At 45.5% G+C, this 288,358-nt stretch overlaps 1 protein-coding gene across 1 annotated transcript; it reads right to left on the bottom strand.

Moving 5' to 3' along the window:
* Positions 1–155,883: 155,883 nt before the first annotated feature.
* On the bottom strand, positions 155,884–287,510 carry LOC143775775 (arylsulfatase A-like). Its single transcript, XM_077264309.1, has 8 exons — positions 287,061–287,510; positions 201,736–201,976; positions 200,665–200,883; positions 196,349–196,518; positions 182,356–182,480; positions 181,151–181,278; positions 165,009–165,111; positions 155,884–158,937 (listed from the first exon to the last, which is right to left on the bottom strand). Exons 1-8 carry the CDS (start codon positions 287,123–287,125, stop codon positions 158,639–158,641), a joined length of 1,350 nt encoding a protein of 449 aa, XP_077120424.1. The 5' UTR covers positions 287,126–287,510; the 3' UTR covers positions 155,884–158,638.
* Between the last annotated feature and the right edge of the window lie 848 nt (positions 287,511–288,358).

Here is a 288,358-nt window from a genome sequence, read left to right as displayed (position 1 = left end):
CATGGTAAAATAGCTGCTAGGAAACCACTGCTAAGGACAGGCAACAAGCAGAAGAGACTTGTTTGGGCTAAAGAACGCAAGGAATGGACATTAGACCAGTGGAAATCTATGCTTTGGTCTGATGAGTCCAAATTTGAGATCTTTGGTTCCAACCACCGTGTATTTGTGTGACGCAGAAAAGGTGAACGGATGGACTCTACATGTCTGGTTCCCACCGTGAAGCATGGAGGAGATGGTGTGGGGGTGCTTTGCTGGTGACACTGTTGGGGATTTATTCAAAATTGAAGGCATACTGAACCAGCATGGCTACCACAGCATCTTGCAGTGGCATGCCTGGTTCCCACCGTGAGGCATGGAGGAGGAGGTGTGATGGTGTGGGGGAGCTTTTCTGGTGACACTGTTGGGGATTTATTCAAAATTGAAGGCATACTGAACCAGCATGGCTACCACAGCATCTTGCAGCAGCATGCTATTCCATCCGGTTTGCCTTTAGTTGGACCATCATTTATTTTTCAACAGGACAATGACCCTAAACACACCTCCAGGCTGTGTAAGGGCTATTTGATCAAGAAGGAGAGTGATGGGGTGCTACGCCAGATGGCCTGGCCTCCACAGTCACCAGACCTGAACCCAATGGAGATGGTTTGGGGTGAGCTGGACTGCAGAGTGAAGGCAAAAGGGCCAACATGTGCTATCTCTGGGAACTCCTTCAAGATTGTTGGAAGACCATCCCCGGTGACCGCCTCTTGAAGCTCATCAATAGAATGCCAATAGTGTGCAAAGCAATCATTAAAGCAAAATGTGGCTACTTTGAATAATCTAGAATATAAGACATATTTTCAGTTGTTTCACACTTTTTTGTTAAGTATATAATTCCACATGTGATAATTCATAGTTTTGATGCCTTCAATGTGAATGTACAATTTTCATAGTCATGAAAATACAGAAAAATCTTTAAATGAGAAGGTGTGTCCAAACTTTTGGTCTGTACTGTACATACAGACATACATACAGACATACAACATACATACAACATACATACAGACATACAACATACATACAGACATACAACATACAGACAGACATACATACAGACATACTACATACAGACATACAACATACATACAGACATACAACATACATACAGACATACATACAGCATACATACAGACATACAACATACATACAGACATACAACATACATACAGTTATACAACATACAGACATACATGCAACATACATACAGAAATACATACAGACATACAACATACATGTAGAAATACATACAGACATACATACAGAAATACATACATACATGCAGACATACAACATACATACAGACATACAACATACATACAGAAATACATACAGACAACATACAGACATACATACATACATACAGACATACATGCAGAAATATATACAGACATACATACAACATACATACAGACATACAACATACATACAGACATCCAACATACACCATGCAACATACGACGTGCGACATTCAACATGGGACATGCAACATGCAACATACGACATGCCATGTGCAACATGTGACATGCGACATGCAATGTGCAACATGCGACATGCAACATACGACATGCAACATACACTATGAAACATGTGACGTGCGACATGCAACATATGACATGCAATGTGAGACATGCGACATGCAACATACACCATGAAACATGTGACGTGCGACATGCAACATATGACATGCAATGTGCGACATGCAACATGCGACATGCAACATATGACATGCAACGTGCAACATGTGACATGCAACATACACCATGCAACATACAACACATACATACAGTACATACAACATAGAGTACATACTCACCATCACCTTGTCACCTTGATCCCTGAAGCCAGTGTCACTTGTAAAAAATATTAAAATAATAATCAATATACTGTTGTGAATTCTGTTGTGGGTTCTGCTCTTGGGTTCCCTCCGGTGGTTATAAGTGGTAGTGCTGCTGTTTGTCCTTCACAGCAGTCATCAGCTGCTTCCACTTTGGACAAGGCTATTTAGTCTGGCTTCACCCTTTACTGAGTGCCAGTTGTCCATTGTTTTCTGGGGATTCTCATCTCTGCTTGGTTTCTCCTGCTGGATTGTCCAAATCATCAAAGATAAGTCCTGGCTCTGTTTTTGCAGTCCACATGCTGTGGACTTTATAGTTCTGTGAATTGCTATGTTTTTTCTTGTCCAGCTTTGTCTGTGTAAGGATTTATTCAGCCAAGCTGGAAGCTCTGGAGTCACAGAGTTACCCTCCATGCCTTTAGTTAGGTGTGGAGATTTTTGTATCCTCTGTGGTGGATTTTTTGTAGTATTTTTAATACTGACCGCACAGTATTCTGTCCTGTCTTTTCTTTCTAGGTAGCATGGCCTCCTTTGCTAAATTCTGTTTTTCAGTCTGCGTTTGTAATTTCCCTCTCCTCTCACAGTCAATATTTGTGGGGGGCTGTCTTTCCTTTGGGAATTTTCTCTGAGGCAAGATAGTATTCCTGTTTCTTTCTTTAGAGGTAATTAGTCCTCCGGCCGTGACGAGGTGTCTAGGGAGTTACAGGAACATCCCACGGCTACTTCTAGTTGCGGTGTTAAGTTCAGGATCTGCAGTCAGTATAGAGGCCACCTACTCCAGAGCTCGTCCATGTTGCTCCTAGGCCACCAGTTCATAACAATATACTCCCTGATACGCAGATATCCAATTAAAACAAGTGTCCTACGACGATCTCCCGTGGAGAGCAGCAGCATCAGCTGATGTGACCGCTCTCCAGGGGCTCCAGGAATACAGTGATGGAAGGTAGCCTTCCGCACTGTATTCCCCACAATGTATTCCTACGCCCCTGTGAGAAAATAGTCTCTAGTCTCACTTCTGGCACTGCTGTGTGGGAAAATTCCCACACAGCTTTGCCATAAAGTGAGACCCTGAATTGAGGTAACCTCTTCAGTGATGCACTGCAGGAGCCATTGTCTCCTGTCAGTGTGTCACTGAAGGTCTATAGAGCAGTGACATCATCCGATTTCACTGTTCTATAGGGGAGATCATCGTGGGACAATCTTTATTAATTGGATTGCGTCAGACAGGTAGTATACGGTTTATTATTTTTAATTTTTTGCAGGCGATTGAGTATGGTAAGTATGGTGAAATTAAGAATATTAAAATACTTTTTTCTGGCTGTGTCTTTATTTTATTTTTTTAACTCTTTCACTACTATTGGATTAATAATGGATAGGCGTCTTATTGACGCCTCTCCATTATTAACCCGGCTTAATGTCACCTTACAATAGCAAGGTGACATTAACCCCTTACTCGAAATGACCTGGAGAATCATAATGACAGGTCAGTTTTAGGCTTTTGCACATGTTGCAGATTTGGGTGCAAAATTTTCTGCACAAAATCTGCATCTCCTGGCAGAAAACGCAGCTGCGTTTTTGATGCGTTTTTGCACGGTTTTTATTCAGTTTTTGATGCGTTTTTTATGCAGTTTTTGGTGCAGTTTTGATGCGTTTTTGATACAGCTTTGATGCAGTTTTTGGTGCGGTTTGTGGTTTTGATGCATTTTTGTGCATTTTTTAGGCAGTTTTTGGTGCAGTTTTGATGCATTTTTGATGCAGTTTTGATGCGTTTTTGATGCAGTTTATTGGTGCGGTTTTTGATGCAGTTTTGATGCGTTTTTGATGCAGTTTATTGGTGTGGTTTTGATGCAGTTTTTGGTGTGGTTTTTGCACGGTTTCGATGCATTTTTTATTCATTTTTGGTGCAGTTTTTGCGCGGTTTTTGTGCAGTTTTTGGTGTGGTTTTTGCGCGGTTTCGACGCATTTTTTTATTCGTTTTGGTGAGTTTTTTGTGTGTTTTTGTATGCGTTTTTGAAAGCTAAATAAAGATGTATTATTGAACAATAAAAAAAAGATTTGAGATGTCATTATTGTCCAACCTCCTCTTTTACATTTGTCCAACCCACACTCCATTACACACACAGATAGACAGATAGATGATAGATGAGATGGATAGACAGATCTACATATAAATAGATCTATAGATGCATACATTTATCTATTCATATATCTATCTATTGATAGATGTATGTATAGCGTAGGGTGCTTGCCCACTGTCCAGATTACATCCGGATTAGCTGCAGATTGGATGCTACGTACTTGTAGTCCCATCGGATGATGCCTGCACACACACCCCCAAAGACCCCCCGCACACACCCTGACAGCCCCGCACACACCCGTTCAGTCCCTCACACACCCGCACACATCCGAACAGCCCGCAGACCCCACTCGCACACACATACACGCACACAGTCACCGCCCACACACTTCCCTCCTCCCGAACTGCAGCATTTCTCAGACCCACATCCGCAGCAAAACTGCAGATCTTTTTTACATCTGCGGTTTTGCTGTGGATGTGCCCAACTCAATGCAAGTCTATGGGTGCAGAAACGCTGCAGTTCCGCACAAAAGAAGTGACATGCTGCGGAAAAAAAAAGCTGTGTTTCAGTACGGCTTTTTCCGCAGTATGTGCACAACAAGTCTGCGGCTCCCATAGACTTACATTGGTTGTGCACTACACTGTGGATTTGATGCAATTCCATGCTGCAAAAAACGCTGTGGATCTGCAATCAAATCCGCAACGTGTGCACACAGCCTTAGCATTTAGTGAACCTAGCAAAAAAGCCAAGCAAAAAACAAGTGTGGGATTGCACTTTTTTTGCAATTTCATCGCACTTTGCCTTTTTTTCACATTTTCTGTTACACGACATGGTAAAACCAATGATGTCATTCAAAAGTAGAACTTGTCCTGCAAAAGATAAGCCCCCACATGGCCATATTGACAGAAAAATTATGGCTCTGGAAAGAAGGGGAGCGATAAACGAAAAAAGCTCCAGGGGTGAAGGGGATTAGAAACATGGATATGGACATATCTATGGAAATAGATATAGATATATAGATATATCTGTATGTATTTATCTATCTATTACACTGGTCAACAGCATTTTTGGTGCCAAAGATATTTCATCGAATTTAGGGTATTTTTGGGGTGCTGATTCTGAATATGTCATCAGTTTTGCCAGATTGGCTCAAGTTTTTGAGATTTTTGGTATCTTATTTATAGCACTTGTTGGTAAATGCGACGCATCATCTCATTAATTTCTTTGGATTAGTACTTGAACTGAGCAGTTCTCAATATAGTTTTGTGTTAATTAGTGTTCTAAAAGTTTGTTCATAGCTTGATTTTTGCACTAACTTTATGTTGTTGTCTGTTTTCCAGTGAAAAGCATGAACTCATCAAGAAGAAGTTGTCTTAACGATCCAGACTCATTCTGTTACATTTGTGGTGAATACACACTGCCAAAACATAGAAGAAACATAACAGACTTCGTAAAAAAAGTGTATTTTGCCTATTTTGGGGTTATGCTTGGGGACCAAGACAAGTTTTGGGCACCACACATAGTGTGCAAAGCATGTATCGAATTATTACGAAAATGGAGCAAAGGACAAAGAAAAAGCTTCAAATTTGGTGTTCCAATGGTGTGGAGAGAGCCAAAAAATCATCATGATGACTGTTATTTATGGTAAACACAGGTACAGGCACATCTTCACAATGAGGGACAGGCCTTCTTGCAGATTCCATGTTACTCCCATTTTCGTTTCTTATGCTTATTGAATCCTTGCACTTGCACTGCACAGAAATAACAGTCATCATGATGATTTTTTGGCTCTCTCCACACCATTGGAACACCAAATTTGAAGCTTTTTCTTTGTCCTTTGCTCCATTTTCGTAATAATTCGATACATGCTTTGCACACTATGTGTGGTGCCCAAAACTTGTCTTGGTCCCCAAGCATAACCCCAAAATAGGCAAAATACACTTTTTTTACGAAGTCTGTTATGTTTCTTCTATGTTTTGGCAGTGTGTATTCACCACAAATGTAACAGAATGAGTCTGGATCGTTAAGACAACTTCTTCTTGATGAGTTCATGCTTTTCACTGGAAAACAGACAACAACATAAAGTTAGTGCAAAAATCAAGCTATGAACAAACTTTTAGAACACTAATTAACACAAAACTATATTGAGAACTGCTCAGTTCAAGTACTAATCCAAAGAAATTAATGAGATGATGCGTCGCATTTACCAACAAGTGCTATAAATAAGATACCAAAAATGTCAAAAACTTGAGCCAATCTGGCAAAACTGATAGCATATTCAGAATCAGCACCCCAAAAATACCCCAAATTCATTAAAATATTTTGGACACCAGAAAAAAAATTTTTTTTTGTTGACCTGTGTTATCTATCTATCTATCTATCTATCTATCTATCTATCTATCTATCTATCTATCTATCTATCTATCTATCTATCTATCTATCTGTGTGTAATGGAGTGTGGGTTGGACAAATGTAAAAGAGGAGGTTGGACAGAAAAGACATCACAAATCTTTTTGATGAGAGAGGAGGGAGAGGAGGGAGGAGTTGGGGTGTGTTTTGGAGTGGGTGTGCCAGGTTCGGGCTTACAGGTCAGTGCAATGCATCATGGAACTTGTAGTATTAGAGCACAATAAGTCAGGAGAAAGGAAGTTGTTGATTAACCCCATGAGAGCTGGATCCAGCACTGAAGATGTGCTGCTACAGCATGATAAAAGGTAATATTGCTAAAATAAAGACAGTGGATGTTCTCATTGGCACATAGTAGCAAGATTTATGAAAAAAAAAAAAAAGTTATAGTAGTGGACAACTTCTTTAATCGAGGCAGTAGGAGGATTGTAAGGGAAGAAGCATGTGCACACCTATTACAAGAATGAAAAATGTTATTGAGGATGAATGGCAAAAAACATCAACACAGACAGAAAAACATTAAGGCTATGTGCACACTTGCGGATTGGGGTGCAGAATTTTCAGCACAAAATCTGCATCTCCTGGCAGAAATCGCAGGTACGAATTTGCCACGGATTTTGTGCGGTTTTGATGCAGAATTGATGCGGATTTTGTGCGGACTTTCTGCGGTTTTTACCCCTGCGGATTTCTATTATGGAAGGGGTCAGAAACGCTGCAGTTCCGCACAAAAGAAGTAGCATGCTACTTCTTTTGTTCCGCAGCGGTTTTCATGCGGAATTTTCCGCACCATTAGCACAGCTTTTTTTTTCCAATAGATTTACATTGTACTGTAAATCACTGTGCGGAACTGCAGCGTTTCTGCGCAGAAAAATCCGCTGCTGATCCGCAACAATTCCGCATTGTGTGCACACAGCATAAAAACAATTACAAATACGAGGGCTTGGATATAATAAGCCTGACGAGACAGCCTGAGGGCAGAGAGGAGCAAAGGGGAAACAACCTGAGAGCCGACAGCAGAGAAGAGCGCTGAGCAGAGGGCCTGAGAATAGAGATGAGCGCTGAGCAGAGGGCCTGAGAATAGAGAGGAGCGCTGAGCAGAGGGCCTGAAAATAGAGAGGAGCGCTGAGCAGACGGCTCTTCAGGGGGGGTTGTTGATCATTTTCTAAACTTTTATTAAGGTTGCCAGGTGATAATAATATGGCAAATGGCAGTGACTGTGGGTGGGTTAAGGGCGTTGCCTAAAATTTTGCTGTGAAGGGCTCCTTTCCACTTGCGAGATAAACGTCTGTGTCTCGCATGTGAAAACCAAGCTGTGGCGCCGGCTCTCCAGAGCGGAGCATGCGGCTGCATAGCAACACATGGAGCCGCACGCTCCGCTCCCAAGTGCCGGCGCCAGAGCTTGGTTTTCACATGCGAGACATGGACGTTTATCTCGCAATTGGAAAGAAGCCCTTATACACATGCCGCTTATACTGCCCCTATTTTTCTTCTTCAAAGTTGGAAGGTATGTTGAAGATATTTGAAAGCTGCTCATTGATTGTAAAGTTATATACGTGAGCTAAGAATTCTGTATATGAGATATGTGCTTCTTATTCCAGGCATGGGCTCTCGTTTGCTTTGCTGCTGAAAAGAGAAAGGTGTGAGTCCAAGTAAGCGTGGATGATTTGTGATGAAGTAAAAATTCTCAAGGATGTCTAGTCAGATAAGAATGAAGTGTTGTGGGGCTAAATTGTATACAGGAGACAAGACCACAGGCAGGTCAACCACACATGCTGCATGACATATTTGGAGTTGTAGCGCCCCCACTGCCGCAGGGCCGAGGGGTACCCGGTACCGGGCCTCTGAGTCTCTGCTCTGGGGATGTCACGGTGGCTAGACCCGGTCCGTGACCCTGCTGAGGGGCGTACAGTAATAGATGTGGATGGTGGTGGTGGTGCGGTGCAGTAAATAACGAGGACACCAGGTTGCAGTCTCTTTACCTCTTTACTGAAGGCTTCTGGGTCCTCAGTCCGGAGTACGGTTAACCAGGCTGCGCAAGTCCGGCCGGTCCGATGGCACCTCCAGAGTTCCCTTTGCAGGTGGAAATCTGTGCCTTCCTTCTAGCGCTTATGTGTTGTGGTCCTACCCTGCTATGCTTACGGGATAGTCCCCACAACTGTTGTGTCTGTTTCTCGTGTTCCCTCACAACAACTCGATTCTGATGTTCTTCTTAATCTCGTCCCCAAGATCTTATGGTAGGACGCACCCGTATGACGGGAAGGCTCGGAGCTCTTCCGGGACCCTAGAGTCGCCCCTCTCCACAAGTTGCCCCCTATGTCTGCGTAGGTGATGTAGGTGAGACAGCCAGCCTATAGCTCTCTGTCCTGCTGTTGGTTTGAAGTAATGCTTAGAGCTCTGTACTTCCTCGGCGTTCCGGCCATCGGTTAGTTACGCCTCAGTAGGATGTTGCCTCGGTCTAACAGCACGACTCCTACTGGTATTTCTCCCTGTTGCGTTGATCTCGTTTCTCACTCAGCACAATAAATCTCGCTTCTTGTCCTTTCTTAGGGCACCGCCGCTATGAAGTGCAGGCGCGGTCCCGTAGCTTCCTCTCTGTTTGCCAGGCCTCTGTCAGGATCCCACCCCTGACAGGGACCCTACCAAATCTTCCCCTACAACACCCTCTGCCACAAGGTGTTGTCTGGTTCCAACCCAGTCAGCGTTCTCCCTAACTTCCTGCCTAACCCCCAGTTTTTACCAGACTGTGAGGAGTGGCCTAATGAATAGTACCCTTAGCTCCCCCTGGAGGCCAGACTGTGAAATGTATTGGTGTCTGTGATACCTGGTCAGATGAACTCCTTCAGTGCCATCAGACGTACCATAGCCCCCCTTAGCGGCGGAGCCACAGTACTGCAACAACCAGGACTCTGGGGCGCTGCACTCCCCCCCCCCCCCGGTTAAATCCAGTACTCCTGGACTGGGAAGAAAACAACAATACATGTCAGCAAAAAGACATACAATTTTGAAAATGCAAGTACAAGTCAACTTTTTAACAGAGCTTCCCAATATGGGAGGTGAGGACACTTGAACGTTACAAACATGGTTAAATACTTTTAAATAACTTGACTATAAATAACTTTTCTTACCCAACCGGGTATTCTACTAAGTGCAAAATTTTTAAACAATAATCCAACTTTGCCTTTAAGGACGTACTCGCTAAATCCACTAAAGACCTTCTTATATCACATATAAGGCTAATTAACTTTTATGCATTCTCCTTCTTTAAATCTGCAGGACCGCCTGTCGTAACTGCTCCAGACCTACTGCCTCTCCTGTTGTGAGTTTGGTTTTTGGGCTCCCCCGGTGGTCACTGGTGGTACTGGACTTGTGTGCTTCACTTTCTCTGTTCACCTGTTTCCATCAGGATATGGGTGTATCCTATTTAGCCTTGCTGCTCAGTTATTCTAGTGCCGGCCATCAATGTAACCAGAGCCTTTCTGTTGCATGTTCCTGCTTCTAGACTACTATCAGCTAAGTTGGACTCTTAGTCCTAAGTTTGTTTTGCATTTTTGTTCCAGTTCACAGTTATGTTATTTTTCTGTATCTGGAAGCTCTTGTGGGCCGAAATTGCCACTCCGGTGTCATGAGTTGACACATGAGTCTTAAAGTAATTTCGGGATGGTACTTTAATAGGGTTTTCAGCTGACCGTGAAGTTCCCTATTGTATCTTCTTGCTATCTAGTAAGCGGACCTCGCTTTGCTGAACCTACCTTCATACTGCGTATGTCTTTTCCTCTGAACTCACCGTCAATATATGTGGGGGGCTTCTGTCTCCTTTTTGGGGGAATTTCCCTAGAGGTAAGCCAGGTCTGTCTTTTCCTCTATTAGGGTTATTTAGTCCTCCGGCTGGCGCTAGGCGTCTAGGGATAAAACGTAGGTACGCCACCCGGCCACTGTTAGTTGTGTGGTAGGTTTAGCTCACGGTCAGCTCGAGATTCCATCACCCAAGAGCTGTTCTGTTATTTATGTTCTCTGACGTTCCCTTGCCATTGGGAACCATGACAGTATGGCCGGCCCAGTGTTAAAACCATTGGCAGAAGAAAGGAGAGAAAAAGAAGTCTGCAGATTTTTTTTTTTTTTTCCCTCTGAGCTTGCTCTATAGTTGACTTAGTTGCATTTCTGCTCTAATTGCAGCCTTTGTCTCTCTCTCTCCTTCTAATCCTTGAATGGCTCTGATCTCACTTGATTAAAATGGATCCTCAGAGTTTGGCTACAGGTTTGAATAAACTTGCTACGAAGGTTCAAAATTTACAGGATTTTGTTATTCATGCTCCTATATCTGAACCTAGAATTCCTATACCAGAATTTTTCTCCGGGGATAGATCTCGTTTCCTGAATTTCAGAAATAATTGTAAATTGTTTCTTTCCCTGAGATCTCGCTCCGCTGGAGATCCCGCACAGCAGGTTAGGATAGTAATTTCCTTGCTGCGGGGTGACCCTCAAGACTGGGCATTTGCATTGGCACCTGGGGATCCTGCGTTGCTCAATGTGGATGCGTTTTTTCTGGCTTTGGGGTTGCTTTATGAGGAACCTAACGTAGAGATTCAGGCTGAAAAAGCCTTGATGGCCCTATCTCAAGGGCAAGATGAAGCTGAAATATACTGCCAAAAATTTCGTAAATGGTCTGTGCTTACTCAGTGGAATGAGTGCGCCCTGGCGGCGAATTTCAGAGAGGGTCTCTCTGATGCCATTAAAGATGTTATGGTGGGGTTCCCTGCACCTACAGGTCTGAATGAGTCCATGACAATGGCTATTCAGATTGATCGGCGTTTGCGGGAGCGCAAACCTGTGCACCATTTGGCGGTGTCTTCTGAGAAGGCTCCAGAAAATATGCAATGTGATAGAATTCTGTCCAGAAGCGAACGGCAGAATTTTAGGCGAAAAAATGGGTTGTGCTTCTATTGTGGTGATTCAACTCATGTTATATCAGCATGCTCTAAACGTACAAAAAAGGTTGATAAGTCTATTTCAATTGGCACTTTACAGTCTAAGTTTATTCTGTCTGTGACCTTGATTTGTTCATTATCGTCAATTACCGCGGATGCCTATGTCGACTCTGGCGCCGCTTTGAGTCTAATGGATTGGTCCTTTGCCAGGCGCTGTGGGTTTGATCTAGAGCCTCTGGAAGTTCCTATACCTCTGAAGGGTATTGACTCTACACCATTGGCTAGTAATAAACCACAATACTGGACACAAGTGACTATGCGTATGAATCCAGACCATCAGGAGATGATTCGCTTCCTTGTGTTGTACAATCTACATGACGTTTTGGTGCTCGGATTACCATGGTTACAATCTCATAACCCAGTCCTTGACTGGAAAGCAATGTCTGTGTTAAGCTGGGGATGTCAGGGGGCTCATGGGGACGTACCTTTGGTTTCCATTTCGTCATCTATTCCCTCTGAGATTCCAGAATTTTTATCTGATTATCGTGATGTTTTTGAGGAGCCTAAGCTTGGTTCACTACCTCCTCACAGAGATTGCGATTGTACCATAGATCTGATTCCGGGCAGTAAATTTCCAAAGGGTCGTTTATTTAATCTATCTGTACCTGAACATGCTGCTATGCGAGAATATATTAAGGAGTCCCTGGAAAAGGGACATATTCGTCCTTCTTCATCTCCCTTAGGAGCCGGTTTTTTCTTTGTATCTAAAAAAGATGGCTCTTTGAGGCCGTGTATTGATTATCGACTCTTGAATAAAATTACAGTCAAATATCAGTATCCTCTGCCACTGCTGACTGATTTGTTTGCTCGAATAAAAGGGGCTAAGTGGTTCTCTAAGATTGATCTCCGTGGGGCGTATAATTTGGTGCGAATTAAGCAGGGGGATGAGTGGAAAACCGCATTTAATACGCCCGAGGGCCATTTTGAGTATTTAGTAATGCCTTTTGGTCTTTCAAATGCCCCTTCAGTCTTTCAGTCCCTTATGCATGACATTTTCCGTGAATATTTGGATAAATTTATGATCGTGTATCTGGATGATATTTTGATTTTTTCGGATGACTGGGATTCTCATGTCCAACAGGTCAGGAGGGTTTTTCAGGTTTTGCGGGCTAATTTCTTGTGTGTGAAGGGTTCTAAGTGTATTTTTGGGGTTCAAAAGATTTCTTTTTTGGGGTACATTTTTTCCCCCTCTTCCATTGAGATGGATCCTGTCAAGGTTCGGGCTATTTGTGATTGGACGCAACCTTCTTCTCTTAAGAGCCTTCAGAAATTTTTGGGCTTTGCTAATTTTTATCGTCGATTTATAACTGGTTTTTCTGATGTTGCTAAACCTTTGACTGATTTGACCAAAAAGGGTGCTGATGTTGCTGATTGGTCCCCTGCTGCTGTGGAGGCCTTTCGGGAGCTTAAGCGCCGCTTTTCTTCCGCCCCTGTGTTGCGTCAGCCTGATGTTACTCTTCCTTTTCAGGTTGAGGTCGATGCTTCCGAGATCGGAGCTGGGGCGGTCTTGTCGCAGAAAAGTTCCGACTGCTCCGTGATGAGACCTTGTGCGTTCTTTTCTCGAAAATTTTCGCCCGCCGAGCGAAATTATGATATTGGTAATCGGGAGCTTTTGGCTATGAAGTGGGCTTTTGAGGAGTGGCGTCATTGGCTTGAGGGGGCTAGACATCAGGTGGTGGTATTGACCGACCACAAGAATTTGATTTATCTTGAGTCTGCCAGGCGCCTGAATCCTAGACAGGCGCGCTGGTCGTTGTTTTTCTCTCGGTTTAATTTTGTGGTCTCATACTTACCAGGTTCTAAAAATGTGAAGGCGGATGCCCTTTCTAGGAGTTTTGAGCCTGATTCCCCTGGTGATTCTGAACCTACAGGTATCCTTAAGGATGGGGTGATATTATCTGCTGTTTCCCCAGACCTGCGACGGGCTTTGCAGGAGTTTCAGGCGGATAGACCTGATCGTTGCCCGCCTGGTAGACTGTTAGTTCCTGATGATTGGACCAGTAGAGTCATCTCGGAGGTTCATTCTTCTGTGTTGGCAGGTCATCCCGGGATCTTTGGTACCAGGGATTTGGTGGCTAGGTCCTTCTGGTGGCCTTCCCTGTCTCGAGATGTACGAGTTTTTGTGCAGTCTTGTGATGTTTGTGCTCGGGCCAAACCTTGTTGTTCTCGGGCTAGCGGATTGTTGTTATCTTTGCCTATTCCGAAGAGGCCTTGGACTCACATCTCTATGGATTTTATTTCTGATCTCCCTGTTTCTCAGAAAATGTCTGTCATCTGGGTGGTGTGTGACCGTTTTTCAAAGATGGTTCATTTGGTGCCCTTGCCTAAGTTGCCTTCCTCATCCGAGTTGGTTCCTCTGTTTTTTCAAAATGTGGTTCGTTTGCATGGTATTCCGGAGAATATCGTTTCTGACAGGGGGACCCAGTTCGTGTCTAGATTTTGGCGGGCGTTCTGTGCTAGGATGGGCATTGATTTGTCTTTTTCGTCTGCGTTCCATCCTCAGACTAATGGCCAGACTGAGCGAACTAATCAGACCTTGGAGACTTATTTGAGGTGTTTTGTGTCTGCGGATCAGGATGACTGGGTTGCCTTTTTGCCGTTGGCGGAGTTTGCCCTCAATAATCGGGCTAGTTCTGCCACTTTGGTTTCTCCTTTCTTTTGCAATTCGGGGTTTCATCCTCGTTTTTCTTCCGGTCAGGTGGAGTCTTCGGATTGTCCTGGAGTGGATACTGTGGTGGATAGGTTGCATCGGATTTGGGGACAGGTGGTGGACAATTTGGAGTTGTCCCAGGAGAAGACTCGGCATTTTGCTAACCGCCGTCGTCGTGTTGGTCCTCGTCTTCGTGTTGGGGACTTGGTGTGGTTGTCTTCTCGTTTTGTCCCTATGAGGGTTTCTTCTCCTAAGTTTAAGCCTCGGTTCATCGGCCCGTATAAGATTTTGGAGATTCTTAACCCCGTGTCCTTTCGATTGGACCTCCCAGCATCTTTTTCTATCCATAATGTCTTCCATCGGTCATTATTGCGCAGGTATGAGGTTCCGGTTGTGCCTTCCGTTGAGCCTCCCACTCCGGTGTTGGTTGAGGGTGAATTGGAGTACGTTGTGGAGAAGATCTTGGACTCCCGTGTGTCCAGACGGAAACTTCAGTATCTGGTCAAGTGGAAGGGCTACGGTCAAGAGGATAATTCTTGGGTGACAGCCTCTGATGTTCATGCCTCTGATTTGGTCCGTGCCTTTCATAGGGCTCGTCCTGATCGCCCTGGTGGTTCTTGTGAGGGTTCGGTGCCCCCTCCTTGAGGGGGGGGTACTGTTGTGAGTTTGGTTTTTGGGCTCCCCCGGTGGTCACTGGTGGTACTGGACTTGTGTGCTTCACTTTCTCTGTTCACCTGTTTCCATCAGGATGTGGGTGTATCCTATTTAGCCTTGCTGCTCAGTTATTCTAGTGCCGGCCATCAATGTAACCAGAGCCTTTCTGTTGCATGTTCCTGCTTCTAGACTAATATCAGCTAAGTTGGACTCTTAGTCCTAAGTTTGTTTTGCATTTTTGTTCCAGTTCACAGTTATGTTATTTTTCTGTAGCTGGAAGCTCTTGTGGGCCGAAATTGCCACTCCGGTGTCATGAGTTGACACATGAGTCTTAAAGTAATTTCGGGATGGTACTTTAATAGGGTTTTCAGCTGACCGTGAAGTTCCCTATTGTATCTTCTTGCTATCTAGTAAGCGGACCTCGCTTTGCTGAACCTACCTTCATACTGCGTATGTCTTTTCCTCTGAACTCACCGTCAATATATGTGGGGGGCTTCTGTCTCCTTTTTGGGGGAATTTCCCTAGAGGTAAGCCAGGTCTGTCTTTTCCTCTATTAGGGTTATTTAGTCCTCCGGCTGGCGCTAGGCATCTAGGGATAAAACGTAGGTACGCCACCCGGCCACTGTTAGTTGTGTGGTAGGTTTAGCTCACGGTCAGCTCGAGATTCCATCACCCAAGAGCTGTTCTGTTATTTATGTTCTCTGACGTTCCCTTGCCATTGGGAACCATGACACTCTCCTTTCTGTTACTGTCATTTCCGCCCGAGCCTACTGTCCTTCCACTACTATACACAGTATAGAACATATCACTTTTCTTTCAGTTTAGGATCACTGAGCCATCTCTACATGGCTCCTAGGAGGACTCACTACTAACCCCTACGGGTTCACTTCCTGTCCTCATTCTTCTATTAACATTATTGAACATTTCTTACAATCAACTAGTTGGTTACATTTAACTTTCACATATCAACATCATCAATACTTTCTTTTCAGGACATTATTGCCATTCAACCATCTTAAGGCAACACTGTTCATAAGTGCAGGATGCGAACATCCCCTTTAAGAGGGGACCAAGTCTCTATGAGGTAGTGCAACTTTTCAAGCTGCAAGTCCGTATGCAGCAAGGACTCCAGTGCAGGTTCCAAGAACCGTATCTTCGCAAAGAGTCCGTCTTTTATGTAAAACCAGTAGAGAGCACCTTTAAGAAGGTGCAAACTATATACAAGGAGTTTGTATCATGCATTGTTCATGATTCAGCAGTTCTGGATAACTTGTGCAAAAAAAAAAAAGTAGAAAACAAACAAAAACAATAGGGATCCCGGGTCAACAAAGGGATCCCTTTAAGAGTAACCCTAAACGGGTTTTAGCAGCAAAACGGTGAAAACAATTAACTTATTTACAGTTGCAGAGTATCTGTACAGTTACTTGAACCACTCAGGAGGCAGCATCGGCGGAGGCAGCCCCCTAGGGTATTGCGCACCGCCTGGTACTACATAAGGAGACGTGTTGTCCCATCTGGGGGTCTGCGTACCCACTGTCTTCAGTTCTGGAGCAGCACGGGCACCACCCACCGGAAGAGGTGCCTCCTTGGCCACGAGGGTGGTGGAGTTGACAATGCTGCATGTCGTGGTCTTGACCATAGTGCACGTGGGGGTGACCTCGGTGGTCCTGGTAATGACCATGGGCTGACCACAAGGGGGCACCTTTGCTACAGGGGTTAGCTTCACTGGCACCTTAACCGGGGGCATCTCAGGGCCCTGCCTCTTGCGGACATTCAGGGCAAACCACCCCTTTTCCCCAAAGTGCCTGGTGTACGAGACTTCATCCCCCGGGTAGAGATCCCGGTCTGGGTGGCCCTCTCTGAGATGCGACTCAACATCCCTTCGGTTTACAAACACCTCCGCATACAGGCCCGGCTCTTTAATGAAGTCCCAGCCTCCGCGGAGCTTGAAGGTGGTGATGATGCCCTGCCTGCGCGGGGCCTGGTGAGCGGTGGGGTCCTTGCGGGCCCGGTCCTTGACCGCCAGGTCTTCTGATGGTAGGCCTCCAGCCCGGCCTGGTACGCCTTTTCCTTCTCCTTCCACTGCTGTTCCAGCTGGGCCTGGTATTCCTCCCAGCTCAGGGCCTGCACCATCTCCCCTTCCTGTGTCTTCACCCCGGGGAACCCCATGAGGTCGGATCCTGGGTTCACCAAGCGGCACACCGTGCGCTCCGCACGGGTCTCACACCACAGGGTGGTTGGCGCGATCGGGGCCTTCAGGCGGTGTTCCATGCCCGTTGCCTCCTCCTATGGTAACAGGCGTTGGAGTCTATGGGTCCCAGGGAGAGGGGGTGCCGCAACGGGGCCTATTAACAAGTACTCCGCCGGCGGGACAGGGTCGACGGACTCACCAGCCGATGCAGGTTCCTCCTCCGCGGCGGGTTCCGCTAACGGTGTCGGCGAGGGCCTCAGCAACAACCCCGGTAGTGGTACAGGATCCGATGTCAGAGAACTTCCTTCCGGCGCTTCCTGGTGCGGAGCCTGGGCCCCCGCGTTCAGCTGAAGGAGCTGGTGAATCAGGTCTCCCATCTCAGCCTGCAAAAGATCAGCGCTGTCCGTGGAGAAGTGGCTGCGGTACTCGTCCGGGTAGTTGGGGGAGACTTCTGCTTCCACCCCACATTCGGGTTCCGAGCTGCTGGCCATGGCGTCCTCCACGTGGGTCGCTTCCTGATCCTTTTCCCGCTCTCTCCTTCGTGGGCGGTTTCACTTTCTCTGTTTCCGCCCACCATTGAGAATCAGGAGGCGGATCTCTGCTGCTGACGGACACGTCCTCACGGTGCAGAAATATTTAGACTGGGCGGCCATTGTCCTTCGCGCTCTCCAGCTTGTCTACGCCCACTCCACGCCCCTCTTCTCCTGCGCTCTCCTCAGCGCTGTAATGGCAGCGGATTTCGGCGGCAAGTGGCACAGCACAGTCTTTGCATAAATCACAGTCCAAGTATAATAAATCACAGTTCCAAGGCACACATGACCCGATTCCTCAGGCTTAAGTAGATCCTGTTCGTGACGCCAAGTTGTAGCTCCCCCACTGCCGCAGGGCCGAGGGGTACCCGGTACCGGGCCTCTGAGTCTCTGCTCTGGGGTTGTCACGGTGTCTAGACCCGGTCCGTGACCCTGCTGAGGGGCGTACAGTAATAGATGTGGATGGTGGTGGTGGTGCGGTGCAGTAAATAATGAGGACACCAGGTTGCAGTCTCTTTACCTCTTTACTGAAGGCTTCTGGGTCCTCAGTCCGGAGTATGGTTAACCAGGCTGTGCAAGTCCGGCCGGTCCGATGGCACCTCCAGAGTTCCCTTTGCAGGTGGAAATCTGTGCCTTCCTTCTAGCGCTTATGTGTTGTGGTCCTACCCTGCTATGCTTACGGGATAGTCCCCACAACTGTTGTGTCTGTTTCTCGTGTTCCCTCACAACAACTCGATTCTTCTTAATCTCGTCCCCCAGATCTTATGGTAGGACGCACCCGTATGACGGGAAGGCTCGGAGCTCTTCCGGGACCCTAGAGTCGCCCCTCTCCACAAGTTGCCCCCTATGTCTGCGTAGGTGATGTAGGTGAGACAGCCAGCCTATAGCTCTCTGTCCTGCTGTTGGTTTGAAGTAATGCTTAGAGCTCTGTACTTCCTCGGCGTTCCGGCCATCGGTTAGTTACGCCTCAGTAGGATGTTGCCTCGGTCTAACAGCACGACTCCTACTGGTATTTCTCCCTGTTGCGTTGATCTCGTTTCTCACTCAGCACAATAAATCTCGCTTCTTGTCCTTTCTTAGGGCACCGCCGCTATGAAGTGCAGGCGCGGTCCCGTAGCTTCCTCTCTGTTTGCCAGGCCTCTGTCAGGATCCCACCCCTGACAGGGACCCTACCGAATCTTCCCCTACAACACCCTCTGCCACAAGGTGTTGTCTGGTTCCAACCCAGTCAGCGTTCTCCCTAACTTCCTGCCTAACCCCCAGTTTTTACCAGACTGTGAAGAGTGGCCTAATGAATAGTACCCTTAGCTCCCCCTGGAGGCCAGACTGTGAAATGTATTGGTGTCTGTGATACCTGGTCAGATGAACTCCTTCAGTGCCATCAGACGTACCATAGCCCCCCTTAGCGGCGGAGCCACAGTACTGCAACGACCAGGACTCTGGGGCGCTGCAGAGGCACACGCCCTAAAACAATTGGCTGGATAACCAGGGACCATAAGCGCATGCAGGGAGCATGCACTAGCACATGAAAACATTATATGCAGATTCCGTTGCATTAGAGTATAGGAGACAGCAAGAACAAGTGGTCAATGCATCATTCAAAGATGCTCTAGCTCTGGGGTCCCCAAACACCAGTCCGCAAACCAGGAACCTGGTTGATGAGCGAATATGTTAGCTCCCTCCTTATTCAGCAAGCTATAGCACTTACCAATATAAGCTGTAGAGGGAACCCAGATACCTGGATCACTCCTGCTGATCAGCTGTCCGGCACCGCAGTTGCATGGGTTGCGGCTGTTTCACAGTCGCAACACATGCATGGAGATCCCAACAAACTGGCTCTCCATGCATGTGTCGTGTCTGTGAATCAGCCACGACACAAGCAGCTGCGGCACCAGGCAGCTGAGCTGCAGGAGCAATTCAGGTATCCGGGTTCCCTCTGCAGCTTATTCGGTAAGCGCTATAGCTTACTGAATAAGGAGGGAGCTGAACATATTCGCTCATCTATACTCATGAACAATGGACAATGCCAGAAGCGTCTTACCTGGGCCAAGGAGAAAAAGAACTGGACTGTTGCTCAGTGGTCCAAGGTGTTGTTTTCGGACAATTTGGAAATCAAGATCCCAGAGTCTGGAGGAAGAGTGGAGAGGCCACAATCCAAGCTGCTTGAGGTCTAATGTGAAGTTTCCACAATCAGTAATGGTTTGGGGAGCCATGTTATTTGCTGGTGTAGGTCCACTGTGTTTTATCAAGAACAAAGTCAGCGCTGCCATGTACCCAGAAATTTTCGAGCACTTCATGTTTCCTTCTGCCGACAACCTTTTTGGAGATGGAAATTTCATTCTCCAACAGGACTTGGCACCTGTCCACGCTGCCAAAAGTACCAATACCTGGTTTAAAAACAACAGTATCACTGTGGTTGATTGGCCAGCAAACTCGCATGGCCTTAACGCCATAGAGAATCTATGGGGTATTGTCAAGAGGAAGGTGGGAGACACCAGACCCAAAAATGCAGACGAGCTGAAGACTGCTATCAAAGCAACCTGGGCTTCCATAACACCATAGCAGTGCCACAGGGTGATCGCCTCCATGCCACGCTGCAATTATGTAGTAATTGATGCAACAGGAGCCCCGACCAAGTACTTAGTGCATTTACTGAAAATACATTTCAGTACGCCAACGTTTCAGATTTTAAAATCATTTTTCAAGCTGGTGCTATAAAGTATTCTAATTTACTGAGATAATGACTTTTGGGTTTTCATTGGCTATAAGCCGTAATCATCAACATTAACAGAAATAAACACTTGAAATGGATCACTCTGTTTGTAATGACTCTATATAATATGAGTTTCACTTTTTGTATTGAAGAACTGGAATAAAAGTTTTTGATGATATTCTAATTTTGTGAGAAGCACCTGTACATATGGCGCAATTCATGAAAGTGATTAACCAGAATGCCGTTGTAGAACATCTTGAAATGTTGCAACATTTATGTGCATCACATCAATGTGAATACTTTTCTGACAAATGATGACAAAAGTATTCTAGGAGTGATAATATGTTTGCAAGCTTTCAGAGCAGAAAGGCTCCTTCTTCAGGCAGATTACAAAAAGTTACTCAAAAAATGTGAGTCTTTTGGTCAGGTCCACCAAACAGAACGGAACTGGGGCGGGATAGGCCGTGATGAAGCCCGCGCTGTAAATTTATCAGAATTTGTGGCAGAACTTGCGCTAGAAATGTTATTCCAATCCCTACCTGGAGAAACATTTCTGGTGAGATGCAATGAGGCGAACACTAGGGATAAGATGCACCTAATTCATTAATTGATGTACGCCTCTTAATAAAGTAGGCACATGAATAAATTCAAACATCAGACAAAAACCTCATTATTGGCAAAGAGTGTTATCTCTGGTGGGGTCCTGTGTACTCAGACCGTGAAACGCGGATGTGTGAAATCAGCCTAATTTAATTTCTTAGAAATAATTTTAAAACTTCTCTTAATCATATGACCAGATGGAGTACATAAAAAAGCAGTGTCTTACTGTTTGTAGTCTGACAATAAGTTACATTGTTTCCATGCATTTTTTTAGAACTGCATATAAAACTTTTCTGTATCTAAAGTATGTCACATTTATGAAATACAATTTGTAAATAAAAAAAATATATACAGTATATTAAAATATTCAACTTCTTTAGTTGTGAATCATGAATGCAGGAAAATCATACCAGTTGGTGAACCTCTCCATAAATATGTCAATGAAGAATAACTCCTTTCCTGAATAGCTACCATTGGAGCTGACTCAGAATACAAATGCAATTTTTAGCAAATTGGTCCAAATTTGGAGTGCATTAGTATTATTTTTATTCTCAGTCTTTTAACATTACCGATATGAAGCAAGGCTTGGCAATATGAACATATTTCTGACAGTTATTGGAATTTCATCAAAATGTCTAAACTTTATCCAGCATTTCTTTCTGAAATTGTGCTAAACCTGAAGGTTCTGTCACATCGAGATCACAGATGGGATGACTGGAACAGATGGGACCAAACAGATTTGGCAACACATATTAACTCCAGTAATATATCATTAGTCATTTCTAAAACACTGAAACAACATATATTTTTTTAATTTAAGGAAAATTGCTTCAAGGTAGAAACAGGGTGAAGACAGAAAGTAGTCCAATGCAAGAAAATCTGTGAACTACAAAAAATGGTCTACCGTAGTTCCATTCCTATAACCTGCAATTAGCTTTATGGAGCTATGTGTTGTGATTTAAATGAAACAGACCATTAATGTTAAATGGCCCCCGAAATACTAATTCTGAGGGATTTTTTCACATGATATAGAGAAGGCTGCTAAATTTTGAACACTGACCGGAATAGAAGCTTACGATAAATTAATTTTCATGCTTTGGCTAGATCTTTTTCTTGCATTATACAGCGATAAATTCAAAGATTTTGCAAATCAGAGTCTGATTTTTTAAAAGAGAACCGATCACGTGAAAAAAGCGATTAACCTGCAGCTATAGAGTTAATTTGCAGGTTAATAGCGTTCTGAACCTGACTGGTGCCGGCACTTAGAGCCTGGGTGCCAGGAGGAAATTACGGTAACTTCATTCTTTCTGGCAGCGTTCAGTTTCAAGTCACAGGGGCGTCGTCGGCTCGGCTTTAGTCACCGCTCTGCGTATAGAGAGCGATGGTTGTAACCACGCCCCCTGGACTAACCGCCAGCTCGCTCATCATCAGGGCCTGCTGTCAATCATTGCCAGGGGAGGGCTTACAACTGCCGCTCACTATACATAGAGGAGTGACACTTCCGGGCAGGTTCAGGATGCTATTAACCTGCAGATTAACCTCATCTGGAGGTTAATATGATTTTTTCACATGACAGCTTCCCTTTAAACAGTTGTCAAAGGATTGTTGTAATGTTCCCTTTTCAGAAGTGCAGTGCTCCTTTGTCTACCATTTTTCTGTTTACCGTAGACAGTATGCACCTGAAGGTTGGATCATGCCCCTGGTCCAAACTCAACACTCTCCCATGGGAGAAGTGTAAAGTGGCACGGGGCGGTAGCCGTGGGTGAGATACTCGTTTCTTACGCCCCGCCAAAATACATGAAGGTGGGGGTCCCTGGGTGTGTAAACTTTGTTTACAACAGCAGTATATCCTTGCAGGGCGCATGATGACTTCAACTGTCCAGGATCAGTTGTTGTAGAGTTCAATGAGGGAGACCACCAGTCCAAAATAAATAGTCTTTCGCTAAACAGCCACTTGGTGGGAACTATGTACAATAGATAGCAAGTGTCTACGGTCAGAGTGGATTCAGGTGCCACAGGTGGATTGCTCACTTCCCTGGCCCATTGGACCCCTTCTCTCTGGAGCACCTCTCAGACACCTCCATCCTCCTCTCACAGACTACTCACTCCACCTCCTCCCGTTTCCATGACAACCCTTCACTTCCAACTGTCACTGTATCTCATCTACCCACACCCTCTACCTAGTTCCCCTTCCAGCCTTAGATGGGGTGCTCCCTAAATAGGGTCTGCCCAGATCCCCTGGCCTGGAGTGGTGTGGTGTTGGATGCTAGTGAGCGGGTACCAGGTAGTGCCTCCTCCTTACCCGAAAGTGGGGTACCACACCTCTGGCTGAGGTGCAGTACCTCTGTGGCGACTGGACCCTCAGGGGCACCACACTTAGCTTCTCTGCTTCTGACACCTGAGGCACTCACTTTGTCTCACATTCCCTGCTCTGTTCTGGCCCTTTAGCTCTCCACGTTATTTACTTGGTGCCGTACTGATAGATGTTCTGTCCCAGGATCCACCTCTGGTTGGTCACCCTGTGTTTGTCAGTTTTACTGAGGGGATACAACCCTCTCTCAACTTTAACATCTCTCAATCTAGCAAGGGAATTACAACAAAACTTGGGGGGGGACACACTTAGGCCATCCGTGGCCATTACTGAAAGGAGTCCCGGACACATGGGTCATAGACCCACAGGACCTTTAGCTCTCTGGAACTTCAGAACTGTTCTGAACATTAGGGTGTAATGTGTAATGTGCCACACTGACACTGTCTGAGCATCACTTTGCTCTGTCAGTGTGCCACGGATTGAGTTCAGGAAGCGCTCTCTATGTTCAAATGAGCACTTTCAATTATGATCAGGGATAATGCTTATAATTCAAATATGGGGCATAATAGTGTATGGAGCTTTTGGCCACGTCAAGGGTGCACTGAAGCTCCCTTATTTGTATTAGAAATAAAAGTCGTTTTCTCAGTCACTAAAATACTAAAATGTATACTTCTAGTATGACTTTTAGAGGAAAGTCCCCTATACGGTCAGACAGAAAGTGTTGGCACCCTTCAAATTGTTCCAGAAAATAAAGTATTTCTTCCAGAAAATGTGTTGCAAGATTTAGATGGACTAATGGTGCCAATGAACTGGAAGAATATTCCATGTCAGAAACCTCCACAAACTGCCTTAACGGGCAAAGCATAATAAATACCAGGATGGGGCCGAGGATAAGAGACATATATACCAGTATATGGGATATATATACAAGGATGGGGGATATCTATATACCAGGATGGGGACCAGTATAAGGGACATATATACCAGTATAGGGGATATCTATATACCAGCATGGGGCCCAGGATAAGGGACAAATATACCAGGATTGGGGATATATATACCAGGATGGGGCCCAGGATAAGTGAGATATATTCCAGGATGGTGAACATACATCCCAGGAAGGGGGATATATATATTCCAGGATGGGGCACAGGATAAGGGACATATAGACCGGGATAGGGGATATATACACTAGGATGGGGCCAGGATGAGGGACATATATACCAGGATGGAGGACTTATATATGTATACATATACAGCTCTGGCAAAAATTTAGAGCCCACTGCAAAATGTTCAGTTTGTCTGATTTTTCTCTTTATAGGTATATTTTTGAGTAAAATGTAAATTGTTCTTTTAGTCTATAAACTTCTGACAACATGTCTCCGAATTTCCAAGCAATACATTTTGTATTTTTTTCTGAAAAGGAGAAATTGTCAAAATTTTTTAAAAAATAATCATAATCATTTAGAAGCAACAATACTAACGTTTTAACTCAGGAAGAGTTCAGAAATCAATATTTTGTGGAATATCCATGATTTTTAATCACAGCTTTCATGCGTCTTGGCATGCTTTCCACCAGTCTTTCACACTGTTTCTGGCGCAAAAATTTAAGCAGTTCTTCTTTGTTTGATGGGTTGTGACTATCCATCATCCTCTTGATTACATTCCAGAGGTTTTCAATGGGGTTCAGGTCTGGAGATTGGGCTGCCCATGACAGGGTTTGATGTGGTGGTCTCTTAATTTTTGCCAGAGCTGTATATTTATATACTAGATGTTTCCAGCCAGCTAACGCTCGGCACGATCATTGCTATCTAATTAACGCTGCTGGTGATTAAACTAAAGTAAATAATGACAACATTCAATAGCGCTTACGCAGGTGGTAATTTAACTTAAAATGAAGTTAATAACAATAATAATCATTAAAAATCTGAATAATACTAAAAATACATTTTATTCACAGTGTAAAATCAAAAACAAACTGGATTCAGTAAGATGTGCGTTTTTTATTCATTCCATCATCTAAACAAATTTCATAACGAAACATAAATTAAGTAAAAATTTCTCTGTAAACACAATTAAATATATAGTCATTTTCGTCATTTTCAAAGATCTTTCCTTGACTTCTACCAGATACAATTTAATGTGTGGGGATGGGATTGTGTGTCATAATGTGGTGGGGGGCGGGATTATGTGTGATAATGTGGTGGGAGGGCGGGATTATGTGTGGTGATAATGTGGTGGGGGGCGGGATTATGTGTGGTAATGTGGTGGGGGGACGGGATTATGGGTGGTAATGTGGTGGGGGGGCGGGATTATGGGTGGTAATGTGGTGGGGGGGCGGGATTATGTGTGGTAATGTGGTGGGGGGGCAGGATTATGTGTGGTAATGTGGTGGGGCGGGATTATGTGTGGTAATGTGGTGGGAGGCGGGATTATGTGTGGTAATGTGGATGGAGGCGGGATTATGTGTGGTAATGTGGTGGGGGGGCGGGATTATGTGTGGTAATGTGGTGTGGGGACGGGATTGTGTGTGGTAATATGGTGGGGCGGGATTATGTGTGGTAATGTGGTGGGGGGGCGGGATTATGTGTGGTAATGTGGTGGGGCGGGATTATGTGTGGTAATGTGGTGGGGGGGCAGGATTATGTGTGGTAATGTGGTGGGGGGGCGGGATTATGTGTGGTAATGTGGTGGGGGGGCAGGATTATGTGTGGTAATGTGGTGGGGGCGGGATTATGTGTGGTAATGTGGATGAAGGTGGGATTATGTGTGGTAATGTGTGGGGACGGGATTGTGTGTGGTAATATGGTGGGGCGGGATTATGTGTGGTAATGTGGTGGGGCGGGATTATGTGTGGTAATGTGGTGGGGGGGCGGGATTATGTGTGGTAATGTGGTGGGGGGGCGGGATTATGTGTGGTAATGTGGTGTGGGGACGGGATTGTGTGTGGTAATATGGTGGGGCGGGATTATGTGTGGTAATGTGGTGGGGGGGCGGGATTATGTGTGGTAATGTGGTGGGGGGGCGGGATTATGTGTGGTAATGTGGTGGGGCGGGATTATGTGTGGTAATGTGGTGGGGGGGCAGGATTATGTGTGGTAATGTGGTGGGGGGGCGGGATTATGTGTGGTAATGTGGTGGGGGGGCAGGATTATGTGTGGTAATGTGGTGGGGGCGGGATTATGTGTGGTAATGTGGATGAAGGTGGGATTATGTGTGGTAATGTGTGGGGACGGGATTGTGTGTGGTAATATGGTGGGGCGGGATTATGTGTGGTAATGTGGTGGGGCGGGATTATGTGTGGTAATGTGGTGGGAGGCAGGATTATGTGTGGTAATGTGGTGAGGGGTGAGATTATGTGTGGTGATGTGGTGGGGGGCGGGATTATGTGTGGTGATGTGGTGGGGGGCGGGATTATGTGTGGTGATGTGGGGGGCGGGATTGTGTGTGGTGAGGTGTTAGGGTCGGAATTATGTGTGGTAATATGGTGGGGGGCAGGATTGTGTGGTAATGTTGTGGGGGGCGAGATTATCTGTGGTGATGTGGGGGGCAGGATTATGCGTGGTGATGTGGTGGGGGGCGGGATTATGTGTGGTAATGTGGTGGGGGGCGAAATTGTGTGGTAATGTGGTGGGGGGTGGGATTATGCGTGGTGATGGGTGGGGGCGGGATTACGTGTGGTGATGGGGTGGGGGCGGGATTGTGTGTGGTGATGGGGTGGGGGGCGAAATTATGTGTGGTGATGTGTTTGGGGGCGGGATTATGTGGTGGGGGTGGGATTATGTGTGGTGGTGGGGCGGAGCTACGGTGCAGGGGGCGGGATTAGTGAGTGTGATGTGGGAGGTGGGATTGTGTGGTAATGTGGTGGGGGCGGGATTATGTGTGGTAATGTGATGGGGGGCGGGATTACATGTGGTAATGGGGTGGGGGGCAGGATTACGGGTGGTAATGGGGTGGGAGGGCGGAATTACGGGTGGTGATGGGGTGGGAGGGTGGGATTGTGTGCGGTGATGGGGTGGGAGGGCGGGATTGTGTGAGGTGATGGAGTGGGAGGGAGGGATTGTGTGCAGTGATTTTTGTGTGCGGTGATGGATTGGGGGGCGGGATTGTGTGCGGTGATGGGTTGGGGGGCGGGATTGTGTGCGGTGATGGGTTGGGGGCGGGATTGTGTGCGGTGATGGGTTGGGGGGCGTGATTGTGTGCGGTGATGGGTTGGGGGGTGGGATTGTGTGCGGTGATGTGGTGGGGGAAGGGATTGTGTGCGGTAATGAGGTGAGGGCGGGATTGTGTGTGGTGATGTGGTGGGAGGCGGAGCTACTGTGCAGGGGGCGGGATTAGCGAGTAATCACGATGTCTCTAATATATATAGATGTACAATTAAACAACAGAATATAAGTCCAAGTAAATCAAACTTCTGTGAAATCAAACTATCCACTTAGGAAGCAACACTGTTTGACGATCAATTTCACATGCTGTTGCACAAATGGAATAGACAACAGATGGAAATTATTGGCAATTATCAAGACACCCTCAATAAAGGAGTGGTTCTGCAGGTGGGGACCACAGATCACATCTCAGTACCAATGCTTTCTGGCTGATGTTTTGGTCACTTTTGAATGTTGGTTGTGCTTTCAAACTCGTGGTGGCATGAGACTCTACAACCCACACAAGTGGCTCAGGCAGTGCAGCCCATCCAGGATGGCATATCAATGTGAGCTGTGGCAAGAAGGTTTGTGTAACAACCCTGCTGGCATCACTGCATGGCCTCTAATCCCCCACCTGCATTACACTCAACTCACTCACTTCTATGCGCCATCTTGTGACTTCTCTCTGCTGCCAGCTCCATGCTGTGTGCCTCATGTCATGTCTGAACAGGTTCTTACCTGTTTTACATACCTGCCTGCAGACCGGTCCCTACCGGTTCTTCCAGTGTACCAGCCTTGTCCTCCTGTCCTGAAGATCTTAACAGGTCATTTACATATTAAGAGAAGCTTGGATTTCTCTGGAATAAAACATCGGATCGCATATATCAAGGTATCACTTTATTCAACTCTCTATGACCTACATGCCAATTTAGACAATTTAGGATATATCCTACTGACAGATTGTGGTGTGACTGTTTTTAGAGAATAAAAAAATAAAAAATTAAAATTTTACAAAATGTTATGATATCTTCATAAATAAATGCCAATTATACCTACCTAAATTTATTATGAACATAAAGTATAATGTGTCATGAAAAAACAAACAATCTCCGAATCACTTGTATAAATCTAGAAGCATTCCACTACACAAAGTGACATGGCAGATTTAAACATTTTTGTCTTGGTCTGGAAAGAGAAAACAGGCTTTCTAATTAAAGGGTTAAAGGGATTGTCCTCCCATTATCATAGACCAGAGCATGCTCTAAAAATTATAATAAGCGCATATTCACTTACCAATCCCCTGGCACTTCTCTGTACCCACTAATTTGGGAATTTGGGAAAATCCAAAAAAAATGGTGTATAACATAATTAGGGTCAAGCATTAACCCCTTTCTGCCATTGGACGTACTATTCCGTCCATGTGGGGTGGGCCCTAATTCCCAAGGATGGAATAGTACGTCCAGCGCGATCGGCCGTGCTCACCGGGGGAGCGCGGCCGATAGCGGGCGGGTGTCAGCTGCCTATCGCCCCCGGCACATTAACCTCTGGCACACCGCGATCAAACATGATCGCGGTGTGCCGGCGGTACAGGGAAGCATCGCGCAGGGAGGGGGCTCCCTGCGTGCTTCCCTGAGACCCCCGGAGCAACGCGATGTGATCGCGTTGCTGCGAGGGTCTCTTACCTCCTATCCCTGCAGGCCCCGGATCCAAAATGGCCGCAGGGCTGCATCCGGGTCCTGCAGTGATTACTTCCGGGTGCAGACAAGGCTCTGGTAAGCCTGCAGCACTGGAACTCAGATCGGTGATCTGACAGCGATCTGTGATGTCCCCCCCTGGGACAAAGTAAAAAAGTAAAAAAAAAAATTCCCACATGTGTAAAAAAAAAAAAAGAAAAAAAAAATTACTAAATAAAGATTATTTTTTATTCCCATAAATACATTTCTATATCTAAATAAAAAAATAATCAAACAATAAAAGTACACATATTTAGTATCGCCGCGTCCGTAACGACCCCACCTATAAAACTATATCACTAGTTAACCCCTTCAGTGAACACCGTAAAAAAAAAAAAAAAAAAAAAAGAGGCAAAAAACAACGCTTTATTCTCATACTGCCAAACAAAAAGTGGAATAACACGCGATCAAAAAGACGGATATAAAAAACCGTGGTACCGCTGCAAATGTCATCTTGTCCCGCAAAAAACGAGCCGCCATACAGCATCATCAGCAAAAAAATAAAAAGCTATAGTCCTCAGAATAAAGCGATGCCAAAATAATTATTTTTTCTATAAAATAGTTTTTATCGTATAAAAGCGCCAAAACATAAAAAAATGATATAAATGAGGTATCGCTGTAATCGTACTGACCCGAAGAATAAAACGGCTTTACCAATTTTATCAAACGCGGAACGGTATAAACGCCTCCCCCAAAAGAAATTCATGAATGGCTGGTTTTTGGTCATTCTGCCTCACAAAAATCGGAATAAAAAGCGATCAAAAAAATCTCCCGTGCCCGAACATGTTATCAATAAAAATGTCAACTCGTCCCGCAAAAAACAAGACCTCACATGACTCTGTGGACTCAAATATGGAAAAAATTATAGCTCTCAAAATGTGGTAACGCAAAAAATATTTTTTGCAATAAAAAGCGTCTTTCAGTGTGTGACGGCTGCCAATCATAAAAATCCGCTTAAAAACCCGCTATAAAAGTAAATCAAACCCCCCTTCATCACCCGCTTAATTAGGGAAAAATTTAAAAATTTAAAAAATGTATTTATTTCCATTTTCCCACTAGGGTTAGGGCTAGGGTTAGGGCTAGGGTTAGGGCTAGGGTTAGGGCTAGGGCTAGGGTTAGGGCTAGGGTTAGGGCTAGGGTTAGGGTTGGGGCTAGGGTTGGGGCTAAAGTTAGGGTTAGGGATGGGGCTAAAGTTAGGGTTAGGGTTTGGATTACATTTACGGTTGGGAATAGGGTTGGGATTAGGGTTAGGGGTGTGTCTGGGTTAGAGGTGTGGTTAGGGTTACCATTGGGATTAGGGTTAGGGGTGTGTTTGGATTAGGGTTTCAGTTATAATTGGGGGGTTTCCACTGTTTAGGCACATCAGGGGCTCTCCAAACGCGACATGGCGTCCGATCTCAATTTCAGCCAATTCTGCGTTGAAAAAGTAAAACAGTGCTCCTTCCCTTCCGAGCGCTCCCATGTGCCCAAACAGGGTTTACCCCAACATATTGGGTATTAGCGTACTCGGAACACATTGGAGAACAACTTTTGGGGTCGAATTTTTCCTGTTACCCTTGGGAAAGTACAAAACTGGGGGCTAAAAAATAATTTTTGTGGAAAATAAAACATTTTTTATTTGCACGGCTCTGCGTTATAAACTGTAGTGAAACACTTGGGGGTTCAAAGCTCTCACAACACATCTAGATGAGTTCCTTAGGGGGGTCTACTTTCCCAAATGGTGTCACTTGTGGGGTTTTTTTACTGTTTAGGTACATTAGGGGCTCTGCAAATGCAATGTGACGCCTGCAGACCATTCCATCTAAGTCTGCATTCCAAATGGCGCTCCATCCCTTCCGAGCCCTCCCATGCGCCCAAACAGTGGTTCCCCCCCACATATGGGGTATAAGCGTACTCAGGACAAATTGGACAACAACTTTTGGGGTCCAATTTCTCCTGTTACCCTCGGGAAAATACAAAACTGGGGGCTAAAAAATAATTTTTGTGGGAAAAAATTTTTGTTTTATTCTTACGGCTCTGCATTATAAACTTCTGTGAAGCACTTGGTGGGTCAAAGTGCTCACCACACCTCTAGATAAGTTCCTTAGGGGGTCTACTTTCCAAAATGGTGTCACTTGTGGGGGGTTTCACTGTTTAGGCACATTAGTGGCTCTCCAAACGCAACATGGCGTCCCATCTCAATTCCTGTCAATTTTGCATTGAAAAGTCAAACGGCGCTCCTTCCCTTCCGAGCTCTCCCATGCGCCCAAACAGTGGTTTACCCCCACATATGGGGTATCAGCATACTCAGGACAAATTGTAAAACAACTTTTGCGGTCCAATTTCTTTTCTTACCCTTGGGAAAATAAAACAAATTGGAGCTGAAGTAAATTTTGTGTGAAAAAAAGTTAAATGTTCATTTTTATTTAAACATTCCAAAAATTCCTGTGAAACACCTGAAGGGTTAATAAACTTCTTGAATGTGGTTTTGAGTACCTTGAGGGGTGCAGTTTTTAGAATGGTGTCACACTTGGGTATTTTCTATCATATAGACCCCTCAAAATGACTTCAAATGAGATGTGGTCCCTAAAAAAAAATGGTGTTGTAAAAATGAGAAATTGCTGGTCAACTTTTAACCCTTATAACTCCCTAACAAAAAAAAATTTTGTTCCAAAATTGTGCTGATGTAAAGTAGACATGTGGGAAATGTTACTTATTAAGTATTTTGTGTGACATATCACTGTGATTTAATTGCATAAAAATTAAACGTTGGAAAATTGCGAAATTTTCAAAATTTTCACCAAATTTCCATTTTTTCACAAATAAACACAGGTAATATCAAAGAAATTTTACCACTATCATGAAGTACAATATGTCACGAGAAAACAATGTCAGAATCATCGGGATCCGTTGAAGCGTTCCAGAGTTATGACCTCATAAAGGGACAGTGGTCAGAATTGTAAAAATTGGCCTGGTCATTAACGTGCAAACCACCCTTGGGGGTAAAGGGGTTAAGAATGTATGCAGTAATCCAAATGTTCAGTTTGAGTATACTTACATTTCACTTAAAGCAATGGTCAAAAATAAAAGATGCTATGGACGTGCTATTTTGCATTCTTTCTTGCAGCTGATGCCTCCCTAAAGGCAAAAGCTGCTAACAATCTATTGAAGAGTCAAAAAAGCAGCTGTGTATGAGCTCAATAAAGGGTCATTTAAGGCGCTTTTGTTATTGCACAAGAATTTACACATTCTGTCATTGGATCCATTTAGAATAACATATTTAACACAAATAAAACCATACACATTTGTATATCCAATAGCTAGAATTATCACATTTTTCATATGCAGAAAAAGTATCTGTCCTTGAACATTTTGAGTTTGTCTATGCTCGCTGTTTTACTCATGACTCTTTTGCTGTTCAGAAATATTAGGATATGTGTCCATGGTCAGGATGGCCGGCGGTATCGCCGCAGCGGCGAAGCCGCTCGGCGCTAAGCCCCGCCCCCTTTCTGGGACGCGATGGTGCCGGATGTGTACAGTACACATCCGGGATCATCGCACCCCTCGCCATAGGGCCCTGTGATATGCCTTGCGGGGACGCTGCGTCCCCGCAAGGTGTACGGACATGCTGCGATCTGAAAAGACGCGCAGCATGTCCAGAGTCGCAGGGCCGCCGCGTGCGGGTTTCCACGCATAGTGGACATGGGATTTCAACAAATCCCCTCCACTATGCTGGAACATCTGGACGCTGCGTGTTTGACGCTGCAGCGTCAATCACGCAGCGTTTACTTACCGTGGACACTCACCCTTATAAGGTCTCGCTCACACTGGCGCATAACATGGCCCAGTGCAATGCAACTTTTTATTGTTATACCATGGGGCAGTGCAGATCAGCGATTGTTTCCTCAAGCCGATTTGGGAGTGAGACTCGGCTCACACACACCCATATAAGTCTATGGGTGTGTGTAAAACATCGTTCTGCACTCAGATGTCATCTGAGTGCAGTGCGATTGCCACGGACGCTGTTGACAATTGCAGCAGAGCAGGAGCAGAGTGTAAGTAGCATATAACATACAATGCTCTCACATCGGATGTTGTACGCTACTGTGCTTCCATCCTAAGTTCACACAACTATACATTCAGTTCAAGTGCAATCTGTGGAAAATACTAACAGCACTGGGACAAATGTTATTCAATTGGGCTTTTCAGATTACTTTGAATTTTACTATTACATTATTAACACAGAAAACTGAATTTGAAGTTGTAAATTTTATTACCTGCTGTTGTATAAAAATGGATTGCACATGGATGACTATACAGATGAAAATTCATCCATTTTTTTCTAAGGCAATGTTCACATGACATATTTTTAGTCTGAGTACTGTCCGTGAAAAAACTGACACGGGCGCTGTTTTTCAGACAACACCACGTGATTACGAAAATACAGTCATTTGTAACGTAGCTGAACATTGATGAGTCTCGAAAAATTTAAATCATTATTCACTTTCCCCTCACTAGTCAACTCTCAGCAGTGTCAGAGATTTTTATTTTTATATCTTCTGTCTGATCTACCAATTGCTTCTGAGGGCATTCTAAGTTTTACAATGCATTTTTCTGCAATGTTGAATATCAGGCAATAATGAGATTGCAAAACTTTTTACCTCCAGTCACTGGCGTTGGCTGAAGGGACTACTGCTCCCATCAGCCTGCAGCCTCTAATAACTGCGAGAGCAGGTGGCGGCTGATGCCGGCGCCTGCGCTCTAAATAAATAGTTTAAAAAACAATTGACGTGGATTCCCCTGTATTTTTGATAACCAGCCAGGAAACACTGACAGTTGCGGTTGTTATGGAAATATTAGGGTTGGATAAATATATCCCTGTGTGTGCTGCGGCCGCTCCCAATTAGACTGAGTATTTTGAGCGCTCATCAAGAATGGACTGTACACAACTGTGACAGAACAACATTCCATCAATACTGAAACTTTATTGTACATACATAGTTTTATATTTTCACATAGAAAGGAGTGGTTAGGGGTTGTCAGGGGTGGTTAGTTAATTACCATATTGTCTAGCTCCTCTGTCATTGGTTATCTAAACATATATGGAATATTGTGATTAATGCTCATATGACTGCTGATTAAGCAAGTAAACTTGAGTTCTGTGTCTAGGACAAAGTGGAGACACTTGATCAGCAGTCACCAAACATCTGACTCTGTTCTGCTTTTAGGGATGGAAAACCCCATATGATCTGTCTGGGTTATATTAGTTCGTGTCAACCATTTTAAACCATTTATTATAATGTATATACTAGATGTGAGCATATAAGTATATATTTGATTATAGAGGAGTATACATGCAAGTGAGATCTACATGATATATATATTTCTATCACAAGCCCCCCTTAGATATCACTTGCCCTAATCCTAGCCTCCTGTCCCAAAGCGCTGCAACTCTTTTGTGCTGTCGGCGAACTGACACAAGCCTAACGCCTGTGCCCCACTCCATACAGACTTTTCGCAAATGGGCGGTCAGGAGATCTGTCCCTAATGGGGGTTCGTTGCAATCAGTCTCTTAGTCAATAGCATGTGTAGTGAGCGATGTGTAGTCTTTATCAGGGAGGTCATCTGTTCGGTCAGGCAGGGCATCCACGACATCATTCTGGCTTGGGTGTCATCTTCTGGTAGGGGAGCTTTCTTGCAATGCGATGAGTGGATCCAAGCGAGTCTTCCCTCCAGTTTCACAGAGTTTGGTGTCATCAGCAGCACTTGAGCAGGATCATCAAATCTGGGATTGAGTGGTGTTCTCCTTACAAACTTTTTCACCAACACCCAGTCTCCTGGCTTCTAGGAGTGCATACCGGACACTGAATCTGGATCTGGCAATGAAGAAAAAACTCGAGAATGGATGTTAGCAAGTTTCTTGGTGATTTCAATTACATAAGCAGACAAAGTATCATATTACATAGTCAGCTGCTGAGGGAAAGGATACCCCTAACCTGGGACTAGACACAAACAAAATTTCATATAATGACAGCTTTTCTGGGCCTCTGGAAGTATGCCTAACACTGAGTAGTGTGATTGGGAGTGTGTAGGCCTAAGTCTGACCCTACTGCTGACTAGATCTCTCATGTGAGATTTGCTGTGAATGCAGGTCCCTGGTCACTCTCTATCACTTCTGGGACCCCATAGCTGCATATCTCGTCTCTGAGAGTAGCTTCTTTGCAGTAGTCTTTGCTGACTGGTTCTTCACTGGGAAAGCTTCTGGCTGTCATCCTGAGAACATGTCCACGGCCACAAGGGCATATTCGAATCCTCCACTTGGCGGCATCTTGATGTGGTCTATCTGGATCCTCTGGAAGGGGGTACAGTGGTCTGGCAAGTTGATGTGTGGGAACTTTCTTCATTCTTCCAGGGTTGCATTTGCCACAGGTCAGACAGCTGTTTATGAACTTGGCTGTTAGGGTGGAGATTTCTGGAGCGAACCAGTAAGCACCAATCGGATCATTCATCTGTGTCTTTAATCTGTGTGTGGGCCCATGTGCCAACTGGACCACCATAGGGTACATGCTTTGGTGTAAACAGGGTTTGTAGTCCATTGAGTATACCCTTCCTTCTTCATGTGTTGCTCACTTTTGCATCCAGCATTCCTTCTTGTCCTTTGGGGCTTGCTCTTGCAGCTTTTTTTTTTTTGAGCAGATCCCAGGATGTCATCTTGTCAGGTTTCCTGTCTTCAGCCGTCCTGTAGTAGCCGTCCGGCTCTACGACCTCTTCCACTTGTCCATATTGTCTTCCCTTGACTGTTTCTTTGGCTGCCATATCCGCCATGTTGTTGCCTCGTGCCCCTACTGTGTTCAGTTTTCCATGCGCTTTGACTTTTAGCATTGTCACCACTTTTGGAAGTTGAAGTGTGTTCAGCAGGTCCTTAATGGCTCCATTGATGCTTCACGGTTGTTCCGCTGGCTGTTATGAAGTCCCTTGCAGCCCAGATGGGTCCGAAGTCGTGTGCTATGCCATGCAAGTACCTTGAATCGGTATACATTTTCTCAGTCTTGTCTTCTGCCATCTGGTAGGCCTTCATCAGCGCTATCAGTTCTGCTTCCTGGGCTGACAGACTGGGCGGCAGACTTCTGGACCACAGGATCTCTTGATTGCTGGTCACTGCACATCCCGTGTGAAATATTCCTTCATCATCTGCGAATCTGGAGCCATCCACATAGAGGATCAACTCTGGGTTGGTCAGTGGCTCTTCTGCCACCTTGGGTAGTCCTGCTGTTTCCTGTTGCATGATGCTGAAGCAATCATGGTCATCCGTCCGGAGCAAATTCAGATCCCTGCAGAAGGTATCATGCAGATGTTGATCAGACTTTTTATCTGAGGATCCGTATCTGTATCCCCCCTTGGGAGTGGGAGTAGAGTGGGCGGATTGAGGACTGTGCATCTGGAGATGGTGACATTGTCGGGCAGGAGTAGAGAGCACTGGAGGCGAAGATGCCTGGCGGTGGAGGGATGTTTTGGCTGGGTTTGGTTGAGGATTGCTGAGATGTCATGCAGAGCCAGGATTTCCAATGGTTTTTCCACTGATGTCAGTAGTCCTGTCCAGGAGGGCGTGTGCTGCAACTGCTGCTCTCATGCGGGAGGAAGAGGCTCCCCTTGCAACTGGATCCAGGCAAGCTGAAAAGTAGTCCGAAAGTCTCTGCTTTCCCCCCTGAAGCTGTGTCAGGACTCCAGTAGCAAAGCCTTCTCTTCTCATCAAGTAGAGACGGAATGGCTTCTTGTAGTCAGATAGGCCTAGTGCTGGCGCTGAGACTACAGAGCCTTTTAACTTCTTGAACGAACTGAAGGCCACATCTGTCTGGAGGAACGGGGTCACACTGACGTATTCACACAGAGGCTGCATTAGGACGGAAGCATCAGGGATCCAGGCTCTGCAATATGAAACTAGACCAAGGAAGGCCTGTAGCACCTTTGGAGTTGTCGGAGGGACCATCTTCTCCACTGTGGTCTTCCGGTCATCTGTCAGGTGTTTCGCCTGGTGCGCAATACAGTGTCTCTGGAACGTAACTTGCTTCAGACACCACTGGACTTTGTTCTTTGAGATCTTGCAGTGCTGCTCCGCCAGGTAGAGTAGGAGATACAAGGAATGGGCTTTACACGTGTCAAAGTCAACTGCACAAAGGAGTAGATTGTCCATGTATTGTAGCAGGGTTACTTCTGCTTGTTCTGTGACTCAGTTGGTGAGAACTGTGGACATTGCTTTGGTGAACTGTGAAGGGCTGTTCTGGGCCCACTGTGGCATCACTGTCCATGTGTGGTGTCCCCCCTGGTGCATTAAAGCAAACAGGAACTGGTCATCCGGGTGAAGGGGGAACACTGGAGAAAACCTTAGCCAGGTCGGTCACTGTGAACACTTTTGCTGTGGCAGGCACATTTGAGAGCAGAGTGTGCGGATTCGGCATAATTGCAGTTTCAAACACTGTGGCGTCATTCACAGCTCTCAGGTTATATACCATTCTGAACTTGGCTGGCTCTCCTTTTACAGTCTTTTTCTTGACTGGGAAAAGCGGGGTATTGCAAGGCGATGTGCGAGGAACAATGATTCCTATTTCCAGGTAGACCTTCAGTTGGTCAGAGGCAGCTTGACTTTAGGCCTGGCCTGGGCCTTACGAGGGTACGGGGTACATGGCTTGAGTGACACCCGTACTGGGGCAACTTGAGGTTTTCTCACGTGCTGGGGTCCCTTAGACCATAGACTTTCTGGTACTACATCCAGTACCTCCTTGGGTAGGCCTCATTGATTGTTTAATGTTCTTGTAGGGCCGCCAGCATGACTCTTCTCGGGTCAGGGATGAAGAAAATGTCACTGTCCCATCTTCCTGGAACACTGTGGTTGCCTTCAGTTTCTGCAGTAGGTTCGCTCCCAGCAGGTTGAGTGGCAGGTCCTTTACACCACAAACTGGGACAGGATAGAGTGTCCTGGCTGAGTGCACACGCTCAGTGGCTTTGTAAGCTGAGAATGTCTGACTTGACCATCAATGCCCATGCGGGACACAGAGGATTCTGATAGGCAGGTGGGATCAGCGAGTTCCACAGGTGTCATCACACTTCTGGCTGCACCACTTTGGATCTGACAACGCCATCCACTTTAAAGGTAATTTGAGGTATTGGTCCTGCAGATGAAGTTTTACATGTCAGGAGCGTAGTGTCTTGCGAACCTGGCTTGCTTGCCCCTGTCCTTTGGATGGGGTACTTCACTGCTTTCTGCACTTCTTCCTTGACCTGTTTCTCTGGACCAACTCTTGGGTTGCATGGGTCCAGTCTCTTCGGGGGCGTGGGTGCTTTTGCACTGGTTCTGGTAATGGCCAAACTTGCCACAGATGTAACCCTTGACACTTCTTCTGTCTTTGTAGGGTGGTTGCTCTTCCAGGTCAGTGGTCACCATGAGAGGGGCTGTCTTCTGCACCCCTGGTTGGGACTCAATCCCTTTGGCTACTGTGGACAACGGCATGATGGGTACTGTAGCGGCAGCGGGGTCCGGCCTGCTGATTGAAGCTGCGGTGGTAAGATGGGGCCTGCAGGTGCATTCGTGGCGAGGCCCGGGGGTGCCATTAGACCGGCGGCTGCATCCAACCCAAGGTCCTGGGGCATTACAGGGGCTGCGGCTGCATCAGCAATCACTTCTTACCCCTGCTCCGACATAGCTTCTCCCCTTTGCTAACCTTATTGAGGTCGGTGTCTCCTCTCTGGAGTCTGCAGCGGTTCTTCTGGTGTGTTGGTCGGCACTTTGCAGCGTCTTCACCTCTGGCTCCCCTTCTGGTGTTCTCAGCAGCACGGCACCCTTTTCCTTCTTCGCGCTCTTTGTGGTGCTATAATGGCGGCAGTTTTGGTGACAATCGGCAATAAACAGTCTCCTAGGCGCACATAAAACATTTTTTCTGGGTCAGTCCACTGCTATTGACCTGTTCCTAGGCCTAGCCACTATCAGTGGTTTCCTGATTGGCTGTCTCAGTCCATGCCCAAAGGCCTGTGTATCTGGTCATGAATGGTGAAGCCCAAGTCTTGGAATACTTGCATTACTCTGCAATGAAACTTCTTTACAGACTCTGTCTTATCTTGGCTCATGTCATGGCTAGTGTTGAGCGATACTTTCCGATATCGGAAAGTATCGGTATCGGAAAGTATCGGCCGATACCGTCACAGTATCGGAATCCAATCCGATACCGATACCCGATCCCAATGCAAGTCAATGGGACGAAAATATCGGAATTAAAATAAACCCTTTCTTTCCTTGTAGGTTCATTCTACATGAAGGAAAACAACTAAGAATAATGTAGGATGTATTGGGGGAGGTGGCGGAGACATTAAAGGCACAGGGGTTTATCCCAATCAAATAGAATAGCAGTATTTTTAATTTTTTTATGACGTTCGGCGTTAGAAAGAATTTGACTATGTTAATTTTTTATTTATTTTGTCAGATATTGATGTTTCACTACTTCCACGCCCTTCACCCTATTTTTTACTTCTCCCACACTTTCTTCTTCATTATCCTCATCATCAGCTTCTGTGACATCAACTTCTTCACCTTATTCATCTTCTTCTTTTCTACGTATATATATTTTTTTTTTTTTACATTGTTCATATTCTTTTTATTTAACTATTATCTTTTTTATATTCAACTTCTTCATCATATTCTTATTTGTGACAGGCATTCCCGTAGTTGTTATCTATAAAAGTTTGAAGATTACACCTTCCGTTCTGCCTGTCACAAAACAGTTACATTTGTCCGCGTTCAGTTTGGCCTGCAGCATCAGGCTTTATCCAGGGGCACCACGAGGAGAAACGGACTCACCCCCATACACTGCTTAGTCTTCTTCTGCTTATAATTTAGATAATATCTTTTGCTCTGATATTTAGTCTTATGCTTAATGTTCTTCTGCTCTTTGTTCTGCAGCCTCTTGTTCTTCTGCTTCTCGGTCTTCCAGGTTGTCGTCGTCATCTCCAGGGTCGTCATCTCCAGGGTCGTCGTCATCGGGGTCGTCGTCATCGGGGTCGTCGTCATCGGGGTCGTCTTCAGGGTCATCATCTCCAGGGTCGTCGTCATCTCGGTGGTTGTCGTCTCTGGTGTCGTCATCATCTTAGGGGTGGTCTTCCGGGTCATCGTCTTTCGGGTCTTGAACTTGGAAATGTAGCAGAAGGTACAAGAAGGCTGAGAAAATGCCGAGAAACAGCTGATGGAACTGGAACTCGGATGGCTACCCGAAGGTCCAAGAGCCAATGGAACTACCGAGGACCAGCTGACGTTACTGGAACCCGGTTACTAAGCAGGAGGTACCCGTGCCTGAAAGCACTACCAAGGACCACCTGACGTTGGTGGAACTCGGATACCCAGAGGGAGGCACCTAAGCCAAAGGCTCTGCCCGGAACCAGCTGACGGTACTGGAACCAGGATGGGGAGCAGAAGGTACAAGAGCAAAAGACACTGCCGAGAACCAGCTGACGGTACTGGAACCCGGATGGGTAGCCGAAGGTCCAAGAGCCAATGGAACTACCGAGGACCAGCTGACGTTACTGGAACCCGGTTACTAAGCAGGAGGTACCCGTGCCTGAAAGCACTACCAAGGACCACCTGACGTTGGTGGAACTCGGATACCCAGAGGGAGGCACCTAAGCCAAAGGCTCTGCCCGGAACCAGCTGACGGTACTGGAACCAGGATGGGGAGCAGAAGGTACAAGAGCAAAAGACACTGCCGAGAACCAGCTGACGGTACTGGAACCCGGATGGGGACCTATTCAAGCTTGTCTTCCTAGGGCCCCAACTGGCGGTGTGTTAGAGCCCAGGGACAGCAGGAGGAGGAGCAGGGGGAGGGGAGTGTAGGCCGAAGCCTGCACAGGCGGCAGCTTTGGGTGTGTTGTGTCTGCGTGGCTTTTGCAGGACACGTTGCCGGCTACACAGCAGGGGAACAGCTGGCGGTGCTGGACCCCACTGACACATTGGCGAGGTGTTTGGCTCTGTGCAGCCAGCACTTCCGGACAGCAACTAGCGTTGTTGGAGCCCGGGCTCTGCAGGTGGAGCAGAGTGTAGGCCGAAGCCTAATTGAACCGATTTCAAAAGTCACCTTTAACCCCCCCTCAGGGGTTACAAAGTAGAAGAGCCACAGCTTATGCAGCAGCAGTGCTGCGCAAGTCAAAGGTTGCTCTTGTAATTTTTCTCCTTGCACACGCTGAATGGAACACGTATAACATTTAGCCCTTTATACAGTCAAACTGTGTAATGGAGGCGAGAGTTCCCTTTGTAATGAGACGCAGCACAGGTGTCAAGAATCCCACCTTGGTGCTGGGTGCAGCCTCCCGAGCGTTGTTATTTGCTGTACAGGAGTCTGCGCTGTCGTGTTATCCCCTGGCCTAGCGCCGTTAGCGCTGCCCATCTTCTGGCATCATGTAATGTCGGCCGGTGCGGTTCGCGATGCCCATGAATCCCAGCCCCGCAGTGTCTTAACATTGTTAAAACACTGCGGGGCTGGGATTCAGGGCCTGGCGCAGCACATATGTTCGCCTCTCACACTCGGGTCCTTACACCCGCTTCAGACTGTGCGGCGTCATCTGATCCCTTATCGCATGCCACGGCCATGAAGCCGCACAGTCCGAAGAAGGCGGAAGGAGAGGAGGGACAGGCGAACTGATGCACTGATCCTGCCCATGAATCACACCCTCGCAGTCCCAATGAATAAGACACCGAGGGGCGTTGTGTGGGTCAGGGCGGCCGCAGAGGCGCAGCCAGCCAAACAATGATGCCAGAAGACGGGCAGCGCTACCAAGGGGGTTGCAGCGTGTCATTACAAAGGAAAGTCACACCACCGGGACGGTTAAATGGTCACACAGAGGACACATTTCAGACGTGTTTTCAGTTCCACATGTGCGAGGAGGATACGTTTCCGAGCCACCTTGCACACATGCAGCATTACCGCTGTACAAGGTGGCTGGATAACGTAAAAACGCCTGGGGGAGGGGGGACAGGTTCCCTTCAATTTCAGTTCTTGTGTCTGCGTGGCTTTTGCAGGACACGTTGCCGGCTGCACAGCAGGGGAACAGCTGGCGGTGCTGGACCCCACTGACACATTGGCTGGTGTTTTTCTCTGTGCAGCTAGCACATCTGGGCCCCAACTGGCGGTGTGTTAGAGCCCAGGGACAGCAGGAGGAGGAGCAGGAGGAGGAGGAGCAGGGGGAGGGGAGTGTAGGCCGAAGCCTGCACAGGCGGCAGCTTTGGGTGTGTTGTGTCTGCGTGGCTTTTGCAGGACACGTTGCCGGCTACACAGCAGGGGAACAGCTGGCGGTGCTGGACCCCACTGACACATTGGCGAGGTGTTTGGCTCTGTGCAGCCAGCACTTCCGGACAGCAACTAGCGTTGTTGGAGCCCGGGCTCTGCAGGTGGAGCAGAGTGTAGGCCGAAGCCTAATTGAACCGATTTCAAAAGTCACCTTTAACCCCCCCTCAGGGGTTACAAAGTAGAAGAGCCACAGCTTATGCAGCAGCAGTGCTGCGCAAGTCAAAGGTTGCTCTTGTAATTTTTCTCCTTGCACACGCTGAATGGAACACGTATAACATTTAGCCCTTTATACAGTCAAACTGTGTAATGGAGGCGAGAGTTCCCTTTGTAATGAGACGCAGCACAGGTGTCAAGAATCCCACCTTGGTGCTGGGTGCAGCCTCCCGAGCGTTGTTATTTGCTGTACAGGAGTCTGCGCTGTCGTGTTATCCCCTGGCCTAGCGCCGTTAGCGCTGCCCATCTTCTGGCATCATGTAATGTCGGCCGGTGCGGTTCGCGATGCCCATGAATCCCAGCCCCGCAGTGTCTTAACATTGTTAAAACACTGCGGGGCTGGGATTCAGGGCCTGGCGCAGCACATATGTTCGCCTCTCACACTCGGGTCCTTACACCCGCTTCAGACTGTGCGGCGTCATCTGATCCCTTATCGCATGCCACGGCCATGAAGCCGCACAGTCCGAAGAAGGCGGAAGGAGAGGAGGGACAGGCGAACTGATGCACTGATCCTGCCCATGAATCACACCCTCGCAGTCCCAATGAATAAGACACCGAGGGGCGTTGTGTGGGTCAGGGCGGCCGCAGAGGCGCAGCCAGCCAAACAATGATGCCAGAAGACGGGCAGCGCTACCAAGGGGGTTGCAGCGTGTCATTACAAAGGAAAGTCACACCACCGGGACGGTTAAATGGTCACACAGAGGACACATTTCAGACGTGTTTTCAGTTCCACATGTGCGAGGAGGATACGTTTCTGAGCCACCTTGCACACATGCAGCATTACCGCTGTACAAGGTGGCTGGATAACGTAAAAACGCCTGGGGGAGGGGGGACAGGTTCCCTTCAATTTCAGTTCTTGTGTCTGCGTGGCTTTTGCAGGACACGTTGCCGGCTGCACAGCAGGGGAACAGCTGGCGGTGCTGGACCCCACTGACACATTGGCTGGTGTTTTTCTCTGTGCAGCTAGCACATCTGGGCCCCAACTGGCGGTGTGTTAGAGCCCAGGGACAGCAGGAGGAGGAGCAGGAGGAGGAGGAGCAGGGGGAGGGGAGTGTAGGCCGAAGCCTGCACAGGCGGCAGCTTTGGGTGTGTTGTGTCTGCGTGGCTTTTGCAGGACACGTTGCCGGCTACACAGCAGGGGAACAGCTGGCGGTGCTGGACCCCACTGACACATTGGCGAGGTGTTTGGCTCTGTGCAGCCAGCACTTCCGGACAGCAACTAGCGTTGTTGGAGCCCGGGCTCTGCAGGTGGAGCAGAGTGTAGGCCGAAGCCTAATTGAACCGATTTCAAAAGTCACCTTTAACCCCCCCTCAGGGGTTACAAAGTAGAAGAGCCACAGCTTATGCAGCAGCAGTGCTGCGCAAGTCAAAGGTTGCTCTTGTAATTTTTCTCCTTGCACACGCTGAATGGAACACGTATAACATTTAGCCCTTTATACAGTCAAACTGTGTAATGGAGGCGAGAGTTCCCTTTGTAATGAGACGCAGCACAGGTGTCAAGAATCCCACCTTGGTGCTGGGTGCAGCCTCCCGAGCGTTGTTATTTGCTGTACAGGAGTCTGCGCTGTCGTGTTATCCCCTGGCCTAGCGCCGTTAGCGCTGCCCATCTTCTGGCATCATGTAATGTCGGCCGGTGCGGTTCGCGATGCCCATGAATCCCAGCCCCGCAGTGTCTTAACATTGTTAAAACACTGCGGGGCTGGGATTCAGGGCCTGGCGCAGCACATATGTTCGCCTCTCACACTCGGGTCCTTACACCCGCTTCAGACTGTGCGGCGTCATCTGATCCCTTATCGCATGCCACGGCCATGAAGCCGCACAGTTCGAAGAAGGCGGAAGGAGAGGAGGGACAGGCGAACTGATGCACTGATCCTGCCCATGAATCACACCCTCGCAGTCCCAATGAATAAGACACCGAGGGGCGTTGTGTGGGTCAGGGCGGCCGCAGAGGCGCAGCCAGCCAAACAATGATGCCAGAAGACGGGCAGCGCTACCAAGGGGGTTGCAGCGTGTCATTACAAAGGAAAGTCACACCACCGGGACGGTTAAATGGTCACACAGAGGACACATTTCAGACGTGTTTTCAGTTCCACATGTGCGAGGAGGATACGTTTCTGAGCCACCTTGCACACATGCAGCATTACCGCTGTACAAGGTGGCTGGATAACGTAAAAACGCCTGGGGGAGGGGGGACAGGTTCCCTTCAATTTCAGTTCTTGTGTCTGCGTGGCTTTTGCAGGACACGTTGCCGGCTGCACAGCAGGGGAACAGCTGGCGGTGCTGGACCCCACTGACACATTGGCTGGTGTTTTTCTCTGTGCAGCTAGCACATCTGGGCCCCAACTGGCGGTGTGTTAGAGCCCAGGGACAGCAGGAGGAGGAGCAGGAGGAGGAGGAGCAGGGGGAGGGGAGTGTAGGCCGAAGCCTGCACAGGCGGCAGCTTTGGGTGTGTTGTGTCTGCGTGGCTTTTGCAGGACACGTTGCCGGCTACACAGCAGGGGAACAGCTGGCGGTGCTGGACCCCACTGACACATTGGCGAGGTGTTTGGCTCTGTGCAGCCAGCACTTCCGGACAGCAACTAGCGTTGTTGGAGCCCGGGCTCTGCAGGTGGAGCAGAGTGTAGGCCGAAGCCTAATTGAACCGATTTCAAAAGTCACCTTTAACCCCCCCTCAGGGGTTACAAAGTAGAAGAGCCACAGCTTATGCAGCAGCAGTGCTGCGCAAGTCAAAGGTTGCTCTTGTAATTTTTCTCCTTGCACACGCTGAATGGAACACGTATAACATTTAGCCCTTTATACAGTCAAACTGTGTAATGGAGGCGAGAGTTCCCTTTGTAATGAGACGCAGCACAGGTGTCAAGAATCCCACCTTGGTGCTGGGTGCAGCCTCCCGAGCGTTGTTATTTGCTGTACAGGAGTCTGCGCTGTCGTGTTATCCCCTGGCCTAGCGCCGTTAGCGCTGCCCATCTTCTGGCATCATGTAATGTCGGCCGGTGCGGTTCGCGATGCCCATGAATCCCAGCCCCGCAGTGTCTTAACATTGTTAAAACACTGCGGGGCTGGGATTCAGGGCCTGGCGCAGCACATATGTTCGCCTCTCACACTCGGGTCCTTACACCCGCTTCAGACTGTGCGGCGTCATCTGATCCCTTATCGCATGCCACGGCCATGAAGCCGCACAGTCCGAAGAAGGCGGAAGGAGAGGAGGGACAGGCGAACTGATGCACTGATCCTGCCCATGAATCACACCCTCGCAGTCCCAATGAATAAGACACCGAGGGGCGTTGTGTGGGTCAGGGCGGCCGCAGAGGCGCAGCCAGCCAAACAATGATGCCAGAAGACGGGCAGCGCTACCAAGGGGGTTGCAGCGTGTCATTACAAAGGAAAGTCACACCACCGGGACGGTTAAATGGTCACACAGAGGACACATTTCAGACGTGTTTTCAGTTCCACATGTGCGAGGAGGATACGTTTCTGAGCCACCTTGCACACATGCAGCATTACCGCTGTACAAGGTGGCTGGATAACGTAAAAACGCCTGGGGGAGGGGGGACAGGTTCCCTTCAATTTCAGTTCTTGTGTCTGCGTGGCTTTTGCAGGACACGTTGCCGGCTGCACAGCAGGGGAACAGCTGGCTGCGCAGTGCATATCCTCTCCTCTCACTCCCCTCCCTACGGCTTTTTCAGACTGTGCGGTGTCACGGCCGTGGCATGCTATTAGGGACCAGCTGACATCGCACAGTCTGAAGAAGCCGTAGGGAGGGGAGTGAGAGGAGAGGATATGCACTGCGCACGGGCACGGATCACAGGCCCGCGGTGGGATTACATTAGACGACACTGCGAGGCGGGATCTCGGCCAGCGCACCCGCACAGGCGCAGCCAGCCTGACACCAAATGAGGTCAGAAGACGGGCAGCGCAACATGTGTGCATGGCCAAGGGCTAACCTAACAGCGCAGGCTCCGGGACAGATTAAAACAACGCTGAGGAGGCGGCGCACGGCGCCAAGGGGGTAAAAATGATGGCTGTGCTGCGTCACACGACAAAGGAAAGTTCCACCTACCGGACGGTTTAACGCTGTGTGGGGACACATTTCATAAGTGTTTGGTTCAGCATGTGCAAGGAGCATCACGAAAAGAGGCACTTTTTCCCTTTGCATCATTACTGCTGCACAAGGTGGCTCCTTCAGTAACAAACGCCTGGGGGGGGGGGGGGGGGTCAGGTTCCCGTACATTTAACTTGTTGTGCCTGCGTGGCGGTCGCAGTACACGTTGCCGTATACACAGCAGGGGAACAGCTGGCGGTGCTGAACCCCACTAACACATTGGCGAGGTGTTTGGCTCTGTGCGTACAGCACTTCTGGACGGCAACTAGCGGTGTTGGAGCCCAGGGACAGGTGGAGGAGGAGGAGGTTGGAGGAGGTTGGAGGAGGTTGGAGGAGGTAGGAGGGATTGCCACACACACAGCAGGGGAACAGCTGACGTTACTGAACCCCAATAACAGAGGAGGGACTGTTGGGACTGTGCGGACAGCACTTCTGGACGGCAACTGGCGGTGTTGGAGCCCAGGGACAGGTGGAGGAGGTGGAGGAGGAGGAGGTTGGAGGAGGTAGGAGGGATTGCCACACACACAGCAGGGGAACAGCTGACGTTACTGAACCCCAATAACAGAGGAGCGACTGTTGACTGTGCGTACAGCACTTCTGGACGGCAACTGGCGGTGTTGGAGCCCAGGGACAGGTGGAGGAGGAGGAGGTTGGAGGAGGTTGGAGGAGGTAGGAGGGATTGCCACACACACAGCAGGGGAACAGCTGACGTTACTGAACCCCAATAACAGAGGAGCGACTGTTGACTGTGCGTACAGCACTTCTGGACGGCAACTAGCGGTGTTGGAGCCCAGGGGCAGGTGGAAAAGCAGAGGAACACAATGTAGGCCGAAGCCTGAGAAAGTCGAAAGGGAACCTTTAACCCCCCCCCCAAGGCGTTTGTAGCTGAAAGAGCCAGCTTGTGCAGCACAAAAGATGCAAAAGGAAAAGGTGGCTCTTTTCATCATGCTCCTTGCAAACACAGAACTAAACACTTTTAAAATGTGTCCCCTGAAGCCGTGAAACCGTCCCGGAGGTGGGACTTTCCTTCGTAATATGACGCAGCACAGCCGTCATTCCTACCCCCCCGGCGCCGCGCCCCGGCTCCTCAGCGTTGTTTGATTCCGTCCCGGAGCCTGCGCTGTTATGTTATCCCGTGGCCAGGCACACTTAGCGCTGCCCATCTTCTGACATCATTTGGTGTCAGGCTGGCTGCGCCTGTGCGGCCGCGCTGGCCGAGAGCCCGCCTCGCAGTGTCTTCTGATGTAATCCCACTGGGGGCCTGGGATCCATGGCCATGCGCAGTGCATATCCTCGCCTCTCACTCCCCTCCCTACGGCTTCTTTTTCAGACTGTGCGGTGTCACGGCCGTGGCATGCTATTAGGGACCAGCTGACACCGAACAGTCTGAAGAAGCCATAGGGAGATGAGTGAGAGGTGGAGGTTCAGATATGCACTGCGCATGTCCATAGATCCCAGGCCCCCAGTGGGATTAAATCAGAAGACACTGCGAGGCGGGCTCTCGGCCAGCGTGGCCGCACAGGCGCAGCCAGCCTGACACCAAATGATGCCAGAAGACGGGCAGCGCTAAGTGTGCCTGGCCACGGGATAACATAACAGCGCAGGCTCCGGGACGGAATCAAACAACGCTGAGGAGCCGGGGCGCGGCGCCGGGGGGGTAGGAATGACGGCTGTGCTGCGTCATATTACGAAGGAAAGTCCCACCTCCGGGACGGTTTTACGGTATCAGTGGACACATTTTATAAGTGTTAAGTTTTGCGTGTGCAAGGAGCAAAACCAAAATAGCTACCTTTTTCCTTGTGCAGCATTACTGCTGCACAAGGTGGCTCTTTCAGTAACAAACGCCTTGGGGGGGGGGGGGACAGATTCCCTTACATTTCAGTTGTTGTGTCAGCGTGGCGGTCGCATGACACATTGCCGGCTACACAGCTGGGGATCAGCTGACGTTACTGAAACCCAATAACACTGGGTCGTATGTTTTGACTGTGCAGACGGCACATCTGAGCCTCAACTGGCGGTGTTGGAGCCCAGGAATTTAAGTTCAGGTGGTAGAAAGATGAACACAACAGGAGACCTGGATAACGTATACAGTGACCTAATTATTTAATCAGGAGGAGGAGTGGCAAATTCCTGCGAGATCCAGGCCTTGTTCATTTTCAGGAAAGTAAGCCGGTCAACGTTATCGGAGGATAGTCGCATGCGACGGTCAGTTAGTACACCACCTGCAGCACTAAAGACACGTTCCGATAATACACTGGCCGCAGGGCAAGACAGCACCTCCAATGCATACTGGCTTAGCTCTGGCCATGTATCCAGCTTTGAGACCCAAAACTTGAAAGGGGAAGAGCCGTCTGGGAGTACAGCAAGAGGGCAAGACATGTAGTCTGTCACCATCTGACGGAACCGTTGCCTCCTGCTGACTGGAGCCGTCTGTGATGGTGTAGACTTTTGTGGCGGGCACAGAAAACTGTGCCACAGTTCGGCCATACTGGTCTTGCCTTGGGCAGAGGCACTGCTTCTGCTCCCTCTTTGTGCAGAGCCTCCACCACTGCCTGGACGCACTGAGCTGCTTTGGAATGCACTAGCAGCACTTCTCTCAGTTGGAATGGAGAAGATGATGGAACTGACCAGTGTGTCTTGGTACTCCCGCATTTTTCGCTCCCGGTTCAACGGTGTGATGAGGCTTTCTACGTTGTCCCGGTAGCGAGGATCGAGGAGGGTGAACACCCAATAATCAGACATGTTGAGAATGTGGTCGATGCGGCGGTCGTTTCTCAGGCACTGCAGCATGTAATCCACCATGTGCTGCAGACTGCCAACTGCCCAAGAAACGCTGTCCCCAGCTGGAGGCGTGATCTCTGCCCGCTCGTCATCACCCCACCCTCGCTGTACACACTGAGTACTGGACAATTCGGGAACTCCCTCCTCTGGACGGATGTCTTCCTCCTCCATTGACTCCTCCTCATCCTCCTCACAAACTGTCCCCTGCCTACGCGTTTGTGAGGAACCACGTGGCGCTGACTGTCCAGAAGATGATGGAAGTGGTGAATCCTCATCCTCCACCTCTTCCACAACATCATCCCTTAGCGCTTGCAGTGATTTTTCAAGCAGGCAGATAAGGGGGACAGTCATGCTGACTAGTGCATCATCTGCACTCGCCATCCGCGTGGAATAATCAAAGGGACGCAAAACCTGGCAGACATCCTTCATAGTGGCCCACTCTGTGGTTGTGAAGTCTGTACGGCGCTGACTGCGACTTTTTTGCGCCTGATACAGCTGGTACTCCATTACAGCTTGCTGCTGCTCACACAACCGCTCCAACATATGTAACGTGGAATTCCACCTGGTAGGTAGGTCACATATGATGCGATGTTCCGGCAGGCGGTGTCGGCGCTGCAGAGCCGCAATGCGCGCTTTTGCCGTGCTGGAATGCCGCAAGTGAGCACACTCTAGGCGGACCTTGTGCAGCAGTGCATCAAGATCCGGATAGTCCCTCAAAAAACTCTGCACGACCAAATTGAGCACATGTGCCAGACATGGGATGTGAGTGAGGTTGCCGAGGCCCAGGGCTGCCACCAGATTTCGGCCATTATCACACACTACCATGCCTGGCTGGAGATTCGCTGGCTCAAACCACACATCGCTCTCCTGCTTGATGGCATTCCAGAGCTCCTGCGCTGTGTGGCTCCGATTCCCCAAAAAAATTAATTTCAAGACGGCCTGTTGACGTTTGGCCACGGCTGTGCTCATGTCGGTCGTAACAGGTACACGTTCATCACGGGTCCATGTGGAGGTGGACTGTGACAGCTCCTGCAGCGATGATTCTGAGGAACTGGTGTAAGAGGAGGAGTCAATGCGTACAGAATGGATTCCTGCAATCCTTGGAGTGGGCAGGACACGTCCTGCGCCACTCGCACGGTCTGTACCCGGCTCAACGACATTAACCCAATGGGCAGTGAGGGAAAGGTATCGCCCCTGTCCATGTTGACTGGTCCACGCATCGGTGGTGAGGTGGACCTTGCTACTGACGGCGTTCAGTAGCGCGTGTTTTATGTGTCCCTCCACATGCTTGTACAGGGCAGGGACGGCTTGCCTGCTGAAGTAAAAGCGGCTGGGCACACTGTACTGTGGGACTGCCAATGACATCAAGTCACGGAAGCTGTCAGTCTCCACCAGCCTGAATGACAGCATTTCCAGTGACAGAAGTTTGGCAATGCCTGCAGTCAGAGCCTGTGCTCGTGGGTGGTTTGACGAGAAAGGCCGCCTTTTCTCCCATGCCTGTACTACCGATGGCTGTAGACTGGGCTGGGAGTGTGTGGTTGACTGGGAAAGTGGTGCTGCGGGTGGAATGACAGCGGGTCTCTGGACAACAGGGCCAGAGGTTCTTCCACGGCGATCCTGGGAGGAAGCCGAACCAGCTGCGTGTGAGCTAGAGGAAGAGGCAACACGAGCTGAAGAGGTGGTAGCTGCCGCTGTTGGTTGGCCTAGCTCTTCAGTGTGTTTGTCTAACTCCGCCGGGTGCCTGTTGCGCACATGTTTCCACATGTTGGAGGTATTGAGGTTGGCGACTTTTTGACCTCTTTTGATTTTTTGATGACACACCTTGCATCTGACATAGCAAATGTCATCTGCAACTGTGTCAAAAAAGGACCAGGCACTGCAAGTCTTGGGAGCCCCCCTTTTGACTTTTGGAAGAGACATGCTCCTTACGGGTGCCAAAGCGGAGGCTGCAGGATCCGCAGTCTTCCCCCTCCCTCTCCCTCTTTGGGCCGTACGGGGAATCTCTTCCTCAGAGCTGCTCCCACCACCTTCCTGTCCCTGACGCCAAGATGGGTCGAGGACCTCATCATCTACACTACCCTCTGCCCCCAACTGCTCCTCCTGGGTAGTCTCAGCAGCAGAGCACGCACCAGTAAGTGGCACCTGAGTGTCATCATCAGCTGATGCGGCCTGCGAGGTGGTGACCGGAGCCACTGGCCCACCCGCCTCTTCAGAGGAAGACAGAAAAAGCTGTTGGGCATCACTGCACCCTGCCTCTTCTTCCATTTCTCCAATGCTGCTTGGCTGGCCCCCTGTTTCCAAGCCAAGAGATGATTCAGAGAACAGAAGTAGAGACTGCTCCTGTCCTGGGATCTCTGTCTGCCTGGGCAATTTTGCAGGTGGTGAAGAGACAGATGGCTGCTCTCCAGTGCTCTGTGTCTGAGAGGATGTGGCACTAATGGAAGTTGATGCATTAGCTGCCATCCATCCCACAACGGCTTCAATTTGGTCTTCACGCAGCAGCGGTGTACGGCGCTCGGCGACAAAGCTGCGCATGAACGACTGTTCCCTTGTGAAAGTGGGTGCTGATGACTCACCGGTGCCCGCAGCAGGCACAGAATCCCCACGTCCCCTCCCTGCTCCGCGCCCACGCCCACGCCCACGTGCCTTACTCACTGCCTTCTTCATCTTGGTTGACTGATAAAGATAAGCAGAAAAGTACTAACGGCTTTGTGTGCTTATTCCTGAGCAACTACTCCTAACAGGTATAAGACACACTAATTTTCTTAAGTGTGGACTAGACTTGAATATGAGCTAATGTGGCCTACACAAATGTAAAGTGGTGTGTAACTGGTGTGTTTGGTGAACTTTATTATTTATTTATTTTTTTGGGGCTGAACTGACAACGGATAGAGCTGCAATCACACGGAGACCGTGCAGACAGCCGTAAACGGCGCTGCAAGGCCCAAAAACCCTCCTCTACTTTATCCTATGTAGTGTTTTTCCACAAATTAGCTGGAGACGGGTGGAAAGACACTAATAGGATTTTTTAAAATAAATTAGCAGCAGACTACACTACTTTGAAAAAAAAGAAAATTGATTTGGCGGTATGACGCAGTGAAAAACCCTGAGCTGCAGACAACCAGGCTACGGCTGCTCACAGACTACAGGGCGAGCTGCAGTCACACGGAGACCGTGCAGACAGCCGTAAACGGCGCTGCAAGGCCCAAAAACCCTCCTCTACTTTATCCTATGTAGTGTTTTTCCACAAATTAGCTGGAGACGGGTGGAAAGACACTAATAGGATTTTTTAAAATAAATTAGCAGCAGACTACACTACTTTGAAAAAAAAGAAAATTGATTTGGCGGTATGACGCAGTGAAAAACCCTGAGCTGCAGACAACCAGGCTACGGCTGCTCACAGACTACAGGGCGAGCTGCAGTCACACGGAGACCGTGCAGACAGCCGTAAACGGTGCTGCAAGGCCCAAAAACCCTCCTCTACTTTATCCTATGTAGTGTTTTTCCACAAATTAGCTGGAGACGGGTGGAAAGACACTAATAGGAATTTTTGGAAAAAATGTGCAGCAGCCTGCACTACTTCAAAAAAAAAAAAAAAAAAGGACAGTATGAGGCAATGAACCACCCTCCCTGAACTGAATACAACCAGCTATGGATGGCCTATGTGGCTGCACTCAGACTAGAGAGTGGGCTGCACTCACACACACACACACAGAGAGACCTTGCAGATCGCTGTGAAAACAGCGCTACAAGGCAAAAGGAAGGTGAATAGTAGGTGAACACAGCGGTTGCTAAATTAGCCTTTGGAAAGCACAAAGAAGCAAATCGCTATCTCTAAACTGTCCCTCAGTCAGCAAACAGCGTCCTGTCACTAACTGAATTCACAGCAGAGTGATCGCAAAATGGCACCAGCGACTTTTAAACTGCATCATGACATCATTTCAGCAGCCAATCACAGCCTTGCCAGTAGTTTCATGCCCTCCATGCTAAACAGGATGTGCCCACACTTGGAATCTTTCTCATTGGCTGAATTTCTGAATTTTGAATCATTGAACTTCCGATTCCGGTATCCGATACGCGCCAAGTATCGGAATCCCGGTATCGGAATTCCGATACCGCTAGTATCGGCCGATACCCGATACTTGCGGTATCGGAATGCTCAACACTAGTCATGGCTTGTCCTGCCAATCTGCCTTTGGCCCACTCTCTGAGCTGTTCAATTAGCTGTGGCCCTGACTCCCAAGCGTGTACGTCTGATTCTGCTGGAAGTTTGAATTGTTCCTTCATGATTGGCCAGAGTGCATCACCTGCTTCTATTTTCATTCATGGCCCAGAGATCATTCCAGGTGGCTGCATATGTTTACTGCTTCTGCTACATTCTTCGGTAAAATGGCATGGGATGCATCCCTGGGTCTGGAAGATTGTCACCTGACTTGAAGTGCAGTGCACATAGTGTAATGGTGGTGCCTCTATCTGCCCTTGCATTCTTGGTGCCTGTGGGTTTCTTTTCTATTACTGGACAGCATGTATGATGTTCCCTCTTCATCTTCATCAGAGGAATAGTTGTGATAGCTTGTACTGGGGTCGTACACTGACTGATATTGGACTTAGAAGTTGCTTTTTTATGTGAGGATGTCTCCCCCCTTGCTGAAGCTATGATGGATTAGGATTATAGTTTCATGTTGGTGTGAATGTGGATGTAGGCAGCTCTGACCGGTGCTGAAGCTGTACATTATAAATACATGGTGATATCAAAGTTCATGTAAAACCTTAAGGGTTACAATATTGTTGACTGTGAAATGAGGTAACGGAGGATCTGTCAGTGAGCTCGTTCTGATATCATTCCTCCCCCCTCTGCACCCAGGGCTGAGCTGTCTTCTACCTGATGTGTCTGGGGCTGCCCACTGTGGGGGGGGGCTTTCACCTTCTTTCCCCGATATCACAACTGGCAATGGCTGGACTGTGCCAGGGGCATAGAGGGAAACCTTGTGCTGTAAGCACCATATTGTTTGAATTGGGCGTTGGCCCAGCTGGCAACAAGGAGGGAAAAAGAGGAAGAAGAAGGAGGAGGGGTTGATGAGTGAGACAAAGGAATAGTAGGAGGGGAGAGAGAGAGAGAGAATGTGGAGAGAGAGGGAGGAGAAGAGAGGAGAGAGAAGGAGGGGAGTGAGAGGGTGAGAAGAAGAGGGAGGAGGGAGGAGAAAATGGGAGGTGTGGAAGGAAGAGAGAGGGAGGAGAAGAGAGGAGTGGAGAAGGAGGGGAAGAGAGAGAAGAGAAAAAATGTGGAGGAAGAGGAGAGGAAAGGAGAGAGAATGCGGAGAGAAAAGACTGACAGAGAAAAAAAGAGGATAGATGAGAACAACAAGAATAATAGAGAGGAGCAATTATGCCTTCTCCCTGTAGGGAGAGACGGGGCGCGCCACATACTGTGCAAAAATAACTACCTATACCATGGATTCTGCTAAAAGCAGACTGCGCAGATTCTCCCATCTCATACCCACAAAAATCACTTCCTGGTTTGCTCACATAACTTTCTGTACCACCTAAACGATGTAAGCTCTGCTGCCACTTCATACCATGTATTAGTATTCAGCAATCTAAGATCAGCTAACTTCCCTTATTTTCCCTTTCTACGTCATGCCACTCCGCAGCTTGAAGTCTGCCATTCTAATGAATTTCACGTACTTTATACCTTCCAAAATCTTCACATACTCACACCTTCGTGTTCTGCCACTATCTAGGGGCTGTTTTCTCATCAGGAAGTAAAAAGACTTTCCTGTTGCTCGGCCACTTTATTCCCCATGGCAAAAGCAAAAAATTAAAATGAAAAACACACAAAAATGAAAAAAACGGTACTAAAAAACTTCTAAAAATGAGTATATAAAACTCTAAGAAAAACCCAAAACGATAAGAAAAACCGTCAAAAACTTAGTTCACAACCAAAAAACTCAAAACTTTGATACAAGAGTAAAGAAAAAAAACTTTTTTCAAAAATAAATAAATAAAAAATAAAAAGGTAAAGAGATTGAAGATTGAGGAAAGCTTAATTAAAAAACTTTAAAATGCCGCAAAAAGAAAAAGACCCTTTAAGAGAGTAAAAAAAATTAATTAAAACGGCTTTTCTCTTCTTTTTTTTAGAATCTCTGCGCTCAAATGCAGTCAGAGACACACTTCCTCTTTTTATTCCGTATGCCTTTGCAATAATATCAAATGTCACTAAAATCACGTTTCTGAAAACACTTATGTCACATCAAAAATGATAGATACAATTTAAATTTCACTTCTTCACAAAAAAAACTACACATAGCCAGCATTGCAGCTGAAAACAGTCAGAAAAAACCAGATGTGACAGTTTGATTTACAATGCATATCTCCGCTTCAGCTGAAAAAAAGAGGAAGTTTAAGAGAACTATTTCTGCTTCTTAAAGCGGCAATAGTACATGACACAAACAGAAACAGATAGACAATCCGAGAGATGCCCTTTTAAATTCTGTGACACATGCAGGTTGCGCTGGGAACAGACTACTGCCAATCGCACTGGACGCACCTGCGCCCGGGCCGCCTGAGTGCCTGAGAAGCACAACAAGCGGGAAATCTACCACCCCGGTCCGGACGTCCTGACTGGATCGCCGGCACTACGGGAATCTGCAGTAGCCCTCTTAAGTTATCACTACCCGTGCCTGGAACATGGGACTACCTGCCCCGGAACTCTACGTGTTCCTCCTATGCACGGGAATCCTGCAATAACTTATCGAGCGATTTGACCTCCTGCGGTCTGTTTCCCAGCAACCACAAACAAAAGTCACTTTTTCCTTCTTCTCTCGGATTTTACACAAAACATATACGGCACACAGCAGACACCTCCCAGGGTCTGGATTCAGGACTTTTTACACTACCTGGGAATTGATGACCACATCTGACCGGCAAGAGGCATAGACAAGGACTGGGCACAGGGGACTTTCAGGTAAGATGATAACATTTTCTTACCTTACTTATGGAGCTGCGCAGTCTCCTGCCCCTGTGCCAAGGCCACGGCAACACCTCCTTCTTTCCGGTCAGTAGTGGGTCCCCGCGTGCGTTTCATCCATGCCTCGCTGTTGGGGGCCATTAATGTTATGGAAATATTAGGGTTGGATAAATATATCCCTGTGTGTGCTGCGGCCGCTCCCAATTAGACTGAGTATTTTGAGCGCTCATCAAGAATGGACTGTACACAACTGTGACAGAACAACATTCCATCAATACTGAAACTTTATTGTACATACATAGTTTTATATTTTCACATAGAAAGGAGTGGTTAGGGGTTGTCAGGGGTGGTTAGTTAATTACCATATTGTCTAGCTCCTCTGTCATTGGTTATCTAAACATATATGGAATATTGTGATTAATGCTCATATGACTGCTGATTAAGCAAGTAAACTTGAGTTCTGTGTCTAGGACAAAGTGGAGACACTTGATCAGCAGTCACCAAACATCTGACTCTGTTCTGCTTTTAGGGATGGAAAACCCCATATGATCTGTCTGGGTTATATTAGTTCGTGTCAACCATTTTAAACCATTTATTATAATGTATATACTAGATGTGAGCATATAAGTATATATTTGATTATAGAGGAGTATACATGCAAGTGAGATCTACATGATATATATATTTCTATCACACGGTATGCAACCCTCAGCTGTCAGCTTTAGCAAGGTTGGTTATCAAGAATAAAGGGGTCCCCACGCCATTTTTTTAATTATTCCAATAAATAATTAAAATAAACTGGTGTGCGGTCCCCACCATTTTTGACACCCAACCAAGCTAAAGAAGACAGCTTGGGCTGGTTTCCTCAGACTGGTAAGGGGTCATGGATATTGGGCCAAACCCAATCTTAAAAAAGCGGCCCAAAACTGCCCAGAAAAGGCACATCTATTAGTGCCAAGACTCTGTTGTCAGGTGTCCCTGGACCAGGGGCTTCTTCCCTTTCCCTAACGCTTGGGGTGCACTAGCTCGCCCTGTTCCCCAGACTACTTCTGATAGTGAAGATGCTGGGGCCACGTTCCTTGCCATAGCTACTGAATCTGCCCTCAGTCTGTACCCTTCCCATAACCAGGGAAGAGGGGAGTAGTAGTGTATCGTAACACAACAACCAGACTAACAAGATAATACAAACAGGGATAATGGAAAATTCCAATCATAAAAATATACTCACACAGACAATAGAGAAATGCATCGGGGAGTGTAGGATGAGGTTAAATCAAAGAAGGACAAGAAAGGGAATTATAACACACTCAAAACCTAGCAACAGTCACAGATAAACCCAATAAACCCACTAAGCGCCTTCTCCAATAACAACAACCACCATTCAACCTGCAACCATGCAGCAAAAGCTCATTCTGACAATGAGTGCTAGCCAGGGTTCAGTTTACCGTATATACTGTAGTATAAGCTGACCCGAGTATAAACCGAGACCCCTAATTTTGCCACAAAAAACCTGGGAAAAGTTATTGACTCGAATATAAGCCTAGGGTGGGAAATGCAGCATCTACTGGTAAATTTCAAAAATAAAAATAGATATCAATAAAAGTAAAATTTATTGAGACATCAGTAGGTTAAATGTTTTAAAACATCGATATTGAATCAGGAGCGCCATAAGATGCTCCATACCTAATACACCCCATATAATGCTGCATAAAGTTCATGATGTTCCCCATAAGATGCTCCATACAAAAATATGCCCCAAATAATGCTGCACAAAGGTTAATAATGGCCCCATAAGATGCTCCATATTAGAATATGCCCCATATAATGCTGCACAAAGGTTAATGATGGCCCCATAAGATGTTCCATAGAATAATATGCCACTTATAATGCTCCAAAAAGGTTGATGGCCCTATAAGATGCTCCATAGAATAATATGCCCCGTATGCTGCTCCATAAAGTTTGATGGCCCCATAAGATGCTCCATAGCATAATATGCCCCATATGCTGCTCCATAAAGGTTGTGTTAGTAGGCGAGTTCCCGCCGCTGCACAGGGGGAATCTCGAACCTTGTCTGCTGCGGTCTCTTATTCTGCATCAGCCGCAGTGGAGCCTGCTCAGCGGAGATGTTGGCCCAGCGGCTCGCTCAGTCTGGTTCTGTGCAAAGGGTTACTCCTGCTTTTCCAGGCTCTGCCATTGTAGCCTGTACTGATCAGCGGCGAGCAGACGTCTCTTGGACTAAGTCCTGCTTTTCCCCTTCTGAGTATGCCCAAAGGAAGACCTCTCAGTGGAGGTCTGGGGTCACATGCTCAGGTACTGCAGTAGCTCCTATTGGTCCTCCAGGAAGGTCCTGAAGTTGCTGAGTTGCTGTAGCAGTTCTCATTGGTCCTCTAGGAAGGTCCTGAACTTGCTGCAGCTATAAAAGGTTCGCATGGCCGCATGGCCATGTGCCAGTATACACTTGTTTATGTGTGTGTGTGTGTTGTGAGTGAAAGTTGCTCTTTAATCAACCCCTCCCTTGTGTTTGAATGCTCACTTAAGGAGGATGATTGTAATCTAGCGCCCAACTTTACCAACATAGTACACAAACCGCGTCTATTGCTGTGACCGCCAGTGCGGTGCCATGCGCTATCACCGCGCTTTCCAAACCCAAGTCTGGGTGGTTAGTGGCGTCCATCAGTGCAGCACCGCATGCACTCTCGTGCTACTTTATTATTTCCGTTACGTGCGGTACTGTGGCCCTGTGACACAACAGGGTTCGCTTCTTTCACACAGGGTGAAGCTAACCCGTGTGTGTATTCTCATTGTACCGCCATATAGTCCGTCATTGCTTAGCAGCAGGTTCCATCTCTGCACGGTGGACCCCGGGCTGCAAATGCACCTTATTCCTTTTCTCTAATTATTTGGTGCGTTCCGCTAGCCCTAACAGGTTGATGGCCCCATAAGATGCTCCATAGCATAATATGCCCCATATGCTGCTCCATAAAAGTTGATGGCCCCATAAGATGCTCCATAGCATAATATGCCTCATATGCTGCTCCATAAAAGTTAAAGGCCCCCTAAGATGCTTCATGTTACCTCTTCCCCGGGCTCTCTTCTTGCTGCTGCCGTGTCTGGGTCCACTGCTGCCCACGCCTTCACTCCTTCGGTCCCCTGTCAGCGCTCTCCGTCCGTTGTCGGCGCGGCTGTCCCAGCGCGCTCCTTCCCTGTCGTCGGCCGCGCACGCCTGTGGTTTGCGCAGGCGCTTTAGGGATTGACTGCGCGTGCACTCCTCACTTTTCTTTCTTCTGTGTAACCTGATATGGTAGTCTTTCTGTCCAATGGTGGACAAGCTTCAGGTATTTCAGGCCGCCCGCCTGTCATGCGGGTACTGGGTAGACTACAGCTGATTACCCGGGCCCCTGCGATATCCCTCAGACTAGGGAAAACCCCGTCTGTCCCTCTCCCAGAATTTACACTGATGGTGTGCTTGTCTGGGCCGCCAGGCCTGACCCTGACTCCTGATTCAGTCCTATGCTGAAACCTCCACCCGCCACCCAGTGATTAGACCACACACCAACCCCTACAGAAAGCACAGACAGGGAAAACTAAAAACGCACCACGCCGCAGACTCACAGGAAAACACTATAATGTGCACAGGGCAAAACAAATACAAATATAGGAAGGAGAAATATGACAAAGGATAATACACCACCAGATACGATATTTCTTCTCCTAGACCACCACTCCAGACCGAGATCACCAGGCACAAGACACAAGCTATAATCGGCGATACCCAAAGTCCAGAATGACTATTTAAAGGCCACGGGCGTGACCCAGCCTCCAACCCGATTACCAGCTAGATTAACACTGGACAGCCTGGATAAAGTCTAGCCGGCGCCACTGAGCATATAGTGGACGAAAGTGGAATTACCGCTGTCTGTCGGACGCCCTAGTGTGAATAGCGTCCGACATGACAGTACCCCGCCTTCTACGAGGGACCCCAGGGCCCTCACGACTTATAGGACCCGGCTTGTCCGGATGGCGGCGGTGAAACATACTGACCAGCCGGTCCGCATGTATGTCCGAAGCTGGTACCCAAGACCTCTCCTCTGGGCCCATAACCACGCCAGTGTACCAGGTACTGTAATGTGTGGCGCACTATACGAGAGTCAACCACCTTGGAGACTTCAAACTCCAAATTGCCATCTACCAAGACTGGAGGTGGCATCTGCGCCGCGTCCACCACGGAACCCACTACCTTCTTTAAAAGAGATCTGTGAAAAAAGTTGTGTATCTTATAAACCGTAGGAAGCTCCTATCGGTAGGCTACCGGGTTAATGATGGCGGCGACCCTCAATGGACCAATAAACCTTGGACCCAATTTCAGGGATGGTACTTTGAGTTTTATGTTTTTTGTGGACAACCACATCCAATCACCCACACTCAGGTCCGGACCTGGCACACGTCTACTGTCAGCCACACGTTTGTACCTTGCACCCACGCTCAGCAAGTGCTGTTTCACTCTCCTCCAAACAGATGACAGTTGTGCTCCTAGCTGGTCCTCCTCCGGAATGCCAGCAGAGCCACCCTGAGGCAGAGTACAAAATTGAGGATGGTACCCGTAAACGCAAAAGAACGGGGACTCCCCAGACGACTCCTGGCGGTGATTATTAATGGCAAACTCAGCCAAAGGAAGGAACGTCGACCACTCCTCCTGATTGTCAGAAACAAAGCAGCGTAAATACTGCTCCATATTCTGGTTCATACGCTCGGTCTGACCATTTGACTGAGGATGAAACGCCGAAGAATGCGACAACTTGATCCCCAGCCGTGAGCAAAATGCTTTCCAAAACTTTGCCACAAACTGAGTACCCCTATCCGACACTATGTCAGACGGGACCCCGTGAAGTCTGACCACTTCCTGCACAAAAACCTGAGCCAGAGTCTTCGCGTTAGGCAATGAAGGCAAGGACACAAAGTGCAACATCTTTGAGAACCGATCAACAACCACCAAGATGACCGTGTTCCCAGCTGAGGAGGGTAGGTTAGTAATAAAATCCATGGAGATCTCCGTCCATGGCCTACTGGGTACCCCTAGAGGATGTAACGAGCCAGCAGGACGGGAGCGAGGCGTCTTAGCCCTAGCACACGTGGTACATGCTGATACGTACGAGACCACGTCCTGTCGGATTTTGGGCCACCAAAACCGACGCGACACCAACTCCAAGGTACCCCTAACCCCTGGATGGCCAGCCAGAACAGCATCATGATGCTCACCCAACACCTTTAGGCGAAGATGGAGCGGTACAAATGATTTTTTAATGGGAAGCTCTGGTGGTACTTCCTCCTGAGCCTCGGCAATCTCAGCCTCAACCTCTGTCGTGAGAGCCGAGACCACTACACCCTTTTGGAGGATGGGTACCGGATCTACCTGAGGTTCTCCCCCCGGAAAACACCTGGATAAAGCATCTGCCTTAATGTTCTTAGACCCCGGTCGGTACGTAACAAAAAAGTTGAATCGCGTGAAAAACAATGCCCAGCGAGCCTGCCTGGGGGACAGACGCTTGGCTGACTCTAAATAAAGCAGAATTTTATGGTCGGTGATAACTGTAACCTGGTGGACCGACCCCTCCAAGAAGTGTCGCCATTCCTCAAAAGCCAACTTGATAGCCAACAACTCCTTGTTGCCGATATCGTAGTAACGTTCGTCGGGCAACAGCTTCTTGGAAAAGTAGGCGCATACACGCAACTCGCCCAAGGATGAGCCTTGTGACAGCACCGCCCCCACTCCAACCTCAGACGCATCGACTTCCACGGTAAACGGTTTTGATACGTCCGGTTGCACCAGAATGGGGGCCGAAGCAAAACTGTTCTTCAGAAATTTGAATGCGTGCACAGCAGCTTCAGGCCAGGCGGAGAAATTGGTACGGTTTTTCGTCATGTCAGTAAGCGGTTTAGCAATGGTAGAAAAATCTTTGATAAATTTTCTATAATAATTAGAAAATCCAAGGAACCGCTGGAGTGCTTTTAGGTTATCAGGCCGTTCCCAATGCAGCACCGCTTGCACCTTAGCGGCGCCCATTTTAAACCCTGAAGCAGACACAATATAACCCAAGAAAGGCAACTCCTGAACCGAAAAAACACATTTCTCCAGTTTTGCATAGAGCTTATTTTCTCTGAGTAGCTGTAACACCTGCCTCATATGCTCTAAATGAGTATCACGGTCGCATGAATAAGTGAGAATGTCATCTAGGTACACAATAACGAATTTCCCCAGTACATGCGAGAACACATCATTTATGAAATGTTGAAATGCAGCAGGCGCGTTTGTCAACCCAAATGGCATCACCAAATTTTCAAAATGACCCTCAGGAGTATTAAAAGCCGTCTTCCACTCATCACCTTGACGGACTCTTATGAGGTTGTACGCCCCCCTGAGGTCAAGCTTGGAAAACCACTTAGCACCAGCCACCTAGTTGAACAAATCAGGTATCAGTGGCATAGGGTATGGATCACGGACCGTAATCTGGTTTAACTCCCTGAAATCCAGACAGGGGCGTAGTCCGCCATCTTTCTTCTTAACGAAGAAGAACCCCGCTGCCACCGGTGAGGACGAAGGCCTGATGTGCCCTTTGCTCAAACTCTCAGCAATGTAGTCTTTTAAAGCTTGCCTCTCAGGACCAGAGATGTTAAACATCCTAGCTTTCGGCAATTTGGCCCCAGGTTTAAACCTAATAGTACAGTCATAGGGTCGATGTGGTGGCAATTCTGAGCAACCCTTCTCAGAGAACACATCTGCGAAATCCAACAGTGACTCAGGAATGCTAGGAGTCACAGCGGACACACATGTGGCCAGGTAATTCTCCTGGCAGAATCCGCTCCACTGAATTATGTCCTGAGTTTTCCAGTTAACCATAGACAACCATGGAAAACCCAGAACCATTTGTGCAGGAAGATTACTGAGCACCCTACATGTAACTTGCTCAGAATGTAGGACCCCAATGAGGAGTTTAACCTCAGCCACAAACTCAGTAATCTCCCCCTGTGGGAGTGGAGTAGCATTGATGGTGACCGCCCGGATAGGATGAGGCAGTTTTTCGACCGTGAACCAGGCCGTGCGTGCAAACTCCTCATCAACGAGATTAGTGGCCGACCCACTATCCACAAAAACAGTGATTGGCAGCTCTCTGCCAGCGACTGTAACTCTGGCAGGAAGCATACATTGAGAGACCACCATGGAGGATATGCATAAGCTCAGATTGGCCTCCTCCACACCCTCTGAGCTTAGTAGTTTTCCGCCGTTGCGCTTTTCTTAGAAAACAGAGGACAAGCATTAACATAATGCCCTTTTTTTACCACAGCAAAAACAGGATCCCTGCTTCCTGAGTGAGGGGGCTCGATGATGTGACACCCCTGCGATTTGCATAGGCTCCGTGGGCTCACATGCAGCAACCTGACTTTCACCTACGCCCTCCCCCATAATCGGCGTCTCTTGCACCCCCTGACGCAAACGGCGATCAATGCGGACAACAAGACTCATAGCAGACTCTAGAGAAGCAGGAGTCTCATACATCAGGAGGGCTTGATTAACCCTTCTCGAAACCCCATGTACAAACTGACTCCTCAGCGCCGGGTCATTCCATTGTGTGTCCACCGCCCAGCAGCGAAATTCAGAACAGTAATCCGCACATTCGCTCCCCCTGGCGGAGAGCGCGTATTTTAGATTCTGCTAGAGCCAATCTGCCAGGATCATCATATATGAGCCCAAGAGCAGAAAATTAAATCTCCAATGAGTTAAATGCAGCTGAATCAGATGGTAATGAAAATGCCTATGCTTAGGGGTCTCCGTTCAGTAATGACAATACCAGGCCCACACGCTGAGCCTCATTACCTGAGGAAACCGGGCGCATACGAAAATATAATTTGCAAGCCTCACGAAAAACAACAAATTGACTGCGTTCCACAGCAAACCTCTCAGGTAGAGGAATCTTTGGCTCTGCAACTCTACCTGCATTTTCAGCTTGCACATTAGATACTACAAGACCCTGTTGCTGAACTGCCCCCCTCAACTCAGTGACCTGTAAGGACAGCGCCTCCAACTGGCGGGTTATGGAAATCATGGGATTCATGGCATCCAAAATTTATTTTGGCCGATCATAATGTCATGCGGGTACTGGGTAGACTACAGCTGATTACCCGGGCCCCTGCGATATCCCTCAGACTAGGGAAAACCCCGTCTGTCCCTCTCCCAGGATTTACACTGATGGTATGCTTGTCTGGGCCGCCAGGCCTGACCCTGACTCCTGTTTCAGTCTTATGCTGAAACCTCCACCCACCACCCAGTGATTAGACCACACAACAACCCTTACAGAAAGCACACACAGGGAAAACTAAAAACGCACCACGCCGCAGACTCACAGGAAAACACTATAATGTGCACAGGGCAAAACAAATACAAATATAGGAAGAAGAAATATGACAAAGGATAATACACCACCAGATACGATATTTCTTCTCCTAGACCACCACTCCAGACCGAGATCACCAGGCACAAGACAGAAGCTATAATCGGCGACGCTCAAAGTCCAGAATGACTATTTAAAGGCCACGGGCGTGACCCAGCCTCCAACCCGATTACCAGCTAGATTAACCCCGGACAGCCTGGATAAAGTCTAGCTGGCGCCACTGAGCGTATAGTGGACGAAAGTGGAATTACTGCTGTCTGTCGGACGCCCTAGTGTGAATTGCGTCCGACATGACACCGCCCTTAGTGGAGGCACCTGATTATCAAGTTCTCTTGCTATTGTAGGGCCGCCTTATTGCCACTTTCCTTGCCTGCTCTGTTAGCTGGTTAACCCTTGTTTTCCTTCCTTTCTTCCAGATCCTGCACTCGTCCTGTGTATCCCTAGGTTCCTGCCGGTAACTTCCTTTCAGTTTAGTTTTTCTTCATCCGCTCTACTCAGCCTATTATCGGTTCCTCTACCCCATATGTCTCTTCCTTTTCCCTTCCTCTGGTTCTCCTCAGCATCTTCCGTCCTGGTTCCTTCCCTGCCTAGTCCTTCTCCGTTTCTCTCCTTGGTAACCCTGAGCCCTGGTCCTGGCATCCATGGTTCTAGAGGACCCCGAGCTTGCTTCCTAACGATCCCTGTATAGGGGTTGGTTTATCTGGTGCGCTCGCTTGGGGGACACTCGGTTCCACGTTCCAGTGGGTCCACTCTTGGATCTCGTCGCCTCTGGCATAACAGAATAATCAGGCCATGGACCCCGCCGGGGTCTCTGCCCAGAAGGAGTTGGTTTTCTTGCGAGAGAACCAAACTCGTATCATGTCCTTTAAGAAGTCCATGGATACCCGGCTGTCTGCCTTACAGGCCGCTGATCCCAGGAACGCCACTAAGTTGGCCAGTCTCCAGCAGGAGCTGGTTCAGCAGCGAGATACCCAGGCTCATATCCTGTCCTATATGGCTTCCGTGGATGACCGCCTGCTTTCCTTGCAGTCGGCTTCCTCGCAAGTATCTTCCCGGCTTTCTAACTCTGCATCTGCATCCTCGCCTCGTCTTGGTATACCGCCTTGTTATGGCAGCGACCACAAGTTGTGTCAGGGATTTCTCAATCAGTGTCGCCTACACTTTGAGTTGTTGCCCCACCAGTACCCTACCGACCGCGCAAAAGTTGCATTTATTGTATCTCATTTAGAGGGAGAGGCTCTTTCCTGGGTGAATCCTATCTGGGAAAGAGAAGATCCCATTGTGTCTAGTATTACCTTTATGGACACTTTCCGGAAGGTTTTTGATGAGCCTGGACGGCTCGCCTCTACTTCAGAGTCCCAATTTAACATCCATCAGGGCTCTCTCTCAGTAGGGCAATATGTCATATGCTTTCGCACCTTGTCCTCGGAACTAGGGTGGAACAACGAGGCTTTGGTATGGACCTTTTGGTGAGGATTGTCGGGCAAAATTAAAGACGAGCTCGCAGGACGGGATACTCAGACCACCCTGGAGGAGCTCATTTCACTCGCCACGTGCATTGATTTGCGCTTTCAAGAGCGCTCTTGAGAGGCTGCCAGAGAGAGAAGACCTTTTCGGCCTTCCCCTTCTGCAGCTCATGGACCTCTCAGTCCTCAGTCTTCAGCTTCTTCCAGCAGTGCTGCACTGGAACCCATGCAGGTCGATCGGGTTAAGATGGCGGAGCAATGCAGGAGAGAGAGGTTGGCACAGGGCCTGTGCTTATACTGTGGTGGTGCTTCTCATTTCCTACACTCGTGTCCCGAGAGGCCGGGAAACGCCTCCACCTAGGCCAGGTAAGAGAGGTCTCCCTAGGTGTGTATGAATCCTCTCCTCCTCTTACTCTTTCTGTTCTGATTGTTCAGGGTCAGAGACGTGGTTCTGAACTTGCTTATGTGGACTCGGGTGCGGCAGGTAATTTTATTCAGCTCAAGGAGGTGAAGAAGTATCAGATTCCTGTGGTCTCTCTAAAATGCTCTCGTAAGATTGCTTCCGTCGATGGTAAGCCTCTGCAGGAGTCCGTCTCCATGGTCACGGAGGAGGTAATTCTGCAGATTGGGGCGCTGCATCAAGAGAAGATTGCTCTCTATGTTCTGCCCAACTTATCGCATCCGCTGCTTCTCGGTCTTCCTTGGCCTCGGACTCACGAACCCGTCTTGGTTTGGCGTTCTGGTGAGATTCTTCGGTGGGGACATCCGTGTCAAGAAAGGTGCTTAGGATTCTGTCCATCCGCTCATCACTTCTCCATCTTCTGGTCTAGTGGGCTTGCCTTCCGCCTATTGGTCCTTTGCTGACGTCTTTGATAAGAAGGAGGCTGAGACCCTTCCGCCTCATCGTCCCTATGACTGTCCAGTCGAATTACGTCCTGGAACCACGCCACCAGATCAGAGGTCAGATCTATGAACTCTCGCCTGCTGAGACATCTGCCATGTCTGAATACGTCTGGATGAATCTTGCCAAGGGTTTTATAAGAAAATCCTCCTCGCCTGCTGGTGCCGATTTTTTTCTTTGTGAAAAAGGATGGCTCTCTTCGGCCTTGCATCGATTACAGAGGTCTGAATGACATCACGATTAAGAATAAGTACCCTCTGCTGTTAATTCCAGAGCTCTTTGATCGCTTGAGATGGGCTCCAATTTTTTCTAAGTTGGATCTGCGTGGAGCATCTCATCTTGCCCTTTGGCCTGTGTAATGCTCCAGCAATTTTTCAAGAATTTTTCAACGACATCTTTTGCGACCTGCTTTACTCCAGCGTTGTGGTCTATCTTGACGACATTCTCATCTTCTCCCCGGATTTGGCTTCTCATCGAAAGAGCGTCCGTCTGGTTCTGCAGCACCTGCAGGAGAACCGTCTTTAGGTGAAGATGGAGAAGTTTCTCTTCGAGCAGTCTTCCTTGCCCTTTTTAGGGTATATTGTCTCTGAGTATGGATTAGAGATGGACTTGGAGAAGTTGTCTGCAATCTTTCAGTTGCCTCGTCCGGTAGGGGTAAAGGCTATCCAATGCTTCCGCTTCCTCGGTTTTGTCAATTATTACCGACAGTTTATCCCGCATTTCTCCTCCATTATCAAGCCTTTCTCTAGCCTGACTCGGAAGGGTGTCAGCTCCACTACCTGGTCTATGGAGGCAGAAAAGGCATTTCAAAATCTTAAACTGGCTTTTTCAACCGCGCCTGTATTACATCGACCCGAGGCGAATAAACCGTTTATCCTTGAAGTTGACGCATCTTCCACTGGGGCCGGCGCAGTGTTGTCTCAGAGGTCCTCTTCTGTTCAATTGGTTTCCTGCGGATTCTTTTCTAAAGCCTTCTCTCCTGCGGAATGCAACTATTCTATTGGGGATCGAGAGTTGCTAGCCATCAAGATGGCCCTGGTGAAGTGGCGCCATCCGCTGGAGGGGGCTGTTCACCCATTTACCATTTTTACTGACCATAAGAACCTGGCCTATATCCAGTCTGCCCAGAGGCTCAATCCCCGACAGGCCAGGTGGTCCTTATTTTTCGCTCGCTTCGAATTTGAATTACATTTCCGTCCTGGTCAGGAGAATGTCAAGGCAGACGCATTATCACAGTCTCTTCAGTCCCAAGACTTGGAGGAGGACTTCTCTCACATCATCGATCTGGCCAAGGTAATCTCTGTGGCTCCCGTGACGTTGATTACTCTGCCCCCAGGTAAAACGTTTCTTCCTGAGACAGAGAGGACATAAGTGTTGCGGTGGGGCCATTCTTCCAAAATGTCTGGTCATGTCAGGGTTAAAAAGACTCTGGATCTCACTTCTCAGTTTTATTGGTGGCCCTCTCTCCGCCAGGATGTGATTGACTTCTCTGCTTCATGTCCCTCCTGTGCCAAGGTCAAAGTCCCCAGACGATTACCTTCTGGACTCCTGCTTCCATTACCCGTCCCTTCTACTCCTTGGCAACACTTAGCCTTGGATTTTATCACGGATCTGCCTTGCTCTTCCGGATTCACTACTATTCTAGTGGTAGTGGATCGGTTCTCCAAAATGGCGCACTTTGTTCCACTACAATGGCTGCCCTCCGCTACAACGGCTGCCCTCCGCTCCTGAGCTGGCAAAAGTTTTCATTCAGCATGTCTTCCGACTTCATGGATTCCCACTACACATTGTGTCAAATCATGCAGTGCAATTTACGTCTCGATTTTGGAGGGCTCTGTTTGGTCTTCTGGAGGTGAAGTTGGATTTCTCTTCCGCAGATCATCCTCAAACGAACGGCCAAGTGGAGCGTGTCAATCAAGTGTTGGCGTCCTATCTTCATCATTTCTCTAATGCACATCATGATGATTGGTCCAGCCTTCTCCCAGGGGCCGAGTTCGCCTACAATAATCATCCCAACGAGTCATTAAACAAGTCTCCATTTTTTGTGGTCTTTGGCATGCATCCCGGTGTTCCGTTGCCCATCTCCACCACCTCCTGGGTTCCTGCTGCTGACTCTGTAACTGTGGAATTCTCCAAGATTTGGCTGGAAACTAAGAAGGCACTTGAGAGGGCGGGAGAACGCATGAAGAGGCATGCTGACAAGAGGCGCCTGGATGCCCCAACTTATCTTCCAGGCGAGAAAGTTTGGCTTTCCTCTAAATATATTAGACTGAAGATACCCTCTTACAAGTTAGGCCTTCGTTACATCGGTCCTTTAGAAGTCATCCGGCACATCAACAATGTGGCCTATAAGCTCAGGTTGCCTGCCTCGCTCCGTGTTCCTAACGTCTTCCACGTCTCTCTACTGCAGAGAGTCATTCTAAATAGTTTCCATTCTGTTTCTAGTTCATCTCCTCCGCCAGTCTGTGCGGATAACGTTTTTGAGGTGAAGAATATTCTAGCTTCCAAGAGGGTCAGGGGCAAAACGTTCTTTTTGATAGATTGGAAGGGCTTTTGTCCTGAGGAGAGGTCTTGGGAACCCCGGGAGAACATTAATGCTCCTCACATTCTTGAAAGGTTTTTGTCTAGAATTAGAGGAGGAGGAAGTAAGAGAGGGGGAATTGTTACCTCTCCCCCGGGCTCTCTTTTTGCTGCCGCCAGGTCCACTGCCGCCCACGCCGCTAATTCTCTCCTTCGTTCCCCTGTCAGCACTCTCCATCTGGTGTCGGCGTGGCTGTCCCGGCACGCTCCTTCCCAGCCGTCGGCCGCGCGCTCCTGTGGTTTGCGCTGGCGCCTTAGGGCTTGACCGTGCGTGCACTCCTCACTTTTCTTTCTTCTGCGAAACCTGACCCGGCAGTTTTTCTGTCCAATGGTGGACAAGCTTCGGGTATTTCAGGCCGCCCTCCCTTAGTGGAGGCGCCTGATTATCAAGTTCTCTTGCTATTGTAGGGCCGCCTTATTGCCGCTTTCCTTGCCTGCTCTGTTAGCTGGTTAACCCTTGTTTTCCTTCCTTTCTTCCAGATCCTACACCCATCCTGTGTATCCCTAGGTTCCTGCCAGTATCTTCCCTTCAGTTTAGTTTTTCTTCATCTGCTCTACTCAGCCTATTACCGGTTCCTCTACCCCATATGTCTCTTCCTTTTCCCTTCCTCTGGTTCTCCTCAGCCTCTTCCGTCCTGGTTCCTTCCCTGCCTAGTCCTTCTCCGTTTCTCTCCTTGGTATCCCTGAGCCGATCCCTGGTCCTAGCATCCGTGGTTCTAGAGGACCCCCTCCGAGCTTGCTTCCTAACGATCCCGGTATAGGGGTTGGTTTATCTGGTGTGCTTGCTTGGGGGACGCTCAGTTCCACGGTCCAGTGGGTCCACTCTTGGAACTTGTCGCCTCTGGCGTAACAGTCCATGGCATAATATGCCCATATGCTGCTCCGTAAAGGTTGATGGCCCCATAAGATGCTCCATAGCATAATATGCCCCATATACTGCTGCGATTAAAAAAAAAATGACATACTCACCTCTCATCGCTGGGGGTCTGGTGCCTGTGTCCTGAGCAAGCGATATAAGGCCCCTGGCACTTGCGATATTCACCTGTCCCCGTTCCACTGCCGCGCGCCGCTGTGTCTTCTGGGTCTCTGCAGTGACTGCTCCGGCAGAGGACGCGCACTAAACACGTCATCACGCTCTCTGACCTGAACATCACAGCCAGTAATATTCATTACTTTAATGAGCGGTACCACGTGACCGCGAAACACAGGAAGAGCAGCAGGCACCAGAGATCATCTGAGAAGCAGGGACGTGCAGAGACCGTGTCGGGAGGGTGAGTATGATGTGACAGCTGCCACTCCTGCTGCTCCCCCTACCCCGCCGACCCCTGGGACAATGTCTCGAGTATAAGCCGAGAGGGGTACTTATACTCGAGTATATACCGTATATTGGAGATGAGAGTGGCTAACAGTGCACAGCACAGCATCAGTGACTAGTGGTGATGTCATCGAGGTTGCCGCAGGTCACTGAGGCTGTGTTCCCACCGTTAGTACCGTGAGAAAAACTCTGCAGCACTGAGCTCAGAGAATTCATGAGAAATTTCTCCTTTTGAACCGTGGTGAACTCACATCTGCACCGTGAATTTTTTTTTTCTCTCACCGCTGGTCACTGACTCATTACCCAGTGGTTTTCAGCCTGAACAGTCACATCTTAGCACCGTCAAGGTTGAAAACTGTTTATCCCCAGAAATGGATTACGGCATGGGACTGAACAACGGACAGGTGAGGAATATGGCTGTTTTTCCTTTGTTTTATTACAGGAGATGATGGCTTTAACGGAATGAATGTTAGGTGAGTATAATTGTTTGTTATTTTTATATAAAAAGGAAAAGTGTGTTTTTTTATTTCAAATAAAATACTTTATTCTTGCTGTGTTTATTTAAATAACATAATCTTATCCTAAATAGAAAAGATTAACTGGCGGTCCCATCTCCCTACTGCATCTCTGGAGCTCAGCCACAGTGATCTTAGGGTTCTTCTTTAGGCCATGTTCACACGATCCTTTTTTTGATCCTTTTTTTTTCAGGTCCTGATTTGGAAAACCCGCAGTGCAAAACTGCACTGCTGATTTTCCTGCAGTTTCTTCTGCAGATTCCTCTGCGGGTTTTCAACAGCACTTTCCTATTGGTGCCTGTTGAAAACAGGAGCTGAATCCGCAGAAAGAAGTGACATGGTACTTCTTTTTTTCTGCAGGCAAATCCTCGCGGATTTGCCTGAGAAAAAAAGGATAGTGGGCACAGCGGTTTTTGTTTTCCATAGAGTAACATTGGACTGTACCCTGCATGGAAAAAGGACCTGAAAAAAAAAGGATCAAAAAAAGGATCGTGTGAACATAGCCTTACCCCTCTCACCAAGGCTCTTCTCCCACGATTGCTCAGTTTGGTTGGACAGCCAGGTCTAGGAAGACTTCTGGTGGTCCCAAACTTCTTCCATTTAAGGATTATGGAGGCCACTGTGCTGTTAGGAGCCTTGAGTACTGCAGAAATTCTGCTGTAACCTTGGTCAGATCTGTGCCTTGCCACAGTTCTGTCTCAGCTCCTTGGCCAGTTCCTTTGACCTCATGATTCTTATTTGATCTGACATTAAGACTGCCGTCACACTAGTAGTATTCGGTCAGTATTTTACATCACTATTTGTAAGCCAAAACCAGGGCTGGAACAATTAGAGGAAAAGTATAATAGAAACATATGCACCACTTTTGCATTTATCACCCACTCCTGGTTTTGGCTTGCAAATACTGATGTAAAATACAGACCAAATACTGCTTGTGTGACGGCAGCCTAAGGGTATGTGCACACGTAGAATGGTCCACTGCGGATTTTTCCGCAGCGGATTTGATAAATCCGCAGGGCAAAAACACTGCGTTTTTCCTGCGGATTTATCGCAGATTTCCACGGATACTGGATACTACTGCGGTTTTACACCTGCAGTTTTCTATTATGGAGCAGGTGTAAAACTGCTGCGGATTCCGCACAAAGAATTGACATGCTGCGTTTCTGCACGTTTTCTTCCACAGCATGGGCACAGCGTTTTCGGTTTCCCATAAGTTTACATTGTACTGTAAACTCATGGGAAACTGCTGCGGACCCACAGCAAAATCCGCATCGTGTGCACAGAGCCTTAGGCCGGCGTCACACTAGCGAGTTTTACGGACGCATGAGAGGCGCAGAAAATACGGATTGCACACGGTACAATGATTCTCTATGACCTAGCTCCTATCTACCGTATTTTACGTATCCGTATTATACGGTCTTGTACGGCGTAGAAAATCGCAGCATGCTGCGTTTGTCAGCGTATTGCGCAAAAAATACGCTAATGAAAGTCAATGGGGGAGAGAAAAATACAGATTACACACGGACCAGCAGTGTGACTTGCGAGAAATATGACAGACATCTCCAGGTGCCAGGATATGTGCCAAGCCCTCAATCAGGAAGCTCAGACATTCTAATTAGCTGAAAAAGCCAGACAGACATCCCGGAAGTCTGGCGCTCGCCTCCACGGAGTTGCAAGCAGCATGGCAAGCATCATCAATGTTGATATGCTCCTCATCCTGGTCCAAGAAAGGCCTGAAATCTAGGACCAGTGGGATCCCAACTATTCTAACCGGGCTAGGAAAGAGGCAGCTTGGAGGACCATCTGTGGGATCCTATTCCCAGATTATGCCCAACGCACACGTGCGGAGCAGACACAACTTTGTAAGTACACTCATGTTGTGACATCAATTAACCTTGAAAAATGCTATACCTAAATGATTTCTGGAAGATTTTTTTTCAGCTTAGTCTGGTGTTTTTTTTAAATTTTTTGTCCAAAAACAAAGATGATGAACACGAGAAAGGGTTTACGTACATAGATAATATAGATGTTGCATTGGGTATGCAGCGCCCCAGAGTTCTGGTCGTTGCAGTACTGTGGCTCTGCCACTAAGGGGAGCCATGGTACGTTCGATGGCACCGAAGGAGTTCCTCCAATCAGGTATCACAGACACCAATATATTTCACAGCTGGGCCTCCGGGGGGAGCTAAGGGTGCTATTCATTAGGCCACTCCCCACCATAGTGGGTAAACTGGGGGTCAGGCAGGAAGTTAGAGAGAACGCTGACGGGATTGAACGGAGCAACACCCTGTGGCAGGGGGTGTTGTGAAGGGAGAGACTGTAGGGTCTCTGCCAGGGGTGGGATCCTGGCAGAGGCTTGGCATTGAAAGAACGTAACGGGTCCGCGCAGGCTCCTGGAAGCGGCGGGACTCAAGAAAGGACTAGAAGCGAGATAGATTGTGCTGAGTGAGAAACGAGATCAAGCAGAAGGAGAATACCAGCAGGGGTTTTGTTGAAAGAGGCAGCACCCTGCTGAGGCACAATACCGGTGGCCGGAACGCCGAGGGAGTGGATTAGAATACAGCTTCAAGCCATACTCCAAACAGCGGCAGGACAGTCGGTCTCAGGCGGGCTGTCTACCACATATCACCTATGAAGTCTTGGGGGGCAATTGCGGGAGAGGGGCGACTCTAGGGTCCCGGAAGAACTCCAGGCCTACCTGACAAACGGGTGCCATTCCAACCTGAATACAGGGAAGGGGTGGATTACAGAGGAACATCAAATCGAGTTGTGAGGGAACTTAAGAAACAGACACAACCGTTGTGGGGTTACTTTCCGTAAGCACAGCAGGGAAGGACTACAACACATAGCGCTAGAAGGAAGGCACAGATTTCCACCTGAGAGGAGAACTCTGGAGGTGCCATTGGACCGGCCGGACTTGCGTAGCCTGGTGAACCGTGTTCTGGACTGAGGACTCAGAGATCTCCAGTAAAGAGGTAAAGAGACTGCAACCTGGTGTCCTCGTTATTTACCGCGACTTACACCCCACAACTGCACCGCTCCACCGCTATCATTACTACCACCTATTACACCGGACGTCCCCCACTGACGGACAGGGCCACGGACCGGGTCTAGCCACCGTGACAACCTCGAGACTGAGACCCAGAGGCCCGGCTCCGGGTATCCCCTCGGCCCTGCGGCGGTGTGGGGGCGCGCCGCAGGTACTATTTTTGTTAACGGCAGACTGGTGTCCTTGTGTTGTTTCATTTTATTGTGCATAATGTATTTGTTGTTTTAAGCAATTTAAACTTTAGGGAAATCATTTAAGAAGGCATTTTAGTAGCATAGTTAAAACATGATCAATCAATGCCAACTGTTTTAAGCAATGTGCAGAATGAGCTTATAGAATATTTGTTACCATGTCATTGCAGTGGAAGATGTTATGACACGATGGCGCAGCATCAGGGACCAATATCGTCAGGAAAGGCAGCAGCGGGCAAGAAGTGGGTCAGCAGCAACAACCAAAAAAAGAAAGTACATATACTACGATCGACTTTCATTTTTGGATCCCAGTATGGATCTAAGACAGTAAGTAAAAACATCACAACACAATTATTATTATTATTATTATTATTTGTTATTTGTTATTGTTATAGCGCCATTTATTCCATGGCGCTTTACATGTAAGGAGGGGTATACATAATAAAAAAAAGTTCAATAATCTTAAACAATACAAGTCAGAACTGGTACAGGAGGAGAGAGGACACTGCCCGCGAAGCCTCACAATCTACAAGGGATGGGTAAGAATACAGTAGGCGAGGGTAGAGCTGGTCATGCAGTGGTTTGGTCGATCGGTGGTTAATGCAGGTTATATGCTTGTTGGAAGAGGTGGGTCTTCAGGCTCTTTTTGAAGCTTTCAATGGTAGGCGAGAGTCTGATGTGTTGTGGTAGAGGGTTCCAGAGTAGGGGGGATACTCGAGATAAATCTTGTATACGATTGTGGGAAGAGGAGATAAGAGGGGAGTAGAGAAGGAGATCTTGTGAGGATCGTAGGTTGCGTGTAGGTAATTACCGGGAAACGAGGTCACAGATGTCTAATAAACTTATGTTAGAAAATGACTCAACTATTAATTTGTTGTATTCTTTTTATTTTTTTCATACCAGAACACAGTCCAACCTCACTGAGAGGGAGACCGGGTCGGACTCGGAGGTTGTCATAGATCCGGTTGCTGTTGAAGAAGACGTGGCCTCTTCTAGCTCCATCCTTCCTGGACCATCGGCTTCTGCATCAGAAGAGACAGCAACAAGTTTCCAAGATGCAGCACCAACAACCTCAGCAGCACCTGATCCTGTAAGCCAGGAAGAGCATGGACACAGCAGCAGCCCTACTGTCCCACTGGTGTCCTCCCCACAGGCATCTGGGCCTTTACGCAGAGGCCGCAGAAGGAGAGAGCTGCAAGCCACTAGGAGGGATGTGGACGCTGGGGTCCTCAATTATTTGGTCAGGGCAGCCACGGATGATGGTGAGGAGGCCTTTGCTCGCAGCCTGGCCCGGTACGTTCGTCCCATTCCCCGTGAGGTGAGGCTACATGTGAGAGGGTGTATTCAAATCCTGATTGATTTAAGCACCTACTCAAATGACCCCTATGAGGTTTTTGAATTTATTGAGAGAAGGCAGCTTTCACAACATAACCTCTTTCTCCTTCCACAAACTCAACAGGTGCATGGTCAATCAGGATTTGAAGCACCTCCTCCACATGTGCCTACACCTCAACCCCTCCCCACCCAAAAATCAACCAAGGCCAGCACCGTTCCATATGGCAGCCTACAACCAACCTTCCCAATATGGCCACTTTTCCAGACCCAGTGCTGTAGGCTGGTCCCAACCTGGGTTTGGACGACATGGCCATTTTGGGGGTGGGTATGAGTCCAGCCAATATGTTCATCAGCATGAGGGCCAGAGACAAATCCCTTATGGCCAATACCCAACTGGCCAATATGATCAAGGCCTGTATTTTGATCCGCCACACACAGCATCCACACAGGGTGAAGGATAATTGGCCCAACAAAGGCCACCTGAGCAGGACCCTGAGCTGCCGCCATCACCTCCACCAACGTACAGAAATCTGTAACCCAAAGTTATTTTTTGTTATATTTGTTACGCGTAACCATGTTTTGGTTAACTTTGTGCTGTAATTGCAGCTTGTTCTGTTGTGGTTTAAAAAAAAATACTAAACAAAAAAAAACCCATATGAAACAAATATGGTTTAAAGTTTACAATAAAAGGCTTTTGCTCTAAGTAAAAAATGTTGTCAAAAGCCAATTGACGTTTGTGGGACAATCATTCTTACATCACACACATATGCTCTGTTCATAAGCATCTGGTAATTAAGTAAATACAACACACAGAGTACAGTTTCTGTAGGCATAAAATATTTTATGGTGATAATATATTTGGAAAATAAGGAAATCACAACTGAGAAACAGCATAATCTTGCCAGGGAGTAGCACCCTGAGGAGAAACAAAATAATTTGTGAAAATATCTCTCACTTTGATTCCAGAAAGGGGACGGCGCGGAGGAGGGCCATGTGGTGTAGGGCTACTCACATTGGGCAACATTTCTTCACCAAGAACAGATGACGGGCAATCATGAAGTCTAGTAAAATTGTGCAAAAGAACACACGCTTTAATAACTTCATTAACAGTTGCCTCACTCAGCTAAATGGCAGACTGGAGGAGATGCCATTTGGAATCCCAATGGCACACTCCACCAGTCTACGCACCCTGGAAAGCCTCAAATTAAAAACACGCCGCCGGTGATCCAGGTTGTGCCTGGGATAAGGCCTCATGACATTCCTTGTCAATTGGAAAGCCTCATCTCCCACAAGAACATATGGCACTGCTTCAGCATTGAAGCCTGGGAGTTGTTGCGGTGGTGGGAGGTCTAACTGGTTTTCACGTAGCCGCCGACCCATAATGGACGAATTGAACACCCTTGAGTCTCCTGTTCGCCCATAGGCCCCAATGTCTACAATGGCTAACAGAACTACAGAGAAAAACTGCTTATAATTGTAGAATTGGGACCCAGAGTTCGGCGGCTTATGCACCCTGATATGTTTCCCATCCAGGGCTCCAATGCAGTGTGGGAAGTCACAAGTGTCATTGAACCCACGGGCTATTTTTAGCCAATCAGCCATTTTGGGCTCAGGCATGACAAGTTCATGTAGTTTATCCCATATTTCAATACATGTTGAGCGCACAATGCCAGAAATCGTGGAGCGACCAATGAGAAACTCCAGGTGTAGTCCCGCATAAGACAAGCCAGTTGACAGGAAGCTGAAAGGAACCAAAAAAACATTTTAGTTATGTAACAATAGTTTAGAGAAAACATGATAAAGCGCAAGTATGTTGTTTACTAAAAAACACTGGAATATCAATTAAATTAATCGATATTTACCTACTGTACATAAGTAGAACATTAAAAATATATATTTTTCTTGTGTTTTTCTCCTAAGTAACACATATATTTTAAAATAGTTGATAGCAAACAACCCAGAAAAAAAAACCATAATCAACATGGTTGAACTAGATGGACTTAAAGTCTTCCTTCAACCTTAATAACTATGTAACTATGTAACTATGTAACATACAGTATGTGAGGATGTTGAATACATACCGTAAGGTAAGGAGAAGACGCTCCTCTGCGGATATGCTTTTTCGCATCCTGGTGTCCTGATACAGTTAGGTCCATATATATTTGGACAGAGACAACATTTTTCTCATTTTGGTTATAGACATTACCACAATTTAATTTTAAACAAAACAATTCAGATGCAGTTGAAGTTCAGACTTTTAGCTTTCATTTGAGGGTATCCATATTAAAATTGGATGAAGAGTTTAGGAGTTTCAGCTCCTTAACCTGTGCCACCCTGTTTTTTAAAGGGACCAAAAGTAATTGGACAATTGACTCCAAGGCTATTTCATGGACAGGTGTGGGCAATCCCTTCATTATGTCATTCTCAACTAAGCAGATAAAAGGCCTGGAGTTGATTTGAGGTGTGGTGCTTGCATTTGGAAGGTTTTCCTATGAAGTAAACATGCGGTCAAAAGTGCTCTCCATGAAGGTCAAACAAGCCATTCTTAAGCTGTGAAAACAGAGAAAAAACCCATCCGAGAAACTGCTACAATATTAGGAGTGGCAAAATGTACAGTTTGGTACATCCTGAGAAGGAAAGAAAGCACTGGTGATCTCATCAATGCAAAAAGACCTGGGCGCCCACGGAAGACAACAGTGGTGGGTGATCGCAGAATAATCTCCATGGTGAAGAGAAACCCCTTCACAACAGCCAACCAAGTGACCAACACTCTCCCGGAGGTCGGCGTATCAATATCCAAATCTATCAAAAAGAGAAGACTGCATGAAAGTAAATACAGAGGGTTCACTGCACGGTGCAAGCCACTCATAAGTGTCAAGAATAAAAAGGCTAGACTGGACTTTGCTAAAAAACATCTAAAAAAGCCAGCACAGTTCAGGAAGAACATTCTTTGGACAGATGAAACCAAGATCAATCTCTACCAGAATGATGGAAAGAGAAAAGTATGGCGAAGGCGTGGTACAGCTCATGATCCAAAGCATACCACATCATCTGTAAAACACGGCGGAGGCAGTGTGATGGCTTGGGCATGCATGGCTGCCAGTGGCACTGGGTCACTAGTGTTTATTGATGATGTGACACAGGACAGAAGCAGCTGAATGAATTCTGAGGTATTCAGAGCCATACTGTGTGCTCAGATCCAGCCAAATGCAGCCAAACTGATTGGTCGTCGTTTCATACTACAGATGGACAATGACCCAAAACATGAAGCCACAGCAACCCAGGAGTTTATTAAAGCAAAGAAGTGGAATATTCTTGAATGGCCAAGTCAGTCACCTGATCTCAACCCAATTGAGCATGCATTTCACTTGTTAAAGACTAAACTTCAGACAGAAAGGCCCACAAACAAACAGCAACTGAAAACCACCGCAGTGAAGGCCTGGCAGAGCATCAAAAAGGAGGAAACACAGCGTCTGGTGATGTCCATGAGTTCAAGACTTCAGGCAGTCATTGCCAACAAAGGGTTTTCAACCAAGTACTAGAAATGAACATTTTATTTAAAATTATTGAATCTGTCCAATTACTTTTGGTCCCTTTAAAAACAGGGTGGCACATGTTAAGGAGCTGAAACTCCTAAACCCTTCATCCAATTTTAATGTGGATACCCTCAAATGAAAGCTGAAAGTCTGAACTTCAACTGCATCTGAATTGTTTTGTTTAAAATTCATTGTGGTAATGTCTATAACCAAAATGAGAAAAATGTTGTCTCTGTCCAAATATATATGGACCTAACTGTACGTGAGTACTGGATGTACTGTCTCCAACAAGATATCAAATGTTGGTATTGTCATTCGACAGTATAGGTAAAACTTATCAGGATGTGCACGCAGAGCTGTATAGAGCCTCTTAAAATGCCCTTTAGTGAGGCGTTGGGTCAAAAGAGGATGCACCCACATTCTTCTCCTCCTTCACAGATCTACAATCACAGGGTATGGCTGCCCAAACCGACGCGACAAGACCCAGTTAAACAAAACCCGCTGAGTTGGGGTGAAGTGCAGTAGGTCAGACATGGTGCAAAGTCGTTACCACAACACAACAACAGATGCACAACCACAAAATGGCCATATAGGATTGTGCCACCTGTTGTACAGGCCTTAAATAGGCTTGATGATGCTGATTTAAATTAATTTCAGCCTCCAAAACCGTTAAATGTCCATTTTGTCAGGTTGCGTGGAAAAAACGCATTACGGATGTCATACGGATTACATACGCAACATTACATGCGCAAAATACGCGACCACACCTTGCCAACGGATTACATACGGATCACCATTTCTGGAGTTTTCATGCGTATTACGGCCGTAAAATACGGACCGTATTTCCCTGCGCTGAGTGTGACGCCGGCCTAACTGTGAGGTCTTGTATAGATAGGTGTGTGCCTTTCCAAATCAAGTCCTATCAGTTTTATTAAACACAGCTGGCCTCCCATGAAGGAGTAGAACCATCTCAAGGAGGATCACAAGGAAATGGACAGCATGTGACTTAAATATGAGTGTCTGAGCAAAGGGTCTGAATACTTATGACCATGTGATGTTTCAGTTTTTCTTTTTATTAAATTTGCAAAAATTTCTACATTTCTGTTTTTTTCAGTCAAGATGGGGTGCAGAGTGTACATTAATGTGAAAAAATAAACTTTTTTGAATTTACTAAATGGTTGCAATTAAACAAAGAGTGAAAAATTTAACCCCTTTCTGCCATTGGACGTACTATCCCGTCCATGTGACCTGGGACTTAATTCCCATGGACGGGATAGGACGTCATAGGCGATCAGCCGCGCTCATGGGGGCAGCGCGGCCGATCGCGGCTGGGTGTCAGCTGATTATCAAAGGCCCCTTATCCAAGATGGCCGAGGGGGTTCTTCCTGGTCCTGCAGGAAGGTGGCTTGCAAGCGCCTGCTGAGAGCAGGCGCCGGCAAGCCTCCTGTACTGCTTGTTAGATTGCTGATCTGACACAGTGCTCTCCAAAGTGTCAAATCAGCGATCTGACACTACATAGTGATGTCCCACCCTGAGACAATGTAACAAAGTTAAAAAAAAATTTACAGTTTAAAAATAATTTTAAAAAAAATCCTAAATAAAGAAAAAAAAATAAATAAATATTGTTCCAATAAATACATTTCTTTATGTAAGTAAAAAAAACAATAAAAGTACACATATTTAGTATCGCCGCGTCTATAACGACCCGACCTATAACACTGTCCCACTAGTTAACATCGGTAAACACCGTAAAAAACGTAAAAAAAATAAATAAAAAATGAGGCAAAAAACAATGCTTTATCATCATACCGCTGAACAAAAAGTGGAATAAGGGTATGTTTCCACGTTCAGGAAACGCTGCGTGTTTGACGCTGCATAGAGCCGTAGCGTAAAACACGCAGCGTCCAGATGTTACAGCATAGTGGAGGGGATTTCATGAAATCCCGTCTCCACTATGCATTAAAAGACGCATGCGGCATACCCGCGGAAACAGACATGCGGCTTGTCTTTTCAGTACGCAGCATGTCCTTACAATGCGCAAACAACGCAAGAACAACACAGGTGACTTGCCAGTGACCTCAGGTGCAGATTTGGTGCAGACTTTACCTGCGTAAAATCCTGACCAAATCCTGATGCAATCCTGAACGTGGACACATACCCTTACATGTGATTAAAAAGACAGATATAAATAACCATGGTACTGCTGAAAACGTCATTTTGTCCCGCAAAAAACAAGCCACTATACAGCATTATCAGCAAAAAAAAAGTTAGTCCTCAGAATAAAGCGTTGCAAAAATAATTATTTTTTATAGAAAATAGTTTTTATTGTATAAAAGTGCCAAAACATTTAAAAAAATGATTTAAATGAGGTATCGCTGTAATCGTACTAACCCAAAGAATAAAACTGCTTTATCAATTTTACCAAACGCGGAACGGTATAAACGCCCCCCCCCCCCCCAATTCATAAATTGCTGGTTTTTGTTCATTGTGCCTAACAAAAATTGGAATAAAAAGCGATCAAAAAATGTCACGTGCCCAAAAGTTCTACCAATGAAAACGTCAACTTGTCCTGCAAAAAACAAGCCCTCACATGACTCTGTGGACCAAAATATGGAAAAATTATAGCTCTCAAAATGTGGTGATGCGAAAACTATTTTTTGCAGTAAAAAGCAAATGTGTGATAGTGTGTGATAGCTGCCAAACATAAAAATCCGGCAAAATTACCCGCTATAAATAGTAAGTCAAATCCCCCTTCATCATCCCCTTAGTTAGGGAAAAATAATAAAATAAAAAAATGTATTTATTTCCATTTTCCCATTAGGGTTAGGATTAGGGTTGGGGCTAAAGTTCTCACAACACATCTAGATAAGTTTCTTGGGGGGTCTAGTTTCCAATATGGGGTCACTTGTGGGGGGTTTCTACTGGTTAGGCACATCAGGGGCTCTTCAAACGCAATGTGATACCCACAGACAATTCCATCAAAGTCTGAATTACAAAACGCCACTTCTTCCCTTCCGAGCCCCGACGTGTGCCCAAACAGTAGTTTTCTCCCACATATGGGTGTCATGATATGTACTTTTACCCTGTCCTGTATTTGAATAATATGCCATTTGATGTATGTAACTGTTCTCTGGTTTCTATTAGCAGTAATTTATGTATTTTCTTGTGCTGGGAGTCACCTGTAACAATGTCTCCTTCCCCCAATACTTGCAGCCCTAAGCTTTAATGTAATTAAGCTTTGTCAACTAGTGAAGGAATAGCCATTCTTCCTCACAGCAGGTGGCTAGTCAAATGTACATACTATGTAGACTAAGCGGAGCCAACCAGAATAGAATCTTCTGGTGAACCCAACCATTGAATAGAAGGTGTGACCCCTACCCCCTTCATGGGCGGATCCCAGGAGCTCAGACAAGCCATTCTTATTTTTGAGATCAGATGTGAGTTGATCCTTGAAGGAGGAGTGGGGTTTCTTAGCTGAGGCAAGACCCCATGTCCATCTGTGACTGCGGATGCGAACGGGGCGAGACTTGAGCTGAGGACATATCTCGTCGTTCGTGGGATTGTTTTGGGATCCCTTGGACTCGTGTGGACTATTGTTTTGTTAGCTGGCACAAGGATTATCGGGAAGTGCCCCCGAACCGGTTCCGGTGGACTAATTGTGGACTCTGTAGATCTACCTGCATGTGTTGTGCCAGCGTTCTGGATAATAAATCTGTGGAATCATCCCTTGGCCTGTTGTCCCTTCTTGCTCTGCCGTACACCCCGTCACAAACTGGTGGCAAGCAGCGGGATCAGAGCAGAAGGAATGGAGGACAATGGCCCAACATCGGGAACCAGCACCGCAGAGTACAAGAACTGGACTTTGGGGAGCCTACAATCAAAGGCCCGTGAAGTAGGAGTCCGTTTTAAAGGACTCTCCAAGGAGCAGCTAATTGAGGCTTTGGAAGGAGTTTGCCTGCAAGATGACGCTGAGGAAGGATCCTCACAGCAAATGGAGGAAAGACTGCAGCCAGAGGTAAATACCCAAAAAAGTCAGTGGGTTGTGTGGTACGAGGAGGAGTTTGCATTGTTGGGAGAAGAGGCCACCATAGACGATAAGAGGGAGGCCATTCACAGAGCTCAGGAGAGGGAGGCCATTCACAGAGCCGAGGAGAGGGAGGCCATTCACAGAGCTCAGGAGATGGCATTGCTGGAGAGGCAGATCGCTTTGGAAACAGCTAGAAGCTCCAGACAGACTGTAACCCCAGCACCCACCATGAGGGAACTCCCCAGAGTGTCCCGCAAAGACTTCAAGCCCTTTAATGAGGCTGCAGGCGACATTGAGGGCTTCTTCCAGGACTTTGAGCATCAGTGTCGATTAATGGAAGTCCCGGAAAGGGATCGAGTCCGACATCTGGTGGGGCTCTTAGAGGGTGGAGCTGCCGAAGCCTATAGAGCTATGGGCCCTCGGGAGAACTGTGAGTATGCGGAGATTAAACAGACTATTCTAGAACATTATGCTGTGACGCCAGACACTTACAGGACTCAGTTCCGTACTTTAGCCTGTGATGGGGAAGTGTCTTTTAAGATATATGCTCATAGACTCAAACAAATATGTCATCACTGGCTGGAGGCAGAGGAGGCCTTAACCTGGGAGACCTTCCTCCAGGTTATCCTAAAAGAGCAGGTTTACTTCAAGTGCCCTGCTGAGATCCGGGAATGGGTGCGTGAGAGGAGACCAGCGACAGTGGAAGAAGCTGCATCTCTCGCTGATGAGGCTCTCACCATCAAGCCTCAGTGGAGGGTTCTGTTGGAGGATGGAGAGAGGCCTACTAGCTCCACAACACCGGTGGCCCCCAGTTCTTCTGTCGCCATTGTTCCCCGTTCCTCTAAGCCACCACCTCATGCTGATACCCATGTAAATGTGCCTCCAGTTGCTTCTACTGCGTTTTCTGGAATACGACGAGGAGAGGAAGTAGCAGAGCGCAGGTGTTATGGTTGTGGGCATCCGGGGCATCTGCAGGCCTCATGCCCAGCCAGCCCATGGAGGAGTCGTCCTCAAACCCCTACAGCACCTTCAGGTGGGAGCCGGCCTCCAGGTTCCCTTACCCCTCGCCCAAGAGGACGCCTTGGATGGAGTGAGACCCAGCACAGATGCTATCGATGTGGGCAGCCGGGGCATCTGCAAGCCTCCTGCCCAGCTGTTCAAATGAGGATTGATCCTGTACCCAGTCGTATTATTAATTATGTACAGCCAAGTGCCATGGAGGAAGACATGTCACCACCACGTGAGGACTGGCCTAGTGCCTCACCCACCCATGTTGCACCACTAGGAGTTTATGGTGTGCGACCTGCAGCTATGACGACTTCTGCTCATCGAGGTAAGCACTTGCAGGAGGTCGTGCTGGATGGACAGAGACTTATTGGATTTTGTGACTCAGGGGCTTTCTTCACAGTGGCTGATCCCCGAGTGGTTCGGCCTGAGGCAATTCATAGAGGACCTGGGATTGTCATTAAACTGGCTGGTGGACAATGGAGGACTATTCCCACAGCCACTGTGGATCTGAACTTTGGTTTGGGGGTCAGGCGATGTGTGGTTGGGGTGATGGGTGGTCTGCCTGCAGATGTTCTCCTGGGCAATGATGTGGGAGAGCTACGATGCCAATTCGTGGCTGCATTAAGCCACATGTAAGTTACGCTCTGCCTGTGTGTACTTAACCAGCGACCTGTAGAGGTCCCTAGTACATACACAAATTGGGAGGGGAAGGGATTGCCATGATATGTACTTTTACTCTGTCCTGTATTTGAATAATATGCCATTTGATGTATGTAACTGTTCTCTGGTTTCTATTAGCAGTAATTTATGTATTTTCTTGTGCTGGGAGTCACCTGTAACAATGTCTCCTTCCCCCAATACTTGCAGCCCTAAGCTTTAATGTAATTAAGCTTTGTCAACTAGTGAAGGAATAGCCATTCTTCCTCACAGCAGGTGGCTAGTCAAATGTACATACTACGTAGACTAAAGGCCCCGTCTCACATAGCGAGATCGCTAGCGAGATCGCTGCTGAGTCACAAGTTTTGTGACGCAACAGCGACCTCCATAGCGATCTCGCTATGTGTGACACGTACCAGCGATCAGGCCCCTGCTGCGAGATCGCTGGTCGTGTCGGAATGGCCTGGACCTTTTTTTGGTCATTGAGGCCCCGCTGACATCGCTGAATCGGTGTGTGTGACACCGATCCAGCGATGTCTTCACTGGTAACCAGGGTAAACATCGGGTTACTAAGCGCAGGGCCGCGCTTAGTAACCCGATGTTTACCCTGGTTACCAGCGTAAATGTAAAAAAAAAAAAACAGTACATACTCGCCTTCTGATGTCCGTCAGGTCCCTTGCCGTCTGCTTCCTGCTCTCACTGACTGCCGGCCGTACAGTGAGAAGTGAGAGCACAGCAGTGACGTCACCGCTGCGCTCTGCTCTCACTGTACGGCGGCTCAGTCAGAGCAGGAAGCAGACGGCAAGGGACCTGACGGACATCAGATGGTGAGTATGTACTGTTTGTTTTTTTGGTAACCAGGGTAAACATCGGGTTACTAAGCGCGGCCCTGCACTTAGTAACCCGATGTTTACCCTGGTTACCCGGGTGCTGCAGGGGGACTTCGGCATCGTTGAAGACAGTTTCAACGATGCCGAAGTCGTTCCCCTGATCGTTGGTCGCTGGAGAGCGGTCTGTGTGACAGCTCCCCAGCGACCACACAACGACTTACCAACGATCACGGCCAGGTCGTATCGCTGGTCGTGATCGTTGGTAAATCGCTTAGTGAGACGGGGCCTTAAGTGGAGCCGACCAGAATAGAATCTTCTGGTGAACCCAACCATTGAATAGAAGGTGTGACCCCTACCCCCTTCATGGGTGGATCCCAGGAGCTCAGACAAGCCATTCTTATTTTTCAGATCAGATGTGAGTTGATCCTTGAAGGAGGAGTGGGGATTCTTAGCTGAGGCAAGACCCCATGTCCATCTGTGACTGCGGATGCGAACGGGGCGAGACTTGAGCTGAGGACATATCTCGTCGTTCGTGGGATTGTTTTGGGATCCCTTGGACTCGTGTGGACTATTGTTTTGTTAGCTGGCACAAGGATTATCGGGAAGTGCCCCCGAACCGGTTCCGGTGGACTAATTGTGGACTCTGTAGATCTACATGCATGTGTTGTGCCAGCGTTCTGGATAATAAATCTGTGGAATCATCCCTTGGCCTGTTGTCCCTTCTTGCTCTGCCGTACACCCCGTCACAATGGGGTATCAGTGTACTCAAGACAAATTGGACAACAACTTTTGGGGTCCAATTTCTCCTGCTACCCTTGGGAAAATACAAAACTGGGGGATAAAAAATCATTTTTGTGGAAAAAAAATGATTTATAAACTTTAGTAAAACTCTTGGGGGTACAAAGTTCACACCACACATCTAGATAAGTTCCTTAGGTGGTATAGTTTCCAAAACGGTGTCACTTGTGGGGGGTTTCCACTGTTTTGGAAAATCAGGGGCTCTCCAAACTCGACATGGCGTCTGACCTCAATTCAAGCCAATTCTGCGTTGAAAAAGTAAAAACACGCTCCTTCCCTTCCGAGCTCTGCCATGCTCCCAAACAGTGGTTTACCCCCCACATATGGTGTATCGGCATACTCAGGACAAATTGTACAACAACTTTTGGGGTCCAATTTCTCCTATTATCTTGGTAAAATAAAACAAATTGGATCTGAAGTAATTTTTTTGTGAAAAAGTTAAATGTTCATTTTTTTTTTTAAACATTCCAAAAATTCCTGTGAAGCACCTGAAGGGTTAATAAACTTCTTAGGGTATGTGCACACATTGCTGTTTTTACTGTGGATCCGCAGCGTTTTTGACGCTGCGAATCCGCAGCAGTTTTCCATGCGGTGTACAGTACCATGTTAACCTATGGAAAATAAAAACCGCTGTGCACATGCAGCATGTCAATTCTTTCTGCGGAATCCGCAGCGGTTTAACTCCTGCTCCATATTAAAAAAACGCAGGTGTAAAACCGCAGTAGAATCCGCACAAAAACCGCGGAAAATCCGCAGTAAAACCACAATAAATCCGCAGTAAAAATGCAGTGTTTTTGCCCTGCGGATTTATCAAAATCAGTGCGGAAAAATCCACACACCAGTCCACAGCGTGTGCACATAGCCTTAAGGCTATGTGCACACGTTGCAGATTTCCTGCAGAACTGCAGCGTTTTTTTCCGCGCAGAAACGCTGCAGATTTGCAATCAATGGCAAAAAAAAATGCTGTGCTAATGGTGCAGAAAAATCTGCACTGAAAATGCAGCAGATTCAAAAAAGGACCATGTCAATTCTTTTGTGCAGTTCTGCAGCGTTTCTGCACCCATTCCATTAGACTATGTGCACACGTTGCGGATTGGGGTTCACAATTTTCTGCACAAAATCTGCATCTCCTGGCAGAAAACGCAGGTGCAGATTTGATCTGTTTTTTATGTGTGGACTTTGTGCGTTTTTTACCCCTGCGGATTTCTATAATGGAAGGGTGCAGAAACGCTGCAGATCTGTACAAAAGAAGTGACATGCTACTTCTTTTGATCCGCAGCATTTTTCGTGCAGAATTTTCCGCACCATTAGCACAGCATTTTTTTTCCTATTGATTTACATTTTACTGTAAATCACTTTGCGGATCTGTAGCGTTTCTGCGTGAAAAAAACGCTGCGGATTCGCAGTAAATCCGCATCGTGTGCATGTAGTCTTATAGAAATCCGCAGGGGTAAAAAACGCATGAAATCCGCACAAAAACGCACAAAATCCGCAAGAAAAACGCATCAAATCTGCGCCTGCGTTTTCTGCTAGGAGATGCAGATTTTGTGCAGAAAATTCTGCACCCAAATCTGCAACGTGTGTGTAGCGCCCCCACTGCCGCAGGGCCGAGGGGTACCCGGTACCGGGCCTCTGAGTCTCTGCTCTGGGGTTGTCACGGTTGCTAGACCCGGTCCGTGACCCTGCTGAGGGGCGCACAATGCTAGATGTGGATGGTGGTAGTGGTGCGGTGTAGTGCCGGTCGCAGTTAATAACGAGGACACAAGGTTGCAGTCTCTTTACCTCTTTACTGAAGGCTTCTGGGTCCTCAGTCCGGAATACGGTTAAGTCCGGCCGGTCCGATGGCACCTCCAGAGTACCCGTTGCAGGTGGAAATCTGTGCCTTCCTTCTAGCGCTTATGTGTTGTGGTCCTCCCCTGCTGTGCTTACGGGATAGTCCCCACAACTGTTGTGTCTGTTTCTCGTGTTCCCTCACAACTCGATTCTGATGTTCTTCTTCTTCTTCTCGTCCCCCAGATCTTATGGTAGGACGCACCCGTATGACGGGAAGGCTCGGAGCTCTTCCGGGACCCTAGAGTCGCCCCTCTCCACAAGTTGCCCCCTATGTCTGCGTAGGTGATGTAGGTGAGACAGCCAGCCTATAGCTCTCTGCCCTGCCGTTGGTTTGAAGTAATGCTTAGAGCTCTGTACTTCCTCGGCGTTCCGGCCACCGGTTAGTTACGCCTCAGTAGGATGTTGCCTCGGTCTAACAGCACAACTCCTACTGGTATTTCTCCCTGTTGCGTTGATCTCGTTTCTCACTCAGCACAATAAATCTCGCTTCTTGTCCTTTCTTAGGGCACCGCCGCTATGAAGTGCAGGCGCAGTCCCGTAGCTTTCTTTCTGATTGCCAGGCCTCTGTCAGGATCCCACCCCTGACAGGGACCCTACCGAATCTTCCCCTACAACACCCTCTGCCACAAGGTGTTGCCTGGTTCCAACCCAGTCAGTGTTCTCTCTAACTTCCTGCCTAACCCCCAGTTTTACCAGACTGTGAGGAGTGGCCTAATGAATAGTACCCTTAGCTCCCCCTGGAGGCCAGACTGTGAAATGTATTGGTATATGTGATACCTGGTCAGAAGAACTCCTTCAGTGCCATCAGACGTACCATAGCCCCCCCTTAGCGGCGGAGCCACAGTACTGCAACGACCAGGACTCTGGGGCGCTGCATGTGCACGTAGCTTAAATGTGGTTTTGATCACCTTGAGGGGTGCAGTTTTTAGAATGGTGTCACACTTGGTTATTTTCTATCATATAGACCCCTCAAAGTGACTTCAAATATGACATGATCCCTAAAAAGAAAGGTGTTGTAAAAATGAGAAATCGCTGGTCAACTTTTAACCCTTATAACTCCCTAACAAAAAAAATGTTGGTTCCAAAATTGTGCTGATGTAAAGTAGACATGTGGAAAATTTTACTTATTAAGTATTTTGTGTAACATATCTCTGTGATTTAAGGGCATGAAACTTCAAAGTTGGAAAATTGCGAAATTTTCTAAATTTTCGCCAAATTTCTGCTGTTTTCATAAATAAACGCAGGCAATATCAAAGAAAATGTACCACTATCATGAAGTACAAAATGTCACGAGAAAACAGTGTCCGAATCATCGGGATCCGTTGAAGCGTTCCAGAGTTATAACCTCATAAAGGGACAGTGGTCAGAATTGTAAAAATTGGCCCTGTCATTAACATGCAAACCACGGTTAAGTGGTTAAGGGGGAATGAATACTTTCCGTACCCACTGTAAGGCCAGCGTCACACTACAGCGAGATACGGCCGAGTCTCGCAGGTTAAAACCAAGCTCTGGCATCGGCACTCCGGAGCGGAGCTTGCAGCTCCATGTTTTGCTGTGCGGCCGCACGCTCCGCTCTGGAGTGCCGGTGCCAGAGCTTGGTTTTATCCTGCGAGACTCGGCCGTATCTCGCAGTGTGTGATCCCGGCCTAAGTCTAAAAAAAACCTTTTTAATCATTGGTGTCCCTGAGACTATGTGAGTCAATTCCCTAATGTTGGTTTACTATCAGTACTGTTTACCAAAATCACCAATTGTTCAACCTAGGATGCTTTCTGCCATGAACTAAACTGTTCTTTTTGTCTGACTGTTGGTACAGAAAGTATCCGATACTGAGAGCTATCATTTATATGGTTTCTTTGATAAAGATACAGGTCATTTTATTGTACTTTATTGCACTATAGCATTTTATTGTTTTTGGTGTTAGTTTTCTGTTAGTTCCTCCCTTAAGGGTCATAAGGGAGAGCCGACATGGAGTGGGGGCGCCATGTCGAACTTAGGGTGCCAACATCCGCAGTAAGGTAGGGTAAGGAAGGGAGAGTTCACTGATCCCCCCAGTTAATCTTTTCTTTTTAGGATAAGGCTATGTTATTTAATCTCTTTGACTCTAATGTATGGGTAATTTTCCCTTTAATTAATAAATGTTACATTATAGGGGTATTTTTCTATTTTGGTTAAAAATATTTGTATTCCGCTTCTTAGAACAATTGGTCAAACCTGTGTGTTTATTTACATAAGAACTATAGGATTGGTAATGGATAGATGTCTTATAGATGCCTCTCCATTACTATGCCGTGGACTTGATGCCACCGGACACTACAAAGGTGATATCAACCCCACAAATATGAATCCCACTTACCACCATCACAGCGCATGTGGGAAGAGCCAGGCAAAGCGCCAGAATTGGCGCATCTAATAAATGCGCCTTTTCTGGGCGGCTGTGCGCTGCTATTTTTTGGCTGGGGTCGGGCCAATATCCACTATATAGTATGATGGTCCCCCAATACCCTCCCCATATAGTATGATGGTGCACCTCACAGCCCCTATATAGTATGATGGTACACCCAACAACCCTGCATATAGTATGATGTGTCACCTCATAGCCCCCTATATAGTATGATGGTCCACATCACAGCCCCCTATAAAACATCTTATATGATATGATGGTCCACCTCACAGCCCCCCATATAGTGATAGTCCCCCCAACAGCCCTCTATATAGTATGATGGTTCCCCCAACATCCCCCTCATAGTATGATGGTACATATGGTACAACTCCTTATATATTATGATGGTACACCTCACAGCTCCTATGTAGTTTGATGTTACCCCTAACAGACCCCATATAGTATGATGGTTCACCTCATAGCCCATATGTATAGTAAGAAACTAAGAAATGAAAGTGTTGGCCCCCTTAAAAGTAGTCTGGGGGAAATGGTGGATGAGGATGAGGAAAAAGCCAATATGCTAAATGACTTTTTTTCATCAGTATTTACACAAGAAAATCCCATGGCAGACAATATGATCAGTGATAACAAAAATTCCCCATTAAGTGTCACCTGCTTAACCCAGCAGGAAATAAGGCGGCGTCTAAAAATCACAAAAATTGACAAATCTCCGGGCCCGGATGGGATACACCCCCGAGTACTGCAGGAATTAAGTACAGTCATTGATAGACCATTATTTTTAATCTTTAAAGAGTCCATAATAACAGGGTCTGTACCACAGGACTGGCGTATAGCAAATGTGGTGCCAATATTCAAAAACGGGACAAAAACTGAACTCGGAAATTATAGGCCAGTAAGCTTAACCTCTACTGTGGGTAAAATCCTGGAGGGCATTCTAAGGGATGCTATACTGGAGTATCTGAAGAGGAATAACCTCATGACCCAATATCAGAATGTGTTTACTAGGGACCGTTCATGTCAGACTAATTTGATCAGCTTCTATGAAGAGGTAAGTTCCGGACTGGACCAAGGGAACCCAGTAGATGTAGTGTATATGGACTTTTCAAAAGCTTTTGATACGGTGCCACACAAAAGGTTGATACATAAAATGAGAATAATGGGGATAGGGGAAAATATGTGTAAGTGGGTTGAGAGCTGGCTCAGGGATAGGAAACAAAGGGTGGTTATTAATGGAGCACACTCGGACTGGGTCGCGGTTAGCAGTGGGGTACCACAGGGGTCAGTATTGGGCCCTCTTCTTTTTAACATATTTATTAATGACCTTGTAGGGGGCATTCAGAGTAGAATTTCAATATTTGCAGATGACACTAAACTCTGCAGGGTAATCAATACAGGGGAGGACAATTTTATATTACAGGATGATTTATGTAAACTAGAAGCTTGGGCTGATAAATGGCAAATGAGCTTTAATGGGGATAAATGTAAGGTCATGCACTTGGGTAGAAGTAATAAGATGTATAACTGTGCTTAATTCTAAAACTCTGGGCAAAACCGTCAATGAAAAAGACCTGGGTGTATGGGTGGATGACAAACTCATATTCAGTGGCCAGTGTCAGGCAGCTGCTACAAAGGCAAATAAAATAATGGGATGTATTAAAAGAGGCATAGATGCTCATGAGGAGAACATAATTTTACCTCTATACAAGTCACTAGTTCGACCACACTTAGAATACTGTGCACAGTTCTGGTCTCCGGTGTATAAGAAAGACATAGCTGAACTAGAGCGGGTGCAGAGAAGAGCGACCAAGGTTATTAGAGGACTGGGGGGTCTGCAATAACAAGATAGGTTATTACACTTGGGGCTGTTTAGTTTGGAAAAACGAAGACTAAGGGGTGATCTTTTTTTAATGTATAAATATATGAGGGGACAGTACGAAGTACAAAGACCTCTGATGATCTTTTTAATCATAGACCTGAGACAGGGACAAGGGGGCATCCTCTACATCTGGAGGAAAGAAGGTTTAAGCATAATAACAGACGCGGATTCTTTACTGTAAGAGCAGTGAGACTATGGAACTCTCTGCCGTATGATGTTGTAATGAGTGACTCACTGCTAAAATTTAAGAGGGGACTGGATGCCTTTCTTGAAAAGTATAATGTTACAGGGTATATACACTTGATTCCTTGATAGGGCGTTGATCCAGGGAACTAGTCTGATTGCCGTATGTGCAGTCGGGAAGGAATTTTTTTCCCCAATGTGGAGCTTACTCTTTGCCACATGGTTTTTTTTTGCCTTCCTCTGGATCAACATGTTAGGGCATGTTAGGTTAGGCTATGGGTTGAACTAGATGGACTTAAAGTCTTCCTTCAACCTTAATAACTATGTAATTATGTATGTAACTATATATAGTATGACAGTCCACCTCACAGTCTCCCATATAGTTTGATGGTCCACCCAACAGCCCCTCCCCTATGTAGTATGCTGGTCCCCTCAACAGTACACTATATAGTATGGTGGTCCACCCTATAGCCCCTTATATACAGCACCCTATATAGTGTGATGGTCTCCCACAAGCACCCAAAAAAATCCCTATACTCCACTAATCCAGATACTTCATCCTCCGTAGCATCTGAGCCCTCTTCTACCCATTCGCAAAGTGGAAGCTGGCGGCCCGATACAGTGACGTCATTCCATCGACGACGTCCTCTGTTGGTGCTGGCCTTCGGCAGGTCACAGCTGGAAGGAACGCCCATGGCCTACTAGGTAAGTGACAGAGCGAGCGACTTTGTGCTCCGTCACAACTGTTAACAATATGGGCATCTTAAGGATGCAAATTCTAGGAGGTGTCCCTGACGAAGGGACGAAATGCACGTTGGGGCGCTTGGGAACAACCGCGCACAGCAGACCACCCCTCATGTAAGTGCTTATCATTAGTATGTCTTAATTTAAAATCCCATAGGAGCACGGGTGACTATTTCTACAGGACACCATTTGGGATTAAGAGCTAGGATAGAATCATGCACTATGTACATGAGTAGTAGGTCAGGTGTGTGTTGGCACATTTCCCCATCTAAATCAAGTAGTGACTTTAATGATTATACATATTGATGTTGGATTTACATTTGTGATTTTGCTATATTAACTCTGTGTAGTCGTGTTGAATAAAAGAGATATTTTAAATTAGCACAGTATACTGGATTTCTCTCATGTGTGTTCTATAATAAAAAACAAGTACGGTACAATAATCTTAAACAATATGAGTCACAACTGGTACAGGAGGAGAGAAGACCCTGTTTGGGAGGGTTACTGCAGGTTGTAGGCTTATAATGTAGCCGCCTCCATAGAATATAATGCAGCCCCCCTCATAGAATATAATGCAGCTGCCATCGTAGAATATAATGCAGCCCCCATCATAGAATATAATTAATGTAGTCCCCCCAAATAATCTAATGCTGATACAGTGGAATGAGGTGCGTGGGGGGAGTCACGGTGGGTCCCCCTGACTCATGGCCCCATAGCGGCTATGTGGAGTGCCGCTATTAGCGGCATGTCACTGGCTGGGGGGGCGGGGACCCTAGGCAGCTGCCTAGTCTGCCTGCCCCTAACAACGGACCTGCCTAAAACTTTCACACAGTAGTATGTGTGTGTGTGTGTATTGACGTGGAGCAGGTATGTGAAGACATATCCTTTGGGACTTTATGACCCCACCAATGCCCCTGGACATACAGTAAGTGTAAATGAATATCTGAAATAAATATATTTGATTTTTGTGAAACACTGTCTTGGAGTAATCCTTCTAAACATTTGTGAGCTACTTTGCTTGTGGACTTTTGAAGTTGGCAGTTATGGCTTGTGATATACATATTTTTTAAATTGGCAGCATTGGCTTGTGCTACATTTTTTCTGATGTTGGCAGCCTGGCCTCTTGCTACAGTACACTAAACCATACAAGAAAATACATATGCATAAATTAATTTATTATTCATGAAAACATGTTTAAGGTGTTATTGATGGTAAATGTGACTCCTGTTTTTCAGACTTGTCTCCTAAATGGGGTAGATACAAGTTTTTCCAATGTCCAGGCGAGAAAGTATTGGGTGGATGTTTAACCCCCGGGGCTTCGTGCGCAACCTATTTCCCAGCTGGTTATTCCTACCACTGAAAATATCCTTGCATTGGGTTCCTTGCACATCAGTGGTCCTCCACTATCATCCTAATGAGAAATAATAAAAAATATATCAATACACATATCTGAAGATTATTTACATATGGATCTTAAAAATAGCAATTACTACATTCCATCACATGTGATTACCTAGCAACTGTCAATATGTCCATTTTCATAGCCTGCACATAGGTTCATAGACACCCACGGCACCATTATACCACAAAGGGCTATTGCATCTCTTATTAGGAATCAACTGTACTTGAGCTTCTTGAAGAATATGTGATGGTTTAGTAGCTGCAAATCAAACAATATGATGTGTATAACTCATGGTGTAGGACACCATAAACTCAAGTCATAACTGTATTTATTTTTCCAATAAAGGTGCAGAAATTGATTGGTTGCTGAGTGTTAGGCATCAGTTGACATACATGACACAGCTAAGGCACATAAGTCATTCCCATTGCAAGTTGATGACACTACTACACGACTCCATGCTGTGCACTGCGAAGGTAAAAATTCAAGCCTCCATCCCCTGCTGCTTGTTCCTGTGCCTCATTTGGTCTCGGAGGAAACAGTTCTGTTTTACCACTACTAGTACTTAAAAGTCAATATATACATATAAGAAAGCAGGAGGGCAGGATGTAAAGTCCTGGATGGCAGATACGTGTCACCAAGGTGGTTGATCTCAGTAGTGTAAAGACTGTACCAGTAATACTAGGTTACTGAGAGAGTTTTAATTCGAGTGCATTTTGGGTCCAGGATTTAGAAGGAACCAAAATAGTCTAGGTGAGAAAATTTGTTCTCATAATCCAGCCCGGGCTTACAGGCTTAATAACAGCAGCTGGGTTAGCTCAGTAGAGGAGAGTTTGGCCTGTAGCTGAACAGAGGTGTGTTTATTTGGTGAACACATTTTGTGAAGGAACAAATTAAGAAAGATTCTCCATTTTGTGCTTTTCCACTCCATTTTGCTGTTTTAAGTAAAATTTTGTTACTAGGCTAACGTTTACAGCTGTTATGAGACCTTAATTGCTGCAATCTAGACAGGACATGAGACTGAGGGTGTATTGTTCTACGAGACTTTGACGTACAGACTGTTCCTGCATTCTTATAGGTTAAGAACTGTGAGCGTGTTCTTATGCTGATTGGTTGAAGTATAATTTCTATGACTATGAAAAGTGATAGACAATAAACGGGGGCCCAGAGATCTGCTTGATCCCCCCCAAACAGAAACACACGTCTCCGTCTGGTCATTTTCAGTTGCCGGCAATGCCCTGTAGATTAATTTGGAAATCACTGAGTTAACCGTGAAGGATCACTTTAGATCCTCCCTCAACAGTTGGCGCCCAACGTGGGGCCCCAAACAGGAACGCCTCTGCCCCCCAGAGGACAACAAGACAAAGGACCCTTGGACCGGACACGCACTGGAAAATTGGGACTGATCATCCCCCACGACAACCATGGTAAGTTGGCAGTTATACTGTCCAGACTGACCATTTGGTGTGGTTTTCCAGTGTTTGTTGCTGCAAAGAGGATCTGAGGCTTGTCCCCGATGGTGGGGTGATTTTTGGGTGGAATCATATAGAGGTGTAGTTCTATTGGGAGCCCAGTGCTCGAACCATAGCTCATAAGAGACGGACACCCCAGATCGACCAGTGATGTAGTTCTCTTTATAGTCAAAATATCCTGAATTCCTGATCACTGTTAGAATCAGGCGCGGTGAGGTGATCGAAGATGGGTAGGATGCGTAACTCAGGAATATATAGATATATATGTATATTACCAGAGGTATCCGGAGGGTTAGTTTGAGACGCCCTCCTCCTTTCACTGAGTACCGCGATTTTGGGTTGTCCCAGCGGGGGACAGGAAGACCCAGTGGAACAAACTAATATGGCCGCTCTGGTATTGTGCACGACTAAGTAAGGATATTTAGCTCTAAAGGAGAATCAGTTTCCGTGGAACAAAAAGAAGACTTTGAATTTGTGTGATGAACCTGATACTGTTAGCCCAAAGACGGGGAAAGAAATCTGTCAGGAATGCAAGAAAAATATTCTCAATCATGGGTTTTTCTAAGGTGGTCTGGCATGTGAATTGTGTAATGAAGGTTTTGTAGAAATTAATTAAGTCTGAGAACTGCTGTATTCTGTTTCTGTGTGAAACCTCTCTAAAATACCTGATGGGAGGCGGGAGTCAAACATCTGCGCTATTGCTTTCTTTTGTGTTGAGGAATGCTGTGATTTTCTTATCTCTGCTGTGTCTCTGGTATGGAGGGGGCACGTAGCTGCATTCTAAGTTTCTCTGTATTTTCTGTCCTTGGTGTAGTACGCGCTGGGAGATTTGTGTTTTGTTTAAAGCAACAATATTGTTTTGCAGTAGAAAGAAATATTGTAAGTTGAAGTTGGAAGTTGAAAGTGAAATATGGTGCCTAGTTTTAGAAGGAAACTTGTAAGTGATTGTTTGGTTATCAGTGTGATTGAAAGATTGGTAAAAGATTCACCTGCTTCAAGTTGAGTGGTTGATGTATAGCAAATTGAGGATCAACAGAGGATGTGAATTCTGATTGTTTTTGTCACGTTGAAAAGGGAAATTTGTCTATTACTATGACAAAAAACTGGATGTTTTGTGGTACTAGAAGGAACTGAGAAAGTGACTGAGAATAATGTGTTGGGAAAGCAAACAATTAAAAATTTGGGACAGGGGGTCTCCCTGCTAGATAATATGGTCCCTCCCCAGGAAATTAAGCCTCTACTCCCGACTGTAATCCCTATGCCCCTTAACCCCAAGGCACCAATATATCCTGGACTGCCGAGAAGTTCTATGGGCGTCTTATGGTAGTATTTAAAGATCTGGGATTCTCATTGCAAAATAAAGCCCATTCACACCTTTTTGTAGTAGCTTTAATGTCCGGCATTAAATCTGAATTGAAAGAGGCAATAATGTCAGTTAGACCCGATATTGAGACTTCCACTCCTGATGATGCATTAAAAGTAGTAAAAAAAGGTTTTCAGAACTTAGCCCATTCTGCATCAGCAGGGAAATTAAAGGTTAAATCAGCGGCCACAGCGATTCCTGCTCCAACCTTAGCCCCCACCGCAGCTGCAAGGACACAGCTGGTTCCTTATCAGTGGTCCACGTAACAGACTTCAGCTCCTGCCCTCCTCACCTTACACAAATCCAGTCCCATACTCCAATATCCCTTTTAACCCTATATCTGGGAATCTCCCTCCCCAGCCCTGCCATGTCAATTCTCAGATCAAGAGCTTGTTTTAATTAGAGTAGATAGCAGACCCAATAAATATATTCTCACAAAACCCATCCCTGTGGGACCTTTCCCTGAAGTTACTGCTCAGTTCGTAATCTCTCCCGTATGTCCGGTAAATTTAATGGGGGCAGATTTATTATCACAGTTCTGCTCCAGAATACAATTCCAAGATGATGGTCAGATGGTTCTTACATTATATAACCCCTGTATCCTACATGCCCTTCCTACGGTTATGATGGCCCTGATGGGCCCAGATCCACCCCCAATAATGCCTGTAGAACCAGTAAAAGTGTTTCTCAAACCTGGTGCCCCTTTTCCCAAAGTCCATCAATACCCTTTGAAACATGATGAGGAGCGGGGCCTCAAGGGCCAAATACAAACGTTAATCGATAATGGTGCCCTGGTACCCTGTGTTTCCCCATGTAACACGCCTTTGTTTCCCGTTAAGAAAAAGACCCCACCCAGTCAACCCCCTGTGTACCGGCTGGTACAAGATCTACGGGCAGTTAATGCAGCTACTGTTCTGGAAACACCGGTGGTGCCTAATCCACATACTCTTTTGTCCCAGATATCTCAGGATGCTGCTTGGTTCACAGTCATCGACTTTGCCAATGCCTTCTTCAGCATTCCATTACACCCAAATTGCAAGTTTCTGTTTGTATTCACTTATCAGGGACGACAATTGACGTGGACAGTTATGCCACAAGGGGCCCAAAACAGTCCCAATCAGTTTGCAAAAAAAATATGGGCGAGTGTCTTTTACCCAGGCAGTTAAATCACCCCTATGTCATGCTGTTTCAGTATGTGGCTGATCTTTTGTTGTGTGCACGAATAGAGCAGGAAGCCATTGCTGTCACTGTTAGCCTTCTCAAGTATCTGGCAGATCTGAACTGTCGGGTTTCGGCCTCGAAACTTCGGTTCTGCCTTGGTCAAGTGATATTTTTGGGTCACTGTCTCCTTCAGGGTGTCAGACACCTCACAAAAGAAAGAAAAATAGCCGTCAGCTCCCTTCCTTTTCCAAGAGATGAGACTGAACTCCAGCGTTTTCTTGGACTATGTACTTATTGTCGTCAGTGGATCCCGGACGCATCCCGCATAATGCAACCTCTCTACAATGCCCTGAAAGACGGTTGCTGTTACTATGGAAGACACTGTAGTGCACGCAGCTGCACTCCCTCCCTCACAGTCAGTACAAGAAGCAGAACTTCAGGCTCTGTCTACTGCATGTGTTCTGGCCAAAGACAGACGGGCTAATATTTACACGGACTCACAGTATGAATTTGGTATTGCTCATGAATTCGGAGCCCTATGGGCCAATCGAGGGTTTATTACCACCACCGGGATTCCAGTGAAGAATGCTGAAGCTCTTAAAACCCTCATGGACTCAATAAAATTACCTACCCAGGTGGCCATTATCAAAGTTAAGGCTCACGGTTCTAGGAACAGTCCACAGACTGTTGGTAACGCCTTTGCGGATATGCAAGCAAAAGCTGCTGCTCTCCTACCCGCTGAACTGACCATACCAGCTATGGTGACCACACGCTCTCATCGTAAACAGTTACAAGAAACACTGACTCTACAGGAACCTGATGTTCCACGACAGACTGAGGTTTTCAGTCGGACCCCGCGAGACCGTTTAATGACGATGCAGAGAATGTCCCCAAAGGAAGAAGTGAAGCAGTGGAAGGCTAATGGAGCACGTATGGACAATGGTCTCTGGAAAAAGGACCAACTTTTGTGTCTCCCTGCTATTGCCACATGGGCACATGGGCCCACACATCGAGGAAAAAAAACAAAACAGGCCCTAGCCCTGGTACAAAAATTCTACTGGGCTCCAGGTATTTCTACAGTCCCGACAGCACTCAACCGTGCATGTAATATCTGTCAGACCTGCAATCCCGGTCAACTTCAACGTGTACCCCTGAAGCACCTTGCTAAGCCCGACTATCCTTTCCAAAAGCTCCAGGTGGACCACATCACGTTGCCTAATTCTGGAAGGTATGAATATTGTCTGGTGGTTGTCGACATGTTCTCCAATTGGCCGGAAGCATTCCCCGTTACGAACATGACTGCAAAGACCACAGCAAAGAAACTGGTGATGGAAGTCATATGCAGATATGGTGTTCCAGAAGTCGTCGAAAGTGACCAAGGCCCGGACCTTTCTTCTCATGTGTATCAGGAGGTTTTGACAATGCTTGGATCCACTGTAGCCCTCCATACTCCGTACCATCCACAATCCAGTGGGAAAGTTGAGAGGCTGAACGGCACACTGAAGGGACAATTGACCAAAATGATGCAGGAGACTACAGCTCCATGGCCAGAGCTCCTACCCATTGTACTGTACCACATTCGTACTACCCCTATTGCAAAACATGGCCTGTCCCCATATGAGATATTGTTTGGTGCTAGGCCTCCAGTTGCAAATTTCCAGCCTCAGTAGTTATCAGAAGAAACTGACCGTGCTGTTCAATATGTTATTCAGCTTAGTAAAAATCTTGCTAACACCCATGCTTTAGTTTTTTTCTTCCCTTCCAGATTAAGCAGAAACCGACACTTGTCACAACTTGAAGTCTGGTGATTTTGTGGTCGTGAAAAGGCATGTCAGAAAACATGGACTAGAACCCTTGTATGACGGTCCCTATCAGATCCTCCTTATCACTCCTATGTCAGTAAAGCTGGAAGGAAGGCCGACGTGGATCCACGCATCGCACTGCAAGCTGGTCAAACAGATTAGTAGCAAATAAGGGGACATAATGTTTTGGTTTTTCGTATTTCCATATAATAATATTGGTAACCGCATGGGACAGCCTAAATTCCCCAATATCCTTAAATAATAAGTTTGTGCAATATCATGAAAGATTAGTAGTACAGAGGGTTATAGCCAATAAAATTTTCAGTTTTATTTTCATTTACCCTATGATTACACAAATGTGGGATAAATTGGTTAGGGCCATAGACTTTCTAGATGATCAAATTTGGGATATATTGGATATACTTAATACTACTGTTGCTGTCCAAAGCCAACTTATCATAGTCACTAATCAATATACTGTAGTACTGAATTACTTAACAGCAGCACAGGGTGGTATGTGTCAGGTTATTGGACCCGCATGCTGTTATTATACAGATCCCAATAGCACTAAAAAGTTAAAGTTAGAGGATAGGGTTGAGCGACTTTCATTTTTTTAAGATCGAGTCGGGTTTTGCGAAACCCGACTTTGTCCAAAGTCGAGTCGAGTGAAGTTGGCCGATTATCGCGAAAAGTCGGGGATCGACCGAAACATGAAACCCAATGCAAGTCAATGGGGAAGCATAGTCGGCAGTGAGTGGAGGCCAGGAAAACACCTACAGTGCCCATTTTAATGCCAAAAACATCCATTCTTGTTTCTGAAGCTTGTCAATCTTAATTAACTTTATAATAATAGTTGGGCATTGGAAATTGGGGGTCATTTGGCAAAAGTTGTGGGGGGTAGGGCTGGTTCAAGGTTTTAGTGGGCCCAGGAAACGTGGACTACGTCACGGCGGTGGAGCAGTGAGAGGTAAGTATTTCAACTTTGCAAGTGCTGTGATCCTGAGCAAGCAGGGAAGCCCACTCGTTCGCATTGGCACTGGCACAGGGCCCCTCAAAGTACGGTGGTGTGTTTGCACGGCGGGGGCGCCTCCCACCGGCAGCGACACTTTTGCGTACTCTGAGGGGCCCTGTGCCTGTGACGTCGCCAACGAGTATGCCCCCCTACCTGTTGAAGAAACCTGCACTTTCATCTGCACCTTCCCCTTTGTCCCTGTGTAAGGTGGTATAGTATGCGGGAAGGGGAACCTGACTTTCAGCAGGGTCAGATTGTGGCTGTGTAGCGTGCAAGGGGAATGTAGTGGTCTGGGTCAAAGTCATCTAGCACCGGCTGGGCAATGGGCAGGATGAGGCGAAAACACTGATATAGGCCCAAATAATAAAGTGGGTAAAATGCAGGTCAAAATTGGTAACAGGACTAACCAGGTGGCATTGCTTAGTTCAGTGGAGTAGAAAACCCAGAAGCGGCAGACAGACACCATTAGTAGGGCCGAACCACACTAGTAGGCCCTATGCAGTTTAATATTACAAATGAAGGCCGAAAGCCTGAAGAAAAAAGGTCAGGAAATAACACAGTACAACACCAAGGTGCGGCACACACTGTTACTAGGCCCAACCAAAGTAGTAGGCCAACTGCAGTTTAATTATTTAAAATGTAAGCCGAAAGCCTGAACATTGAAGGTCGGGACAACAAAACAGGAGAAAACCCAGTAGCGTCAGACACCGTTTTAAGGGCCCAACCACACATTTTAAAAACAACTACTTAATGAGAGCCTGAAGGTTGAAGCTCAGCTTTATACAGTGGAGGACAACACCAGGGAGCGGCACACACCGTTAGTAGGGCCCAACCAAAGTTGAAGGCCAAATGCAGTTTAATATCTGCTGCTATAGGCCGAAAGCCAAAAGGTTGAAGCTCAGCTTTATACAGTGGAGGACAACACCAGGGAGCAGCAGACACCGTTAGTAGGCCCCAACCACCAATTTTTACCAACAAATACTTAATGAGAGCCAGAAGGTTGAAGCTCAGCTTTATACAGTGGAGGACAACACCAGGGAGCGGCACACACCGTTAGTAGGGCACAACCAAAGTTGAAGGCCAAATGCAGTTTAATATCTGCTACTATAGGCCGAAAGCCAAAAGGTTGAAGCTCAGCTTTATACAGTGGAGGACAACACCAGGGAGCGGCACACACCGTTAGTAGGGCCCCAACCACCAATTTTTAAAAACAACTACTTAATGAGAGCCTGAAGGTTGAAGCTCAGATTTATACAGTGGAGGACAACACCAGGGAGCGGCAGACACCCTTAGTAGGCCCCAACCACCAATTTTTACCAACAAATACTTAATGAGAGCCAGAAGGTTGCAGCTCAGACAAGGAAACCTGGAGGAGAACACCCAGGAGGAGGAGAACACCCAGGAGGAGGAGAACACCCAGGAGGAGGAGAACACCCAGGAGCGTCAGACACCGTTAGAAGGCCCCAACCACCAATTTTTACCAACAAATACTTAATGAGAGCCTGAAGGTTGAAGCTCAGACAAGGAAACCTGGAGGAGAACACCAAGGAGGAGGAGAACACCGTTACTAGGCCCCAACCCAAGTAGTATGGCAACTGTAGTGTTACATTTAAAAATACTTAATGAGAGCCTGAAGGTTGAAGCTCAGACAAGGAAACCTGGAGGAGAACACCAAGGAGGAGGAGAACACCGTTACTAGGCCCCAACCCAAGTAGTATGGCAACTGTAGTGTTACATTTAAAAATACTTAATGAGAGCCTGAAGGTTGAAGCTCAGACAAGGAAACCTGGAGGAGAACACCAACGAGGAGGAGAACACCCAGGAGGAGGAGAACACCCAGGAGCGGCAGACATCACTAGTAGGCCCCAACCAAACTAGTAGCCCAAATGCAGTTTCCTATTTTTTAAAAAAGCCCGAAAACCTGAATTGAGGACAATTTTAATTAGGGACTGCAGACAGACTTAGTAGGCTGTCCCCTGTGGACCATGCATCCACCACATTAACCCATTGCGCCGTAATGGACACGTAACCTTCCGTGGCCATGCCTACAGGTCCATGCGTCTGTTGACAGGTGCACCTTTGTACTCACAGATTGCCAGAGTGCATGGACAATGCGGTCTTTTACATGCTGGTGGAGGGTTGGGATGGCTTTTCTCGCAAAAGAAGTGTCGACTGGTTAGCTTGTAGCGTGGTACAGCGTAGTCCATCATGGCTTTATTAATATTAAATAAAATATATAAATAGGCTCTATGAACTTTTAAATAGGTTCCAGGGGTACACGGGCAGCATTGGTGTGGTCAGCGGAGGACGATTGCAAGGAAGGACCGCAGACAGGCTTACTGGGCCTAAAATAAATAAAAATAGGCTCTATGCAGTTTTAAATAGGTTACATGGGTACACAGGCAGCATTGGTGTGGTCAGCGGAGGACGATTGCAAGGAGTGTCAGACACAGTTAGTACTCCCAAAAAATAAATAGATGTTAATGTCTCGCAAAACAACAAAACAAAAAAACAAAACTGTGGCATACTTAGGTACAGGGGTGGGCTCCTCTGCTGAGTTTCAGACATAGTAATTTGGCACTAAGTATTTACTGGTGTCAATATAGGACACTGACCCAGACTACTTTAACTAGCATCATAGATGTCAACAAATTGGTATTGTCAGTGCCAGGCATTGAATGATGTCAGCGCATAGACTAAACATTGGTGGAGCTGTGAGAGATAATTTTGCACGTGGTAGAGCACAGTTTGAGCTGGGGGGGTGCACTCTCTTGTGGCCGGCGGTACCGTCCCAGGGCCCCTCATGTTACAACGGTGTGTCTGATGATGGGTGCGCGCCACCACCGCCAGAGACACTTTATTGTACTATGAGGGACCCAGTGGCAGTGCCGTCGACCAAAAGCGGGCACACCCACCTCTTCAGACAAACGGCACTCTAACGGGTGCTTGCGCCAAGTGGCGAGACTACGGCCCCGTGGGGGGAGTTTTCCCATTGAGGGAGGTGTAAACATGTCGTATGCTGGACAAACAGCTGCTGCAAATTAAGAGATTGGAACACTCAGTAAGACCAGTCCACAAGCAAGACCTTTTTATAGGAAAGCTAGGTGTCAGCCGGGAAATGTGGGGCAAAATAATTTGAAATCCAGGAGTGGTTCATTTTAATGAAGGTTAGATCATCCACATTTTGGGTAGCCAGACGAGTCCTTTTTTCGGTTAATATTGAACCAGCAGCACTGAATACTCTTTCTGATAGCACACTAGCTCCTGGGCAAGCAAGCTCCTGCAATGCATATTCTGCCAATTCAGGACAGGTGTCTAATTTGGATGCCCAGTAATCAAATGGGAATGACGGTTGAGGGAGAACATCGATAAGGGATGAAAAATAGTTAGTAACCATACTGGACAAATGTTGTCTCCTGTCACTTTGAATAGATGCTGCAGTACCTGTCCTGTCTGCGGTCATTGCGAAATCACTCCACAACCTGGTCAGAAAACCCCTCTGTCCAACGCCACTTCTGATTTGTGCACCTCTAACACCTCTGCCCTGTAGCCCCCTGCAGCTCGTGTGAGAACCATCACCGGCGCTGTGTGCTGGGAATGCCTGAATCAAACGGTCTACAAGAGTAGCTTGTTTGGTTGCCAATATTTGTTCGAGGTTCTCATGTGGCATAATATTTTGCAATTTGCCTTTATAGCGAGGGTCAAGGATGCAGGTCAACCAGTAATCGTCATCGGTCATCATTTTAATAATGCGTGGGTCCCTTTTGAGGATACGTAAGGCATAATCCGCCATGTGGGCCAAAGTTCCAGTTGTCAAATCTGCGATTGTGCTGGTTTGAGGGGCAGTTACAGGCAAATCTACGTCACTTGTCTCCCTTAAAAAACCAGAACCCAGCCTTGCAACGCCACTAATTTCTGTTGGCCCAGGAGAAGCTTCCTCATTAAAAAAATACTCATCCCCATCATCCTCCTCGTCCTCCTCCTCCTCTTCGCCCGCTACCGCGTCCTCTACACGGCCCTGAACAGACAATGGCTGACTGTCATCAAGGCTTTCCTCTTCCTCGGCTGCAGACGCCTGCTCCTTTATGTGCGTCAAACTTTGCATCAGCAGACGCATTAGGGGGATGCTCATGCTTATTATGGCGTTGTCTGCACTAACCAGCCATGTGCATTCCTCAAAACACTGAAGGACTTGACACAGTTCTTGTAGCTTCGACCACTGCACACCTGACAACTCCATGTCTGCCATCCAACTGCCTGCCCGTGTATCCTCCCACAAATACATAACAGCACGCCTCTGTTCGCACAGTCTCTGAAGCATGTGCAGTGTGGAGTTCCACCTTGTTGCAACGTCGATGATTAGGCGATGCTGGGGAAGACCGCTGATAGTTCTGCATACGGCTGGAGTGTACGGGCGAACGGCAGATATGCCAGCAAAGTTTGCGCACTTTGAGGAGCAGGTCGGGTAACCCAGGATAACTTTTCAGGAAGCACTGCACCACCAGGTTTAAGGTGTGAACCAGGCAAGGAATGTGTTTCAGTTGGGAAAGGGCTATGGCAGCCATGAAATACCTTCCGTTATCACTCACTACCTTGCCTGCCTCAAGATGTACAGTGCCCATCCATGACTGAGTTTCTTTCTGCAAGAACTCGGACAGAGCTTCCGCGGTGTGTCTGTTGTCGCCCAAACACTTCATTGCCAATACAGCCTGCTGACGCTTGCCACTAGTTGTCCCATAATGGAACACCTGGTGTGCAACAGTGGAAGCTGCGGATGGAGTGGTTGTGCGACTGCGGTCTGTGGACGAGCTCTCGCTTCTGCAGGAGGACGAGGAAGAGGAGGAGGGGGGCGAACGCCTACAGCCAACTGTTTCCTTGACCGTGGGCTAGGCAGAACTGTCCCAATATTGCTGTCCCCTGTGGACCCTGCATCCACCACATTCACCCAGTGTGCCGTGATGGACACGTAACGTCCCTGGCCATGCCTACTGGTCCATGCATCTGTTGTCAGGTGCACCTTTGTAGTCACAGACTGCCTGAGTGCATGGACGATGTGGTCTTTAACATGCTGTTGGAGGGCTGGGATGGCTTTTCTAGAAAAGAAGTGTCGACTGGGTAGCTCGTAGCGTGGTACAGCGTAGTCCATCAGCGCTTTGAAAGCTTCACTTTCAACTAACCGGTAGGGCATCATCTCTAATGAGATTAGTCTAGCAATGTGGGCGTTCAAACCCTGTGTACGCGGATGCGAGGATGAGTACTTCCTTTTCCTAACAAGAGTCTCATGTAGGGTGAGCTGGACTGGAGAGCTGGAGATCGTGGAACTAGCGGTGGTGCCGGTGGACATGGCAGACTGAGAGAGGGTTGGAGATGGTATTCTTGCCGGTGCCCTACATGCAGTGTTTCCTACTACGAACCTGGTGATTCCCTGACTGCTTTGGCCTGGCGACGAAAGCTGCACAGATACTGCAGGTGGTGCGGGAAATGGTGGGCTTACAGTGAGGGAAGGGATGTAGCGTTGCTGACTAGCTTCATTGGCCGAGGGTGCTGCAACCTTTAGGGACGTTTGGTAGTTAGTCCAGGCTTGCAAATGCATGGTGGTTAAATGTCTATGCATGCAACTTGTATTTAGACTTTAAAGATTCTGACCTCTGCTTAAGGTAGTTGAACATTTTTGAAAGATTACTTTGCGCTGATCATTTGGATGTTGTTTAAAAAAATGCCAGACTGCACTCTTTCTACTATCGGATACCTTTTCAGGCATTGCAGACTGAGCTTCTTTAACCGGATGGACACGCTGTCCTCCAACTGGTTTTGGTTTTGCCACGCGTTTTTGGCCAGATACGGGCCCGGCAGATGGAATCTGTTGTGATGTTGATGCCTGCTGCGGCTCCTCCTCTGTTGTGAACTCTATTTTTGGGCTCCCTCTAGTGGTCACAAGCGGTACTGTGTAGTGTTGTCTTTCTGCAGGTTGCAGCATCAGCTGGTTCATTATCCTTGGTTGGTTTCCTATTTAGCTCACCTGGATACTCAGTTCCTTGCCTGCTATCAATGTATTCAGTGCTCTTCAGATTCCTTGTGACTACCTTGCTCCCAGTCTCTCCAAGACAAGCTAAGTTTTTGTTTGTTCATTTTTTGTTTATCAGCATTCATCATGTTTCTTGTCCAGCTTGCTAAAATGTGATTTCCTCGCTTGCTGGTTGCTCTAGGGGACTGAGTTTCTCCCCCCACACCGTTAGTTGGTGTGGGGGTTCTTGAAATCTCAGAGTGGATATTTTGTAAGGGTTTTTTACTGACCGCATAGATTCCCTTTTCTATTTTCTGCTATCTAGTATTAGTGGGCCTCATTTGCTGAATCTGCTTTCACCCCTGTGTATGTGCCTTCCTCTTACCTCACCGTTATTATTTGTTGGGGGCTTCTATATCTTTGGGGATTATTTCTCTGGAGGCAAGAGAGGTCTTTCTTTCTCTCTAGGGGTAGTTAGTTCCTCAGGCTGGCTCGAGACGTCTAGGATTTTTAGGCACGTTCACCGGCTACTTCTAGTGTGTTTGGATAGGTTCAGATTTGCGGTCAGTCCAGTTTGCCACCTCCCTAGAGCTTGTCCTATGTTTGTTACTTAGCTGGAGTAATTTGTGATCCTCAACCACTAAGGATCATAACAGTATAGCAGGCCTAAAAGTGTTTAATGCATCGCAGAAGTGGGATAAAAAGAAGACCTGAGTACATTTTTTTTTTTTTCCTCCCGCTTTTCCTTTGCTGCAGTCTGTTTAGCTTCTTTCATCCCCTTGAACTCTGGGTGGTTTTGAGCTCAGCTGCAGACATGAATATTCAGACTCTGACTTCTAGTGTGGATCATCTTACGGCACGGGTGCAAAGTATTCAGGATTTTGTTATTCATAGCCCTATGTCAGAACCAAAGATACCCATTCCTGAGTTGTTTTCTGGAGATAGATCTAGGTTTCTAAATTTTAAGAATAATTGTAAGTTATTTCTATCTCTGAGACCTCCTTCCTCTGGTGATTCCACTCAGCAAGTTAAAATTGTTATCTCCTTGTTGCGTGGCGACCCTCAAGATTGGGCTTTCTCTCTGGCGCCAGGAGATCCTGCGTTGCTTAATGTAGATGCATTTTTTCTGGCTCTTGGACTGCTTTATGAGGAGCCTAATCTTGAGAATCAGGCAGAAAAAGCGTTGCTGGCTATCTCTCAAGGTCAGAATGAAGCAGAGGTGTATTGTCAAAAATTTCGGAAATGGTCGGTGCTTACTCAATGGAATGAGTGTGCCCTGGCTGCAAATTTCAGAGAAGGTCTTTCTGAGGCCGTTAAGAATGTTTTGGTGGGGTTTCCCACCCCTACAAGTCTGAGTGATTCTATGGCTTTAGCCATTCAGGTTGATCGACGTTTGCGGGAGCGCAAATCTGCTCATCCTTTGGCGGTGTTTTCTGAACAGAGACCTGAGTCTATGCAATGTGACCGAACTCTGACCAGAATTGAGCGACAAAGTCATAGACGTCAAAATGGGTTGTGCTTTTACTGTGGTGATTCTACTCATGTTATCTCAGCATGCTCTAAACGCTTAAAAAAATTTGCTAAACCTGTCACCATTGGTACTATACAGCCTAAATTTATTTTGTCTGTTACTTTGATTTGTTCTTTGTCGTCCTACCTGGTTATGGCTTTTGTGGATTCGGGTGCTGCCCTGAATCTGATGGATTTGTCGTTTGCCAGGCGCTGTGGTTTTGTCCTGGAGCCTTTGGAATTTCCTATTCCTCTGAGGGGAATTGATGCTACGCCATTGGCTGAGAATAAGCCTCAGTATTGGACGCAAATGACCATGTGCATGACTCCCGTACATCAGGAGGTGATTCGCTTTCTTGTTCTGCATAATTTGCATGATGTTGTCGTTTTGGGTCTGCCATGGCTGCAGGCTCATAATCCAGTTTTAGATTGGAAAGCTATGTCTGTGTCAAGTTGGTGTTGTCAGGGAATTCATGGCGATACTCCGTTGGTGTCTATTGCTTCTTCCACTCCTTCTGAGGTCCCTGAGTTTTTGTCTGACTACCAGGATGTATTTGATGAGCCCAGGTCCAGTGCCCTGCCCCCTCATAGGGATTGTGACTGTGCTATAAATTTAATTCCTGGTAGTAAATTTCCTAAGGGACGACTTTTTAATTTGTCTATACCAGAGCATGCCGCGATGCGGAGTTATATAAAGGAGTCTTTGGAGAAGGGACATATTCGCCCATCCTCTTCCCCTCTTGGTGCAGGATTTTTTTTTGTGGCCAAGAAGGACGGTTCTTTGAGACCTTGTATAGATTATCATCTTCTGAATAAAATCACAGTCAAATTTCAGTATCCTTTGCCACTATTGTCTGATTTGTTTGCTCGGATTAAGGGGTCCAGTTGGTTCACCAAGATAGATCTCCGTGGTGCGTATAACCTTGTGCGCATTAAGCAGGGAGATGAATGGAAAACAGCATTTAATACGCCCGAAGGCCATTTTGAGTACTTGGTGATGCCTTTTGGACTCTCTAATGCCCCTTCTGTGTTTCAGTCCTTCATGCATGACATCTTCCGAGAATATCTGGATAAATTTATGATTGTTTATCTGGATGACATTTTGGTCTTTTCTGATGATTGGGAGACCCATGTGAAGCAGGTCAGGATGGTGTTTCAGGTCCTGCGTGCTAATGCTTTATTTGTGAAGGGCTCAAAATGTCTCTTCGGAGTACAGAAGGTCTCCTTTTTGGGTTTTATTTTTTCTCCTTCTACTGTGGAGATGGACCCAGTCAAGGTCCAGGCTATTCATGACTGGACTCAGCCCACGTCTGTTAAGAGTCTTCAGAAGTTCTTGGGTTTTGCTAATTTTTACCGTCGTTTCATCGCTAATTTTTCTAGCGTGGTTAAACCTTTGACGGATTTGACCAAGAAGGGTTCTGATGTGACTAATTGGTCTCCTGCGGCCGTGGAGGCCTTTCGGGAGCTGAAGCACCGGTTTTCTTCAGCTCCAGTCTTATGTCAGCCAGATGTCTCTCTCCCCTTCCAGGTCGAAGTTGATGCTTCTGAGATTGGAGCAGGGGCTGTTTTGTCGCAGAGAAGCTCTGATGGCTCTGTGATGAAGCCATGTGCTTTCTTTTCAAGAAAGTTTTCGCCTGCCGAGCGGAATTATGATGTTGGTAATCGGGAGTTGTTGGCTATGAAGTGGGCATTTGAGAAGTGGCGACATTGGCTCGAAGGAGCTAAACATCGTGTGGTGGTCTTGACTGATCACAAAAATCTGATTTATCTTGAATCTGCCAAGCGCCTGAATCCTAGACAGGCTCGTTGGTCGTTGTTTTTCTCCCGTTTCAACTTCGTGGTCTCATACCTGCCTGGTTCGAAGAACGTGAAAGCTGATGCACTTTCTAGGAGTTTTGTGCCTGACTCTCCGGGAGTTTCTGAGCCGGCTGGTATTCTCAGAGAGGGAGTGATTTTGTCTGCCATTTCCCCAGATTTGCGACGAGTGCTGCAGAAATTTCAGGCGGATAGACCTGACCGTTGTCCACCAGAGAGACTGTTTGTCCCGGATAGATGGACCAGCAGAGTTATTTCCGAGGTTCATTCTTCGGTGTTGGCGGGTCATCCTGGGATTTTTGGTACCAGAGATTTAGTGGCTAGGTCCTTCTGGTGGCCTTCCTTGTCGCCGGATGTGCGTTCCTTTGTGCAGTCTTGTGGGATTTGTGCTCGGGCTAAGCCTTGCTGTTCTCGTGCCAGCGGTTTGCTTTTGCCTTTGCCTGTTCCGAAAAGGCCTTGGACGCACATTTCCATGGATTTTATTTCGGATCTTCCAGTATCTCAGAAAATGTCTGTCATCTGGGTGGTGTGTGATCGTTTTTCCAAGATGGTCCATTTGGTGCCCTTGCCTAAGTTGCCTTCTTCCTCCGATTTGGTTCCTCTATTTTTTCAGAATGTGGTTCACTTGCACGGCATTCCTGAAAATATTGTGTCTGATAGAGGATCCCAGTTTGTGTCCAGGTTTTGGCGGACTTTTTGTGCTAAGATGGGCATTGATTTGTCTTTTTCGTCGGCCTTCCATCCTCAGACTAATGGCCAAACCGAGCGAACTAATCAGACGTTGGAAACTTATTTGAGATGTTTTGTTTCTGCTGATCAGGATGATTGGGTGACTTTTTTGCCATTGGCCGAGTTTGCCCTTAATAATCGGGCTAGTTCTGCTACTTTGGTTTCGCCTTTTTTCTGCAATTCTGGTTTCCATCCTCGTTTTTCCTCGGGTCAGGTTGAGCCTTCTGACTGTCCTGGGGTGGATTCTGTGGTGGATAGGTTGCAGCAGATTTGGAACCATGTGGTGGACAATTTGAGGTTGTCACAGGAGAAGGCTCAGCGCTTTGCCAACCGCCGCCGCGGTGTGGGTCCCCGACTTCGTGTTGGGGATTTGGTGTGGCTGTCTTCTCGGTATGTTCCTATGAAGGTCTCCTCTCCTAAATTTAAGCCTCGCTTCATCGGTCCTTATAAGATCTTGGAAATCCTTAACCCGGTGTCTTTTCGTTTGGATCTCCCAGCATCGTTTGCCATTCAGAATGTGTTCCATAGGTCTTTGTTGCGGAGGTATGTGGTACCTGTGGTTCCTTCTGTTGAGCCTCCTGCTCCGGTGCTGGTCGAGGGCGAATTGGAGTACGTGGTGGAGAAGATTTTGGATTCTCGTATCTCTAGACGGAGGCTTCAGTATTTGGTTAAGTGGAAGGGCTATGGTCAGGAGGATAATTCCTGGGTTGTCGCCTCTGATGTTCATGCGGCCGATTTGGTTCGTGCCTTCCACGCGGCTCATCCTGATCGCCCTGGGGGTCTTGATGAGGGTTCGGTGACCCCTCCTCAAGGGGGGGGTACTGTTGTGAACTCTATTTTTGGGCTCCCTCTAGTGGTCACAAGCGGTACTGTGTAGTGTTATCTTTCTGCAGGTTGCAGCATCAGCTGGTTCGTTATCCTTGGTTGGTTTCCTATTTAGCTCACCTGGATACTCAGTTCCTTGCCTGCTATCAATGTATTCAGTGCTCTTCAGATTCCTTGTGACTACCTTGCTCCCAGTCTCTCCAAGACAAGCTAAGTTTTTATTTGTTCATTTTTTGTTTATCAGCATTCATCATGTTTCTTGTCCAGCTTGCTAAAATGTGATTTCCTCGCTTGCTGGTTGCTCCAGGGGACTGAGTTTCTCCCCCCACACCGTTAGTTGGTGTGGGGGTTCTTGAAATCTCAGAGTGGATATTTTGTAAGGGTTTTTTACTGACCGCATAGATTCCCTTTTCTATTTTCTGCTATCTAGTATTAGTGGGCCTCATTTGCTGAATCTGCTTTCACCCCTGTGTATGTGCCTTCCTCTTACCTCACCGTTATTATTTGTTGGGGGCTTCTATATCTTTGAGGATTATTTCTCTGGAGGCAAGAGAGGTCTTTCTTTCTCTCTAGGGGTAGTTAGTTGCTCAGGCTGGCTCAAGACGTCTAGGATTTTTAGGCACGTTCACCGGCTACTTCTGGTGTGTTTGGATAGGTTCAGATTTGCGGTCAGTCCAGTTTGCCACCTCCCTAGAGCTTGTCCTATGTTTGTTACTTAGCTGGAGTAATTTGTGATCCTCAACCACTAAGGATCATAACACTCCTCCTCCACTTCAGAACTACTGCCGCCTGCTCCCTGTTCCCCCAATGGCTGCCAATCGGGGTCAACAACTGGGTCATCTATGACCTCCTCTTCTATCTCGTGTGCAACTTCGTCTGTGTCACCGTGTAAGCCGGTGGTATAGCGTTCGTGACGGGGCACCATAGTCTCAGCTGGGTTTGATTCTGGCTCAGTACACTGCGAGGGCAATGTTCTGGTCTGAGTCAAAGGAACAGCATAGTAATCTGGCTGTGGCTGTGCATCAGTGCACTCCATGTCCGATTCAACTTCTAATGGGCATGGCCTGTTAACTGTTTCACTGTCTAACCCAGGAACGGTATGTGTAAAGAGCTCCATGGAGTAACCTGTTGTGTCTCCTGACGCATCCTTCTCTCTTGTTCTGGGTGAAGAAGACAAGGAAGCAACTTGTCCCTGACCGTGAACATCCACTAACGACGCGCTGCTTTTACATTTAGCACTTTCAGAAGAGGAGGCAAAAGAGCTAGAGGCTGAGTCAGCAAGGAAAGCCAAAACTTGTTCTTGCTGCTCCGGCTTTAAAAGCGGTTTTCCTACTCCCAGAAAAGGGAGCTTTCGAGGCCTTGTGTAGCCAGATGACGAACCTGGCTCAACAACTCGAGACTTAGGTGCTGTGCTGCTTTTACCACGACCACCTGATGCTCCACCACCACTACCATCATTACCAGCTGACAATGACCGCCCACGGCCACGACCTCTTCCACCAGACTTCCTCATTGTTTGCAAAATGTAACCAAAGTAACGGTATTTGTTACTGTAAAACAACTTATAAGGTGAACTCAAACTTCTGTAGGATTTATATATACCTTTATAGGTGGCTGACACTGAAAGGAAAATCAGGCCCAATGTTACACACTAGGTTTTCTGTGCCCCAATAATTTGAGACAGATGGCACACACAGGACCGGCACTCAAGCAGAAATGCCAATCTTAATCTCCCACTATTTTTTTTTTTAGGGAGAATTTAAAAAAACAAACAAAAAATTAACAGTATGACACAGTAGGTTTTCTGTGCCCCTATAATTTGAGACAGATGGCACACACAGGACCGGCACTCAAGCAGAAATGCCAATCTTAATCTCCCACTATTTTTTTTTTCAGGGAGAATTAAAAAAAAAAAAAAAAATTAACAGTATGACACACTAGGTTTTCTGTGCCCCAATAATTTGAGACAGATGGCACACACAGGACCGGCACTCAAGCACAAATGCCAATCTTAATCTCCCACTATGTTTTTTTTGTCAGGGAGAATTTAAACAAAAATAAAAAAAATTCCCAGTATGACACACTAGGTGTTATGTGCCCCAATAATTTGAGACAGATGGCACACACAAGACCGGCACTCAAGCACAAATGCCAATCTTAATCTTCCACTATGTTTTTTTTTGCAGGGAGAATTAAAAAAAAATAAAAAAATTCCCAGTATGACACACTAGGTTTTATGTGCCCCAATAATTTGAGACAGATGGCACACACAAGACCGGCACTCAAGCACAAATGCCAATCTTAATCTCCCACTATGTTTTTTTTTTCAGGGAGAATTAAAAAAAAAAAAAAAAGGGACTGTCCTACAATTACTATCTCCCTGCAGTAATCTCAGCAAGGTATGGCAGGCAGCAATAACAAGGAGTGGACAGCTGCACAAAAAAAACAAAAGTGTGGACAAACAAACAAGATAGCTGTGCAGAAAGGAAGGAACAACAGGATTTGTGCTTTGAAAAAAGCAGTTGGTTTGCACAGTGGCGTACACACACAGCAACGCAGCTATCAGGGTCAGGGAGCCTTCTAGGGCAGCCCAATGAGCTACAGCGCTGAGGAAAAAAAATGTAGCTTCCACTGTCCCTGCAAACAAAAGGTGGTGTTGGACAGTGGAAATCGCTACAGCACAAGCGGTTTGGGGCTTTATGTACCCTGCCTAACACTATCCCTGCTTCTGAAGAAGCGGCAGCATCCTCTCCCTACGCTCAGATCAGCAGCAGTAAGATGGCGGTCGGCGGGAACGCCCCTTTATAGCCCCTGTGACGCCGCAGAAAGCAAGCCAATCACTGCAATGCCCTTCTCTAAGATGGTGGGGACTGAGATCTATGTCATCACGCTGCCCACACTCTGCGTCCACCTTCATTGGCTGAGAAATGGCGCTTTTAGCGTCATTGAAACGCGACTTTGGCGCGAAAGTCGCGTACCGCATGGCCGACCCCACACAGGGATCGGGTCGGGTTTCATGAGACACCGACTTTGCCAAAAGTCGGCGACTTATGAAAATGACCGATCCGTTTCGCTCAACCCTATTAGAGGACATTCAAAGACAATGACAGCAAATTGGTTTAAGGGACTTGGGGTATGGATAGCTGGAATCTTGCAAAGTTTGTTACATATCGCTGCCTTTATCCTTGTCATGTATGTAACACTAAAACTTGTTCTTTGGTGTATTTCTGTATGTATTAGGAAATTCTGCACTAAGACAACTAATGATGAAACCAAAAGTGTTGCCACCCCTGCTCTTCTCTACACCGATTTCACAAAGTTACCTGATGAAGATGTTGAAGCCATGCGCATGGTTATCTTCAAAAGATCTCCACCACTGTTATCAATAATTGTTATTCGTAAATTCTAGTATACAGGGGGGACAGGTACGCTGCAACAGCAATGGCTGGTAACAAGGCACCAGCCATGTGAAGACCAGTACCCCTCGAGCTTATAGCTTGGGATAGTACCTCTGATGCTGGACATTAATTAACAAAATTTATCTAGTGGGGAATGTGAAGGAACAAATTAAGAAAGATTCTCCATTTTGTGCTTTTCGACTCCATTTTGCTGTTTTAAGATAAATTTTGTTACTAGGCTAAAGTTTACAGCTGTTATGAGACCTTGATTGTTGTAATCTAGACAGGACATGAGACTGAGGGTGTATTGTTCTACGAGACTTTGATGTACAGACTGTTCCTGCATTCTTATAGGTTAAGAACTGTGAGCGTGTTCTTATGCTGATTGGTTGAAGTCTAATTTCTATGACTATGAAAAGTGATAGACAATAAACGGGGGCCCAGAGATCTGCTTGATCCCCCCAAACAGAAACACACGTCTCCGTCTGGTCATTTTCAGTTGCCGGCAATGCCCTGTAGATTAATTTGGAAATCACTGAGTTAACCGTGAAGGATCACTTTAGATCCTCCCTCAACAATTTAACCCCTTCATGACCAGGGGTATTTTAGTTTTTTCGTTTTAATTTTTCGCTCCCCTCTTTCCCAGAGCCATAACTTTTTTATTTTTCCGTCAATATGGCCATGTGAGGGCTTATTTTTTGCAGGACTAGCTGTACAATTCCAAGTGTGGTGAAATTGCAAAAAAATGCAATCCCACACTTGTTTTTTTGTTTGTCTTTTTTGCTAGGTTCACTAAATGCTAAATTGACCTGCCATTTTGATTCTCCAGGTCATTATGAGTTCATAGACACCAAACATGTCTAGGTTATTTTTTATTTAAGAGATGAAAAAAATTCCAAAATTTGCTTAAAAAAAAAAAAAATTTGTGCCATTTTCCGATACCCGTAGCATCTCCTTTTTTCGTGATCTGGGGTTGGGTGAGGGCTTATTTTTTGAGTGCCGAGCTGACGTTTTTAATTATACCATTTTGGTGCAAATAAGTTTTTTTTTTTCATATTTTTTAAACATTTTTTTTTACTTTTGCCATGCTTCAATAGCCTCCATGGGAGGCTAGAAGCTTGTACAACTCGATCGCATCTGCTGCATAGGAGCGAAGCTCAGATCGCTCCTATGTAGCTCAATTCCTGCATTGCAATGAGCGCCAACCACACTTTTGAAGCATGATCAAGCGTTTCATGGCAAATAGCCAACAGGGTCGCAAGAAGCGTGTTGGGCAAAAAAGCGCAAAATAACTGCCCATGGATTGAGGAAAATCAAGCGTGAAGCTGCCAAGATGCCATTTGCCATCAGTCTTGCTATATTTCAGAGCTGCAACGTTACTGGAGTAACAAAAAGCACAAGGTGTGCGATACTCAGGGACATGGCCAAGGTAAGGAAGGCTGAAAAACGACCACCTTTGAATATGAAACATAAGATAAAACGTCAAGACTGGGCCAAGAAATATCTTAAGACTGACTTTTCAAAGGTTTTATGGACTGATGAAATGAGAGTGACTCTTGATGGGCCAGATGACTGGGCCAGAGGCTGGATCAGTAAAGGGCAGAGAGCTCCACTCCGACGACAGCAAGGTGGAGGTGGGGTACTGGGATGGGCTGGTATCACCAAAGATGAACTTGTGGGACCTTTTCGGGTTGAGGATGGAGTGAAGTCCAACTCCCAGACCTACTGCCAGTTTCTGGAAGACAACTTCTTCAAGCAGTGGTACAGGAAGAAGTCAGTATCGTTCAAGAAAAACATGATTTTCATGCAGGACAATGCTCCATCACTTGCCTCTAACTACTCCACAGCGTGGCTGGCCAGTAAAGGTCTCAAAGAAGAAAACATAATGACATGGCCCCCTTGTTCACCTGATCTGAACCCCATAGAGAACCTGTGGTCCCTCATAAAATGTGAGATCTACAGGGAGGGAAAACAGTACACCTCTCGGAACAGTGTCTGGGAGGCTGTGGTGGCTGCTGCACACAATGTTGATCGTAAACAGATCAAGCAACTGACAGAATCTATGGATGGAAGGCTGTTGAGTGTCATCATAAAGAAAGGTGGCTATATTGGTCACTAATGTTTTGGGGTTTTGTTTTTGCATGTCAGAAATGTTTATTTCTAAATTTTGTGCAGTGATATTGGTTTACCTGGTGAAAATAAACAAGTGAGATGGGAATATATTTGTTTTTTATTAAGTTGCCTAATAATTCTGCACAGTAATAGTTACCTGCACAAACAGATATCCTCCTAAGATAGCCAAATCTAAAATAGAAGCCTACTCCAACTTCCAAAAATATTAAGCTTTGATATTTATGAGTCTTTTGGGTTGATTGAGAACATAGTTGTTGATCAATAATAAAAATAATCCTCTAAATTACAACTTGCCTAATAATTCTGCACACAGTGTATAAGATTACTTTATTTATGCCAACTAGAATTAAATTTACATAGAGTATTATTATAGTATATAAACAATGACATAGAGATGCTAGGTGAGAAAAAAAAAACGCACACTAGCATGACATACAGAATGACATATGCATGACACTCATCCTCATTTTCAGGATGAACATTGGAGCAATTTTTTATTTATGCAGATGGGAACGAGGTCTTAGAACGCTTGATTGTGCCACAGCTGCTGCCCCCAGTAAACTAAGTGATACATCACTGGAATCAGGGTCTCTGCCCCTACATCATGTTGCTCTTAGATTAGGTAGCAAAAAACAATGTTGACAGATTCCCTTTAAGGGTCTTCAAACATCATTTTGCCATCAGTGAGGATTGCTTATGGTTTATGTTCTGTTGTTGGGAAAGTTCTGCAATCAGTTTTCTTATCTGGGTGCCAAGGCCATCCTGACTGTATGAGGCTGTGATGCATCCAGGGCCGGCGTTAGCGGCAGTCAGACCAGGCAGCTGCCTAGGGCCCCAGCTCCCCCAGGGGCCCCCAGCCTGTCACCTGCCGCCGGTGCCGACTCCTCCCGCTAGCAACGACTGCCCCCCCAATGCCGACTCGTTCAACTATGATGGATTTGAATGGAGTAGAGAGCGTCAGCTGACACTCCCTCTCCCATCATTCCCCTTTGTCTCTGACACTGCAGGTGTGCGATGACGTCACATATTCGCGTACCTGCTGTGTGCCGGGCAGACTGCAGCCGCTGAGACTGGAGCAGAGCCAGGAGCAGCGCGGGGCACGAGGAGAGGTGAGGATTGTGTGTTTTGTTTTTTTTAATATATGAATGAGTGAGGGGAGGAGGGTCAACTAAATTATATTCTATGGGGGCTGTATTAGATTCTATGGGGGCTTACACTATATTCTATGGGGGGCTATATTAGATTGTATGGGGTCCTATATTAGATTGTATGGGGGCTATATTAGATTCTATGGGGCCTACATTATATTCTATGGAGGGCTGTATTAGATTTTATGGTGGCCTATATTATATTCTATGGAGGGCTGTATTAGATTCTATGGGGGCCTGCATTATATTCTATGGAGGGCTGTATTATATTCTATGGGGGCCTATATTATATTCTATGGGGGGCTGTATTAGATTCTATGGGGGCCTACATTATATTCTATGGGGGCTGTATTAGATTCTATGGGGGCCTACATTATATTCTATGGGGGCTGTATTATATTCTTTGTGGGGCTGCATTATAATCTATGGGGGCTGTATTATATTCTATGTGGGGGCTGTAGTATATTCAATGGGGAATGTATTATATTCTATGGGGGCTGTATTATATGGGGGGCTGTATAATATTCTATGGGGGCTGTATTACAGTTATATGAAAAAGTTTGGGCACCCCTATTAATCTTAAGCTTAATGTTTTATAAAAATTGTTTTTTTTTGCAACAGCTATTTCAGTTTCATATATCTAATAACTGTTGGACACAGTAATGTTTCTGCCTTGAAATGAGGTTTATTGTACTAACAGAAAATGTGCAATCTGCATTCAAACAAAATTTGACAGGTGCATAAGTATGGGCACCCTTATCATCTTCTTGTTTTAAATACTCCTACCTACTTTTTACTGACTTACTAAAGCAGTTTGTTTGGTTTTGTAACCTCATTGAGCTTTGAACTTCATAGCCAGGTGTATGCAATCACGAGAAAAGCTACTTAAAGTGGCCACTTGCAAGTTGTTCTCCTGTTTGAATCTCCTCTGAAGAGTGGCATCATGGGCTCCTCAAAACAACTGTCAAATTATCTGAAAACAAAGATTATTCAACATAGCAGTTCAGGGGAAGGATACAAAAAGCTGTCTCAGAGATTTAACCTGTCAATTTCCACTGTGAGGAACATAGTAAGGAAATGGAAGAACACAGGTACAGCTCTTGTTAAAGCCAGAAGCGGCAGGCCAAGAAAAACATCAGAAAGGCAGAGAAGAAGAATGGTGAGATCAGTCAAGGACAATCCTCAGACCACCTCCAGAGAGCTGCAGCATCAACTTGCTGCAGATGGTGTCACTGTGCATCGGTCAACTATACAACGCACTGTCTTTTTTTGCCACCATGCATAACGCCTTTTTGTATGACCAAACAACTCAATCTTGGTTTCATCAGTCCTCAGGACCTTCTTCCAAAAATAAATTGGCTTCTCCAAATGTGCTTTTGCATACCTCAGCCGTCTCTGTTTGTGGCGTGCTTGCAGAAACGGCTTCTTTCGCATCACTCTCCCATACAGCTTCTCCTTGTGCAAAGTGCATTGTATAGTTGACCGATGCACAGTGACACCATCTGCAGCAAGTTGATGCTGCAGCTCTCTGGAGGTGGTCTGAGGATTGTCCTTGACTGATCTCACCATTCTTCTTCTCTGCCTTTCTGATGTTTTTCTTGGCCTGCCACTTCTGGCCTTAACAAGAACTGTACCTGTGTTATTCCATTTCCTTACTATGTTCCTCACAGTGGAAATTGACAGGTTAAATCTCTGAGACAGCTTTTTGTATCCTTCCCCTGAACAACTATGTTGAATCTTTGTTTTCAGATCATTTGACAGTTGTTTTGAGGAGCCCATGATGCCACTCTTCAGAGGAGATTCAAACAGGAGAACAACTTGCAAGTGGCCACTTTAAGTAGCTTTTCTCATGATTGCATAGACCTGGCTATGAAGTTCAAAGCTCACTGAGGTTACAAAACCAAAAAGAGTGCTTTAGTAAGTCAGTAAAAAGTAGGTAGGAGTATTTAAAACAAGAAAATGATAAGGGTGCCCATACTTATGCACCTGTCAAATTTTGTTTGAATGCAGATTGCACATTTTCTGTTAGTACAATAAACCTCATTTCAAGGCAGAAACATTACTGTGTCCAACAGTTATTAGATATATGAAACTGAAATAGCTGTTGCAAAAAAAAACAATTTTTATAAAACATTAATCTTAAGATTAATAGGGGTGCCCAAACGTTTTTATATAACTGTATATTCTATGGGGGCCTACATTATATTCTATGGGGGGCTGTATTATATTCTATATTGGGGCCTACATTATATTCTATGGGGGTCTACATTATATTCTATGGAGGTCTACATTATATTCTATGGGGGCTGTATTATATTCTATGGGGGCCTACATTATATTCTATGGGGGGCTGTATTATATTCTATGGGGGGCTGTATTATATTCTATGGGGGAGGATTGCATCAAACTGTTTGATGGGGCTGCATTATATTCTATGGGGAGGTGGGCTGTATTTTATTATCTGGGGGGCTACATTATATTCTATGTATTAAATTTATTATATTCTAAGAGGGGTGATTGCATCATACTCTATGAGACAGACTACATTGTATCCTATGGGTGGCTACATTATATTCTATGGGGGGGCTAGATTATATTGGGGGGCTTCATTATACTCTATGAGGGGGCTACATTATATTCTATGGAGGGCTGCTTTATACTATATGAGGAGATCTACATTGTATTCTATGGAGGGGCTACATTATATTCTATGAGCGTCTGAATTATATTCTATGGGAGGCTCCATTATACTATATGAGTGGGCTGCATTATATTCTATGGGGGGGTTACATTATATTGTATGGCGGGGCTGCATTATACTCAGGTGGCTGCATTGTACTCTGTGGGGTGGCAACATTGTACTATATGTGGGCTGCATTATACTGTATCGAGGACTATGGGGAATACATTATACTGTATGAACAACTATGAGATGCATTATACTTTGGGAATTGTATTACATGGATGACTATGGCAGTGCATTATACTATATGGAGCACTATGAGGAGTGTATTATACTTTAGGGAGTACTGAGCAGTGTATTTTAATATATGGAGGACTATGAGGAGTGTATTATACTATGTGGAGGACTGATGAGTGTATTATACTATATGGGGGACTGAGCAGTGTATTTTAATATATAGAGGACTTTGAGGAGTGTATTATACTATACGGAGGACTGAGTAGTGTATTATATTATACTAGATGGTGGCCCGATTCTAATGCATCGGGTATTCTAGAATATTTATTTATGTATGTACGTCGCGCTGAGAGTGGGGGTTAAATTCTGTGCCAATATCGCTGATTGGTCGTGCGAAGCGTGGTTTAAATCCAGCGTCAATTCGCAGCTGGACTGCGTCTGTTGCTGATTGGTCGCAGGATGTCTAGTGTTCGGGGCGTTGGATGTCGGGGGTTTGGGGTGCAGGATATAGTACAGCCATGTAGTATATAACACAGCCACGTAGTATATACCACAGCCACGTAGTATGTAGTATATAGCACAGCCACGTAGTATATAGCACAGCCACGTAGTATATAGCACAGCCACGTAGTATATAGCAGCCACATAGTATGTAGCAGCCACATAGTGTATAGCACAGCCACATGGTATATAGCAGCCACGTAGTATATAGCAGCCACGTAGTATATAACACAGCCCACGCAGTAAATAACAGCCCACGCAGTATATAACACTGCCCATGTAGTATATATCAGTCACGCAGTATAAAACACAGCCCACGTAGTATACAGCAGTGTGGGCACCATATCTCTGTTAAAAAAATTACATTAAAATAAAAAATAGTTGTATACTGACCCTCCGGCGTCCACCGAAGTTGTCCCGAAGCATGCAAGGCTGCCGCCAGCTTCCGTTCCCAGTGATGCATTGCGAAATTACCCAGATGACTTAGCAGTCTCACAAGACTGCTAAGTCATCTAGGTAATTTCGCAATGCATCTCTGGGAATGGAAGCTGGCGGCAGCCTCACCGCTCGCGCGCATCGGTGGATGGCGGAAGGTGAGAATAGCACCATTTTTTATTTTTTTAAATTATTTTTAACATTATATCTTTTTACTATTGATGCTGCATAGGCAGCATCAATAGTAAAAAGTTTGTCACACAGTGTTAATAGCAGCGTTAACAGACTGCGTTACACCGCGTTATGCCATGGTGTAACGCAGTCGGTTTAATGGACTGCTAAAATGCTATGTGGGCAGCGGGAGCTGACTGGGGGGGTAGTATGGAGGGGGCACTGACTGCAGGGGAGTAGGGAGCGGCCATTTCGCGGCCGGACTGTGCCCGTAGCTGATTGGTCGCGGCTGGCTGGCCACGACAAATCAGCGACTTGGGATTTCCGTGACAGACAGACAGACAAACAGACGGAAGTGCCCCTTAGACGATTATATATATAGATGGAGGACTGAGTGTATTTTAATATATGGAGGACTATGAGGAGTGTATTATACTATATGGAGGACTATGAGGAGTGTATCATACTATATGGAGGACTGAGGAGCGTATTATACTATATGGAGGACTATGGGGAGTGTATCATACTATATGGAGGACTATGGGGAGTGTATAATACTATTTGGAGGACTGAGTAGTGTATTATACTATATGGAGGACTGAGTGTATTTTAATATATGAGGACTATGAGGAGTGTGTTATACTATATGGAGGACTATGAGGAGTGCATTATACTATATGGAGGACTGAGAAGTGTATCATACTATATGGAGGACTGAGGAGTGTATTATACTATATGGAGGACTATGAGGAATGTATTATACTATATGGAGGACTATTAGGAGTGTATTATACTATATGGAGGACTGAGAAGTGTATCATACTATATGGAGGACTGAGGAGTGTATTATACCATATGGAGGACTATGAGTATTGTATTATACTATATGGAGGACTATTAGGAGTGTATTATACTATATGGAGGCCTGAGAAGTGTATTATACTATATGGAGGACTATGGGGAGTGTATAATACTATATGGAGCACTATAAGGCGAGTATTATACTATATGGAGACTGAGCAGTGTATTTTAATATATGGAGAACTATGAGGAGTGTATTATACTATATGCAGGAAGATGAGTGTATTATACTATATGGAGGACTGAGGAGTGTATCATACTATATGGAGGACTGAGGAGTGTATTATACTATATGGAGGACTGAGGAGTGTATTATACTATATGGAGGACTGTATTATACTATATGGAGGACTGAAGTGTGTATTATGCTATATGGAGGACTATGGAGAGTGTATAATACTATATGGAGCACTATAAGGCAAATATTATACTATGGTGGGACTGAGCAGTGTATTTTAATATATGGAGGACAATGAGGAGTGTATTATACTATATGGAGGTCTGAGGAGTGTATTTTAATATATGGAGGACTGAGCAGTGTATTTAATATATGGAGGACTATGGGTAGTGTATAATACAATATGGAGGACTGAGGAGTATATATTAATACATGGAGGACTATGAGGAGTGTATTATACTATATGGAGGACTATGGGTAGTGTATAATACTATATGGAGGACTATAGGGAGTGCATTATACTATTTTGAGGACTATGGGGAGTGTATTATACTATATGGAGGACTATGGGGAGTGTATTATACTATATGGGGGACTATGGGGAACATTATATTATATGGAGGAGTATGGGGTTTGCATTTTACAATATGGAGGACTGTGGAGCACATTATACTATGTGGAGGACTATGGGGTGCATTATACTAAACAAGAAAAATGCTGCATATTCATCGAGTGATTGTTTATGTGGGAAGAAAACTCATTGTTCTCAGCAGCACATTGCCGGTGTAAACTGTAGATATGCTGCTGATAACATGATACTGTATGGGGACAGATGGATCTAATAGTGATTGTTCTATTCCCATCATTCTTTCTCAGTTGGTGTAAAGAGGCCGGGAAACAAGCGAATGACTTCAATATTGTCAATCACACTCGTTTAGCAGCCTGAACTCAGCGCATGTAAATACAACAGAAATGCTTCTGTGTGATGTGCAAAACGTTAGCATTTGGGGCCCCATTTTAAACTTTTGCCTAGGGCCCCACTTTCCCTAAAACCGGCCCTGGATGCATCCATAATAATTGTCTCATATTAACAACTGTTAGGTACATGGCCGCAATAAATGGTTGCTATCCTTGCCTGTCTGTGTTAATATGACAACTGTTCTATAAGATAATTTTGTAATCAAATTACCAAATGTTGTTAAGAATCTCAATTGCAAACTGTTTAGGAGGCTCCAAAAATCCCTCAAACTCACCATTTTAGTGCAGTGGTGCACGCATGATGTTTACAGAAGACATAGTGAGCTTAGAACAAGGATGTTGCTGTATATCTTAATGAGCTTGGGGAGATATTCTGCATATTTATTACAGACTACTAAAGCATGAGTTTGCATATTAAGGAGGACTTGTCTCATATTAATCAGTGTATGCATAATCCCTATGGCGCTATTCAAGTGTTACATATTTTCTTTCCCTGAAAATAAGGCATAACTGTGAAAATGATCATTAAATCGTGTTCTAACTGCTCTTATATCTGCCTTTGCCTTTGCTGTTTTATCTAGAAGGAGTTTGTGTAAAGGAGATTATCAGCATTGGAGAAACCATTTTTTGGTATAATGGTCCCCATCGGTACGTTGATCATCTGGTGTTCTGCTGTTGGTACCCGCAGTTGTTATCTGTATGGGAACATTGTGGCAAGTTGTTTTCATTTTCCTACACTGACACAACAAAGGAACATGTGCATTACATAGTACCCACGGATATCAATATGCTGGCCATGCAATGCAATGATGTGCAGGATCCTCAGGAGAAAGAGACAAGCTTAGCAGCCACACTCTTCTCAGACCAATAGAGTGTCTTCCCCATCCATGCTAGTCAGATCTCAGCTGTGATCATATATCAAAATATATATAGAATATAGAATATAGTATATATATATAGAATATACTATTTAAAAGATAAAAAGTCATTATAATATAATGTAATAGCATGTTAATATATAGCCATAAGATTTACAAATTGGGGCCACATGGTAGGTGTCCTAATTGTCCCCCACTCCCCCCAAAATAGATATATATTTGGCAGGGTCACAGAAAACCATATCTCACAAGTCTGCACCACTTACAAAATAATTTTGCTACTATTGAAGCCATTTAGTGTTTTCATACAGTTAGATACCTCTTTCATGGCCACATAATTTATGATTAGTGTTGAGCATTCCGATACCGCAAGTATCGGGTATCGGCCGATACTTGCGGTATCGGAATTCCGATACCGAGTTCCGATATTTACCGCATATCGGATACCGGAATCGGACGTTCCCAGAATTCAAACTGCACGAATTCAGCCAATGAGGAATGATTACAAGTGTGGGCACATCCTGTTCAGCATGGTGGGCATGTAACTACTGGCAAGGCTGTGATTGGCTGCTGAAATGATGTCATGATGCACTATAAAAAACGCTGCCGCCCTTTCTGGCTCACTCTGCTGTGAATTCAGTTAGGCATAGGACGCTGTGTTCTGACTGAGGGCCAGTTGAGATAGCGATTTGCTTCATTGTGCTTTTCCCAGGCTAATTTAGCAACCACTGTGTGTTCACCTTGCTTTTGCCTTGCAGCGCTGTTTTCACAGTGATCTGCAAGGTCTCTGTGTGTGTGTGTGTGAGTGCAGCCCACTCTGTAGTCTGTGTGCAGCCATAGCCGGTTGTATTCAGCTCAGGGTGGTTCACTGACTCATACTGTTCTATCCATTGTCCTTTTTTGCAAATAGTGCAGGCTGCTGCACATTTTTTCAAACAATTCCTATTAGTGGCTTTCCACCCGTATCCAGCTAAATTGTGGAAAAACACTACATAGGATAACGTAGAGGAGGTTTTTTGGGCCTTGCAGCGCCGTTTACGGCTGTCTGCACGGTCTCCGTGTGAGTGCAGCTCGCCCTGTAGTCTGTGTGCAGCCACAGCCGGTTGTATCCAGCTCAGGGTGCGTCACTGCCTCATACCGTAAAATACATTGTCCTTTTTTGCAAATAGTGCAGGCTGCTGCACATTTTTTCAAATAATTCCTATTAGTGGCTTTCCACCCGTATCCAGCTAAATTGTGGAAAAACACTACATAGGATAATGTAGAGGAGGTTTTTTGGGCCTTGCAGCGCCATTTACGGCTGTCTGCACGGTCTCCATGTGAGTGCAGCTCGCCCTGTAGTAATTTTTGCCAAAAAAAATAAATAAATAATAAAGTTCACCAAACACACCACTTTACAGTTGTGTAGGCCACATTAGCTCATATTAAAGTCTAGTCCACACTTTAGAAAATTAGTGTTTCTTATAACTGTTAGGAGCTGTTCAGGAATAAGCACACTAAGCCCTTCGTACTTTGCTGCTTATCTTTATCAGTCAACCAAGATGAAGAAGGCAGGGAGAAAGGCAGGGAGTAAGACACGTGGGCATGGGCTTGGAGCAGGGAGAGGACGTGGGGATTTTGTGCCTGCTGTGGGCACCGGTGACCCATCATCACCCAGTTTCAGCAGGGAACAGTCCTTCAGGCGCAGCTTTGTCGGAGAGCGCCGTACACCACTGCTGCGTGAAGACCAAATTGAAGCTGTTGTCGGATGGATGGCAGCTAACGCATCGACTTCAATTAGTGCCACATCCTCTCAGGCACAGAGCACTGGAGAGCACCCATCTGTCTCTTCACCACCTGCCAAATAGCCCAGGCAGTCAGAGAGCCCAGGACAGGAGCCGTCTCTACTTCTGTTCTCTGAATCTCTTGGCTTGGAAACAGGGGGCCAGCCAAGCAGCATTGGAGAAATGAAAGAAGAGGCAGTGTGCAGTGATGTGCAACAGCTTTGTCTCTCTGACTCTGAAGAGGCGGGTGGGCCAGTGCTTCCGGTCACCACACCGCAGTACGCATCTGATGATGACACTCAGGTGCCACTTTCTGGTGCGTGCTGTGCTGCCGAGACTACCCAGGAGGAGCAGTTGGTAGCAGAGGGTAGTGTAGATGATGAGGTCCTTGACCCATCGTGGCGTGAGGAACAGGAAGGTGGTGGGAGCAGCTCTGAGGAAGAGATTCCCCGAACGGGCCAAAGAGGGAGAGGGAGGGGGAAGACTGCGGAGCCTGTAGCCTCCACTTCGGCACCCGTTAGGAGCATGTCTGTTCCAAAAGCCAAAAAGGGCGCTCCCAAGCCTTGTAGTGCCTGGTCCTTTTTTTACACAGTTGCAGATGACATTTGCTTTGTCAAATGCAAGGTGTGTCATCAGAAAATCAAAAGAGGGAGAAATGTCGGCAACCTCAATACCTTAAATATGTGGAAACATGTGCGGACCAGGCACGCGGTGGAGTTACAAAAACACACTGAAGACCTAGGCCAACTAACAACGGCAGCTACCACCTCTTCAGCTCGTGTTGCCTCTTCCTCCAGCTCACACACAGCTGGTTCGGCTTCCTCCCAGGATCGCCATGGAAGAACCTCTGGCACTGTTGTCCAGAGAACCACTGTAATTCCACCCGCAGCACCACGTTCCCAGTCATCCTCACACTCCCAGCCCAGTCTACAGCCATCGGTAGTACAGGCATGGGAGAAAAGGTGGCCATTCTCGGCAAACCACCCACGAGCACAGGCTCTGACTGCAGGCATTGCCAAACTTCTGTCACTGGAAATGCTGTCATTCAGGCTGGTGGAGACTGACAGCTTCCGTGACTTGATGGCATTGGCAGTCCCACAGTACAATGTGCCCAGCCGCTTTTATTACAGCAGGCAAGCCGTCCCTGCCCTGCACAAGCATGTGGAGGGACACATAAAACACGCGCTACTGAACGCCGTCAGTAGCAAGGTCCACCTCACCACCGATGCGTGGACCAGTCACCATGGACAGGGGCGATACCTTTCCCTCACTGCCCATTGGGTTAATTTTGTTGAGCCGGGTACAGATCGTGCGAGTGGTGCAGGACGTGTCCTGCCCACTCCAAGGATTGCAGGAATCCAGTCTGTACGCATTGACTCCTCCTCATACACAAGTTCCTCAGAATCATCGCTGCAGGAGCCGTCACAGTCCACCTCCACATGGACCCGTGAACGTTTACCTGTTACGACCAACATGAGCACAGCCGTGGCCAAACGTCAACAGGCCGTCTTGAAATTAATTTCTTTGGGGAATCGAAGCCACACAGCGCAGGAGCTCTGGAATGCCATCAAGCAGGAGAGCAATGTGTGGTTTGTGCCAGCGAATCTCCAGCCAGGCATGGTAGTGTGTGACAATGGCCGAAATCTGGTGGCAGCTCTGGGCCTCGGCAACCTCACTCACATCCCATGTCTGGCACATGTGCTCAACTTGGTTGTGCAGAGTTTTTTGAGGGACTATCCGGATCTTGATGCACTGCTGCACAAGGTCCGCCTAGAGTGTGCTCACTTGCGGCGTTCCAGCACGGCAAGATTGCGCATTGCAGCTCTGCAGCGCCGATTCCGCCTTCCGGAACATCGCATCATATGTGACCTACCCACCAGGTGGAATTCCACGTTACATATGTTGGAGCGGTTGTGTGAGCAGCAGCAAGCAGTAATGGAGTACCAGCTGCATCAGGCGCAAAGAAGTCGCACTCCACGCCGTTCAGACTTCACAACCACAGAGTGGGCCACTATGAAGGACGTCTGCCAGGTTTTGCGTCCCTTCGATTATTCCACGCGGATGGCGAGTGCAGATGATGCACTAGTCAGCATGACTGTCCCCCTTATCTACCTGCTTCAACAAACACTGCAAGCGCTAAGGGATGATGTTGTGGAAGAGGTGGAGGATGAGGATTCACCATTTCCATCAGCTTCTGGACAGTCAGCGCCACGTGGTTCCTCACAAACGTGTAGGCAGGGGACACTTTGTGAGGAGGATGAGGAGGAGTCAATGGAGGAGGAAGACATCCGTCCAGAGGAGGGAGTTACACAATTGTCCAGTAGTCAGTGTGTACAGCGAGGGTGGGGTGATGAAGAGCGGGCAGAGATCACGCCTCAAGCAGGGGACAGCGTTTCTTGGGCAGTTGGCAGTCTGCAGCACATGGTTGATTACATGCTGCAGTGCCTGAGAAATGACCGCCGCATCGCCCACATTCTCAACATGGCTGATTATTGGGTGAACACCCTCCTCGATCCTCGCTACCGGGACAACATCCAAAGCGTCATCACACCGTTGAACCGGGAGCGTAAAATGCGGGGTTACCAAGACACACTGGTGAATTCCATCATCTTCTCCAGTCCAACTGAGAGAAGTGCTGCTAGTGCTTTACAAAGCAGCACAGTGCATCCAGGCAGTGGAGGAGGCTCTGCACAAAGAGGGAGCAGAAGCAGTGCCTCTGCCCAAGGCAAGACCAGTATGGCCCAACTGTGGCACAGTTTTGTGTGCCCGCCACAAATGTCTACACCATCACAGGCGGCTCCAGTCAGCAGGAGGCAATGGTTCCGTCAGATGGTGACAGACTACATGTCTTGCCCTCTTACTGTACCCCCAGACGGCTCTTCCCCTTTCAAGTTTTGGGTCTCTAAGCTGGATACATGGCCAGAGCTAAGCCAGTATGCATTGGAGGTGCTGGCTTGCCCTGCGGCTAGTGTATTATCGGAACGCGTCTTTAGTGCTGCAGGTGGTGTACTAACTGACCGTCGCATGCAATTATCCTCCGATAACGTTGACCGGCTTACTTTTCTGAAAATGAACCATGCCTGGATCTCGCGGGAATTTGCCACTCCTCTTCCTGATTAAATAATTGGGTGACTGTCTACAGTATCCAGGTCTCCTGTTGTGTTCATCTTTCTACCACCTGAACTGTAATTCCTGGGCTCCAACACCGCCAGTTGAGGCTCAGAAGTGCCGTCTGCCCAGTCAAAACATACGACCCAGTGTTATTGGGTTTCAGTAACGTCAGCTGATCCCCAGCTGTGTAGCCGGCAATGTGTCCTGCGACCACCACGCTCACACAACAACTGAAATTGAAGGGAACCTGTCCCCCCCCAGGCGTTTGTTACTGAAAGAGCCACCTTGTGCAGCAGTAATGCTGCACAAGGAAAAGGTAGCTCTTTTAGTTTAGCTCCTTGCACACGCAGAACTTAACACATAAAATGTGTCCACTGATACCGTAAAACCGTCGCGGAGGTGGGACTTTCCTTCGTAATGTGACGCAGCACAGCCGTCATTCCTACCCCCTTGGTGCCGTGCGCCGCCTCCTCAGCGTTGTTTGATTCTGTCCCGGAGCCTGCGCTATTATGTTATCCCTTGGCCAGGCACACTTAGCGCTGCCCATCTTCTGACATCATTTGGTGTCAGGCTAACTGCGCCTGTGCGGCCGCGCTGGCCGAGGTCCTGCCTTGCAGTGTCTTCTGATTTAATCACACTGCGGGCCTGGGATCCATGGGCATGCGCAGTGCATATCTTCACCTCAGGCTCTAACTCATCTCCCTCCGCCTTCTTCAGACTGTGCACCGCCAGGTGATCCCTAATAGCATGCCACGGCCGTGACGCCGCACAGCCTGAAGAAGCCGGAGGGAGGGGAGTGAGAGGCGAGGATATGCACTGCGCATGCCCATGGACCCAGGCCCGCAGTGGGATTACATTAGACGACACTGCGAGGCGGGATCTCGGCCACTGCGGCCGCACAGGCGCAGCCAGCCTGACACCGAATGATGTCAGAAGACGGGCAGCGCTAAGTGCGCCTGGCCAAGGGATGACATAACAGCGCAGGCTCCGGGACAGAATCAAACAATGCTGAGGAAGCGGCGCACGGCACCAAGGGGGTAGGAATGACGGCTGTGCTGCGTCCCATTATGAAGGAAAGTCCCACCTCCGGGACGGTCTCACGGTATCAGGGGATGCATTTTATAAGTGTTTAGTTCTGTGTTTGCAAGGAGCATAATTAAAAGAGCCACCTTTTCCTTTTGCATCCTTAGTGCTGCACAAGATGGCTCTTTCAGCTACAAACGCCTTGGGGGGGGGTTAAAGGTTCCCTTTCGACTTGCTCCAATCAGGCTTCGGCCTACACTGTGTTTCTCTGCTCCTCCTGCTGTCCCTGGGCTCCAACACCGCCAGTTGGTGCCTGGAAGTGCTGTCCGCACAGTCAACAGTTGCTCCTCTGTTATTGGGGTTCTGTAACGTCAGCTGTTCCCCAGCTGTGTGTACGGCAATACCTCCAATCTGCTCCTCCTGCTGTCCCTGGGCTCTATCGCCGCCAGTTGGTGCCTGGAAGTGCTGTCCGCACAGTCAACAGTTGCTCCTCTGTTATTGGGGTTCTGTAACGTCAGCTGTTCCCCAGCTGTGTGTGCGGCAATTCCTCCAATCTGCTCCTCCTGCTGTCCCTGGGCTCTAACACCACCAGTTGGTGCCTGGAAGTGCTGTCCGCACAGTCAACAGTCGCTCCTCTGTTATTGGGGTTCAGTAACGTCAGCTGTTCCCCAGCTGTGTTTGCGGCAATACCTCCAATCTGCTCCTCCTGCTGTCCCTGGGCTCCAACACCGCCAGTTGGTGCCTGGAAGTGCTGTCCGCACAGTCAACAGTCGCTCCTCTGTTATTGGGGTTCAGTAACGTCAGCTGTTCCCCAGCTGTGTGTTTGCGGCAAAACCTCCAATCTGCTCCTCCTGCTGTCCCTGGGCTCCAACACCGCCAGTTGGTGCCTGGAAGTGCTGTCCGCACAGTCAACAGTCGCTCCTCTGTTATTGGGGTTCAGTAACGTCAGCTGTTCCCCAGCTGTGTGTTTGCGGCAATACCTCCAATCTGCTCCTCCTGCTGTCCCTGGGCTCCAACACCGCCAGTTGGTGCCTGGAAGTGCTGTCCGCACAGTCAACAGTCGCTCCTCTGTTATTGGGGTTCAGTAACGTCAGTTGTTCCCCTGCTGTGTATCCGGCAACGTGTCATGCGACCGCCACGCTGGCACACTAATAGACATTTACATGCCTCCAGTGCAGGCTTCGGCCTACACTCTGCTCCTCCTGCTGTCCCTGGGCTCCAACACTGCTGGTTGCTGCCCGGAAGTTCTGTTTGCACAGAGCCAAACACCTCGCCAATGTGTTAGTGGGGTTCAGTAACGTCAGCTGCTCCCCAGCTGTGTATCCGGCAACGTGTCATGCAACCGCCACGCTGACACAACTAAAATTTAAGGGAACCTGCCCCCCCCCAGGCGTTTGTTACTGAAAGAGCCACCTTGTGCAGCAGTAATGCTGCACAAGGAAAAGGTGCCTATTTTCGTTGTGCTCCTTGCACACGCTGAACCTAACACTTATGAAATGTGTCTCCTCACACCGTTAAACCGTCCCGGAGGTGGGACTTTCCTTCGTAATGTGACGCAGCACAGCCGTCATTCGTCCCCCCTTGGCGCCGTGCGCCGCCTCCTCAGCGTTGTTTGATTCTGTCCCGGAGCCTGCGCTGTTATGTTATCCCTTGGCCATGCACACTTAGCGCTGCCCGTCTTCTGACATCATTCGGTGTCAGGCTGGCTGCGCCTGTGCGGCCGCGCTGGCCGAGATCCCGCCTCGCAGTGTCTTCTGATTTAATCACACTGCGGGCCGGGATCCATGGGCATGCGCAGTGCATATCTTCACCTCAGGCTCTCACTCATCTCCCTCCGCCTTCTTCAGACTGTGCGCCGCCAGCTGATCCTTAATAGCATGCCACGGCCGTGACGCCACACAGTCTGAAGAAGCCGGAGGGAGGGGAGTGAGAGGCGAGGATATGCACTGCGCATGCCCATGGATCCCAGGCCCGCAGTGGGATTACATTAGACGACACAGCGAGGCGGGATCTCGGCCAGCGCGGATGCACAGGCGCAGCCAGCCTGACACCGAATGATGTCAGAAGACGGGCAGTGCTAAGTGTGCATGGCCAAGGTATAACATAACAGCGCAGGCTCCGGGACAGAATCAAACAACGATGAGGAGGCGGCACACGGCACCAAGGGGGCAGGAATGATGGCTGTGCTGCGTCACATTACAAAGGAAAGTCCCACCTCCGGGACAGTTTTACGGTGTGAGGGGACACATTTCATAAGTGTCTAGTTCAGCGTTTGCAAGGAGCAAAATTAAAAGAGCCACCTTTTCCTTTTGCATCCTTAGTGCTGTACAAGATGGCTCTTTCAGCAACAACCGCCTGGGGGGGGTTAAAGGTTCCCTTTCAACTTGCTCCAGTGCAGGGTTCGGCCTACACTCTGCTCCCTCTGCTCCTCCTGCTGACCCTGGGCTCTAACACCACCAGTTGGTGCCCGGAATGGCTGGCTGCACAGAGAAAAACACCCGCCAATGTGTCAGTGGGGTTCAGCGACTCCAGCTGTTCCCCTGCTGTGTAGCCGGCATCGTGTCCTGCAAACGCCACGCAGACACAACTGACCTAAAACTGCCGCCAGTGCAGGCTTCGGCCTGCACTCTGCTCCCTCTGCTCCTCCTGCTGACCCTGGGCTCTAACACCGCCAGTTGGTGCCTGGAAGTGCTAGCTGCACAGAGCAAAACACCCGCCAATGTGTCAGTGGGGTTCAGCAACGCCAGCTGTTCCCCTGCTGTGTAGCCGGCATCGTGTCCTGCAAACGCCACGCAGACACAAGAACTGAAATTGAAGGGAACCTGCCCCCCCAGGCGTTTGTATGTATTACAGCCACCTTGTACAGCAGTAATGCTGCATTTGTACAAGGTGGCTCATTAAGTTATTCTCCTTGCACACGTCGAACTCGACACGTATAAAATGTGTCCCCTGAGACCAGTAAAACGTCCCTCAGGTGTGACTTTCCTTTGTAATGACACGCAGCAACCCCCTTGGTAGCGCTGCCCGTCTTCTGACATCATTGTTTGGCTGGCTGCGCCTCTGCGGCCGCCCTGCCCGACACAACGCCCCTCGGTGTCTTATTTATTTAGACTGCGAGGGTGTGATTGATGGGCATGAGCAGTGCATATCTTCGCCTGTCACTCATCTCCTTCCGCCTTCTTCAGACTGTGCGGCTTCATGGCCGTGGCATGTGATAGGGGATCAGCTGACGCCGCACAGTCTGAAGCAGGTGTAAGGACCCGAGTGAGAGGCGAACATATGTACTGCGCAAGGCCATGAATCCCATTCCCACAGTGTGAATAAATGAAAAGACACTGCGGGGCTGGGATTCATGGGCATCGCGAACCGCACCGGCCAACATCAAATGATGTCAGAAGACGGGCAGCGCTAACAGCGCATGGCCAAGGGATAACACAACAGCGCAGACTCCTGTAGAGCAAAAAGCGACGCTCAGGAGGCCGCTCCCAGCACCAAGGTGGTATTTTTGCCAGCTGTGCTGCGTCTCATTAAGAAGGAAACTCCCGCCTCCAAGACAGTTTGATTGTATAAGGGGCTAAATGTTATACGTGTTTCATTCAGCGTGTGCAAGGAGCAAAATTAAAAGAGCAACCTTTGACTTGTGCAGCATTACTGCTGCACAAGGTGGCTCTTCTAGTTTGTAACACCTGAGGGGGGGTTAAAGGCTACCTTTAAAATTGGTTCAATTAGGCTTCGGCCTACACTCTGCTCCTCCTGCAGACCCTGGGCTCTAACACCGACAGTTGGTGCCCGGAAGGGCTGGCTGCACAGAGCAAAACACCCGCCAATGTGTCAGTGGGGTTCAGCAACGCCAGCTGTTCCCCTGCTGTGTAGCCGGCATCGTGTCCTGCAAACGCCACGCAGACACAAAGCTGCCGCCAGTGCAGGCTTCGGCCTACACTCTGCTCCTCTGCTCCTCCTGCTGACCCTGGGCTCTAACACCGCCAGTTGGTGCCCGGAAGGGCTGGCTGCACAGAGAAAAACACCCGCCAATGTGTCAGTGGGGTTCAGCAACGCCAGCTGTTCCCCTGCTGTGTAGCCGGCATCGTGTCCTGCAAACGCCACGCAGACACAACTGACCTAAAACTGCCGCCAGTGCAGGCTTCGGCCTACACTCTGCTCCCTCTGCTCCTCCTGCTGACCCTGGGCTCTAACACCGCCAGTTGGTGCCCTGAAGGGCTGGTTGCACAGAGCAAAACACCCGCCAATGTGTCAGTGGGGTTCAGCAACGCCTGCTGTTCCCCTGCTGTGTAGCCGGCATCGTGTCCTGCAAACGCCACGCAGACACAACAGACCTCCAAATGCCTCCACTGCAGGCTTCGGCCTACACTCTGCTCCCCCTGCTGACCCTTTGCTCCAACACCGCTAGTTGGGGCTCTAGGAAGACAATCTTGAATAGGTCCCCATCCTGGTTCCAGTACCGTCAGCTGGTTCCGGTAGAGCCTTTAGCTAAGGTGCCTCCCTCTGGGTATCCGACTTCCACCAACGTCAAGTGGTCCTTGGTAGTGCTTTCAGGCACGGGTACCTCCTGCTTAGTAACCGGGTTCCAGTAACGTCAGCTGGTCCTCGGTTGTTCCATTGGCTCTTGGACCTTCGGCTACCCATCCGGGTTCCAGTACCGTCAGCTGGTTTTCGGCAGTGTCTTTTGCTCTTGTACCTTCTGCTCCCCATCCTGGTTCCAGTACCGTCAGCTGGTTCTGGGCAGAGCCTTTGGCTTAGGTGCCTCCTTCTGGGTATCCGAGTTCCACCAACGTCAGGTGGTCCTTGGTAGTGCTTTCTGGCACGGGTACCTCCTGCTTAGTTACCGGGTTCCAGTAACGTCAGCTGGTCCTCGGTAGTTCCATTGGCTCTTGGACCTTCGGGTAGCCATCCGAGTTCCAGTTCCATCAGCTGGTTCTCGGCATTTTCTCAGCCTTCTTGTACCTTCTGCTACATTTCCAAGTTCAAGACCCTAAAGACGACGACCCGGAAGACCACCCCTAAGATGACGACTACACCAGAGACGACAACCACTAAGATGACAACGACCCCGGAGACGACGACCCTGGAGACGACGACATGGAAGACCGTGAAGCAGAAGAACAAGAGGCTGCAGAACAAAGAGCAGAAGAACATTAAGCATAACACTAATATTAGAGCAAAAGATATTATCTAAATTATAAGCAGAAGACTAAGCAGTGTATGGGGGTGAGTCCGTTCCTCCTCGTGGTGCCCCTGGATAAAGCCTGATGCTGCAGGCCAAACTGAACGCGGACAAATGTAACTCTTTTGTGACAGGCAGAATGGAAGGTGTAATCTTCAAACTTTTATAGATAACTACTGGAATGCCTGTCACAAATAAGAATATGATGTAGAAGTAGAATATGAAGAAGAATAATAGTTGAATAAAAAGAATAGGAAGAATGTAACAAAAAAAAATAATAGGTAGAAGATGAAGAAGAAGATGAATAAGGTGAAGAAGAAATTGATGTCAAAGATGCTGATGATGATGAAGAAGAAAGTGTGGGAGAAGTAAAAAAAAAGGTGAAGGGCGTGGAAGTTGTGAAACATCAATATCTGACAAAATAAAAAAATTCTTAACATAGTCAATATCTTTGTAACTCCGAACAGCTTAAAAAAAAATAAAATTCCTGCTATTCTATTTGATTGGGCTAAACCTCTATGCCTTTAATGTCTCCGCCACCTCCCCCAGTACATCCTACATTATTCTTAGTTGTTTTCCTTCATGTAGAATGAACCTACAAGGAAAGAAAGGGTTTATTTTAATTCCGATATTTTCATCCCATTGACTTGCATTGGTATCGGGTATTGGTATCGGCGAGATCCGATATTTTGCCGGTATCGGCCGATCCAATCCGATACTGATACTTTCCGATATCGGAAGGTATCGCTCAACACTATTTATGATGCCAACAAAAGTGACCCCAAACGTTTTATAACACCCTCACAGTGAATGTCTCCACAGTACCCTCAAATAGTACAATAGCCCACCACATAGACCTCCAAATAGTATATCTGCCCCCCCCCCCCTCCCCACAGCTCTCCAAAGAGTATAATGGCTCCCACATAGCCCTCTAAATAGTATAATGGCTGCCACAATGCACTCAGTGCTTAAAAGAAAAATACTTACCGTACTTCTCCTCATTCCCCCCAGTGGTCCGGTCTGTGCAGTATGTGGTTGGCAGCGCTGCACAGTGGGCACGATGTAGTGACGTCATCCTGCCTGTTGAGATGTCAGGGCTCAAAGGCTTATGGAGAATGATGGAGGAGGGAGCTCACGGCTCCCCGTTCCATCATTTATTTCAAATGTTTCTGCATCCAGGATGCAGATAAGAATAAAAGTGTGATGCCAGGCAGGAAGAGGGGGGCGTGATTCACAAACCCCATAGCGGTTACATGGCATGCCACTAGTAGTCACCACTGAAGCAGGACTTCGTATCTTCCCCACTATATTTATGCTGCTTTTTTTTTTATCTGACAGAATCTGAGATAAAAATCGGACATGTGCACGGCCCCATAGAATAACATTGGTCCATGTGCAATCCAATGTTTTGTCAGATCACACTCGGACTGAAAATAAGGTAGTCTGCACAAGCCCTTAAGGTGGTCACACAGAATCCAGCAGGGTTTGTTTGTGGCCATAACACCCTGAGTGGTGCAATGCAACCACATGCACCATCATTGTGTTTTAGTAACTCAACACTGATCTTATGATACACAACTACAAGTCACCCTGTAGCCCTAACTACAAATTAAAATAAAAACTATGCTGTGGTAAACAATGATAAATGTGCAATAGATTTGGTACCTGTAGAGAAGTGATTATGGAAATGTCACTATTCTTCACTTCCTATGTTACATCGCACAGGATCTAGATTTAAATGTGTTGTAGGAAATCCTGTAGTCTGTTATATATCCACGAACATACTGTACATACTGAAAGTGTTGGCACCCTTGAAATTAATCAAATATAGCACAAAAAGAGGAAAAAACAGCAGGAAAAAAAGACAAATTGGACATAATTGCACAAAAAACTCCAAAAATGAGCTGATCAAAATTGTTGGCACCCTCAACTTAATATTTGGTTGCACAACCTATGGAATAAATAACTGAAATCACTTCCTATAACCATCAACAAGCTTCTTACACCTCTCAACTGAAGTTTTAGACAACTCTTCTTTTTTTTCAAACTGCTCCAGGTCTCTCATATGTGAAGGATGTCTTCTCCCAACAGCAATTTTAAGATCTCTCTACAGGTGATCAATGGAATTTAGATCCGGACCCATTGCTGGCCACTTCAAAACTCTGTAGTGCTTTGTTTCATCCATTTCTGAGTGCTTCCTTAAGTATGTTTGGGGTCATTGTCCTGCTGGAAGACTCATGAACTAGGATGCAAACCCAGTTTTCTGACCCTGGGCACTACATTGTGACCCAAAATTCTTTGGTAATCTTCAGATTTTATGATGTCTCGCACACAGTAAAGGCACCCACTGCCAGAGGCAGCAAAAACACCCCAAAAACATATTTGAACCTCCACTATATTTTACTGTAGGTACTCTGTTCTTTTCTTTGTAGGCCTCTTTCTGTTTTTTGGTAAACAGTAGAATGATGTGCTTTAACAAAAGTTATATCTTGGACTTATCTGTCCACAAGATGCTTAACCAGAAGGATTTTGGCTTTTTCACATACATTTTATCAAACTGCTGTCTAGCTTTTTTATGTCTATTATATATATGTCTGTTATTTATATTCTCACCATCTCCAGGTCCACTGTTGAGATTCTGCCTTTGCTTCTGGAATTTGACTTTGACTGCAGCACTGGTGTCACATAACAGCATAGCAGGCAGTCACTGTGCTCAGCAGCTCTGAACAGAGCATTCGCCTACATGGGCAGAGAGTATTGGCTGCCTCACTGTCAGCATAACAACAGCCAATAGTCAATATCAGATACTGGGAGCAGTGACAGAGACTCAGTGCTGGGCATGGTGAGGGTGAGTAAAGTACAGTTTGTTTTTTAAAGAAACTGCGCCCAGAGACTAGGTTTTTCTTAAATGGGACAACCCCTTTAAAGATTCATTTTAAATATATAATTGTCATTGTCATAATGTCATTATTATTATTATTTATTTATATATCACCATTAATTCCATGGTGCTGTACAAGAGAAAGGGGTTACATACAGAGTTATAGATATCGTTTACAGTAAACACACTATCACGGATTGGATTCTAAGGGAAAAAACCTGAACGTGGACCCTCTGGGTCGCGGCTCCAGAGCCCCCGAGAACGACCGGACCAGATGGATCCACCCCCTATACAGGGGGTGTTATGAGCAGGACCATGGGGGATGTAACCACAACAGCCAGAGCCAAAGGGACGACTGGGGTAAAATGAGGATAAGCGGACACGGGAAACCAAAAGGGAAAAGAAGAATCAGGAACTGAGGGTGGCTGGAAGCTGGGAGCTGAAAAGGAAGGGAAAAAACAAATAGTAACCGTGGATCCGCTAAAGGACTAGGGAAACCTAACGGCTAAAGAAATTCAGGAGTAAAGGACTACTGAGACACAGAGCAGACAATAGGACAGGACGAGGATGGGACAATAGGTATGGAGGAAACAGGAAAGCCAGGGAATAGGCAAACCTAACAGGCTGGCAAGAAGGGGAAAAAGGCACAGGGCTAGCGAGTGAGCAGCAGAGACATGAGACCTGAGAGACACCAGGACAAAGCAGGAGCCACTACGACGACGATACACAGGCATCTTACCTGAGTAGACGCCGAACAGAAATACCCGGTGGGCGCCGTCATTTTGGGGCCTCTCAGAAACCCTGGCGGTGGAAGAAGAGCAACTGCGCATGCGCGAACGGCCGAAGCGCCGTGAGCCTGAGAAGCCGGGTGGAATACAGTGAGGGACCATGTCCGGGGCGTGCCGGCTGAGGTAAGTATCAGAGGATGTGACACGCATTTACAATGACAGACTGGTACAGAGGGAAGAGGACCCCGTCCTTGCGGACTTACATTCCACCATGTCAATAAAATATGTAAATCTGATAATTAATCTGAACTGAAGAACAAATAGCCAATATGTACGGTAATTTTTTATTGTACTTCTATTTCCACATAATTATAAATTCTTGTTATAGATACAAGTTCAGAAATGTGAACTATGGGTGTAAAAGTCTTGTAGAATTTCCACCAAAAGATGCACTGACACTTGGCTACAGTACATGAGTTTCTTCTGTGACCTAGTTATTCATCTGCCGGCTTCTGTCAGCTCTAGTCTTGCCTTTGATACCGTTTGACTCTTTCTTACTGTACAGTCTCCACTGGGATTTGAGAGAATTTCTCTTGTTAGTTTGTTTCATCAACCAATGAACCTGTGTTTTCTGCATTTACAGATGTCATGCTGTGTGTCAGAAGCTGTTGAGAGCAGATTCCCAGAAGGACAGTTATTTTTGATGTATCAAGGTTGCACCTCAATGCTTGAATTTATTGCACTACCTCAATGATACACAAATTATCTGCTTTGGTAAATTGTGTTGTAGCAATCAGTACAGTGTTCTCTTCTGATTGCCTGCATTACTCAAACTAGAATTGTAGTAGTCTAGGTGCCTTGTAACTGGTAATGTGGAAACCAAAATACAAACCAAAAATGGTATCTAACTTTAAACTTGCCAATAATATTCCAAAAGGACGTCATTTTGTATAGGTTTTTATGTATACGGGTTAATATGTCTCAGCTAAAGGGGTAGTTTGGTATTTTAACTCTATGTGACTGCAGATTTCTGAACTGCACACTGTCAGGTTTCTCCGGTATTGCCAGCGACACCAGGTAGTCATATTATCGGAAGGGTAAAAAGCAACATGCGAAACGCGCGTCGGGGCAGTGCTGGTGGGCTCAACTAATCTTCCCTCACAATGGGTAAGCAACACTTCATTTAAATAACCCCTTTGTCTCACTCTGTGTTTATGGCTACTTGGCCCACTTCATAATATATGTCTCATTGTAACTGGGTGCTTTTGTGTTTTGCACATTGTGTGCTGCTTTATGCATAGGATTTCTGTCTAGCTCTCCATCATCTTTCCTCCTTAGTGAACGCCTTTTGCATCGAACGGTAATAATTATATGAACTATTTCAATAAATTATATTTTTTACCTTTATTGGTGGTTCATGGTTACGCTTTCTTTCTGTTCCAATTGATTATGTTTTAGAGTACTCCACAGACTGATCTCTTACTAATGATGTACTAAAGGGGGATGTTAAACTCTAGTCCCATCCTTAATTATGATTTTGTGCTATATGAATTTTGGCATAGATGGAGAACAGCCATAGAGAATCAGTGTGCCGCCGTACAGTATCCATACTGTATGCATGAATCCTAAACCAACCTTCAGCATTTAGGCCTCATTCAGACTTATAGACACAGACCATTATGTCATCAGTGTTTTGGATCCGAGTCTCATCAGTGTTTGGTCAGTATGTCAGTTTTTACCATTAGTGTTTCATCAGTGATTTTCACACATGAACATACATAAATTAATTACAAACCTTCTGTCTATGACAATGTTAATCACAGACAGCGCACAGACGGCACACTGATGACTAGGGCTGAGCGAAATGGGTCGGCCATTTTCAGAAGTCGCCGACTTTTGGCAAAGTCGGGTTTCATGAAACCCGACCCGACCCCTGTGTGGGGTCGGCCATGAGGTCGGCGATCTTCTGAATCTGGTATCGGAATTCCGATACCGAGTTCCGATATGTTTGCGATATTGGGAATCGGTATCGGAATCCATATTTAAGTGTAAAATAAAGAATAAAAATAAAAAATATTGATATACTCACCTCTCCGACGCAGCCCGATGTAACCGGCAGCTTCGGTACCTCAGAATGAGCGCTTGAAAGACCTTAGATGACGTCGCGGCCTGTGATTGGTCGCGTGGCGGTCATGTGACCGCCACATGACCAATCAGAAGCCGCGACGTCATCTAAGGTCTTTCAAGCGCTCATTCTGAGGTACCGAAGCTGCCGGTTACATCGGGCTGCATCGGAGAGGTGAGTATATCAATATTTTTTATTTTTATTCTTTATTTTACACTTAAATATGGATCCCAGGGCCTGAAGGAGAGTTTCCTCTCCTTCAGACCCTGGGAACCATAGTATCCCATTGCACTGCATTGGGTTTCGTGTTTCGGCCGACCCCGACCCCGACTTTTTTATAGGATCGGCCGATTTCACTCGACCCGACTTTTGAGAAAGTCGGGTTTCGTGAGACCTGATCCTATAAAAATAAAAGTCGCTCAACCCTACTGATGACATCTGTTTGCTATCTGTGATTATCATGGGCTCACAGACTTATAAAGCAAACTTTGATCCGTGATTTGGATCAACAACGGGCATGTGTACGTGTTTTTTTGCAAACCCCTTGGTCTGCAAAAAAATATGAATTTGTGACCAACCCCACAAATTACAATGGGTAAGTGTGCTACCTGTGAAAAACATGGATAGAAGATGTACATGAAAAACAGACATCTGAATGAGGCCTAAAACCTAGGAATTCTCTAAGAATCTTATTACATTCTGTATTACATAGAGCGTGAAGGGGCTTCTTACTTTTCACGGTTCTTGAAGCAGTGAGCAGCAATCACAACCCAGTGAGTGTTAAGGATTGAGCCTCCGCACAGGTGTATAAAGGTGTCTTCATCTATCGGTTGCTAGATGCTGACCATGGCCAGGAACCCAGGTTGGGCATCTCTCCCACCAACAATGCGTGAGCGAACATCAATGCCTGTTAGATGATTTCCGCATGCTAGAAGGAAAGAAAATATTTGACAGCTTTTTAATTTATAATGCATGAACGATATTGAATTTTATGACTGGAAACCAATGTGTCAAAAAAAATGTCCATAGTTAAAGGGATTATCCAAGACTTTCTGAAAACAAAAAATGTGCCTAACCACTAACAGGCAGGTAGTTGCTTCTTACCTTAATGTTGTGCGCGGCGCCATTCTTCACCAGCACAGAGCAGCCAGAGATGGCTTCTGTCGAGGATTCTGCTGCTTATGCTGACGTCACGTTGACTGAGCAGCGGATTATTTTCTGCTTCGCGCTGTTGACAGGGCGGGATGTCCAACATCATTCAGATTGAAAGCCGGATTCCCACTGCCTAACTGGGGGAATCTGGCTGTCAATCAGAATGACTTCGGAAGTCCCACCCCATTGACAGAGCAAGGTGGAAAAGAAGCCTTCTGTCATGGCACTGTGGCAAGATGTCCCGGGGCTAGGGGCTCCTTTCCTATCCCTAAAGCTAGGGGCTCCCTAGCTATCCCTGCTCCTCAGATTACTTCTGATGGTTAAGACGCCGTGGCTGTGAACTCGCAAGACCATTCTGATGGCAGCGCAAGCATGTGAACTTTCTTAGGCTGGCGATGATGCCATTGAGGTGAAAGCAGTTCACGGCAAGGCATTGAGCAAGCATGCACGTTCAGAGCTAAACACGTTGCGGGACAAATGGATTATCTTCTCTGCAGACAGGTGAGGAATATTGTATATTATTTTAATGCTGTTACAGGAAACATTGGCTTCAGTGGCTTGGGCGATGAAGTGAGTATGGTTTAATTTAGATTAATTAAAAATGTCTGTGTCACTCTATCAATTAAAGGACTTTATTCTGGGTGTGTTTTTTAAAACAATAACACTATGGGGTTTGTAATGGGGGCGTCTTATAGACATTTTTCCATTACTAACCTCTGGGCTTGATGTAACCTGACAATACAAAGGTGACATCAACCCCCTCTACTATCACCCCACTTGCATCCACACCTGGGCAAGTGGGAAGAGTGAGGCCAAGTGCCAGAATTGGAGCTTCTTATGGATGCGCCTTTTCTGGGATGGCTGAGAGCTTATGTTTTTAGTCTTGGAGGGGGCCAATATCCACGGCCCCCTTCCTAGGCTACTAATTTCATCCTACAACTGTCTGCCTCACCTTTGTTGGTTATTAAGTATAGGGAAACCCATGTAATTTTTTTGGGGGGGATGGGTTCCCTCATTTTAATAATCAGGAAAAGCTAAGTGAGCTGATATTGCCTTGCGCTGGCGTGTACTCCGGAGGACAGAGAATGAACTTCAATCCAATATTGCGGCCAGCATGCAGCCAGCGGGTAAGGAAAGGGTGAATCAAACACCCGAAAATCCCGCCCATATGACCCAAAACTGGTCCCGCCAAATTCAGGTGACAGGTTCCCTTTAATAGCCAGGGAAGCTCCGTGGGTATTACCCACTACCAAGGCTGTATACATCTGCCCCCAGCTGTCCACTTTCTCTTTGCTGATTAATAAAATGTTAATGCTCTATCAATCCCATTCTTCTAATCTCAGGAATCAAAGCCACTTGGAGATGAAAAAAAAACTTTTTTTTAAACTTTTTTTACTCATGCATGCAACTCTGTTCTTCATAGAAAAGTCGGAATAAATAACAAAAAATTAACTTTTTTTCTATAAAACTAGTTTATGGTTACTTTAGTTTAGCCTTTATTTACAAATTATAGTGAGGTGTTCCCAAACAAATACCTAGTCAATATACCCTATGTTATAGCGTGTCATAGAGGGCACCTCCTGTACTACCTAGAGCGATGAGCTGATGTCCCATAATGTCCAGAAATAAAAGGGCAATTATATTTGACATCTAACAGAAAAAATGAGGGGAGAAAAGTCTGAAACACGTCGGTTGATTTGAGACTGATCATAAAACATCAGCAATCTTCTACAATGTCATAGGGCTTGTGCAGACGGCCGTAAATTCTCTTATCCAAGAGAATTGGGTTGATTTGGCAAATGACACTCTGATCAAATGCTTGGATGAGAAAATTGGAGCACCCTGTGAGAAGATGGAGAACAAAATTTCTCCATCTTCTCTATTGTGTCAGTGCATGGAAATCAGACTACACTTATATGTCATCCGAGTGCAGTCGAATGATTTCCATGCAATTGCAGGGCCAAGTGCGATATGAACATTGGATCAAACTCAGATATGCAGCAATTTTTTACTCTGTAAAACTCTGTCCAAGGAAAAAAAAATCAGCCACGTGCACAGCACCATAGACTAACAATAGTTAGGGTGCGATCTGAGGTTTTGTCAGATTGCACTCGGACCAATAACACAGTTGTTTGTACCTGCCCTTACAAGAGCTTAAAATGGTTTTCAAGTTGTGTTCAACCATTATCAGATATTAACATCCATAATTTTACAGGACCAAATTCAGAAGAAGGATAGTACGCAGCGTCTCTAGACAGCATAGATCACTTATAATGTGAACTCTTACTTTCTTTTTAACATTAGTCAAATAATTGCACGTAAAATGGATATAATTGCTGAGATGTCTATTTATATTGAATATCTCACACTATAAAGTTAAATCTTGATACAGAAAAAGTCAACAACAAAAAAAGTAAAAGAAAGCGACTGATCTCACAGGAGAATGCTGTGTTCATGTCACTAACAATTATATCATGTTTACGGCTATATCCCACCAGTCGGCAGATTACTTTACACTTGGATATTTCATCTGCTTCCCGTCCCTGGCTGAACCAGACCTAAAGATAAAGCGCTGGAGAGGATGGCTTGTATGCTTGTACGGATCCGATCTTCAGAGGTTTAGACTGAGAGCAACAAAGTCAGCACCTCATTATACGGGAATGCACACACATTCTAGTTTCCTACAATAGTTAAGATAAAAGATCTAAAAAACTGCAGGAATAAAAAATAATTGATTAATTTTGATATATATATTCATTCATTCTGCCCCTCTATTTGGCCCTCCGGACCAGTGTTGTAGTTATGACATCTATATGATACCAGCATGGTATTATGATATAAATATGTAGTGCTCAAATGTATCTTGACGGAGGGACAATAGAGGGGCAGAATGACTCTATTGGCTCACGGGGGCTGTATAGGAGATATGGCCGTCCGTGGGGTCAAGATACCTTTAAGCAGCTTTGGGTATTCAAAATTAAGTGAAATAATAATAATAAAAATAAATATTTATCTTGTTGGCGTGGTTTAGTGACGGATCTGATTTGTTTGTAAAATAAAAAATATACAAAATAATAATAAATATACAATCATTTTGAGGCCGGACAGCGGAGTGCATTATGATTAAAATTAGAAGTTCCTCTATTTATAGCATTTAAAATGCACAACAGCGTTAGCGCAGTCAGTATGAGACATATAGTGTGCCTTCATGTCACTGCGCAGACGCTGAAGAGAAGCATAGTGAGTAGACAGGGAGCCACTACCAATATGGCGGTGATTAGCGCTATTGCGCATGCGCCATACAAGAATTGCCACACAGAGCACCGTATTGGCTGGTGTGATCTCTCAGCACAATGATGCGATTCAGACATGCGCAGTAGGCAGCGGAAGACGCTGACTTTGAGACATAACGTCCTCCATGGGCCTGCTATGAGTTGTGGGTGAGTGGACAATAGTAACAGTAATATGTAAATGCAAGAATTATCAATAAGAGATTATTTTCTGGAAGGTTGCAGATAACTAAGTAATATAATCTGAGGAGCAGGTGTAGGTTGGAACATAGAGCTATATTGCACATAGGCACAAAGCACTTTATATATAAGCACTGGACACGAGAATATGATGAATAATGTAAATGTTTTATGGATAATTGGTAAATGTAAAATATGATTGGAATCAATGTAACACTTGTTGAAACACGTATAAATAAGTAACAGGTATGGTTACTCACTGCTTGATAAAGGCTCAGATTGAGCCCGGCTATGTGGGTCGATTAAACCTACCACATGTTTCACTTTAACAATGGAGTGCTGCCTCTTCTTTGAATCTCTCTCTCTCTCTCTATATATATATATATATACTGCTCAAAAAAATAAAGGGAACACAAATACCACATCCTAGATATCACTGAATGAAATATTCCAGTTGCAAATCTTTATTCATTACATAATGGAATGTGTTGAGAACAATAAAACAAAAATGATCAATGTAAATCAAAATGAATATCCCATGGAGGTCTGGATTTGGATTGATACTCAAAATCAAAGTGGAAAATCAAATTACAGGCTGATCCAACTTCAGTGGAAATGCCTCAAGACAAGGAAATGATGTTCAGTTGCGTGTGTGTGTTGCCTCCATGTGCCTGTATGACCTCCATACAATGCCTGGGCATGCTCCTGATGAGGCAGCGGATGGTCTCCTGAAGGATCTCCTCCCAGACCTGGACTAAAGCATCCGCCAACTCCTGGACAGTCTGTGGTGCAACGTGACGTTGGTGGATGGTGCGAGACATGATGTCCCAGATGTGTTCAATCGGATTCAGGTCTGGGGAACGGGCGGTCCAGTCCATAGCTTCAATGCCTTCATCTTGCAGGAACTGCTGACACACTCCAGCCACATAAGGTCTGGCATTGTCCTGCATTAGGAGGAAACCAAGGCTAACCGCACCAGGATATGGTCTCACAAGGGTTCTGAGGATCTCATTTCAGTACCTAATGGCAGTCAGGCTACCTCTGGCGAGCACATGAAGGGCTCTGCGGCCCTCCAAAGAAATGCCGTCCCACACCATTACTGACCCACTGCCAAACCGGTCATACAGAAGGATATTGCAGACAGCAGATCGCTCTCCACGACGTTTCCAGACTCTGTCACGTCTGTCACATGTGCTCAGTGTGAACCTGCTTTCATCTGTGAAGAGCACAGGGTGCCAGTGGCGAATTTGCCAAACCTGGTGTTCTGTGGCAAATGCCAATCGTCCTGCACGGTGTGGGGCTGTGAGCACAACCCCCATCTGTGGATGTCGGGCACTCAGACCATCCTCATGGAGTCGGTTTATAACCATTTGTGCAGACACATGCACATTTGTGGCCTTCTGGAGGTCATTTTTCAGGGCTCTGGCAGTGCTCCTCCTGTGTCTCCTTGCACAAAGGCTGAGGTAGCGGTCCTGCTGCTGGGTTGTTGCCCTCCTATGGCACCCTCCAAATCTCCTGGTGTACTGGCCTGTCTCTTGGTAGCGCCTCCAGCCTCTGGACACTATGCTGACAGACACAGAAAACCTTCTTGCCGGAGCTCGAATTGATGTGCCATCCTGGATGAGTTGCACTACCTGAGCCACTTGTGTGGGTTGTAGAGTCCGTCTCATGCTACCACGAGTGTAATAGCATGTGAAATCCATTCCTTTTTTTCAATTGACATCTCTCGTGTTGGAGCCAACAGCTCTCCAATGCGTGATCACTCCTTTTTAGATGCAGACTAACGAGCAGATCTAATTTGATGCAGGTGTTAGTTTTGGGAATGAAAATTTACAGGATGATTCCATAATTTTTTCCCTCTGAATTGAGTGACTCCATAATTTTCCCCTATGCTTGGTTAGAAAAAGCAACCATTACTGACTACCACATTTTTTGTTCTTGATTTTTTTAGTGTTTCTTAAAGCCAGAAAGTTACCATTTGAAATGACTTTAGTTTTGTGCCATGTCTGTGATCTGCTTTTTTTTCTACAAAATTAAACAACTGGATGAACATCCTCCAATATATATATATACTGTACAGACCAAAAGTTTGGACACACCTTCTCATTTAAAGATTTTTCAGTATTTTCATGACTATGAAAATTGTACATTCACACTGAAGGCATCAAAACTATGAATTGACACATCTGGAATTATATACTTAACAAAAAAGTGTGAAAAACTGAAATTATGTCTTATATTCTAGGTTCTTCAAAGTGGGCTCCACAGTCACCAGACCTGAACCCGATCGAGATGGTTTGGGGTGAGCTGGACCACAGAGTGAAGGCAAAAGGGCCAACAAGTGCTAAGTATCTCTGGGAACTCCTTCAAGATTGTTGGAAGACCATTCCCGTTGACTTCCTCTTGAAGTTCATCAAGAGAATGCCAAGAGTGTGCAAAGCAGTCATCAAAGCAAAAGGTGGCTACTTTGAAGAACCTAGAATATAAGACATAATTTCAGTTGTTTCACACTTTTTTGTTAAGTATATAATTCCACATGTGTTAATTCATAGTTTTGATGCCTTCAGTGTGAATGCACAATTTTCATAGTCATGAAAATTCTGAAAAATCTTTAAACGAGAAGATGTGTCCAAACTTTTGGTCTGTACGGTGTAATATATATATATATATATATATATATATATATATATATATATATATATATATATTAGACTTTAAGACATTGGATCACAGATATTAAGGTATCATTTTATATAGCATCCTATGCCCTGCATGCTCATATAAAGGGCTTAGGAGGGTTGACCCTACTAACAATTTCCCTTTTAAGATGTAAAATGTTCTGAAATTATTCTTCGTGGTATGATTTTTTTACATGACAAAAATTTGTGTTTAACCCCTTCCCAACATCCGCCGTACTAGTACTGCTCTGCGGGAACTGCATTTCTGCCCGGAACAGTACCAGTACGGCGACACGATAACCGCGGTCTCACGCTGAGCACCGCGGTGATCGGGTGCAGGTGTCAGCTGTATGTGACAGCTGACACCCCACCGCAATGCCCACGACCGGTGCTAGCACCGATCGCGGGCATTTAACCCCTCTGATGCCACTGTCAGTAGTGACAGCGACAGAGGGGCATAGCGCAGGGACGGGGCTCCCTGCGCACTTCCATGAGAATAACGCAATGTGATCGCGTTATTCTCTTGGTCTCCATGGAGACCCCAGATCCAAAATGGCCACAGGGGTCCTTCTGGGTCCTGAAGTGAGGTGGCTTGCCGATGCCTGCTGAGAACAGGCGCCGGCAAGCCTCCTGCACTGCCTGTCATATCGCTGATCTGATACAGTGCAATTCAAAGTAACAGATCATCGATCTGATGTAATATAGTGATGTCCAACCTGGGATAATGTTATAAAGTTTAAAAAATATATATAATGTGTAAAAATATATATATATATATATATTTTTTTTTTAAATCCCCAAATAAAGAAAAAAAAAATATACATATATTTCCAATAAATCCATTTATTAATGTAAATAAAAAAACAAACAATAAAAGTACACATATTTGTATCGCTGCGTCCGTAACGACCAGATCTATAAAACTGTCCCACTAGTTAACCCCTTGAGTGAACACAAAAAAACAAGGCAGAAAACTATGCTTTGTCATCATACCACCGAACAAAAAGTGGAATAACACGCGATCAAAAAGATGAATGTAAATAGACATGGTACCGCTGAAAACGTCATCTTGTCCCATAAAAAAACGAGCTGCCATACAGCGTCATCAGCAAAAAAATAAAACAGTTATAGCCCTCAGAATAAAGTGATGCAAAAATAATTATTTTTTCTATAAAATAATTTTTATTGTATAAAAGCGCCAACACATAAAAAATATATAAATGAGGTATCACTGTCATCGTACTATCCCAAAGAAAAAAAATTCTTTATCAATTTTAACAAATGTGGAACGGTATAAATGCCCCCCCCCCAAAAAAAAATAAAAAAAAATTCATGAATTGCTGGTCTTTGTTCATTCTGCCTCACAAAAATCAGAATAAAAATCGATCAATAAATGTCATGTGCGCAAAAATTGTACCAATGTAAACGTCAAGTCGTCCCGCAAAAAAGAAGACCTCACATGACTCTGTGGCCAAAATATGGAAAAATTAAAGCTCTCAAAATGTGGTGACGCAACAACTATTTTTTTTGCAATAAATAGCATCTTTTAGTGTGTGACAGGCATACATAAAAACCTGCTATAAATAGTAAATCAAACCCCCCTTTATCACCCCCTTAGTTAGGGAAAAATAATAAAACAAAAAAAATGTATTTATTTCAATTTTCCAGTTAGCGTTAGGGTTGGGGCTAAAGTTAAGGTTGGGGCTAAAGTTAGGGTTGGGGCAAGAGTTGGGGTTAGGGTTTGGATTACGTTTACGGTTGGGATTAGGGTTAGGGTCGGGATTAGAGTTAGGGTCAGGATTAGGGCTAAGGGTGTGTTGGGGTTGTGGTGAGGGTTGGGATTAGGATTAGGGGTGTGTTGGGGTTGTGGTTAGGGTTGGGATTAGGGTTAGGGGTGTGTTTGGATTAGGGATGTGGTTAGGGTTATGGTTGAGATTAGGGTTAGGGGTGTGTTGGGGTTAGAGTTGGAGTTAGAATTGTGAGGTTTCCACTGTTTAGGCACATCAGGGGGTCTCCAAACGTGACATGGCGTCCGATCTCAATTCAAGCTAATTCTGCGTTGAAAAAGTAAAACGGTGCTTCTTCCCTTCCGTGCGCACAAACTGTGGTTCCCTCCCACATATGGGGTTTCAGCGTACTCAGGATAGATTGCACAACAACTTTTGTAGTCCAATTTCTACTGTTACCCTTGTGAAAATAAAAATTTGGGGGCTAAAATATCATTTTTGTGGGAAAAAATGATTTTTTATTTTCACGGCTCTGCGTTATAAACTTTAGTGAAACACTTGGGGTTCACAATTCTCACAACACATCTAGATAAGTGTCTTGGGGGGTCAGGCTTCCTATATGGGGTCACTTGTGGGGGGTTTCTATTGTTTAGGTACATCAGGGGCTCTGTAAACGCAACGTGACACCCACAGACCATTCCATCAAAGTCTGCATTCCAAAACGACACTCTTTCCCTTTGGAGCTCTGCCATGAGCCCAAACTGTGGTTCCCCCCCCCACATATGGGGTATCAACGTACTCAAGATAAATTGCACAACAACTTTTGCGGTCCAATTTCTCCTGTTACCCTTGGAAAAATGAAAAATTGGAGACAAAAAGATAATGTTTGTGAAAAAAATGGAAATTTGGCGAAAATTAAGCAATTTTACAACTTTTAATTTTATGCCCTTAAATCAGATTGTTATATCGCACAAAATAGTTAATAATTAACATTTCCCACATGTCTACTTTACATCAGCACAATTTTGGAACCAAATTTTTTTTGTTAGGAAGTTATAAGGGTTAAAAGTTGACCAGCGATTTCTCATTTTTTTCAACGAATTTTACAAAACAATTTTTTTTTTGAGACCACATCACATTTGAAGTGACTTTCGGGGGTCTATATGATAGAAAACACCCAAAAGTGACACCATTCTAAAAACTGCACCCCTCAAGGTACTCAAAACCACATTCAAGAAGTTTATTAAACCTTCAGGTGCTTCATAGGAATTTTTGGATTTTTTTAAAAAAAATAAACATTTAAAGGGACTCTGTCCCCTCAAATTGGCGGGATATTTAAATGACTTTTTACCTGTCCGATGGGCGATGTTTCATCTTCATTTCTCCACCCAGTCTGTCCCTGTTGTCCACAATATGTTAGTGAATTAGAGTACTTGTGCTCCATAGTTGGCGAATGCGCAAGGCAATCTTCGGTCGTGCACGCGCAGTATGATTTGCCCAACTGCGGGCAAAGCCGAAATGTTGCGCCCGCGCACTATGTCCCGGAAGTATTTCGCTGTGTTCTGGGACATAGTGCGCAGTAATGCTTTTTGGCTTTGCCCGCAGTTGAGCAAAGCATACTGCGCGTGCGCGACCGAAGATTGCATTGCGCACGCACCAACTATGGAGCACAAGTACTCTTATAAACTAACATATTGCAGACAACAGGGACGGACAGGGTGGAGAAATGAAGATGAAATGCCGCCCATCGGACAAGTCATTTAAATATCCCGCCAATTTGAGGTGACAGAGACCCTTTAACTTTTTTTCACAAAAAATGTACTTCAGATCCAATTTGTTTTATTTTCCCAAGGGTAACAGGAGAAATTGGACCACAAAAGTTGTTGTGCAATTTGTCCTGAGTACGCTGATACCCCATATGTGGGGGTAAACCACTGTTTGGGCGCATGGCAGAGCTTGGAAGGGAAGGAGCACAGTTTGCCTTTTTCAATGCAGAATTGGCTGGAATTGAGATCGGACGCCATGTCGTGTTTGGAGAGCCCCTGATGTGCCTAAATAGTGGAAACCCCCCACAAGTGACACCATTTTTGAAAGTAGACCCCCTAAGGAACTTATCTACAACCCCTGGCAAAAATTATGGAATCACCGGCCTTGAGTGATTCCATAATTTTTTCCCTATGCTTGGTTATAAAAAGTAACCATTACTGACTACTTCATTTTTTGTTCTTGATTTTTTTTAGTGTTTCTTAAAGCCAGAAAGTTGCTATTTGAAATGACTTTAGTTTTGTGCCATGTCTGTGATCTGTTTTTTTTCTACAAAATTAAACATTTGAATGAACATCCTCCAAGGCCGGTGATTCCATAATTATTTCCAGGGGTTGTACTCGTTGTTCGGGTGGTCTCCGAGTATTTGTTATTGCTCGGAGATTTAGTTTTCATCACCGCAGCTGCATGATTTGCGACTGTTAGACAGCTTGATTACATGTGGGGATTCCCTAGGAACCAGGCAACCCCAACATGTACTCAGGCTGGCTAGTAGCTGTAAATCATGCAGCTGCGTCAACAAAAACTAAATCTCCGAGCACTAACAAATACTCAGAGATCCGAGCAACGAGTATACTTGCTCATCACTACAAGTGACACATGTCAAAAAATATATGACCAAAAAAAACACATTCATGGTGTTTTTTTTTTGTTTTTACAGAGAATTAGAAAGACACAGAATTAGGATAGGATAACGCTCGAGGAACCTTTCTTCCAAAGAATAAGTCAGAAACTGAAAGCCAGCTAAGCTGATAAAGGCAAAAAAGTAAAGGGAAGAGATCAAATAGCAGCCTTACAAAAGGAGTGGGAAAAAGGAGGAAAAAGTTCTTCTGCCCTATTTCCAGTCTCAGACCTCATGCGCACACACATAAGTGACTTGTCACTACTGGAAGTGAACTGGAGCACAAGATGCCAACATCAATAATATGATGCCAACATCTCCATTAATGGTTGGAACCCCTCTTAAGGACTCTTGAAAGAGCGATTTACAGTTAAGACAAGCTGCTTGACCTTCAAGGAAGGAGCAGCTGGCGGATGTAGGACTTGGGCAGGAGCGGTACACCAGATCGCAGCCAGCACTGGGAAGATAGTACTCAACCAGGTATTAGGTGAAGGAAAAAAATCCAATTTATATTTGCCTTGGATTCTGAGGCAGAAATAGAAGGCATAACCAAAAAGTTTGTCTGGGATTTGCATTCAATTGAGCTAATCCATGTTGCCCTACCAGTTTTCAAGCAGACGTGTCACTGAAAAGAGTTTGAAAGACTTGCTGGGAAAAACTGAGACCTTATGAATAGAAGACTTTTTTGTATGCAGAATTTGGCACAAAAAACATGCAGTTTTCGTGGCAAATCTGTGCAAAAAAAACACACCCTTGTTAACTGCGTAAGCAGCCACCCTGACTGCTATGTCCAGAATGAGAAAGAATATGGATGAATAAAATACAAGGCCATTTTCACACCTTTGACATCCGAGTACAGGTAAGGAGCATGAGGTCCAGACTAGTCACAGGTCTCCTGACCCAAACTCATTGCCTCACAGGTGTATAACAAGCTGTTCAGGCCAGGAAACCGCAGCCAGACTGGAGATCGCAGTCCGTACATGGACTATAAGACTCAGATGTGTGAACGTGGCTCTACAATAAATCTTTTCAATCTTCTTAGCTCCTCCTATTCTATAATATGATGTTTGCAGATTGCACAGCATTTCCAAGCTGACAGGTTACAGTTAAGATCGTTATCAAAAATCTTCCCATTGTATTGATCTGTATCAATGTTATTTATTTTTGCTTATGAAAATGGATAAAACATTTAAATCAAATACAGAAGTGTGATTGCGGTTTTAACCTAGTTTGTAAGTATGGAGGAAAATAGAACAACCTTACAATATAATATATTATTATTATTTATTTATTTAGCACCATTGATTCCATGGTGCTGTACATGAGAAGGGGTTACATACAAATTACAGATATCACTTACAGTAAGCAAACTAATAATTATAGACTGATACAGAGGGGCGAGGACCCTGCCCTTGCGGGCTTACATTCTACAGGATGGTGGGGAAGGAGACAATAGGTTGAGGGTTGCAGGAGCTCCGGTGTTTATGAGGCGGTAGCTTCGGTAGTGGTGAGGAGGCAGAGGGGTCAGTGCAGGCTGTAGGCTTTCCTGAAGAGGTGGGTTTTCAGGTCCCGTCTGAAGGATCCGAATGTGGTTGATAGTCGGACGTGTTGGGGCAAAGAATTCCAGAGGATGGGTGATATTCGGGAGAAGTCTTGGAGGCGGCTGGGTGAGTAGCGAATAAGTGTGGAGGAGAGAAGGAGGTCTTGGGAGGATCGGAGATTACGTGAGGGAAGATAGTGGGAGAATAATTCAGAGATATATGGAGGAGACAGGTTATGGATGGCTTTGTAGGTTAGTATTAGTAATTTGAACTGGATACGCTGAGGGAATGGAAGCCAGTGAAGACATTTGCAGAGGGGGAAGTGGAGGAGTAGCGAGGAGAGAGATTAATTAGTCGGGCAGCAGAGTTAAGGATGGACTGGAGAGATGCAAGGGTGTTAGCAGGGAGGCCACAGAAAAGAATGTTGCAGTAGTCAAGGTGGGAGATGATGAGGGCATGCACAAGCATTTTAGTAGATTGACTGTTGAGGAAAGAACGGATTCTGGAGATATTTTTGAGCTGAAGGCGACAGGAGGTGGAAAGAGCTTGGATGTGCGGTTTGAAGGACAGGGCAGAGTCAAGGGTCACTCCGAGGCAGCGGAAAGCGTGATGTCGTTAATTGCGACAGAGAGGTCAGGTAAGGAAGATCTATGAGATGGAAGAAAGATGATGAGGTCAGATTTGTCCACATTGAGTTTGAGGAAGCGAGAGGAGAAGAAGGAGCATATGGCTTATGCAGAGAGGTGACGTTTGGGCCAGAAAGGTAGATCTGAGTGTCATCAGCATAAAGGTGGTACTGGAATCCATGGGACTTTATGAGTTGTCCCAGGCAAAGTGTATAGATTGAGAAGAGTAGGGGACCTAGAACAGAGCTTTGGGGTACTCCAACAGAGAGAGGGTGGGATGAGGAGGTAGTGTGGGAGTGGGAGACGCGAAATGTGCGGTTGAAAAGGTATGAGGAGATCAATGATAGGGTGAGGTCTTTGATGCCAAAGGAGGAGAGGATCTGTAGTAGGAGGCAGTGGTCAACTGTGTCGAAAGAAGAGGACAGGTCTAGAAGTACAGAGTATTGTTCGTTAGCTTTGGCTGTAAGTAGGTCGTTAGTAATTTTGGTCAGGGCTGTCTCAGTTGAGTGATGGGGGCGGAAACCAGATTGTAGATTGTCAAATAGCAAGTAAGATGAGAGGTGGGAGGAAAGTTCAGCGTGGACGTGCTGGTCCAGGAGTTTGGAAGCGAATGGAAGCAGCGATATTGGGCGATAGCTGGACATAGCAGTCGGATCAAGGGTTGGCTTTTTAAGGAAAGGCGTGATTGTGGCATGTTTAGGGGTTTATCAAAGCGAACCTGTCACCTGATTTGGCCGCTATAAGATGCAGACACCGCCTTTCAGGGCTTATCTACAACACTGTATAATGCTGTAGATAAGCCCCAGATCCGACCTGAAAAATAATAAAAAAAAGTTTTATTATACTCATGCATTGGCCGCACTTCTCTGCAGTGTGCAGGCGCCGGGCCTCTCTGACCTTTCCCAGTGCTTGCACACTGAAGCACGCCTGAGCAAAAGCACGATGCCGGGGAGCGACGATGCAAGCAGGCGGCGGCGCAAGAATAAGGGAGGCGCCGGACCCGGACCTGTGACACCAATTGGACCGGACTGCACCGGAGCCAATAGGCTCCAATCACACATGCAGTTTTTTTTTTTTTTTTTTACACACTGTTTGAAAACCATGTGTGGACCATAAAGGAGGCAACGTGAAAAAGGAAAGACTTCAATTCTTTCTACATCCACACCACACCTTGGAAAACAAACTGCTGAAAACTGTATGTGTGAACAGAGCACAAGAAATAATAAAAGAGAACGACTTGCATGCTTATCCATCAACTTCTTACAAACACAGGCTTTTCAAGAAATCTGGATTTCAAACCGACACATGACCTGAAGCACATTCAGAAAATAAGCGGAGGTTCCCTTCAGAATTAGCAGCGGCAACAGCTTGGCTTTGGAGTGCATTCCGGGTTGCAGCATGGCCTCAATGCAGGGTCTGTGCCTTTGTTAATCTCACTTTTGGCATAAGTCATACTTTTCAGAAATCTATCTCGCTCCTTTAGTATTTCATTGACAATTGGTTCTAGCTCTTCAGGGATAACTGGGTTCAGTAAGTTGTAGTTTTCGGCAGGATCTGTCTCCAGGTCAAACAGCAGAGGCGGGTTATGTTCCTTCAGCAGCGCAGTGACGTGGCAGTCAGGATCTGGAGTTGTCTCACTGTGAAATGCTCCTGTGGATAGAGAGAAACATAAAAAGTCTTAAAACATAAATTTGGGTAATAAAACATAAATATGAGAGTAGTGGCCTATTTAGAAAAGTCTGTGGTCATCTATTGGCTTGTGTAAATAGACCAGCGAATTCAGGAGCACATGTTCTCCTTACATCGGACAATAATTTTGAGTCTTTGAGGTGGGTCTTAAAATATCAGAATAAGATTATGCCCAGGGATTAATTACTTTTACTGCTTATAACCATGGATACCCTATGGCAGGGGTAGGGAGTCTTTTTTCTGCCAAGGGCCATTTGGACATTTATACCATCCTTCGGGGGCCATACAAAAACAGACCACAAAGTGCATCCTGACTCTGGCACTGGTTTCAGGACGTAATCTTTCATTGCATGCCCTTCAGTGTTCAGTAGTGAACACTGTGTGTGTGTGTGTGTGCTAACAGAGCAGGAAGAAATTAATGAGCTGGTGGCAATCAAAATGCAGCTCCCTGCCCAAGAATGCGGTCCCTGAGAATCTGCTCGGGGGCCTGATAAAAGGTCATCAAGGGCCATAAATGGCCCTGGAGCCTGATGTTCCCCACCCCTGGCCTATGGTCTGCATAGGAGCTCAAGACACAAATTCCAGGAGACTATTTTCAAAGTTACCTCATTTAAGGTGTTCAAAAATACAAAAATAGGTCATTCAAGTCAATTTAAACTGATCAAGTATTTATAAAAACATCACATATGGCTACATGACATTTATTTGTTTTGCACATTAGATGCCTCGCATAAAAACATAGACTCTTTAACTTATGTGAGTTCCTATGAATGACTGAGGAATTGTTGTGTTATGCTGGAGGCCATCACATCAGCCCCCCTCCTCTTTTTACTGAAATGATACAGATGCTGTACAAATTTCATGTATTCTGCCAACTCTACGTTCTCAGCAATGTAAATAACATAATGTAAATGATGTGTTCACTTAACCCCTTCCCAACCTGTGACGCCACGTAGGCATCATGAAAGTCAGTGCCAATCTGACCTGTGACGCCTATGTGGCGTCATGGAAGGATCGCATTCCTGCAGGTCGGGTGAACTGGTTAACTCAAATGTCACCCTACCTGCAGGTACAGGGGGACTTGTACTTGAGCCCAGAGGGGGTGGCTTTGTATGGCTAGGGTTGGAATTAGGATTAGGATTAGAATTAGGGTTAGGGTTGGAATTAGGGTTTAGATTAGGGTTAGGGGTGTGTTGGGGTTACACTTATGGTTAGGGTTCGGATTAGGGTTAGGGGTGTGTTGGGGTTAGGGTTGTGGTTAGGAGTGTGTTGGGGTTAGGGTTGTGATTAGGGTTATGGTTAGGGTTGGGATTAGGGTTAGGGGTGTGTTGGGGTTAGTGTTGGAATTAGAATTGAGGGGCTTCCATTGTTTAGGCACATCAGGGGCTCTCCAAATGCGACATGGCGCCACCATTGATTTCAGCCAATCTTGCATTCAAAAAGTAAAACGGTGCTCCCTCCCTTCCGAGCCCCGACGTGCACCCATGTGATTTACCCCCACATATGGGGTATCATCGTACTCAGGAAAAATTGCACAACAACTTTGGGGGTCTAATTTCTCCTTTTACCCTTGGAAAATAAAAAATTGGGGGCTAAAAAATTATTTTTGTGGAGAAAAAATGATTTTTTATTTTCACGGCTCTGCGTTATAAAATTCTGTGAAGCACTTGGGGGTTCAAAGTGCTCACCACACATCTAGATAAGTTCCTTGTGGGGTCTAGTTTCCAAAATGGCTCACTTGTGGGGGGTTTCTAATATTTAGGCACATCAGGGGCTCTGCACACGTAACTTGACACCTGCAGACCATTCCATCAAAGTCTGCATTTCAAAACGTCACTACTTCCCTTCTGAGCCCCGACGTGTGCCCAAACAGTGGTTCCCCCCACATATGGGGAATCAGCGTACTCAGGACAAACTGTACAACAACTTTTAGGGTCCAATTTCTCCTATTACCCTTGTGGAAATAAAAAATTGTGGGCTAAAAAATAATTTTTTTGAGGAAAAAAATGATTTTTTTATTTTCACGGCTCTGTGTTATAAACTTCTGTGAAGCACTTGGGGGTTCAAAGTGCACACCACACCACGCTCATCTAGATATATTCCCTGGGGGTCTAGTTTCCAAAATTGGGTGACTTGTGGGGCAGCTCCAATGTTTAGGCACACAGGGACTCTTCATAAGCGACATGGTGTACGCTAACGATTGGAGCTAATTTTCCATTTAGAAAGTCAAATGGCGCTCCTTCCCTTCCGAGCCCTGCCGTGCGCCCAAACAGTGGTTTATGACCACATATAAGGTATTGGTGTACTCAGGAGAAATTGCCCAATAAATTTTATGATCCATTTTATCCTGTTGCCCATGTGAAAATCAATAAATTGAAGCTAAAAGAACATTTTTGTGAAAAACAAAAAGTACTTTTTCATTTTTATGGATCAATTTGTGAAGCACCTGGGGGTTCAAAGTGCTCACTATGCATCTAGATAAGTTCCTTTGGGGGGTCTAGTTTCCAAAATGGGGTCACATGTGGAGGAGCTCCAAAGTTTAGGCACACAGGGCTCTGGAAACGCGACATGGTGTCCGCTAACGATTGGAGCTAATTTTCCATTCAGAAAGTCAAATGGCGCTCCTTCCCTTCCGAGCCCTGCCGTGAGCACAAACAGTGGTTTATGACCACATATGAGGTATCGGTGTACTCAGGAGAAATTGCCCAACAAATTTTAGGATCCATTTTATCCTGTTGCCCATGTGAAAATGAATAAATTGAGGCTAAAAGAACATTTTTGTGAGAAACAAAAAGTACTTTTTCATATTTATGGATGAATTTGTGAAGCACCTGGGGGTTCAAAGTGCTCACTATGCATCTAGCTAAGTTCCTTTGGGGGTCTAGTTTCCAAAATGGGATCACTTGTGGTGGAGTTCCAAAGTTTAGGCACACAGGGCTCTCCAAACGCGATATGGTGTCCGCTAACGATTGGAGCTAATTTTCCATTCAAACAGTCAAATGGCGCTCCTTCCCTTCCGAGCCCTGCCGTGCGCCCAAACAGTGGTTCCCACCCACATATGGGGTTTCAGCGTACTCAGGACAAATTGGACAACAACTTTTGGGGTCCACTTTCTCCTTTTACCCTTGGGAAAATAAAAAAAATGTTGCTAAAAGATCATTTTTGTGACTAAAAACTTAAATGTTATTTTTTTCCTTCCATGTTGCTTCTGCTGCTGTGAAACTCCTGAAGGGTTATTAAACTTCTTGAATGTGTTTTTGATCAACTTGAGGGGTGCAGTTTTTAGAATGGTGTCACTTTTGGGCATTTTCTGTCATATTGACCCCCCAAAGTCACTTCATATGTGATTTGGTCCCTAAAAAAAATGGTTCTGTAAATTTTTTTGTAAAAATAAGAAATCGCTGGTTAACTTTTAACCCTTATAACTTCCTAACAAAAACAAATTTTATTTCCAAAATTGTGCTGATGTAAAGTAGACATGTGGAAAATGTTATTTATTAACTATTTTGTGTCACATAACTCTCTGGTTTAACAGAATAAAAATTCTAAATTTGAAAATTGCGAAATTTTCAAAATTTTCACCAAATTTCCAATTTTTTCACAAATAAACGCAAAAATTGTCAACCTGAATTTACCTATAACATGAAGCCCAATATGTCATGAAAAAACATTCTCAGAATCGCTAGGATCCGTTGAAGAGTTCCTAAGTTATTACCTCATAAAGGGACACTGGTCAGAATTGCAAAAAATGGCCAGGTCATTAAGGTCAAAATAGGCTGGGTCATGAAGGGGTTAAGATAGCCAATTGTTAGATGTCGAGTTCCCACCGCTGCACAGAGGGAATCTCGAACCCCCTCCGCTGCAGTCTCTCATTCTCCTCCAGCCGCAGTGGAGCCTGCTCAGCAGAGACGTCGGTCCCAGCGCCTGGCTCAGACAGATACTGCGCATTTGGTTACTGCTGGCCTTCCAGGTTCAGCCATTATAACCAGTACTGTTCAGCGGCGAGCAGGCGCTCCTGGGACTAAGTCCTGCTTTTCTCCTTCTGAGCATGCCCAAGGGAAGACCTCTCATTGGAGGTCGGGGGTCACACGTTCAGGTCCTGTAGCAGCTCCTATTGGTCCACTAAGAAGGTCCTGGAGAGCTACAGCTATAAAAGGTTTGCATGGCCGCACAGCCATGCGCTTGTATAAACCTGCTATCTTGTGTGTGGTTGTATGACTGTTCTGGTGATTGCTCCTTAATCATTCCCATTCCTAGTGATGTTGAATGCTCGCGAATGTTGGAGATAACTTGCGCCTGACAGGGCTAATCAAGAGCACGATCTGTATTGCATCTAACCAGCAGTGACTGCCAGTGCGGTGCTGTATGCACTGTGTGTGGCTATCTACAATACTCCTGACAATCGGTCAGTGTAGGGTGGGAACTCTCGGTCAATCTCTGCATCTAACTCAGGGTGTCCTCAGGCGTGGGCTCAAAAGCCACCGAGGGTCAGAACGGGATCAAGCAGCAGCATAGTGGGGGTGAATTGCAGGGATCGCACTAGCATTCATTTGCTGCTCCCTGTGACAGCTAAGGCTACTTTCACACTAGCGTTATCAGGCGTACGTTGCAATGCGTCGTTTTGGAGAAAAAACGCATCCTGCAAAGTTGCCCACAGGATGCGTTTTTTCTCCATACACTTGCATTAGCGACAGATTGCCACACGTCGCATCCGTCGTGCGACGGATGCATTGTGTTTTGGCGCACCGTCGGCACAAAAAAAGTTACATGTAACTTTTTTTGTGCGTCGCGTCCGCCATTTTCAACCGCGCATGCGCGGCCGAAACTCCATCCCCTCCTCCCCGGACATTACAATGGGGCAGCGGATGCGTTGAAAAACTGCATCCGCTGCCCCCGTTGTGCATTTATTTCATGGGCGACGGCCCATACCGACGGACTAGTGTGAAAGTAGCCTTACAGGGCACAGCGTTTCCTTGATTCCCTGCGACACTGTGAAGCAACAGAGTTCGTTCTTGTACAGACCGGGTGGACCCCGGGCTGCGAACGCACCTTTACTATCGTTATATTTACTCGGTGCGTTCCGCCAGCCCTAACACCAATATGCCTTTAACGGCGGCAGTTAAGGGTACGTATGCCTCAGTGCCGCTTTTTAACTTTGCTGAGAAATAAGTGTATAGTATAGTATAGTATATTGTATAGTCAGGATGAAGAAGGAGCTGCCCGCTCCGAAACGCGCGTCGGGGTCGGGCCTGACTGCCTGCCTATTCTGCCCGTGGTGCCTTTGCTGGGTATGTTAATATGTTTAATATGACATGTCATGTTTCCCATGTGTAGGCACTTGCCTTGCAAATATGTGTACATTTGGTATTAGGCATGGGAACTGTCCCTAAATTTCCTATAATTTTGTTTGCACGGACTATGGGTTGGCTCTTTTGGCCCGTTATTCATGGCCACTAGGATACGTATTTTCATTCCCTGTACTGCATCTCTGTATCTTGTTTGGTGTTTTAATGTTTATCAATAATTATTTATCTTTTATGGGACCATATGGCTGCTTGTGTTCTCTTTTCCTTCTTTGCATGTATTTTGGCAGCTGGCCCCAATTTGTCCATTAAGCATATTGAATTTTTCTGTGGTTTTCCACGATACATTGTTATTATATTCTTAATATGCTGGCTTCAATACTGTTTTGTACTTTTTGTGTGTTGTAATATTTTATGCATTTGTTGAATACATATTAGTTCCATGTCACATGAAGCATCCTATAATTATTAGAAAATAAATGCATATTACACATTCTGTAGATAGCCCCTGTATAACGATGCATGGGGATTGTGACTTCCCTAGATTTATTTTTCCCAATTTCTTAAATTGCTTTGTTCTGTAAATACAGTAATGGTGCTAGAGAAGTAATACAAAAATTCACTAAAATAATGAAAATAAAAAGAAGAAAGCTGTAAAGATTGATATTCTCAGATCAGAAACTGAATAACTACTGGGTAGTGTACAGATAAAAAAACGGATGGATTTACCTTGTGTATAGAAGTGAGCCTTGTATTTTCCCATCCTCAGGGCATGGATCCCTCTTCTAGGATCAATAGATGAAGGATAATAATAAAAAGTGTTTCTTGGACTCTGCCATGAGATAAACACACTTAGATTTTATGTCTGTAAAATTTGAAAAAAATTAAATAAATATAATCAAGCAACAATGATCAAAAGGTATCGTTAACCCCTTCATGACATGGCGAGTTTCCTTTTTTTCGTTTTTTCCTACCTTTCTTCCAAGAGTTATAACTTTTTTATTTTTCCATCAATATAGCCGGATAAGGGTTTTTTTTTTTTTGAGGGACGAATTGTAATTTTGAATTACACCATTCATTCTACCATATAGTATACTAGAAAATTAAAAACATTCAAAGTGGGCAGCACGGTGGCTCAGTGGTTAGCCTTGCAGCACTGGAGTCCTGGGTTCAAATCCTACCAAGGACAACATCTGCAAGGAGTTTGTATGTTCTCCCCGTGTTTGCGTGGGTTTCCTCCAGGTACTTCGGTTTCCTCCCACACTCCAAAAACATACTGATAGGGAATTTAGATTGTGAGCCTTATCGGGGACAGCGATGATAATGTGTGCAAACTGTAAAGAGCTGTGGAATATGTTGGAGCTATATAAAAATAAAGATTAATATTATTATAAGTGCGCTGAAATTAAGAAAATTATGGAATAGCTTTTTTGTTTGCATTTACCATGTTCACTGTAATGGTAAAACTGACCTGGCAATGTGATTTTCCAGGTCAATTAGAGTAGGCAGATACCAAACATGTATATATATATTTTTATTTAAGTAATGATCTAAAATTTAGAAATTTGTCAAAATATATATATATATATATATATATATATATATATATATATATATATATATATATATATATATATATATAAAAATTAAATAAAAATAAATTAAAAAATAAAATTTTTTGCTTGTGTCGCCATTTTGGGAGACCCCGAGCGGTTTGATATTTCGGTTTAGGAGGGCCCTGCGAGGGCTTATTTTTTTAGCTGATGCTGTTAGGGATACCACTTTGTGTTAGATACAATATTTTGATTGCATCATTTTATTGCAATGTTGCGGGAGCCAAAAAAAAAAAAATGTACGGTATTTCTGGTGTTCTGATTTTCTTTTTCACTACGTCATTCACAGATCGGATTCATTTATTTTATTTTTGATATACCAAACTTTAAAAAAATGCAGCGATACCAAGTATGCGCTTTTTTTTTATTTTTTTTTTACTGTTTTACTTTTAATGAGGCAAAGAGGGGGTGATTTGACTTTATTTTTTCATATTTTATGTATTTATTCATTTATTTCTTGACTTTTTACTGTATTTAATAGTTCCCTTAGGGGACATGAAGCTGCTATCATCTGATCGCTTGTGCAGTACATAGCAGTGAATTAGTACTGCTATGTATAGAAAAAAAAGAAATCCTGGAGTTCACAGGAGGATCGCTATGACAGGCACAGGTGTCATCAGCAGACCCTCGGCTGTCATAACAACCCATTGGCACCTCGCGATCATGTCACAGGTGCACCGATGGGAGAGTGAAACGATGCAACCCCCTGCCGGCATGTGTTAAATGCCGCTGTCAGAGATTGACAGGGGCATTTAACAGGTTAGCAACCACGGGCAAAGCTATGTTCCACCCGCAGATTTAGAGGTACATGATGGCTGATTAAATCAACCATCATGTGTGGGGAACCCGCTCAGGGTGCGAACCCAAATCAAAGGCAGGGACACGACATATGATGTAAGTTTACATCATATGTCAAGAAGGAGCTAAATAAACAAAAACTGAATAATTCTGTTGGATCTTCACAAATGTGCTTATAACTATTGTATGCCAGTAACAAAACTACTTGTGATACATAGCAAATGAGACAATTACTCACTAAAAAACTAGCTAAGATTGTAAGTTTTAATTTATGCACTGCACAAATGAACCGCAGTTACTTACACATAAATATCATTTTTGAATAATTTTCTATGTACCGTCAGCATATTCTACAGATCTTTATAATTCAGAAGGTTCGTGTACAAACAATATCAGGCATTTCTGAGTAATACATAATTCAGCAATACAAACAAGAGGGAAGAGGGTCCTGCTCAGAAGAGCTCACAATCCATGAGGAAATAGGGGTGACACTAGAGATAAAAAAAAGGGCTTGTAGTGTATGGTCCAGCCATAAATAAAGAATGCTATTCATGATAAGCTGCATGAACCAGAAACCATCCAGCATCTTTATGTACTGTGAGCAGAATTACTAGGCAAGTGAGTATCTTGACCAGATCATGATTTTTATTCATAGTTTGCTACTCCAAGCTGTATAAACGTGATAGTTTATCGGATGAAGTAGATCATGTCATGTGTATTTGTGTAATGAGGGAGGGTGCGGCATAAGGATGAAACAACCTTTATCAAGGAGTGCAGAAATATTAGGCAGCTTTTTTTTCTCAGGCAAAATGGGCCAAAATAGAGATTTGACTGACTCTAAAAAGTAAAAAATTGTTACAAGTCTTACAAAGGGATGCAGAACTCTTGTAATTGCTAAAATTTTGGGGCGTGGTCACAGAACCATGAAAAGTTTTGTTGCAAATAGTTAACAGGGTATCAGAAAAATATGTTGAGAAAAAAAAAGAGACAAATTAACTGCCAAAGATTTGAGAAGAATCAAATGTGAAGCGACCAGGAACCCATTATCCCCCAGTGCTGTCATATTCCACAACTACAGCCTTCTTGGAGAGCCAAGAAGTGCAAGGTGTCCATTGCTCAGAGACACAACAAGGTAAGAAGGCTGAAACCTGAACACCACTGAACAAGACACACGAGGTAAAACGTCAAGACTGGGACAAAAAATATCTGATGACAGATTTTTCAAAGGTTTTATGGACTAATGAGATGAGAGCGACTCTTGATGGACCTGTGGCTGGATTAGTAATGACCACAGAGTTAATCTTGCTGACTTCCGAGGAGAAGTGGGAGGTGGGGTACTGCTATGGGCAGGCATTGCTAAAGAGGAGCTAATTGTCAGTTTTTAGAAGATGTTTTCTTCAAGCATTGGCACAAGAAAAAGCCTGCATATTTCAAGAAAATCATAATTTGTATGCAGGACAATGGTCCATTGCATGAATCAGAGTACTCCACGCTTGGCTAGCCATTATAGGCCTTGACGATAAAGAATAATAACGTGGCTCCCTCCTCACCTGATCTAAACCCTATTGAGAACTTGTGAGCCCTTCTTAAATGGGAAATTCACAGTGAAGGTAAAGAGGACACCACTCTGAACAGTGTCTAGGAGGCTGTGGTTGATGCTGCCCCAAAAAGTTGATCATCAACAGATTTAAGAAACTGACAGACTCCATGGATTGAAGGCTTTTGGCTGTTCTTGAAAAGAAGGGTGGCTATATTGGTCACTCATATTTCTTTTAAATGTCAGAAATTTATTTTTATACATTTGTAGTTGTTTGGTTCTTATTCTCATTTTAACAGATGAAAATAAACAATTGAGATGGGTAAATGGCGATATTTTCATTTAGTTGCTCAATAATTCTGCACACAGATATTCTCCTAAAAAAGACAAAACTTTACTTTTTCTTAAATATTCAGGTTTATTAACCTTTTGGATTGACAGACAGCACTGTAGTTGGTCAATAATAAAATTAATTATCAAAAATACAAATGGCCTAATAATTGTGCACACTGAATGTCCACATACAAAGTGCTATTGAGTGCAATGAGTGTATAGGAACAAATGGTAGAAAAAACAAGATTCTGAGGGAAAATATATAAAGGGAGAACTGAGAAAAAATAGATTAGAGAAAAGGGAGCAGAAATGAAGAAAAACTCTCTAGAGACACACTCTAAGATTAAAAAAAACACGACCAGCACAAAGGAAATGAGTGCAAAGGGGTCTCATAAAATTTAACACATTTTAGTAGTATAAAGGTAAAATGAAAAACATGCCATAAAAAAGGGAACAGGGTATTCCTAAAAAATTGGTTCAATACACACCTAAGGTATAAATAAGTATATAAATTCAATTACAAGTATAAAGTATAGAAGATTGAAAGAATAATGAAAAATAAAATGAGGTCACACCGTTGGACCGGGGCTGCGGCACATGCGAGGCTTGCTGCCCAACCAATAGGAACACAGATTGTCAGGACAAAGGGTTGGAAGCCTGCAGAGTCACCCAAGAAACTGTTTCCAAGGTGACGCAGGCACGTCTCCACCCTGTTGCTCGATAAGTCAGGGAACAAGGAGGGGAGCGAGACAGAGCATGCATACACGGAGACCAATGGTATGAACCAAGGAAAAATTAGACAGGAGTGTCCATGAGAAAAAGGAAGAGTAATGCATAGAAATGCTAATAATAATAATAATAATAATTTTATTTATATAGCGCCAACATATTTTGCAGCGCTTTACAACTTATAGAGGGGACTCTATAAAAAAAATAATAATAAAATATGGCGTGTTATGCTAACATAACTGAGTCCAGGACAATAGTGAACTGGACCTAAAGTGCAATATAGCGAAAACTTTAAAAAATACTTAGTAGCGACATTACAAATACCAGAATACATGGAGGCAAGATAAATATATAGGATGTTATAAATAACCAACTTAAATGGACCATGACTACTTGGCCAAAGTTTGCTTTATCCTGGTTTGAGGAAATATGCAGTCAATCCAGATATGAATAAATAGTACAATGGTTTATCCAAGAGAAAGAAGTCAATGTTGCCCAAAGAGGTGTATTTGTAGGGCACATAAAACTGTGGACACTTTGAAGTGATCTGATTATTCGGGTTAGTGCATTCCAGAGAACTGGTGAAGCGTGAGAAAAGTCTTAAAGACAGGAGTGGGAGTTTGGATTATTGTGAATGTTACTGTTGGATCATAGCTATAACAGAGAGTGCACATAGGGTTGTTAGACACAGATAAGGGAGGAGATGTAGGATGGTGTGGTATATGGGATAACTGTGATAAGGTTATATTCTTTTCTATAGAGGATGGTAAACAAATGCAGTGACTGGAAAATCTTGGCATCTAATAGATTGGAGAGGTTATAGCTTGTTAAGAAAACGACTGATTAGTAGTTGCATGATGAGAATGAATCACAACGACAATAGGTGTTTATGGAGTTCCCATGATAAGAAAATGGTGAATTCTGCTAATGTTTTTAAGGTGTAAGTGACATGAGAAGGGGTATACCTATGGTGGGTGCAAAGGTTGCAGCAACACCTAGGGCACCCCAAAAGATCTCTTTGGCTCATATGAGAAGATGAATTCTAGGAAAAAAAAACAGTGATAATTGGGGGCTCTATTGAAGCTTTTGCATTGGGGCCCCCAGAGTGTGGACATGAACGTTTGACTGGATATACATAGTGCAGATGCAAATATGCAACTCAACATGACACCACCAGGCTACATGTGGCTTATGCTAGTGTGAGCAACCTGCATGACCTAAATGTGCATCCATGGCCTGAAGCATCTCAAGACTGGTCTCTGATTGAGCACATCTGGGACATCATTGGCCAACAACTGCAAAGGGAGCTGCCAGCAGCAGATCTTGATGAATGCTAATTAAGCGTGCAAGATAATTCCTCAGACAACCATTAACTTAATTGGTAGCAGTCAAGGCATAAAAGCGCGTGTATTCTTGTGCATGGCACTGAATCTGAATAAAACAAGATGTTGTCAATGTTTTTTTCCCCATTTTTTCATCACTTTGCAATTTCAGTGTTGTGGAGATGTTATATATCATGTGATATTCACTGTCAGAGTACAATGACTGACAGCCAGATCTGCAGGAGGTCAGTCAATGTGAAGTGAATTGATTACAGCGCGTTCACAGTATAGTGGGCTAATGCTTTCTATACTGTCCCAATGACTGTAAATGAGCGCCGCAAGGAGGATATACCTTCATTTTCTCTCTCTAGCCACTGCTCCAGTAAGTCTGCCAGGCATGATTTATTTGCCATTTACCTGCAGATTGCAACTATACCTATAGATAAATAGTGCATTTTGCCAATGACAGGTTCACTTTAAATTTTTACATGATTGTAGTTTGTATGGTGATCTTATTTTCTGCCACTTGTATTTCACTGAGGACAGCATACACTCCCATCAAGGTCAGATGTTTATACTCAATTTTCTTTTTGAAGGGAGTCAATCAAATCTGTATTCTCTTCTCGTTGAACCATAAAGAACAATATATCAGATATAAAAAAGCCAGAAAATAGAGGAAACACAAATGGAATATATTTATTTAGATTGTTTTGCAACCAGAGTACTAATGGTTTCTCTGAAGAGGGGTGCAAACACTCTTAAGAATTGTAAAATAAGCACACATTTAGTAATGTAGGGAAAACAATCTCATGAATGGACAGCGATCAGTCAAAACCGTCAATCTACTAAAAAGCTTGTGCATGCCCTCATCATCTCCAAACTTGACTACTGCACATCCTTTTCTGTGGCCTCCCTGCTAACACCCTTGCACCTCTCCAGTCCATCCTTAACTCTGCTGCCCGACTAATTCATCTCTCTCCTCGCTACTCCTCCGCTTCTTCCCTCTGCAAATCTCTTCACTGGCTCCCATTCCCTCAGCGTATCCAGTTCAAATTACTAATACTGACCTACAAAGCCATCCATAACCTGTCTCCTCCATATATCTCTGAACTAATCTCCTGATATCTTCCCTCACGTAATCTCCGGTCCTCCCAAAGACCTCCTTCTCTCCTCCACACTTATTCGCTCCTCATCCAATCGCCTCCAAGACTTCTCCCGAATATTCCCCGTCCTCTGGAATTCTCTGCCCCAACACGTCTGACTATCAACCACATTTGGATCCTTCAGACGGAACCTGAAAACCCACCTCTTCAGGAAAGCCTACAGCCTGCACTGACCCCTCATCACTACCAAAGCTACCACCTCACCAACACCGGAGCTCCTGCAACCCTCAACCTACTGTCTCCTTCCCCATAATCCTGTAGAATGTAAGCCCGCAAGGGCAGGGTCCTCGCCCCTCTGTATCAGTCTGTCATTGTTAGTTTGTTTACTGTAAGTGATATCTGTAACTTGTATGTAACCCCTTCTCATGTACAGCACCATGCAATCAATGGTGCTATATAAATAAATAATAATAATAACATTAAAACCACTGAAAGATTATGTAAATACCATTGATTACCTTGTGTCAATTGCACTTGTCAAGGATTGGAATATATTGAGCATCAAGTAAATAATCATTTCCTGAAGTTGCTTTGTTGAAGTAGGAAAAATTTGGTAAATATCTACTGACAAGGGCCAAATTGCAGTGGCCAGATGACTACGGTAAATCAGAGCCTCTACAAACTGGCAGTCTTGGGGTGTGTTCCTGATATATAGTGGTCAGAACTACCAAAAATGGTGAAAGACTTGGTGGACTGGCCACAGGCTCAAGGTTTTCCAGGGTTCACTAATGTGCATGGAGATTAAAGGTTAACTCGCCTTGTTCTGCTCACATCACCGTAGAGGTGAGTACATGCCACTGGATAAAATCACCACTGCAGCCCTGATGACCGGAACCATGCTCATCGGTGATCACAGTGATCTGAGCATAGCAGTTAAGTTATTGCAGCTGCACCACTCAGATCACAGTAAGGATTTGTTTGGATTCCTTCAGTATTTGCTGCGGATTGGACGCTGCATACATCTGCAGCGTCCAATCCACAGCGTCCAGATGTTATAGCATAGTGGAGGGAATTTATGAAATCCCGTCACCACTATGCGTGCAGGGCCGCATCCGACGGCCCAGAGTAACCGGACATGCGGCACGTCTTTATAGACCGCAGCATGTCTATTTATCTTGCGGACACGCTCCGTCTCCCCAAGATAAATAACAGTCTATGAATACAATGCGGTGATCCCGCATGTGTTCAAAGAACACATCCGGAATCACGGCGCATATAACAGGGGGCGGCGCTTTGGGTGGAGTGAAGTATCTGCTGCGTCCAAAGCGGAGGGAATCCTGACGGTGGAAACATAGCCTAATTGTCTGCAGAGCGGTGTATATAATATGATCATCTATGATACATTGCCCAGAGTCATGTATCTAATCTGGAAATAGCTGGCAGGAAAAAGACAGCGCAATAGGGTTTTAAGTAAGGTTGTGCCAACCTGGTTTAGTTGTGTATGCACAACATTTCCATCACTTATAAATCCAGCTTTATCAGTTCCAACGGGTCATCAGACCGGGAAAACACAGATAAGATGGATTTGCAGATAATCTGTGTTTCTCGCATAATAGATACAAATACAGACAGAAAGTATATGCAGTTTTTCTTTATTCAGTTACCACGTTTTCAAGTACTACACCATGTTCCAAATTATTATGCAAATGCAATTTTTTCTCGGATTTTCCTAAATGGTCGGTGCTAATAAATGTCAGTAATAATGTCAGCAAATGTCAGTAAAAATGTAAGTAATAATGGTCAGTCTAATAAAAGTCATCATTTGTTAGAGTACACATCGAATTTTATTGAAGAAACCTCCCAATGATAACAGTTTAATCTCCAAAATGAATAAAAACTCAAAATGCACTGTTCCAAATTATTAAGCACAGTAGAATTTCTAAACATTTGATATGTGTTAAAGAACTGAAAATGCTCATTTGTGGAATTTGCAGCATTAGGAGGTCACATTCACTGAACAAAAAAGCTATTTAACGCCAAAACATCCCAACAGGCCAAGTTACATGTTAATATAGGACACTTCTCTGATATCACCTTCACAATTCTTGCATCCATTGAACTTGTGAGTTTTTGGAGAGTTTCTGCTTGTATTTCTTTGCATGAAGTCAGAATAGCCTCCCAGAGCTGCTGTTTGGATGTGAACTGCCTCCCACCCTCATAGATCTTTTGCTTGATGATACTCCAAAGGTTCTCTATAGGGTTGAGGACAGGGGATGATGGTAGCCACAACATGAGTTTATCTCCTTTTATGCCCATAGCAGCCAATGACTCAGAGGTATTCTTTGCAGCATGAGATGGTGCATTGTCATGTGGCACGCCCTACTAGGGCAGCCGGGTACTCGGTACCGGGTCCGATCTTAAAGGTGATGTCACGGTGGCTGCGACCCGGTTCGTGGCCCTGAGCACCCAATTAAAGGGGAAACGTCTTTAAAGGGATATTGTAAAAGTCTATTGTTCGTGACGCCACCTGTGGTGTTCGGTCAGTGGGGACCGACACTGCTTTAAAGGGGTCCTCTAGGGGATGTTGTTGCAGCAATGATGGTAACGCTTCCCACAGGTGAAGCGGGGTCCCCAGGGCTCCCAAGGTGTGTGGCAAGGTGGTGAATGCCGACAAAATAGTGGAGGACACAAGTTGTAAAATCTTTACCTGGTTTACTGAAGATGCAGTAGTCCACAGTACCAGGCACAGGTGTCCTATGGTCCGGCCGGCTCAGAGACAACGGGAGAGGCTCCTTCTCAGTTGAGGTCCGTGAGCCTTTCCTGCTTGCTCTGTTGTATGAGGTCCCTGCTGCTTGAAGCTTAGTGGCAAAGCCCTCTTTTCCCCTGTCCTGGAACAGGTACCTGCATGACGGGCAGCTTGAGCTGTCTTATAGGGACTCTATCATGCCCCGGGGTCTTCAGGTGCTGCTGCATCTCAAGTGTGGTGTGGGCTAGTGACTTAAATTTCTTAGTCGTCCGGTTCTGCCAAGCGTCCTAGAGTCCCACTATAGCCTCAGGCTCCCGGTAACCGGCTGCTGTGCTCTGCCTATCAGGGTGTCCGATCGCAGTTCCCCTCTGAGCCCTTTATCACTCCTCTGCTCCTTTCCTCTGTAGCTCCACCACATTCAGCCCCTCGGGTTGTCTCTCCTTCCAGAGGCTGCAGCTCCCACGTGGCTGCCGGGCCTCTGTCTGCTCTGCGTCTCTCCTAGTGTCTGCTCTCCTTGGTCTCCCTGGACCAACTGTCTTCCTCCACTCTCTCCCTCCAACTGGCTAACTCCTCCTCTAGACCAGGATACTTAAAGCTGAGGGAAGCTCCCCTGAATCCGGGTCCGGAGCTCACGCTTCTGGCATGGATTTGGAATATGTTGTATGTGGGTGCCTTACCTGATAAAGAGAACTCCATTGCCTGCAAGCATGATATTGCCCTCCCCGAAAGGAAGGCAACATCACTGCAACAACCAGTTACCTGGGGTGTTGCAATTGCATGAAGATGATTTTGCTCCTGAAGGCACGTTTCTGCTTTTTATACCATGGAAGAAAGTTGTCAGTCAGAAACTCTGTATACTTTGCAGATTTCATTTTCACACCTTCTGGAACCTTAAAGGGCCCTACCAGCTGTTTCCCCATGATTCTGGCCCAAAACATGACTCCTCCACCTCCTTGCTGATGTCGCAGCCTTGTTGGGACATGGTGGCCATCCACTTCTCCATCCATCTGGACCATCCAGGGTTGCTCGACACTCATCAGTAAACAAAACTGTTTGAAAATTAGTCTTCATGTATGTCTGGGCCCACTGCATCCATTTCTGCATGTGAACACTGTTTAGGGGTGGCTGAATAGTAGGTTTATGCACCACAGCAAGCCTTTGAAGGATACTACACCTTGAGGTTCGAGGGACTCCAGAGGCACCAGCAGCTTCAAATAACTGTTTGCTGCTTTGTAATGGTATTTTGGCAGCTGCTCTCTTAATTCATTTAATTTGTCTGGCAGAAACCATCCTTATTATGCCTTTATCTGCATGAACTCTGTCTGTGCTCTGTTTCAGTCACAAATCTCTTAACAGTATGATGATCACTCTTAAGTGTTCATGAAATATCTAATGTTTTCATACCTTATCCAATGCATTGCACTATTTAACGCTTTTCAGCAGCAGAGCATTTCTTTTTATTTCTCATATTGCTTGAAACCTGTGGCCTGCTTAATAATGTGGAATATCATTTTTAAGTAGTTTTCATTAAATTAGAATCACCTGGAAAACTAATTATCACATGTGTTTAAGATTGATTTCAGTGATCCATTGAGCCCTGAGAAACAATACCATCCACGAGTTTATTTGAAAAACAAAACAATTAAATCTTTATGACACTTAAATCCAATTTGCATAAAAATTTGGAACATAGTGTATAGACTTCTTCATCAGGACAGGAAAAGTATGTTTTTCTTGTCCTGATTTATCTTATGGGATACCACAGCAGCGCAGATTATCTGCAAATCCTCCATATCTATGTATCTAATCCGACCATGGGTGACACAGAGTTCTTACCTGTGTATCTAATTCTATCATGTGTGACACAAACCACTTAGCCGGTATCTAAACCTGTCAAAATTGCTATAGTCTACTGAGCTATGTATCTAATCCTATCATATGCAGTGCACAGAAGCATGTATCTAATATGATCATGTTTGATATAGACTGCAGAGTTGTGTATCTGATCCTATCATGTGTAATATAGTCTGCAGAGCCATGTATGTAATTTGACATTGTGTAACAGTCCGATGAGCTGTGTATCTAATCCTATCATGTATGATCGAGTCAGCAGTGGTGCAATTACTGTGACCCGAGTGCTGCAGCTGCAATGATATGACTGCTCCGCTCCGATCTCTGTAAAGAGCAGCGCAGCGCCAACTAACATAAAGGCGCTGCCAGCGTTCCTTGGTGATATTGCCCACATCTAGGTATCACATTGCAGTCAGAAACAAAATGGCTTTGCGCTGCGATCCTAAACTTTATCCTCCCTTATGATAGGGTATTCAGGGACCCTCATAGTTTTATCCTTACATATATGAATCCTTATGTGACTTATGTTTCACCTCTCTTGCGGAATCACTGTATTCTTTCAGTATGTGATCGAAACTACTGACAAACACTATATTGCTTAAGGGAATAGTTAATAACAGTGTTGGTGGTGGGAGCTATCAGATAGTAATAATTAATGAGCGTTATCCACCTTAATTATACTAATTATCTACTTTTTGTTTAAGAACGGTACTTTTCCATATGAGAATATGTTTTTAGCCAATCAATAGTTTGTACACAACACTGATGTGAACGCCCTAAGGTGAAAGGGTATATAATGTTAGCTATGGAATAAAGGATTTATGATTAGTTCTCTGCAGATACAATTTGTCTCTGTGTGAATTCATCATCCGCTCAAGCGTCCTCTTAATAATAATAATTGGAAACCATCCAATATACTCTGGTCTGCTTGAGACCACCCTAACACTTACCCTTTTGCAAAGTCCCAGAAGGGTCAGGGAGGAGCGACATCAGACACATGAGAGCAGATCCTGCCCACATTTACTGCAGTCGTAAAGCAAGCTAGCCGTACACTAGATTTTATAGCAAATTTCAGCAGCTGCTCCCCCTAGTGTTTAAAAGTTGAAAATATAAAAACTTTTTTTTTAAATGATTTTTCATATTTTATACCATTAAAAATAACCCCTTCGCGCCGCAGCCCATTTTCTTTTTTGCATTTCTGTTTTTTGCTCCCCTGCTTCCCAGAGCCATAACTTTTTTATTTTTCCGGCAATATGGCTTTGTGAAGGCTTGTTTTTTGCAAGATGGGTTGTACTTTTGAAGGATGCCATTGGTTTTACCATATCGTGTACTAGAAAACAAAAAAGAAATATTCCAAGGGCGGTGAAATTGCATAAAAAAGAAGAAGTGCAATTCCACAACTGTGTTTTTTTTTTTGACCAGGTTCACCAAATGCTAAAACTGACCTGCCATTACGATTCCCCATGCCTTTTTTTCCAAAAGGAAATTTACTTAAAAAAAAACGCATCTGAAATTGGAAAATTATTTTTCAGGGTGATGTGTATTAGCCATGATTCTGATACAACTTTCTCTATGAGACTGGGGGTAATTTTAAGAATACAATTTTTCAGGTCATCTACTTTAATTCTCAGGTAAGTATCACGTAATCTGCGAAAGGCCCCAATTTGGCCTACTGAGAACTAACAGGTTTAGGGTACTGTCACACTAAACGATTTACCAACGATGACGACCTGCGATACGACCTGGCCGTGATCGTTGGTAAGTCGTTGTGTGGTCGCTGGGGAGCTGTCACACAGTCAGCTCTCCAGCGACCAAATATGCCGAGGGCCCCGGGTAACCAGGGTATACATCGGGTTACTAAGCGCAGGGCCGCGCTTAGTAACCCGATGTTTACCGTGGTTACCAGCATAAAAGTAAAAAAAACCAAACAGTACATACTTACATTCCAGTGTCTGTCCCCCGGCGTTCTGCTTCTCTTCACTGTGTCTGCGCCAGCCGGAAAGCACAGCGGTGACGTCACCGCTGTGCTCGCTTTCCGGCCGGCCGGCGCTCACAGTGCAGAGAAGCAGAACGCCGGGGGACAGACACCGGAATGTAAGTAGGTACTGTTTGTTTTTTTTTACTTTTACGCTGGTAACCACGGTAAACATCGGGTTACTAAGCGCGGCCCTGCGCTTAGTAACCCGATGTTTACCCTGGTAACAAGCGAACGCATCGCTGGATCGCTGTCACACACAATGATCCAGCGATGACAGTGGGAGATCCAGCGACGAAAGAAAGTTCCAAACGATCTGCTACGACGTACGATTCTCAGCAGGGTCCCTGATCGCTGCTGCGTGTCAGACACAGCGATATCGTATGGATATCGCTGGAACGTCACGGATCGTACCGTCGTAGCGACCAAAGTGCCACTGTGTGACAGTACCCTTACCCTTGTCCAGATTGGAATCTTATAGATTGCAGGTCAAAGGCTCTAAAGCCAGAACAAATAACAGTGGCAACAAGGGACACCCCTGACGGATTACCTCGGTAAGTGCAATAAGTCGCGATAAAGACAAGGATTGTGTAACCTAGCTATGGGGGCCCTACAGAGCCCCGCCCCCCCAAGTACAGTACATTTAAAGACATCTTCCATCTTATTCAACACTAAAGGTACCTTCACACTAAGCGACTTTACAACGATAGCGATCCGTGACGTTGCAGAGTCCTGGATAGCGATATCGTTGTGTTTGACATGCAGCAGCGATCTGGATCCCGCTGTGAGATCGCTGGTCGTTGCTGAAAGTCCAGAACTTTATTTCGTCGCTGGATCTCCCGCTGACATCGCTGGATCGGTGTGTGTGACACCGATCCAGCGATGTCTTCACTGGTAACCAGGGTAAACATCGGGTTACTAAGCACAGGGCCGCGCTTAGTAACCCGATGTTTACCCTGGTTACCATTGTAAATGTAAAAAAAAAACACATACTCACATTCCGGTGCCCGGCGTCCGCTTCCCTGCACTCCTCCTGCATCCTGTGTAAGTGCCAGCCGTAAAGCAGAGCGGTGACGTCACCGCTCTGCTCTGTGGGAGATGCCGGAGATGTTCGGCGCTGACACAGGATGCAGGAGGAGTGCAGGGAAGCGGACGCCGGGCACCGGAATGTGAGTATGTGTTTTTTTTTTTTTACTTTTACAATGGTAACCAGGGTAAACATCGATTTACTAAGCGCGGCCCTGAGCTTAGTAACCCAATGTTTACCCTGGTTACCAGGGGACTTCGGCATCGTTGGTCGCTGGAGAGCCGTCTGTGTGACAGCTCTCCAGCGACCACACAACGACTAAACAGCGACGCTGCAGCGATCGGCATCGTTGTCTGTATCGCTGCAGCGTCGCTTAGTGTGAAGCTACCTTAAGGCAGGTGGCTTTCATGGTATGGCTGATTAATAAATGCATGTATAACCAGCAATAAACAAGACAAGACAGTAAAACAGTTTATGTTCTATATGGTTTACTACAATATAAACTCCCTTAGAGCTAGCTGTCGAGGTGTTAACTCAGTGTAATTTAAGATATCTTCATTGCTCACAGAGCGGTTGCAGAAACAGTAGGCATTTTGGACTTCTTAGTTACAGGACAGAAGTCCAACTGGGAGATATTTGTTTATTTGTAAGTATACCATCAACGCAAATGTAGAAAACTGTAAAAGAACAGCTACAGTATGGTTCAGTAAGGCTACTTTCACACTAGCGTCGGGCCGAGGTTCCCGACGCTAGCGTTGTCTCCGCCGCACAACGGGGGCATCGGATGCATTTTTCCAGCGCATCCGCTGCCCCATTGTGAGGTGCGGGGAGGTGCAGGGAGGTGGGGGCGGAGTTCCGGCGGTTGCGACGTGTGTCATTGCGTCGCAAATGCGTCGCTAATGTTAGTCAATGCAGAAAAAACGCATCCTGCAAGCACTTTTGCAGGATGCGTTTTTTCGGCAAAATGACGCATTGCGACGTAATGCAGTTAACGCCAGTGTGAAAGTAGCCTAACTCTCCGCAAGTCATTTCCATTTAAATAAACTATGCAAGGAGAAATCTGATTGAGTTAGCAAAAATGTCTAGGATTTTAAACAAAAATAGGTAAATTAAAATAAATAAATAAATTAGGTCACGTGATGAAGGTGCAGTGAAAATGCAGAAAAACAAAAACTCAATTCCATCATTTTTTTTGGGGGGGGGGGTTGTTCTTGCAACATTCATTGTGAGAAAGAAAAGGGTCATTTGAAATTTGTTTGTGACCCACAGCTCCATGGACAGGAAAATCAAAAAAAGTTATTGCGAGGGCTTTATTTGGCACTGAACGGACATTTTCATTGACATCATTTTGGATTAAAATAGACATTTTTTGGCAATTTTTTTCTGAAAAGTGTAGAGACGAAAATAAAAGGTAATTTTAGTGTTCTGATTGGTATTTCTTTTCAGCGTTTAACGTAAGGTTTAAATCATTTTATATCTTGATGGATATATTTGGTATTGTGCCCAAAAAAATTGTGTTTTTTTTTTTTTTTGTTTTTTTTTTTTTTACATTTTAAAATTCTTTATTTTGGAAGGAGGAAAAGGGAGGTGATTAAAATGATTAAAATATAAAAAAAAAATTCCCCCCATTTTTAACTTTGTGTTTTAGCCCCCTTAAAGGACTTAAACCTGTGGTTGTTCAACTGCCTATACAATATATTGCAATACCATCGTGGTTCTCCTATGAAGTTCAGCCTAGAAAGCATGAGACCATACACCGCCATCAGACTGCTGAGAAGCCCAATCACTGCTAACTGATCATCTAGTCTATGATTTACAATAGTTTAAAACCGCTTACCTTCTCACCGCTAAAAAGAAGTTCACTTAGATCATATCCATCCATTGGGACTTTAGGAAGAGGGGCGCCCGCTAAAGATGCTATTGTTGGCAGAATGTCCAGCGTACTGGCCAACTCAGAGGTCACACCTGCAGGGGAACAGATAACCACAAACTTTATGAGGAAATAATTTAGGCTACCGACATGATATAAAAACCTAGAATGACAAACTTCATATTAGGAATAACCATCACAAAAATGTTGGGGGAAAAAAAAAGGAATTGAGTAAAACATACCCAGGGCTTTGGTCTGCTTTTGCTCCTTGTTAGAAGGCTATATATTTGGATCATAACATAACTATTTACAAGAATAACTGCGAGCAAAATCAAGTTTTTCTTTAGAAAAAAAATTATATATATATATGTATACATATATATACATATACATACACACGAACACAGTATCTCAAATCTAGTAGTTTACCTATGTATAATACATGCCGTGTATATATATATATATATATATATATATATATATATATATATATATATACATTTGTTATACAGACACACAGAGCCAAAACATTGTGTACCTTTGGCATGGAATACATTTTATTCAGGTTTTTTGCTATGTTTGCGACTTCTTTTTCCTATATTTTATCATTATCCATTAGCCAGTAGATTAGGAGGACTGCAGCCATTTTTGCAAGACTGGTGAGAATCCACTTTCTTTTCTCATTTTTATGTTATATTACTGTATATACACACACACACGCTGTATATAATAAATCTGTGTACATGTATCTATTAATACGCTCATCTATCTACAGGGCCATCCTGCTTCGTTTCTAAGTGACCGCTCGTCAGACTCTCTGGGTCACACTTACTCTGTGTGACCCCGAAGTGGCTTTTACAATCTACGCCTATGGAGCGTCAGCTTTTATACAGGCTACGAGAGTCCCTGCTGCTTCGCTAACCTAAACAGCAAGGCATTATGAGGAAGTCGGTCGGTGTACTTACAATACAAGTCCTCGTTGACTGATGCACTCTATGGCAATGTGTAAAATGGGGCTGGGCAATTGTTTTGGCAATTCACACAAAACGAATTTCAAATTGTTTGAATTCGCTGGGATCATAAAATTTGACAAATTTCATTCTTATGGAATGGATTCGCTCAGCTTTTTTCTTTCCCTTTTTGTCAATAAACTTGACAGGCAATGTTCTTACCTGGTTTTATCTTTCCTTCCCAATACATAATAGCAGGTTCTCGTAATCCTCCCTCATAAGTCGTATTTTTGCCACATTTCAGTAGCCCCGAGCTACCCCCTCTTTCCTTACGCATGGTCTCTGGTCTGATGAAGAGATAAAAATATGATCACTCACATATCAATCACATCTGTTTTTTTTTAGAAAAACAGAACAGATGTAGCATTCTTATATATTACTAAAAAGACATTGTGCATATATTAGTTCCTTATACCACATTTTTATGTCGAAAAATGCTGACAATACAGTGAGAGACCTGTCAATCACCTGCAATGGAGCAGGGAGAAGTCTATTTTATATGTGCTCGCCTGTTTTTTTGTTTTTCGCTTTGTGGGCACAGTTTAGCAATTCCAGATGTGTTAGCCTGATTCATCAATTATGACTTTTCAAAATGCTGCAAAATTTGCCACAACTTCACTCCAGTCTCCCCATTGTGTATTTTTTTCAGTTGATTACTATTTTGGCATAATGTTTGAGACTTTTGGTGCGAAAACTTGCAAAAACAGATCAAGATTCATAGAAAGCAACTTTGTGCCAAATTCATGAATTGTGTGCACTATTTTGATGAATTTGGTACCAAAAACGGGAACTAATACCATAAGCCAGGGGTGGGCAATTAATTTTCCCGAGGGGCCACATGAGACCATGACAGTTGTGGAGGTCAAACCAATAGGCTGAAATTAATTCTGCTAAATATTAATATATTATAACTATTATATTATTGATAATTATATTACGGTAACTGTATCACTTAGCATTGAACAGAAGTATGCTAACATCCCCCTGTATATCTTTTAAACCTGAATACAGCCCCTTCTACACTACATCACATTTGCAGTGACTTTGAATTTGAAAGTACCCAAAAGTGATGCCATTCTAAAAGCTGTACCCCTAAAGGTATTCAAAACCATATTCAAGAAGTTTTCTTAACCCTTCAGTTGTTGACAAGAACTGAAGCAATGTGGAGAGGAAAAAATGAACATTTTTCACAAAAATTTTAATTTAAACCCAAACTTTTTATTTTCACAAGGGTAGCAAGACAAAATGGACCAAAAAATTTGTTATGTAATTTCTCTTGAGTATGCAGATACCCCATTTATGGGGTAAATTTAATGTTTGGGTACACAGCAGGGCTAGGAAAGGAAGGAGCACCATATGACTTTTTGAATGCAAAATTGTCTGGAATCGAGAGCGGACGCCATGTCACGTTTGAAGAGCAGTTGATGTGCCTAAACAGAGGAAACCCCCCACAAGTGACCCCATTTTGGAATCAACACCCTTTAAGGATTTTATCCAGGGGTATAGTGACCATTTTGAACCCACAGGTATGACACAGAATTTGATACAATTAGGTCGTCATATTGAATATGTCCTCATTAGTGTTGACCGCACTCAGGTATTCACCGAATATCGTGGGTGCTTGAGTGACATGCTCGAGTCCCCGCCCTGCATGTTTTGTGGCTGTTAGACACCCAAAAAAACAAACATGCAGGGATCTGTGATACTCTGTGCATGTCCAAGCACCCGATGCAAACTCGAGTAGTGAGCACTTGCGCTCAACACTAGCGGTCATATAATTTTTTTCTTTTGAAAACCCCTCAATTCTAACTCCAACCCCATTACAGCTCTTACCCAACTGCAAAGAATGGAAAAAAAAAAATTTAATGCCGGGTACCGGCTCGGCAGATCTCTGCTGGCGCAATGCATATGTGCCCCCCATTGTTTTTCCAGGAAGATGACGTGGAGGGCCAGAGGATGTAGCAGGAGGGTCCAGGGATGGCAGAAGTATCGTAAGGGACACGGGCGGCCCCATTTTTTTCTTCTCTGACATTCTAGATCATATCAGAGGGAGGAGAGAGAAATTCAATTTAAATTGGACTTTTTTTGTGATCACATGACAGGGGACCGTAAAAACTGCCCCTGATCATGTTCTCCAGGACCCCCTTTAGCCGAGACTGTGCAGATTTTCTTGAGGCTGGGGGTCGCTATACCGTTATTTCTCAAAGCGGTGCTGAGGATTAAGAACCCTTAACTCCTCCTGTTAAAAGGCTTATTGGCAGTAGTCAAGGAACAAAATCAGCCAATCAACTTGATCGATAGTCGCCAACTAGCCAGTTTACACAGGCCGAAAAATACTGATAGGAAAAGAAGAATCACTAATACGATTACTTTGTCCCCACACAGCATCATGTTATTGACAGCAGTTGCTCAGTTTACATTGGGCAATGTGGTGCTGATAATTTTTGTTGTTGGCGCTAATGTTCCAAGCACCGGATGGTTGCTTTGTTCTTAGGACTCATTCATATCATTGTATTTTTGTCCTGAATACAATCTGAAGGAAAGAAAAAATGGACAGCACTCGCACCAATCTTATTCAATGGAGTAGAGCAGATGAGTGATTTTTTTTTATTGTCCGAATCGGAGCACTAAAAGAAAAAATAAAACTGCACAAGTTTCTCCCTTGTGTCGGTTGAGAGTCACTCGTTCAAGTCTATGAGTAAGTAAAAAATTAAAATCAGATACTATAAGGAGCCACAGTACAACATCAGTTTTTTTACGGCTACATTAAAAATTTAGCATAGATAACTTTAAAGGGCCACTGTCACCCCCCCTCCAGCCGTTATAAACTAAAAGAGCCACCTTGTGCAGCAGTAATGCTGTATTCTAACAAGGTGGCTCTTTTAGTTTTAGGTTCAAGTGTGCCCTGTTATGATCCCTAGTGGCTGAGGATCACAAATAGACCAGCAAGTGATTAAACTAAGGACGAGCTCTAGGGAGATGGTAACTGGACTGATCGCAAATCTGAACCTATCCAACACAACTAGAGGTAGCCGGTGAACGTGCCTAAATAATTCCTAGACGTCTCGAGCCAGCCTGAGGAACTAGCTACCCCTAAAGAGAAAGAAGGACCTCGCTTGCCTCCAGAGAAATAATCCCCAAAGATATAGAAGCCCCCAACAAATATTAACGGTGAAGTAAGAAGAAGGCACATACATAGGGATGAAATCAGATTCAGCAAAAGAGGCCCACTAGTACTAGAAAGCAGAAAATAGAGCAGGGGTCTATGCGATCAATAAAAAACCCTTACAAAATATCCATCCTGAGATTTCAAGAACCCACACACCAACTAACGGTGTGTGGGGAGAAACTCAGCCCACTAGAGCAACCAGCAAGCGAGGGAATTACATTTTAGCAAGCTGGAACAGAAAACATGATAAACACTGCTGATCAAAAAATGAGCAAACAAAACTTAGCTTGTCCTGGATGGACTGGGAGCAAGGTAGTCAGAAGGAATCTGAGTAGCACTGATTACATCGACAGCCGGCAACAAGTGGAAGCAAAACAGCTATATAGGAACCTCCCAGAGAATAACGAACCAGCTGATAACCAGAGACCAGCAGGATAACAAAGCAACCAGGGGGAGCCCAAAGCAAAAGTCACACCATACCACCAGTGACCACAAGAGGGAGCATGAACACAGAGTTCACAACAGTACCCCCCCCCTTGAGGAGGGGTCACCGAACCCTCATGAAAACCACCAGGGCGATCAGGATGAGCCACATGGAAGGCACGAACCAAATCGGCTGCATGAACATCAGAGGCGACAACCCAAGAATTATCCTCCTGACCATAGCCCTTCCATTTAACCAAATACTGGAGCCTCCGTCTAGAAATACGAGAATCCAAGATCTTCTCCACCACGTATTCCAATTCTCCCTCAACCAGCACCGGGGCAGGAGGCTCAACCGGAGGAACCACAGGCACCACATACCTCCGCAACAACGAGCGATGGAACACATTATGAATAGCAAATGATGCTGGGAGGTCCAGACGAAATGACACAGGGGCAAGGACTTCCAGAATCTTATAAGGACCGATAAACCGAGACTTGAACTTAGGGGAGGAGACCTTCATAGGAACGAAGCGAGAAGACAACCACACCAAGTCCCCAACGCGAAGTCGGGGACCCACACAGCGACGGCGGTTGGCAAAGAGCTGAGCCTTCTCCTGAGACAGCTTCAAATTGTCCACCACATGATTCCAAATCTGATACAACCTATCAACCACAACATCCACTCCAGGACAGTCAGAAGGCTCCACCTGACCCGAGGAAAAACGAGGATGAAACCCCGAATTACAAAAGAAAGGAGAAACCAAAGTAGCAGAACTAGCCCGATTGTTAAGGGCAAACTCGGCCAATGGCAAAAAAGTAACCCAGTCGTCCTGATCAGCAGAAACAAAACATCTTAAATAAGTCTCCAAGGTCTGATTAGTTCGCTCGGTTTGGCCATTCGTCTGAGGATGGAAGGCCGACGAAAAAGACAAATCAATGCCCAATTTAGCACAAAAGGTCCGCCAAAATCTAGACACAAACTGGGATCCTCTGTCAGAAACAATGTTCTCAGGAATCCCGTGCAAACGAACCACATTTTGAAAAAACAGTGGAACCAACTCGGAGGAGGAAGGCAACTTAGGCAAGGGCACCAAATGGACCATCTTAGAAAAACGATCACACACCACCCAGATGACAGACATTCTCTGAGAGACAGGGAGATCTGAAATAAAATCCATGGAAATGTGCGTCCAAGGCCTCTTCGGGACAGGCAAAGGTAACAGCAAACCACTGGCTCGAGAACAGCAAGGCTTAGCCCGAGCACAAATTCCACAAGACTGCACAAAGGAACGCACATCCCGCGACAAGGAAGGCCACCAAAAAGACCTGGCCACCAAGTCTCTGGTACCAAATATTCCAGGATGGCCCGCCAACACCGAAGAATGAACCTCGGAGATGACTCTGTTGGTCCATCTATCCGGGACAAACAGTCTCTCCGGTGGACAGCGATCAGGTCTATCCGCCTGAAACTCTTGCAGCACACATCGCAAATCTGGGGAGATGGCAGACAAAATCACCCCTTCTCTAAGAATACCAGCCAGCTCTGAATCTCCAGGAGAGTCAGGCACAAAACTCCTAGAAAGAGCATCAGCCTTCACATTCTTCGAACCAGGCAGGTATGAAACCACGAAATCAAAACGAGAGAAAAACAACGACCAGCAAGCCTGTCTGGGATTCAGCCGCTTGGCCGACTCGAGATAAATCAAATTCTTGTGATCAGTCAAGACCACCACACGATGCTTAGCTCCCTCGAGCCAATGTCGCCACTCCTCAAATGCCCACTTCATAGCCAACAACTCCCGATTACCGACATCATAATTCCGCTCGGCAGGCGAAAACTTTCTTGAAAAGAAAGCACATGGCTTCATCACAGAGTCATCGGAGCTTCTCTGCGACAAAACAGCCCCCGCTCCAATCTCGGAAGCATCAACCTCCACCTGGAAGGGAAGTGAGACATCTGGCTGACATAAGACCGGAGCCGAAGAAAACCGGTGCTTCAGCTCCCGAAAGGCCTCCACAGCCGCAGAGGACCAATTAGTCACATCAGAACCTTTCTTGGTCAAATCCGTCAACAACACCAGAAAAATTAGCTACGAAGCGACGGTAAAAATTAGCAAAACCCAAGAACTTCTGAAGACTCTTAACAGATGTAGGCTGCGTCCAGTCATGAATAGCCTGAGCCTTGACTGGGTCCATCTCAATAGTAGAAGGAGAAAAAATGAAACCCAAAAAAGAAATCTTCTGGACTCCAAAAAGACATTTTGAGCCCTTCACAAATAAAGCATTGTCACGCAGGACCTGAAAGACCATCCTGACCTGCCTAACATGAGACTCCCAATCATCCGAAAAAACCAGAATATCATCCAGATACACAATCATAAACTTATCCAGATATTCACGGAAGATGTCGTGCATAAAGGACTGAAAGACTGAAGGAGCATTAGAAAGTCCAAAAGGCATCACCAGGTACTCAAAATGGCCTTCAGGCGTATTAAATGCAGTTTTCCATTCATCACCCTGTTTTATACGCACAAGGTTATACGCACCACGAAGATCTATCTTGGTGAACCAACTAGACCCCCTAATGCGAGCAAACAAATCAGTTAACAATGGCAAAGGATACTGAAATTTGACCGTGATTTTATTCAAAAGGCGATAATAAATACAAGGTCTCAGGGAACCATCCTTTTTAGCCATAAAAAAGAATCCTGCACCAAGAGGGGAAGAGGACGGGCGAATATGTCCCTTCTCCAAAGACTCCTTTATATAACTCCGCATGGCAGCATGCTCCGGCACAGATAAATTGAAAAGTCGTCCCTTAGGAAACTTACTACCAGGAATCAAATTTATAGCACAATCACAGTCCCTATGAGGAGGTAGAGAATTGAGTTTGGGCTCCTCAAATACATCCTGGTAGTCTGACAAAAACGTAGGGACTTCAGAAGGAGTGGACGAAGCAATTGACACCACAGGAGCGTCACCATGAATTCCCTGACAACCCCAACTTGACACAGACATAGCTTTCCAATCCAGGACTGGATTATGAGTCTGCAACCATGGTAGACCCAACACGACAACATCATGCAAATTATGCAATACAAGAAAGCGAATCACCTCCTGATGAACAGGAGTCATGCACATGGTCACTTGTGTCCAGTACTGAGGTCTATTCGTAGCCAATGGCGTAGAGTCAATTCCCCTTAGTGGAATAGGGAATTTTAAAGGCTCCAAATCAAAACCACAGCGTCTGGCAAATGACCAATCCATCAGACTCAGGGCAGCACCTGAATCTACAAAGGCATTAACCGGGTAAGATGACAGGGAACAAATCAGGGTAACAGACAAAATAAACTTAGGCTGTAAAGTACCAATGGTGACAGATTTATCAACCTTTTTTTTGCGCTTAGAGCATGCTGAGATAACATGAGCTGAGTCACCACAGTAAAAGCACAACCCATTTTGCCGTCTATAATTTTGCCGTTCACTTCTGGTCAGAATTCTGTCACATTGCATAGATTCAGGTGTCTGTTCAGAAGACACCGCCAAATGGTGCACAGGTTTGCGCTCCCGCAACCGCCGATCAATCTGAATGGCCAGAGTCATTGACTCATTCAGACCTGCAGTCGTAGGGAACCCCACCATGACATTCTTAATGGCTTCAGAAAGACCTTCTCTGAAATTTGCAGCCAGGGCACACTCATTCCACTGAGTAAGCACCGACCATTTCCGAAATTTCTGGCAGTACACCTCTGCTTCATCTTGCCCCTGCGAGAGGGCCAATAACGCTTTTTCAGCCTGGTTCTCAAGATTAGGTTCCTCATAGAGCAATCCAAGGGCCAGAAAAAACGCATCCACACTGAGCAATGCAGGATCCCCTGGCGCCAATGTGAAGGCCCAATCTTGAGGGTCCCCACGCAAAAGGGAAATGATAATCTTAACTTGCTGAACGGCATCACCAGAGGAACGAGGTTTCAAAGAAAGAAACAACTTACAATTGTTCTTAAAATTCAGGAACCTAGATCTATCTCCAGAAAACAACTCCGGAATAGGTATCCTAGGCTCAGACATAGGACTGTGAACAACAAAATCCTGAATACTTTGAACTCTAGCAGCAAGATGATCCAGACTGGAAGCCAAGCTCTGGACATCCATGTCAGCAGCTGAACTCAGAGCCACACCAAGATTAAGAGGAGGAGAGAAGCTAGCACAGCAGCTAGACACAGGGCAACAAGAAGAAGAAAAAAAAAAAAAAATTCTCAAGGCTTCTTTTCTCCTGCTTCTGCCATGCAATTAACACTTTGTAGGCCGGCTGTACTGTTATGATCCCTAGTGGCTGAGGATCACAAATAGACCAGCAAGTGATTAAACTAAGGACGAGCTCTAGGGAGATGGTAACTGGACTGATCGCAAATCTGAACCTATCCAACACAACTAGAGGTAGCCGGTGAATGTGCCTAAATAATTTCTAGATGTCTCGAGCCAGCCTGAGGAACTAGCTACCCCTAAAGAGAAAGAAGGACCTCGCTTGCCTCCAGAGAAATAATCCCCAAAGATATAGAAGCCCCCAACAAATATTAACGGTGAAGTAAGAAGAAGGCACATACATAGGGATGAAATCAGATTCAGCAAAAGAGTCCCACTAGTACTAGAAAGCAGAACATAGAGCAGGGGTCTATGCGATCAATAAAAAACCCTTACAAAATATCCATCCTGAGATTTCAAGAACCCACACACCAACTAACGGTGTGTGGGGAGAAACTCAGCCCACTAGAGCAACCAGCAAGCAAGGGATTACATTTTAGCAAGCTGGAACAGAAAACATGATAAACACTGCTGATCAAAAAATGAGCAAACAAAACTTAGCTTGTCCTGGATGGACTGGGATCAAGGTAGTCAGAAGGAATCTGAGTAGCACTGATTACATCGACAGCCGGCAACAAGTGGAAGCAAAACAGAGCTATATAGGAACCTCCCAGAGAATAACGAACCAGCTGATAACCAGAGACCAGCAGGATAACAGACAAAGCCACCAGGGGGAGCCCAAAGCAAAAGTCACACCATACCACCAGTGACCACAAGAGGGAGCATGAACACAGAGTTCACAACAATACTTCAAATAAAGCGTTTTTATACTTAGCCACAATTCCTGTCTCTAGCCAGCAAATTGGCTGCAAATTTCAGAGAAGGTCTTTCTGAAGCCACTACTTAGCCACAATTCCTGTCTCTAGCCAGGTAGGTGGGTCCTCACTCCCCAGCTTGACCAGCTCCTCTGCCGTCAGTCCAATCTTCCTGCGCTTTCAGCGCCGCCCCCTCAGCGCTGTTATCGGTTCAAAACCGGCGCCTGCGCAGTGTACTACTGTGCTGCGCAGACGCAGTAAGCTCTGGCCGTCTGACGTTCCAGCCAGGCTTGCACACTGCGCCTGCGCGGGCATTGTGGCCAGCCACCTTTGGAATCCCAGCCCCGCACTATGTGTTATGCATTATGCACAGTGCGGGGTGGGGATTCCAAAGGTGGCTGGCCGCAATGCCCGCGCAGGCGCAGTGTGCAAGCCTGGCTGGAACGTCAGACGGCCAGAGCTTACTGCGTCTGCGCAGCACAGCAGTACACTGTGCAGGCGCCGGTTTTGAACCGATAACAGCGCTGTGGGGGTGGCGCCGAAAGCGCAGGAAGATTGGAGTGACGGCAGAGGAGCTGGTCAAGCTGGAGAGTGAGGACCCACCTACCTGGCTAGAGACAGGAATTGTGGCTAAGTAGTGGCTTCAGAAAGACCTTCTCTGAAATTTGCAGCCAGGGCACACTCATTCCACTGAGTAAGCACCGACCATTTCCGAAATTTCTGGCAGTACACCTCTGCTTCATCTTGCCCCTGCGAGAGGGCCAATAACGCTTTTTCAGCCTGGTTCTCAAGATTAGGTTCCTCATAGAGCAATCCAAGGGCCAGAAAAAACGCATCCACACTGAGCAATGCAGGATCCCCTGGCGCCAATGTGAAGGCCCAATCTTGAGGGTCCCCACGCAAAAGGGAAATGATAATCTTAACTTGCTGAACGGCATCACCAGAGGAACGAGGTTTCAAAGAAAGAAACAACTTACAATTGTTCTTAAAATTCAGGAACCTAGATCTATCTCCAGAAAACAACTCCGGAATAGGTATCCTAGGCTCAGACATAGGACTGTGAACAACAAAATCCTGAATACTTTGAACTCTAGCAGCAAGATGATCCAGACTGGAAGCCAAGCTCTGGACATCCATGTCAGCAGCTGAACTCAGAGCCACACCAAGATTAAGAGGAGGAGAGAAGCTAGCACAGCAGCTAGACACAGGGCAACAAGAAGAAGAAAAAAAAAAAAAAAATTCTCAAGGCTTCTTTTCTCCTGCTTCTGCCATGCAATTAACACTTTGTAGGCCGGCTGTACTGTTATGATCCCTAGTGGCTGAGGATCACAAATAGACCAGCAAGTGATTAAACTAAGGACGAGCTCTAGGGAGATGGTAACTGGACTGATCGCAAATCTGAACCTATCCAACACAACTAGAGGTAGCCGGTGAATGTGCCTAAATAATTTCTAGATGTCTCGAGCCAGCCTGAGGAACTAGCTACCCCTAAAGAGAAAGAAGGACCTCGCTTGCCTCCAGAGAAATAATCCCCAAAGATATAGAAGCCCCCAACAAATATTAACGGTGAAGTAAGAAGAAGGCACATACATAGGGATGAAATCAGATTCAGCAAAAGAGTCCCACTAGTACTAGAAAGCAGAACATAGAGCAGGGGTCTATGCGATCAATAAAAAACCCTTACAAAATATCCATCCTGAGATTTCAAGAACCCACACACCAACTAACGGTGTGTGGGGAGAAACTCAGCCCACTAGAGCAACCAGCAAGCAAGGGATTACATTTTAGCAAGCTGGAACAGAAAACATGATAAACACTGCTGATCAAAAAATGAGCAAACAAAACTTAGCTTGTCCTGGATGGACTGGGATCAAGGTAGTCAGAAGGAATCTGAGTAGCACTGATTACATCGACAGCCGGCAACAAGTGGAAGCAAAACAGAGCTATATAGGAACCTCCCAGAGAATAACGAACCAGCTGATAACCAGAGACCAGCAGGATAACAGACAAAGCCACCAGGGGGAGCCCAAAGCAAAAGTCACACCATACCACCAGTGACCACAAGAGGGAGCATGAACACAGAGTTCACAACAATACTTCAAATAAAGCGTTTTTATACTTAGCCACAATTCCTGTCTCTAGCCAGCAAATTGGCTGCAAATTTCAGAGAAGGTCTTTCTGAAGCCACTACTTAGCCACAATTCCTGTCTCTAGCCAGGTAGGTGGGTCCTCACTCCCCAGCTTGACCAGCTCCTCTGCCGTCAGTCCAATCTTCCTGCGCTTTCAGCGCCGCCCCCTCAGCGCTGTTATCGGTTCAAAACCGGCGCCTGCGCAGTGTACTACTGTGCTGCGCAGACGCAGTAAGCTCTGGCCGTCTGACGTTCCAGCCAGGCTTGCACACTGCGCCTGCGCGGGCATTGTGGCCAGCCACCTTTGGAATCCCAGCCCCGCACTATGTGTTATGCATTATGCACAGTGCGGGGTGGGGATTCCAAAGGTGGCTGGCCGCAATGCCCGCGCAGGCGCAGTGTGCAAGCCTGGCTGGAACGTCAGACGGCCAGAGCTTACTGCGTCTGCGCAGCACAGCAGTACACTGTGCAGGCGCCGGTTTTGAACCGATAACAGCGCTGTGGGGGTGGCGCCGAAAGCGCAGGAAGATTGGAGTGACGGCAGAGGAGCTGGTCAAGCTGGAGAGTGAGGACCCACCTACCTGGCTAGAGACAGGAATTGTGGCTAAGTAGTGGCTTCAGAAAGACCTTCTCTGAAATTTGCAGCCAGGGCACACTCATTCCACTGAGTAAGCACCGACCATTTCCGAAATTTCTGGCAGTACACCTCTGCTTCATCTTGCCCCTGCGAGAGGGCCAATAACGCTTTTTCAGCCTGGTTCTCAAGATTAGGTTCCTCATAGAGCAATCCAAGGGCCAGAAAAAACGCATCCACACTGAGCAATGCAGGATCCCCTGGCGCCAATGTGAAGGCCCAATCTTGAGGGTCCCCACGCAAAAGGGAAATGATAATCTTAACTTGCTGAACGGCATCACCAGAGGAACGAGGTTTCAAAGAAAGAAACAACTTACAATTGTTCTTAAAATTCAGGAACCTAGATCTATCTCCAGAAAACAACTCCGGAATAGGTATCCTAGGCTCAGACATAGGACTGTGAACAACAAAATCCTGAATACTTTGAACTCTAGCAGCAAGATGATCCAGACTGGAAGCCAAGCTCTGGACATCCATGTCAGCAGCTGAACTCAGAGCCACACCAAGATTAAGAGGAGGAGAGAAGCTAGCACAGCAGCTAGACACAGGGCAACAAGAAGAAGAAAAAAAAAAAAATTCTCAAGGCTTCTTTTCTCCTGCTTCTGCCATGCAATTAACACTTTGTAGGCCGGCTGTACTGTTATGATCCCTAGTGGCTGAGGATCACAAATAGACCAGCAAGTGATTAAACTAAGGACGAGCTCTAGGGAGATGGTAACTGGACTGATCGCAAATCTGAACCTATCCAACACAACTAGAGGTAGCCGGTGAATGTGCCTAAATAATTTCTAGATGTCTCGAGCCAGCCTGAGGAACTAGCTACCCCTAAAGAGAAAGAAGGACCTCGCTTGCCTCCAGAGAAATAATCCCCAAAGATATAGAAGCCCCCAACAAATATTAACGGTGAAGTAAGAAGAAGGCACATACATAGGGATGAAATCAGATTCAGCAAAAGAGGCCCACTAGTACTAGAAAGCAGAAAATAGAGCAGGGGTCTATGCGATCAATAAAAAACCCTTACAAAATATCCATCCTGAGATTTCAAGAACCCACACACCAACTAACGGTGTGTGGGGAGAAACTCAGCCCACTAGAGCAACCAGCAAGCAAGGGATTACATTTTAGCAAGCTGGAACAGAAAACATGATAAACACTGCTGATCAAAAAATGAGCAAACAAAACTTAGCTTGTCCTGGATGGACTGGGATCAAGGTAGTCAGAAGGAATCTGAGTAGCACTGATTACATCGACAGCCGGCAACAAGTGGAAGCAAAACAGAGCTATATAGGAACCTCCCAGAGAATAACAAACCAGCTGATAACCAGAGACCAGCAGGATAACAGACAAAGCCACCAGGGGGAGCCCAAAGCAAAAGTCACACCATACCACCAGTGACCACAAGAGGGAGCATGAACACAGAGTTCACAACAATACTTCAAATAAAGCGTTTTTATACTTAGCCACAATTCCTGTCTCTAGCCAGGGAGGCGGGTCCTCACTCCCCAGCTTGACCAGCTCCTCTGCCGTCAGTCCAATCTTCCTGCGCTTTCAGCGCCGCCCCCTCAGCGCTGTTATTGGTTCAAAACCGGCGCCTGCGCAGTGTACTACTGTGCTGCGCAGACGCAGTAAGCTCTGGCCGTCTGACGTTCCAGCCAGGCTTGCACACTGCGCCTGCGCGGGCATTGTGGCCAGCCACCTTTGGAATCCCAGCCCCGCACTATGTGTTATGCATTATGCACAGTGCGGGGTGGGGATTCCAAAGGTGGCTGGCCGCAATGCCCGCGCAGGCGCAGTGTGCAAGCCTGGCTGGAACGTCAGACGGCCAGAGCTTACTGCGTCTGCGCAGCACAGCAGTACACTGCGCAGGCGCCGGTTTTGAACCGATAACAGCGCTGTGGGGGTGGCGCCGAAAGCGCAGGAAGATTGGAGTGACGGCAGAGGAGCTGGTCAAGCTGGAGAGTGAGGACCCACCTACCTGGCTAGAGACAGGAATTGTGGCTAAGTATAAAAATGCGTTATTTTGGGTATACTTGAACCTAAAACTAAAAGAGCCACCTTGTTAGAATGCAGCATTACTGCTGCACAAGGTGGTTCTTTTAGTTTATAACGGCTGGAGGGGGGTGACAGTGGCCCTTTAAATGGTCTTGTAAATTATTAATAGTAGTTTCTGAATTTAAAAAAAAAATTGCATATGGATGACTAGTGAGAAAATAGTCTGTGCTTTGTAGATTCAATGCTGAACTAGTTTTACATACTCATGTGAACCTACTCTTAGGGTGATCACTGGCATTTTTACACGGACCAATATTTAGGAATAAATTGGGCAAAATGCTCATTTAGGGCATTACCATATACTGAGATTTTCCAATAAGTCACAAACTTTGTAGAATATTACTGATTCTGATTGTTAGTATCTTAAGAACATTCCCTCTCAGGTACAGTCACAGTTTTTAACTTACTATAAACTCCAGCAAGGATGAGTAGTAGTACAAGGAAATGAGCAGGAATGAAACATGTCTCTGGGTATATTATGCATTAGGTTGTTCCCATACAAAGCCTCAAAAGCACAAAATGGTGGTAATGTAGAATAAACAAGAACTATAAATCTTTGTCATCTTTGTCATTTCAGTCTACATAATGGTTAAAAACATTATCGCTTCATAAGAATAGATGACATTACCCATTGTCAGAAGTAAAGATGATGAGTGTGTTGTTCTCAACTCCCATATCAAACACAGACTTGACCAGTTCTCCCACTGTTCCATCAACTTCCAGCAAAGCATCCCCAAATTTTCCCCTTGGAGAATGCCCCGTATACCGAGCACTTGCAAACTGAGGATAGTGTGTATGCTGAGAAAAAAAGAAGATCCATGAAAACTAAATGACTATCTTATTAAGTTAACTTCTATATGGAGACAATCTTATACCAACTGATAAAGCAGAAACAAATACATCCAGACAGTAGACAGTGAACACAAACTATTTATACTGTTACATTAGTGAGTAAATTCTAAGTTTGTTCTAAAAACAATCTATACTTAAAATACTGTGAATTGGAGTTTTAGAGTTCCATGATCCAAGTAAGAATGGATAGTATACTCTGGCATGTAAAAGCTTGGGCCCCTTGGTCAAAACTACTGTTATTATGAACAAAAGGCCTACAGTTAAAAAAGAGACACTTCTTTTTTTTGGAAAAAATATGTAATCTTTTATATTTTAAACATTACAAAAAGGAAAATGGACAATGCAATAGTTTGGGCACCCTGACTGGTTAGTACCTAGTAGCACCCCCTTTTGAAAGGATCACAACTTGTATTTGCTTTTTTTAGCCAGCCAAGAGACTTGCAATTCTAGCTTGAGGTATTTTGTATCTATTTTTCCAGTTCTGTGAGATTCCTGGGTCGTCTTGTACGCACTGCTATTTTGAGGTCTAGCCACAGATTTTCAATGATGTTCAGATGAGAGGACTGTGAGGGCCATTGTAAAACCTTCAGCTTTCACCTTTTGAGGTAGTCTATTGTGGATTTTGACATGTGTTTCCTAAGATCATTATCCATTTGTAGGAGCCACCCTCTTTTCAACTTCAGTTTTTTAACAGATGGTGTTATGTTTGCATCAAGAATTTGTTTAAATTTCATTGAATTCATTCATTGCTCTACCCATGAAATGTTCCTGGTGCCATTGGCTGCAACACAACCCCAAAGCATGATCCACCCATGCTTAATGGATGGCAAGAAGTTCTTTTCCAGAAATGATGTGCCCTTTTTCCTCCACACATACCTATGATCATTGTGGCCAAATAGTTCAATTTTATCCTCATCTTTCCATAGGACTTGTTTCCAAAATGCACCAGAGTGTTTAAGTGTTCTTTTGCATACTTCTAATGCTGCATTTTATGTTGAGGATGCAGGAGAGGCTTTCTTCTGTTGACTCTTTCATGAAGGCCATATTTGTGCAGGTGTCTCTGAACGGTAGAACAATGTATCACAACTGCTAAATCTTTCTGAAGGTCTTTTGCAGTCAAGTGGGGGTTCTGATTTGCCTCTCTAGCAATCTTACAAGAAGCTCTCATTGAAATTTTGCTTGATCTTCCAGACCTTATCTTGACCTCCACTGTTCCTGTTAACTGTCATTTCTAAATTACATTTTGAACTGAGCCTTCGCCTGCTTTGTGAACCTCTATCCTTTTCATTTCAGAGTGCTAGGCAGCTGCTTCAAACAACTTATGGCTGCAGTTTTTTGGCACAAGGTTAGAGGATGCTGGGTTTTTATAAAGCTGAGAAATGATTCACCTGTCCTTTCCTAACGATAATAGTGAACAAGCCATAACCCTCATTAAGGTCGGAAACCTTGGTCAAAGTTCTCTACAAATCTCCAAGGGTGCCCATACTTTTGCATTGGCCCATTGTTCTTTTTGTAATTTTTAAAAAGTAAAAACACATTTTTTTTGACTAAAATACAAAGGAAATGTGTCATCTTTAACTTTAAGCCTTTTAGAGATCATTTCATCGTCAACTTGCTTAACTGTTCACAATAACAGTATTTTTGACCAGGGGTACCCAAACTTTTACGTGCCACTGTATAATCATATAAACTGTTAAAGAAGCACTCTCACTACAGTTTTTGTCCTCTTAAAATTTTGCAATCATATTATACAGCACTGTGTACTTATAATTGCTAATTTTTCCTTTTGTACCCAGTTAATTCTTCTCTTTTCTCTGCTCTATGTAGAACCAGGAAGTCCCTTTTCCCTGCATTTATCTTTCTGCTATTCGACTTCCTCACCCAACTGCTCCTCCACATTCCCCTGACATTTGAAGTGACTTATGAGTTATACAGGGAAAATTTACCTCCTGTTTCTATATAGAGTTTAGAAGGATTCAGCTAATCTGATTTTAATCACGTGATGCCATAGACCTAATGAAAAAGAGAAGAATTAGCTGGGTAGAAGGGAAAAAGCAAATGAAATTACACAGTGCCATACAATACGATGATTGCAATATTGCATTATATTAATGGGATAACATTTTTAATGGAAGTGCTTCTTTAATGGCATTTAGTGCTTTTAAATAACACCGACTCTGGTGACAGGTCCAGTTCTTGCTCTTATTTTATACTTCCTGCTCCCCTGAATATCCCAGTGTTTTAGTTTTTAAATCTGTCAAATGGTTCCAGAGATATGGGCCTCTTTTTCATCGCTTATGGTCTTTACCAGGCAGCGTTGCTCAAAGGATAATTATGCAGGCAACCTAAAAAAACAAAAAAAGATGCCCCTGGGAAAATGTGTGCAAAGTCTCCTTGGTAAAAAAAACATAAAATCAGTACTAAATGAAAAGACCCCTATGTCTGAGGCTGTATTATAAAAAAAAAATACTGAGGTAAGCAGCATGATAAAATTAAGAGCAAGAGCTGGCCACTTACGATCTTCCTGTTAATTTTCATATAGGTGGTCAATCTTTAAGATAGGTTATCAATACCAGATCAGTGGGAGTCCTGGCAGCCCCTCTGGTCAGCCGAATGAAGCAGTCATTGTGCATGGGAAGTGGCATAGCTCCATACATTATGTTGTAGCCCCAAATGGCATGACCGCTCTGTCCCTTTCATGGGCACTCCAACCCCTTCACTTTAATAGGACAGGAATGTAGTACCATCCACAGCCACTACACAGAGTACAGATCTGTGGCAGTTCTTGTGCACCGCTGCCCTTTCACTTAGATTGGAGAGACCAGCTGTAGCACTCACAACCATTACACAATGTATCGAGATATTGCAGTTACAGAGCACTACAACCCCTCTAATTACATAATGTGATCAGTGGGGGTGTAGTGATTCAGTCATCAATGATAAAAACCCAGAAACCCCTCTTAAGCTGCCCACACAGAATGTGTAGAGGCGAATGCCGAGTACTGCAGATCAACTCTTATTCAAAGTTTACATCTGGCTGCCACTGAAGGTAATAACAGTTGACCGATGAAGGTGCTGGGTGTTGGACCCCACCGATCTGACATTGGTGACATATCCTAAGTCAGGGGTCCCCAATCTGTGGCTCTGGAGCTACATGTGACTCGCAGGGCCATAATGTGTGACTCATGGAGGTCTGCCACCTTGGTGCATTAGCAAAAGGTCTAAGAAACAGCTATGAAGAGAAAGACTCCATTATGGTAAGCTGGAGGTAGGATAATGCCTTAAGAAAGGTTGGGGACCAATGTCCTAAGGATAGGCATTTAATATCATATTGTTAGACAGTCCCTTTAACTTTTCAAAAATTGTATAACATATAGTCCAAACTTTAAAAAAACGTGGCCTCCTGTCAAGCCCCAGTGCTCTGGTCTCAGGGTTTTTGCTGCAGCAAGGACGTCACATGTCGAGCTCACATCACCGCTACAGCCTATTAATGGGTTCATTGACCTATGCCGTTTCCTTGGCCAAGCTGATCAGCTCAAGGGTTACATTCACTGGTGATGTGAGCTGTTGACGAGAAGGCACAACTACAGCCAAAACAGACTGGAGCAGTTGCAGTTGATGCGATGCTTAATCATGTCTTGAAAATTTATTGGAAGAGTGGCTACTGGGAGAAAATGAAGTTTTATTCTCAATGCAGTCGTTCACTTCCAGTCAATGGGGCAGTGCAGGGAGCTGATACAGTCACCACTCACGACACAGCGATTGCTCTGTAATTACTCGCATACACATTGACCAATAACCTGCTCCACAACATGAGTGCAGAGCAAGCTGTCATTGTGCCAGGGAGGGATTTTAGAGAGTAATCACTGCATAACAAGTGGAGACTAACCTCTCCCTGCCAAATGACTGGAAATGAGCAGCTGCAGGGAGGATATAACTGCATTTTCTCCTGGTAGCTGCTGTTCCAATAAGCCTGCTCGATATGATTTAAAATACTATTCACATTATATTAACACTATATCTGCAGGTAAATAGTGTTTTTGAAGTTCCCTTTAAACGTATAGGTTTTATATTATGCTTTGGAACACTTACATGTGAAGCGTAGTACAGAAAGAATGGTTTCTTTTCAGTCACTGCTTTATGAATGAATGCCTTACTGAATTCCTGATATAGAGGGACTAGTCCAGGAAAGTTCACCGGTTGCTCCAAGATATCCTCATTGATGAATACAGGAAGAAGAGTCTCCCCCAAGACACATGTCCCATAGCAAAGTGTGTTTGGTGGGAAACATGTCAAGTTCTGACAGGGACCCTATAGAAACACATGAGGTATAAATATTATAGAATACGGCACTAGTATCATGCCAAAAGGTCAGATAGGTTCATAATTAATTGCAATTAAAGTTGATGTAAATAGATTTCCCCAAGTCCACCGGCCACACCAGTAATCTCTGGCTGCAAGTTGGGAGAACTGCTCTTAGACTATGTTCACAGTGAGATTTTTGGAGATTAAACTGAGCAGAATCTTTCCAAATCCTCCTGAAAAATTAAGAGTATCCACTCCATTTCTGCTTCCAAAACTCAGCAAAAAGACTGGGTGAACACACACCCTTACTTACCATCATCAAGTGGTTCTTTTTTTTTTATTAGCCGGAATGGTGAGTAATGCACAAGTGTTGTTTGATTACCTAGACCGGCTAAGGCTACGTTCACATTTGCGTTGTGCGGCGCAGCATCGGCAACGCAACGCACAACGCATGCAAAACGCATGCACAACGCAGCGTTTTGTGACGCATGCGTTCATTTTTTGCATGATTTTTGGCGCAGAAAAAACGGCATCATGCAGCGTCCTCTGCGCCCTGACAGTTGCGCCAAAATGACGCATGTGTCACAAAACGCAAGACAACGCATGTCCATGCTCCCCCCATGTTAAATATAGGGGCGCATGACGCATGCGTCGCCGCAGCTGCGCCCGACGCTGCGCCGCACAACGCTAATGTGAACGTAGCCTAATCAAAATAAGAGCAGTGGATGTCGGCAGGTAATTGGAGGTTCTCACAGTTCCTGTCCAGATGCCAAAGACTACTGACGTAGCCGATGGACCAATTTGTACAAATCAATTTGCATCATCTCTATGTCTAATACCTCAATAAAACTACTTTACCTGATCATGTGAATAAGGAACTCCCAAATAGTTCTGAAATCCTTGCCGTGTGGGCAGGAAAGCCCCATTACGTCCCAGTCCCAGATGCCATTTGCCTGCCATGGCTGTGACATATCCACGAGATTGTAGTACCTCAGCAATGGTAACCTCACTCAGAGGAAGTCCCCCCACAGAGCTGGCGTAAAACACTCCAGGGTATACCCCAGAACGGGTCTGGAAACGACCTGTCAGAAGACCGGCTCTGAATAGATGGAAAATAAGACCGCAAAGTAGTAAGAATATTAATATAATAAGAGTAGAGTAAGAAATGGTCTACTCAACTGCAAATGGTTTGTGCCCAAAAGAATGACCTTAGGTCAAGAAGTATAAAAATCACTTTGGCACTGAAAAAAATGCAAGAACGATTGATTGCTCGAGTGGTGTTTATTAGTCTCAGACCAATGCAATAGATAAATACCAAACGTTTCAGCTGCACTTGCCTTTATCAAGGTTTATCTGGGTGAAATAGTGCACATACTAACATATTAACCATATGTACAATAATGTAGACATGATTAGAGAGTACCAACCATAATCTGGATTTACAAGTTGATCGTGATATATACTAAAGTAAACAGAATATTATATAACAATCAGTAAAGTATTAGGGCTTATATGCGGTTCAGGCAGGAAGTCAGAAAACGGTCACCAAAAAGCCCTAGGTATAAGGCAAGTAAAGCTTACAGTAGTAATACTGAGTATTCAGGACTCAATAGTGGTCCAAGAGTCACTGTAGAGAAAAAGGGACATGGATCACTGTGTATACAGGTGTATACAGATAAGTAAATGAGAAAGGGAACATACAATGCAAAAGACAGGAGGGTGTTAGCTGGAGGAGGTGGACAGAAAACAGGAAGAGAAATTATGATTTGTACCCTCTAATTATGTCTGTACATTATTGTATGTATGCATAGCTCCCAACTATCCTAGCTTCTGATACTCACCTCTCTTCAACACCTTCATTGCTCCGTAGCGCCTCCTCCTCCACCCTCTCTCTGCTCAGTGCATAAATTAAATTATAATATTCACCTCTTTCCAGTGATTGGGTCTCCCTTGGACTCAAACACGCATCTTCATGCTTGCAGGCTGCAGCTCTATCTAGGAGACACAGCCCATAATGATACACATTGGAGAATTTGGTAATCTTGACCTGTATTGCAGGCAGTGACCCCAGAAGCAGATTATTCATGTACAGGGAGAGACGGTGTCTATAACAACGTATTTCTAGGTTTCCTGTATACTAGAGGTGAATTAAAAAGTCAGATTTTTTTGTTTCTACAAAACTACTAAAAATAATAATGTACGCACTCCGCAAGAACAAGGAGGCAACAAACAAAGGGACGTGATGATAGCCAAGTACAGGAGGGGGAAGCACATATAAATAACTGTGCCCCTAAACTCTCTCGCCCATTAGGGTGCCCAGCCCATACGGTATGACAAACAAGGTCCTTACGGTATCCTAATCACATCTAATGCAGGGCTCTGATGCCAAAAAGGCACCAAACATTAAATCAGGCTTACCCATAATGGATGCTTGAAAAGGGTTCCCCCTCGTGACGTGGCTCCCCTGGACGCGCGTTTCGCGTGACCGCTTTCTCAGCAGGGTTAGTGTGTAGCCATTCTTGTGCCATTTAAATATTAAAAAGACCGGAAGTAGAGCTGGTATTGCGGCGCATGCGCGGTGGCGTCCGGGGCGCGTCATAGCCTAGACCATCACAGCAGGGCGAGCATAGGGGGAAAACACCTCCCATAGACGTCATATGATGCTCGCCCTGCCAGTAAGGACGGACACAGCACAGAACGCTCACCCCGGGCGGCAGCGGGCATGCGCTCACCAAACGTCCATTTTTATGAAGACCACAGCGTCGGTCATGTTTTCAGAGAACAAAAGGGCTAGATGTCTCAGTCCACCATGTAAGTGTACTAAATATGATGTATCATTGCGCACACGTGATATAATAATATATGGGGCAAACAGGGAATACAATATGCCTCTGTGCTCCCAACGTAAGTGCAAAATTGCAATTAAAACATAGATCTACAACAATATAGATCAAATATCAACAAGTGCATAAAGTGACAAGTGCATAATACTGATATAATATATATATAGAAAATACAAAATTAAATATAAAAATATAGAGTTAAGAAACTTGACACTCCGATCTCCTTAAATAGATCATCAGTTGCTCCTTTATATTCTTTATTTCTTCACCAAACTACGAAGTGATAATATTGCATGGAGACAGGAAGCATCATACCGCCCAAATAGTATCAATGGCCATTGACATATAAAAATAAACTATAATAAAAGACAAACACAAGAACAATTAATAAAACAATTAAAACAGAATGGTGATTTAGCTCAGGAGTAGAAAATATGCAGAGGGCAAAAAATACCCTGTCATCCAATATCAAATATCAAATTTCCCACTGCTACACAGGCGCAACGAGATAGAAGGATAATATAATTTCCAGGCTCATCAGAGAAAGGGGGCGAAGCTCAATTTTTCATTCAGCCCCTTTGGAGCCACCGTGTCAAGGGTGACAATCCACCTACACTCGTGCTGTGCAAGTATCTTGGCGGTGTTGCCACCCCTGATCCCTCCGTGTATCCTCTCTATACCTCTTATTCTTAAGCCTCTGGGGTCACTGTCATGATATTTTCGAAAATGTCTTGGCAAGGTTTTTAAACCTGCCACATCAATTGCCTTTTTTGCAGCAATGATGTCACGTACATGCTCGCGCGTCCTAATTCTTAAGTCCCTAGATGTGAGACCCACATAAATTAGGGAGCAGGGACATGTTGCGTAGTAAACGACACAGGTCGTACTACATGAGATGTATTCTCTTATTTTAAATTCTCTGCTCCCATCTGAAGTCTTGAAGGTCCCACATCTAAGGATATTCGGACACGCGACACATGAGCCGCATGGATAACACCCTTGTCTCGGGCTATTCACATCCAAGAAATTTCTACTCTTGTTTTTAGCTATGAAATGGCTCCTCACCAGATTATCTTTTAGATTTCTACCTCTCCGTTGGGTCATAAGAGGGAAATCTGTCAGATGTGAGGCCAATATTGCATCGGTCTGTAATACAGACCAATGTCTATTCAGAATCTCTCGGATGCGGTGCCACTGACAATTGGAAGTTGATGTGAACCTGACCCCAGATCCATCATTAGATTTAGGCTTCCCCCCTAGTGCCAACAAATCCTCCCTCCGTGTAAACTTTGCCCTTCCATACCCTGGCCTGATGCTCCGGCGACTGTAACCCCTTGCCCGGAAACGCTCAGATAGGATGGCGGACTGTCTCTCAAAGCGGGCTTCCGTGGAGCACACCCGCCTGTTCCTCAAAAACTGCCCAACTGGGATGGCCTTGAAAACAGAATAATTGTGTGCCGAGGATGCATGCAACAATGAATTAATGGATGTTTCCTTTCGATAAAGATCCGTTTCGATAGAACCATCCCCAGCAACACATAAAGTAATGTCTAAAAAATCAATAGTGGTTTTATGCCAAGAATAGGTGAATTTTAAATTAAAAATATTGTGATTTAATTCCTGCATAAAATTGGATAGGCTGGCTTCGCTACCGTTCCAAATCATAAGAACATCATCAATGTAGCGAAACCAGCCCACCACTGGGTCAGCGGCATGTGCCCCATCCCCCTGGAAGATATGTCTCTCCCAGAACCCCAAAAAGAGGTTAGCATACGACGGGGCACATGCCGCGCTCATTGCAGTACCTTGTAACTGTAAATAAAATTTATCTTTGAAAACAAAATAATTGTGGGTTAAAATAAACTCCAATAACTCCAAAACAAATTCAATTAAATGGCCATCCCAGTTGGTACCTTCAAGAAAAAAGCGGGCAGCTCTCAGACCGTCCTCATGTCTGATAGATGTATATAATGATTCGATGTCAATAGTGACAAGGATCATACCCGCCTCAAGAGACAGTCCATCTACTCTCCTCAATACATCCGTAGTGTCTCTGACATAGGAGGGAAGCGTCTCAACCAGTGGTTTTAGATAAAAATCTACCAATTTGCAGATATTGTCACACAGCCCCCCTATGCCAGAGACGATCGGTCGTCCGGGCGGGTTCACTGTTGTGAATTTGCTTTTTGCTCCCTCTAGTGGTTAATAGTTTTTTGACTCTGGTTTTTCTGTCATTCCTTTTATCCGCACCTGGGTCGTTAGTTAGGGGTGTTGCTATATAAGCTCCCTGGACCTTCAGTTCAATGCCTGGCAACGTAGTTATCAGAGCTAGTCTGCTGTGCTCTTGTCTACTGATCCTGGTTCCAGTTATATCAGCTAAGTCTGCCTTTTGCTTTTTGCTATTTGTTTTGGTTTTGTATTTTTGTCCAGCTTGTTCCAAATCTATATCCTGACCTTTGCTGGAAGCTTTAGGGGGCTGGTGTTCTCCCCCCGGACCGTTAGACGGTTCGGGGGTTCTTGAATTTCCAGTGTGGATTTTGATAGGGTTTTTGTTGACCATATAAGTTACCTTTCTTTATTCTGCTATCAGTAAGCGGGCCTCTCTGTGCTAAACCTGGTTCATTTCTGTGTTTGTCATTTCCTCTTACCTCACCGTCATTATTTGTGGGGGGCTTCTATCCAACTTTGGGGTCCCCTTCTCTGGAGGCAAGAGAGGTCTTTGTTTTCCTCTACTAGGGGTAGCTAGATTCTCCGGCTGGCGCGTGTCATCTAGAATCAACGTAGGAATGATCCCCGGCTACTTCTAGTGTTGGCGTTAGGAGTAGATATATGGTCAACCCAGTTACCACTGCCCTATGAGCTGGATTTTTGTATTCTGCAGACTTCCACGTTCCTCTGAGACCCTCGCCATTGGGGTCATAACAGTTTGCCAGGCCAGTATTAAATGTTTAATGCATTGCAGAAGAGGGATTATAAGAAAGAAGATTCTGAGTTTTTTTTTTCTTCTTCCCCTTTACCTCAGAGTGGCTATGCTTGCTGCAGACATGAATGTCCAGACCTTGATTACAAGTGTGGACCAGCTGGCTACTCGTGTGCAGGGCATACAAGACTATGTTATCAGAAATCCTAGGTCAGAACCTAAAATACCGATTCCTGAACTGTTTTCCGGAGACAGGTTTAAGTTTAGGAATTTCGTGAATAATTGTAAATTGTTTTTGTCCCTGAGACCCTGTTCATCTGGAGATTCTGCTCAGCAAGTAAAAATTGTTATTTCGTTCTTACGGGGCGACCCTCAGGATTGGGCTTTTTCGCTGGCGCCAGGAGATCCGGCATTGGCTGATCTTGATGCGTTTTTTCTGGCGCTCGGTTTACTTTATGAGGAACCCAATCTTGAGATTCAGGCAGAAAAGGCCTTGCTGGCTATGTCTCAGGGGCAGGACGAGGCTGAAGTGTATTGCCAAAAATTTCGGAAATGGTCCGTACTGACACATTGGAACGAGTGTGCACTGGCCGCTAATTTTAGAAATGGCCTTTCTGAAGCCATTAAGAATGTTATGGTGGGTTTTCCCATTCCCACAGGTCTGAATGATACTATGGCACTGGCTATTCAAATTGACCGGCGGTTGCGGGAGCGCAAAACCGCAAATTCCCTCATGGTGTTGTCTGAACAGACACCTAATTCGGTGCAATGTGATAGAAAAACCGCAAATTCCCTCATGGGGTTGTCTGAACGGACACCTGATTTAATGCAATGTGATAGAATCCTGACTAGAAATGAGCGGAAAATTCATAGACGCCGGAATGGCTTGTGCTACTACTGTGGTGATTCTACACATGTTATCTCAGCATGCTCTAAACGTATAGCTAAGGTTGTTAGTCCTGTCACCGTTGGTAATTTGCAACCTAAATTTATTCTGTCTGTAACTTTGATTTGCTCACTGTCATCTTATCCTGTCATGGCGTTTGTAGATTCAGGTGCTGCCCTGAGTCTCATGGATCTCTCATTTGCTAAGCGCTGTGGTTTTACTCTTGAACCATTAGAAAATCCTATTCCTCTTAGGGGTATTGATGCTACACCATTGGCAGCAAATAAACCGCAGTATTGGACACAGGTTACCATGTGCATGACTCCTGAACACCGCGAGGTGATACGTTTCCTGGTTTTACATAAAATGCATGATTTGGTTGTTTTAGGGCTGCCATGGTTACAGACCCATAATCCAGTCCTGGACTGGAAGGCTATGTCAGTCTCAAGTTGGGGCTGTCGTGGTATTCATGGGGATTCCCTGCCTGTGTCTATTGCTTCTTCTACGCCTTCGGAAGTTCCGGAGTATTTGTCTGATTATCAGGATGTCTTCAGTGAGTCTGAGTCCAGTGCACTGCCTCCTCATAGGGACTGTGACTGTGCTATAGATTTGATCCCAGGCAGTAAATTTCCTAAGGGAAGACTGTTTAATCTGTCGGTACCTGAACATACCGCTATGCGTTCATATATCAAGGAGTCTCTGGAGAAAGGACATATTCGTCCGTCTTCTTCCCCTCTTGGTGCGGGATTCTTTTTTGTGGCAAAAAAGGACGGATCTTTGAGACCTTGTATTGATTATCGGCTTTTAAATAAGATCACTGTCAAATTTCAGTATCCTTTACCGCTGTTGTCTGACTTGTTTGCCCGGATTAAGGGTGCCAAGTGGTTCACCAAGATAGACCTTCGTGGTGCGTACAACCTTGTGCGCATTAAGCAAGGTGATGAATGGAAAACCGCATTCAATACGCCCGAAGGTCATTTTGAGTACTTGGTGATGCCTTTTGGGCTCTCCAATGCGCCTTCAGTTTTTCAGTCCTTTATGCATGACATTTTCCGGAAGTATCTGGATAAATTTTTGATTGTTTATCTGGATGATATTTTGGTTTTTTCTGATGATTGGGATTCGCATGTGGAGCAGGTCAGGTTGGTCTTTAAAATTTTGCGTGAAAATTCTTTGTTTGTCAAGGGCTCAAAGTGTCTCTTTGGTGTACAGAAGGTTCCCTTTTTGGGGTTCATTTTTTCCCCTTCTGCTGTGGAGATGGACCCAGTCAAGGTCCGAGCTATTCTTGATTGGACTCAGCCCTCATCAGTTAAGAGTCTTCAGAAGTTCTTGGGCTTCGCTAACTTCTACCGTCGTTTTATCGCTAATTTTTCCAGCATTGTGAAACCTTTGACGGATATGACCAAGAAGGGCTCCGATGTAGCTAACTGGGCTCCTGCTGCCGTGGAGGCTTTCCAGGAGTTGAAACGCCGGTTTACTTCGGCGCCTGTTTTGTGCCAGCCTGACGTCTCACTTCCCTTTCAGGTTGAGGTGGATGCTTCGGAGATTGGGGCAGGGGCCGTTTTGTCGCAGAGAGGCCCTGGTTGCTCTGTTATGAAACCTTGTGCCTTTTTCTCTAGGAAGTTTTCGCCTGCCGAGCGAAATTATGATGTGGGCAATCGGGAGTTGTTGGCCATGAAATGGGCATTTGAGGAGTGGCGTCATTGGCTCGAGGGTGCTAAGCATCGTGTGGTGGTCTTGACTGATCACAAAAATCTGATGTATCTCGAGTCTGCTAAACGCCTTAATCCGAGACAGGCCCGCTGGTCATTGTTTTTCTCCCGCTTTGATTTTGTTGTCTCGTATTTACCAGGTTCAAAGAATGTGAAGGCCGATGCTCTTTCTAGGAGCTTTGTGCCTGATGCTCCTGGAGTCGCTGATCCTGTTGGTATTCTTAAAGATGGAGTTATCTTGTCAGCTATTTCTCCGGATCTGCGACGTGTGTTGCAGAGATTTCAGGCTGATAGGCCTGAGTCTTGTCCACCTGACAGACTGTTTGTCCCGGATAAGTGGACCAGCAGAGTCATTTCCGAGGTTCATTCCTCGGTGTTGGCAGGTCACCCGGGAATTTTTGGCACCAGAGATCTGGTGGCCAGGTCCTTTTGGTGGCCTTCCTTGTCAAGGGATGTGCGGTCATTTGTGCAGTCCTGTGGGACTTGTGCTCGAGCTAAGCCTTGCTGTTCTCGTGCCAGCGGTTTGCTCTTGCCCTTGCCTGTCCCGAAGAGACCTTGGACACATGTCTCCATGGATTTCATTTCTGATCTTCCGCTATCTCAGGGCATGTCCGTTATCTGGGTGATATGTGATCGCTTCTCCAAGATGGTCCATTTGGTTCCTTTGCCTAAGCTGCCTTCCTCTTCCGATCTGGTTCCTGTGTTTTTCCAGAACGTGGTTCGTTTGCACGGCATCCCTGAGAATATTGTGTCAGACAGAGGATCCCAGTTCGTTTCCAGGTTCTGGCGATCCTTTTGTAGTAGGATGGGCATTGATTTGTCGTTTTCGTCTGCTTTCCATCCTCAGACTAATGGACAGACGGAGCGAACCAATCAGACTTTGGAGGCTTATTTGAGGTGTTTTGTCTCTGCTGATCAGGACGATTGGGTGACATTCTTGCCGTTGGCTGAGTTTGCCCTTAATAATCGGGCTAGTTCCGCCACCTTGGTTTCGCCTTTTTTCTGCAACTCTGCTTTCCATCCTCGCTTTTCTTCGGGTCATGTGGAGCCTTCTGACTGTCCTGGGGTGGATTCTGTGGTGGATAGGTTGCAGCAGATCTGGAATCATGTGGTGGACAACTTGAAGTTGTCACAGGAGAAGGCTCAGCGCTTTGCCAACCGCCGCCGCGGTGTGGGTCCCCGACTACGCGTTGGGGATTTGGTATGGCTTTCTTCCCGCTTTGTTCCTATGAAGGTCTCCTCTCCCAAATTTAAACCTCGTTTTATTGGGCCTTACAAGATATTGGAAATCCTTAATCCTGTATCTTTTCGTCTGGATCTTCCTGTGTCGTTTGCTATTCACAATGTATTTCATAGGTCTTTGTTGCGGCGGTACATTGTGCCTGTAGTTCCTTCTGCTGAGCCTCCTGCTCCGGTGTTGGTTGAGGGCGAGTTGGAGTACGTGGTGGAGAAGATCTTGGATTCTCGCCTCTCCAGGCGGAGGCTTCAGTACCTGGTCAAGTGGAAGGGCTATGGTCAGGAGGATAATTCCTGGGTGGTCGCCTCTGATGTTCATGCGGCCGATTTAGTTCGTGCTTTTCATGCCGCTCATCCTGATCGCCCTGGTGGTCGTGGTGAGGGTTCGGTGACCCCTCACTAAGGGGGGGGTACTGTTGTGAATTTGCTTTTTGCTCCCTCTAGTGGTTAATAGTTTTTTGACTCTGGTTTTTCTGTCATTCCTTTTATCCGCACCTGGGTCGTTAGTTAGGGGTGTTGCTATATAAGCTCCCTGGACCTTCAGTTCAATGCCTGGCAACGTAGTTATCAGAGCTAGTCTGCTGTGCTCTTGTCTACTGATCCTGGTTCCAGTTATATCAGCTAAGTCTGCCTTTTGCTTTTTGCTATTTGTTTTGGTTTTGTATTTTTGTCCAGCTTGTTCCAAATCTATATCCTGACCTTTGCTGGAAGCTTTAGGGGGCTGGTGTTCTCCCCCCGGACCGTTAGACGGTTCGGGGGTTCTTGAATTTCCAGTGTGGATTTTGATAGGGTTTTTGTTGACCATATAAGTTACCTTTCTTTATTCTGCTATCAGTAAGCGGGCCTCTCTGTGCTAAACCTGGTTCATTTCTGTGTTTGTCATTTCCTCTTACCTCACCGTCATTATTTGTGGGGGGCTTCTATCCAACTTTGGGGTCCCCTTCTCTGGAGGCAAGAGAGGTCTTTGTTTTCCTCTACTAGGGGTAGCTAGATTCTCCGGCTGGCGCGTGTCATCTAGAATCAACGTAGGAATGATCCCCGGCTACTTCTAGTGTTGGCGTTAGGAGTAGATATATGGTCAACCCAGTTACCACTGCCCTATGAGCTGGATTTTTGTATTCTGCAGACTTCCACGTTCCTCTGAGACCCTCGCCATTGGGGTCATAACAGTTCACAGCGTCCTTATGCACCTTGGGCAGGGCATAGAAGGTTGCGATTCTAGGGTACTTAGGCATAAGTCCCTCAAGTACCTTCCTGGGGACAGCATCAAGCCCGTCCGCCAGATCCAGGATAAGCGCCAGTTTATTAGTAAAAGTCTGAGTGGGATCTTGAGGCAGAACACGATATGTATCCTTATTCCTCAGTTGCCGCATAATCTCCCTTTCATATTTCTCAATAGGCCATATCACCACATTCCCTCCCTTGTCAGCTGGTTTTATTACCACGGAATCAAGTTCCTGTAGTTCTCTTAAAGCTTTCCTTTGGCCTACTGTCAGGTTGTCATTATAGAGTCCCCTCGACAGTTTGGCCAGATCTTCAGTAACCAGTCTACAAAAAATGTCCACTTGTGGACATAAAGACAAGGGAGGGAATGTGGTTGACCTAGGCATAAGTGTAGGAGGAAATTTACCTAGGAAATCTGGTTGTTGCTCCTTCAGAAGATCCTCCAATGCTAATAAAGCATCAGCCTCCGCCTCATTCAAAGAGATGTCACCGAGGTTTTTTTGGCCGTGTAGTTTTTTGAGGAGTAATTTACGACAAAATAAATGAGTGTCTTTTACGACTGTAAAGAAATCAAATTGATTAGAGGGAACAAAATTAAGACCCAATTTTAAAACCTCAATCTGTGTATTAGATAATGAATGCGAGGACAGATTAATCACCTCTAAGCCTGTGTTCTTGACCTTTCGTTCATATACTGGTGGAGGGGTGAGTTTCCTTCTCTTCCCATTGTATTTAGCTTTGGCCGCTCTATTCGGCTGTACCTTTCGCTCCCTTCCTCCACCCGATGTATTGGAACGATTAGAGGTTATACTTATTTCATCCGCAGATGCTATGGATGAAATGGATCCTGATCTCATTTGTAATCCTGGGCGGGTTTTATTTTTGTTTTTACCCATCCTCCAGCGATACACTCGATTCTCCCGGTAATCCGAGTTATCTCTTTGTAATTTTTTGGTTTTGGTCTCACTGATCTCCTGTTCCCATTTCCTGAAATCATTATCTAAATCATTATTTAATTTCTCTAATGCCTCTGTAGTCAGGTCATCTTTTATAATATTTTGGATGGCATCAATCTCTTTCTCCAACTCAGTCAATTTTCTCGTATCCAATTGTATGAGCAATTCAATAAATATCAAAAATATTGGATACGAGAAAATTGACTGAGTTGGAGAAAGAGATTGATGCCATCCAAAATATTATAAAAGATGACCTGACTACAGAGGCATTAGAGAAATTAAATAATGATTTAGATAATGATTTCAGGAAATGGGAACAGGAGATCAGTGAGACCAAAACCAAAAAATTACAAAGAGATAACTCGGATTACCGGGAGAATCGAGTGTATCGCTGGAGGATGGGTAAAAACAAAAATAAAACCCGCCCAGGATTACAAATGAGATCAGGATCCATTTCATCCATAGCATCTGCGGATGAAATAAGTATAACCTCTGATCGTTCCAATACATCGGGTGGAGGAAGGGAGCGAAAGGTACAGCCGAATAGAGCGGCCAAAGCTAAATACAATGGGAAGAGAAGGAAACTCACCCCTCCACCAGTATATGAACGAAAGGTCAAGAACACAGGCTTAGAGGTGATTAATCTGTCCTCGCATTCATTATCTAATACACAGATTGAGGTTTTAAAATTGGGTCTTAATTTTGTTCCCTCTAATCAATTTGATTTCTTTACAGTCGTAAAAGACACTCATTTATTTTGTCGTAAATTACTCCTCAAATAACTACACGGCCAAAAAAACCTCGGTGACATCTCTTTGAATGAGGCGGAGGCTGATGCTTTATTAGCATTGGAGGATCTTCTGAAGGAGCAACAACCAGATTTCCTAGGTAAATTTCCTCCAACACTTATGCCTAGGTCAACCACATTCCCTCCCTTGTCTTTATGTCCACAAGTGGACATTTTTTGTAGACTGGTTACTGAAGATCTGGCCAAACTGTCGAGGGGACTCTATAATGACAACCTGACAGTAGGCCAAAGGAAAGCTTTAAGAGAACTACAGGAACTTGATTCCGTGGTAATAAAACCAGCTGACAAGGGAGGGAATGTGGTGATATGGCCTATTGAGAAATATGAAAGGGAGATTATGCAGCAACTGAGGAATAAGGATACATATCGTGTTCTGCCTCAAGATCCCACTCAGACTTTTACTAATAAACTGGCGCGCATCCTGGATCTGGCGGACGGGCTTGATGCTGTCCCCAGGAAGGTACTTGAGGGACTTATGCCTAAGTTCCCTAGAATCGCAACCTTCTATGCCCTGCCCAAGGTGCATAAGGACGCTGTGAACCCGCCCGGACGACCGATCGTCTCTGGCATAGGGGGGCTGTGTGACAATATCTGCAAATTGGTAGATTTTTATCTAAAACCACTGGTTGAGACGCTTCCCTCCTATGTCAGAGACACTACGGATGTATTGAGGAGAGTAGATGGACTGTCTCTTGAGGCGGGTATGATCCTTGTCACTATTGACATCGAATCATTATATTCATCTATCAGACATGAGGACGGTCTGAGAGCTGCCCACTTTTTTCTTGAAGGTACCAACTGGGATGGCCATTTAATTGAATTTGTTTTGGAATTATTGGAGTTTATTTTAACCCACAATTATTTTGTTTTCAAAGATAAATTTTATTTACAGTTACAAGGTACTGCAATGGGCGCGGCATGTGCCCCGTCGTATGCTAACCTCTTTTTGGGGTTCTGGGAGAGACATATCTTCCAGGGGGACAGGGAACATGCCGCTGACCCAGTGGTGGGCTGGTTTCGCTACATTGATGATGTTCTTATGATTTGGAACGGTAGCGAAGCCAGCCTATCCAATTTTATGCAGGAATTAAATCACAATATTTTTAATTTAAAATTCACCTATTCTTGGCATAAAACCACTATTGATTTTTTAGACATTACTTTATGTGTTGCCGGGGATGGTTCTATCGAAACGGATCTTTATCGAAAGGAAACATCCGTTAATTCATTGTTGCATGCATCCTCGGCACACAATTATTCTGTCATCAAGGCCATCCCAGTTGGGCAGTTTTTGAGGAACAGGTGGGTGTGCTCCACGGAAGCCCGCTTTGAGAGACAGTCCGCCATCCTATCTGAGCGTTTCCGGGCAAGGGGTTACAGTCGCCGGAGCATCAGGGCAGGGTATGGAAGGGCAAAGTTTACACGGAGGGAGGATTTGTTGGCACTAGGGAGGAAGCCTAAATCTAATGATGGATCTGGGGTCAGGTTCATATCAACTTCCAATTGTCAGTGGCACCGCATCCGAGAGATTCTGAATAGACATTGGTCTGTATTACAAACCGATGCAATATTGGCCTCACATCTGACAGATTTCCCTCTTATGACCCAACGGAGAGGTAGAAATCTAAAAGATAATCTGGTGAGGAGCCATTACATAGCTAAAAACAAGAGTAGAAATTTCTTGGATGTGAATAGCCCGAGACAAGGGTGTTATCCATGCGGCTCATGTGTCGCGTGTCCGAATATCCTTAGATGTGGGACCTTCAAGACTTCAGATGGGAGCAGAGAATTTAAAATAAGAGAATACATCTCATGTAGTACGACCTGTGTCGTTTACTATGCAACATGTCCCTGCTCCCTAATTTATGTGGGTCTCACATCTAGGGACTTAAGAATTCGGACGCGCGAGCATGTACGTGACATCATTGCTGCAAAAAAGGCAACTGATGTGGCAGGTTTAAAAACCTTGCCAAGACATTTTCGAAAATATCATGACAGTGACCCCAGAGGCTTAAGAATAAGAGGTATAGAGAGGATACACGGAGGGATCAGGGGTGGCAACACCGCCAAGATACTTGCACAGCACGAGTGTAGGTGGATTGTCACCCTTGACACGGTGGCTCCAAAGGGGCTGAATGAAAAATTGAGCTTCGCCCCCTTTCTCTGATGAGCCTGGAAATTATATTATCCTTCTATCTCGTTGCGCCTGTGTAGCAGTGGGAAATTTGATATTTGATATTGGATGACAGGGTATTTTTTGCCCTCTGCATATTTTCTACTCCTGAGCTAAATCACCATTCTGTTTTAATTGTTTTATTAATTGTTCTTGTGTTTGTCTTTTATTATAGTTTATTTTTATATGTCAATGGCCATTGATACTATTTGGGCGGTATGATGCTTCCTGTCTCCATGCAATATTATCACTTCGTAGTTTGGTGAAGAAATAAAGAATATAAAGGAGCAACTGATGATCTATTTAAGGAGATCGGAGTGTCAAGTTTCTTAACTCTATATTTTTATATTTAATTTTGTATTTTCTATATATATATATCAGTATTATGCACTTGTCACTTTATGCACTTGTTGATATTTGATCTATATTGTTGTAGATCTATGTTTTAATTGCAATTTTGCACTTACGTTGGGAGCACAGAGGCATATTGTATTCCCTGTTTGCCCCATATATTATTATATCACGTGTGCGCAATGATACATCATATTTAGTACACTTACATGGTGGACTGAGACATCTAGCCCTTTTGTTCTCTGAAAACATGACCGACGCTGTGGTCTTCATAAAAATGGACGTTTGGTGAGCGCATGCCCGCTGCCGCCCGGGGTGAGAGTTCTGTGCTGTGTCCGTCCTTACTGGCAGGGCGAGCATCATATGACGTCTATGGGAGGTGTTTTCCCCCTATGCTCGCCCTGCTGTGACGGTCTAGGCTATGACGCGCCCCGGACGCCACCGCGCATGCGCCGCAATACCAGCTCCACTTCCGGTCTTTTTAATATTTAAATGGCACAAGAATGGCTACACACTAACCCTGCTGAGAAAGCGGTCACGCGAAACGCGCGTCCAGGGGAGCCACGTCACGAGGGAGAACCCTTTTCAAGCATCCATTATGGGTAAGCCTGATTTAATGTTTGGTGCCTGTTTTGTCATCAGAGCCCTGCATTAGATGTGATTAGGATACCGTAAGGACCTTGTTTGTCATACCGTATGGGCTGGGCACCCTAATGGGCGAGAGAGTTTAGGGGCACAGTTATTTATATGTGCTTCCCCCTCCTGTACTTGGCTATCATCACGTCCCTTTGTTTGTTGCCTCCTTGTTCTTGCGGAGTGCGTACAGCACTTACCGCAGTACTTATGTCATTATTGTGATACTATTGAGTTGTAATTATCTAATAAAGTTCAAATTTTATATAAATAACAATGTGGTCATGGATGTTTCTGCTCCATTTTTCCATATTAATCTTTGCTTGGAGCTATTCCTTTTTGTATACGCCCGGTGGGTGTATAGAGGGAGCTTATGAGGTTCGCTCCCCAGTACTATCTATAGTAGTGTTTCAGTATTTTCAATTAAAAATAATAATGTAATTTTTTTATTTTTTTTTCGAGTCTCCCCAGTACTCAAACTCACAATCTTCAACATTAAGGTAGGAGCTAAAGCTCGTGAGTCACAAGCTCTGACGGTGTAATGGGGAGAAATTTGTGTACTTGATCTGTTATTGCAGGCTTTGACTCAACATGCAGATTTTACTGATAAATTGTATGCTGCTTTTCTATGTCTCTGTGTTCTAGAGGGAGAATAAAATTACTAAAAATTAAATCAAAAACATTAAATATTGTCATTACTAACCCCTTTTTGACCTTAGACATATCCATACATCCAGGCGATTGTGTGCAAAGAGACTGTTCGTGCGCGGTCACCGCCAGGTATCAGCTGATTCTAACAGCCGACACCCAGCCCTCAGTGCCAGGAGCGGTGCCCGCAGTGCTCCCGGCACGTTAAGCCCCTAAATGCTCTGACTGCGGTATTTAGTGAGCAGGAAGAGGGAAGAAAGCCCCTCTGCTCTTGGAACGGAGAGCCCGCAATGTCATCAAAGGTTCTCGATCGTTGCCATGGTTACTCGATGTATTCATGATGACATCCTGGTCACCAGGCACAAGGAAGTTAGTGTGCAGTGCATGATCTAACTAACTTGTGTGTGCAGCACTGACAGGTTATAAGGTATAGCAATGCTCTCAGACTGCACAAGGTGAAAATCCCATGGTGGTAATACATATTGTTTACCGTATTTTTCAAATTATAAGACGCACTTTTTTCCCCAAAATTTGGGAGGAAAATGGGGTTGCGTCTTATCATGTGTACAGTATATACCTTACCGGTACCATTGCTGCAGGCAGCAGGCAGGGATGAGGGGGTGTCCGGCGGTGCTGCGGGTGTCAGGCGCTGCTGCCGGTGCCCTGGGGGTGTCTCCGGTGCCCGGCGGCGCTGCGGGGGTGCCTGGCTCTGATGCCCAGAGCTTTGCTGGTGTCTCCGGTGCTGCGGGTGCCCGGCGGTGCTGCTGCATGTGTCCCTGGTGCTGCCAGGGCTCTGCCGACATTTTGTTAAAGGCCAGAGCCCCGGCAGTTCCATGGTTTCCTGTGCGGTGGATTCCAGGAAAGTGGCCGCCGAGGGGCAGCACATGCGCAGATGGAGATCTCGGCACCTCTCAGGCAATTACCCCTTTTTGGGATACCGCCCCCTTTTTGGACACACCCTCTTTTGGGCAACTACCCCCTTTTGGGACTCCTGCGGATGCCCAAGGATCATGGAGTGATAGAACTCCTCGAAAGAGTCCCTACAAACCGCTTCACACATGGCTGCTTCACCTTCCACGCCTGTCACTGGACCTCCCAGGACTGCACACCGATCCACACCGTGCATTTTGCACAGCTCCTGCTGCAGTCACTCTGGGTCCTGGCATGCTCCTCCGAACCGCAGCAAACCTGGGTTGGGGGTGTTGAAACCTTCGTAACCCCGCCGATTTACTGCCAGAAGCTTTAATCTTCGCGGCCCCGCCGAGCCACAGCCAGATGCCTGCTTCCACGTGTGCTGTTGCAGTAGTATCGTTGGCCTTAGCAACCAAGCTACTCTGCTGCTGAATCGAAAAGACATGCACCTCGTCCGTTGCCCCTAGCAACCGAGTTTGTAGGCCTCGTCCGTTGCCCCTAGCAACAAGGCTACAAGATTGCCCTTACCATTCTCCACCACATGTGACGTAGCGGTCACTAGCGGATTGGCAGCGATATTTCAACACACGGCAACAGTTCCTTCATTACCTGCTTAACCGATACTCAGGTTTGCTAGCCTGAATTCGTATAGGTCCTGTCAGCAGTTCAGATCCTCAGCTCTCAGGAGCTCCAACCAGCCCCAGTCTCACACATGGTTATCTCCTCATGTGGTGCAAACAGGAAACATATTAGTGATGTGTCGTTCGCGAACGAGCCGACACAAAGAGCCGGCTCCCTGTTGTGAACGATGGGAGCCGACACACCAGTGAGAGCCACTAAAATTCCTGAATGGCTCTCACTGGGCGTAAAATCCCGGACTTCGGGAGGTGTAACTCCGCCCACCTGAGCAAAACCCCGCCCACTCTTCAATTTAATTGGCTCTCTAAGAAGTGGGCGGAGTTTCTGCGGTAGGTGGTCGGAGTTTCGGACGCCTGAACAGGTACTCAATAGGGATCTAATACGATCCAAAAAGAGCCGGTTCACGAGCCGAAAGAGCCGGCTCTTTTTGGTGAGCGGAGCCATGAGAGCCGGATCACCAAAAAGAGCCGGACTGCCCATCACTAAAACATATAGGACCTTCCTGATGTCACAGAAGCACACCCCCTGGGAGGTATGTGATTAACCAGTCCCACCCATCACTTTCTGGTTAACTCCTAAATCCAGCCCTTAAACTAAAATACAGGTTTGTGGGATTATAAGACCCAGCGACCTGTCCTGGATTCAGATCGCAACAGACCCCTGTCTGTGCGATACATACCTGTCTCTGAAAATACCACTAGATGGTACATCACAATAACATTATATATTATGTATATAATATTATATGTGTATATGTGTATATATACATATATATATATATATATATATATATATATATATATATATATATATACACACACACACAATGCTCAAAAAAGTAAAGGGAACACTTAAACAACAGAATATAACTCCAAGTAAATCGAACTTCTGTGAAATCAAAGTGTCCACTTAGGAAGCAACACTGATTGACAATCAATTTCACATGCTGTTGTGCAAATGGAATAGACAACATCAAAACCAAGGAGAACAATAAGTCATAAATAGCCAAAAAAATGTAAAATAGTCAAAATTTTATTGAAAAATTATTTGCATAGAACAGTAAAATCATATACCATAATCAATATATGCTGTGATAAATCCATAGGTGCATCCAAACTCTAGGGCACATAGAACAGGATCCTGCTGAATACACCCAAATATCCATATAGCAAAGTGCAGCTACACCATTGCCACCAAGTCTGAATATAGATACATGGGCTTTGATACTCTAACTATAGTAAGATCAGTGCATGTCTGCCTGTAATTCTACCACAATCCCAGTAATAGTCAGATTAACAGTGTGCGTACAAGTAAATTAAGTATAATTACCCATGGTAATGTAGCAGATCCAGTTCCAGTGCCAAAGAATTCTTTGGCACTGGAACTGGATCTGCTACATTACCATGGGTAATTATACTTAATTTACTTGTACGCACACTGTTAATCTGACTATTACTGGGATTGTGGTAGAATTACAGGCAGACATGCACTGATCTTACTATAGTTAGAGTATCACAGCCCATGTATCTATATTCAGACTTGGTGGCAATGGTGTAGCTGCACTTTGCTATACGGATATTTGGGTGTATTCAGCAGGATCCTGTTCTATGTGCCCTAAAGTTTGGATGCACCTATGGATTTATCACAGCATATATTGATTATGGTATATGATTTTACTGTTCTTTGCAAATAATTTTTCAATAAAATTTTGACTATTTTAAATTTTTTTTGGCTATTTATGACTTATAGTTCTCCTTGGTTTTGATACTTCTATTTTGAGTCGCCATTAAGGATATTTTGATCATAATTTGCACTGATGTTCTGTTGGTATATATGGAATAGACAACAGATGGAAATTATTGGCAATTATAAAGACACACTAAATAAAGGAGTGGTTCTGCAGGTGGGGACCACAGACCACATCTCAGTACCAATACTTTCTGGCTGATGTTTTGGTCACTTTTGAATGTTGGTTGTGCTTTCACACTTGTGGTAGCATGAGACGGACTCTACAACCCACACAAGTGGCTCAGGTAGTGCAGCTCATCCAGGATGCCACATCAATGCGAGCTGTGGCAAGAATGTTTGCTGTGTCTGTCAGCGTAGTGTCTAGAGGCTGGAGGCGCTATCAGCAGACAGGCCAGTACACCACGAGACGTGGAGGGGGTCGTAGAAGGGCAGCAACCCAGCAGCAGGATTGATACCTCAGCCTTTGTGCAAGGAGAAACAGGAGGAGCACTGCCAGAGCCTTGCAAAATGACCTCCAGCAGGCTACAAATGTGCATGTGTCTGCATAAATGGTTAAAATCTGACTCTATGAGGATGGTCTGAGTGACGGACGTCCACAGATGGGGGTTGTGCTCACAGCCTAACACCTTGCAGGAGGCTTGGCATTTGACACAGAACACCAGGATTGTCAAATTCGCAACTGGTGCCCTGTGCTCTTCACAGATGAAAGCAGGTTCACACCAAGCATATGTGACAGACGTGACAGAGTCTGTAGACGCCGTGGAGAGTGATCTGCTGCCTGCAACATCCTTCAGCATGACCGGTTTGGCAGTGGGTCAGTAATGGTGTGGGGTGGCATTTCTTTGGAGGGCCGCACAGCCCTCCATGTGCTCGCCAGAGGTAGCCTGACTGCCATTAGGTACCGTGATGCTCAGACCCCTTGTGAGACCATATGCTGGTGCGGTTGGCCCTGGGTTCCTCCTAATGCAGGACAATGCCAGACCTCATGTGGCTGGAGTGTGTCAGTAGTTCCTGCAAGATGAAGGCATTGAAGCTATGGACTGGCCCGCCCGCTCCCCAGACCTGAATCCGATTGAACACATCTGGGACATCATGTCTCGCACCATCCACCAACGTCATGTTGCACCAAGGACTGTCCAGGAGTTGGAGGATGCTTTAGTCCAGGTCTGGGAGGAGATCCCTTAGGAGACCATCTGGCCGCCTCATCGGGAGCATGCCCAGGCATTGTATGGAGGTCATACAGGCACGTGGAGGCCACACACACACTACTGAGCATCATTTCCTTGTTTTGAGGCATTTCCACTTAAGTTGGATCAGCGTGTTATTTGTGATTTTCCACTTTGATTTTGAGTGTCCAAATCCAGACCTCCATTGGTTAATAAATTTGATTTCCATTGATTTTTGTGTGATTTTGTTGTCAGCACAAAGTATTCAATGAGAATATTTCATTCATTCAGATCTAGGATGTGTTATTTGAGTGTTCCCTTTATTTTTTGAGCAGTGTGTGTGTATATATATATATATATATATATATATATATATATATATATATACACACACAGTACAGAGCAAAAGTTTGCACACACCTTCTCATTTAAAGATTTTTCTGTATTTTCATGACTATGAAAATTGTAAATTCACACTGAAGGCATCAAAGCTATGAATTAACACATGTGGAATTATATACTTAACAAAAAAGTGTGAAACAACTGAAAATATGACTTATACTCTAAGTTCTTCAAAGTAGCCACTTTTTACTTTGATGACTGCTTTGCGCACTCTTGGCATTCTCTTGATGAGCTTCAAGAGGTAGTCACTGGGAATGGAATTCCAAAAATCTTTCTTTAAGGAGTTCCCAGAGATGCTTAGCACTTGTTGACCCTTTTGCCTTCACTCTGCTGTCCAGCTCACCCAAAACCATCTTGATTGGGTTCAGGTCTGGTGACTGTGGAGTCCAGGTCATCTGGCGTATCACCCCATCACTCTCCTTCTTGGTCAAATAGCCCTTACTTAGACTGAAGGTGTGTTTGGGGTCATTGTCCTGTTGAAAAATAAATGATGGTCCAACTAAACGCAAACTGGATGGAATAGCATGCCGCTGCAAGATGCTGTGGTAGCCATGCTGGTTCAGTATGCCTTCAATTTTGAATAAATCCCCAATAGTGTCACCAGCAAATCACCCCCAGACCATCACACCTCCTCCTCCATGCTTCACGGTGGGAACCAGGCATGTAGAGTCCATCCGTTCACCTTTTCTGCTTTGCACAAAGACACGGTGGTTGGAACCAAAGATCTCAAATTTGGACTCATCAGACCAAAGCACAGATTTCCACTGGTCTAATGTCCATACCTTGTGTTCTTTAGCCCAAACAAGTCTCTTCTGCTTGTTGCCTTACCTTAGCAGTGTTTTCCTAGCAGCTATTTTACCATGAAGGCCTGCTGCACAAAGTCTCCTCTTAACAGTAGTAGAGATGTGTCCGCTGCTAGAACTGTGTGTGGCATTGACCTGGTCTCTAATCTGAGCTGCTGTTAACCTGCGATTTCTGAGGCTGGAGACTCGGATAAACTTCCTGTCCTGGGGAGGTCCTCTTGCGAGCCAGCTTCTTTGTAGCGCTTGATGGTTTTTGGAACTGCACTTGGGGACACGTTCAAAGTTTGCCCAATTTTTCGGACTGACCTTCATTTCTTAAAGTAATGATGGCAACTCGTTTTTCTTTACTTAGCTGCTTTTTTCTTGCCATAATACAAATTCTAACAGTCTATTCAGTAGGACTATCAGCTGTGTAAGTGCAGCGCCCCAGAGTCCTGGTCGTTGCTGTAATGTCGCTCTGCTACTAAGGGGAGTGATGTTAAGTCTGATTGCACTAAAGGAGTTCACCTGACCAGGTATCACAGACACACACTACACTCCACACTCCGGCCACCGGGGGGGTGGTTCTATCTATTAGGCCACTCCTCACACTCTGGTAAAACTGGGGGTTGGACAGGAAGTTAGGGAGAAAGCAGCCCGGGAGAGATCGGGAGAGGACCTGTCAGGGGTGGGATCCTGACAGTGGCCTAGCAAAAAGGACAGATCGTTACGGAGCTGTGCCTGTAAGGTATTGCGGCAGGCTCCTTAGAAAGGACACGAAGCGGAGTATATTGCGGAGAAGTGAGAAGTGAGATCATAGCACAGAGGCGAGAGAACCAGAAGGAGTCGTGCCCTTAAGATCGTGGCAACATCCTTCTGAGGCGCGTAGCCGGTGGCCGGAGCAACGAGGAAGTAACAGACTCTACGCATTACTTTGAACTACGGCAGGGCAGTTAACTATAGGTTGGCTGTCTCACCTAAATCATCTAACGAAGACAAAGGAGGCAATTGTGGGAGAGGGGCGTCTCTAGGGTCCCTATAAAATAACTCCAGGCCTACACCGTCATATGGGTGCGTCCTAGCCATATCATCTGGGGGACGGAGAGAGAAAGAACAGAAATATACACGACAGGTGTGAGGACTATCCCGTGGTGCTCAGCAGGGAAGGACTACAACACACAGGCGCTAGTAGGTAGGCACTGATTTCCACCTGCAAAGGGAACTCTGGATGTGCCTTCGGACCGGCCGGTCTCAGCCAGCCCTGTTAGCAGTGCTCTGGATTGCAGATCCCGAAGCCTTCAGTAAAAAGGTAAAGAGACTGCAACCCTGTGTCCTCATTATTCGTCCTGCACCACGCACCATCACCTTTAATTGGACGCCTCTTAGCAGGGTCACGGACCAGGTCTAGCCACCGTGACGACCCCAAGACAGAGACAGAGAGGCCCGGTAACGAGTACCCACGGCCCTGCGTTTGGGGGCTCTCTATATGCACCAGACTTCTGCACAAAACAACTGATGGTCCCAACCCCATTTATAAGGCAAGAAATCCCACTTATTAAACCTGATAGGGCACACCTGTGAAGTGAAAACCATTCCCAGGGACTACCTCTTGAAGCTCATCAAGAGAATGCCAAGAGTGTGCAAAGCAATCATCAAAGCAAAAGGTGGCTACTTTTAAGAACCTAGAATATAAGACATATTTTCAGTTGTTTCACACTTTTTTGTTAAGTGTATAATTCCACATGTGTTAATTCATAGTTTTGATGCCTTCAGTGTGAATTTACAATTTTCACAGTTATGAAAATACAGAAAAATCTTTAAATGAGAAGGTGTGTCCAAACTTTTGCTCTGTACTGTATGTATGTATATATATATATACACTCACTGGCCACTTTATTAGGTACACCTGTCCAACTTCTTGTTAACACTTAATTTCTAATCAGCCAATCACATGGCGGCAACTCAGTGCATTTAGGCATGTAGACATGGTCAAGACAATCTCCTGCAGTTCAAACCGAGCATCAGTATGGGGAAGAAAGGTGATTTGAGTGCCTTTGAACGTGGCATGGTTGTTGGTGCCAGAAGGGCTGGTCTGAGTATTTCAGAAACTGCTGATCTACTGGGATTTTCACGCACAACCATCTCTAGGGTTTACAGAGAATGGCCCGAAAAAGAAAAAAAATCCAGTGAGCGGCAGTTCTGTGGGCGGAAATGCCTTGTTGATGCCAGAGGTCAGAGGAGAATGGGCAGACTGGTTCGAGCTGATAGAAAGGCAACAGTGACTCAAATCGCCACCCGTTACAACCAAGGTAGGCCTAAGAGCATCTCTGAACGCACAGTGCGTCGAACTTTGAGGCAGATGGGCTACAGCAGCAGAAGACCACACCGGGTACCAGTCCTTTCAGCTAAGAACAGGAAACTGAGGCTACAATTTGCACAAGCTCATCGAAATTGGACAGTAGACGATTGGAAAAACGTTGCTTGGTCTGATGAGTCTCGATTTCTGCTGCGACATTCGGATGGTAGGGTCAGAATTTGGCGTAAACAACATGAAAGCATGGATCCATCCTGCCTTGTATGGAGCATCTTTGGGATGTGCAGCCGACAAATCTGCGGCAACTGTGTGATGCCATCATGTCAATATGGACCAAAATCTCTGAGGAATGCTTCCAGCACCTTGTTGAATCTATGCCACGAAGAATTGAGGCAGTTCTGAAGGCAAAAGGGGTCCAACCCGTTACTAGCATGGTGTACCTAATAAAGTGGCCGGTGAGTGTATATATATATATATATCCTACTATATAATTGTCTAAGGGGTACTTCCGTCTGTCTGTCCCGGATATTCATTGGTCGCGGCCTCTGTCTGTCATGGAATCCAAGTCGCTGATTGGTCTCACCAGCTGCCTGTCATGGCTGCCGCGACCAATCAGCGACGGCCACAGTCCGATTAGTCCCTCCTTACTCCCCTGCAGTCAGTGCCCGGCACCCGCTCCATACTACCCGCAGTCACCTCTCACACAGGGTTAATGCCAGCGGTAACGGACCGCGTTATGCCACGGGTAACTCACTCCGTTACCGCGGCTATTAACCCTGTGTGACCAAGTTTTTACTATTGATGCTGCCTATGCAGCGTCAATAGTAAAAACATCTAATGTTAAAAATACTAAAAAAAAAATAAAAAATTATTATATACTCACCTTCTGCCACCTTTCCCGCTCCTCGCGATGCTCCAGTGACCGGTCCATGCAAGCGGCAGGTTCCGGTGGCAAGGATGGTCTGCGAGAAGGACCTGCCATGACGTCATGGTCATGTGACCGCGACGTCATCACAAGTCCTGTGATGACTGCGCGAGAAGGACCTGCCGTGATGTCACGGTCATGTGACCGCGACACGGTCATGTGACCATGACATCATCACAGGTCCTGCGCGCCTGTGCAAGGAGGCGACAGAACTACAAGGGGCCCTCGGAAGGTGAGTATATGTTTATTTTTTAACCTGTGAAATACGTGGCTGGGCAATATACTACGTGACTGGCCAATATACTACGTGGCTGGGCAATATACTACGTGGCTCTGTGCTGTATACTACATCACTGTGCAATATACTACATGGCTCTGTGCTGTATACTACATCACTGGGCAATATACTAAACTGGGCAATATACTACACGGCTGGGCAATACACTACGTCACTGGGCAATATACTACGTCACTGGGCAATATACTACGTGGCTCTGTGCTGTATATTACGTCACTGTGCAATGTACTGCGTGGCTCTGTGCTGTATACTACGTCACTGGGCAATATACTACGTTACTGGGCAATATACTATGTCACTGGGCAATATACTACGTGGCTGGGCAATATACTACGTGGGCTGGGCAATATACTACGTGGGCTGGGCAATATACTACGTGGACATGCATATTCTAGAATACCCGATACGTTAGAATCGGGCCACCACTAGTATATATTTATATATATATATATATATATATATATATATATATATATATATATACACACACACACACAAATATATATATATATATATACATACATACAATTATATGCATACATACATATAATATATATATAATATATATGCACACACACACACATATATATATATATATATATATATACAGTATATATACATTTTTTTCTTGATGTTCACTAAAGGGGTTAACTAGTGGAACAGTCTTATAGGTTAGGTCGTTCCAGGCGCGGAAATACCAAATGTGTAAGTTTATTTTTTTTCATAATAATATTCATTTATTTATATATAAAAAAAAGCCTGTTCCTCTAGTTACCCCCTTTAGTGAACACCGTATAAAAAAATGCTTTATTATTTACCGCCAATGAATGGAATAAAACACGATCAAAAAGACTATTGTAAATAAAAATGGTATCACTGAAAACGTCATTTTGTCCTGCAAAAACCAAGCCACCATACAGCTATCAGCGGAAAAATAAAAAAGGTATAGCTCTCAGAATACAGCGATTTAAAAATTGTTTTTTCTAGAAAATAGTTTTTATTGTGCAAGTGTCAAAAAATAAAAAAGTATATATATGAATAGGTTATTGCTGTAATCGTAATGACCCGAAGGATAAAGCTGCCTTATCAATTTTACCATACGCACAACGGGATAAAAATAACAGAAAAACAAATCCTGAATTGTTATTTTCTGTTTATTCTGCCTCCCAAAAATCGGAATAGAAAGCGATCAAAAAATGTCACAAGCCCGAAAATGGTACCAATGGTAAAAATGCAATCTCGTACCGCAAAAAATAAGCCCTCACATGACTCTGTTGGCCGAAATATGGAAAAATTATAGCTCTCGAAATATGGCAATCAAAAAAATTAGGTTTTTTTAAATTAAAAATAAAGAGCGCTTTAGTATGTGACAGAAATCAAACATAAAAAAACGCTATAAGTTTGGTATCGCTGTAATCACATAGACCCGAACAAGTTTGACAATTCAGTCCATTTTATCCTGTTACGCTTGCAAAGAAAAATGGGTCTACAGTAAAATTTGTGTGACAAACAGTTAAAGGTTCATTTTTGCCTTCCACATTGCTTCAGTTCCTGTGAAGCACTTGAAGAATTAAACTTCTTGAATGTGGTTTTGAGCTCCTTGATGGGTGCAATTTTTAGAATGGTGTCACTTTTAGGTATTTTCTGTCATATAAATCCTTTAGTCATTTCAAATGTGAGGTGGTCCTTAAAAAAAATGGTTTTGTAAATTAGATGGGGGCATATCAATAGACAATCTTGGCTCTCTCATACATAAATTTAACTTGCAACTATTTAGCATATGATTAGTTATGCACATTCTTGTCATGTTACTGCATTGTTAGATTTTTCCACCACCAGTAGCAAAACGGATTTTTTCCTGAAAATTACAAAATACAATCTGCTCTCACATTCCCTAATAGCTCATTGTATTATTAGGTTGATTCCCAAGTGGATGGTCTCTGATGTGAATCAAGGAAAAGCCATGAAGAGGATTTCCCAAGAAAAGAAGGAACTGCATCATCCAGCTCATCGATAGCAGTCTCTTGGCCAAGAAAATTGCCAAACTGCATCATGCGATTGCCATGACAGTTGGAAGAATACAAAATTAAGTCTGTCCATCTATTCAGAAGCCTGTAATAATTATAGGGGATAATTCAGGAGACTCTTTGCGTGGAACAAGACAACAGGACACAGTTTTATAAGTGGTAAAGTTTATATTATCACACAGTGATTCAAGCAGGTGCAGAGAGAAACTCAATTCCACAACACTTGGTGCAAATAATAAACGCAGCTTAGCAGTCAATAGGAAACTTCAGAGGTAGATGCAAACAAACCGAAAGTCTATGAAGCACAGTTATTTTTGAGGAAACTTGACACGAATGGATCCTTAACCTAGTCCAGACACAGATAGATATGCTATTAGGCAGTTTAAATCATATCTTAGCTCAACCAGGGAGGCCTGGTTAATAGTCTCAGGTTTTGCAGAGCAGAAACAGCTTACATGTCCAGCAAATGCAGATGGAAGTAACACGAGCAGCAGATGAAGGAGGATTACTGAACACTGGTGTATGCAGCAGGAACTCAGAGCAGAGTGGCAGGATCTCCAACACAGGTTCACAGGAACAGGTGCAGGTGCAAGGCCAGGGAGTAATCAGGAGCTGGATGCAAAGCAGAATAATCTAGCACAGACTGAAGGCTGGGGTGGAGTTTTATAGCAGGAAGACAAGTGCACATGAGACCAAAGACGCCATGTTGGAAAAGGGCAGTAATGCACAAAAGGTAAAAAATGTTCAGAGTCCTGACAAAGCCAAAAGGTGGACATCCAGGTGAAATATCAGTCAACAAGTCGGCTCATCCCAAGGCCTATTTGTTGTGGCATGACAGACACAGCAGTGGAGGTGGCTTGTATACTTCATAATAGTGAGATCACAGACGTCGATGCAAGCACCGTGCAACGCACATTACACAAGTGTGGAATGGTGCCCGAAAAAAAGGCGAAGAAGCCTCAACTTTAATATTGTCGGTTCGAGTTTGCAAACAAGAATGAAAAGTAAACATTTAAAGGTTTGAAATGGGTGATTTGGAGCGATGACACAAAAGTTAATAGACTAGACTCTGATAGGTGCAAATGGGTTTGAAAGAAACAAGAAAGGGGCCAAAAGACTGAGAAGTTGAAGGAAATGTCAAGTTTGGTGGAGGAAGCCTGATGATATGAAGTTGTTTCACAGCCAAAGACTTTGTATACTTGACCATGATTGATGGTGGTCCCAATGTTGAGCTATATGTGAGTATTCTACAAGATGAGATACTTCATACACTCAAGTACTATGGGTATGAAAAGGACGACAGTGTTTCAACAGGACAACAACACAAATCATACATGGAGATTGGCGAAGGGCTAAATGACAATGAAGTAGAGGTGCTGCAATGGCCCTCACAGTCCCCAGACCTCAAACCAATCAAACACTTGTAGGAAGAATTGTAGATAAAACTGTACACATGCCCAAGTGAGTCGACCAGTATGCACCAACTTTGCAAACGTGTAGAAGAGACCTGAGATCAAATTTAGGTCGACATATGTTTGAATCTGATCAAGAGCATGCCCAGAAGGAATCAGGCAGTGTTGAAAGTCAAAAGTGGATTTATGAAATACTAACAAAATAATTAAAACTAAAATTTAGATCTTTAGAAGCAAAACAGTAACAATGTAGTGACATAGTTACATAGTTACATAGTTATTAAGGTTGAAGGAAGACTTTAAGTCCATCTAGTTCAACCCATAGCCTAGCATGCCCTAACATGTTGATCCAGGGGAAGGCAAAAAAACCCCATGTGGTAAGAGTAAGCTCCATCATGGGGAAAAAAATTCCTTCCCGACCCCACATACGGCAATCAGACTAGTTCCCTGGATCAACGCCTTATCAAGGAATCTAATATATATACCCTGTAATATTATACTTTTCCAGAAAGGCATCCAGTCCCCTCTTAAATTGAAGCAATGAGTCACTCATTACAACATCATACGGCAGAGAGTTCCATAGTCTCACTGCTCTTACAGTAAAGAATCCGCGTCTGTTATTATGCTTAAACCTTTTTTCCTCCAGACGTAGAGGATGCCCCCTTGTCCCTGTCAGCGGTCTATGATTAAAAAGATCAGCAGAAAGGTCTTTGTACTGTCCCCTCATATATTTATACATTAACATAAGATCACCCCTTAGTCTTCGTTTTTCCAAACTAAATAGCCCCAAGTGTAATAACCTATCTTGGTATTGCAGACCCCCCAGTCCTCTAATAACCTTGGTTGCTCTTCTCTGCACCCGCTCCAGTTCAGCTATGTCTTTCTTATACACCGGAGACCAGAACTGTGCACAGTATTCTAAGTGTGGTCGCACTAGTGACTTGTATAGAGGTAAAATTATGTTCTCCTCATGAGCATCTATGCCTCTTTTAATGCATCCCATTATTTTATTTGCCTTTGTAGCAGCTGCCTGACACTGGCCACTGAATATGAGTTTGTCATCCACCCATACACCCAGGTCTTTTTCATTGACGGTTTTGCCCAGAGTTTTAGAATTAAGCACATAGTTATACATCTTATTACTTCTACCCAAGTGCATGACCTTACATTTATCCCCATTAAAGCTCATTTGCCATTTATCAGCCCAAGCTTCTAGTTTACATAAATCAGCCTGTAATATAAAATTGTCCTCCCCTGTATTGATTACCCTGCAGAGTTTAGTGTCATCTGCAAATATTGAAATTCTACTCTGAATGCCCCCTACAAGGTCATTAATAAATATGTTAAAAAGAAGAAGGCCCAATACTGACCCCTGTGGTACCCCACTACTAACCGTGACCCAGTCCGAGTGTGCTCCATTAATAACCACCCTTTGTTTCCTATCCCTGAGCCAACTCTCAACCCACTTGCACATATTTTCCCCTATCCCCATTATTCTCATTTTATGTATCAACCTTTTGTGTGGCACCGTATCAAAAGCTTTTGAAAAGTCCATATACACTACATCTACTGGGTTCCCTTGGTCCAGACCGGAACTTACCTCTTCATAGAAGCTGATCAAATTAGTCTGACATGATCGGTCCCTAGTAAACCCGTGCTGATACTGGGTCATGAGGTTATTCCTCTTCAGATACTCTAGTATAGCATCCCTTAGAATGCCCTCCAGGATTTTACCCACAGTAGAGGTTAAACTTACTGGCCTATAATTTCCGAGTTCAGTTTTTGTCCCCTTTTTGAATATTGGCACCACATTTGCTATACGCCAGTCCTGTGGTACAGACCCTGTTATTATGGACTCTTTAAAGATTAAAAATAATGGTCTATCAATGACTGTACTTAATTCCTGCAGTACTCGGGGGTGTATCCCATCCGGGCACGGAGATTTGTCAATTTTTGTGATTTTTAGACGCCGCCGTACTTCCTGCTGGGTTAAGCAGGTAACATTAAATTGGGGATTATTATCACTAGTCATATTGGCTGCCATGGGATTTTCTTTTGTAAATACTGATGAAAAAAAGTAATTTAGCATATTGGCTTTTTCCTCATCCTCATCCACCATTTCACCCAGACTATTTTTAAGGGGGCCAACACTATCATTTTTTAGTTTCTTACTATTTATGTAGTTAAAGAATATTTTGGGGTTATTTTTGCTCTCTCTAGCAATGAGTCTCTCTGTCTCAATCTTTGCTGCCTTGATTTGCTTTTTACATAATTTATTTAATTTTTTGTATTTAGTTAATGCCTCCTCACTACCTACTTCCTTTAATTCTCTAAATGCTTTCTTTTTGTCACTTATTGCGCCCCTTACAGCTTTATTTAGCCATATTGGTTTCCTCCTATTTCTAGTATGTTTATTCCCATACGATATATACTGTGCACAGGTCCTATCCAGGATGCTAATAAATGTCTCCCATTTTCTTTGTGTATTTTTATGCCTCAGGATATCGTCCCAGTTAATTGCACCAAGATCCTCTCTCATCCGTTGGAAATTTGCCCTCCTGAAGTTTAGTGTCCTTGTCACCCCTCTACTACACATCTTATTAAAGGAGACCTGAAAACTTATTATTTCGTGATCACTATTCCCCAAGTAACCCCCAACCCTTATATTTGATATGCGGTCTGGCCTGTTGGTTAATATTAGGTCTAGCAGTGCCCCCCTTCTTGTTGGGTCCTGAACCAGTTGTGAAAGGTAATTGTCTCTCATAGTTGTCAAAAACCGATTACCTTTACTGGAACTGCAGGTTTCTGTTCCCCAATCTATTTCAGGGTAGTTGAAGTCCCCCATAATAATGACTTCTCCTTGAGTCGCAGCTTCATCTATTTGCTTTACGAGGATATTCTCCATTGCTTCCATTATTTTTGGAGATTTATAACAAACCCCTATCAGTAATTTATTATTTTTTCCCCCTCCCCTTATCTCCACCCACAGGGACTCTACATTTTCATTAGATTCACCTATATTATCACGCAGGATGGGTTTTAAGGTTGATTTTACATACAGACACACCCCACCCCCTCGCTTATCTGTACGGTCATTTCTGAACAGACTATAGCCCTGCAAGTTAACAGCCCAGTCATGGCTCTCATCCAGCCATGTTTCAGATATCCCCACCATGTCATAATTATGTTCCAACAACATTAGTTCTAATTCGTCCATTTTGTTGGCGAGGCTTCTGGCATTAGTATACATGCACTTGATGTTCCTCTCTGTACCTCTATTCTTTCTTAAATTACTAACTGTTCTAACCCCACCCCCCATGCCACCGCCACCCCCAGCTTCCATATTTGTGCCCAGGTCTCTATCTGCACTATCTTCCCCTCCTATAAAATGAATACCCTCCCCCCCAATCCCTAGTTTAAACACTCCTCCAACCTTCTAACCATTTTCTCCCCCAGCACAGCTGCACCTTCCCCATTGAGGTGCAGCCCATCCCTAGCGTAGAGCCTGTAGCCAACTGAGAAGTCGGCCCAGTTCTGCAGGAACCCAAACCCCTCCTTCCTACACCAATTCTTGAGCCACTTATTAACCTCCCTAATCTCCCGTTGCCTCTCTGGCGTGGCACGTGGTACAGGCAATATTTCAGAAAATACCACGTTGGAGGTCCTTGCTTTCAGCTTGCAGCCTAATTCCCTGAAATCATCTTTAAGGACCTTCCACCTACCTCTAACTTTGTCATTTGTGCCAATGTGCACCATGACCGCTGGGTCCTCACCAGCCCCTCCCAGTAATCTGTCCACCCGATCAGCGATGTGTCGGACTCGAGCGCCAGGTAGGCAGCACACCGTTCGACGATCCCTGTCTTTGTGACAGATTGCCCTATCTGTTCCCCTAATAATTGAGTCCCCCACTACCAGCACCTGTCTGGCCTGCCCTGCTCTCCTATTTCCCTCCTTACTGGAGCAGTCACTCCTCCGGCTTTCAGAGGACATGCCTAGCTGCAGCAGTGCTACCCCTGTACTGGCACCCCCCTCATCTGCCAACTTAGCAAACTTATTGGGGTGTGCCAGATCAGGACTAGCCTCCCTGGCACTCTTCCCTCTACCCCGCTTCCTAACTGTCACCCAGCTAACTGCCTCACTGTCCTGCAGCTCCATCCTACCATCCCCCTCCTCATCTATCCCATTGAGCGTCTGCTCTGTGAGCAGAAGACTCCTCTCCATATTGTCTATGGATCTCAGTGTTGCCAGCTGCACATTTAGATCCAGTATCTGGGTTTCCAAATGCACAACGTGCTCACATCTCGCACAGCAGTATGCACCCTCGACCGGCTGATCAAGGACTGCATACATGTGGCAAGATGTGCACTGGATGGCATTAACAATTGTGGAGCACATTTCCTAATGGGGATTGCACCAGACAGAAATAACATGACAAGAATCTGTATTTGACTGTAAAGTCAAAAGTTCAAAACATTGTTACCCTTTTGCTCTTCACTGTACATGGATTGGGAAAGCAATCCACGTAGGCAATAGGGAAGCATATTACAAGGATGGAGGAGCATATATAAGGATGGGGGAGCATATAAAAGGATGGGGGAGCAAATACAAGGATGTTGGGGGCGAGCATATAGAAAACGGCATATACTTTAAGTGAAACTTAAACTTTTCTATACTATAAAAAACACAGCTTAACATCTGCACTAAAAGTGCTTCACATAAAGGGGAAAAGGCCTTAAAAAAACAAGCAAAAATGCAATAAATATAGCAAATTGTTTTTGTGCAGTTTGGTGTGGACAGCTGCAGAAAACAAAAAACAGAATTACACTTACCGGTAATTTGGTTTCTAAGACCCTCCACGACAGCTCACAGGAGGTTGCCTAATCATAATTAGGGACAGGAAACACAAGAGGTTTAACCCCTTCCGACCTTTGACGCCACGTAGGCGTCATGAAAGTCGTTGCCAATCCGACCTGTGACGCCTATGTGGCGTCATGGAATGATCGCGTCCCTGCAGATCGGATGAAAGGGTTAACTCCAATTTCACTCGATCTGCAGGGACAGGGGGAGTGGTACTTCAGCCCTGGGGGGGTGGCTTCACCCCCCCGTGGCTACGATCGCTCTGATTGGCTGCTGAAAGTGAAACAGCCAATCAGAGCGATTTGTAATATTTCACAATGAAAATTGGTGAAATATTACAATCCAGCCAAGGCCGATGCTGTAATATCATTGGCCATGGCTGGAAACCCTGATCTGTCCCCCCCACCACCACCGATCTCCTCCCCAGTCCTCCATCCTATGCTCCGCTCCCCTCCATCGTCCTGTCCGCTCCCCCATCTTCCTGTCCGCTCCCCCCATGCTCCGATCCCACCCCCGTGCTCCGATCACCCCCCCGTGCTCCGATCCCCCCCTTCATACTTACCGAGCCTCCCGGTGTCCGTCCGTCCTCTCCACGGGCGCCGCCATCTTCCAAAATGACGGGCGCATGCGCAGTGCGCCCGCCGAATCTGCCGGCCGGCAGATTCGTTCCAGCTACATTTTGATCACTGTGATAAAACCTATCACGGTGATCAAAATAAAAAAAATAGTAAATGAACCCCCCTTCATCACCCCCATAGGTAGGGACAATAATAAAATAAAAAAAATAATTTTTTTTCCCACTAGGGTTAGAACTAGGGTTAGGGGTAGGGTTAGGGTTAGGGTTAGAACTAGGGTTAGTGTTAGAATTAGGCTATGTGCACACAGTGCGGATTTGGCTACAGATCCGCAGTGGATTGGCCGCTGCGGATTCGTAGCAGTGTTCCATCAGGTTTACAGTACCATGTAAACCTATGGAAAACCAAATCCACTGTGCCCATGGTGCGGAAAATACCGTGCGGAAATGCTGCGTTGTATTTTCCGCAGCATGTCAATTCTTTGTGCGGATTTCGCAGCGTTTTACACCTGTTCCTCAATAGGAATCCGCAGGTGAAATCCGCATAAAAAACACTGGAAATCCGCGGTAAATCCGCAGGTAAAACGCAGTGCCTTTTACCTGCGGATTGTTCAAAAATGGTGCGGAAAAATCTCACACAAATCCGCAACGTGGGCACATAGCCTTAGGGTTGGAATTAGAGTTAGGGTTGGAATTAGGGCTAGGGTTGGAAATAGGGTTAAGAATAGCCTTGTGGTTAGGGTTATGGTTAGGGTTGTGTTGGGGTTAAAGTTGTGGTTAGGGTTGGGGTTAGGGTTGGGATTAGGGTTAGGGTTGTGGTTAGGGGTGTGTTGGGGTTAGGGTTGTGATTAGGGTCATGGCTAGAGTAGGGATTAGGGTTAGGGGTGTGTTGGGGTTAGTGTTGGAGTTAGAATTGAGGGGTTTCCACTGTTTAGGCACATCAGGGGTCTCCAAACGCAACATGGCGCCACCATTGATTCCAGCCAATCTTGCGTTCAAAAAGTCAAATGGTGCTCCCTCCCTTCCGAGCCCTGACATGCGCCCCAAACAGTGGTTTACCCCCCACATATGGGGTACCAGCATATTCAGGACAAACTGGGCAACAATTATTGGGGTCCAATTTCTCCTGTTACCCTTGTGAAAATAAAAAATTGCTTGCTAAAACATAATTTTAGAGGAATGAAAAATTATTTTTTATTTTCACGGCTCTGCGTTATAAACTTCTGTGAAGCACTTGGGGGTTCAAAGTGCTCACCACACATCTAGATAAGTTCCTTGGGGGGCCTAGTTTCCAAAATGGGGTCACTTGTCAGGGGTTTCTACTGTTTAGGCACATCAGGGGCTCTGCAAATGGAATGTGACGCCCGCAGACCACTCCATCAAAGTCTGCATTTCAAAACGTCACTGCTTCCCTTTCGAGCCCCGACTTGTGCCCAAACAGTGGTTTACCCCCACATATGGGGTATCAGTGTACTCAGGACAAACTGGGCAACAACTATTGGGTCCAATTTCTCCTGTTACCCTTGTGAAAATAAAAAATTGCTTGCTAAAACACTTTTGAGGAAAGAAAAATGATTTTTTATTTTCTCGGCTCTGCGTTGTAAACTTCTGTGAAGCACTTGGGGGTTCATAGTGCTCACCACATATCTAGATAAGTTCCTTGGGGGGGTCTAGTTTCCAAAATGGGGTCACTTGTGGGGGTTTCTACTGTTTAGGCACATCAGGGGCTCTGCAAACGTAACATGATGCCCGCAGACCATTCCAACAAAGTCTGCATTCCAAAACTTCACTACTTCCCTTCCGAGCCCCGGCATGTGCCCAAACAGTGGTTTTCCCCCACATATGGGGTATCAGCTTACTCAGGAGAAACTGCACAACAACTCTTGGGGTCAAATTTCTCCTGTTACCCTTGGGAAAATTAAAAAATCCTGGGCTAAAAAAATATTTTTGAGTAAAGAAAACACATTTATTATTTTCACGGCTCTGCGTTATAAACTTCTGTGAAGCACTTGGGGGTTCAAAGTGCTCACCACATATCTAGATAAGTTCCTTGGGGGGATCTAGTTTCCAAAATGGGGTCACTTGTGGGGAGTTTCTACTGTTTAGGCACATCAGGGGCTCTGCAAACGCAACGTGATGCCCGCAGAGCATTCCATCAAAGTCTGCATTTCAAAACGTCACTACTTCCATTCCGAACCCCGACTTGTGCCCAAACAGTGGTTTACCCCCACATGTGGGGTATCAGCGTACTAAGGAGAAACTGGACAACAACTTTTGGCATCCAATTTCTCCTGTTACCCTTGGGAAAATAAAAAATTGTGGGCTAAAAAATCATTTTTGAGAAAAGAAAAATTAGTTTTTATTTTCACGGCTCTGTGTTATAAACTTCTGTGAAGCACCTGAGGGTTTAAAGTGCTCACTATGCTTCTAGATAAGTTCCTTGGGGGGTCTAGTTTCCAAAATGGAGTCACTTGTGGGGGAGCTCCAATGTTTAGGCACACAGGGGCTCTCCAAACGCGACATGGTGTCCGCTAACGATGGAGATAATTTTTCATTCAAAAAGTCAAATGGCGCTCCTTCCCTTCCGAGCCCTGCCGTGCGCCCAAACAGTGGTTTACCCCCACATATGAGGTATCAGCGTACTCAGGACAAATTGGACAACAGCGTTCGTGGTCCAGTTTCTCCTTTAACCTTTGGGAAAATAAAAAAATTGTTGCTAAAATATCATTTTTGTGACTAAAAAGTTAAATGTTCATTTTTTCCTTCCATGTTGCTTCTGCTGCTGTGAAACACCTGAAGGGTTAATAAACTTCTTGAATGTGGTTTTGAGCACCTTGAGGGGTGCAGTTTTTAGAATGGTGTCAATTTTGGGTATTTTCAGCCATATAGAACCCTCAAACTGACTTCAAATGTGAGGTGGTCCCTAAAAAAAATGGTTTTGTAAATTTTGTTGTAAAAATGAGAAATCACTGGTGAAATTTTAACCCTTATAACTTCCTAGCAAAAAAAAATTTTGTTTCCAAAATTGTGCTGATGTAAAGTAGACATGTGGGAAATGCTATTTATTAACTATTTTGTGTCACATAACTCTCTGGTTTAACAGAACAAAAATTCAAAATGTGAAAATTGCGAAATTTTCGCCAAATTTCCGTTTTTTTCACAAATAAACTCAGAAATTATCGATCTAAATTTACCACTAACATGAAGCCCAATATGTCACGAAAAAACAAACTCAGAATCGCTAGGATCCGTTGAAGCGTTCATGAGTTATTACCTCATAAAGGGACACTGGTCAGAATTGCAAAAAACGGCCAGGTCATTAAGGTAAAAATAGGCTGGGTCATAAAAGGGTTAAATATTCCTCCCCTTCCCACTATCCTCAGTGTTTTCCAAGGACCACACAGAATGAATGCTTGATTTTTTTATTTACACCAAGGAATCAAATGAACATAATGTTTTTTAAGGGGGGGAGGGGGAATTACCCGTGCTGTTGTGGAGGGTCTATGTAATAATTATAGGGGATAACTCAGGAGACTCTTTGCGTGGAACAAGACAACTACAGGACACAGTTTTATAAGTGGTGAAGTCTATATTATCACACGGTGATTAAAACAGGTGCAGAGAGAAACTCAAGTCCACAACACTTGGAGTAAATATTAAATGCAGCTTAGCAGTCTATAGGAAACTTCAGAGGAAAATGCAATTACGCAGAAAGTCTATGAAGCACAGTTATTCTTGAGGATACTTGACACGAATAAATCATTGTCTTAGTCCAAACACAGATAGATAAGCTTATAAGACAGTTCAAATCATATCTTAGCTCAACCAGGGAGGCCTGGTTAATAGTCTCAGGTTTTTGCAGAGCAGCAACAGCTTACATGTCCAGCAAATGCAGATGGAAGTAAACACGAACAGCAGATGAAGGAGGATTACTGGAAACTGGTGTATGCAGCAGGAACTCAGAGCAGAGTAGCAGGATCACCACACAGGTTCACAGGAGCAGGTATATAGCCAGGGAGTAATCAGAGGTCAGGAGCTGGATGCAAGGCTGGGGTGGAGTTTTATAGCAGGAAGACACAGTGCACATGAGACCAAAGACGCCATCTTGGAAAAGGGCAGTAATGCACAAAAGGTAAAAAAATGTTCAGAGTCCTGACATTACACCCTCCTTAGAAGCAGCCCCAGGACGATCCTGGACCTGGTTTCTCAGGGAATCTCTGATGAAAACGAGAAATCTTCTGTTGGGCATTGATGTTTTCCACAGGTTCCCAAGAGTCTTCCTCAGGGGGATATCCCTGCCATCTTATAAGATATTGGAGCCGATTCCTGCGAATCCTGGAATCAATAATTTCCTCCACCACAAACTGTTCTTGCCCATCAATCACCACCGGCTGCGGAGGTGGCACAACATGTCCCTGGAAGGTATTAGGAGATACAGGCTTTAATAAAGATACATGAAAAACTGGGTGTACCTTCATAGTCCTAGGCAGCTTCAGACGGCAGGCCACAGAGCTCACAATACCGTTGATCTTGAAAGGGCCAATGAATTTCTGTCCAAGTTTTTGTGAAGGAACGTTTAACTTCAGATTCTTAGTTGATAACCACACAGAATCTCCTACCTTGAACATGGGTGCAGGTTTACGGAATCTATTAGCCGATCTCTTATAACGTTCTTGAGCTGTGGTCAGGGATTCCTTCAGAACCTCCAGATTTTTTCTCATCGCAGTCAGCCTTTCCTCTACTGCCAGAACCGGAGAATTAATTGGAGACCTAGGTAAAATACACGGATGATAACCCAGATTGGCAAAGAAAGGTGTAAATTTAGTGGAGGCTGTTATGATCCTTAGTGGCTGAAGATCACGAATAGACCAGCAAGTGAATAAACTAAGGACAAGCTCTAGGGAGATGGTAACTGGACTGATCGCAAATCTGAACCTATCCAACACAAATAGAGGTAGCCGGTGAACGTGCCTAAAAAATTCCTAGACGTCTCGAGCCAGCCTGAGGAACTAGCTACCCCTAAAGAGAAACAAAGACCTCGCTTGCCTCCAGAGAAATAATCCCCAAAGATATAGAAGCCCCCAACAAATATTAACGGTGAAGTAAGAAGAAGGCACCTACGTAGGGATGAAATCAGATTCAGCAAAAGAGGCCCACTAGTACTAGAAAGCAGAAAATAGAGCAGGGGTCTATGCGATCAATAAAAAACCCTTACAAAATATCCATCCTGAGATTTCAAGAACCCACGCACCAACTAATGGTGTGTGGGGAGAAACTCAGTCCACTAGAGCATCCAGCAAGCGAGGGAATCACATTTTAGCAAGCTGGACAAGAAAACATGATAAACACTGCTGATCAAAAAAAGAGCAAACAAAACTTAGCTTGTCCTGGATGGACTGGGAGCAAGGTAGTCAGAAGGAATCTGAGTAGCACTGATTACATCGAAAGCCGGCAACAAGTGAAAGCAAAACAGAGCTATATAGGAACCTCCCAGAGGATAACGAACCAGCTGATAGCCAGAGACCAGCAGGATAACAAACAAAGCCACCAGGGGGAGCCCAAAGCAAAAGTCACACCATACCACCAGTGACCACAAGAGGGAGCCTGAAAACAGAGTTCACAACAGGAGGCGCTCTGAGAATTATTATATGAAAATTCGGCTAATGGCAGCAACTCCAACCAATCATCCTGGAGATGGCTGACATAGCATCTTAGATACTGTTCCAGCGTCTGGTTGGTACGCTCAGTCTGACCATTTGTCTGGGGATGGTAAGCGGAAGAGGGACAGACATTAATATTGAGTGCAGAGCAAAACCCCTTCCAGAATCTTGAAGTGAACTGTACTCCACGGTCAGAGATGATCTCATCCGGAACCCAATGCAACCGAAAGACATTCTGTATAACCAAGTTCACTGTATCTTTAGCTGAGGGGAGGCCGGTGCATGGAACAAAATGAGCAGCTTTAGTCAGGCGATCAACTACCACCATGATTGTATTCATGCCCCCCGAAGTAGGCAGCTCCACAATAAAGTCCATTGATATAGACCCCCAAGGGCAGGACAGAACAGGTAATGGTTGTAGAAGACCTGTAGGTGCCACATGAGGAGTCTTGTAACGGGCACATACCTCGCAAGAGAGAACATAGTCTTTGGTATCCTTCAGGCAAGTTGGCCACCAGAAGAATCTGCTGAGGAACTCTTGTGTCTTCTGTACCCCCCTGTGACCAGCCAACTTGGAGTCATGTACCAACTTGAGGATCTGCAGACAGACGACCTCAGGGACGTAGATACGTCGATCTCTAAACCACATGCCACCCTTAAAGACAAGATTAATATCCACAGGTGGGTTGGCCAGAAATACATCACCGTCATAGGCCTCCCTGCACTCCTTCCACAAGTCCTGATCGTGGATAACTCCGATGAAATTGGCATCAGATAGCATGGTCTTGGATGGGGCTCCAGGTTCGGAATCCGCAGCATGGATTCGGGATAAAGCATCAGCCTTCCCATTACGAGAACCTGGACGGTACGAGATAACAAAGTTAAATTGATTTAAAAATAAGTTCCAACGAGCCTGACGAGGAGAAAGACATCTAGCGGATCTAAGGAACTCTACATTGCGATGGTCAGTTAGCACTATGATCTGTTGTGCAGCAACTTGCAGATGATGCCTCCATTCTTTGAAAGCCGCAATAATAGCCAGCAATTCCTTGTCTCCCACGTTGTAATTCTTCTCTGCTGAGGTTAGTCTACGGGAAAAGAAAGCACAAGGCTGTAGCAGACCCTTCTCTCCAGTTCTTTGGGAGAGAATAGCCCCCAAAGCATTATCAGAAGCGTCCACCTCCACAATGAATGAAAGTGTTGGATCTGGGTGTATCAACAGCGGTGCTGATGTGAAACAGATCTTAAGCCAATCAAAAGCTTCTTGAGCCTGTGATGACCACTTAAAGGGCTTTTCCTTCTTTGTCAAGGAAGTAATGGGACGGACAATATCAGAAAAATTTCGAATGAAGCGTCTGTAGAAATTTGCAAAACCAATAAAACGTTGGACCTACTTAACGTTCTTGGGTACCGGCCAGTCAAGGATAGCCTGAATCTTACCAGATTCCATGTTCAGCCCCTGGGGAGAGTTGATATAACATAAGAACTGTATCTCAGAACGATGGAACTCACATTTCTCCGGCTTGATATACAGATGGTTCTCTTTCAGACATCTTAAAACAGCTTTGACATGTTCTTCATGTTCCTGTAGATAGTCAGAAAAGATTAGAATATCGTCCAAATAGATCACCATAGGGGGCGTGGCTATGTAGCCGAAGAAGAAGGACGCGTCTAACAGGAGCTCCATACATCCTGAGCCTATCCTGCCATTTATACCTTAAACAGCCGAGTGGTATCGTCAGGGAACGGAACCCCACACCCTCGGGAGCCTTGTGAGCCGTCTGGGCAGCTGCTGTGGAGGTCCGGGACGCCGGGAGCTGCGGAGGCCGGAACAGCCAGGGGGCTCCACGTGCAGTGGCGGCCATTTTCGGTGCGCGCTCCCCAGGACACAGGACGCGTCACCGTCTTCTGCTGGAGCCGGGCTTCTTCCTCCTTGGAGCTGACGGTGATCGGGCCATAGCGATGAGAGCTGTGGAGTGCTTGGGCACAGGAGCCAGGAAGCCTGAGGTGGACAGCGGTACTTGCAGGGAGCAGCGGCCATTAACACAGCGCGCCCTAACAGCAAGGGAAGCGACGCTCTTTATCATATCTGCAGTGCTGGAAAGGTGAGCGCATACCTGAGGAAACAAGGGGTGGTGCGGGTGTGCCCTGAGAAATTGGGCCCTGCGCCCCCCTGTCAGATAAACACCTCATTTACCAGCGCCATAACATTAGAGGGATTAACCCCCTCCCTGCTGCTTCCCCCTGTGGAGACTGAGAGACCGCTCAGCTACATAAAGCTCAGGCGAATGTTAAAGCAGCTATTTCTATAAATCTCATTATCTCTCTAGCCGCCTGTCCAGTGGTCCCTTGGAATACAGTCCAGTGCTTAACTATATGAGACATGAAATTGGGGCTCGGCTTATTCATAACTATATCTGGAATTGCTTTGTGGGGTCCTTTTGCCTGCCTGCCATGCAACACTCTAAAGGAGCAGGGGCTGCTGATAAGCTAAAGAAGTTCGCCAGGGATGATCCTCCTGATAGCGTGCGCACTCTTAGAAACAGTTCTGCACCGTCCCAGCGCAAAGGCCGTCCTTCTGATAGCAACGAAGAGGGAGAACAAGATGAACTGACTCTTAAACAGGCATCTGAGCAGTTAATGCAAGCTATCTCCCTCACTAGATCATCTTTTACGGAAAAAATAGAGGATGTACATACTGAAGTGGGCTGTCTGCGACATGATATGCAAGCTATGAGCGGGTGTATTTCGGAGGTTGAAACCAGAGTGTCTCATATAGAGGATACTATCACACCTATGGAGGCTACACTGAAAAAAGCTGCTGGTTCCGTAAACGCTTGGAAGCAAAAGGCAGATGATTTGGAAAACAGATTACGTCGCAACAATATTAGAATTATCGGTCTCCCGGAGCGTTCGGAGGGTCAGCAGCCCGAGCAATTTCTGGAAGACTGGCTCAAGACCTCCCTGGGGGACGGATTCTCTTCAACATTCTCGGTGGAGAGGGCCCATAGAGTCCCAACGAAACCTCTCCCCCCTGGAACTCCACCTCGACCTTTTCTGGCATGTCTCCTCAATTGTAGAGACAGAGATGCTGTTCTTCGCCTGGCGCAGCAGAAGGGCCTCATTAAATTCAACAATGCTACCATATCGATTTTTTCCAGACTTCTCCATGGAACTCCAAAAGCAACGGGCACGATTCATGGATATCAAGAAACAACTCAGAGATAAAAATATCATCTACTCCATGCTCTATCCAGCCCGACGCCGTATTGTCCATGAGGGCTCCTCTTTATTCTTTACAGACCCAGCGGAGGTGGCCGAATGGTTGCGGTCACACAGGGGGTCTAATGTGAAAGACTCCTAATCTGGGTTTTTTGTTTAACGGCAATATAAATGGAGCTTTTTGTCTGGGTGCGAAAGATGTCAACAATACCGGACACTGAATTCAGTGAGGGTATCCCCTTTTCTATCTGACTGTAGGAGTATTGGAATATGCTCCTCCATTGTTCAAGTTTTGCTTGGTTTGGTTTTATGTACTAGTTTTGTTTGTTCGATGTATATGGTTATCGCCAATATTAATATCTTGCTCTGTGTGATGTCTCTGAACCGCGCCCAAATAACACTGATACGTATTAATCTTCCCTTTAAATACAAACATGGGGTCTGAAATTATATGTATGACCTGGAAAATACGGGGTATTAAAACTCCTCGGAAGAAAATCAAAGTATTTTCACAAATCAAAAGATATCACCCTCAGGTTGTGGCATTGGTGGAGACACACCTAACTAGAGATACGGTTCGATGTATGCAAAAACCGTGGGTGCAGTGTTCTCTTCATGCATTCCACACCAGCTACTCAAGAGGGGTCTCTCTGTTGATACACAAGGAGGTTAGATGGGAGGCACGGCGGGATTCTGAGGGCCACTTTGTCTTTGTGCATGCATTTATTATATCGCGTGAATATGTGATATTGTGTATTTATAACCTTCCCCCCGCCAACATGTTGGTTCTCCGTATGGCATTGGGCTTCTCCTTAAAATATCCGGACGCTAATGTTATTTGTATGGGTGACTTTAATCTAGTCATGAATCATTCCATGGATAGATTGAGATTAGATGACGCGACACCCGGGGAATCTTTACCTCAGACCCCCTCTCAATTGGCACTGTTTATGGATGGCAGCGGTTGGCTAGACTTGTGGAGAATGGGCCACCCGGAGGTTAGGGGATATACTTGCCACTCATCTACTAAGCAATCCTTATCTCGTATAGACTACATATTTGGGTCCAGTGGCTTGGCACTATGGGTGGATAGTATTGAACACGGCAATAGGGGAATCTCGGACCATAGTCCGATTATTCTTAAACTTAAATACGGGCAGCCCAATAACAATAGATCCTGGAAATTGAACCTCTTCTGGCTGAAATTAATAGATTCTAGTGACAGGACGATCGACCAGTTAAATTATTTTACTTTAACACATCCGGAACCCCAGAATCTTGGTTTATTTTGGGATACCCTGAAGGCATACTTGAGGGGGTGTCTGTCCTCTACAATTTCTTACATCAAAAGAGTAACGGCGAGGGAGGATGATGAGATAGAGCAGCGACTGAAGGACTCGGAGGCCACATATATAGCTAATCAAACTAGCAGTAACAGAGTTGAATGGCTTACTTCCCAGAGGTTGTATACCCAACATGCAGACACTAAGTCGAAACGCAAATTATTCTTCACCTGTCAGTCCTACTTTGAACTGGGGAATCAGGCCAGTACACTCCTAGCTTTCTTAGTACGCCAACACAACACCTCCAACACAATATTACAGATCCGTATACCTGATGGCTCATTAGTGTCCTCTACTGCTGAAATATTTCAATGTTTTCACGATTATTATAACTCATTATATAAATCTAGTAGCAGTTTAGATGTATTTGAATGTTTGGATTACTTATCAGACATAACGTTCCCCTCACTGAGCCCATCCCAACGAGCCTTTATGGATGCTGAGTTTACTTTGGAGGAGGTGGAACATGCTATAGCAGACATGGCTACTGGGAAGGCCCCGGGACCTGATGGGTTTCCCATTGAACTATATAGGAAATACAGAGATAAGTTGGCACCTCTGCTATTGAAGGTACTCAGAGGAATATGGAGGGGAGAGTCAGTGCCTGAAACGTTTTATGATGCCAACATTATTGTGCTCAGGAAGGAGGGGAAGGATCCTCTAGATTGTGGATCGTATCGACCAATATCTTTAGTGAACGTGGATTATAAAATCTTTACTAAAATTCTGGCTACCAGGCTGAATATGATTATATTAGATTTTATACACTCGGACCAAACTGGTTTTATGCCGGGGAAAAGTACTTCCATCAATATTAGGCGGGTTCAGTCGGTCATCCAATATAGCTCTCTGGAGTCAGATAATAAATGGGCATAAGGCTTTTGATTCCCTTGAGTGGTCCTTCCTCTCTGCATGTTTACGGAGGTACGTTTTGGAGACAAATTTCTGAGAGGGATAGGTACATTATATGCGAAACCTAGGGCGCGTATGGTTGTGAATGGCTCTATGTCTGAACCCTTTTCTCTGCATAGGGGAACTCGCCAGGGATGCCCTCTTTCCCCGGCTCTATTTGCCCTGGCGATAGAGGCTTTAGCAATACGGATGAGGTCCTCCATAGACATTAAGGGGATACACATTGTGGATCGAGTAGACACTATTGGTCTTTATGCTGATGACATGGTGGTGTTTATGGATCAAACAGAGGATACGCTACCAAAACTAATAACGATGATGGATAAATTCAGCAAATACTCCGGTCTTTATATAAATTGGGATAAATCTGCCCTGATGCCTCTCTCTCATATCCCAATGTCAGGCCTCGAAAATCTCTCATTGTTGCCTATCGTCTCCAATTTCAAATATCTGGGAATACATATGTCTCAACGTAGTCAACTCGATTTACAACTTAATATTTACCCATTATTAGATTTGGTTAAATCCAAATTTGCTACCTGGGACAGGCTCCCACTCTCTGTGGCTGGCCGTATCAATCTGATCAAAATGATATTGCTCCCCAAATTAAGTTACTGCTTTCAACACAGTGCTGTCCCACTACCTAAATCTTTCTTTGCAACTCTAAACTCTCTTATTACGTCCTTCGTATGGGGAAAGACTAGGCCTAAACTTAAGCTATCTACTCTACAGAGACCCAAGTAGGGGGGTGGGGCGGCCTTGCCGGACTTCTATATTATCTTGCCGGGCAGGCTAAAATGATAAATAAATGGATGCCCAATAACTCTCTCCCCGATTCTGAGAGCCATTTGCTTTATTCAGCCCAAATAGATTGTCCACTGGGGTTTTTGGAGCTGGAGAGGGTAGGTGTTCCTCGTCTGCTACCTCTGCTCCGGTTGGCACGATCAATATGGAGGCAAATTAAAAAAATAACTAAATTTGTTGACATAGCAACGGAAATGCCATTGTGGAATAACAGTTATTTTCCGGAATTATTGGGCCACCCGTCCACGGAATTTTGGATATCACATGGTGTTCTCTCAGTGGGTAATATACATAACCAGGGGATTTTTATCTCCTTTGAACAATTACAAAATACTTATAATATCCCGAGGTCTCAATTTTTCCGCTATCTACAACTAAGATCAGCCTTTCAATCCCACATACGGAATATGGGCAATGGTCGTGCTATTTCATCCTTACCATTAATAGGGATTCTCAATTCGCAAGGTCCTCAAGGACTTATTTCTTCTTTATACACCTATCTATTATCCATGGGAGGGGAGTCTATTATAAATTTTATTAAGGGGAAGTGGGAGGGGCTTCTTCCAGATACACTGGGGGAAGAATGGGACGATATTCTGGAATCTCCAACTAAAGTTTCCCCGTCAATTAATAATAGGATGACCCAATTGTACATTATATACCAATCCTATTTGACCCCGACTCGTCTTTTTAAAATGGGTCGTCTCCATTCGTCAGATTGTTTGAGGTGTCATTCCAGTAATGCGGATTTTATTCATATGATTTGGAAATGTCCTGTTTAGTGTTGAGCATTCCGATACTGCAAGTATCGGGTATCGGCCGATACTTGCTGTATCGGAATTCCGATACCGAGATCCGATATTTTTGTGATATCGGGTATCGGTATCGAAACAACATTAATGTAAAAATGTGTAAAAGAGAGAATTAAAATAAAAAATATTGCTATACTCACCTCTCCGACGCAGCCTGCAAACCTTACCGAGGGAAGCGGCAGCGTTCTTTGTTTAAAATTCGCGCTTTTCTTTCCTTTACGTGAGTCCCGGCTTGTGATTGGTTGCGTGCCGCCCATGTGACCGGGACGCAACCAATCACAGCAAGCCGTGACGTAATTTCAGGTCCTTCAGGATTTTAAAATTACGTTCCGGCGTTGTGATTGGTTGCGTCGCAGTCACATGGGCGACGCAACCAATCACAGCAAGCCGTGACGTAATTTCAGGTCCTTAAGGATTTTAAAATTACGTCCCGGCTTTGTAATTGGTTGCGTCGCAGTCACATGGGAGACGCAACCAATCACAAGCCGGGACGTCACGGGAGGCTGGACACGCGCCCATTTTAAAAAGCGCGCGTGTCCAGCCTCCCGTGACGTCACGGCTTGTGATTGGTTAATGGCGGCCATGTTGCCGGGACGCGGACCAATCACAGCAAGCCGTGACGTAATTTCGTCACGGCTTGCTGTGATTGGTCCGCGTCCCGGCAACATGGCGCCGTGACCAATCATAAGCCGGGACGTCACTGGAGGCTGGACACGCGCGCTTTTTAAAAAGCGCGCGTGTCCAGCCTCCCGTGACGTCACGGCTTGTGATTGGTTAATGGCGGCCATGTTGCCGGGACGCGGACCAATCACAGCAAGCCGTGACGTAATTTCGTCACGGCTTGCTGTGATTGGTCCGCGTCCCGGCAACATGGCCGCCCTGACCAATCACAAGCCGGGACTTCACGTAACCAAGTAAAAGCGCGAATTTTAAACAAACAACGCTGCCGGTTCCCTCGCTAAGGTCCAGGCTGCGTCGGACAGGTGAGTATAGCGATATTTTTTATTTTAATTCTTTCTTTTACACATTTATATGGATCCCAGGGCCTGAAGGAGAGTTTCCTCTCCTTCAGACCCTGGGAACCATCAGGAATACCGTCCGATACTTGAGTCCCATTGACTTGTATTGGTATCGGGTATCGGTATCGGATTGGATCCGATACTTTGCCGGTATCGGCCGATACTTTCCGATACCGATACTTTCAAGTATCGGACGGTATCGCTCAACACTAGTCCTGTTACTTTTCATTATTGGAAGGAGGTGACGACATTATTGACATTCTTGCTGTCGATTACTGTCCCACTCAAGCCTTTGACTTGCTTATTTGGGGTGTGGGATGCGGAACATGAGATCATTGTACTGGGATTTTTCTGCGGGAGGCACTGTTTATGGCGCGAAAGGTATTGGCGCTGTGGTGCATGGGTGGTTCTTGTCCATCTCTTAGAATATGGGTTGATTTAGTGAATTCAATTATCCCGTACAAACGGACGTTGTATCAAAATAGAGGATGTCCAGATAAATTTGAGAAAATATGGGGAAGATGGAACTCCTCCTATCATACTCTATAAGTTGTAACAATTTAGTATACATGTAAGAAGTGGGGCCCGTGGCTTTGGAGGCATTACTTACAGGGCGAAATTTATACGAAACCCTCCTTTTTGGCGGCGTTTTATTTATTTATTTTTTTATTAGTAGTTAATGTAGTTAAGGTTACAGAATAAGATACCAATAATTAACATGCACCATTTGTTACTTTTGTAATATTCCAGATGTGACAATGCATAATAATTATCTGTATTATCTGTATTTCAAGTTATAGTGGATAATGATGGACGCAAATGCAAATGTGTGTATGATTTATTATTCTGCAATTAATAAACGAATTAAAAAAAAAAAATAGATCACCACAAACTGGTCCAACAAATCTCTGAAAATGTCATTAGCAAGGTGTTGAAACGTTGCAGGGGCATTACAAAGCCCGAAGGGCATCACGAGATATTCAAATTGTCCATACCGGCATCGGAATGCTGTCTTCCACTCATCCCCTGGACGAATACACACCAAATTATAAGCCCCACGAAGATCCAGTTTAGAGAACACCTTAGCATGGCGGACTCTTTCCAGTAATTCGGGAATCAGAGGCAAAGGGTAACGGTTTCGTACGGTTACCTTATTGAGTTCCCGATAGTCAACACAGGGTCTCAGGGTCCCATCCTTCTTTTTAACAAAAAATATAGGTGCCCCTGCTGGTGAGGAAGAAGGACGTATGAAGCCTTTGGCCAGATTTTCATCAATATACTCCTTTAAGGCTTGAAGCTCAGGTGCCGCCAAAGGGTATACGTTACCAAAAGGAATAGCTGCCCCAGGAAGTAGCTCAATGGGACAGTCATAATGCCTCTGTGGAGGAAGCTGATCTGCATTCTTCTTGTCACAGATGTCAGAGAACTCTTTATATGCTGGAGGTAAAGAAAATACCTGTACATGTGGTTCCGTAGCCGTGGACTCAGGGACAGCTTCTGTTAACGCTGAGTTGCTCCTTGTTGGAAAGATAATCTCCTTAGTATCCCAGTTGATAATTGGGTTCTGAGAATGCAACCAAGGAATGCCTAAAATCACAGGAAAATGAGGAGAAGAAATTAGCAAGAAAGAAATTTGCTCCTGATTATTAGGCTCCAACAAAATTTCAAAGGGTACGGTCTCCTGATCCACAGGCCCAGAGATTAAAGGTGACCCATCCACTGTTTCCATGGTAATTGGAGAGGCTCTTTGCTGAATTTCAATACCATGTTCCTTGGCAAATGCGATATCCATGAAATTGCCACCTGCACCAGAGTCAATCATAGCTGCACTGGAAATCCACTGTCCTGTACACAGGATCTTAATAGGGAGAGAACAGTGAGAGTTCTTCTCCTTCAGCTCCTTGGGGGGTGAAGTCATAGAAAGTGAATGGAATACAGCGTTTAAAGGCAGGCTACATTCAGAGATGTCAGACTCATCATCACAGTTGTCATACTCCTCTACTGCTGCTAGCACCTTGTTAGGCCATCTAGGACACATAGGACAATTGATCAAGAAGTGGTCAGACTGGCCGCAGTAGAAACATAGACTTTCACGAAGACGATGCTCCTGGCGCTCATTGATCTCGCGACTCTGAACGGAATCAATTTGCATGGGCACCTCCTCCACCTCCTGAGAGGTTTTACCTACAGGCTCTTTGGAAGGAAGGGAAAACTTAGAAATATGGTTATATGCAGCAAATTTCTCCTGCCTACGCTCAGGAAGACGAATGTCTATGCGCACACAATGCTGTATAAATGTCTCTAGCTCTTGTGGTGACTCAGAGCGAGCTAGTTCATCTTTTATAATACTAGACAGACCCCTTTTAAAAATAGGCAATTGTGCATAACTGTCCCAATTGGTATCTACCGTTAATATCCTGAATTCAGTGGCATACTCAATAACAGAACGTTTAGCCTGGCGTAAAGACAACAAAGCAGATTCAGCGGTTGCACGGCGATTAGGGTCATCAAACATTAATGCCATAGCGGCCAAGAAATCATCCAAGTTATTTAACCGTGGGTCACGAGACTCAATCATCGGATTTGCCCAGGCGAGCACTTGTGAGGTCAGTAGCATTATTACACACAATACTTTGGATCTATCAGTAGGAAAATGGTCAGCATGCACATCAAAATATAGCATACATTGATTCACAAAGCCACAAAATTTGTCGCGATCACCATTAAATCTGAATGGGGGCAACTTAGGTGGGCTAGCTGGTGGCGGTTGCCCAGAGGGTAAAGTCACTTGTGCAACTATTTGCGTGCTTATGTCCTGAAAAGCCCGTCCATACTGGGACTCTATGCCAGCAAGTTTGTTTTCCTGGGCTGCCATGCGGTTGCTTAAGTCCTGCAAAGTTTGTTCAAACACTTGTTGATTGTGTTCAAAGCTTCCAAACTACTTTTGCAGACCTTCCACATCTTTCTGCAGTGATCTAATTATGGAAAACACCTGCTCTAATCTGCTTTCTGCAGTCATTGTTCCAGCAGTCTCCTTTTTTTTATGGCTAGAGTATCCTGTAATAATTATAGGGGATAACTCAGGAGACTCTTTGCGTGGAACAAGACAACTACAGGACACAGTTTTATAAGTGTAAAGTCTATATTATCACATGGTGATTAAAACAGGTGCACAGAGAAACTCAAGTCCACAATACTTGGAGTAAATATTAAATGCAGCTTAGCAGTCTATAGGAAACTTTAGAGGAAAATGCAATCACGCAGAAAGTCTATGAAGCACAGTTATTCTTGAGGATACTTGACACGAATAAATCCTTGTCTTAGTCCAAACACAGATAGATAATCTTATAAGGCAGTTCAAATCATATCTTAGCTCAACCAGGGAAGCCTGGTTAATAGTCTCAGGTTTCTGTAGAGCAGCAACAGCTTACATGTCCAGCAAATGCAGATGGAAGTAAACACGAGCAGCAGATGAAGGAGGATTACTGGAAACTGGTGTATGCAGCAGGAACTTAGAGCAGAGTAGCAGGATCACCACACAGGTTCACAGGAGCAGGTATATAGCCAGGGAGTAATCAGAGGTCAGGAGCTGGATGCAAGGCAGAATACTCTAGCACAGACTGAAGGCTGGGGTGGAGTTTTATAGCAGGAAGACACAGTGCACATGAGACCAAAGACGCCATCTTGGAAAAGGGCATTAATGTACAAAAGGTAAAAAATGTTCTGAGTCCTGACAGTCTTAGAAATCAAATTACCGATAAGTGTAATTCTATTTTCTCCAATACCCTCCACGACAGCACACAGGAGGAATACCAAGGAATAATGGATAGGGAGGGACAACAGCCTGAAGGACTTTCCTGCCAAAGGATAGATCTCTTATAGACATTAGGTCTAAACTGTAATGTTTAGTGAAGGTATGGACTTTTTATATGTCTCCGTGATCGCTTTTTTAATCCAATTCACCAGAGAGCTCTTGGAGGCTTTCTTTCCTTTGTTTGGTCCACTGTATTGGATGAAAAGGTTCTGATCCTTCCTTCAAGGTCTTGTTTGACTTAAGTAGAAGAGAATGGTTTGCCAAACATCTAGAGACTAGAATTCTGCTTCTCTAATATCATTTGGCTTGTCATAGAAGGAAGGTAGAATTATTTCCTTGGACATGCGGAAGTCAGAAGATACTTTTGGCAGGAATGAAGGGTCTAGGCAAAAGATTACCGTATTTTTTGGACTATAAGACGCACCGGACCATAAGACACACCTAGGTTTTAGAGGAAGATATTAGGAAAAAAAATATTGAAGCAAAACAATGTGGTCAATTTTGTACTTAATATCCCGTATCCTGGTATATATGGTCCCCTCATCCCCATCCTGATACATATGACTCCCTCGTCCTCATCCTGGTATGCATGGCTCCCTCATCCCCATCCTAGTTTGCATGTGCCCTTATCCCTATCCTCGTAGGAATGGTCCCCCTCATCCCTATCCTGGTATGCAGGGTCCTCCATCTCATCCTAGTATGCATGGCCCCATTCCTATCCTGGTATGCAGGGCCCCATCCTTAACCTGGTATGATTGACCCCCATCCCGGTCCTGGTATGCGTTGGTCCCATCCTTAACCTGGTATGATTGGCCCCAAACCCCGCTGCAGGTATGCATGGCCCCATCCTTATGATTAGCTCCCATCCACCCCCATCCTGGTATGCATGGCCCCATCATAAAACATTAAAAAAAAAAACATTATACTTACCTTGCTGGCACTCCTTTGCATCATCCTGTTCCAATGCCAGCAACTGCTTTATGCTTGTAAGCAGCGTATGGCAGGGACATCATGCGCTGCTCACATGCAGAATGCAGCTGCCGGAATACTCAATGCTCTGCATGCCAGGACTGAGTGTGTGCAAAGCATTGTCAGCCGGAGACTTCCTGATGCTGCCGGCGGTCATATGTGCAGTTACTTAAGAGAAATTAATATTCATGGAATGAGGTGAATTTTCATTTCCCTTGAGTAGCGGGCACACGTGACCGCCGGCAGCAGCAGGAAGTCTCGACACTGTGCTCGCTAGAGAGAAATGAATGCTCACTGCTTTGCACGCACACAGTCCCGGTGTGCAGAGCATTCTGGCAGCTGTGCTCTGCTTGTAAGCAGCGCATGATGTCCCTGCCATGCGCTGCTTACAAGCATAAAGCAGTTGCTGGCATCAGAATAGGACGCTGCCAGGGAGCGCCGGAAGGTAAGTGTAATGGTTTGTTATTTTAATGTTTTCTGATGGGGCAATACATACCAGGATAGGGGTGGGGGCCAATCATAACAGGATAAGGAAAGGATGGGGGCTAATCATACCAGGATGCCATTAAGAGAAATTAATATTCATTGCCCTCCACGCCCATGGGCGTGAAATGCATTGAATATTCATTTCTCTTTAGCAGCGGGAACAGTACACACCTTATTCCAAATTATTATGCAAATTGGATTTAAGTGTCAGAGATTTAATTGTTTTGTTTCTCAAATAAACTCATGGATGGTATTGTGTCTCGGCTCAATGGATCATTGAAATCAATCTTAAACACATATGATAATTAGTTTTCCAGGTGATTCTGATTGAAGGAAAACTACTTAAAAATGATGTTCCACATTATTAAGCAGGCCACAGGTTTCAAGCAATATGAGAAATAAAAAGGATCTCTCTGCTGCTGAAAAGCATTAAATAGTGCAATGCCTTGGACAAGGTATGAAAACATTAGATATTTCATGAACACTTAAGAGTGATCATCATACTCTGAGGAGATTTGTGACTGAAACAGAACACAGACACAGTTCATGCAGCTAAAGGCATAATGAGGGAGGTTTCTGTCAGACAAATTAATTGGATTAAGAGAGAAGCTGCCAAAATACCATTACAAAGCAGCAAACAGTTATATGAAGCTGCTGGTGCCTCTGGAGTCCCTCGAACCTCAAGGTGTAGGATCCTTCAAAGGCTTGCTGTGGTGCATAAACCTACTATTTGGCCACCCCTAAACAGTGTTCACAAGCAGAAACGGTTGCAGTGGGCCAGAAATACATGAAGACTAATTTTCAAACAGTCTTGTTTACTGATGAATGTCAAGAAACCCTGGATGGTCCAGATGGATGGAGTAGTGGATGGCCACCATGTCCCAACAAGGCTGCAACGTCAGCAAGGAGGTGTAGGAATCATGTTTTGGGCCAGAATCATGGGAAACAGCTGGTAAGGCCCTTTAAGGTTCCTGAAGGTGTGAAAATGACCTCTGCAAAGTATATAGAGTTTCTGACTGACAACTTTCTTCCATGGTATAAAAAGCAGAAACGTGCCTTCAGGAGCAAAATCATCTTCATGCATGACAATGCACCATCTCATGCTGCAATAAATACCTCTGAGTCATTGGCTGCTATGGGCATAGTAGGAGATAAACTCATAGTGTGGCCACCATTTCTTCCCCTGACCTCAACCTTATAGAGAACCTTTGGAATATCATCAAGCAAAAGATCTATGAGGGTGGGAGGCAGTTCACATCAAAACAGCAACTCTGGGAGGCTATTCTGACTTCATGCAAAGAAATACAAGCAGAAATTCTCCAAAACCTCACAAGTTCAATGGATGCAAGAATTGTGAAGGTGATATCAAAGAAGGGGTCCTATGTTAACATGTGAGGCTGGTTTCACACTTGTGTTTTTGTCCGCTGCGTTTTAGCGCTAAAAACCGCATGCGTTTTTTCCTATACTTAACATTAAAAAACGCATGCGTTTTTTAGCGTGTGCGTTTTGACGCGTTTTCGGCAACGCATGCGTTTTTTGACGTGTGCGTTTATTTGCAGAAATGCAACATGTAGTAATTTCTAGCGGCGTTTTTTTTGCCGCAAAAAAACGCATGCGTTAATTCGCGGCAAAAAATGCATTGCTGTCTATGTAAACGCATGCGTTTTTAAGCACACGCGTTTGTTTGCGTTTAAAACGCATGCGTTTTTATAGAAAAACACAAGAAAACACAAGAAAAAACAAGAAAACCCTAACCCTAACCCTAAACACAAGAAAAAACAAGAAAACCCTAACCCTATCCCTAGCCCTACCCCTAACCCTAACCCTGACAAGCCACCCCCCACCATCAAGGTGATAAAGGGATCCAAACCCTAACCCTAACCCTATATGACAGTCAATACTCTACGAGTTTATATTTTTAGTACTCTATAGCAATACCGTATATCTTGGGGTGTCCACATTGAACAAAGCTTTTTATTAGAAGAATGTCCTGGTCACCAGGTCAACATAATAGCCAATTCCTATGGATCCCTAGGGTTAGGGTTAGGGTTTGGATGCCTTTATCACCTTGATGGTGGGGGGTGGCTTGTCAGGGTTAGGGGTAGGATTAGGGTTAGGGTTTGGATGCCTTTATCACCTTGATGGTGGGGGGTGGCTTGTCAGGGTTAGGGTTAGGGGTAGGGTTAGGATGCCTTTATCACCTTGATGGTGGGGGGTGGCTTGTTAGGGGTAGGGTTAGGGTTAGGGTTAGGGTTTGGATGCCTTTATCACCTTGATGGTGGGGGGTGGCTTGTCAGGGTTAGGGTTTGGATGCCTTTATCACCTTGATGGTGGGGGGTGGCTTGTCAGGGTTAGGGTTTGGATGCCTTTATCACCTTGATGGTGGGGGGTGGCTTGTCAGGGTTAGGGGTAGGGTTAGGGTTTGGATGCCTTTATCACCTTGATGGTGGGGGGTGGCTTGTCAGGGTTAGGGGTAGGGTTAGGGTTTGGATGCCTTTATCACCTTGATGGTGGGGGGTGGCTTGTCAGGGTTAGGGGTAGGGTTAGGATCCCTAGGGTTACTAGGGATCCTAACCCTAACCCTAACCCTAGCTATTTCTGTTTATAGTGGGTTTTCTAGTTGATTTTGATGATTGGCAGCTGTCACACACTTCTCAGCATGCGTTTAAAAAACGCAAGTGCTGGAAAAAACGCATGTAATCGCGGCAAAATGCCGCGTTTTTTTTTCTGCATGCAAAAACGCATGCGTCTAAAAAACGCGGCGTTTTGCCGCGTTTACATGCGTTTTTTCACCACATGCGTTTTTTTTTAAAACGCTGCAGATCAAAACGCAAGTGTGAAACCAGCCTAACTTGGCGTGTTAGGATGTTTTGGAGTTAAATAGCTTTTTTTTCAGTGAATGTGACCTCCTAATGCTGCAAATTCCACAAATGAGCATTTTCAGTTCTCTAAAACATATGAAATGTTTAGAAATTCTACTGTGCCTAATAATTTAGAGCAGTACATTTTGATTTTATATTCATTTTGGAGATTATACTGTTATCATTGGGAGGTTTCTTCAATAAAATTCAATGTATACTCTTTTTATTAGACTGACTGTCATTTGCACCGACCATTTAGGAAAATCCGAAAAAAATATAATTTGCCTAATAATTTGGAACATGGTGTAGTTAGCTGCAGTAGCCGACTCTTGCCTCTGTGACCGCCTGCTCCACCAAAACTGCTTCCCCACCTTCCCACCATAGCCAGAACCGGTACATCCGGACTATAAGACGCTCCCCCCTTTTTCCTCCATATTTATGAAGGAAAAAAGTGCATCTTATAGTCTGAAAAAATATAGTAATCTGTCGTTCAAATAAGGTTCCCTAATGGATAGGGCCTGTATCTCGCCTACTCTTCTTGCTTTTGTAACGGCCACTAATAGGGCTGCCTTCCAGGAAAGTTTGCCCATTTGGACATGGTCCATAGACTCAAAGTGTAGAATAGTTAGACCATTCCACATTATATTGAAGTCCCAAGTTGGAATTACATTGGACTTCCTTGGATGAATTCTGGAGGCAGCTGTCATGAATCTCTTTATTCATCGGTGGTCTGCCAGGTTCTCATCAAAATAGGAGCTCAGAGCCAACACCTGGACTTTCAAGCTACTAGGTTTTAGTCCTTTTGATAAGCCGTCCTGTAGGAAGTCTAGTATTTTAGCCATGTCAGGGTGGAAAGGATCAATGGGAGTGGATCCATACCGTGCCGAAAAGGTCTTCCAAATTTTGGAGTAGATGGCATTAGTGACCTGTTTCCTACTTTTTTGCAAAGTGGTTATGACTGCATTTCAGAGGCCTTTGGCTTTCTGGACTGCGGCTTCCGAAGCCAGGCTGCCAAGCGTAAGCTGTGGGGAGCCAGATGGAAAATGGGACCTTGATGTAGAGGGTTGTGGTCTAGAGGGTAAGAGGTTTCTCTGAGCTCAGGAATTTCAGAGCCCCAAACCAGGTCCTCTTTGGCCAGAGAGGGGCGATCAGTATGGTTTTGACTCTGTCCTTTCTGACCTTTTGTAGTGTCCTTGGCAATAGCGGAATTGAAGGGTAACGCATAGGCCAACCAGAAACTCCATAGGTGAGAGAAGGCATCCACCTTTGATTGGGTTTCATTTGGACATATGGGGAAATAATGCTTTACTTTCAAGTTCTGCCGATTCGCAAACAGGTCCACATCTGGGCAACCTCATTTTTTTGGTTACTGACTGGAACACTCTCGTACTGAGGCTCCATTCCCCTGGGTCTACATCTGTCCTGCTCAGGAAGTCTGCTTCGATATTGTCGGATCCCTTTAGATGAAGAGCCGACAAGGAGAGGAGATGACGCTCTGCAAAGGAAAATTCTTGTCGAGACCTGCTGCAGACTCTCCACTCTTGTGCTACCCTGATGACGTAGATGGGCCACAGTGGTCATGTTGTCCGAGTATATTCAGACATGGGTTCCCTGGAGTATCGATTTTGCTGCTCTCAGGGCTTCATCTACTGCTCTTAATTCCCTGAAATTGAAAGATCGGTCGGCCAGGTTCCCTGAAAGATTTCTGGTGATGTCACTGCTTCCCAACCTCATTTGCTGGCATCTGTTACCGAAGAGACAGGGTGTTGTTCCCTTTGCCAGATTTTCTTGGCTGAGCCACCAGTTAAGGGATAATTTTACGTGGTGAGGAAGGGAGAGTCTTGCACCGAGTGCTTTTTGAGTTTTGTCCCAGCGAGAGAGGATACATCTTTGGAGGATCCTCGAATGAGCCTGGGCCCAGGGGACTGCCTGAATACATGCTGTCATTGATCCCAGAACCGACATGGCAAATCTTAAGGACACCTTATTTTGATTTTTTTAGGATCCAAACCCTTGATCTTATGTTTAATTGTTTAGTGACTAGAAGAGAGGATCTCTGGTTTTGAGAGTCTAAGAGGATCCCTAAAAAGATCTTCTCGGTTGATGGGGTTAGGTCTGATTTTTTCTGATTTAGTATCTAGCCTAAAGATGTTCGGGTATGTAGGACTAGTCCTTAGAATCACAATAGAAGGAGCCATGATGTGAATGTCATCCAGGTAGGGAACGATGCAGATGTTTTCCTTCCTGAAAAAGGCTACTACCTCCACCATCATCTTTGTGAATGTTCAGGGAGCAGAAGATATGCTGAAGGGAAGGACCTTGAACTAGAAGTGACCCACCTCCTGGCCTTGAGAGACCGCAAGCCTCAGATACCGATGGTAGCTTGGATGAATGGGTACATGGTAGTATGCATCCTTCTAAATTGGCAATGGCGAAGTCCTTCCCGATCAATGGGATTGTAGATTTTACTAATTCCATTTTGAATTGTCAGCATACAATGTATTGATTAAGCCATTTCACATTGATAACACAGTAAGGTCTGCTTGTTTTTTTTAATAAAACACACAGGAGTAATGACCTTGGCCCCACTCTGCTTCTGGAATCGGAAATACTACTGCAGGGGATAGCATTTGTTGGAGTTCTGTGTACAAGATGTTCTGTAACCTTGATGACTGAAGAGATTTTACCTCTAGTCACTGTGGGGAAATGAAGAAAACTATCGTCATTCCCCTTCTGAGTCTGGGATTTTGCAGTCTGATGTTATTTCCCGCCATTTTGAGAAGAAGTTTGAATTCCAGCCCCCTACATGTGTTTTGAAAAACATTTCTTCCTCTACCCCATTACAGGTAGCTCCAACATCCAGATTTACCTTTCCCTCTGTATTGACGGTATTGCTTCTGAGGTGGATGAAATTGCCTCTTTTTGAGGGTTTTTGCTTCAGGAAGATTTTTCTTTTTGTCAGTCACTTTCTCCAACAATTCGTCCAGTGCAGGACCAAACATGTATTCCCCTTTGAAGGGTATAGAGCAGGGCTCCCCAACCTGTAGCTCGGGAGCCACATGTGGCTCACGGCCCCATGAATTGTGGCTCGCGACTGTCTGCCAGCTTGATGCATTAGGTCCAGGTCTAGCAAACAGGTATGAAGACCACATCTCAAAATGGTGAATTCTGTGAGTAGCCCCACACAGAATTGCAGATCTGGATGCACATTTACTGGTCTTAGGGGTTTAGAGATGTTTTAGGTATGGTACGGTGGAGGTTTGTACTACCTGTTAGAGGAGGTGCTCAAAGCTGGATGTGACAATGTGTTGTGAGAATACTGAACAGGGGTATTGTGGGAACCCCTGAATCTCAGCGTACTGCTCTGGAGTGATTTCTGTGGAAAAGCTTTGGTTATCATTATACCTGTAAAATGGGGGCTTTGGTTGACACTACTTTGAAGGGGGTGGGAGCTGGATGTGGCTCACGACCCTCTCTCAGTGCTGAATGTGGCTCGTGACCCTCTCTCTAAGCTGAATGTGGCTCTTAAGGTCAGAAAGGTTGGGGACAACTGGTATAGAGGATAGTTTAGACTTGGATAGGATGTCTCCACTCCACATCTTTAACCATAGTGCTCTTCTTGTGGTGTTAGAGAGCACAAATGTTCTTGCAGCAATGCCTGAAACCTGAAGCTTTCTGCAGGAGTGGTAGTGAGGCCAGAAGATCTTCTCTAGGGGTACCTCCCTTAATATGGTCTTCCAACTGTTGTAACCAAAGAAACAGGGCTCTCGTGACGCTGGCGGATGTGACATTTGTCTTTATGGAGATTGCCGACGCTTCCAAAGACTTCCTCATTAGACTGTACATCTTGCGGACAAGTGGATCCTTAAGTTGGGAGGAGTCCTCAAAGGGTAAGGCTACGTTCACATTTGCGTTGTGCGCCGCAGCGTCGGCGCCGCAACGCACAACGCAAACAAAAACGCGGCAAAACGCATGCACAACGCTGCGTTTTGCGCCGCATGCGTCCTTTTTTCTATTGATTTTGGACGCAGCAAAAATGCAACTTGCTGCGTCCTCTGCGCCCGGACGCGGGCGCCGCAGTGACGCATGCGGCGCAAAACGCAAGTGCACCGCATGTCCATGCGCCCCCATGTTAAATATAGGGGCGCATGACGCATGCGGCGACGCTGCGGCGCCCGACGCTGCGGCGCACACCGCAAATGTGAACGTAGCCTAAGATAGTTTTCTTGGCTACCCTAGCCACCTGGATATCCACTTTGGGAATTTCAGTCCATCACTTTGAGATGTCTTCATCCAGAGGAAAGTGATCCTTCAGATCACCTGGGACATTCAGCTTCCTTTCTGGTAATTCCCATTCATCCAGGATTAAATTCTGAAAGTTGTCATGGATGGGAAATACCATCTTCCTTCTAGATTTCAGACCCCTGAGCAGCTCATCCTGGACTGTGCGGGATGTTTTCTCTTCTTCAACTGCCATCACATTTCAGAAAGCAAGCAACAATTCCTCCATATCTTCAGAGGAAAAGAGGATTTTTTTTATTATCCTCTGTGTGACTCAAAGTAAGCTCTCCTTCTCCCAACCATTCTTCAGGACATTATATTTCTGCTTCTGAGTCAGAGATATCTCCAGGGATGTATTTTCTCTTTTTTGGGCACAGAGGGGCTCCCTGAAAAGGACTGGGAGAAGGTAGCTAGGGACGATTGGATCTCTGTCCCACCATTCCTTTATTATTGAAACTGTTAAACTGTAAAGCGCTGCGTAATATGTTGGCGCTATATAAATAAAGATTATTATTATTATTCCTCTAACTTCATCCATCAGGGATGGCTGTTCTTCAAGGACGATTTTCTCCGTACATAGGTGGCATAAAGCTTTTTTATGGCCGGATGGGAGTTTCTTACTGCTGATGCCACATTTGCAGATTTTTCCCTTGATTTTGGTGCAGGATCCTTGTCTCCCTATAAGAGAGGATAGGGGAATTTCCATAAGGATGGATCCTGTACCAAAAGGACCTACTCTTACCAGGTATACTCACTGGGCAAAAGTTAGCGCTGGGCTCTGCAGACGCAGATCTAAGTGAAGACACATCCATCATTAGAATCTTAGTCCTACTTTATGGAGTCTTCAGTCAGGGTCCTTTTATGCAGGAACCGAGACCTAGCTCTTCCTCTCTTCCAATAGAATGAGATCTCTCCCCCTCTGCGATAGGACCTGTCTTCTGGGCACCTTTCCCGATTTGAAATTTCAAATTTCCGGCCAAAAATGGCGGTGCGTTCCACTGTGGAATGCATGTTAGAAGTGATGTCGCGCCTTCTGACTCGGCAGTGCACATCGCTTCCTATGCTCGCCCAAGTCTGCCGGAGAAGACACCGCTGGCTTGAAGGAGCGAGAGGAGAGATCCTAGTCAACTGGGGCTACAGGAGGCCCCCAGCCACTCCTCACCACCCAGCATTGCCTGATAGGCGCTGGAGAATGGTGCGGTTCCCCCCGGGGCAGGAGCAGCTGTGGGAGGAAGTTCCGGAATGATCAACCCATGTTGCCCGGCTCAAGAGAGTCTGTATCTCTTTATCCCTTAGGGACAGGAAAACAGGATAGAGGGAAGGGGAGGGATATTTAAACCTCTTGTGTTTCCTGTCCCTAATAAGGATGGGGAGGCAACTTCCTGTGTGCTGTAGTGGAGGGGATTAGAGAAAATATGATTTTTTACCGGCCTTACAGACACAAAAAAACAAAAACAGATGTCATATAGTCACACTACATAAAAGATGAGAAAGTTCTGGCGGCTCCGACTATGAATGAATGAGCAAAAAATAAATCCACAGGTCCCAACTAGAGATGAGCTGGTCGCACAAGTGACATCACAACAACTCTGGCGAATCAATAGCAGTGCCGGGAACGCTGGATGGTAAGAGATTAATGGCCATCCATCCAGCCGCCAGGTACCACTTATGTAGATACAGGGCCAGACTCCTGTGAATAAATTTGCTTATCTCTAGTCCAAACTGTATACAGCGGACAGTTCCAGATTTGGGTCCTTGCCCTGCAGTCTCGGGCGTCTGCTGAATTTCTCTCACTGCCAGCGCCCCTCTGACATCTCCTCCTGCTGGAAGATAAAGAAATGGTAAAAGGGCGTTCAGTGCTGCTGAAACATTGGGTATTAGTGATGAGCGAGCATACTCGGTAATGCTCGTTACTCGCCCAAGTATCACTATACTCGTGGTACTCGGCGAACGCCGAGCATTTCCGGGATTGCTCATCGGGAACTCGAGTAACCTCCCTGCATGTTTGATGCTCTTTAGAGAGCCAATCAACATGCAGGGATTGTGTGCCATGCACTGTAATGCCGCAGCCATCTTTGTTGTGGTATTACAGTGATTGGCTGGCCACTCATTGTCATCAGGCCTATAAGAGACCTGGCACCTCCCTGCTCACTGCTTTCTGCTCCAGACTTAGCTAGTGTAGGGAGAGCTGCTTCTGAGATAGGGTCAGATTTGGGAACTTATTAGTTAGTGTGGGTCTAATCATCATAAAATTCACAAATCCAGCTAAACAAGAGTATATAGATTGCAGTGCTAGGTAGGCAGGGGAGTGTATGTGGCTCTATACATATCAGTGCAAGGCATGCAGGCACTGTATGTGGGTATATAGATATCATTGCATACATCAAGAGGGTCCATTCCGTTACTGTCTGCTGCTGCTGCCTATTGCATACAGTGCCTTGCGAAAGTATTCGGCTCCCTGGAACTTTTCAACCTTTTCCCACATATCATGCTTCAAACATAACGATACCAAATGTACATTTTTGGTGAAGAATCAACAACAAGTGGAACACAATTGTGAAGTTGAACGAAATTTATTGGTTATTTTAAATTTTTGGGGAAATTCAAAAACTGAAAAGTGGGGTGTGCAATATTATTAGGCCCCTTTACTTTCAGTGCAGCAAACTCACTCCAGAAGTTCATTGTGGATCTCTGAATGATCCAATGCTGTCCTAAATGCCAATGATGATAAATATAATCCACCTGTGTGTAATCAAGTCTCCATATAAATGCACCTGCTCTGTGATAGTCTCAGGGTTCTGTTTGAAGCACAGAGAGCATCATGAAGACCAAGGAACACAACAGGCAGGTCCGGGATACTGTTGTGGAGAAGTTTAAAGCCGGATTTGGATACAAAATGATTTCCAAAACTTTCAACATCCCAAGGAGCACTGTGTAAGCGATCATATTGAAATGGAAGGAGTATCATACCTGTTATGATCCGGTGACCTTGGAGCCACATGAAACTTTCTCTGGAGTCGGTGGAACCTGTACTGACCGCAAATCCTGAACTAACACCGCAACTAGAAGTAGCCGTGGGGTGTGCCTAACAAACCCTAGACACCTCGACACAGCCGGGGGACTAAATACCCCTATAGATGGAAATAGAAATACTACCTTGCCTCAGAGCAGACCCCCAAAGGATAGGCAGCCCCCCACGAATAACGACTGTGAGTAGGAGAAGAAAAGACACACGCAGGTAGAAAACAGGATTTAGCAAAAGAGGCCACTCTAGCTAAATAGGAAAGGATAGGACAGATTACTAGGCGGTCAGTAATAAAACCCTTCCAAAAATATCCACCGCAGATAATACAAAAAATTCCACAATCTAACTAAAGACGTGGAATGAATATCTGCAACCCCAGAGAATCCAACAAGACTGAGAAAATACTGACACAATCTAAGCTGGACAAGAAAACACAAAGAATAGCACTGAATTATGAAGGACACGGCATGTGTGCCACAGAAAAAAAAACCAGACACTTATCTTTGCTGATTTGGAAGAAAGGCAGGAGGAACCAGGCAGAGGTCCAACACCTCCCAACAACAATTGACAACTGGCAAGGACTAATGAATCCTGCACACCTAAATACCCCAGTCAGAACTGCAATCAGCAGACACACCTGACCAGGACTGCAACCCAGGGACAACTGCATTACCACCTGCTACCACCGGAGGGAACCCAAAAGCAGAATTCACAACAGTACCCCCCTTGAGGAGGGGTCACCGAACTATCACCAGCGCCCCCAGGCCGATCAGGACGAGCCAGATGAAAGGCACGGACCAAATCAGCAGCATGGACATCAGAAGCAAAAACCCAAGAATTATCCTCCTGGCCATAACCCTTCCATTTGACAAGGTACTGAAACCTCCGCCTCGAAAAACGAGAATCCAAAATCTTCTCAACCACATACTCCAACTCCCCATCAACCAAAACAGGGGCCGGAGGATCAACAGAGGGAACAACGGGCACCACATATTTCCGCAATAAAGATCTATGGAAGACATTATGGATAGCAAAAGAGGCCGGAAGCGCCAATCGAAAAGACACCGGATTAATAATCCCAGAAATCCTATAAGGACCAATAAACCGAGGCTTAAACTTAGGGGAAGAAACCTTCATAGGAACATGACGGGAAGACAACCAGACCAAATCCCCAACCCGAAGCCGGGAACCAACACACCGACGACGGTTAGCAAAACGTTGAGCCTCCTCCTGAGACAACACCAAATTGTCCACCACATGAGCCCAAATCTGCTGCAACCTGTCAACCACAGAATCCACACCAGGACAGTCAGAAGGCTCAACCTGCCCAGAAGAAAAACGAGGATGAAAACCAAAATTACAAAAAAAAGGCGAAACCAAAGTAGCCGAACTATCCCGATTATTAAGGGCAAACTCGGCCAATGGCAAAAAGGCCACCCAATCATCCTGATCAGAAGACACAAAACATCTCAAATAAGTCTCCAAAGTCTGATTAGTTCGCTCGGTCTGGCCATTTGTCTGAGGATGAAATGCAGAAGAAAAAGACAAATCAATGCCCAGCCTAGCACAAAAGGCCTGCCAAAACCTAGAAACAAACTGGGAACCTCTGTCGGACACAATATTCTCCGGAATACCATGCAAACGAACCACATGCTGAAAAAACAACGGAACCAACTCTGAAGAGGAAGGCAATTTAGGCAAAGGCACCAAATGAACCATCTTAGAAAACCGGTCACAAACAACCCAGATAACCGACATCCTCTGGGAAACCGGAAGATCAGAAATAAAATCCATAGAAATATGCGTCCAGGGCCTCTCAGGGACCGGCAATGGCAAAAGTAACCCACTAGCACGGGAACAACAAGGCTTGGCCCGCGCACAAGTCCCACAGGACTGCACAAAAGAACGCACATCACGTGACAACGAAGGCCACCAAAAGGACCTACCAACCAAAGCTCTGGTACCAAAAATACCAGGATGACCAGCCAACACAGAACAGTGAACCTCAGAAATCATTATACTAGTCCATCTGTCAGGAACAAACAATTTCCCCACAGGACAGCGGTCAGGTCTATCAGCCTGAAATTCCTGAAGAACCCGCCGTAAATCAGGGGAAAGGGCAGAAAGGACCACCCCTTCTTTCAGAATGCCGACCGGTTCAAGGACCTCAGGAGAATCAGGCAAAAAACTCCTAGAAAGGGCATCAGCCTTAATATTCTTAGAACCCGGAAGATACGAAACCACGAAATCAAAATGGGAAAAAAACAAGGACCATCGAGCCTGTCTAGGACTCAGCCGTTTGGCAGGCTCGAGGTAAATCAAATTCTTATGATCGGTCAGGACCACAATACGGTGCTTAGCTCCCTCAAGCCAATGTCGCCACTCCTCAAACGCCCACTTCATAGCCAACAACTCCCGATTGCCGACATCATAATTGCGTTCAGCAGGTGAAAACTTGCGGGAGAAGAAGGCACACGGTTTCATCAAAGAACCAACAGAATCCCTCTGAGACAAAACGGCCCCTGCCCCAATCTCAGAAGCGTCAATCTCAACCTGAAACGGAAGAGAAACATCCAGTTGGCGCAACACCGGAGCAGAAGTAAATCGGCGTTTAAGTTCCTGAAAGGCAGAGACAGCCGCAGAGGACCAATTCGCCACATGAGCGTCTTTCTTCATCAAATCGGTCAATGGTTTAACCACGCTGGAGAAGTTAGCAATGAAACGGCGATAAAAATTTGCAAAACCCAAAAATTTCTGAAGGCTCTTCACGGACGTAGGTTGAATCCAATCATGAATGGCCTAAACCTTAACCGGATCCATCTCCATAGATGAGGGAGAAAAAATAAAGCCCAAAAAAGAAACCTTCTGCACCCCAAAGAGACACTTAGACCCCTTCACAAACAAAGCATTGTCACGAAGGATCTGAAATACCATCCTGACCTGTTCCACATGAGACTCCCAATCATCGGAAAAAATCAAAATATCGTCCAAATATACAATCAAGAATTTATCAATATAAGTCCGGAAGATATCATGCATGAAGGATTGAAAAACAGATGGAGCATTAGTGAGCCCGAATGGCATCACAAGGTATTCGAAATGGCCTTCAGGCGTATTAAACACAGTTTTCCATTCATCACCCTGCTTAATACGAACAAGATTATATGCCCCCCGAAGGTCAATCTTCATAAACCAACTAGCCCCCTTAATCTTAGCAAACAAATCGGAAAGCAAAGGTAAAGGGTATTGAAACTTGACCGTGATCTTATTCAAGAGGCGATAATCAATACAAGGTCTCAAGGAGCCATCCTTCTTAGCAACAAAAAAAACCCTGCTCCCAACGGTGAAGAAGATGGCCGAATATGCCCTTTCTCCAAAGACTCCTTAACATAACTCCGCATGGCGGTATGTTCAGGCACAGACAGACACAGACAGGTTGAAAAGTCGGCACCTTAGGAAACTTACTGCCTGGAATCAAGTCAATCGCACAATCACAGTCCCTGTGCGGTGGAAGGGAACTGGACTTGGGCTCATCGAATACATCCTGAAAATCAGACAAAAACTCTGGAATTTCAGAAGAGGAAGAAGAGGAGATTGACATCAAAGGAACATCATTATGAACCCCCTGACAACCCCAACTAGTCACAGACATAGACTTCCAATCCAACACAGGATTATGTACCTGCAACCACGGAAAACCCAGCACGATAACATCATGCAAATTATGCAACACCAGAAATCGACAATCTTCCTGATGGGCTGGCGCCATGTGCATGGTCACCTGTGTCCAAAACTGGGGCTTATTTTTAGCCAAAGGTGTAGCATCAATCCCCCTTAAAGGAATAGGGTTCTGCAAAGGCTGCAAGGGAAAACCACAACGCCTGGCAAACTCAAAATCCATTAAGTTCAAGGTGGCGCCTGAATCCACAAATGCCATGACAGAAAATGATGACAATGAGCAGATCAAGGACACCGATAACAGAAATTTAGGTTGTACTGTACTGATGGTAAATGAACTAGCAATCCTTTTTGTCCGCTTAGGGCAGACTGAAAAGACATGAGAAGCGTCGCCACAATAATAACACAACCTATTCTGACATCTGAATCCTTGTCGTTCCGTTCTAGACAAAATCCTATCACACTGCATTGGCTCAGGACTTTGCTCTAAGGACGACGCCACAGCATGCACAGTTCGACGCTCCCGTAAGCGCCGATCAATCTGAATGGCCAGAGACATAGAATCACTCAGACCGGAAGGCGTGGGAAACCCCACCATAACATCTTTAACGGATTCAGAAAGACCCTTTCTGAAAATTGCCGCCAAAGCATCATCATTCCATATAGTCAACACAGACCATTTTCTAAATTTCTGACAATACAATTCTGCCGCCTCTTGACCCTGAGACAGGGCCAACAAGGTCTTCTCCGCTTGATCCACAGAATTCGGTTCATCATATAATAATCCTAAAGCCTGAAAAAAGGAGTCTACATTAAGCAAGGCCGGATTCCCAGATTCCAGGGAAAATGCCCAATCCTGCGGATCGCCACGCAGCAGGGAGATGACAATTTTAACCTGCTGAATGGAATCACCGGAGGATCGCAGTCTCAGAGCAAAAAACAGTTTACAATTAATTTTAAAACTCAAAAATTTGGACCTGTCACCAAAAAACAAATCAGGAGTAGGAATCTTCGGCTCTAAAGCAGGAGTCTGAACAATATAATCAGAAATACCCTGTACCCTAGCAGCAAGCTGGTCTACACGAGAAGCTAATTCCTGAACATCCATGCTGGCACAAGACTCCTCAGCCACCCATAGATAAAGAGGGAAGAAAAGACAAAGCAGACTGCAGAAAAAAAAATGGCTCATCACCTTTCTTCCCTTCTTCTGAGATGCATTTAACTCATTATGGGCCAGTTGTACTGTTATGATCCGGTGACCTTGGAGCCACATGAAACTTTCTCTGGAGTCGGTGGAACCTGTACTGACCGCAAATCCTGAACTAACACCGCAACTAGAAGTAGCCGTGGGGTGTGCCTAACAAACCCTAGACACCTCGACACAGCCGGAGGACTAAATACCTCTATAGATGGAAATAGGAATACTACCTTGCCTCAGAGCAGACACTGTTGTGAATTTTGCTCTTGGGCTCCCTCCGGTGGTTGTAAGTAGCACTTTTGTGAATTCTGCTCTTGGGCTCCCTCCTGTGGTTTTGAGTGGTATAGCTGCTTCTTGGATTTAGCATCAGCAGCTGCTCCCACTGATCGTCTTTCTGGCTCGGCTATTTTAGTCTGGCCTTATTCCTCAATCAATGCCAGTTGTCAATTGTTCCTGCTTGGAGCCACTGCTCTTTTTGATTTCCCTGACACTCTGTCCAGTTCAGCAAAGATAAGTCCTTTTGTCCTTTTGCAGTCCACTTGTTGTGGACTTTATTGTTCAGCACATTCTATGTTTTGCTCATTTGTCCAGCTTATCAGTATGGATCTATTCAGCTAAGCTGGAAGCTCTGGGCTGCAGTTTTTGCCCTCCACACCTTTAGTCAGGTGTGGAGATTTTTGCATATCTCTGCGGTGGACTTTTTCTAGTTTTTATTACTGACCGCACAGTGTTTCTTTCCTTACTGTCTATCTAGCTAGAATTGGCCTCCTTTGCTAAATCTTGTTTCATACTACGTATGTCATTTCCTTCTCCTCTCACAGTCAATATTTGTGGGGGGCTGTCCTATCCTTTGGGGATTTTCTCTGAGGCAAGATAGCTTTCCTGTTTCTACCTTTAGGGGTAGCTAGTTCTCCGGCTGTGACGAGGTGTCCAGGGAGTGACAGGAACATCCCACGGCTACTGCTAGTGTTGTGTTAAGATCAGGAACTGCGGTCTGTATAGTTACCACCTGCCCAGAGCTAGTCGCATGTCGCTCCTAAATTACCAGTCCATAACCAGACCCCCAAAGGATAGGCAGCCCCCCACGAATAATGACTGTGAGTAGGAGAAGAAGAGACACACGCAGGTAGAAAACAGGATTTAGCAAAAGAGGCCACTCTAGCTAAATAGGAAAGGATAGGACAGATTACTAGGCGGTCAGTAATAAAACCCTTCCAAACATATCCACCGCAGATAATACAAAAAATTCCACAATCTAACTAAAGACGTGGAATGAATATCTGCAACCCCAGAGAATCCAACAAGACTGAGAAAATACTGACACAATCTAAGCTGGACAAGAAAACACAAAGAATAGCACTGAATTATGAAGCACACAGCATGTGTGCCACAGAAAAAAAACCCAGACACTTATCTTTGCTGATTTGGAAGAAAGGCAGGAGGAACCAGGCAGAGGTACAACACCTCCCAACAACAATTGACAACTGGCAAGGACTAATGAATCCTGCACACCTAAATACCCCAGTCAGAACTGCAATCAGCAGACACACCTGACCAGGACTGCAACCCAGGGACAACTGCATTACCACCTACTACCACCGGAGGGAACCCATAAGCAGAATTCACAACACATACCACTGCAAATCTACCAAGACCCCGCCGTCCTTCTAAACTTTCATCTCAAACAAGGAGAAGACTGATTAGAGATGCAGCCAAGAGGCCCATGATCGCTCTGGATGAACTGCAGAGATCTACAGCTGAGGTTGGACAGTCTGTCCATAGGACAACAATCAGTCGTACACTGCACAAATGTGGCCTTTATGGAAGAGTGGCAAGTAGAAAGCCATTTCTCAAAGATATCCATGAAAAGTGTTGTTTAAAGTTTGCAACAAGCCTCCTGGGAGACACACCAAACATGTGGAAGAAGGTGCTCTGTTCAGATGAAACCAAAATCGAACTTTTTTGCAACAATGCCAAATGACATGTTTGGCGTAAAGGCAACACAGCTCATCATCCTGAACACACCATCTACACTGCCAAACATGGTGGTGGCAGCATCATGGTTTGGGCCTGCTTTTCTTCAGCAGGGACAGGGAAGATGGTTAAAATTGATGGGAAGATGGATGGAGCCAAATACAGGACCATTCTTGAAGAAAACCTGTTGGAGTCTGCAAAAGACCTGAGACTGGGACGGAGATTTGCCTTCCAACAAGATAATGATCCCAAACATAAAGCAAAATCTACAATGGAATGGTTCACAAATAAATGTATCCAGTTGTTAGAATGGCCAAGTCAAAGTCCAGACTTCAATCCAATCGAGAATCTGTGGAAAGAGCTGAAAACTGCTGTTCACAAACTATCTCCATCAAACCTCACTGAGCTCGAGCTGTTTGCCAAGGAAGAATGGGCAAGAATTTCAGTCTCTCGATGTACAAAACTGATAGAGACATACCTCAAGCGACTTGCAGCTGTAATCACAGCAAAAGGTGGTACAACAAAGTATTAAGTTAAAGGGGCCGAATAATATTGCACGCCCCACTTTAAATTTCGTTCATCTTCACAATTGTGTTCCACTTGTTGTTGATTCTTCACCAAAAATTTACATTTGGTATCTTTATGTTTGAAGCATGATATGTGGGAAAAGGTTGAAAAGTTCTACTAGCTATTGAACCCGTTCTACGCCCGGGTGGCGAGCATTTATATTGGTATATTGTCTCCGTCCTGGTATGTGCTGCTTCCATCCTGCTCCCTAATCTTGTCATGTGCTGCTACCATCTTGCGGCCCCATCCTGTCAAGTGCAGCCCCCATCCTGCGCTCTCATTCTGTTTTGTGCACCTCCATCTTGTTATGAGCTACTCTCTTCCTGCGCCCCCATCCTGTCATGTGCTGCTCCCATCCTGCGCCCCCATGCTGTCAAGTGCTGCTCTCATCCTGCGCCCCCATCCTGTCATGTGCTGCTCCTATCCTGTGCCCCATTCTGTCATGTGCTGCTCCCATCCTGCGCAACCATCCTGTCATGTGCTGCTCCCATCCTGCGCCACCATCCTGTCTTGTGTTGCTCTCATCCTGCGCCCCCAGTCTGTAATGTGCTGCTCTCATCCGGCGTTCCCATCCTGTCATGTGCTGCTCCCATCCTGCGCTCTCATCCTGTCATGTGCTGCTCTCATCCTGCGCCCCCATTCTGTCATGTGCTGCTCCCAACCTGCACCCCATCCTGTCATGTGCTGCTCCCATCCTGCGCCATCATTCTGTAATGTGCTGCTCCCATCCTGTGCCCCCGTTGTCATGTGCTGCTCCCATCCTGTGCCCCGTTTTGTCATGTGCTGCTCCCATCCTGCGCCCCCATTCTGTCATGTGCTGCTCCCATCCTGCACCGCCGTCCTGTCATGTGCTCCCATCCTGCGCCCCAATCCTGTCATGTGCTCCCATCCTGCGCCCCCATTCTGTAATGTACTGCTATCCTGCTCCCCCATTCTGTAATGTGCTGCACCCATCCTGCGCCCCCATTCTGTAATGTGCTGCACCCATTCTGCACCCCCATCCTGTCATGTGCTGCTCTCATCCTGCACCCCTATTCTGTCATGTGCTGCTCCCATCCATACGCCCCATGCGCTGCTCCATAAAGGTTGATGGCCCCCATAAGATGCTCCATAGTATAATATGCCCCATATGCTGCTCCATAAAGGTTGATGGCCCCCATAAGATGCTCCATAGTATAATATGCCCAGTATGCTGCTGCGAATAAAAAAATGACATACTCACCTCTCGTCACTGGGCGCCGAGTGCTGGGGGCCTGAGCAGGCGGGGACACCGGCACGCTATGGGGGTCAGGTTCGGAGTCGCTGCTGGCTCAGGCCCTCGACATTTGCAATATTCACCTGCCCCCATTCCACCGCTGCACGACGCTCTGTCTTCTGGGTCCTCTGGCTGTGACAGTTCAGTCAGAGGGCGCGCACTAACACGTCATCGCGCCCTCTGACCTGAACGTCATAGGCAGAGGATGCCGAAGACAGAGCGGCGCACAATGGTGGAACGGGGACAGGTGAATATAGCATACTCACCCTCCTGGCACGTCCCTGCTTCTCTGTCTGAGATCGCAGTATGCGTTCAGTGCTTACACATACCACGATTTCCTGGGCTACGTCACTCTGTGGGGTCCAGACTGCGCAGGCGTTTCCGCTTGTGCAGTCTATAAAGTGGACGGACAGAGTGACACTCCCGCCGTTATATTATATATGTGTGTGAATATATATATATATAGATATATATATATAGATATATATACAGTACACACACACACATATACATATGAAGGTGTATAAAAGAGACATTCCAAAGCACATTAAATAAATGACAGTAGGTCATACTCTCTGTTTAGACCTTTTGGAGCAAGGGTATCCAATGTGTGGTCCCAGTAAACCTAGCCTATCCGGACCTCCCTCGTCGTGGTGGCAGTATTTGTTACAATACTTGAAATTTAAGTTGTGTGATTCTGTGGCCTGACGTAACAAAGTGATGTGGAATGGTAGCAAAAGATTTTGACATCGCATGGTTGATTTGTGTTTTGAGATACGGTCTTTCACTGGTTGCGCCATCTCCCCCACATATAATATAAAAGACCACACGTGCGTTTAATGACGTAAACCACGTATGATGTTTCGCAAGTAAAAAAACTTGTATTTTAAAACTCTTCCCTGCTTGTGGATGATATATTTTGTCACCCCTCAGAACATTGTTACATTGGGTGCAATTCAGACAGGGGAAGGTGCGCTTCTTAGGATTGGATGGGATAGAAAACATTGTCTCTGTGCTGGGTGGCCTGTACCGATATCAGCCCTAACTAGAGTGTCTCTTAAGTTAGGTGCACGTCTGAAACATGGCAAAAACGGTTGGTCAAACTCTGCAGTGTCCGGGTGTGCTGTTCGTAATAAAGGCCAATGTCTCCTAATAGCTTTATGTAGGAGATATGCATATGGGTGAAAGGCATGAACAAATGGGATCCTGTTGGTGGGTCTAGCACGTTTATTTGTTTGAGTTGTTCGTGACTCATTTAGAAGTATATCAGGATATCCCCTCTCACTGAATTTAGAATGCGTTTCATTTAATCGTTGGTTACGACGATTACTGTCAGAGACTATGCGATTAACTCTTTTGAATTGGGATGTGGGAATGGAACAATTGGTGGAACCTGGATGAAGACTTTCATAATGTAAACGGCTGTTGCGGTCAGTAGCCTTTGTGTATAGATCAGTGGAGAGGGTGCCATTCATATCCTTTATGATCAGTGTGTCAAGGAAATTGATTTTGGAGGGGTCACAAGACATCGTGAAACAGAGACCAGGCCCAGATGTATTGAGAAAATAAAAAAAATAGGTCCAAGGACTCCAATGTGCCACCCCATATGCCAAAAACATCATCAATATATTGTTTACAAAGGATGACAGTGTTTTGATAAAGATGATTACTATTTATGCCTGTTTCTTCAAAATGCGCCATGTAGCAGTTAGCGTAAGGCATGCCACATTGGAACCCATTGCTGTACCCCAGATTTGCAAATAAAAAGTATCCTGGAACATAAAATATTTGTAAACTACTAAGGAGAGAAGTTCCACACAGAGATTAGTTTAATTCATATCCATGTCAGATGTGACAAAAAGTCGACGTACTGATTATATACCATGTTGATGTGGGATTGAGGTATATAAATCCCTAACGTCGAATGATACCAAAAGGGCATCTTTGGGGATACTATCCAAATCCCTGATGATTTGAAAAAAGGCCCCAGTGTCAAGGAGAAAAGAATAAGTCCTTTGGATGAGTGGGATGAGGACCTTCTCAAAGTAACTAGAGATGGGAGAAAGAATAGGTTCAGTGGAGGCCACTATTGGTCTACCGGGAGGGTGTTCCAAATTCTTGTGAATTTTTGGTAGTGTATAGAAAACCGAAATCACTGGGTTATTTTTAGTGAGGAATTCACAAGTTTTCTGATCCGGAACGCACAAACCGGTAAACTTAAGAATAGTGATGAGCGAGTATTCTCGTTGCTCGGGCTTTCCTGAGCACGCTCGGGCGGTCTCCGAGTATTTGTGACTGCTCGGAGGTTTAGTTTTTGTTGAAGCAGATGCATGATTTACAGCTGCTAGTCAGCCTGAGTACATGTGAAGGTTGCCTGGTTGCTAGGGAATCCCCAGATGTAATCAAGCTGTCTAGTAGCTGCAAATCACCCAGCTGCGGCAGTCACAAACACTCGGAGACCACCCGAGCGTGCTCTGGAAAACCCGAGCAACGAGTATGCTCACTCATCACTACTTAAGAAGTATGTCACTAATTTTATATTGGATGTCAGGGCCGGACTGGGACTAAAATTCAGCCCTGGCATTTGAAGTCACACAGGCCCACTTGTCGCATGGTGACTGTATAATATCTTTGTACACTTGTAGGCTACAAGAAGTGAGGGGAGTGTAACACAACTATATAACATATAATTACAGCTGTATCCAACATTACAGCTCAGCCCCCATAGACTATAATACAGCTCAGCCCCCATAGAATGTAATGCAGCACAGCCCCCATAGACTATAATACAGCACAGTCCCCATAGAATGTAATGCAGCCCAGCCCCCATAGAATGTAATGCTGCACAGCCCCCATAGAATGTAATGCAGCACAGCCCCCATAGAATGTAATGCAGCACAGCCCCCCATAGAATGTAATGCAGCACAGCCCCCATAGAATGTAATGCAGAACAGTCCCCATAGAATGTAATGCAGCACAGTCCCCATAGAATGTAATACAGCACAGCCCCTATAGAATGTAATACAGCACAGCCCCATAGAATGTAATACAGCTCAGCCCCCATAGACTATAATACAGCACAGCCCCATAGAATGTAATACAGCACAGCACCCATAGAATGCAATGCAGCCCAGTCCCATAGAATGTAATACAGCTCAGCCCCCATAGACTGTAATACAGCACAGCCCCCATAGAATGTAATACAGCACAGCCCCCATAGAATGTAATACAGCACAGCCCCCATAGAATGTAATGCAGCACAGCCCCCATAGAATTTAATGCAGCACAGCCCCCATAGAATGCAATGCAGCACAGCCCCATAGAATATAATGCAGCACAGCTCCCATAGAATGGAATGCAGCCAGCCCCATAGAATATAATGCAGCACAGGCCCATGGAATGGAATGCAGCCAGCCCCATAGAATATAATGCAGCACAGCCCCATAGAATTTAATGCAGCACAGCCCCCATAGAATATAATGCAGCACAGCCCCATAGAATATAATGCAGCACAGCTCCCATAGAATGGAATGCAGCCAGCCCCCTAGAATATAATGCAGCACATGCCCATGGAATGGAATGCAGCCAGCCCCATAGAATATAATGCAGCCAGCCCCATAGAATGTAATGCAGGCAGCCACCATACAATATAATGCAGCACAGCCCCCATAGAATGTAATGCAGTCAGCCCCCACAGAATGTACTGCAGGCAGGCAGCCCCCATAGAATGTACTGCAGGCAGGCAGCCCCCATAGAATGTACTGCAGGCAGGCAGCCCCCATAGAATGTACTGCAGGCAGGCAGCCCCCATAGAATGTACTGCAGGCAGGCAGCCCCCATAGAATGTACTGCAGGCAGGCAGCCCCCATAGAACGGAATGCAGGCAGGCAGCCCCCATAGAATGGAATGCAGGCAGGCAGCCCCCATAGAACGGAATGCAGGCAGGCAGCCCCCATAGAATGGAATGCAGGCAGGCAGCCCCCATAGAATGGAATGCAGGCAGGCAGACCCCATAGAATGGAATGCAGGCAGGCGGCCCCCATAGAATGGAATGCAGGCAGGCAGCCCCCATAGAATGGAATGCAGGCAGGCAGGCAGTCCCCCCCCCCCAATAGCTCCACAATCCACTCATCACTCTTTGTTAAAAAAAAACAAACACTCTACTCACCTCTCTCCTCGTGCCCCACGCTGCTCTCCTCTGGCTCCGGTCTCAGCAGCTGCAGTCTGCCCGGCGCCCGGTCACACTGCAGGTGCGCGATGATATGACGTCATCGCGCACCCGCAGTGTCAGCGGCAGGCAGAGCGGGGAATGATGGGAGAGGGGGCGTCAGCAGACGCACTCTCCTCCATCATTGCATTCAACTGTACCGGCGTCTATGACGCCGGTATAGTTGAATGCGGGGCTGGGAGTGTGCCGCGACAGCGGGGGGAAGAGTGCCGACAGCGGCACACTCAAGCGGCCCACTACTGCCATCGGCCCTTCTGGCATTTGCCAGAACTGCCCTATGGCCAGTCCGGCCCTGTTGGATGTCATAGGTGGGGTCCTTTCATAATTCTGAATAAATGGAGGTGTCATTTAGTTGTCTATGTATTTCTGATATATAGTCAGATTTAATGATAACAATTGCCCCTCCTTTGTCTGCTGGTTTGATAATCAAGCTGTTAGGGTATGTTTCCACGGGCAAGAATGGCTCAGTATTTGCTCAGGATTTGACGCAGGTAAAATCTGCATCTGAGGTCACTGGCAGCTCACCTGCTTTTTTTACATGCGTTTTTAATGTGTTTTTTCATTACATGTGTTTTTTTTGTCACTTGAAATAAAGCTTATTGAAAGTCGGGTTTTTTGAAGGGAAAAAAAAAAGTGATTTCCTGTTTGCAGAAAGGGTATGTGCACAGGGTCAGTAATCGCTGCAGGCTGGACGCTGCGTACATCTGCACCGTCCAACCCACAGCGTCCAGATGTTACAGCATACTGAAGGGGATTGCATGAAATCCCATCTCCACTATGCGTTCAGAGACGCAGGCGGCAGACCTACGTAACCGGACATACGACGCATCTTTCTAGACCGCAGCATGTCCTTCCCTGCAGTGTAAATTTCCCATAGGCTATCATTACATGCGGTAAAACCACATCTATTGATTAGTCACATGCGTAACTGCAAAAACGCTTTATCATGTGAGCAGTATTGCAGCGAAATGCGCGTCGGGATGGCACCCAATTCAGGGGACTTCAGTACCGTGTAAGAGAACCACTATGTGTTATCCCTTTGTGAGGGAGCTGACAAGCAGCGGACGCTGCATCTTTCTCCAGGCACGTGCGCACATTCAGGTCCCCTGGCTTGTTTACCATTGTGTATTTTTCCCCTTTAGATGCCCTATACTCTTGTGAAAGTGACCATACCAAGACGTGCCTCACTACAATCCACAGGATTCCCACGAATCCCTGACACTCCTGTATCGTTTGTAACTGATAAAGGCCAGATGCGGCCGAAACGTTTTGCCTTGACTACATTAAAAGTCAAACAATTCATCCTTAAGTTGAGTGCCTAGTTTATTTTGTATTGATTCATGGTGTGGGATCCTACTATGGCACCTTCCTTAGTAGTGCACATGGTTCTCTATTGATACAGGGACATTGTCCAGAAAGACTGCATCTTGTGAGTACATGAAAGTGGACTCTGCTGTGACTGGAGAGGTGCGCCCTGACACCCGTGCAGAGACAGTGACCCGTGCAGAGACAGTGGCCCGTGCAGAGACAGTCGTCAGTGCAGAGACAGTCATCAGTGCAGAGACAGTGGCCTCTAGTACCCACGGTATTAGTGCAGAGCCCCTGATTCCTGTTGGGAGACCCAAAAATAGATTGAGCATCGTTCTCCCGGGATAGGCTGCACTGCTGAAGCAAAAGACTCAGCCAGCGCACAGGGAACCCCGTTTGCCTAGCATCCCCTCTGCTTTTCACAGTAACCCCTTAAACCCCAGGTTGCGGGTTCCTAGAGACTACACAGCCCATGGATAACAGAGGGACAACAAGTGCCGCTGTTTCTCAGTGCCTATGTTGGAGAAGATGACCCTACAAGCAAATCCTCATCAGACTGATAAGTGTTTTCCCCAGAAATTCTGTTTATTACTGTTATACTGTTTGACTGGGAACTTATACTGCTTTCCATATTTTTGCAGAGTTATTTTATCAGTTTATATTCTACTGTTTTCTCCCTGTGAGGAGAATATTGCCCCTGTTAATAAACCCCCCTCAACAGTTGATCTGTCTGTTCTGTGGTGACATACTCTACCCTGCACTCTATTACACTTGGCGTAGTCATCAGGATGTCACACGGTAGCGTGGAAAGGGCAGACCAAGCAGTTGGGGAAGCTCCCAGGACTAGCATTTCCCTGGGAGCCATGTTGAATAATTTGCCATGGTTCACTGGGAGCAATGTGATGCTGTGAAGCTGGACGAAGCGTATCCGGGGAATGATGCAGATGCACCCCATGACACCAGCCCTGGAGGCAGAGATTGCATTGATGGCCCTGGAGGGGGAGGCACAGAATTCTGTCATGCATAGGTCTCCCCGGGAGAGAGATACCCTAGACAAAGTGCTGTGCATACTGGAGGAGACGCCAAGTTAGGGGCCCTAGAACAATGTTGGGTAGCCCGAATGGCCAAGTTTCGATACAGAATTTCGTATAAAAGAGGAGCCGAGAATGTGAACTATCGCAAACCAGCACCCAGCCAGGATGAAGAACTGGAGGATGTGGAAGTTCCCGGTTTTGGAGAGACTGCCAGGACGTTGGCAGCGGTGAGGGAAAGTAAACAGAAAGAGGCCTGTGTGAATTTGTTGGAGCAGCCTCGCGACGAGTGGGTCCGAGTGCAGCAAGAAGATCAGGAACTAGCTCAGTTGAGGCGGTGGGTCGTGTCTGAATAAATACCCAATCGTCATGAGAGGAGGCCCATGTCACCTGTAGTGCTGAAGATTAGAGTTGAGCGACTTTTACTTTTTTCGGATCGACTCGGGTTTCGTGAAAGCCAACTTTGTCAAAAGTCGGGTCGGGTGAAATCGACCGATTATTGCGAAAAGTCGGGGGCCGACTGAAACACGAAACCCAATGCAAGTCAATGGGGAATCAAAGTCGGCAGTAAGTGGAGGACAGGAAAACACCTACAGTGCCCATTTTAATGCCAAAAACATCAATTCTTATTACTTAAGCTTGTCAATCTTAATTTACTTTATAATAATAGTTAGGCATTGAAAACTGGGGGTCATTTGTATAAGTTGCCGGGGGTAGGGCTGGCTCAAGATTTTCGTGGGCCCAGGAAATGCGGAATACGTCATGGCGGTGGAGCAGGGAGAGGTAAGTATTTCAACTTTGCAAGTGCTGTGATCCTGAGCAAGCAGGAGGGGCCCACTCGTTGGCACTGGCACAGGGCCCCTCATAGTATGGCGGTGTGTTTGACGGCGGGTGGCGCCTCCCACTGGCAGAGACACTTTTGCGTACTATGAGGGACCCTGTGCCAGTGACGTTGCCAACGAGTATGCCCCCCTACCTGATGAAGGAACCTGCACTTTCATCTGCACCTTCCTCTTTGTCTCCGTGTAAGGTGGTATAGTATGCGGGAAGGGGAACCTGACTTTCAGCAGGGTCAGATTCTAGCTGTGTAGAGTGCAAGGGGAATGTAGTGGTCTGGGTCAATGTACCAGCAGACTCATCTAGCAGTGGCTGGGCAATGGGCAGGATGAGGAGGAAACACAGATAAAGGGCCAAATAATAAAGTAGGCTAAATGCAGTTCAAAATTGGTAACAGGACTAAACAGGCGGCATTGCTTTGTTCAGTGGAGGAAAACTGTAATGAGTGGCAGACACAGTTAGTAGGCCCAAATAATAAAATGGGCTAAAAGTCTGGCAAAAAATTGTTCATAAATAAACAGGCGACATTGCTTTGCTCAGTGTCGGAAAATTGTAATGAGTAGCAGACTAAGTTAGTAGGCCCAAATAATAAAGTGGGCTAAATGTCTGCCAAAAAATTGTTCATAAATAAACAGGTGGCATAGCTAGGTACAGGGGTGGGCTCCTCTGCTGAGTAGCAGACAGTGGTAGTAGGCGCAAAGTTTTAACTGGTCTAAATGGAGGCCAGGGCCCCTGTATATTTTAACTATCAGCTATCATTTCAGCAAATTTGTATTGGCAGTGCCATTGAAGGATTTAACAGCAGACTACACAGTGGTGGAGCAGGGAGAGGTAAGTATTGCAAGTGGTAGAGCACTGTTCGAGCTGGGGGGGAACACTCTCTCATGGGCGGCGGTACTGGCACAGGGCCCCTTATATTACGACAGTGTGTCTGACGTTGGTTGTGCGCCACCACCGTCAGAGACACTTCATTGTACTATGAGGGACCCTGTGCCGTCGCCCAAGAGTGGGCCCACCCACCTGTCCAGGCAAACGGCACTCGCACGGGTGCTTGCGCCAGGTGGTGACCACGGCCCTCTGGGGGTACTCAGCCCATTTAGGGAGGTATAAAAATGGCCTATGGTGGACATTCAGCAGCTGCAAATGGAGGAATTGGAGAAGTCAGTAACCACCACCATCAGTACCAGCTGGCAACCACCGCCCACGGGCTCTTCCACCAGACTTCCTCATTTTTTGGAAAATCTAACCAAAATAACAACCGTTATATGGTACTGTAAAACAAGGTAGAAGGTGTATATAAACTTGTTGAGAATTTCAATCTCCCTTTTTTTGTGGGAGACTGAACCAAAACTCAGGCCCTGTGCATAAAACAACACAATGTAAGTGGCAGAAAGTGGCTGGCTGATATACGACAAACTAACAGGACTGAAGTATATCCACTTTGTGAGAATTTGAATATCACTTTTTTTGGGGGGAGACTGAACCAAAACTCAGGCCCAGTGTATATAACAACGCAATCTAAGTGGCAGAAAGTGGCTGGCTGACATACGATAAACTAACAGGACTGAATTATATCCACTTTGTGAGAATTTGAATCTCACTTTGTTTTGGGAGACTGAACCAAAACTCAGGCCCAGTGTATATAACAACGCAATCTAAGTGGCAGAAAGTGGCTGGAAGACATATGAAAAAATACAAGGACTGTAGTACAATTTCAATCTCCCTACCATGATCTCAGGACAAGTATGGCAGCAATAAAAAGGACTGCTGCACACAAAAGTGTGGACAAATTAACAAGATAACTGTGCAGAAAGGAGCAACATGATTTTTGCTTTTAAAAAAGCAGCTGGTTTGCACAGCAGCGGTGCAAACAGCAATGCAGCTATCAGGGAGCCTTATAAGGCTACTTTCACATTTGCGTTAGAATCCGCAGCGTATCATCCGCAACCGCAAACGCATGCAAAAACGCATGCAAACGTCTGATAGCGCAGCGTTTTTTATCAGCATCAGCTTACGCATGATGGTAAAAAAACCGCAGCGTTTGCATGCGTTTTTACATGTGTTTGCGTTTTTTATGTGCATGCGTTTGATATTTCCAGGAGGGTGTGTCTTTAATGGGCATGCACAGTCCGAAGTACGCAAGCGCATCAAACACATGCGTACGCAAAGACATGTGTACGCATGCATTCCCATAGATAGTAATGCGTTTTTTTGCCGCATCCCTTGCGCTAACAACCGCATACGTTTCTAGGCGGCAAATTGACGCCTCTAAAATTACTACATGTTGCGTTTACCACGCCAAACCGCAGACGACGAAACGACGCATGCGTCGTCAAACGCGGCAAAACATAACCGATCGCAGACTCATGCGTCCCTAATGTTAAATATAGAAAAACTAAGAAAAAGGATATGCATAACACTGGGATCGACCATGAAAAGATAACAACTTTATTCAAAAAGGCACATCAAAACAAGACATACATTTAAAAGCATTTAAAAACAGAAAAAACAGCACATAGCTAGTAGGCTACATGCAACCCCCCAGACAGTTGGAGACAAATGTCATTTTAGCACTGAACAATATGACAAATATTTAGAGAAGGTGCGTGCATATAAATTGAAACACGTACACTAATAAATGCTCATACCACCAAACTATACCATACAGACATCAAACAGTATTGTGGACAAAGGTATAATATATACAAAATTTAGGCTCAGAGTATGCCCCCTCATGCACCATAAGAATTCCAATGAAAGCAAAACAACCTATAGGATGTTAACCAAAGAACTGGGGGTAAGATAACCACATATTAGATAAAGATATTCCACCCAGAAACAATAGCCAAGTTGTAAAGGAATATATCACCTAAAGACCAGGAGCGAGGCAGATAGTAAACTCCAAAGGAGCCCAAAGTGCAAGGATGCCGAGTAGAAATGAGGTAGTTCAAATATAAAGTGCTAATGCTGGGGAGAACTGGAGCCCCACGCGTATCGATGCTACAAGGGCATCTTCCTCAGGGGAAATGTTAAATATAGGAAAACACAACGCATGCGGATAATTGCGGTAGAAATGCTGCGGACACAACCGCAAATGTGAAACAGGCCTAAGGCAGCTTAATAAGCTACAGCGCTGATGCACAAAAATATAGCCTCCACTGTCCCTGCAAAGAAAAGGTGGTGTTGGACAGTGAAAATCACTACAACACAAGCAGTTTGGGAGTTAATCTTCCCTCCCTAACTATATCCCTTCTTCTGATGAAGCTGCAGCAACCTCTCCCTATGCTAAGATCGGCAGAAATAAGATGGCGGTCGGCGTGCATGCCACTTTATAGCCCCTGTGATGCCGCAGAAAGCATGCCAATCACGGTCATACCCTTCTCTAAGATGGTGGGGACCGAGACCTATGTCATCACACTGCCCACACTCTGCTTCCTCCTTCATTGGCTGAAAAATGGCGCTGAAAGCGTCATACGAAATGCGACTTTTGCGCGCAGATCGGCGACCTCATGGCCGATCCCACACTAGGATCGGGTCGGGTTTCATGAAGCTCGAATTTGCCGAAAGTCGGCGATTTTTTAATTTGTCTGATCCGTTTCGCTCAACCCTACTGAATATGTTACGCCAGTGGGAGAGGCTCCAGTTGCGGGATGGTATCCTGTACCGGAAGGTATTCCTGCAAACACAACTCGATCCTGTATGGCAGACGGTTATTCCTTCATCACTGATTGATCAGGTGGCTAAGGAAGCGCATGAGAAAGGAGCACACTTTGGGCCGGAAAAAACTTTCCAGTGGTTGCAATGCCTATTTTATCATCCCAACCTGAGGAACATTGTGGAGAAAGTATGCCAGCAATGCAGGAGTTGTGAGCTGGTAAAACCACCAGAACAATGAGCTCCCACAGAGACGGTGAGGTCTTCTGGCCCCATGGACCTCCTGACCATAGATTACTGTATTTTTCGGACTATAAGACGCACCGGACTATAAGGCGCACCCAGGTTTTAGAGGTGGAAAATAGGGAAAAAAATATTTGAAGCAAAAAAATGTGGTAAAATATTTAATAACATACTATTATATGTGGTGTTATATATAATAGTATGTTATTATGTTGGAAGCTGCGGGACCAGTGTGGTGTCTGTGAAGTACTATATGAAGACGCTGGAGGGTGAGTATAAGAATGGGGGCACAGGGCTTATATTGAAAGCACCACTCCAGCACTGCAAAATAACACTGGAGTGCTGCTTTAAAATCCCATGGGAGAACTATAACTCCCAGCATGTCCTGCAGATCCTATGACATGCTGGGAGTTATAGTTCACCAAAGGAGTGGCAGAGTGCTTTATTGTGTTTTCTAGACTAACCTCTTAATTGTGGCAGCCAGCCACTGTGGTGAGGTAAAAACATCCCATGGCTGCACACACAGAGCCCTCCCTCTTGTTGCCTTTCCACAGCACAGGTTATAAGAGGAAGCCTGCAGTTTCTAGTGGGGAGTCTGAAGGACCTGTGATGATGTCAAGAAGAGGGAGGGCTCTGTGCTGCCATGTGATGCTCCAGCCCGCCCACTTCTGATATCACACAGGTCCTCCTTGTGCACACTGCACAGCACTCAGCTCCAGCCCCTGCAGGTATGCAGCGATCTCCTCTCCCCCGAACCCTGCTGCTGCTGCCTCCTCCTCCCCTGGACACAGATCTCCCCAGCTGCTGCAGGAATCCAGCGCTGAGGAAACCATGTGTGTCCCTGCTTAAGTGCAGTACTCATTTGCTGCTCCCGGCTCACCGCTCAGCTGATAGGTGGGCGGGGAAGCAGCTAATGAATATTCACTGCACTTAATCATCGGGACCACATGGTTTCCCCAGCTGATTCCAGGCAACGGGACATTTTTCTACCTCCTGAAGTGGGATAACAGTGCGATCCCACTCGCTGCTGCCCCCCTCCCCACATGCTACATCCCTACCATAAGACGCACCCACACTTTCCTCCCAAATTTGGATGAAAATAAGTGCGTCTTATGGTACTTGACAATTGGACCAGCGCACCAAGGCTATTGTTTAGTGATGATTGACCAATTTACTAAATTTGCCGTAGTGACGCCCACACGGAACCAGACTACCGAGTCTGCTGCTCACGCAATCTGTTGTTGCGTTATCTGTTACACAATGACATTTCCCAGTGAATGCATTTGTATTGGTTGAAAGCAATGCTAAATTTGAAAAACGTATCAAGAACGCTACGTGTGAACATAGCCCAATTGCTGGAGGTACATTTTTTGGGGGGAATCTTTATTTTGCCTTACATACAAATTATTACCCTGGAAAGGATGTGCCTTAACAGATTTCCAGGGAAAATCCATTTTGGTTTCTTTTTTGTATATTTTTTGGTGCACCTGTAAAAGTGGCTTCACACTCCGACAACATTGATCACAGCTGTGACCTAGGAGTCAGAAATGCTTCCAGGGGCGATCCCCACGATTTGAGAACTGTTCCCATCGATTTCTGATGTTTTTAGACCATAAAAGGACACCCGGGGGGGATCACCGTAAAAATGCTCGGCTCTCCTATAGACTTACATTGGGCTCGTTGCTCGGGTCGAGTACCGGAGTATTCCAATTTGCTCGACCCGAGCAACGAGCACCCGAGCATTTTAGTGCTCGCCCATCACTATTGGGTATTTATCAGTTCCTTTGGTTGGAGTCTCATAATCACCACTTTAGCAATCAACATTTCTTGCATTTTTGGAGTGCCAAAATATCATATTAATACAATAATCCTTGCCAGTCTTTATATGTACTTGTAGTGATTGATGGACATTATGAAATCAGTAAGTGAAACAAATAAAAGCGCACAAGTGATACAAAAAGCAAGAACTGTGGCATGGATTATCCATCTATAGCATAATTAGGACACTACTGCGGTTCCTCTGTATGAAAAACCTTCTGTAATTTCTCCATAGATACATTTGTAATAAATCAAACACAATGCGCCGTTTTAGTAAGTCACATACATTTTCTACTGGCTCGATTCCACCTCCTTCATAGAGTCAAATAGGCATAGGCTACAAAATCGGGAAACAATGCATATTATAAAGTATTGAAGGGATTGTCCAGCTTGGGACAAAGTCTGGAGACACTCTAGGTGACTGTAGACTGCTGAATCGTGACAGTGTGCACATTGCCATTATTTTCCAGTGTGAGTGATGGTGTGATCTGACTACTTGGGGGTCAGGTATAGACTCATCCGGCTGCACTCAATACAAGTGAACTGAGAGAAGTTCTACAATCACACCGACGTTCGCACCGGGGAATCCTGTGTGCACACTGTAAAATTTGATAGTCTGCAGTTAAATATAGTGACTGCAGACGTTTATCCCAAGCCTGGACAACTCTGCAGAGCAATTCCACCATACTATGACCTAGTGACATCAACCATCCCCTGGAGGACATCCTTCATATTACCTGGACGGTGAGCACACAGCACCAGTGGAGTAGAAATCTGTGAAGCGCAGTCCTCTGGCCGCCATAATGTCAAGATTAGGAGTATGGGAAGTAGGGTGTCCATAACACCCCAGGTCACCATAGCCAAGGTCATCAGCGAAGATCAGGATGAAATTCGGGGGATGAGACGACGTGGCAGCATGACACAGAAGACACCCGAATATGAGGGATGAAGGGGGTCATGGTGACCTAAGCAGTTTGGGGTCCTCTTCTTCCTCAGAATCTGCTGTCATAAAAACTTCATTATGGAGATAATAACACTTTCTTCAGGGCTTGTATCTCCTGACCACTTGGGAAATGGTGACAGTAATGCAGTCTTATAGAGGGAGGACAGACATCTAATGCATTACCAGCAGGGAGCAGGAAGAACTGTCCCAGGACAATAACTGCTGCTACAGGGGGGTGTGTCGTTCGTTCAAGAGCCGGCTCCCTGCTGTGAATGAAAGGAGTTGGCTCTGCAGTGTGAGCTGAATTTTTTTTTCCTTTCTTGGCTGGTGCCTGCAGCTTATCAGATTCAGGGCTACTTTCACACTTCCGTCTTCTGGGCTCCGTCGCAATCCATCATTATGGCCAAAAAACGGATCCTGCAAATGTGACTCATGTGGGAAGAGCAGTGAGGAGAGAAGTAGCTGTGAACTGTAAGGCTATGTGCACGCGTTGCGGATAAGGCTACTTTCACACTAGTCCGTCGGTACGGGCCGTCGCAAACCGTCGGCCCGACGTACCGACGGACAGTGTGCTAATTAATCACAACGTGGGCAGCGGATGCAGTCTTATGACTCATCCGCTGCCCAGTGTGATGTGCGGGGAGGAGGGGGCGGGGTTCCGGACGCGCATGGCGGACTCGACGCACAAAAAAAGTTACATGGAACTTTTTTTGTGCCGACGGTCCGTCAAAAACACGACGCATCTGTCGCACGACGGATGCGACGTGTGGCCATACCTCGCAATGCGTCGCTAATGTAAGTAATGTAAGTCTGTAAGTAATGTAAGTCTATGGGGAAAAAACGCATCCTGCAAACAACTTTGCAGGATGCGTTTTTTCTCCTAAACAACGTATTGCGACATATTCATAACGACACTAGTGTGAAAGTAGCCTTAGGTTTAGGAATTTCTGGTGCGGATTCTGCATCTCTTGGCAAAAAACGCAGGTGCGGATTTTGTGCAGTTTTGCTGTGGATTTTTTGCGGATTTACTGCGTTTTTTACCCCTGTGGATTTCTATAATGGAATGCGTACAAAAACTCTGCAGATCCGCAA

This window comes from Ranitomeya variabilis, chromosome 5 (assembly GCF_051348905.1).
Source record: "Ranitomeya variabilis isolate aRanVar5 chromosome 5, aRanVar5.hap1, whole genome shotgun sequence".
NCBI lineage: Eukaryota > Metazoa > Chordata > Amphibia > Anura > Dendrobatidae > Ranitomeya > Ranitomeya variabilis.
Note: the sequence above shows the minus strand (reverse complement) of the source record. Positions and strands in the feature narration are given on the sequence as shown.

Excerpts from the sequence above, each read along its gene's own strand:
- LOC143775775 (XM_077264309.1), bottom strand. The coding sequence starts at position 287,125 with ATGGCGGCCAGAGGACTGCGCTTCACAGATTTCTACTCCACTGGTGCT. Across the intron at positions 201,977-287,060 it reads GCTGTGTGCTCACCGTCCAG|AGCCGGTCTTCTGACAGGTC; the intron begins GTAATATGAAGG and ends CCATCTATTCAG. Across the intron at positions 181,279-182,355 it reads GGAAGGAAAGATAAAACCAG|GTGTGACCTCTGAGTTGGCC; the intron begins GTAAGAACATTG and ends GTTCCCCTGCAG.